This window comes from Bombina bombina, chromosome 3 (assembly GCF_027579735.1).
Source record: "Bombina bombina isolate aBomBom1 chromosome 3, aBomBom1.pri, whole genome shotgun sequence".
In the NCBI taxonomy this organism is placed as follows: Eukaryota; Metazoa; Chordata; class Amphibia; order Anura; family Bombinatoridae; genus Bombina; species Bombina bombina.
The window spans coordinates 817,516,826-817,805,183 of NC_069501.1; the positions used below are offsets into that span (position 1 = coordinate 817,516,826).

At 38.9% G+C, this 288,358-nt stretch overlaps 3 protein-coding genes and 1 long non-coding RNA gene across 4 annotated transcripts in view; 1 reads left to right on the plus strand and 3 right to left on the minus strand.

Moving 5' to 3' along the window:
• Positions 1 to 4,389: 4,389 nt before the first annotated feature.
• F10 (coagulation factor X) lies at positions 4,390 to 55,930 on the minus strand. Its single transcript, XM_053707772.1, is given in 9 exon segments — positions 4,390 to 5,620; positions 9,233 to 9,350; positions 35,427 to 35,647; positions 43,701 to 43,745; positions 43,748 to 43,831; positions 46,340 to 46,453; positions 47,888 to 47,912; positions 50,548 to 50,708; positions 55,648 to 55,930. Coding segments are annotated over 9 exon segments (1,398 nt in total). The 5' UTR covers positions 55,730 to 55,930; the 3' UTR covers positions 4,390 to 5,072.
• LOC128654089 (uncharacterized) lies at positions 37,872 to 38,476 on the plus strand. The gene is made up of 3 exons (XR_008401421.1): positions 37,872 to 38,019; positions 38,106 to 38,162; positions 38,466 to 38,476. It is a non-coding gene; the product is annotated as an uncharacterized LOC128654089 (long non-coding RNA).
• A 35,817-nt stretch (positions 55,931 to 91,747) lies between the features above and the next one.
• F7 (coagulation factor VII) lies at positions 91,748 to 215,682 on the minus strand. The gene is made up of 8 exons (XM_053707773.1): positions 215,553 to 215,682; positions 200,627 to 200,790; positions 171,649 to 171,673; positions 171,439 to 171,552; positions 164,563 to 164,703; positions 122,160 to 122,266; positions 111,082 to 111,202; positions 91,748 to 92,454 (listed from the first exon to the last, which is right to left on the minus strand). Exons 1-8 carry the CDS (start codon positions 215,623 to 215,625, stop codon positions 91,898 to 91,900), a joined length of 1,302 nt encoding a protein of 433 aa, XP_053563748.1. The 5' UTR covers positions 215,626 to 215,682; the 3' UTR covers positions 91,748 to 91,897.
• Positions 215,683 to 252,791: 37,109 nt separating this feature from the next.
• MCF2L (MCF.2 cell line derived transforming sequence like) overlaps positions 252,792 to 288,358 on the minus strand; it is a 353,557-nt gene continuing 317,990 nt past the window's right edge. The window contains 4 exon segments of the mRNA XM_053707774.1: positions 252,792 to 254,267; positions 254,379 to 254,482; positions 275,156 to 275,262; positions 286,967 to 287,097. Coding sequence (XP_053563749.1) covers positions 254,173 to 254,267; positions 254,379 to 254,482; positions 275,156 to 275,262; positions 286,967 to 287,097 — 437 coding nt within the window. The 3' untranslated portion in view covers positions 252,792 to 254,172.

Sequence of the window (288,358 nt, forward strand, 5' to 3'; positions counted from 1 at the left end):
CTCTTTACCTTACCAGCCCTTAAAAGGGCCTTTTGTGGGGCATGCCCCAAAGAATTCAGCTCTTTTGCATACAACAAATACAATCCCCCCCCCATTACAACCCACCACCCACATACCCCTATTCTAAAACCACCCAAACCCCCCTTAAAAAAGCCTAACACTACCCCCCTGAAGATCTCCCTACCTTGTCTTCACCACACCGGGCCGAACTCCTGATCCGATCCGGGCGATGTCTTCCTCCAAGCGGCAAAGAAGAATTCTTCCTCCGGCGATGTCTTCCTCCAAGCGGCAAAGTCTTCATTCTTCCTCCGGCGACGTCTTCCTCCAAGCGGCAGCAAAGTCTTCATTCTTCCGGCGGCATCTTCAATCTTCTTTCTTCGCTCCGCCGCCGCGGAGCATCCATCCCGGCCGACTGCTGTACTACGAATGAGGTACCTTTAAATGACGTCATCCAAGATGGCGTCCGCCGAATTCCGATTGGCTGATAGGATTCTATCAGCCAATCGGAATTAAGTTAGAAAAATCTGATTGGCTGATTGAATCAGCCAATCAGATTCAAGTTCAATCCGATTGGCTGATCCAATCAGCCAATCAGATTGAGCTCGCATTCTATTGGCTGTTCCGATCAGCCAATAGAATGCGAGCTCAATCTGATTGGCTGTTCGGATCAGCCAATCGGATTGAACTTGAATCTGATTGGCTGAGTCAATCAGCCAATCAGATTTTTCTAACTTAATTCCGATTGGCTGATAGAATCCTATCAGCCAATCGGAATTCGGCGGACGCCATCTTGGATGACATCATTTAAAGGTACATCATTCGTAGTACAGCAGTCGGCCGGGATGGATGCTCCGCGGCGGCGGAGCGAAGAAAGAAGATTGAAGATGCCGCCGGAAGAATGAAGACTTTGCTGCCGCTTGGAGGAAGACGTCGCCGGAGGAAGAATTCTTCTTTGCCGCTTGCAGGAAGACATCGCCCGGATCGGATCAGGAGTTCGGCCCGGTGTGGTGAAGACAAGGTAGGGAGATCTTCAGGGGGGTAGTGTTAGGCTTTTTTAAGGGGGGTTTGGGTGGTTTTAGAATAGGGGTATGTGGGTGGTGGGTTGTAATGGGGGGGGGGGGGATTGTATTTGTTGTATGCAAAAGAGCTGAATTCTTTGGGGCATGCCCCACAAAAGGCCCTTTTAAGGGCTGGTAAGGTAAAGAGCTTTGAAATTTGTTTAATTTAGAATAGGGCAGGGAATTTTTTTTATTTTGGGGGTTTATTATTTTATTAGGGGGCTTAGAATAGGTGTAATTAGCTTAAAAATCTTGTAATCTTTTTTTTTATTTTTTGTAATTTAGTGTTTGTTTTTTTTTGTAATTTAGTTTAGTTAATTAAATTGTATTTTTAGATAGATGTTTGTAGTTTATTAAATTTATTGATAGTGTAGGTGTATTTGTAACTTAGGTTAGGATTTATTTTACAGGTAATTGGGTAATTATTTTAACTAGGTAGATATTAAATAGTTAATAACTATTTAATATCTATTATACCTAGTTAAAATAATTAACAATTTACCTGTAAAATAAATATTAACCCTAACATAGCTAAAATGTAATTATTAATTATATTGTAGCTATCTTAGGGTTTATTTTATAGGTAAGTATTTAGATTTAAATAGGAATATTTTAGTTTATAAATGAATTAGATTAATTTAATATAAATTTAGTTAGGGTTAGATAGAGTTAATATAGTTAATATAAATACTATAGTAACTATATTAACTATATTAACCCTAATATAATTAGGGTTAATATAGTTAATATATATAATGTAATAACTATATTAACTATAATATACTTAGGGTTAATATAGATAATATAGCTGGCGGCGGGGTAGGTAGATTAAATTAGGGGTTAATCATTTTAATAGAGATGGCGGCGGTGTAAGGGGCTTACATTAGGGGTTAATAATTTTAATATAGATGGCGGCGGTGTTAGGGGCTCACTTTAGGGGGTTATAGATATAATATAGCTGGCGGCGGGGTACGGGAGCGGCGGTTTAGGGGTTAATAACTTTATTAGGTTGCGGCGGGGTACGGGAGCGGCGGTTTAGGGGTTAATAGCTTTTTTATTGTTAGGCTAGTGAGGGGGGATAGCGGATAGAGGGTTAGACAGTGCGGGCTATGTTAGGGAGGCGTGTTAGACAGTGCGGGCTATGTTAGGGAGGCGTGTTAGACAGTGCGGGTGTTTTAGACTTTAGTCAGGTTTTATAGGCGACGGCAGTTTCTAACGTGCCGCAAGTCACTGGCGACGCCAGAAATTTGTACTTACGCAGATTTCTGGACATCGCTGGTTTGTCAGACTTACGGCACGTTAGCATCTGACGGCGACCTATATGGGATAGCTCGAGTTGCGAGCTGAAACTGCGGGCGACGCCGGTTCCCTCGCTTGCGCCGCAAACTGCGATCTATATCGGATCGCGCCCGTGATTCCTGGGCCACTACCTACATATCTAATCTTGTCATTGCTAAAACAAAGCAGCAGCGTTTGCTTTAACTGCATACATTTCAAAAGATTGCGTTCTGTAACTCCTAATTAACTTACTCTGGCTTGATGAAACGTGCTCTAATGCTTTTAAGAAGGTGACACACACGCTCCATCGAGTTGCTCTCCCACAGAGTCTGTGCTACTTTTTAAAAAAGAAAATGTCTTTTAATCAAGATGCTCAATGGAGCAAAGACCCTCATACCACAGAGGTGGAAATGCAAAAGGATAGGACACAGGTACACTCCTTACTACATTTGGAAAACGCAGGATGTGCTATGCACTCTAAGATACTCACTCTCACATATATATTTTACTTTAGTTGTAAATACTTGCTGCTTTTGAAGTTTGAGTTGTTTTTGTTATTGCATTTCTAGGTTATGTTTAATTTTATTGAACTTTCTTAATATAAATCAAAATGACTGAGTAATGCTTGGCAAAGCTGTCCTTTGCCCTTGGGGAGAGACTATTAACCAGATTGTACAGAATCAGTATAAGAAGTTAAAGGGATATGAAACCCAACGTTTTTACTTTCATGATTCAGATAGAGCATGCAATTTTAAGAAACTTTCTAATTCACGCCTATGATAAATTTTTCTTTCGTTCTCTTGGTATCTGTATTTGAATAGCAGGAAAGTAAGCTTAGGAGCCAGCCCATTTTTGGTTCAGAACCTGGGTAGCACTTGCTGATTGGTGGCTAAATGTAGCGCTAGCCAGGGGGCTGAACAAAAAATGGACTGGCTTCTAAGCTTACATTCCTGCATTTTCAAATAAAGATACCAAGAGAACAAAGAAAAATTGACAATAGGAGTAAAGTAGAAAGTTGCTTACAATTGCATGCTCTATCTGAAGCATGAAAGAAGAAAAAAATGTGGGTTTTATATCCCTTTAACCAGCAGAAGATGTGTATTATTGCTATTCTACAGTATATTTAGAAATAGACTTCATGTTCTCAGTTTGGATGGTCTCTTTCTCTCCTCTTAATCGTGTAATGATAAAGCTATAACAAATAAATTGTCAAATTATTTAAGGATTCTCACTGGATTGAACAAGAGGCACACTGGAAACCTTGCAGATAAAATGAAGGGCTGACCATGAGTGTACCAGGAGCATGCTAGGGATATTTCACATAAACCTCAGACAAGCCTGTGGATTTTATAAAGACCTCCCTGTGTGCTTGTGTCTCCCTATTTTATTTTTCTTTAGTTTTTCATTTACTTTTTTCCCCTATGCTACAGTGGGCTGTATTTTTTCCCACTTTTTAAAAAAGAATGAGTTTCTGTTGTACATATTGGAAGGTTATTTATAATGTTGGGAAAGCATTTTGTGGTGCCGGTTTCCTTGATATCGGTATTTGTTCTACATGGCATCAAGTAACAGTTACAAGATACATACAGCTCATTTGGTTATAATGGAGCTGAGCCTATAACAAGAATCGGGTACAAACCTCTTAATTCTGTAATTGTGCAACTTTCAAGTTGTGATGATGAGGTGGCTATTTTCCTCTTTTTTTTTTTTTTTAAATATTTATTAACTTAATACTTCTAAAATCCAGTACACAGTGAATATGAAATCCAGAACATCTTGGTTTGGATCTATATATGAGCCATACAAAAATGTAAGTATAAAATGTTATTTATAAACTCTTTGTTATAGGTACCAGAGTTGCACATATATAATTAATCAATTAAAATAATTAATTAATCAAATTAAATGTAGTCATTAATCAAATTTTTTTGTTGCAATATCATTTTTACTATAACCTTTATTGATGGATAAACGGATCCATTAATTCCTCTCATAGAAGACACAACTATTATTATTGCTCTTATTTATTTATTTAAAAAACAAACAAAAAAACTTTATTTTGATATGATTAAAAGTACTTTATTTTAAGAAGATAAAATGGAAACAAATTCTTCTCATATAGAAGAAAAAATCATAAAAACAGTTCTGGCTGATTTATTTTGGATGACATTTATCTATCTATATAGATATTCATATAGTGCTTGACACGAAACGTTCTGTAATCCTGAGCATGTGCTCTTATGGAAAGGAGCTGAATTTCAACAAATGAAAAAAAGTGAATTTGATAGAAGAAAATAATTGAATTGAATTTTGACTCCCATGTCTCTTTTACAATGTTTCAACAACCTTATACATAAATCAAAATTGTATTATTTATTTAGATATATTGTGTATACGGTTCTTACTTTTCCAATATATTATATTAAATTGATATTTATGTCATGTTCCTTCAAACAGTGTTTGCATATTTTACCCTGATATACCAGACAACACGTCTAGAGATATATCATTAACTGAAGGGAAAGCTTCTCTCACATGTCTAATGAATACATATATTAAAAAAACATTAAAAAGATCATGTTTTGCATGTCATACACGCTGCTGAGAATAATATATTTATATTCATGTCAGTTATGTGCAAAATCAAATGAATACCTTAAAGGAAATAGTAAGCTCATAGGATTTAAATGATCTTACAAATTATACGTAGTATTAAAGTGTTAATTGTCATGGACTTTACTGGTTTTTTCTTAATACTCCTTTAAGCCATTTGTGTAGCCTGGAAACCTTTGTGTATACGCCATATTTGCCTTTTTGAGCACACCCTTCTCCCCAGCTGACTATTCCGGTCACAAAGTATGTGCCTTTGTATGGAGTGACATGTGGACCTCCACTGTCACCTTGACAAGCATCTTTCACCTCAATATCAAAGCCAGCACAGAACATATTCTCAGTAATGGCAAAGGTACTGGATTCTTTACAGTCATGCCTTTTAATGTAAGGAACTTGGAGCACCTGAAGTTTTTTAGCCTGAATTCCTCTATCATAAAGACGTCCAAAGCCACTAACAGTAGCAGATTCTTGATCCATCAAGACATCATCAGCAAAGTCAGGCTCAGGGAAGCATGCAGGGATGATAAAGTTGGTGAAGTTAATTGCTTCTTTTAGCTTGATCACAGCTATATCAAAATCATACGTCATCCTAACAAATTTTGGGTGAACGATTATTTTTTCTACTTTGTGTGTTGATTCTGTACCTTCATTCTTTTCCAAATCCACTTCACCTGTAGCATTAGGAAACAAATATGTTTAAAATTACAGATAAACATTAAAACCACTGTTTCATGCACTTTCATATCATATATTCATAAGCAAAATTGGGATCTTAGCTTGATTATAAGAATAGCACTGCTAAAATAGATATAGGGAAGTTCTAGACCAGTGACAGCCAACTGGGGCATGCGTTCCATGGCTCTATTTCTTGAAGTCTGACATAATGGCTGTATTTTTTGCTAGGCCTTGGTGTGGTAAGTGCTTAAGACTTGTGGCCCCATGTGTAAAGAAATTTGCCATCACTGTTCTAGATCATAGCAGTTAAGATACAAAAAGTAGATAAGAAAACAAAATATCAAAGGTGCAGGGGATACTAGTGTGGGACCTAATCTTCTAAGACCTATCCCAAGCTTTTGTTTTTAAATCCCACATTTCCCTCCTTTACCTCTTCTTTCGCTCTGTGTAGAGTACTGGACATGTTTATATTGCCCACCTAGACCAAAACAACAGCTGTAGCTGTCCTTTGTTGAGTGGGGCCTTCAGGGCTGGACATTTCTCCCGTATAGAATTAGACATACTGTATATTCAAGTTCTTCTATGTGTAAGGCACAAGTGGGATATAAAAGACTGCACCCTGGGCGGGATATAATACCGTAGGGCAATCTACCAAATTCTATCCATACCTAGCTGAGCTCCTCTCATTTCTAGGTATAAAAATGTTAATATCTTGCAAAGTCAGAGCAGCTGACCCCTTTGATTTCTGAGGGCACTATAAAGAAAAGAACAGTGTTTGAATACACCCACAGCATCCCCTTGGACAGCCACTGGCAGGCTTAAAAAATGAATAGCAGTACATACGAAATGTGAAACTTGCATTTGGAAGAATGTTGCAACTTCAGAATGTTACCATTGAACCAATAACTTTTTTTAAAAAAATTCAAGCACAAGTATATAGCACAATTTCTCCAAATCAAATTTAAAAATTGCACTGTTGTACATTTTAAATTCAACTTATATGTCTCTTTAAAGAAAAACATGTCAAAACAAATTAAAGAGCATGAGGTATTATGTACAGATATTTTATAATTATGCTTTAAATATACAGCCTTTAGTGAGTGACACTGTACGCTAATGCGTTACATTTAATTCACTCTCACCTAGATTACGAGTTTTGCGCAAAACAGGGTGCGAAACTAACGCCAAAAATGTTGCGTTATTTCACTCTCCATAGCGCTGCCATTACGAGTTACTGAAAAGCCTCCTTGTGCGTGCGATATGGTGGCGTTAAGCTCCATACCGCACAAAAGCCAAGGGCTGCTTTGATGTGCTCGTGCACGCTTTCCTACATAGACATCAATGGGGAGAGAGTGTCAGAAAAAAACACCTGAAGTGCGGAATGAAAAATATCCATAACGCAACCCCATAGATGTCTATGGGGACAAAAAAGTTACGTTTAAACCTAACACCCTAACATAAACCACAAATCTAAACACCCCTAATCTGCCGTCCAACATTGCCGACACTAATAAAATATATTTATTGGTAGTATTTTTTTATTTTATTAGAATAGTAATGTTAGGTTAATTTATAGTTAATGTTAGGTTTATTTTTATTTCACAGGTAATTTTTTATTTATTTTAAGAGTTATATTGTACATTTTTTTTTGCAAAATCCATAACTACTGCTCTCAAATGGCGGTTTTTTATCGTGTTATAGGCTGTAACACAAGCATTTTAGCCGGACCGCACAACCTGTAATACCGGCGCTATGAAAATCTCACACAAAAATGTAATTTTTTTTTGAGTGCGGAATGGACGTTGTGTTACAGGCTAAAATGCTTGCGGTATAGCTATACTCGTAATATGCGTTAGTGGCCATTACGCTGGAATTACCATTTTTTTCAGCGTTAAAAACCGTACTGCAACACATGTAATCTAGCTGATAGGTAGTACAGCATGCTTGATTGAGTGTAGTAACAGTGATTTGAAGTGAACTACTTTATCAATTAAAGTGATAAAGGTTAGCTTTCCATTTCCAATTACTGCTGATAACTATAAATCTGTAAAACTACATGTGGAATATGCTGAGGTGACAGGCATTTGCTTAAAAATAGTGATAGTGGTTTAAGCAGAATAGTAGATCACTAAAATGTGACACAAAAAGTTTGACTAATGTCCTTGCTGAATAGTTACGCAATTATAGTTGTATTATAGCATGTAACAAGCCAAAACATAAGAATATTGAGCCACCCGTGATATAATTTAGGGTTAAATGGCTTAGACAATGTACTTAAATGGGCAGTAAACAACTTGAAATTTGCAAATAAATTATTTAGTTACATGTAATGAAATCACATTATATTTTCATCATTTATTTTGCTTCAGTTGTATGTAATTTTGCTTTGCAAATTGAGCCCTTCTTAATTCTCAGAACGTGAAATTCACCCTGCTGACTTCTAAAGGCTAACTCTGCTACATAGCTATCACTAATTGGCTTTATTAAAAAAAACTGCAAAACAATGTACTTTATACTAACTTTATGACATGGTTAGCCTTGTTTTCTGTGAACTAAATTCCAGATTGGCTCCTTCAAATAAGGCAAATGGTGGATGGAGTTTGGCTATTGAAAAATAACTGTAATTACAATGAGTTTACCATCCCTTTAATTAAACTAACTTATTTTTGGCTTTGTTTTTATTGGTATTTGAATGCATTTAAAACCAGCTGTTAGAATGATTTAAATGCTCAGTACATTCAAAATGTAATTCTCTGTAAAAAGTTTAATTATACATAGTAAAACTAATTGTAATGCGCTTTCATGAATTATTTTGTCTGCTTTTCCTGTAATTTAAATTGTAGTTTCAATGCCCCCAGGGAGTATGTTCTATTGAATTCAGCACAATGACCTGTTGACTTCTTATCTATGCACACAGTTCATAGTTTAAACATTTGATTTGTTCAGTATCTATAAACTGGGGTACAATCAGGTTTAGATGAAAATGTGTGATAAACACAAAGCATGCAAACAGGTAAACTTATGTACCAGCCAACATTCCCAGATCATGCAAGATTGTCACAGGTTGAGTGGTCTACACACTACCCCCCCCCCCCCCCCACCTCAGGGCTGCCTACTCTGAACAACAAATGTCCTGGTTTTTGGGGACTGTTTGCCTATGAGCACACCTGAATCCCAACCACTCTTGCCATGGCCATGCCCACAAAATGCAGTGGGCAACTTCCCACAAGTCCCTGCCACCTCCATCTCCCAGAAAACCTAACAGAAAAGTTGGCTATAAAAATGTGCTGTGTAAAAATCTCCAAATGTTTTTTTTTTTAAGTGGCAATAGCAGCTGAAATAGAAAACTAAACATAAAAATAAGAACACATACTAATGATATAATTAATGTACAAATAAGTATAACAAATTTATAAAAATGTGCAAAAATTTCCTTATGTAAAAAAGATGAAATAACTGATCATTAAAATTAAAAAAGTGGATAACAGAAGTAAGAATACTGTAACTGATACAAATAGTAAGAGCTGAAGGTTTACAGTAATACGTTTACTTCTGTTCCCTTGTTTGTGTAAATAGGTTGTAAAGCTTCATAAAGTAAAGTTACTTACCAACAACAACTTTAAAGTATTTGGTCTGGTTAATACAGTGGGCTGCAGTGAGTACAAATTGTTGGTTAAGAATAGTTCCCCCACAGAATCCTTCATTATCTTCATTCACCAAAAGTGCCTATGGAATTTAAGAAAGTTTATTAATTCATAAACAGAGAAATTCAGAACTTTTTTTCTGTCCCTCTGCATTATCTTTCAAGACATCATAAGATATAGAATAGTTTTGCTTGACGAGAAAGTGAGGCCACATAAAAAGTACTGGGAGCAGAGTTTTAGCGCCCCGATTTATGTTGGCCAACTATCTTCCAGTGGCAGACAGAGGGTGCTACAGGTCCATTTTAAACCCAAACATTATAACATGACTAATTTGGACCTTTTTTAGCAGGTCCAATACCCTGCCTAACCTTAAATAATTTCACTTGCTTAGTATGGTTTAGCCCTGCCCCAAGGTCATTTGAAACAGCAGCTATTTGGAACCGCAAAAAAAATAAAATAAAAGGGACATTGAGATATGTGCTGCAGGCAGAGAAAATTAATATCTATTTTCTAAGTGGCACCATATTAAATATAGCTGAATATATAAGTGAGGACAAAATACAGAAAATAAAGTAGTGAGAGGGACTGAGAGTACCAAAATGAAAGTAAGGCAGTCAGGGTGATAAAAGTGATCTACAGGTCAGTGGCGGCTGGTGAATTTTAAAGATGGGGGTGCACTAGACCACACCCCTTTATTAAAGCCCCGCCCCTTTATATATATATGTATGTGTATATATATATATATATATATATATATATATATATACACACAGAACTTTTATATGCAGAATTCACTTTCTTTCAACATACTCTCCAGTGCACTGTAAATACTTAATAAAGTATATAATTGCTCCACAAGTGACTGTACAGAGACTCTTATGGGGACAAAGGCAGATCCTTGAGACACTGAAGTTGGCTTATATATATATATATATATATATATATATATATATATATATATATATATATATATATATATATATATATATATATATATATATATATATATATATACACACACACACAGTATATATCTGTACATTTTAATATAAAAGAAAATGTAGTTGAGGTAAAGTTAAATGGTGGCTCAGACAGCAGTGAACAACATTCAGAGTGCTCTTCTTAATTAGAGGAATTCACTGATTGAATGAGCTGTCTGAACCATCATTTTAACATTTTTATAAACTGCTGAAAGTGGTCAGTATTTTTTGGACACAGAAGTTAAAAAAACAAACAAAAAAACACATGTTTAAAATTTAGAGCCAGCCCAAGAATCTAGGAGCCTATGTATATATTATATACAGGTATATAAAATCTCAAACACTGATCCATGGTGGGACACTCCAGTCCCTGCTATTTATTTAATATTTGCAAAATATGAGAAGATGAATTTGATTTACAAACTTTGGTCATTGTCATTTTAATGCAGTATATATAAATGGTTGATGGAATAAAATAAAATAGCATTTCAAATGTGCAAATTGTACCAAGAAAAACTGGACATCTAACAAAACAATTAAATAAATTTCAGCAGTCTTATTTTTCACTGTACTCATTTTTTCTGAGCTGAGACAATCAGCAAACATAATTCTATTGACTGTCAGATCCTCATCTATCACAGAGGGCAAGGGCTATCAGATAAGGAAATGCATTGGAGGAATGTCAAAGAACTGTTTGAAACAGCTATATAAATGCCCCTCTCTAACACAGTGACATGTGCAACCACAGATGTGTAAACCTCTTGACACTGACTGACTGTTATAAGTTTCCCAGTCACAACAAGGTGAAGCAGATTTAACGGAGGCTATAGAAACACAAACACATGTGCTCACATTTCTCCCCTGCATTCTCTCTGCTATATAGCTGAAAGTAAACTAACCATCTGCATCAGAAAAGAAAGCAATGTCCTGACCTGGAGATGTAAATTATTTCAGAGTGAGATTGAGACGCTTTAACAGCCTGCTGATCTCTGTCTGACTCTGTGACCTCCTGGCTGCTGTTGCTTGCGATGGATGGTGGCAGCACTGGGAGCAGCTTGTTGATGAGGCTCAGGCAGCAGGCTCACGATGACTCTCTAAGTCAGAGCAGAGGAAGTTGGTAAACAACTACAGACAATGCACTCAGCTCTAGCCTAGCCGGCATCATTGCGCTCAGGAACAGTATGCGCTCAGGCTGCAGTGCTTTAATGACAATATTAGATTATTTAACTTTAATATAATATTGTCATTCAAGCTGCCTGAGCACACACTGTTGCTCACAGCGTGATTATGCAGGCTAGGCTGAGCTGAGTGCATTGTCTGTACTGTACAAGGAACTTGTTCCAGACAGTGGAGGCTGAGTTGTATACAAATTTAAGCAGGGAAGGTAAGGGTGAGCTAGTGTTGGCGGCGGTGGTCAGTTAAGAGTTCACACTTTGTTTAGAGAGCTAAAATGGCCGACACAAGGGGAAGGACGGTATGTGCATATTCATAAATATTAACTTTAAGATCAATCAAGAAACAATTTCAAATTGCCAGTCAGTTTACAATAAACTCAGTTTTCCTCTATACCTTGCTATGCTTCTTCACTCTGACAGTGAGCATTATCCATGACTGATCTGCACGCTACTCACAGCTCACTGCCTCTGTTGACAGCTCCTCTCCACTCAACGGCTATCTCTACAATGAGATTTTCGCGCCGTTGAGGGGGAGGAGCCTCGTGGGGGCCATGACGTGTACGCAACAGCGTATCACAGAAGCTGGCTCAGGCAGTGGGAGGAGGCAGAGCACAGGCTGAAGTCCACTCGCACACTTCAGCTTGTGCGATTAAGCCTCTATAGGCAATGCCGGGCTGGGAGGAGCTATGCCTGCACAGTGAATGCATAGATCACTGTGCAGGCATAGGGGCTCTCTAACCGCACGTGCGATCGGATCACTGCGATGTGGGTTAGGTTAGTGGCAGACAGTGCACAGCAGCCTGATGTTGGAGAGGAGTGGCTAGTGAAGCGTGGTGTGACGTCAGCTGTCAATGTCTCAGCCGAGCCAAATACTGTGTGCTCTCACTCTGTCGTCCACCCGGTCCTAGCTCCTGCATCCTACTCCTCCTAGCTTGTTTATTTGTGTAGTGAGGGTTATGTAATGGGTAATGTATATGTGTACAGCAAACAGTACTGCATTTGTTGGGGATAATATAATACAATATAAATTAATTAGGAAAAATATATTTTATTCAACAAATTTTTTAACAAACTTTTTTTTGCTCTTTTTTTTAATTTTTTTTTTTGCTCATTTTTTTTCCCCTCCTTCCTTGCCCCTGGGGGGTTCACGTGCGAATGTGCACAAATGGAGGAGCCTCCACTGCTACAGGTAGAGTGAGTAGTGAGAGAAAGAACTAAGTAAAATATGATGGTGGAGAATGTAATGGGGCGAGTCTTGGAAAGAAAAGATATGGAAATAGTTGTATGCCTGATTCATATTTCTGAATTACTTGATAGTTCTGCTGTCGCTGTGAGGAATTACATACCAGCATGCTCTAAGTATGTACTACTGCCTGTATATTTGTATTCTGTGTCTATGATTGCTGGATATATAAACAGAGCTCTCTATATGTGGGATTACTGGCTGTATACTTGCCCTCTATGTGTGGAATAAAAGGCTATACAACAACACATGAAAGTGTTTTTTTTTTTTTTTTAAATGCATCTGTCCTGCAAGTTGGTTTCCACTCTATAGTCCATACGTCCATATATGGGCTTCCATACAGCTGTTTTATAAGCTGGGCCACTGGCTTTCACTGGCTATATACTTGTCCTATTTATGTTCGACTGCTGAACTCATCATATTGATGTGAGTGAGGATACACAATATGTGATTACTGTCTCTTTAACTACCATGTGGATTTGTGTGAACAAAAATAGAAAGGTAAAGATTTCAAATAAATAGGGTCTTGTATCTACACCAATGAATCATGATACTACATCTTGTTACAAAATTACAAATCACTCATAGCATCAAAACATTGTTCTGCAAATTAGTTACCATTAAATTGCTCTGCATGTATTGTATCCTGTATAATGATGAGCCTTAACTCAACTAAAAACTGAAACTACAATGAAACATTACCAATTCTACAGCCATTACACTGCAAGGCAGTCCGTTTTTTGCATGACAATTGTTCTAGTAGGGCTAGGAGATAAAATGTTGCTATTAAACGGCTAGATTACGAGTTTTCTTGTAAGAGCTGCTCGGTACTAACTTGCAAGTTATTGTCACCGCTTACCTCCCTACAGCACTGGTATTACAGGTTTGCAAAAACCCGGCGTTAGCAGGCAATATTGCAGCGTAAAGCAAAATTGAGCTCCATACCGTACTCCAATACCAGCGCTGCGGTGAGCTGGTTTTACGTGCTCGTGCATGATTTCCCTATAGACATCAATGGGGAGAGCCGGCTGAAAAAAAGCCTAACACCTGCAATAAAGGAGCGTAAAGCTCCGCAACACAGTCCCATTAATTCCTATGGGGAAACTAAATTAATGTTTACACCTAACACCCTAACATGAACCATGAGTCTACACTCCCCTAATCTGCTGCCCCCGACATCGCCGACACCTACATTACACTTATTAACCCCTAATCTGCCGCCCCCCAATGTCGCCGCCACTTACATTACAGTTATTAACCCCTATTCTGCCGCCCCTGACATCGCCGCCACCTACCTACACTTATTAACCCCTAATCTGCCGCCCCCAACGTCGCCGCCACCTACATTACACTTATTAACCCCTAATCTGCCGCCCCGACACCTACATTACACTTATTAACCCCTAATCTTCCGCCCCCAACGTTGCCGCCACTATACTAAAGTTATTAACCCCTAAACCTAAGTCTAACCCTAACACCCACTAACTTTAATGTAATTAAAATAAATCTAAATAAAACCTACTATCAATAACTAAATAATTCCTATTTAAAACTAAATTACTTACCTGTAAAATAAACCCTAAGATAGCTACAATATAACTAATAGTTACATTGTAGCTAGCTTAGGTTTTATTTTGATTTCACAGCTAAGTTTGTATTTATTTTAACTAGGTAGACTAGTTAGTAAATAGTTATTAACAATTTACTAACTACTTAGCTAAAATAAATACAAATGTACCTGTAAAATAAAACCTAAACTGAGTTACACTAACGCCTAACCTTACACTACAATTAACTAAATTACATTTATTAAATACAATTAACTAAATTACAAAAAAAAAACACACTACACCCTGTTCCAATTATTATGCCAATGATATCTTTCTCATTTACCTAAATAATTGATGTAAACAGTCAGCATAATTCTCATATTAACTATTAAGAGTACAATTCAAATTTTATTAAACAAACCTCCTAATGATAACAGTATTTTTTTTTTTTCAAAATAAAAAACTTACAATGCACTGTTCTAAATTATTACGCGCAGTAAGTTTCAAAACACTTTATAGGTTGTAAAGAACTGAAAATGTTCATTTGTTGTGTTTGCAGCATATTTACTGAAATGAAAAGCTATTTCAATCAAACTTTAAACAACATTTTAATTTTTTAAACATTTTAACAGGTCACGTTACATTTTAACATAGGACCCCTTATTTGATAGCAGCTTCACAAGTCAGAATAGCCTCCCAGAGCTGCTGTTTGGATGTAAACTGCCTCCCACCCTCATAGATCTTTTGCTTGAGGATGCTCCAAAGGTTCTCAATAGGATTGAGGTCAGGGGAGGATGGCCACAGCATTACTTTCTCTCCTTTTATCCCCATAGCAGCCATTGATGCAGAGGTATTCTTTGCAGCATGAGATGGTGCATTGTTATGCATGAAGATGATTTTATTACGGAAAGCATAGTTGTTCCTTCTGTACCAGGGAAGGAAGTGATCAGTCAGGAACTCCACATACTTTGCAGAGGTCATGACTCCACCACTGCCTTGCTGACGTCGCAGCCTTGTTGGAACAGGGTGGCCGTCCACCAACCATCCACTACTCCATCCATTTGGACCATCCGGGGTTGCACGGCACTCATCAGTGAACAGGACTGTTTGAAAATTAATCTTCATGTATTTTTCTGCCCAATGCAGCCGTTTCTGCTTGTGAACATTGGTTAGTGGTGGCCGAATGGAAGGTTTATGCACAGTTGCAAGACTCTGGAGGACTCTACACCTTGTTGTTCGTGGGACTCCAGAGGCACCAGCAGCTTCAAATATCTGTTTGCTGCTATGTAATGGTATTTTAGCAGCTGCTCTCTTGATCCGATGCATGGATCTGGCAGAAATCTTCCTCAATGTGCCTTTATCTTCACAAACCCGTCTGTGCTCTGAATCAGCCACAAATCTCTTAAAAGTGTAATGATCACGCTTAAGTTTTCGTGAAATATCTAATGTTTTCATACCTCGTCCAAGGCATTGAACTACAGATACTCGTCGACTTACGACCGCGTTACGTTCTGACCTTCCGGTCGTAAGACGATTTGGACGTAAGTCGGACAAAATATATGGCATGTAAATAATATGGTCTATTGTGTGATGTGTTGGGCTGACATTTCATGATTAATAATAACAATAACACCAGAGTTGTTTTAAATTAAATTCCTTTACTAATACAGTATCATCACAGTATGAATAATAAAATAACCTTTACTGTACTGTACCTGTACTGTGCAAATAATAACATAACATTTACTGTGCAAATACTATTACTGTACTGACATTTACTGTACTGTACCTATACTGTACTGTAATAAAATAACATTTTTTTTGTACTCTACCTGTAGTACTATGCAAATAATAACTTAACATTTACTGTACCTCTACAGTAGTTTGCAGGAACTTTAACACTTATTTAACTTTAAACTTTTAAGAAAAGTAACTGAACTTAAATTTTTCTTTTACTGTACTTTTACAGTTATATGTCATCAGAGTTATCATCTTGGTGAGTTGAGGCTGGAGGGGTTTCAGATGCAGTGTTCTTTTCAAAAAACATGCTGAGCTTTGTTTGACGCGTTTGTTTCTTTTTCTCCTCATAGATTTCACGATAGCCACGCACAGCTTCCTGAATTTGACGGTCAACCTTGTTAAATCTTTCAACATTCTGGTCCATGTTTTCAAAACAGGAGACAGCTTTATTTAGCAATGTAAAGCCTTCAGCCAACCCCTTTGCAGTGAATTTCTTCTCTGGCTCTTCTTCTTCTTTGTCTTCTTCCTCTCTCCTATTTTCCTCTGCAACTCTCTCTGCTTCCAGTTCTATTAGATCTTCATTTGAAAGTTCTTTTGACTCATAATCTAACAGCTCTTCTACATCTTCCACTTCACATTCCAATTCAAGATTGTTTGCAAGTCTTACAATGTTTTCTCGAATTTCATCGAGCTCTTCCTCTGTTTCAAATCTCTCAAATCTGGTCACATATCGTTTTAGGCACTTCTTCCAAATTCCATTCATGCACTTTTCTGTTACATCCTCCCACGCTGCTGCAATATTTTTTATGCACTGAAGAATGTTATAACTTTTCCAAAAATCACGCAATGTTATGTCATCATCAGCATCTGTAGCAGCTATGGCTTGGGCGAATGTAGATCTGAGGTAGTATGCTTTAAACGTGGCAATTGCCCCTTGGTCCATAGGTTGAATGAGTGGTGTTGTGTTAGGTGGCATATAAACCACTTTTACATCAGGATTAAGGTCACCCAGGTGTGGTGGATGTCCAGGTGCGTTGTCTAAAATCATTAAAATTTTGAACTGGATTACTTTCCCTAAGCAATATTCACGAACTTGGGGAATGAAACAGTTAACAAACCAGTCTGTGAACAATGCCTGAGTCATCCACGATTTAGCATTTGACCGGTAATACACAGGCAGCGTGTGCTTATTAATGTTTTTAAATGCACGTGGGTTTTCTGAGCGATAGATAAGAAATGGCTTAAGCTTAAAACCAACAACGTTTCCTCCAAGTAACAAGCTTACCCGATCCTTGAATGCTTTAAATCCTGGCATGGTTTTTGATTCTTGGTGAATGTATGTGCGCTCAGGCATCCGTTTCCAGAACAGACCCGTTTCATCAACGTTGAATATTTGTTCAGGTAAATACCCTCCCTCTTGGATTAATTCATCCAAAGTGTCAATGAACTTTGCAGCGGCTTCTGAATCTGCACTTGCTGCTTCTCCTGAAACCCGCACATTATGCAGACTGAATCTTCTTCTAAAACGTTTAAACCATCCAGTGCTTGCCTGGAAATTCTCTTTGTAATCCTCACCAGCTTTCTCCTTTAAAGTCTCAAACAAACTTTTAGCCTTCATCTGAATTGTTAGAAGGCTTATGGGTGTACGTTTTTGTATTTGATCTTCTATCCACAACATTAATAATTTCTCCATTTCATGAATGGGCCCTTGACGTTGTTTTGTTATTATTGTTGATTTCATTGGTGCGGAACCTTTTACAGCTTCACGTATGCGTTCCTTGTCCTTAATGATTGTGGAAACTGGAATGCGACAGTTTCATATCACGGGCAATCGCATTCACTTTTTTACCTTCGTCATACTGCTTTATTACTTTCATTTTTAACTCCAAATCAAGAGCTTTCCTCTTCTTTGTAGCCTCTTTGCCACTACACGGTACCGGCCTTTTGGACTGCGACATGGTCAGACCCATACAAAGGCTGCTGCTTACAGTCACTTCTCATCACACACAAGCACCGCCTTTGCGCACACAAGCACTGTCTTGCCTTTACGCACATACGCAAATAAGCATCACCCTCAGTGCGACCGATGGTCGTAAGTACCGCCTTTGCGACCGATGGTCGTAAGTACCGCCTTTGCGCACACAAGCACTGCCTTGCCCCTTTACGCACATATGCAAATAAGCATCACCCTCAGTGCGACCGATGGACGTAAGTACCGCCTTTGCGCACACAAGCACTGCCTTGCCCCTTTACGCACATAAGCATCACCCTCAGCGCGACCGATGGACGTAAGTACCGCCTTTGCGACCGATGGTCGTAAGTACCGCCTTTGCGACCGATGGTCGCAAGTACCGCCTTTGCGCACGTATCGCCTCTTCAGTGCGACCGATGGTCGTAAGTACGGATGGCCGTAAGTCGCATAGGTCGTAAGTCGACGAGTATCTGTATTTCACTCTTTTTGGCAGCAGAGAGATCCTTTTTCTTCCCCATATTGCTTGAAAATGGTGCTCTGCTTAATATTGTGGAACACCCTCCTTTAGTAGTTTTTCCTTTAATTGGGCTCACCTGGCAATCTAATTATCACAGGTGTCCGAGAATGTTTTTAGTGATCAAAAGAGCCCTGAGACACAAGGCCATCCATGAGTTAAACTGAAAAAATTTTTTTTTAATCTTTGTGACACTGAAATAGAATTTGCATAATAATTTGGAACAGGGTGTAAATTACACAAAATAAAAAAGAAATTATCAAATATTTAAACTAATTACACCTAATCTAATAGCCCTATCAAAATAAAAAAGCCCCACCAAAAAAAAAAAAAAAAACCCTAGCCTAAACTAAACTGCCAATAGCCCTTAAAAAGCCTTTTGCTGGGCATTGCCCCAAAGAAATCAGCTCTTTTACCTGTAAAAAATAAAAATACAAACAACCCCCAACAGTAAACCCCACCACCCACACAACCAAACCCCCCCAAATAAAATCCTAACTAAAAAAACCTAAGCTCCCCATTGCCCTGAAAAGGGCATTTGTATGGGCATTGCCCTTAAAAGGGCATTTAGCTCTTTTTCCTGCACAAACCCTAAGATAAAAATAAAACATAAAACCCACCCAATAAACCCTTAAAAAAAACTAACACTAACCCCCGAAGATCCACTTACAGTTTTTGAAGACCCGACATCCATCCTCAATGAAGCGGCAGAAGTCCTCCGCGAAGCTGGCAGAAGTCTTCATCCAAGTGGCAAGAAGTGGTCCTCCAGACGGGCAGAAGTCTTCATCCAGGCGGCATCTTCTATCTTTATCCATCCGGCGCGGAGCGGCTCCATCTTCAAGACATCCAGCACGGAGTATCCTCTTCTTTCCACGGCTCTTCTCGAATGAAGGTTCTTTTAAGTGACGCCATCCAAGATGGCGTCCCTTGAATTCCAATTGGCTGATAGAATGCTATCAGCCAATCGGAATTAAAGGTGAAAAAATCCTATTGGCTGATGCAATCAGCCAATAGGATTGAGCTTCAATCCTATTGGCTGATCCAATCAGCCAATAGGATTGAGCTCGCATTCTATTGGCTGATTGGAACAGCCAATAGAATGCGAGCTCAATCCTATTGGCTGATACTAGGTAGCTAGTAAATAGTTAATAACTATTTACTAACTAGTCTACCTAGTTAAAATAAATACAAACTTAGCTGTGAAATAAAAATAAAACCTAAGAGATACAATGTAACTATTAGTTATATTGTAGCTAGCTTAGGGTTTATTTTACAGGTAAGTATTTAGTTTTAAATCGGAATTATTTAGGTATTAAATCTTTTATTTAGATTTATTTTAATTACATTAAAGTTAGTGGGTGTTAGGGTTAGACTTAGGGTTAGGTTTAGGGGTTAATAACTTTAGTATAGTGGCAGCAATGTTGGGGGCGGAAGATTAGAGGTTAATAAATGTAGGTATATGTTAGGGGTGGCAGATTAGGGGTTAATGCGGGAGTGCGGTGGTTTAGGGGTTAATATGTTTATTATAGTGGCGGCGATGTCCGGAGCGGCACAATAGGGGTTAATAATTTTATTTTAGTGTTTGCGATGTGGGAGGGCCTCAGTTTAGGGGTTAATAGGTAGTTTATGGGTGTTAGTGTACTTTTTAGCACTTTAGTTATGAGTTTTATGTTACAGCTTTGTAGCGTAAAACTCATAACTACTGACTTTCAGTTTACGTTATGGATCTTGACGGTATTGGCTGTACCGCTCACTTTTTGGCCTCCCAGGCAGACTCTTAATACCGACACAAAGGAAGTCCCATTGAAAAAGGACTTTTTGAAAGCTGCGGTAGTTACGTTGCGTTACGGCCAAAAAAGTGTGCGGTGCAGCTAAACCTGCAAGACTCTTAATACCAGCGGTAGTGAAAAAGAGCCTTAACGCCGCGTTTTCACTCATACCGCAAAACTCGTAATCTAGCCGAAAGGTATTTAAATAAGAAAAGGGGAATGTGGAGTAGAAAATTATAATCACTCTACCACCACCAGTACCATCCTAAAACCTTGATATGTAGCTTTGTGACAACCTTTGTTAGTACTCCAAATGTTTAAGGTCTTTAACCCCTCTTGCCATTTAATTTGTGATCAATAATGTCAGTATATATATATCCCCCTAATTTAAAATGTTGTTGTTTTCTGCCCGGAATCAACTTCACCCAGCAGTGATTCTAACCTACTCCCAGCTGATGAGTGGCAAAAACCACGAAACAGCTGTCCTGGGATGGTTATGAATCACTGCACTAACCCTAGCTAAGTTTATAAGCTGTGTGAACAGCGATACTTTGGCGTAAAGGGAACCTGCTGAAAAGCAGACTGAAGTAAAAAGGTGTGTCATTGTGTACTTAATTTGCATATCTTACCCAGAATCCTTTGCTGCATTGGAAACAATGTAATTCAGAGGTTTTCTGTGGGTAGACAAGCCTCTGGGCCTGTCTAGATTTGTTAATGAACTACACAATGAGTTATTTTTTCTATATTTTGTGCGTAGTGGAGGATTTTAAACTCACCTTTTATCTCCCCCTAATTTAAAATGTTGTTGTTTTCTGCCCGGAATCAACTTCACCCAGCAGTGATTCTAACCTACTCCCAGCTGATGAGCAGTGGCGGCTGGTGAATTTTAAAGATGGGGGTGCACTAGACCACACCCCTTTATTAAAGCCCCGCCCCTTTATATATATATACACACAGAACTTTTATATGCAGAATTCACTTTCTTTCAACATACTCTCCAGTGCACTGTAAATACTTAATAAAGTATATAATTGCTCCACAAGTGACTGTACAGAGACTCTTATGGGGACAAAGGCAGATCCTTGAGACACTGAAGTTGGCTTATATATATATATATATATATATATATATACACACACACACACAGTATATATCTGTACATTTTAATATAAAAGAAAATGTAGTTGAGGTAAAGTTAAATGGTGGCTCAGACAGCAGTGAACAACATTCAGAGTGCTCTTCTTAATTAGAGGAATTCACTGATTGAATGAGCTGTCTGAACCATCATTTTAACATTTTTATAAACTGCTGAAAGTGGTCAGTATTTTTTGGACACAGAAGTTAAAAAAACAAACAAAAAAACACATGTTTAAAATTTAGAGCCAGCCCAAGAATCTAGGAGCCTATGTATATATTATATACAGGTATATAAAATCTCAAACACTGATCCATGGTGGGACACTCCAGTCCCTGCTATTTATTTAATATTTGCAAAATATGAGAAGATGAATTTGATTTACAAACTTTGGTCATTGTCATTTTAATGCAGTATATATAAATGGTTGATGGAATAAAATAAAATAGCATTTCAAATGTGCAAATTGTACCAAGAAAAACTGGACATCTAACAAAACAATTAAATAAATTTCAGCAGTCTTATTTTTCACTGTACTCATTTTTTCTGAACTGAGACAATCAGCAAACATAATTCTATTGACTGTCAGATCCTCATCTATCACAGAGGGCAAGGGCTATCAGATAAGGAAATGCATTGGAGGAATGTCAAAGAACTGTTTGAAACAGCTATATAAATGCCCCTCTCTAACACAGTGACATGTGCAACCACAGATGTGTAAACCTCTTGACACTGACTGACTGTTATAAGTTTCCCAGTCACAACAAGGTGAAGCAGATTTAACGGAGGCTATAGAAACACAAACACATGTGCTCACATTTCTCCCCTGCATTCTCTCTGCTATATAGCTGAAAGTAAACTAACCATCTGCATCAGAAAAGAAAGCAATGTCCTGACCTGGAGATGTAAATTATTTCAGAGTGAGATTGAGACGCTTTAACAGCCTGCTGATCTCTGTCTGACTCTGTGACCTCCTGGCTGCTGTTGCTTGCGATGGATGGTGGCAGCACTGGGAGCAGCTTGTTGATGAGGCTCAGGCAGCAGGCTCACGATGACTCTCTAAGTCAGAGCAGAGGAAGTTGGTAAACAACTACAGACAATGCACTCAGCTCTAGCCTAGCCGGCATCATTGCGCTCAGGAACAGTATGCGCTCAGGCTGCAGTGCTTTAATGACAATATTAGATTATTTAACTTTAATATAATATTGTCATTCAAGCTGCCTGAGCACACACTGTTGCTCACAGCGTGATTATGCAGGCTAGGCTGAGCTGAGTGCATTGTCTGTACTGTACAAGGAACTTGTTCCAGACAGTGGAGGCTGAGTTGTATACAAATTTAAGCAGGGAAGGTAAGGGTGAGCTAGTGTTGGCGGCGGTGGTCAGTTAAGAGTTCACACTTTGTTTAGAGAGCTAAAATGGCCGACACAAGGGGAAGGACGGTATGTGCATATTCATAAATATTAACTTTAAGATCAATCAAGAAACAATTTCAAATTGCCAGTCAGTTTACAATAAACTCAGTTTTCCTCTATACCTTGCTATGCTTCTTCACTCTGACAGTGAGCATTATCCATGACTGATCTGCACGCTACTCACAGCTCACTGCCTCTGTTGACAGCTCCTCTCCACTCAACGGCTATCTCTACAATGAGATTTTCGCGCCGTTGAGGGGGAGGAGCCTCGTGGGGGCCATGACGTGTACGCAACAGTGTATCACAGAAGCTGGCTCAGGCAGTGGGAGGAGGCAGAGCACAGGCTGAAGTCCACTCGCACACTTCAGCTTGTGCGATTAAGCCTCTATAGGCAATGCCGGGCTGGGAGGAGCTATGCCTGCACAGTGAATGCATAGATCACTGTGCAGGCATAGGGGCTCTCTAACCGCACGTGCGATCGGATCACTGCGATGTGGGTTAGGTTAGTGGCAGACAGTGCACAGCAGCCTGATGTTGGAGAGGAGTGGCTAGTGAAGCGTGGTGTGACGTCAGCTGTCAATGTCTCAGCCGAGCCAAATACTGTGTGCTCTCACTCTGTCGTCCACCCGGTCCTAGCTCCTGCATCCTACTCCTCCTAGCTTGTTTATTTGTGTAGTGAGGGTTATGTAATGGGTAATGTATATGTGTACAGCAAACAGTACTGCATTTGTTGGGGATAATATAATACAATATAAATTAATTAGGAAAAATATATTTTATTCAACAAATTTTTTAACAAACTTTTTTTTGCTCTTTTTTTTAATTTTTTTTTTTTGCTCATTTTTTTTCCCCTCCTTCCTTGCCCCTGGGGGGTTCACGTGCGAATGTGCACAAATGGAGGAGCCTCCACTGCTGATGAGTGGCAAAAACCACGAAACAGCTGTCCTGGGATGGTTATGAATCACTGCACTAACCCTAGCTAAGTTTATAAGCTGTGTGAACAGCGATACTTTGGCGTAAAGGGAACCTGCTGAAAAGCAGACTGAAGTAAAAAGGTGTGTCATTGAGTACTTAATTTGCATATCTTACCCAGAATCCTTTGCTGCATTGGAAACAATGTAATTCAGAGGTTTTCTGTGGGTAGACAAGCCTCTGGGCCTGTCTAGATTTGTTAATGAACTACACAATGAGTTATTTTTTTCTATATTTTGTGCGTAGTGGAGGATTTTAAACTCACCTTTTATCTCCCCCTAATTTAAAATGTTGTTGTTTTCTGCCCGGAATCAACTTCACCCAGCAGTGATTCTAACCTACTCCCAGCTGATGAGTGGCAAAAACCACGAAACAGCTGTCCTGGGATGGTTATGAATCACTGCACTAACCCTAGCTAAGTTTATAAGCTGTGTGAACAGCGATACTTTGGCGTAAAGGGAACCTGCTGAAAAGCAGACTGAAGTAAAAAGGTGTGTCATTGTGTACTTAATTTGCATATCTTACCCAGAATCCTTTGCTGCATTGGAAACAATGTAATTCAGAGGTTTTCTGTGGGTAGACAAGCCTCTGGGCCTGTCTAGATTTGTTAATGAACTACACAATGAGTTATTTTTTCTATATTTTGTGCGTAGTGGAGGATTTTAAACTCACCTTTTATCTCCCCCTAATTTAAAATGTTGTTGTTTTCTGCCCGGAATCAACTTCACCCAGCAGTGATTCTAACCTACTCCCAGCTGATGAGTGGCAAAAACCACGAAACAGCTGTCCTGGGATGGTTATGAATCACTGCACTAACCCTAGCTAAGTTTATAAGCTGTGTGAACAGCGATACTTTGGCGTAAAGGGAACCTGCTGAAAAGCAGACTGAAGTAAAAAGGTGTGTCATTGTGTACTTAATTTGCATATCTTACCCAGAATCCTTTGCTGCATTGGAAACAATGTAATTCAGAGGTTTTCTGTGGGTAGACAAGCCTCTGGGTCTGTCTAGATTTGTTAATGAACTACACAATGAGTTATTTTTTATATATATATATATATATATATATATATATATATATATATATATATATATATATATATATATATATATATATATAAAATGTATGATGTCATATGTTGTCACTGATGATGTAATGTGTGGCATCATCAATAATCCTGAGGGGACACAATTAAAATTTAGAACATATTATCTTGTGTTGTTTAACGTATACTTCAATCCTTACATCTCGGTCTCAGCTTTTGTGATTTTCACTGAAAACAGTGAAATAGGTTTTTATTTATTTTATTTTTTATGAAGGAACAGTGATACCATTTAAGATGTCAAATGCAATGTATGCTTGTGAATGGTTAATATTCCATCTATTTTTTTATACAACCAAATCAGCTCCCTTACAAAAGTGAATATAAAAATCTGAAATATTAAAAATGCAGCAATGGACCCCTCTATACTGTTATTTAAGAGCAACCACAATAAAAATACAACACAGTAAAGTAGAAATACAATTTATTGAATGCAAATAACCATAGATACAACTGAAGTTATTAGAATAAATTCATACAATAATGAACAAAGGAATACTTGCACTCAAGGCAGGGATATGGCCTAGAAATGCATGGAATGAGTCTAACCATCTTTTGAGATTTCCATCTGTTAAATTGATGGTAAACCTTAACTAATCAAATGCCATATATGTAATCTTTGTCATTAAAAAAAGTATGTGTGTGCCTTTTTTTCCGTTTTTAATTAATCTGTGAAAAGGTTAAATTTGTTTATATAGTAATGCTTTTGGATTAACTTTTTTTTTTTTATGACAATTCCAGTAAACATCCAGTCAACATGTGTGTCATTTAACAATCTTGAAGTCCAGCCCCTTTAAAGCCCTTAGATAGCTTATGCAGAGAGTGGGTGGGGCTGCTCTATACATCACAGCCCAATCAAAAAAGGAAATGAAGGGGGGGGGGGAGGAGGGACAAAACCAATTAGGATTATAAAAACTTTTATTATAAAATATATATAAACTTATGTGGTTTTACTTGCAAATTAATATATTTTTCATTGCAACATTCTAACCATTACCATAACTTTAAAAGTGAAAATATTCTTTTGTTCATTATTATATTAAGTTTTGTCTAAATTATTTATTTGATACAAAGGAAGAACAGGTACATTTTAATTAAACAATATTTTTTATGTTATTTTTTATTGAAAAATATTCAAGGGAAACAAAACCTGCAACCTAGTATTTTGAAGCCAAATTATCAATTGAACATCTTTAAATCCCTCAAAAAACACTATAAACAATAACGCAATTTCTCAAATCTACCCACAAACTATTTGTGCTAGTACATATAGTTCTCAAAACAGTAATTTATATGCAAAAACCTCTCAATTTACATTATCATGGGCTAGTAATACTAAAAATGAATAAATTTACTGCATCACCAGACTTTCCCTACACCATTTACCAGTATGATTTAATGACTCCCCTAAATGCAGAAATAAAAAGGGCTTCCAACTATAAATGTGAAGTGCAGTAAAGCAAAATCATCAATACATCTATTATACTTAAATCCCGCCAATTCAATTACCCCACCTTACACGCGTGAGCCAGAGCTGTGTGGTGTAAGGTGTGGATGGCGGTGCAGTAAATGTATTAGTTTTCCATGATAATGTCAGGGTTTTTTCCCCGTTTTGTTTGCCATGTGCTGCTGGCAGCCATTTTACTCACCTCTCTTGCTGACTCTGGTGCATACTGTGTGATGCTGCTAATTTCCTGCACTTCCTTTTATGGCCAGACTGGTATACATCATCCGTGTGAGACAGGATGCAGTCTCAGAATTGTGATGTCATCACTTATTATTTAAAGGGCCTCTGTTCAGTATGCTTTGCCCTTGCGTTGTCTCAGACCTGTTTGTGAGAGTTCCTGTGTATTACCTGGCTGTCTGATGTCCCTTCTGGTTCCTGATCCCTGGCTTGTTCCTGACTCTGCTGTTCTCCTTGTTCCTGATTCCAGCTCGTCTGACTACTCGCTTTGACTCCTGACTCGGCTCGTCTGACTACCAGCTCTGGTTTTGATTCCTGGCTTGTTATTTGACTTGTGGACCTTTTATTATTTTTTTGCTATTAATAAAGGTGTGATTATTTTTGCACTTCTCGTCTCAGTCTGATTCCTGGCACCCTGACATTACGCAAGGGCCATGAATCCTGATGGTGCTAATAATCCACTTTTACCTGCCATAATTTCCAGGATGGATGAACAGAATCACTGCTTGGATCAATTTGCACTAGCCCTGCAAACCCTGCTGACTCGCACTGCACATTTGGACCAAAGTGTCCCGCAAGTTATGGCTGCTCCTGTTTCTGCTGCTGCACCTAGTCCTACCAGGAGCATGTCCGGTTCTGCACCTCTACCTCAGTGATATGGAGGCAATCCTAATGAGTGCAGAGGGTTTTTGAACCAGGTAGCCATTTACTTTGAGATGTTACCTCAGGTGTTTCCCTCTGACAAAGCTAAGGTGGGATTTCTCATTTTGTTACTCTCTGACACAGCTCTTGCCTGGGCTAATCCCTTGTGGGAGACTAATAAACCTGTGATTTCAAATTACCCTGAATTTGTGGCCTCCTTTCAAAGGGCATTTGATGTTCCGGCTCGGTCCTCCTCTGCTGCTAAACGACTCATGTCCATTCAGCAAGGTACAAGATCTGTTGCTCTGTATGCCATTGAGTTCCGTATGCTTGCCGCAAAGGTAGGTTGGAACAATGAAGCCCTTGTTGCCGCCTTCTTTCATGAGCTCTCTGATGCGATTAAAGATGAAGTTGCTGCCAGAGATCTACCAGAAGAAATGCTCACACCTAAGGTCCTGTCGGGGACAGACCTTGGGTGGTTTATCCTCGTCCCCGGAACCGCTAAAGGAGAAACCTTTGATCACGGTTGTCCTTTCCTGGGTGGACTCCTCCATAGTCACCCAGGCTCTTGTTGACTCTGGTGGTGCGAGCTATTTCATTGACAGCGCTTTTGTATCAAATCACTTCATTCCTGTTTTGCCTCAGTCCGTTCTGCTTGCTATTGAGGCCATTGAGGGCAGGCCCCTTAAGCCCGCACTCATTACTCACGAAACTGCTCCGTTATCCATGGCTGTTGGGGCTCTCCATTTTGAAACCCTCCAGTTCCAGGTGATAAACTCTCTGCATTTTCCGGTTGTTCTAGGTTATCCCTGGTTCCAAAAGCACAATCCCAGTCTCGACTGGCGCAGGTCTGAAATTTTGTCGTGGTCTCCGCAATGTATTTACACTTGTCTTAAGAAACCAGTTAAAGTCTTGTGCACTTCTTCTGTATCTCAATTGCCAGAGGAGTACCGAGAGTCCTGAGAAGTTTTTGAAAAGGTGCGTGCCGGTACGTTGCCTCCTCACCGGTCTTACGATTGTGCCATAGACCTGCAACTTGGAGCTATTCCTCCTCGGGGCCCGGTTTACCCCTGTCTGTTGCAGAGAATTGTGCTATGGAGGAGTATGTTGCCGATGCTCTGTCATGGGGGATCATCCGCAAATCCTGCTCTCCTGCAGGGGCTGGCTTCTTCTTTGTAAAGAGAAAGGGTGGCGAGCTAAGACCATGCATTATAGGGGTCTTAATCATCTTATCATTAAGAATGCTTACCCTATTCCGCTAATTATGGAACTCTTTGACCGCCTCAAGGGAGCTACGATCTTTACTAAACTTGATTTGAGAGGAGCGTACAATCTCGTTAGGATCAAGGAGGGCCACAAATGGAAAACAGCATTTAACACCAGGAGCGGACATTATGAGTATCTTGTAATGCCCTTTGGCCTATGTAATGCTCCTGCTGTTTTCCAGGAATTTATTAATGATGTCCTACGAGATATGTTGCAACAGTGTGTTGTGGTGTACCTAGACAACATCCTCATACACTCACCCACACTTGAGGCTCATCGTTCTGATGTTACACGGTTTCTTCAGAGACTACGTGAGAACGGCCTGTTTTGTGAACTCGAGAAATGTGAGTTCCATCAGACTCAAGTAACCTTCCTAGGTTATGTTATCTCCGTTGCAGGGTTCTCCATGGATCCTGACAAGTTATCTGCAGTTCTGCAGTGGCCTCGCCCAGTTGGTCTTCGGTCTATTCAACGTTTTTTGGGGTTCGCCAATTACTATAGAAAGTTTATCAAAAACTTTTCTTCCTTGGTCAAACCTATCACAGACATGACCCGTAAAGAGATTTATCCACTCCATTGGTCACCTACTACCATTAAGGCCTTTAAGACTGCCTTTGCTGCCACTCCAGTTCTGGCTCATCCTAACCCTATCCTGCCTTTCATTCTTGAGGTCGATGCGTCTGAGACTGGAGTAGGTGCCCTCTTGTCTCAATGTCCTAAGCCTGACGGTTCCTTGCATCCGGGTGGTTTCTTCTCTAAGAAATTGTCTCCAGCGGAGTGCAATTATGAAATTGGCAACAGGGAATTACTGGCCATAATTTTGGCACTCAAGGAATGGAGGCATCTTCTCGAGGGTACTAGCGTGCAAGTGCTCATTCTTACTGACCACAAGAATTTAACTTATCTATCTGAAGCAAAACATTTGTCACCCTCACAGGCCAGATTGGTGCTATTTTTGTCTTGGTTTAATTATGTGGTCTCCTACCTGCCTGGTAGTAAGTATGTTAGGGCTGATGCCCTCTCTCAACAGTTTTCCCCTCTGTCCAAGGAGGAGTCTGTACCTACTCTAGTTATACCTCCTGACCATATTTTGGCTACCATACGTACTAATTTGACTTCTCCCTTGGGAGAGGAGATCCTGGCTGCACAAACCAATGCACCTACTGAGAAACCTAGTGGTAAGTGTTTTGTTCATGAGAATCTTCAAACTAAACTTTTGCACACTTAGCACTATCCTAAAGCTGCAGGTCACCCAGGCAAGAACCAAATGATTTGTCACTCGACAATTCTGGTGGCCAGGTCTTCGTTCTGATGTTGCTGCGTATGTTGCCTCCTGCTCAGTTTGTGCACAGAATAAGACTCCTCAACATCTTCATGTGGGTCTTCTTCAACCTATTACTAATGGTGAGCGTCCTTGGATACATCTTCCCATGGACTTCATTGTCAAGCTCCCGGTTTCCAATGGCAATACTGTTATCCTTATGGTGGTTGACCGTTTTTCTAAAATGTCACATTGCATTCCCTTGAAGAAGTTGCCTACCGCTCAGGAGCTTGCTTCAATTTTTGCCCGGGAGGTCTTCTGTTTACATGGGTTACCCAAGGAGATAGTGTCGGACCGGGGTAGCCAGTTTGTCTCCAGATTTTGGTGTTCCTTTTGTGCTCAAATGGGGAGCCAGCATTCCTTCTCCTCGGCATATCACCCTCAATCCAATGGGGCTGTGGAACGGTCTAATCAAGCTCTGGAACAGTTCCTCCATTGCTATGTCTCAGATCACCACAATAATTGGTCTGAACTGTTACCTTGGGCAGAGTTTGCTCGTAAAAGTGTTATTAATGCTTCTTTCAAGTTATCCCCGTTCATGGCGAATTATGGGTTTCAATCATCCTTGTTGCCCAATTCATTCATGTCTCAGGGTATTCCGGCTTTGGAGGAGCATCTCCGGCAACTCCGTTCCACGTGGGTGCAGATTCAGGACTGCCTTCATCATTGCAGCGCCAAAAGTTCCAGGCTGATCATAGGCGTCTGCCCGCGCCTGCCTACCAGGTTGGTGAGACAGTTTGGCTGTCCTCCCACAACTTGAACCTTCGTGTGCCTTCCAATAAACTGACTCCCTGTTATGTTGGTCCTTTTCGAATACTCTGACGGGTCAATCCTGTGGCCTACGCTCTTGACCTTCCTCCTGCAATGCGCATCTCCAATGTTTTTCATGTCTCCCTCTTGAAACCATTGGTTTGTAATCAGTTTACCACTGTGTTGCCTCGTCCCCATCCTATCTTTGTTGACAACCATGAGGAGTATGAGGTCAGCAGCATTATTGACCCTTGTATGTCCAGGGGCCGCGTACACTGGGGGGGCTACAGTCCGGAGGAGCGTTCATGGGTTCCCTCCTCTGATGTTCATGCTCCCGACCTCCTCTGTGCCTTCCATGCCCGTTTCCCCAATAAGCCTTTTGAGGGGATAGTACTGTTAGGGTTTTTTCCCTGTTTTGTTTGCCATGTGCTGCTGACAGCCATTTTACTCACCTCTCTTGTCCACTCTGGTGCATACTGTGTGATGCTGCTCATTTCCTGCACTTCCTTTTATGGCCAGACTGGTATACATCATCCGTGTGAGACAGGATGCAGTCTCAGAATTGTGATGTCATCACTTATTATTTAAAGGGCCTCTGTTCAGTATGCTTGCCCTTGCGTTGTCTCAGACCTGTTTGTGAGAGCTCCTGTGTATTACCTGGCTGCCTGATGTCCCTTCTGGTTCCTGATCCCTGGCTTGTTCCTGACTCTGCTGTTCTCCTTGTTCCTGATTCCAGCTCGTCTGACTACTCATTTTGGCTCCTGACTCGGCTCGTCTGACTACCAGCTCTGGTTTTGATTCCTGGCTTGTTATTTGACTTGTGGACTTTTTATTATTTTTTGTTATTAATAAAGGTGTGATTATTTTTGCACTTCTTGTCTCAGTCTGATTCCTGGCACCCTGACAGATAATATGACTCCCATCTTCTGCACATAGCTAAATTACTGGCAGCAGACTTTTTGTTTTTTTTACTTATGTATTAACATTTGTCTTTAATGTCATAGTAAAAGTTAAGCTTTATTTTAATGTTATCCTAGGATTAGGTTTTGCCATGCAATTGGGAAAATTGGATGCTTTGAAATTAGATAAATAAGTGAGTGGCTATAAATATCTTTGCTTCCTTTCTCTTCAATCTTGGAGAGTTTTTTGCATACAGTAGCAAGAAACAGTATGTGAAACATTTAGAAATAACTCTGCATTTATGTATAAATGTGTCTTAAAATCTGGTTTGATGTTCATGAAGTTACAGTAATCAACAAACACAATCTGTTTTAACTAATAACACACAAATTATTGTATAGTTCTGGTACATATTAAATATATCATTCAAATATTGACAGTACAGTATAGGTTGGAAAAAGTATGTGAAACCCTAGGCTAACGACTTTAACAAAAGCTAATTAGATTTGGAAATTGGTAAACCTGGTCTCCATTTAATTAAATAAGATTTGAAGTGTGGGTTAGAACTACTTTGACTTATAAAAAGCACTCAAGCATTTTGAGTTTGCTATTCATAAAATGTATCTGTTATTGTGAAGCATGCCTTGCAAAAAAGAGCTCTCAGAAGACCTGTGATTAAGAATTGTTGCATTGCATAAAGCTTGGAAGGGTAACAAAGTTATTTCAAAGACTGTTAGACAAATTTTTTTATAAATGGAGACGATTTAGTACTGTGGCTACTCTCCCTAGAAGTGGCCATCCAGCCAAGATGACTCAAAAGGGCACACTGCACAATTCTCAATGAGGTAAAAAAAAAAAAAAAATTATATATATATATATATATATATATATAGTGACAGCTAAAAACTTGAAGAAATCATTGAAACTGCTTAACATCTCTGTTCATGAGTCTACTATATGGAAAACATTGAAAAGGCATGGTGTCCAGGATAGGACACCACAATGAAAGCCGCTGTTTTCACAAAAAACATTGCTGCGTGTCTGATGTTTGATAAAGACCACCTTGATACTCCACAGCTCTACTAGGAAAATGTTTTGTGGACTGATGAAACTAAGGCCGAGTTGTTTGGGAAGAACATGCAGCACTATGTATGGTGTAAAAAGAACACCGCATACCAAGATGAAAACATCATCCAAACGGTTAAGTACAGTGGAGGGAGCATCATAAATTAGGCCTGCTTTGCTGCTTCGGGGGCTGGACCACTTGCCATCATCAAGGGAAAAATGAATTCCCAAGTTTATCAAGATATCCTACAGGATAATATCAGTGTGGCTGTGTGCCACCTGAAGCTCAGTAGAAGTTGGGTGATGCAGCAAGACAATGATCCTAAACATCAACATAAATCCAATACAGAATGATTTAAAAAATAGAAAATCCACCTTTTGGAATGGCCCAGTCAGAACCCATACTTTAACTCCATAGAAATGCTGTGGAATAACCTCAAGAGAGCTGTTCAAATCAGACATCCTAAGAATATGGCTGAGCTGAAGCAGTTCTGTAAAGAAGAGTGGTAAAAATTTCTCCTAAACGTTGTGCAGGTCTAATCCGCAGCTACCGGAAAGGCTTGGTTGGGGTTATTACTGCCAAAGTAGGATCAACTAGATATTAAATCCAAGTGTTAACTTACTTTTTCCACAGCACTGTGAATGCTTAATGGGATGTGTTCAATAAAGACATGAAAGATTATAATTGTTTGTGTGTTGTTAGCATAAGCACATTGTGTTTGTCTATACTTGTGACTTTGATAAAGATGAGATGACATTTTATAATCAATTCATGCAGAAAAAGAACTATTTCCAAAGGGTTTCCAAAGGGTTCACATACAGTACATTTTCTTGCCACTGTATATCCTATTATCAATCCTAAGAAAAGAGAGAAACATACATCCAGACTTTTTATGAATATCATCATGGCTGTAACATTTTTAAATAAAACAGATTTATTTCAATATCCAAGCTTACTTTATATACATAGCAGATAATCTCGAAATCTTTGTCTTATGTGCCTGTCAAATCCACTTAAATAGGCATGAAGTCAAAATGACATTTTCATGTTTCAGATAAATTGTACAAATTAAAACAAATATATACAAATTACTTATACCATTAAATGTATGTGTTTCTCTTGGTATCCCTTGTTGAAACATAGCTCCTTTTCATAAGAACATACCTAGGCAGGCTAAGAAGTTTGCACATGTTTAGAGCACTATATATCAATGGCAACACATTAAGGGCTAGATAACAAGTGGAATGCTAATTTATCACGCACCCGCAAATGGGCAAATTTGCCAGTTTGTGGCCGCGCGATAAATAACCAGCCATTACAAGTGGCTGGTTATTTCTATTGTGAGCTTGCGTTAGCACTTAGCTAAGATATATGGTTAATTTTATAAATGTTCCCAAAGGCACCCAAACTTAAAGGGACAGTCAACACAAAAATTGTTATTGTTTAAAAAGATAGATAATGCCTTTACCATCCATTCCCCAGCTTTGCACAACCAACATGGTTATATTAACATAATTTATAACCTTTAAACCTCTAAATTTCTGTCTGTTTCTAAGTCCCTATAGACAGCCCCATGAACACATGCTTTTTATTTGTTTTTCACATCAGGGGAAGCTAGTTAATGTGAGCCATATAGATAACATTGTGCTGACGCCCGTGGATTATAACAACACAGCACTAATTGGCTTAAAGAGACAGTCAAGTCCAAAAAAAAACTTTCATGATTTAAAGAGGGCATGTAATTTTAAACAACTTTCCAATTTACTTTTATCACCAATTTTGCTTTGTTCTCTTGGTATTCTCAGTTGAAAGCTAAACCTTGGAGGTTCATATGCTAATTTCTTAGACCTTGAAGACTGCCTCTAATCTGAATTCATTTTGACCACAAGAGGGCATTAGTTCATGTGTTTCATATAGATAACATTGAGCTCATGTACGTGAAGTTACTCTGGAGTGAGCACTGATTGGCTAAAATGCAAGTCTGTCAAAAGAACTGAAATAAGGGGGCAGTTTGCAGAGGCTTAGATACAAGGTAATCACAGAGGTAAAAAGTGTATTTATATAACTGTGTTGGTTATGCAAAACTGGGGAATGGGTAATAAAAGGGATTATCTTTCTTTTTAAACAACAAACATTCTGGTGTTGACTGTCCCTTTAAATGCAAGTCAATAGATAAAGTCATGTGATCAGGGGGCAGTCAGAAGATGCTTAGAAACAAGGTAATCACATAGGTAAAAAGTATATTAATATAACCATGTTTTCTGTGCTAAACTGGGAAATGGGTAATAAAGGGTAATAAAGGGATTATCTATATTTTAAAACAATAAAAAAAATTGAGTTGACTGTCCCTTTAAGAGATAGGTTTATTTTTTTGTTTGTTTATAAAGAAAACTGCACTTAGCAGTTTTTGGGGGTTAAAGTTGGCGGATGTAGGGTGTTAGAAAAAAAACGTCACTGAAAAGTGCCTTTATATTGCGGTCTATGGGAACTGTGTGTTCCCTGTAAATATACTGTATATGCTTATATACATATATATTTACACTTTGCTGCCATCGCTGTGTCACAGCATGATAACGAGGTTCCCATTGGAGCCTATGGAAGCACGCTCTCATGAGCGTAATGCTTTCCAGCAATGCGAACGCGAGCTTGTGTTCGCATTGCTGTCAACTTGTAATACCAGCGCACATTAATGTGCGCTGGTATTACTTAGTGAAGCACAAATATCGCTTTCACAAAAACGATATTTAGCGCTCCACTTGTCTGTCCCTAACATTTGAGCTTTTAAAATCCCTATAAAATCAGGTTTTTGTTGATCCTCTAAATGTTTTGCCTACTTTTACATCCAAACAAAGAGGAAAAAACTCTACCTAGAAAAAAAAGACATTGCTTGGCTAGTGCCATAAGAAATGAAAACATATATTATACTTTACACAAACAGAAGTAGATGCAGAATCGCTGAAAATTACCTGCCATGGACATTCACCAGGGTTACAATCTCTGCCACCCACAATTCTGCCGTCTGATTCATCCTTCTTCCCCATATTGCTATTAGGAGAGACAGAGTTTGTGTGGTTTTTAGGAGTATTTTCTTTTGGACGATCACTGGTATTGTTTGTGTTATCATTTTTATTCACAACTGCTGATCTCCTAAGTCTCCCCACCACAGTTCGTCCACAGGGATATTGCACTGTTTCAATATAGGGAAATATTGCATTAGTATAACAATTTGAGGACATATTTAAAACCAAATTCTTTTTAAAATCCACATTTTGGATACGGATATTATTAGTACTAAAAAAATATATTGGCCAATGGAAATTTCTGACTCAAGGACAGATTTTGTGTCGGCATAACATTGCACTCTATACAGTATGTATAAATTAAGAAAGTCATTCCCACAGTATTTATGGATGCATTTTCATATGCGATGCAGGAAAACAATTTAATTGTAACTTTATATTCAGAAGCAGTGATATATTTGCTCGTAAAGAAAAGAGTATAGTGGTATTTTTAATGTAGTGAATTAATTGTAATTGAAATTTGTTTCTTCTGTCATACAATAAATTAACAAATTAGGTGAATGTGAATTTTTTCTCTATGATAGTTCTAAATAGGCAAACTCCACCTACTATTTGCCTTATCCAATCCAGACTTTCATATGGAGATGACACAGCTAGCATTGGTCATTATATTAGTAAAACATGATTTGTTTTTGCTGTGCTTATCTAATAATCTCAGCTGAAGCCAGTTGTGAAGTCTGCCATGTACACTTTAGTTCTTTGAACTGGAAACGTCTAATTTTCAGGCTAAAGTTACAGACAAAGGGCTCCATGTACTAAGGCGTAAATTTTTTCGCACAGACTGTATCGAAATAACCCGCCGGCATTCGCACCATGCGGATGGCACTTCGTTACATGAATGTACTAAAAACCAAGCCGTAAAATTTCGCGTCTATTGTGTGTCGAAGACAATCGGATTATTGATAACTTTGAAGCTTCGTTCGGCGCGAAAGAGCAAAGTTAAGAAGCAGTCTGCGACCTGATTGGTTTAGATCTTTACCCACGTGACGATCTAGGTGTCATAATCGTCAGACAAGCGGCAACGTCTGGCTGCTGACATGTATAAGAATGTGCATTTTCCCAGAAATCTTAGAATATTGTTTATTTACTTTTGGGTATTCACTTTGACAAGATGGCTTGCTCCGGAGATTCTGCTACTTCTAAGAAGACTCGCAACCCTAACTTCTTGCATCAACAGAATGTTGTACTTGTTGATCTAGTACTCGAATATTATGACAATATTTATGGTAGTCGAGTCACGCAAACCCCAGGCGCTCGTAAGAACATTATTTGGGAGAAAATTAGTGACGCAGTGAGTGCTCAAGGACCCACTAAAAAAGATATCGAGTCCTGCAAAAAAAGGTTCAACGATATCAAGCGTCAAACAAAATCCAAAATTGCCAAAGAAAAGCAATATGCTCGAGGTACTGGAGGCGGACAACCTTATGTCGCAGATTTGACAGACTTTGAAAGAAAAGTTTTACAGAGGCTTGGCACGGAGGTCATTGAGGGCATAACCGATGACTGTGATAGCGATATTCGTGGTAATTATAATTTATAAATTAATATTTATATTGTTTACTTGTCTGCTCCAAAATTGTTTCTCTTACGTTCATGTTTTACAAAATTGGATTCTGTTAACGGAATCTTGATTGTACAATTTCTGGTTTACCGTTCCTTTAAAATAGATTTATGAATTACATTACTTCTCTCTGTATCTATTTTTTTAAAGTTCCAGTGAACGAAAAATAAAGCATTCATGATGGAGCATGAAAAACATTTTCTATTATCTAATATACTCCAATTTGTTTTCCTATTGCTTAATGTATTTTAAAAAATAAGGCCTACATGGCACAGTAAAATGAAACCCAAATGTTTGATTTTGAAAGGGCATGCAATTTTAACCCACCTTTTTTTTGTTTTTTTTCATTATCTAAATTGCTTTATTTTGTATATATTCTTTGTTGAATAACATATATTGATATTGAAATACTCGGTAGCTGCTATTTCTTCAACAAAGGAGAACTAACGAATGAAGCAAATTAGATAATAGTAGTAAATAGTAATTTCTTTTTTAATGTATTCTCTATTGGAATCATTTGAGAAAGATGTTTTTAGAGACCTTTTAATTTGTGTATATTAAAGCAATATACAAATCATAGGTAGAAAATGTTATAATGGGAGTACATTTAACTTTTAATTAGCATTTCATAAATTGCACATAAACTTTTAATTTTATTGATTGTATTAATTTCAATTTGTATTTACTAACTCCTAGGTGGTTCAGTTAGAGCGTCAACCACTGCATCTGTCCATACCCCATCTACCTCTTCATCAGAGAGACCACGTCCTTCAACTTCTCAGCCTCTGAACGTAAGACAACAACAACATGGGCAATATTTACGGTCAACTACAAATACCAGCCACAGCCTATCGTCTGCAGATACTATTCCAGATGTAAGGAGCAGTACACCAGATACAGCTGTTGGAAGAAGCTCTGGTATGTATCTTTAAACCACTTATATATACACCTTCTAAATTTTTGTTTATAAATTAGATATTAATGTTTATTTTTAATTTTTACAGCAGATGTTGGACGTCTCTTCAGAGCCATGGTGACCGAATCAGCACCACTTTTCGATGGTAAGTTACTTTTTTAAAGTAAATATAGGATGACAAGACAAATAATTTTGTTAGAAACAAAATTTAACTTTTTAAACTTTGATAGTTATTCAAACTGTAATACTGTGAGATGGATGTATTTTATATGCAAACAGTTGTAGTAAGGAAGGCATTTAATCTTATTGTAAGATTCCAACATGACAGTATAACATGACACTATACATTTCTCTTGTATAGTCACCTCTCTAACCATTAATGTTGGAATACATTTCGATCTGCATCTTTTTTTTTAGATTAATGCTAAATTGTTTTTTTTTTTTTTAGATATCGCTGAGGAGGATGATTAATCAAGAGAGGTGATTCTGAATCTTGTTCCAGTTCCAGCACCAGAGGGTAGATCGCCAGAAAGTGGAATCCTGACTCCTGACCTAACACAGATGGCACAAGATCAGGATTTGGATATACATGAGCCTGTTATAAACCCCCGTAGTGATGAGGAAAATACAAATTCACCACCTGATCATGGAGTTCAAGCACAGGGAATTGAACCATTGGAACAACCACAAGCTATTGTCCAAGAGCAGGCACCTTTGGAAGATGCAGGTCTTAACGAAATGTTAAATCTTGCCAGAGGATATAGAGCAGACAGTAGACAAGTCCAGGAAATTTTGTCTGGACATTTAGAAAGATTTGACACTTATAACCAGCAACGGTTGGAACTGGACCGTGAAATCTTTAACTGGCAAAGAGAAATGGACAGGGAAAGGAACCTACATATAAACAGGGCCTTGACAATAGCTGAAAACAACATGCGAATGGCTCAAAATACTATGCAAACTTTGTTAGAATTAATTAGAGATAGACATCAGAGCCAAGAGTCGCCAGATCCAAAAAGACCACGGTTTAATTAGTGCATTGTTATGGACAATTTTAAAGTTATTATTATTGTTTTTTGTTGATGAAGAATATATTGTTATTTGTACATAGTTTTATTAAAGTTTATCCTGTTTTTATTTAATTTTCTTTTTTCTTTTTTAAATTTAGTTGAAATCATTTAAAGGTTTAAAATGTATTGTACACACAGACAAATCTAAGTGAAACAATAATAATTTTTATTACATCCAAAATATTAACAAAATTGAATCACAATGGCATTATAAAAAAAAAGTGCTCACGGCCAATACAGTATTTTTTTGGGTTTTGAATAAACTTTTTAACATACCAAAATATGAAAATTTTAGTGGCCTCAAATAAAAAAATAAAAAATTTTTTTTTATTTAAAATGCAATCATTGATTATCTGTTTTCCACAACATAAGTATTGTAGAGATTCTGAACCTGTGTATTTAAATTCTTTATAGTATCCATTATTTGTTTAATATCTTCACAGACAGAGGATTGAACTTGTGATACAACTGGTAAACTGGAATCTAGAGAAGGGACAAAAATTAGAAATTAAATTAAGGATTATGAGAACATGTTTAAAATAAAAACAGATTATTAATAAGCAGGTAACAAAATTGTATTACCATTTTGGTTAGAGGCGGTATTATCCATATATGTACTTGTCTGTGTAGATTTAGAAACCATAGATATGTCCCAGTCGTTATCAATATCAGAAATATTGGTTGAGTTTTTCTCACTACTTGCATCTGAAATATATATTAAAAAATCGAGGTATATATTTTGGTATTGATTTGACTATAAGCTATAATATAGTAAATCAAAAAATTAATAAACAATTACCTAGTTGAATTGAGGGTGAAGTGAATGACATCCTTTCAGGAGCATTATTTGCTTCATTGTCACTATCTATGAAAGATTAATAAGGAATTCTATATAAAAAATTGTAAGTTGAAAAATGCTAATGGTACAAAATATAAGAAAAATACCTTCTGTAGAAGATATTTGTATTATTGTTGTGAACCTTGTTTTCTTCTTTTTCATCACTCTTTTATTGGTTTCTGTAAATTACACAACAAGCTAATCATGATTAAATTTAACAGTTGTATAACTATAGATATGTAAACCATGGTTCTATTGTACCTTGAGGTGTATGAACGACAGTTAGGCGCCTGACACCTCTTTTCTGTGGGGACAATTGTCTGTCAAGCAAAGACAGTGGCAAGGGTGGGGATCTAGCCTCACTTCTAGGTGTCAAATTTAGAATAGGCCTTACATAACGTGGAGGAGGAGCACCACAAATATTTTCTTTCTTCTTATCTGAAATAGAAAATTTGTACATATGTTTGTTTAAAGTTTCTTAGTTTTAAAATGTGTTATATAATAAAGTTTTCAATTTTCGTGTGTTAGAATGTTTATAGTGTTTCAATTTGTTTTAAATTAGAATGGACATGAAAGTGATATGGTACACCTATTTATTCTTTCAGTTCTCATATTGATGATGAACTTTGCATAGAATTTATAATGTAAAAGAATAACTAAATTATATACCAGTAAGAAACAGTATGGACATGAAAGTGATCACTAGGGTACACTGAAACCTAATTATAATTTCAGATCTCATATTGATCATGAACTTTGCATAGAATTTATAATGTAAAAGAATAACTAAATTATATACCAGTAAGAAACAGTATGGACATGAAAGTGATCACTATGGTACACTGAAACCTAATTATAATTTCAGTTCTCATATTGATGATGAACTTTGCATAGAATTTATAATTTAAAAGAATAACAATTTGATAAACTTACATGTCCTTAAAAGGCTCCTAATAGATTGGTAATATAGTGGTTCTCGACGTTTAACATCACTGTATCGTCTCAAACATTGAAGCCTGGTCCTTTTAATTTTTGATACACGATACATTCTGCGTATCATTTCATAAATAGTTTTGTCCCTTTCATCTTGAATGACCCCCCGGACACCCCCTAAGCGTTTGGGAAAATATCTATCCATTACATACACTAGAATTATCATTTCCCCAGATGTGAAAGGTGCAATTCTCTTCATCCTCCCTGGTCCCATAGCAACTTTCTAGATGGGTGTGTCAAATCCCAAAATGTTCTCAATATCGCGTTATTTACTGTCTCTATGCAACATTATTGTATATTTGCTAAATTGTTAGAATTCTTTGGATACAATTATAAAAAAGTTGTATTATTTATTGCCATTCTCAAATAATGATAAATGTAAATGAAGTTTGATGTATATATTTTATTGTGTAATATAGTTATCAATAGTGTAGTGTAGGTTTTTTTGTTATGTAGGACAGTCATATAATTATAGATCTTTAAGATTATTTGGTTTATATAGTTATTGTGCAATATGTTGGTTTTAAGTAAAAATTAAAGTTTTATTAAAAAACAATATCCAATGTCACCGTTTATTATAATTTGTTAACTTATAAAAATAAAAAATCACACAAGTATATGATGAAAAAAAAAAGATTTTATTCAGAAAGTGAAAATTTAGTTTTTTATTCAAAAGACCAAAATATAGAAGTCCTGTGATTACAATCTTTTGATGAAATCAATCCTTAAAATAGTTCTCTGCGACATAATTTTTGGCATTAATGGCCTGTCTTGTTGGTGCATCATTACAGATGACCTCAGGGAAGTTCTCAAATGATATTTCTTCTTCATCATCAATTTCAATTCCTCTTCTTATTGCAATGTTATGGAGAATGCAGCATACAAGAATAATTTTTGCAACCTTCTCGGGAGCATACTGCATGACACCACCTGAGTGGTCAAGACAACGAAAGCGCATTTTTAACAATCCAAATGCTATCTCGATGATTCCTCGGGTGGATCTGTGTGCCTCGTTAAATTTCACCTCACATCTTCTTCGAGGATTGTTATAGGGTGTGAATAACCATTCTCTACTGAAATAACCAGCGTCCCCTATGACATTTTTTTAAAAGTATTAACATTTCAAAGATGATAAAGACGATAATTTCAATGAGAATTAACTATGTTTTTTAGTTAAATCTATCATCACAATGCATGACATAAACTACGTTTGACAATTATAATAATACTGTAACATAACATCACATAATATAATTACCTAACAGCCATCCTTCAGGCATCTCTCCCTCCTCAAACTTCCGATATAACCCAGACTGACGCAAGATATACGAATCATGGAAGGATCCAGGGAAGTTGGAACGGACACTGATTATTTTCATGTTATGGTCACACACCATCTGAACATTGAGGGAATGGTACTGTTTTCTGTTCCGGAAAACTTCCTCACGTTCTCGGGATGGTTTGACTGCAACATGGGTGCAATCGATGGCTCCAAGTACATTGGGCATTCTGGCCATTCTATAAAAATTAGACTTCACAGATTGCCACTCTTCTGGAGTCGCTGGAAGGCACACGTACCTTGGAAAGATGACCATCAAAGCATCAATAACTTTTGTTAGGTGCCTCGAAAAAGCAGACTGGCTGATGCCAATTATAACGCTAGACACAGCTTGGAATGAACCGGTGGCAAAAAAGTGTAAGGCTGCCAACAGTTTTAATAGTCCGGGTATGGCTTGTGAACGCGCTGTCATAGGTTCCAGGTATTCTGCTATTTCATAGTAAAGTTCCATAATAGCTTCTCTGTCCAAACGGAATCTCTGGATAATCTCTTGATCAGAAATGCTTTCCAAACCCATACGTGGAAGGAAAACTCTAGGGACTCTGATTCTTCTACCTCTCCTTCTTTGCAAGTTGTCAACCGGTGCCTGTATAGCCCTTCTTCCTCGTAATTGAATTAATCGGAAAAGAAACATGTGTAAAAGTGTCTCCATCTTCATTCAGTGATCCAAAAACCAATAATGCTACAATAGTAGTCTAGTCCTTTCACTTAAGTACTTCTACCTGGCGTCAGGTTGAGACGCCCTATAGATTTCTATTGTATTCGCTACCTAAATGGTCGCGAAGCAAATCACGCGAAGTTAGAGTGAAAGTTGGAGCGGACGGATTAGTTGTAACATTCATAATTTCCGATTACAGCGAATTTACGTGCGATCGAACATGTAGTAAGTGGAAAAAGGCTTCGGAACGATCAGTTGCGTAAAATTACGATCGCTGATGAAAATAGTGGTTTTTCGACCAGATCGCAGATTGGTACATACGAGAAGCAGATCGTGAGCGAATTTTGACTCGGAAATACAGACGGACGGTCACTTCGAAGCTTAGTACATTGCGCCCAAAGGGTGAAAATAAATCATTTGAGTATATTGCAATGCTTTTGTACTAGACATAAATAAACATTTTACATTACAATCTTAAGATGTTTGCTGCCTTGTAGTTTATTGGCATTTTTTAGTTCTAAATAGAGAATATTACTGTCAATCAACCTATTTTTAAAAGCATCTTCAAAATAGAAGTGGTTTGAAAAAGTGCTAAAAGACTCAAACACTTGTTTGTTTCTCCAGTCATGGGATGGCCTGGGGCATATATCTAAAAATAATGAATTCACAACTTTACAAGCATGTTCATGTTCTATCTATTTCCAAGTATATATGTTAAATATAATATAACACAGTATTTCTGCACTTGATACTTAAAAGTGTATAGATTAGCCCTTCTTTATTACCAGTTGGAATGCAGGATTTTCCATCTTCTCCCAGTACATAACCCGGGTACAAGAACAAGTCACAGTCTTGTCTACTACTTTGCAGTATTGTTCACAGTCACCATTATTTAAGGTGCACAATTGTAGTTTAACTGAAAAAAAACACAAACTGTTAAACTTGCACGGTCATGCTTCATTGTGGTAAGATTCATTAGGTTATAGCTTTCCCTGATAATACATCATCACTATGGGGCCTATTTATTATGTGTCTGTCCGACAAGATCTGATCAGTGGATCATGTCCGACAGACATCGCTGAATGTGGAGAGCAATACGCTCTCCGCATTCAGCATTGCACCAGCAGCTCTTGTGAACTGCTTGTGCAACGCCGCCCCCTGCAGATTCACGCCCAATCGGTTTGCTAGCAGGGGGGTGTCAATCAACTCGATCGTATTTGATCAGGTTGAATTGCAGCGATGTCTGTCCGCCTCCTCAGAGCAGGCAGACAAGGTTATGGAACAGCAGTCTTTAGACCACTGCTTCATAACTGGCGTTTCTGGCGAGCCTGCAGGCTCACCAGAAACACAGGCCCTCCAGCTCCATACAGAGCCTGATAAATGGGCCCCTGAGCTGTAGTAAAAATAAAATCAGTACATTGCTGTTGTATTTACATATTTCCTTTTTATTTATTGACATAACTCAAAACCCATGAATGTATTGAATATGTATAGGACAATTATACATTTGCAAAATTAAGATATACTATACATTACTTTCTAACACACATTAAAGGGACATGAAACACAAAACCTTTTTTTCATGATTCAGATAGAGAATACATTTTAAAAAAGTTTCCAATTTTCTTCTATTATCAAATTTGCTTAATTCTCTTGTTATCCTTTGTTGAATAAATATCTAGAATAGGTAGCGTGCACGTGTCTGGGGCACTACATCCACAGGAAATAGTGCTGCCATCTAGTGTTCTTGCTAATGTATAACACTGTTGCAAAACTGCTGCCATATAGTACTGCTGACACGTGCACACTCCTGAACGAACTTTCCTGCTTTTCAACAAAGGATACAAAGAAAACAAAGACAATTTGATAATAGAAGTAAATTGGAAAGTTGTTTAAAATGGTTTGTTCTATCTGAATCATGAAAGAAAAATGTTGGGTTTTATGTCCCTTTAAGTTCAAAATATCGTTATGGCCTGAAACATTGTCCTATTGTGCTTTTTGTAGCCTTTTGTAAGGGTACTATTAAGAAATGGCAATTCCATACCATGTAAGTGCTGTATCTATGAGTTCCTTTTGTACATAGAAATGCTCACGTAATATTTTCTAGTCAGTTTTTTATAGTTATGCTGCATTATTTTCAAGTGATTTAGCCTAAAGGTAACATGTTCCTTTAAAAGGTGCATGAAACCCAATTTTTTTTTGTGTGTGTGTGATTCAGAAAGAGCATAACATTTTAAACAACTTTACAATTTACATCTATTATCAAATGTGTTTCATTCTATTAGTATCCTTTGTTGAAGGAGCAGCAATGCACTACTGGAAGCTAGCTGAACACACTAGATGAGCCAATGACAAGAGCAGATAGCTCCCAGTAGCGCACTGCTTCTCCTGAGCCTACTTAGGTGTAATTTTCAATAAAGGATACCAGGAGAACAAAGCAAATTAGATAATACAAGTAAATTAGAATATTGCATGCTCTATATATGCCTTTGATTGATGCTCCGTGTTGACTGAATGCTGTGCATCATATATTGTGAATTATGGTAGTTACAGTTCTTCCCCAGTGCAGAAAGGTAATGTTTAAAGGACCAGTCAATACAGTAGATTTGCATAATTAACCAATGCATGATACAAAGACAATGCAATAGCACTTAGTCTGAACTTCAAATAAGAAGTAGATTTAAAAAAAAAAAAAAATATTGCAAAGTTATGTCTATTTCCACTCCCCCTGTATCATGTGACAGCCATCAGCCAATGACAAATGCATATACGTAGATGCTGTGTATTCTTGCACATGCTCAGTAGGAGCTGGTGACTCAAAAGTGTAAATATAAAAAGACTGTGCACATTTTGTTAATGGAAGTAAATTAGAAAGATGTTTAAAATTGCGTGCTCTATCTGAATCATGAAGTTTAATTTTGACTTGAGTGTCCCTTTAAGTATTGAGACATTGGCTCAGGACAGTACTACAACTTCCAGAATTCTAATCCGGTTGGGTCATGTTACTAATGAGTATGCACAACATTATTATAGTATTGAGAACTTGCTCTTTCCATGTATTATAGAACTCCCATTGGCAGACAGTTTACTCACACCTGCTAACATCTGCAATATAGGAATCAGATATTTCCTGTTATCCTGACATTGTAAAGTTCAGTTTACCTTTGTGTTAGTTGTGTTTTGCTAACCAATCAGAAAGCTGAACTTATGGCCTCACCATTGCTAACAATATTTACTATTAGATTGCCTAGATCAGTGATGGTTAGCCTTGGCACCCCAGATGTTTTGAAACTACATTTCCCATAATGCTTAGGCACTCTGCAGTCTAGTTAAGCATCTTGGGAAATGTAGATCTGAAACACCAGGGGTGTCGATGTTAGCCATTACTGGCCTAGATGGATTACATGAAAATAATTCAACTTACCTATTTCACAGATTTTGCCATCAAAACCAGGGTTGCAAAGACATGTGTATTCACCAACCCCATCTTTACATGACCCACCATAAAGACAAGGATTTGAATTACACTGGTCACCATCTACAAAGAAACAAACACAATTCTCAATCATTTCTACACTGGAACATGTTTAACTATATATATATATAGTAATGTGTTTTTATGTGTCATATATTTTGGAAAAAAAAGTAAATTACATTTAAAAAGGAAATTGTGTTCATGATTTCATGTTTACTATTAGTAAACTTCCACTAACTGCCAGATACCTCCCTGCCATGCTTTCCAGTTGTCTGACTCTCAGGACATATTTTGTCAGCTCTTGTGTATGATCCTCTTAAAGATTACCAGTGAGCCTTCTGGAATTCTCTCTTGGTTGTTTCAGCTAGGCCCTTCCCCTGCCTATAGTACTGGGCTGGCTAGGACTGGCACCTGTATATAGTACCTGCAAATCCTGGCATCTGTCTGTTCTACCTCTTGGACATGTCATCTGTCAATTGCATCTGCTTTGCCTACAACTTGCCTATAATGCCTTCTGGGCCTGTTACCCGTCTATAGTACCTGCTAGACCTGCAACTTGTCTATACTACATACTAGATCTGCCACTTACCTATAGTTCCTGCTAAGCTTGGAACTTCCTAATAGTACCTACTAGGCCTGTAACCAACCTACAGTACTTTCTGTGCTTGCCATTAGCCTAGAGTACCTGCTGAACCTACTACATGCTAATAGCTTCTACAAAGTATGATATTTTTCTACAATGCCTGCTTGGCCTGCCACCTACTATAGTACTTGCTAGGTGTGCCTACCCGTAGTATCATGCTGGGCTTGCCACTTGAGTGTAGTAGCAGCTGAGATTGCCACATGCCTATTGAACCTGCTAGGCATGCTACCTGCCTATAATAACTGATGAGGTGGCTACTTACCTAAATTACCTGACAGGCTTGCCATTATAAATGGTACCTTCTAGAACTGCCACCTACCTATAATACCTGCTAAGCCTGCCACTTGCCTATAGTACCTGTTAGCCCTGCCACCTACCTATAGTAACTGCTGAGGTAACTCCTTATCTATAGTACCTACTAAGCCTGCCAACTGCTTTTATTACCTGCTCGTTGTCTATAACACCTGCTGGCCCTGACACATGCCTATAGTACCTGCTAGACCTGTATCCTAGCTATTGAACCTTCAGGGTTGCCACTTACCTAGAGTACCTCATAGGCCTCCTACCTGCCTTTAGTACTTGCTACATGTACCAGCCTATAGTATCTGTAGAGCTTGCCACATGTACATCGAAAAGGGGGAGTAGTTCAGTCTAATTTGTTAAGAAATTAAATTTGAAAAATACATAAATTATTTTTCATAGATACATAAACAACAACATAATTTGTAGCTATTTGTCATCTCCGGTAACCACTGCCTTTATATTCTTACTTTGATTTTTATTATGAAAATCATTATCTGGACTGTGCTGGTGTAGTAAACTATAAGACTATTGGATAAATAGTAGTTTCTTACCAAAATACTTGCTCCAAAATTCTTTCTGTTGATAGAAAGAAAAGAAGTTATAAACAGAAATACAGCTTAGAATAATGATTCCCAAACCTGTCCTCATGATACAGCAAAAGGCTCTATTTGAGAATATAGTGATTAAACAGGGATTTTTATATCTTGATAGTGATAGCCATAATATATATATATATATAATATAATAATAATTTATAATTTAGCGCCTTGCTGAAAATGGGGTTGAAGAGGCTATTTAAATTTTAAAACAAAATGATAGTGGATAGAGCCTGTATGGCTTTGAACGCCCTTAAAGGGACAGTTTACTCAAAATTGCTCTCCCCTTTAATTTGATCACAATGATCCACTTTACCTGCTGGTGTGTATTACATTATTTACAAGTATTTCCATTACCCTTATATTGGCATTGGAAGTTTATTTATCCTGTGGTATCCCCACCCATCCTGAAAGTGTTTGACCTCAAGGCCAAGCTGTGTAAACACAGCCAGTAGAAGAAATTACACTCCCAGTGGGTTATAGAAGATATAAGGTAATGAAATGTTAATTTTCCATTGTTCTCTCCAAGTATTGGTTTATGGACAGATATAGAAGCAGATATATGTGCACAATGTGATAAAGTAATGAGATCTGATTATACCTACAAGCTCAACCCATTTTATTAGGTTGTGGCTTCAAAACACAAAACCAGCTAATTCATATACACAAATAAGCCTTAAAAAAGCAAATCTCATACATTTTATACTCTGCAGCTGGTAAAAAAAGTTATTGGAAACACATTAAGGGAAAAACAATCTTATAGTATACTGTCCCTTTAAGGCTCTGGTAAGGATGAGAAATATAATTTGTAAATACATTTGGTTAACATTGGGGAGTGTTTTCTTGCCTGTTTCTTCCTCTCCTTTTGAAGGATGGCACTGTATGAGATTATACAATTTCAGTCAGTAGTAGTCATGCTAGGCTTTGTGAGACTGTGGGTTTCACCCCAGCATGAGCTTGTATGTACAGCAAGTGCTGTTGAAGTACATTTATATCCTCTAGATGTGGAAGGTATCTGCACTGCATCAATTAACAGAGAAAAGGAAGAGTGATTTCCTTCCAGGATGCTGGGAGGGACAAAATACACTAGGTGGTGCCCCTCCCCGCAGGTAGCCAGAGCAAGCTCTATCTGTATCCTGATGCCCCTGTCTTGGGCACAGCATGGGGGCTCTGTCACAAATCTTGGTTGTTGGTTGTGAACGCCCAGACTAGGCCTTTAATCCCCATGAATATTAAATGAGTTTACTAAACTATATAAGACTTGCTTTTAATGGCTAAATCAGGTTTTTATATCTATTATATAGAGGTCTATGACATTTTCCGCCATTGGAAACAGTGGTAGGTATTTTAACCATACAGATTTGCAACAACAATACAAATAATAGTTTATGTATTTTTTGCCTTAAAGGAACATAAAGTAACAATCTGAAACACACAGTAGTACAGTGAATTTAACAAAATCTTCAACCTAGTTAAAGTCAATGCTAAATGTTGCATCTGTCGTAAAATTACAGTTTCAGTTTGGTGAGATACTGCAGTTAAAACAAAAAAGGCATTTACATCACTCATGCACAGAAAAAAAAGCTTTGTGTTTACCTAAAAATTCAGTATAATTTTTTTAAAAATATATCTGAGAACCCCAAATTCTGCATTCTTTAGAATGGTATGGGCAAATAATGTAAAAATACTAAAGGTACAGTGAAACATGACATTAATTACCACTGCAAGTCTCAACATGCAACCAATTCTTTTTTTTCCCCTGGACTCACGATTTAATTAACAGCTGTGAATCTATTTACCAGACTCTCTTTGCTATAAGATATGCTGAGAATGTTTTCAAAGCTAATCAGAAAGCCCCTTCTACTTCATTTAAAGTAATTGCTGCATCTAAAAGAAAGCATTTTAAGTATATAATAATTGTTATTGTACTAAAACCGATGTTACTGTAATGAGAACAAAGTCAGGTCTTCTTTTTATGCTTACAAGAAGTGTTAAAGGGATATGAAACCCCAACATTTTCTTTTGTAAAATAGACAGAACAATGAGAACATACCATTTAAAAAAAATTTGCTTAGTTCCCATGATATTCTTTGTTGAAGAGATACCTAGGTAGGTATCTGGAGCACTACAGGACAGGAAATAGTGCTCTTGCAAATGGATAACATTCTTGCAAAATAGTCCTTCAGACACGTGTACGCTCCTGAGCTTACCACCCTGCTTTTTAACAAAAGATACCATGAGAATGAAGAAAACTAGATAATAGAAGTAAATTAGTAAGTTATTTAAAATTGTATGCTCGTTCTGTACCAGGAAAGAAAAATGTTGAAGTTTCATATTCCTTTAATATCAATTAATAGAGCTGGGGACGTTTTGCTTATCAGCAACCGAGATTCCTTCTATCACAGTTTCTACCTTAGGGATTAATGTCCTTTTAACTAAGATTTTTTTTTACTGGAAATCATAAATGATGTAAATCATTCTAATAAATAAATGCTAATATTTGTGATACAGTCCTATTGTATTTGTTCCTGTATCAGTCGCACCATCATTTCATTTAGTGTGCAATGTTTTTGTAACTGAAACCAAATGCCCAAAAACAAGATAAATATTCTTACAGTTTTTTCATCATTCTCAAAGATCTCCCGAGCTTCCTCATAGGAACAGGTTTCCTCATTACATTCCCTTTCCTGGTTTCCTTTTTTCAGTTCTTCAAACAGTGAGTTTGCGCGCTTCGTACGCCTTAACAAACTGTTTGCATTTTCAGGCTTTAAAAATACTACAAAATGAAGAGAAGAAGAACAGCAAGTTCTGTCATATAGTTTCATGATGAAAAACGCGCTATATATGAGCTTTAATCATTGCTAGATTACAGAAGCCCTTTGGCTTTTCTGTACAGGGGGACAATGCATGCGGAAGAAAGTGCTTGAAGCATTACATTTTTACATGGCAAGGGTGAAATAGTTATTTGTAATTTAGAATTCAACTGATACTGAGAAGCCAGACACACACTTTTTAGAACACATGAAGGGACATTTGTATATAGATGATTTTAAATAATCCGAAAAGCTAAGAACCTTAAAGGAAACCCGAAAATTTTCTTTCGTGATTCAGATAGAGCATGCAATTTTAAGCAACTTTCTAATTTACTCCTATTATCAATTTTTCTTCATTCTCTTGCTATCTTTATATGAAAAATAAGGCATCTAAGCTTTTTTCTTGGTTCAGTACTGTGGACAGCAGTTTTTGATTGGTGGATCAATTTATCCACCAATTAGCAAGGACAACCTAGGTTGTTCACCAAAAATGGGCCGGCATCTAAACTTACATTCTTGCATTTCAAATAAAAATACCAAGAGAATAAAGAACATTTGATAATAGGAATAAATTAGAAAGTTGCTTAAAATTTCATGATCTATCTGAATCACAAAAGAAAAAATTTGGGTTCAGTATCCCTTTAATAAAATTTGAGGAGATGTTATTCCCTGGCTCTCAGGATGTGTATCCTCCTCCTGTATCATGTGACAGCCATCAGCCAATCACAAATGCATATACATATATTCTGTGAAGTCTTGCACATGCTCAGTAGGAGCTGGGGACTCAAAACATGTAAATATAAAAAGATTGTGCATATTTTGTTAATGGAAGTAAATTGGAAAGTTGTTTAAAATTACATACATTTCTGTTCCCTGTCCAGGGGAAACTTAGTTCCACCTGCAAAAATAGTGCAGGAACTCTGTTCCCATGCGTTCCCACTGGACTTGACCCCTGGTCTAAGAGGAGTAGATCTGCTTTCTCCTATGTGAGTGCTGGCTCAGATTTTGCTCTTTGCAAATAATAAGGTACTGTTAAAATAAGGGGCCGTGTCACACCATTTGCCATGAGCCCAGTGAGGTCTTGTTACACCCCTGCTTTAGAATAACACATCATAACATTATTCTAAAACACATTTGCATCTTGTTTTCTGCAATAGTTTTTCAATAGCCAAACTCCACCCACCACTTACCTTATTTTGAGGAACCAATCCGGGCTTGGCAAGGCAAGCCACTGTCATAATGCTAGTATATAATGCATTGCTTTGCAGTTTTTATCAGTTAAATCCAATAATGGAAAATATGTAGCAAGGTTAGCCTTGATCATTCTGCAGCGTTCTTTTACAGGGACAGGAAACCGTAACATTTTCATATGATTTTAATCAACTTTCCAATTTACTTATATTATCAAATTTGCTTCATTCTCTTGTAATCCTTTGCTGAAGGAATATTGGAAGCTATCTGAACAAATCAAGTCATCCAATCACCAGTGACAAATGTTTGCAGGCATCAATCAGCAGCTAGCTCCCACTAGTGTAGGATATGTGCATATTCTTTTTTAACGAGGGATAATAAGAGAACAAAGCACATTTGAAAATAGAAGTGAATTTAAAAGTGTCTTAAAATTACATGCTCTATCTGAAACATATTTGCAATATACATATATTATCAAAAATGCTTCTAGTAAAAGTTATTGTTTTAGTGTTAACATTTTTCTTTGCACGTGCATGTGAAGCATAGCTAGATATTGTCACTGCACCCACATTTTAAATACTGCCGCTTCTCAGATTATCACTGTGGCTTGAATATGTCAGCAATTAACAAATTTAATCATTACCAGATTGTACAATCACCTTAGGCTCTCTGAGCATGTACTGTGTTTAAAATGCTGGTGCACGTTGCATATGTAAATACTCTTTTAAAACAGCTATAGCTTTTATTAGAAGCATTTTTGCTAATGCATGTATATTACAAAAATGCTTCTGTTCAATACTGAAATGCATCCATGTGGTTTCCAATTTTGGCTGGAATATCCCTTTAAGTAATCTGACAACTGATTGATAATGCAAAAATATTTTTTTCTGAACTTCATACTATTTTTATTGATAATTGTTGCATGCAAAGGAGCATTCTATTGGACAATATGCTGATTTTCTTAGAATCTTTTTCTTTCTTTTAAGTGTTTAAAATGTGAAAAGTGGTTAATTAAGTCAAATTTGCACTCCTGTGCACTACAGGTGGAGATACAGCTTGCGAGCCAATTAACAGCAGGCATACTTGCGTATTCTCCAGTCACTAGCCTTCTCTTCATCTGGAGAATGAGGCAATTCCAAGAATTGTGTTTGTGACTGTGTTTGAAGAACGTAATGGGACATTAAAGTACATTTTTATTTATGTGTTAGTTACTGCATCAAGGTCAGACCTGCATACAAAACAACTGTTTAGAAGCATTGAAAACATGGAATTTTTTGGGAAAATATGCATTATTTATCAGTCCCAGAACACACTCCAGTAAGAGACAGATATACATTAGCTCCTGTCCCTTTAAGCACTTAATTAACAAAGTAAATGTGTTTAACAATAAAAAGCACTAGGGAAATGCAACTATATTTTTAGCACTAAAATATGCCTTCAAATAATTCTTTTGAATAATCATTTGTGACAATATTTTCTAAACTAATGAACTTCTGTGAAATACAGATTTTCTTTGTAATATATTGTTGCATAAATTAATCTGCTGCACTTTTTCTTATTTGAGTTTCAGAAAGCATTACTGAGATAAAAAAAGGGACAGTCTACTCCAGAATTGTTATTGTTTAAAAAGATAGATAATCACTTTATTACCCATTCCCCAGTTTTGCATAACTAACACTGTTATATTAATATACTTTTTATCTCTGTGATTACCTTGTATCTAAGCCTTTGCAGACTGCCCCCTTATTTCAGTTGTTTTGTCAGACTTGCATTTAGCCAATCAGTGCCCTCTCACTTGTAAATCCACGGGTGTATATAAGAACAAAAACAATATATAAACTTGCTTAAATCACAATATAAGAAATAATAAAATACAAAAACAAATGTGATAGTGCACAAAAAAGGATAAAAGTCCCAGGTAATCACGGTGGTAATGCTCAGCAGGTGAACCTCAGAGATAAAAGAAAAAACACATATAGTTAAGCTCTGTGGTTAAAGGGACAGTTTACTCAAAAAATTTCTCCCCTTTAATTTGTTCCCAATGATCCACTTTACCTGCTGGAGTGTATTAAATTGTTTACAAGTAGCTCCTTTACCCTTATATTGGCATTTGAAATTGTTAATTTAGCATGTGGTATCCCCACCTATTCTGAAAGTTTGTGGCCGCAGGTCCCAGCTATAGATAAGCTTTGTAAACACAGCCAGCAGAAGAAATTACACTCCCAGTGTGATAAAGCAGAGATAAGGTAATACAATGTTGATTTTCCATTGTTCTCTCAAAGTACTGGTGATTGTTTTAAGGACAGATATAAGATAAAGAAGCAGGTATATGTGCACAATGTGATACAGTAATGAGATCTGATTATACCTACAAGCTCAACCCATTTTATTAGGTTGTGGCTTCAAAACACAAAATCGGAGCTTTAATATTCACAAATAAACCTTAAAAAGCAAATTTTCATACATTTTTTACTCTGCAGTTGGTAAAAAAAGCAATTGTAAACACATTAAGGGAAAAACTATTTTACAGTATACTGTCCCTTTAAGTGAAATATTTGCAGAACCAGAAACGGTACTCACATTGTCTAGAGCTTCAATATCAAGCTCTAGATACACAGGCACAGGAAGACACAAGGCTCCGCCCCTTTTGTGACGTCACTACGCTCTGACGTAAGATTCGAAAATCTCAGCTTGGCTTTTTCGAGGATGACTTCAAGATGGTCCTGGTGACCTTTTATAGTTGTAGCTCCACTTCTGATTGGGTCCTGAGTTCTAATACAGGTGTTTAGACAGAGTCCTGTATAGGAGCTTCCTGTGCCTGTATATCTAGAGCTTGATATTGAAGCTCTAGACAATGTGAGTACCGTTTCTGGTTCTGCAAATATTTCACTTAACCACAGAACTTAACTATATGTGTTTTTTCTTTTATCTCTGAGGTTCACCTGCTGAGCATTACCACCGTGATTACCTGGGACATTTATCCTTTTTAGTGCACTATCACATTTGATTAATAGTGCTATTTTATTTCAATTACATTAATCTATTTTGATTAAATTATGTTATGGGGAATTATATTTTGCCATAATAAATTAAAGTTACATTTAGTACAAAATATGTCCTAACTGCATCTACAACTAGGAGCAAGTATTGGTAAAACCACAATTTAAAGATTTTTGGGGTCATAAATCTCAACTCCAAATTAGATTATGGGAACCTAAACCATTATGCCACACATCATACCAGGTACAGATAGCAAAACAAGGTAGCTCCCAATATCTATACATTTAAAAAATATCAACTATGTACAATCAGTGCTTTATAATAAACGTTCCTAAATGTAATAACTGCATTTATTTAATCAAGTAGATTATAAATATTTTCTAGTAAAGATGCATGTATGAGCAGATTACATTTTTGGGGAATTAAATGCACCAGTCTAAATCATTTCAGAAAAAAATATGTATTACTAAATAGAGCTAAATTACTACCTTATCTTTTTTCCATTATCTGGTTTGGTAAAACGTGTAAGTAGCTCTGTTTTTTGTAATAAATCAAGGTTCTCTAATTCAAGTACAAAATCAGTTTACCAGCACATAAACACTAACAGACAAAGCAATATGACAATACAAGAGGATATATTATGCATGAGCTGCTTAAACCGTAGCACAACATAAGAGTCGTGCACAAGCACCACTGGATCTATATTCTTACCCTCTTTCTCAGCAGGCTGAAGGAAGACTGCAGGTAAACTAGTTAGAACGGCACAGAGTATCAGGAAGGTCCGGACAGCCATGGTGCTATAGGGATGAATGCTGTTTTCTCATTCCCTCCAGGGTGGCTAATCTGCAGACAAAAAGAAGTCAAGAGTTCAAGCAGCAGCTTGCAAGGGAAATAAGGGAATTCCTGCTTCTACAGCCAATTACTGGAACAGAACCTTCACAGCCCTTTAATCTACATCTAAATGGAAACAAAGTCTCTTTTAAATAATAAAAAAAAGACTGTATAGGAAGCAACAAGTGCAGTTTAGGATTGGATTTTGGCCATCAATTTTATTTGTTTCCGTTACTCAACATGTTCCCATGTCCAGGCTTGTTTCAGTATTTGCTTAGCTTTCGTCATATCAAGAGGTCAAAGAACAGGTTGCATGGTAATACGAAGGCATAGTGTCCACGCAGATTTCCCTGTTGTTTTGGGGTTTACCGTTATTCTATTTAAAGGGACACTGAGCCCAATTTTTTTCTTTCGTGATTCAGATAGAGCATGCAATTTTAAGCAACTTCCTAATTTACTCTGATTATCAATTTTTCATCATTCTCTTGCTATCTTTATTTGAAAAAGAAGGCATCTAGGCTTTTTTTTTTTGTTCAGGTCTCTGGACAGCACTTTTTATTGGTGGGTGAATTTATCCACCAATCTGCAAGAACAACCCAGGTTGTTCACCAAAAATGGTCCGTCATCTAAACTTACATGCTTGCATTTCAAATAAAGATACCAAGAGAATGAAGAAAATTTGATAATAGGAGTAAATTAGAAAGTTGCTTAAAATTCCATGCTCTATCTGAATCATGAAAGAAAACATTGGGTTCAGTGTCCCTTTAAGAACACACACACTTATATATAGATGATATATATTACACATGCTAAAACTTTAAAGTCACATTTTATTTTTTTATAACATTTAAAAGTGCAACATAAAGTTAGGATTAATTTAATGTTATATTTGTTGAAGCTGTAAAAACGTGTTTATTTTTACTAGATCTAGGAAAGGAAAGTTCCCTTACATTCCCCTAGGTGGCACTGGTTGGCTAAAATAGTTAAAGGGATATTAAATACTAAATAAACGCTAAATAGAATAATGCATAAAGAAAAGATTAGTCTCTGAATAACATGTAGATGTATTTTTAAAAATGTCAGTTGTTTATATATTGACAAAATAAGTGTAAAGTGTTAGTGTCTATAAATTAATGGCAGCTGCCATGTTGTAACTTAGGGACAATTAGGGACAGTTATAAATAAAGTGTGCAGCCAATGGCTGTGTGGAATATTCAATTTCTAACATCCTGCACAGTGTTGTTTAAAACTATCCTCAGATCATATACAAATAGTTGCCATCTACATCTCTATTTCCTTTTATATATTACATTAAATGTGACCACACTTACCTCTCTAGAGTTTCAACATTAGCAGGAAACCGCTGCAAAATGCCCTAGGCCAACTCTCCCAGACAAGGAGACTATTAGCCCTGACTTTGACCCTAAGATGTTCACTTTCCTCACAAAAGGAGGTAGGGACCCCAGGAAACATATTGATAAAACCCTTAGATCAGCCCAAGAGTAATTATTAGATATTTCTGGGCCTCTCACACAAATTTTACAATTGGCTGACCAGTCGGCCCTTTCTTCTGAAGCCCTAGAACCTCATCAATTTTGAGAATGGGACAAAAAGCTATCTGCTTCTTGGGCAACCCCAATGTAGCCCTATCAAACGATATAGGACAGCCCTATTGAGGCTTGATACCAAACTGGCTAAAATTGCTCACACTGAAGGGGACTCTTCTGCAAAACGTTTACAATTCAGCGATTCCTTTATTAAATAACTAAATATGTTGCCACTTTTACCTCATTGGATAGGGACAAAACTAGTGATTGTTGAGTCTTGTACGCCAATTTTTTTTTTGCTAAGGATGGGTGGTACAGGGGCTCCTTCCAGCAGACTTACCCAGACTCCTTCAGATCCAGACCTATGCCACAGATTAGACCACTCTTTCCACTCAGAGCAAGGACTTACAAAGCAAGAGGTGCCCAACGCCAAGTCCCACTGCAACCTCCCAGATCTAATCAAGATGAGTCATTCTTTATTCCAGTTTGTTTCTCCTCAAAAATCAGCGGGCAGACTAGCTCTCTATTTATCGACTTGCCAATCGATTACAATAGAAGCTTGGGTCTTACAGACAGAACAGGGCTTCCAAATAGACTTTGTTCAATTCCCTTCTCAACTGCATCCCCACAACCAATTACCATTTCTGTCTCTTATGTATAACCTTTTAGATTCAGAGTTACAACAACTCTTTTACAAAGGAGCTATAGAATAGGCCATGCACCCCAGCCTTATCAGCAACCTGTTGATAGTCAAAAAGAAGGACCGAGGGTCTCGTCCAGTCATAAATCTCAGTGACCTAAATTATTTCCTTGTCTACCGACATTTCAAAATGGAAGGAATACATCTGCTGAGAGATACTCCTCAGATAGGCATCAGTCCTACAGACATTTTCTCCAGTTCTTATGAAACAGGGAACTATTGCAATTCACTTGCCATCTCTTAGGCCTCAGTTTAGCCCCTTGGTGCTTCACCAAGCTCATGAAGCATGTGGCAGCTTTCTTACCTTCTCAGGGGATACACCTATATAATTTATTTGGATGATCTTCTCCTTCTGGCACTTGACAAATCTTTTCTATCTGAATCATGATAGTGTATTTTGGACTAGACTGTCCTTTTAACAGAAGGTCAGATTCCACTCCAACAACTTGCCAGGATCATAAGTGTTTTGTCCCTGTCTATTCAGGCAATATTCCTACCGGGCTATGCAGAGACTTGAGAACTCCTCACTATACCACAATCCCTCTTATTCACAAACAATTTTTCTCTCTCCGCAGGTGAGAAGGGGGATGCCAAAGTGAGTTCACAACATGGAGGCATGGAATGGCCGAGCCATCTTTGGTTCTTTACCAGGTTATATTATAGATTCAGACACCAGCCTGTTGGGTTGGTGAGCCTCTTACAATTTCCAATCATTAGGGGCAGATGAACTGTAGAGGAGTCCACACTTCATATCAGTTGTCTAGAGTTAGTTGCTGGCTCCTTCCATCCGCTTGTTCACAGATTCTTTGGTCAATTATTTTGTCCTTCTCTATATGGACAACATATCGGTGGTACAATCCATAAACAAACTCAGTGGCACCAGATCACTGACCCTTTCAAATTTGAAGAAGAAAAATGTACTAATATATTTTTTATTTTTTTTTAAAACAAGATCTCAATGGTAGCAGAATACCTACAAGCGCAGTTCAATGGACTGGTGTTCCAAGTAATTGACAGATGCAAGTGACTGGAGATTACACAGGCACATATTCCTTCTCATTTGTAAACTCAGGGGTTCTCTTTTCCTGGACTTGTTCGCTTCTCGACCAATGGATGTTTTTCTCTGGATTTGGCCTCAGACTGGGGCTTATGCCTTTCCCCACTCTCCATGATAGCCAGAACTCTCTTCCATATCTGCAAACTTCAGGTTTAAATAGTCATTATTACTCCATTCTGGCTATCCCAACCATGGTTTCCAGCCCTGTTAGAGCTGTCAATCCATTCCCCCATCCAACTTCCAAATTTCCATCTCTCCTCATGGATCCCTACAGGCATCCCCATCCCTTGCTGATAGCCAACAATCTACTGCTTCTGGCTTGCATGATTTATGGGCTTCCTGGGATTTCTCAGGACTTTCAACAATGGCTCACGGCCTCCTTCGGTACTCTTGGGCCCCAGGAACTAGAAGATCTTACCTTTCGGCCTGGCTTGTCTGGCTTCACTGGTGTATGGAGGAACACTACAATCCCTATAGCCTATAGCCTCTCCTATAATGGTGGCACATTTCCTTGCCTCTTTGTTTGAACATGGTAAAGCATACTGAACAATACATTTATTTTGTCATCAATTGTGAGAAATTAGACTCTGGTTTCCCTCGGCTTCCATATACGAACACTTATAGGGTGGTAACTTGGTGTTTGAGGTATTTAGGAATTGGCTGGCAAACAACCATCTATCCCTCAAATAGCAGTCAGCCATGTTAGCCACACTCTTGTGCCTAATTTTATTTCATAGGGTATCCAATGTTCAGGCATTGGACATAGACAGTTTATTTTTTTCCACTTCGGGGGTACAATTTTCTATTAACAGATGTACTAAGACTTTTTCCTCAGCCATCTCATATCCTTATTTTTATGAGGAACCTTATCTCTATGTGGCATCTTGCCTTAAGGAATGTTCCTCTAGGATGTCTCACCTACACTCCTCTCGGTCAAGCCCTCTTCTTATCTCATATGTTCAAGCTTTTCTTCTCCAGCCATAGCCCATTGGGTACACTGGGTTATGTCCTTATCTCAAGTACATCTCTATTTTGGCATCTCTATTTTGGCTCCCACTCTCTACAGGGTTGCTCTCTCCAAGACCTTTACTAGCAGCTTTTCGTAAACTTTCTTAAAATCTATTTTCGTGCTGCTCTCTCTTTGCTAGATGCAAGCTTTCAAAAAGCAAAAAAAGGAGTATCCTGTCTTGCAATAAAATGAAGATTATGATAGCCTTGGTTACTCTATAGCCAAAATGTAATTAAATGCCGGAGGCAAGAGTTTTGTCCACCCCTTTCCCTCCCTTATGCAGTTAGTATTATTGTGTGCTTCACGCTTTTATATATAAGATGTTATGTTGTTTCTTATTTCTTTTCTAGTGTGAACTCATCTTCTGATGCAATCTACTAATATTTTGAGAAGTTACATCTTAATCTAGTTCTAGTTTCTGTTCATGGAGGTTCAAGTCGGAACTGTTGTCTTCAAGTTCTGTTAACAGTGGTCTCCTAGCATGGTGCCTTGGCCATCTTCAGAGTTTAAGACTGTAGGGCTGACTGTTCTACAATGTTTCTGCCACAGTTTGCGTAAAGAAAGAGGAAGTTGGGGCTTTTGTGTGTGTGTATACATATATATATATATATAAACCCTTAGTGGTGTGCAGCATGTTATTTTGTTTCTTTTTCTAGTGAGTGTACTGTTGGAGATTTAAGTAAAGAAAGTAAAGAAAAATGTTCCCCTCCTGTCTTTAATACATTTGTTACTATAGAGTCACCAAGGCTTTCATCATCTTCATTGCAACAGCTAATTTTCACAGGATGTATTAACAGCTGTATCACAATAAAATAGCTTTTAGTGATATCACAATCTTTGAGTGTCTCCAAATAGTAGTGGCTCTTTACTACTTGTGACAATGACCAGTCTGGTGAAAAGCTTTTGATCCAAGCCTCAATAGAACTAGTACCTATATGATATATGTACTAATATTACCACCTGGTAATATTACCCCAATAAACTTTCACAACAATCATGGACTTGATAGCATCCCCAGACCTGCTTAGCATACCTAGCCCACTATGGATTCCCCAAAGGAATTTACCCTATATAATTATTAATGATTGCTTTACAAAACGAAAGGATAGAGAAGCTGATGAAAGACATTGCATTGTGGCTGATATACTACGGTAAGGCCAGGGCCTCCACTAGAATTTTTGGGGCCCCTTACTAGACCTTTGTCAGGGGTTCCCTCCCCTCTTTGAGCTGTGCAATTTTAGGCAAGTGACTACAATGTGCACACATTATTCTTGAGTGTAATCAAACTGTAAAACAGAAATACACACATAAACTCAGACATACTTAAACACACTCACAGACATTGACAAACTCTGACACACACAGATACACTCCCAAACACAGAATAGTTGAAGTAACAATGAACACAGAGGAAAATTTGTGTGGGCGAACCTATAAAGTATATTCAATATATATATATATATATATATATATATATATATATATATATATATATATATATCCTAACCATAGCACTGTCACCTACAATCCAGAGTGTCCGACTCCTAAACATAAAAATTTGTGGAAAATCTAGGAGCCAGTTATATTCAGTAGATACAGAGTATCTCTTTCATATCCATATAAAAGGTTTTGACTCTGTGGTGTCATAAGATAGGCGTTGCCAGTGGATAAGGCAGTGCCAATTTTATATATTTTTATATGTGAAGTGGCATATAATCTGTTATATCTGAGATAAATTCTATTAGTTCTGGATAACTTTTTCTGTTGATTATGGTTTGAGAGTATGATCAAAATCATGTTTGTTTAGAGCAGGGGTGTCAAACTTGCGGCCCGCGGGCCTCATGCGGCCCTCAACCTAATTTTGTGCGGCCCACGCCACCTCCATGAAAAATATTAATTATAATATGCTTATTACTTAAAGAGCGAGTGCGCTTACTATTAGGGATGCACATACATTAAAACATACGTTATTAAAAAGAAAAAGACAGATAAGTGCATAATGATTTCTTTAACACATGCAGTTCATTACTATGGTAGCACTGATTTCCCACATCATTTCTGTCCATTCCTTTCCATCATTTTCTCTTTAACTAAAATCACATACTTTATATATATTTCTATGTATTTATTTTATATTATGTACAACAGGTATGTCTATCACTATTATAAACTGTGGGTCGCAGGTGGAGCGTGTGTCTCACCTTCTTAAAAGCATTAGAGCACATTTCCTCAAGCCAGAGTAAGTTAATTAGGAGTTACAGAACACAATCTTTTGAAATGTATACAGTTATAGCAAATGCCACTGTACTGTTTAGCAATGACAAGATATGTAGGTAGTGTGCGGCCCACGTGAGTTGTACTTGTATGGAAAATGGCCCGCGACTAAAATGAGTTTGACACCACTGGTTTAGAGTATCATTCTTTCTTGCATAAAGTTTGTTATAGTGATACATATTTTAAGTCAATTGATGTAAACTAATTACTGTTCATTTATTTGTTTATTTTCATTGTGAATTACTATACTAAAAGGGTCCACATTGAACTTGCATAGTGTTAAAATGGTTTTGTTTGTGTAACAATGCTGTTCTTTTAAATTCTAATCTGCAATATTCTTAAAGGATTAAATGCCCTATTTTTCTTGAGTGGCTGACCATAACATATAAAAAAGTAATAAATTAATAATTTAGCTTAACAGATGAATGTAATAACTTTTGGTCAATAAAAAGACTCAACATGGTAGGTGGTTGAAAGACCCGTGGGTCGTATTTCTTAATGCCCAGCAATGGGAACTGATAAACGACAGGCAAACACAGGTGGTGGTAATCGGGGCCTAGATAACTAATTATATAACCCCTACTAGAAAATGGACAGGGGACACTGCTGCAGACCAAAAGGCGGAGATACTCTACACAACTTTTTCTTAGGGAGTTCTCGGCCTGTCGTAACCAGTCAGAGCACCCCCAAGCTACCGAGCCTGGGGCGTCACCCTGACTGCAATGGTCGTCACTCAAACCTCCTTACAGCCTGCAGCCATGATCCTGACCACCCACCAGACTAGGGTGTCATCAATAAAAACTCCAAACCAGTAGGTCCAGCATCAACTTGTCGAACAGCATGTCAATAACTGGGGAGCTCAAGCGACCGTCCTTGGACTTAAGGAAGTAGTTCGAGTAATCCTCTTCCTTCCTCAGACACCTAGTCTCATAGAGAGACACAAAATAATCGATTGCCGCATTTACAATAAAAACATAACATTGTACAACAGGGATGGGAGGGTGGGCAAAGAACTTCCAGGAATCCATAGGAACAAAGAGGAAGTGGACTCCCTACAAATCCCATATATAAGGTAAGTAAACCCCTCTCAACACAATGCAACATTGTAACAATACACACACAGCAGCAGCACTTTCTCAACCAGGCCTTAACCCTTAGCTACACTCCAGGCTAGTCGCCCTGCACTTTCTTAAGGAATTAAATGCCCTACTTTTCTTGAGTGGCTGACCATAACATATAAATAAGTAATAACTTAATAACTTAGCTTAACTGCTGAACGCAATAATTTTTGGTCAATAAAGACTCAACACGGTAGGTGGGTGAAAGACCCGTGGGTCGTATTTATTAATGCCCAGCAATGGGAACTGGTAAACGACAGGCAAACACGGGTGGCAATCGGGGCCTAGATAACTATATAACCCCTTCTAGAAAATGGACAGGGGACACTGCTGCAGACCAAAAGGCAGAGATACTCTACACAACTTTTTCTTAGGGAGTTCTCGGCCTGTCGCAACCAGTCAGAGCACCACCATGCTACCGAGCCTGGCACATCACCCTGACTGCAATGGCCGTCACTCAAACCTCCTTACAGCCTGCAGTCGTGATCCTGACCACCCGCCACAAGAGACAGACCTGCAAATTAAATGGTCCGGACTCTTGCCGCCACTACACTACAACCTTAGGAGTAACACCTGCCTGATATTCTAAAGGAATAGGTCAACTCCTGCCGGTTCTAAATGAACCCCATCCTGCCTGTATAAACCCTTATGGGCTGCTGAAATGTTCCCATGCTCTATTATAAAACCCTCGAAAGAACCCTTGCTTCCTCAAGTCCCTGTTGATCATTTTCCAGAGTTGAAAAGCTGCCTTATGACACAGCATGTGTCTCCACCACAACCTAGGGATCACATTCGACCACCCGATTCATACACCTGGAAACCAGAGTTTAAACTGCCGCAGATCTGCCTGCATTGCTCTGATTAAATCCAATGGGATGGACCCTACATCGTTGCTGCCTGCATGCAAAATCAAAATGTGGGACTTTTCCCACCTCCTTGCAGCATCTTGCTACAATGTTGGCAGATCTGCCCAGGACAAACCCCTGCACCCTAACCAACGTAACACAGCCAGGGGCGAAACTACAGGGGGTGCAGAGGTCGCAATTGCGACTGGGCCCCCAAGGGTGGGGGCCCAGCTTCAAAAAACGTTGACCTGCCACTGCCTGCACTGATATCATGTGAGTGTGACATGATGCTTCACTAGTGTCTCTGAATTCAGGGGTTAGTGTTTCTGTTTTACCCATTGGTGTTTATGTGTGTGTGTGTGTATGTGTGTATGTATGTATGTGACTATGTGTGTATTTATGCATGTATGTGTGTATGTTTGTGGAACCAGCAAATTACAGACCTTGTTACTACAGCATGGGGGGGCGGGGGGTAAACAGTGTCACTATACAGTACCACTATATACAGTACGGGGGGGGGCTGGACCATGTCAAAGTCTACTGTGGTCATTTTATAAAGTACTAGGGCGGGTAGGGTCAGGCCAACCATCTTACCGGCAGATTACAGACTGTGTCACTGACTCACTATATACAGTACTGGTGGTTTAAACAGTGTCACTATATACAGTAATAGGGGGTCAGACCATCTCACAGACTGTGGGCACAGGGTACCTCCTTTTGCATACATGTAATCTGATTCCCATTTTTTCTGTGTTTTAATTATATATATATATATATATATATATATAAAAGATATATATCAAATTCACTTTTTTTGGGGATGGGGGGGCCCTTCTTAGATTCTTGCACCTGGGCCCTGTGGTTTCTAGTTACGCCTCTGCACACAGCCGTGGACGATGGGAATCCTAGCTGTTGTCCTCCTGGCATAGTCGCAGCTCAAATTGCAGCCCAGTGTACATATGAATGGCCAATGATCCACACCCGAACAGGACCTGGACATTTGCCTGCAAAAGAGATAACAATTAGAATGCAACCATACTGGACCTGACTTCAAGCTTACATGGCCAGACCCCCTGCCCACCATTCCAAAACAATACCACATGGGTGACCCCATCTCTTTTAACACTTTTACCACTATGAGTGCAATGGCCTGACATAAGATCTGTACCGCTGTGATCTCCAGAGCCCAATGAGCGAATACGGTCAGAGGACCAGCCCAATTCCGCTGCTGTCGTGGCTGCCCCCACCCTGAATGAATGTGGTGCAATACATGAAGCGTCGAGACCAGCCCGCTGAGGTACTCTTCCCCAATATTTTCCTAAATTGGTACCACATCAACAGGTCCCCGTGAGCGTGAATAAGGAACCTGGAGGATCCTCCTGGTCGAAGTTCCAAGTATGAGGATACCAACTGCAAAGGGCAACAGGTTACACCTGGCTGCCCCGGGAGAGAAAGACAGGCCCCACGGCCTTCTTGGTCTGTCTTAGACCTGGGAATAAAGAGAAGCACTGAATCATCCATCACCCTAACGTGATTATGCATGATGCCTCCCCTTACTGCTGCCTTAGAAGGCGGGACTAGCTCCCCCACTCTCAGCGCCCCATGGAATGCCAACCCGAAAGCTGCCCTGAAAAGCTTGACTTCAAAAGGAGAGGAATAAATTGCATGCAATACTTCCAGCAATTTTACCAGACGATCCACTGTAATCGGTACCCTGCTGTCTCTACGCAGGACCTCCAAATGCCCCCAACCTCGGACTATCTGCCGTACGAGGAATGTACGCAACACGTCCTGGAAAGTGTACAGCCTGCAGAAGAAAGCAACTGCAGAAAGCCTGGACACCACTGCCCCTTCTACTCCTGCTTACCTCTCAGCTCAGCTAGCCATTATAGTAGGAAGCGTTGCTCATCCTCACAAGAAGGAAATTCATGGAGGTCACAAAAGCTCACCCATTCACTCCAGTACCTCACATAAGCTGTCCAAGTAGCCAGTGCCAGGGATGCTCGGATTAGAGGAGTCAGCTGCTGCAGTCCATCGCCATCTGCCATAAAAAGGAAGGGCAAGGAAGACCATTAGCAGCCTCTTCTGGAGCCGTGGCCCTGAAAGCCTCCCACTGGAAGCGAGACAATGCATCTGCAACTATATGCTGCTGTATCAGTCTTACCGGTCTCCTTCTTGGGCACCACCCTCAGCGGAGATATCCCCAGATCTGGAATTGGCAAGTCTGGAAAGGGGCCTACGACCCTGCCCAAAGCTACCTCCTTATCTAGTTTCTCCCGTACCATCTCCAGGAACTGAGAGGCCAACTTCAGATTCCTCCTAACCCTGGACCCAGCACCTGGCCCACTACCGGAATAGTGAAACCATAGTGCAGTCTGGAATCCAGAAAAAAGGCAGCTTCCTTGTATGGGTACCTGCTCAACCACTTACCAATAGCGGGGACCTTAAGAGGTGAGTCCGCCCTTACCTGCAGTATTTCCCTTGGACCCAAACCGTTCAGTTTGGTAGTCCCATTTTTTAGTGCAGTCGACGCCAGGGTGCTGTCCATTGCAGAACTTACACATGTGCTTGAACGTGCAGGATGCGCCCTTCTCACATGATTTGTCTTGAAAGCACCAGCACACTCCCCCCGGCCGCCAATTAAATCACTGGGGCTGCCTCGGCCCCTGAGCGACAACTCCGGGGGCTGCCTATAACAACCTTTACGGGTCAAGATGAGCCCAAAGGTGAAGATCCAAGGTGCCAAAGTCAAGCAATGGGTTACCCACCTTCTTCCTGTAGATCATATCGTAATCCCTCCAGACTCCATCTGCATATTTCCTCTGGATGGTATCAATAGTGTCTACGTACTTAAACAGAGCCGTGCCTTGCTCTGGGTACCTTTTCCAAATAGCACGTAGCGTACAATCTGAAGCAACTATGCCATTACTCAAATGTGTCGGGCCTCTTGAACTTCTTCAGGCCTGTTCCGTCTTCCTCCATTTCCTTGAGTCTAAACGCCTCAGCGGATAACTCAAATATATTGACGTACTTACCATACTGTAACCTTTTCACCATTTTTGACTTGCATGAGTATGTATCACCATGCAATACCGCTTTTTTTTGTCCACAGCCTGTGGTGAGCCCACCTGTACCCCCAGGGGTCGAGATACCTGAGCCGGATAACCCACATTACCCTCCCCAGATTTAGCTTTACTAATTTTTCTTAGCATCCTGTACATCCTCCGATGCCCTTTTGTGTGCAAACCCAGGGACCTGTCGCTCTCAGACCCCGACCTGGACCCACTAGAAGTAGAGGACTCATACCACCTTGGGACAAATCAAATTGGCACTTATCGGAAGAGGGGGCTAAAGGTCCTTGGCCTGATCCCAATGGTCATGCTGTAGCCACCCTGGGAACGAGAGCCCACAACCTCTGAGGTGCTGCATCATTGCCAGATTGTCAGGGTGCCAGGAATCAGACTGAGACGAGAAGTGCAAAAATAATCACACCTTTATTAATAACAAAAAATAATAAAAAGTCCACAAGTCAAATAACAAGCCAGGAGTCAAAACCAGAGCTGGTAGTCAGACGAGCCGAGTCAGAAGCCAAAGCGAATAGTCAGATGAGATGAGTCAGGAGCCAAAGTGAGTAGTCAGACAAGCCGAAATCAGGAACAAGGAGAACAGCAGAGTCAGGAACAAGCAAGGGATCAGGAACCAGGAGGGACATCAGACAGCCAGGTAATACACAGGAACTGGAACTCACAAACAGGTCTGAGACAACGCAATGGCAAAGCATACTGAACAGAGGCCCTTTAAATAATAAATGATGACATCACAATTCTGAGACTGCAACCTGTCTCACGCGGATGATGTACACCAGTCTGGCCATAAAAGGGCGCGCAGGAAAGGAGCAGCATCACACACTATGCACCAGAGTCAGCAAGAAAGGTGAGTAAAATGGCTGCCAGCAGTACATGTCAAACAAAGCAGGGGAAATAGTACCCTCCAGCAGGGGACAGTACCCTCCCCTCAACTACCCCTCTCCCGCAGGAGGACAAAAGGCTTATTGGGGAAACGGGCATGGAAGGCACGGAGGAGGGCAGGAGCATTAACATCAGAGGAGGGAACCCATGAATGCTCCTCCGGACCATAGCCCCCCCAGTGAACCAAATACTGTACGCGGCCACTGGACATACGAGAGTCAATAATGCTGCTGACCTCATATTCTTCATGGTTGTCAACAAAGATAGGACAGGGATGAGGCAACACAGTGGTAAACCAATTGCAAACCAATGGTTTCAAGAGGGAGACATGAACAACATTGGAGATGCGCATTGCAGGATGAAGGTCAAGAGCGTAGGCCACAGGATTGACCTGTCAGAGTATCCGAAAAGGACCAACATAACGGGGAGCCAGTTTATTGGAAGGCACACAAAGGTTCAAGTTGCAGGAGGACAGCCAAACCCTCTCACCAACCAAGGCAGATGCCTACAATCAGCGTTTTGGTGCTGCATAGAACGATTAAGGCAATCCTGAATGTGCTCCCACGTGGATTGGAGTTGCCGGAGATGCTCTTCCAAAGCCGGAATACCCTGAGACTTGAATGAATCGGGCAACAAGGATGGTTGAAAATCATAATTCGCCATGAACGGGGATAACTTGAAGGAAGCATTAATAGCACTATTACGAGCAAACTCTGTCCAAGGTAACAGTTCAGACCAATTATCATGGTGATCTAAAACATAGCAATTGAGGAACTGTTCCAGAGCTTGGTTAGACCGTTCCGCAGCCCCATTGGATTGAGGGTGATATGCCGAGGAGAAGGAAAACTGGATCCCCATTTGAGCACAAAAGGAAAGCCAAAATCTGGAGACAAACTGACTACCCCGGTCCAACACTATCTCCTTGGGTAACACATGTAAACGGAAGACCTCCCGGGCAAAAATATAAGCAAGCTCCTGAGCAGTAGGCAGCTTCTTCAAGCGAATGCAATGTGACATTTTAGAAAAACGGTCAACCACCATATGGATAACAATATTGCCATTGGAAACAGGGAGCTCGACAATGAAGTCCATGGAAAGATGTGTCCAAGGACGCTCACCATTAACAATAGGTTGAAGAAGACCCACATTAAGACGTCGAGGAGTCTTATTCTGTGCACAAACTGAGCAGGAGGCAACATACGCAGCAACATCATAACGAAGACCTGGCCACCAGAATTGTAGAGTGACAGACCAAATCATTTGGTTCTTGCCTGGGTGACCTGCGGCTTTAGGATAGTGGTAAGTGTGCAAAAGTTTAGTTTGAAGATTCTCAGGAACAAAACACTTACCACTAGGTTTCTCAGGAGGTGCATTGGTTTGTGCAGCCAGGATCTCCTCCACCAAGAGAGAAGTCAAATTAGTACTTATGGTAGCCAAAATATGGTCAGGAGGTATAACTGGAGTAGGTACAGACTCCTCCTTGGACAGAGGCGAAAATTGTTGAGAGAGGGCATCAGCCCTAACATTCTTACTACCAGGCAGGTAGGAGGCCACATAATTAAACTGAGACAAAAATAGCGCCCATCTGGCCTGTCGGGCGACAAACGTTTTGCTTTAGATAGATAAGTTAAATTCTTGTGGTCAGTAAGAATGACCACTGGTACGCTAGTACCCTCAAGAAGATGCATCCATTCCTTGAGTGCCAAAATTATGGCCAGTAATTCCCTGTCGCCAATTTCATAATTGCACTCTGCTGGAGACAATTTCTTAGAGAAGAAACCGCACGGATGCAAGGAACCGTCAGGCATAGGACGCTGAGACAAGAGGGCACCTACTCCAGTCTCAGACGCATCGACCTCAAGAATGAAAGGCAGGACAGAGTTAGGATGAGCCAGAACTGGATCAGCAGCAAAGGCAGTCTTAAGACTATCAAATGCCTTAATGGCAGTAGGTGACCAATGAAGTGGATCATTCTCTTTACGGGTCATGTCTGTGATAGTTTTGACCAGGAAAGAAAAGTTTTTAATAAGCTTTCTATAGTAATTTTGCGAACCCCAAAAAACATTGTATAGACCGAAGACCAACTGGGCAAGGCCACTGCAGAACTACAGACAAATTTTCAGGATCCATGGAGAACCCTGCAACGGAGATAACATAACCTAGGAAGGTTACTTGAGCCTGATAGAACTCACATTTCTCGAGTTTACAAAACAGGCCATTCTCACGTAATCTCTGAAGAACCCTTGTAACATCAGAACGATGAGCCTCAAGTGTGGGTGAGTGTACGAGGATGTCGTCTAAGTACACCACAACACACTGTTGAAACATATCTCGTAGGACATCATTGATAAATTCCTGGAAAACAGCAGGAGCATTACATAGGCCGAAGGGCATTGCAAGATATTCATAATGCCCGCTCCTGGTGTTAAATGCTGTTTTCCATTTGTGGCCCTCCTTGATCCTAAAATTTGTACACTCCTCTCAAATCAAGTTTAGAAAAGACCGTAGCTCCCTTGAGGTGGTCAAAGAGTTCTGTAATGAGCGGAATAGGGTAAGCATTCTTAATAGTAAGACGATTAAGACCCCTATAATCGATGCATGGTCTTAACTTGCCACCCTTTTTCTTCACAAAGAAGAAGCCAACCCCTGCAGGATTTGCGGATGATCCCCTGTGACAGAGCATCAGCAACATACTCCTCCATAGCACAATTCTCTGCAACAGACAGAGGGTAAACCGGGCCCCAAGGAGTAATGGCTCCGGGTTGCAGGTCTATGGCACAATCGTAAGACCGGTGAGGAGGCAACGTACCGGTACGCACCTTGTCAAAAATGACTAGGAACTCTCGGTACTCTTGAGATACAGAAGAAGTGCACAAGACTTTAACTGGTTTCCAAAGACAAGTGGAAATACATTTCTGAGACCATGATAAAATTTCGGACCTGCGCCAGTCAAGACTGGGATTGTGCTTTTGTAGCCAGGGATAACCCAGAACAACTGGAAAATGTGGAGGATTTATCACCTGGAACTGGATGGTTTCAAAATGGAGAGCCCCAACAGCCATGGATAACGGAGCGGTTTCGTGAGTAATGAGTGCGGGCTGAAGGGGCCTGCCATCAATGGCCTCAATAGCAAGCAGAACGGAACGAGGCAATTGAGATACTGAAGAAGTGCACAAGACTTTAACTGGTTTCCAAAGACAAGTGGAAATACATTGCTGAGACCATGACAACATTTCGGACCTGCGCCAGTCGAGACTGGGATTGTGCTTTTGTAGCCAGGGATAACCCAGAACAACTGGAAAATGCGGAGGATTTATCACCTGGAACTGGAGGGTTTCAAAATGGAGAGCCCCAACAGCCATGGATAACGGAGCGGTTTCGTGAGTAACGAGTGCGGGCTGAAGGGGCCTGCCATCAATGGCCTCAATAGCAAGCAGAACGGAACGAGGCAAAACAGGAATGGAGTGCTTTGATACAAAAGCACTGTCAATTAAATAGCCCGCAGCACCAGAGTCAACAAGAGCCTGGGTGACTATGGAGGAGTCCACCCAGGATAGGACAACCATGACCAAAGGTTTCTCCTTTAGTGGTTCCGGGGAGGAGGATAAAACACCCAAGGTCTGCCCCCGACAGGACCTTAGGTGTGAGCGTTTCCCGGCTGTGTAGGACAAGACTTCAAAAGGTGGTCCTGTAACCCACAATAGAGTCAGAGCCCCTCCCTCCTCCTAAAGGCCCACTCCGCCCCGGAGAGACACGTGAATCCCAACTGCATCGGCTCAGCAGTACCTGGTGACTCGGGACCAGAAGGCATGGGAGGAGAGGGAAGCATCAGTGGGAACGAACACGTAGGAGACAACAGAACAGGAGGCTTCTGCAAGCGCTCCTTGAAAGAGGGTCTCTCTCTGAGTCTGATATCAATTAGGATAAAAAAAGACACCAATGCCTCGAGATCCTCTGGTAAATCTCTGGCAGCAACTTCGTCTTTAATCGCATCAGAGAGCCCATGAAAGAAGGCGGCAACAAGGGCTTCGTTGTTCCAACCTATCTCTGTGGCAAGTGTACGGAACTCAATGGCATACTGAGCAACAGATCTTGTACCTTGCTGAATGGACATGAGTCATTTAACAGCAGAGGAGGAGCGAGCTGTGTCAGGGAGTAACGAGAAATCCCACCTTAGCTCAGTCAGAGGGAAACACCTGAGGTAACATCTCAAAATAAATGCCCACCTAGTTCAAAAACCCTCTGCACTAAATAGGATCGCCTTCATATCGCTGAGGTAGAGGTGCAGAACTGGACATGCTCCTGGTAGGACTAGGTGCAGCAGCAGAAAGTAGAAACAGGAGCAGCCATAATAACTTGTGGGACACTTTAGTCCAAATGTGCAGTGCGAGTCAGCAGGGTTTGCAGGGCTAGTGCAAATTGATCCAAGCCATGATCCTGTTCATCCATCCTGGAAATTATGGTAGGTAAAGATGGATTATTAGCACCATCAGGATTCATGGCCCTTGCGTAATGTCAGGGTGCCAGGAATCAGACTGAGATGAGAAGCGCAAAAATAATCACACCTTTATTAATAACAAAAAATAATAAAAGTCCACAAGTCAAATAACAAGCCAGGAGTCAAAACCAGAGCTGGTAGTCAGACGAGCCGAGTCAGGAGCCAAAGCAAGTAGTCAGATGAGCCGGAATCAGGAACAAGGAGAACAGCAGAACAAGCCAGGGATCAGAACCCAGGAGGGATGTCAGACAACCCGGTAATACACAGGAACTGGAACTCACAAACTGGTCTGAGACAACGCAAGGGCAAAGCATACTGAACAGAGGCCCTTTAAATAATAAGTGATGACATCACAATTCTGAGACGGCAACCTGTCTCACATGGATGATGTACACCAGTCTGGCCATAAAAGGGCATGCAGGAAATGAGCAGCATCACACACTATGCACCAGAGTCAGCAAGAGAGGTGAGTAAAATGGCTGCCAGCAGCACATGGCAAACAAAGCAGGGTAAAAACCCTGACACAGATGAAGACGCCATTGAAACCTGAAACAGAGGACAAGAGGGGAGTACCACGGAAAGAGCCAGCTGTCTCCTCCCTGCCCTTACCAGCCCCGTATTCCTGACCACAGTTGTGATCACTGTCACTCACACCAAACTGCAGATTAGGTTCCTCATCCTTGCTAGCCATCGGCACACACTCATACTAATCCTCAAACCTGACAGCCCTGCTATGCCCTTGTGCGCGACCCGCTCTCATGGGGCCTGCATCCCCACACTCACTGCCCGCTAATCCTTTGCCCAGACTAGCTCTGATCTTAGCATGACCTCTCTTCACTGCACACCTTGTTACCACTTGTCCTGATCTGGCCGCCTCTTTCCTGCTGGGCGATACTGTACCCTGCAGAACTGCTGCATTTAATTCCTGACAAGTGGCCCCGCTACTCAGGGTTGCAGCTAGTTGTGTCCCCTTAGACCCTGTTTGAGCAGCGGGGGCCTTCCCTTTATTTCTAGTCCCTGCGGTAGGCCGCAAGCGTGAAGAGGGGGCCCTAACGGCTTCTCCTCCCTTATTGCCAGCCATAACTGAAGCCCTGGTATGGACTTGCGGTCCTCACGCATCACTACCAGAATGCCCATTAGGCACCGCTCCTTGAGCCAAACTTGCCCCCTTTTGTGTCTCAGCCTCGACCCCCGGATGCCTCAGGTGTACCCCACTTGCCTCCCGCTGACTAATGGGCATACCCCCTTGAGCAGATGTGTGTCCCCCCGTAACCGGAAGCCGACGCGGCAGCCATCTTGGATGGGGCAAACTTTGACAAATGGACCGAGGCCTGTGCAACACGTGGAATCTGCTCCTGGGACTGAGCCACCGTTGCACCCGAGGATGAACCCCCCGCGAGGACCGACGCAAAGAATTGGAGGAGCGCCACCGCTGTTGCGCCGGATTTGCAGAAAAAAGGACTACCAACGCAGGTAAGGCCTCACTGCTCCCACTACCCACGCCACCGATTATCGGGCCTACCAGGCCCCCACCAGTATGCAGCCCTGGGCTAACTTGGGACCCCCACTTAGCGTCTACTGCATGAGACCCCGGCCTACCACCCATTCCCGGACCTTGGAGCCCCGGCCCAGTACCCCCAGCAGACCCCAAATGCAAACACTGCTCCACCGGCTGATAAGCCTGGGCAGTCCTAACCTCATCTTTCTGCCCCCCATGCTCAGTAGAGGGAAACAAAGTGGGACTACCCTCCCCCACCGAAGGGGAAGGAGGAATGGAAAGCCCCAAAACATGGCTCTGACCCACCGTGATAGTCCCTGATGGAGAGGGTGCCACCCATTCGATGTCCTCAAGGTCCATCTCTTCCCACTCTACAGGTTCAGCGTCCTCCAGGAAAACTCTGCTTTGGTCCATGCTGCAAGAACTTCCAGGGATCCACAGGAATAAAGAGGAAGTGGACTCCTTGCACATCCCATATATAAGGTAAGTAAACCCCTCCCAAAACAATGCAACGTTGTAACAATACACACACAGCAGCAGCACTCACTCAACCAGGCCTTAACCCTTAGCTACGCTCCAGGCTAGTCGCCCTGCACTTTCTTTCCTGTAACCTTGATTAAAACATAATTACTTTCTATAAGAGTATAGTGAGGGAAGCTCACGCTTATAGCACAGCCATGTTTGCATTAGAGTTACTTCTAACTTTAAAAAACTCTTTGCCTAAGTCAGTCATTTTTTAAATTTGAAAAGAATATTAATGCCATTTACAACAAATTGATAACTATGGAAAGTCAACCCAAATAAGTGTTGCTTATGTACATATCGAAAATACAGATATTCAGAAAAATAGATATAAATAATTATGATCATATTTAATAATGTTTCTTGGAATGGTTGCAATAGCTTTGTTTCATTTCATATCTGCTGCAATGTCTGTTTTAAAATACAGGTTCTAAAAGAATACTCACAACAAGGGTATTTTGAATAATAGCAAAGCCACATATTGTAACCAAATTCTGCCATATACCCATCATAGTTAACCCATGGCTCAGTAACTACTACTTCAATTTTAATCATAAACCATTGTTAATGCCAAATCATTTTTTTTAAACACATTTTTTGACTAACAGACAGAAAAACAGCTAAAAGGAAAAATTAAAGGGATACTAAGCCCAATTTTTTTCTTTCATGATTTCTAATTTACTATCAATTTTTATTCATTCTCTTGCTATCTTTATTTGAAAAAGAAGGCATCTAAGCTAAAGAGCCAGACAATTTTTTGGCTCAGACCCTGGGTGGCACTTGCTTATTGTTGAGCACATTTAGCCACCATGTCAAAGAGCGCAAAAAACTGAGGAACAAAAGAAAGCCCCAAATAGTGAAATAAAGTTTTTACACAACAATTTATTCACACTTATTAAGGGTACTCACAAGCATAAAAACATAAATTGCACATAAAGGTATCTGTCTTTTTCTCAGAGTCCTCCAAGACAACAGACTGCTCCAAGTCTGGCACAAACGCTCTCCCCGGTCGGCGTGTGAGGTCACCAGCAATTATGCTTCCGGAAAGAGGACTAACGTCTCAAGGGCTCACACACACACTGCCCCAACGTGTTTCTCACCCGCTACTGGGTGCTTTCTCAAGAGGATGTGTGGATTCACTGTGGCTCATTGCTTAAATAGGCAGGTAGTTAAGCACCACCTACCTGTAATTCAGTTAATAATTTCTAAAATAAAAGCAATTCTATTTTATTTTAGAAATTATTAACTGAATGACAGATAGGTGGCGCTTAACTACATGCCTATTTAAGCAATGAGCGACAGTGAATCCACACATCCTCTTGAGAAAGCACCCAGTAGCAGGTGAGAAACGCGTTGGGGCAGTGTGTGTGAGCCCTTGAGACGTTAGTCCACTATCCGGAAGCATAATTGTGTCGGATGGTGACGTCACACGCTGACCGGGGAGAGCGTTTGTGCCGGACTTGGAGCAGTCTGTTGTCTGGGAGGACTGAGAAAAAGACAAATACAGCTTTATGTGCAATTTATGTTTTTATTCTTGTGAGTACCCTTAATCAGTGTGAATAAATTGTTGTGTAAAAACGTTATTACACTATTTGGGGCTTACTTTTTGCGCTCTTTGGTCTGGGAGAATCTATACTTTGTACAAGCTGCAAGAAAAGCAGCATTTGGAGGAGCTGCAGCTGGTGATTACTGAGAAAGCCTTTGAACTTGTTACATTTTTTACACGCTGGAACTAACAACTATTCTTATTCGGGGAATTGTTACACATCAGTGACTATTTACTATAAGATAACTGTGTGTGAGACTTTAATAGTTTCACTGAGTAGTTTTTGTGCTGACTTTAATTGTTTATTTTGTATTTCTACATTTAGCCACCAATCAGCAAGCACAACACAGGTTGTGAACAAAAAATGGGGCGGCTTCTAAACTTACATTCTTGCTTTTCATATGGAGATAGAAAGAGAATGAAGAAAAATTGATAATTGGAGTAAATCAGAAAGTTGCTTAAAATTGCATGCTCTAGCTGAATAACTGAAAGAAAAAAATTGGGTTCAGTGTCACTTTAAATGTGGTGATTGCACTAAAAACATAACTGAATGTGTAATTATAATACTATAAATAACACACAAAAACAGATCTTAAAGTGAAATTAATTGAATGATACAAATGTCTTGTTTTCCTTAGAAGAGAACCTGGATCCCTCCATCATGGCAACTAAAAAAAAAAAAAAAGATTGTGTGATGCGCTTTATGGAACAGGATCTAAACTATACAATAGAACTATTACAAGTGTACACAGAAATATGTATAGATATAGCTATATGGATATATGTTGACATCCAAGGATATATCTTTACATAGAGAGTGAATTGGGTGTATGTGTACATAAGCATATAGATTGATATATAAATGTATTCTGTAAATACATATTGAAATATATTATAGCTGCTAGTCATGAGGGAGAGATGAATATGATGGTGCAAATCAGACTTTGAAGAGATGAGGTGAAAAGGAAGCTGTGTGAGAGGGTGAGGAGGGTGCCAGATATCAGGGAGGTGGGAAGAGAGTTTGAAGAGGTGGCTGTGTTTGAGGAGGGAGGACTAATGGGATGAACAGGAGCTATTGTGTGAGGGTTAGTTGGATTAAAAGGGTGGGCAGGGTGTGAGGGAAAGGTTGCTAAGAATAAGAGTTAGAGGGACTAAGATAAATAAACGTGCTGGGGGATGGAGGTGGGAGTGTGAGGAGGAGATTGTGTGTGAGGTGGAAGGATGAAGAGGTTATTACATGTGATAGAGATGGTGAGTAAAAAGATTACCAGGGGTTTATGTTAGGGAGAGTGAGCTTCGATGGTGCAGATTAAACTATATGTCATAGATGATGTCACTTGTGATGTCAATTCATTTAGGTTAATAATTAATAATAAAGGGAGCGTGTCCAGGCAGTGGCTTTGATAGGTCGCAATACCAGTACTGCATGCATTAATACTGGCAATGCACCAATTGTCTCAGATGATTCATAACATCAGATATGACTGTGTAAGAGCCTTGTGGAGCAAAGGATATTGACTGCTTATTCACAATATATCTACTTCTAGTGTTATCCTTGATATTCATTAACAATACTGTTGGCAATCTGCAGTACTCAGAGAACAACTACTTTACACAAGAGTGGGTTTTTGCCTCCTGGGGGCTGTTGAGAACTTTTTGAATACCCAATTCCTTAAGTTAAGTGCTCATGTGGAAGCAGCACTGTGCTTACCTATATATGGAAATTCTTCTCAGCACAGACCTCAACCCTTGGAACGGAGATGACACACAGACCTCCCACTATAGCCAGAGCTTGTGATCCAGAGTCGAGTGTGGAGGACACCTCTTTAGGGCAACACATAGCGGCTTGTGAGCTGAAGTGACCAAACCCCGCTGTTCTGGAGGGCTGGGAAGCCCATAGAGAGATGCCTGTGAAAGGGGCTTAGATCAAGTAGCATTTGAGAGAACAGTAGCACTCGCAGCTTGACCCTGAACTACCCAAAATGGATGACTATATGGAATGTGATGACTATACACGATTCTGGTAACTTTTACTGCAACTACTTTGTCAACAATGGTTTAAGCTTTTGGGTTTTTCAAGTTCACTCAGTTTAATATCTGTTAATTCCAACCACCTTTTTGTAAAGACTTTAACAGTTCTAAGCAGGATAATGGTCCCTGCATGTATAAGGAAATTAGTTCTGTATTTCTCACAGATTCCTATTTTCTTTCTGTGTCTCCCAAATGAATTTGATCTAGAAAGTGTCAGTCTTTTGTTGTTTTCTTTATAAATGTTATTAGCTCACTATGACGTAGATTACAAGTTGTGCTCTAAACCCGTGCGTAAATAACGCTAAAAATGTAGTGGTACTGCACTTTCCATCACACTGCCATTACAAGTTACAAAAAAACCTTCTTGTGTTGTGCGGTATGGTGCGTTAAGCTCCATACCGCACAAAAGCCAAGCCCTGACTTAACGTTCTCGTGCACGTATTCCCCCATAGACATCAATAGAGAAAAAGTGTTAGAAAAAAACATAACACCTGCAATTGCAGAATGGCGATCGCTATAACGCATTCCCCATTGATGTCTATTGAGATAAGAAAGTTTTGTTTAAATCTAACACCCTAACATAAACCCCTAGTCTAAATACCCCTAATCCATTGCCCCTCGGCATCGCCAATAGGATTTAAGTAGCTCTCTTCCTATTGGCTGATTAGAAATTTTCAGCCAATAGGAATGCAAGGTACCCCAATATAAAACGAGTACCTTGCATTCAATCTTCAGTGTGCGGCGGACGATCGTATGAAAAGGAGCCTCCACGCTGGATGTCTGTGTGGCCGCAGTTCCTGGTCTGCGCTGCCTTCGCTCCATGCCACCGGGATGAAGAAAGAAGATGGCCCCGAGCTAGATGAAGATGGATCTGCCTGGAAGAAGACCTTCACCGCCATACTTCAGGAATGGTGAGTACCTATTTCGGGTTAGTGTTAGGTTTTTTTTTTGGGTGGGTTTTTTTTTATATTAGGGCTTTTTTGTTTTTTTAATGGGCACTATGAGCCCATTAAGAGCTTGTAAGAGATTATTGCCGTTACAAATGCCCCTTTAGGGGCAATGGGTAGCTTAGGTCTTTTTAGATTTAGGTCTTTTTTATTTTGGGTGGGTGGGGGGTTTTACTGTTAGGGGGTATTTGTATTTTTTTTTTTATTGAGGTTCTGAAAAAGGCATACATGAAATAAGAAAGACAAAACACAATGTCATAAAATGCAGTACAGTGCTATACAACAACATATAACACTTCTAAGAGATCAATGTGAAAGGTGATGCCTAATATTCTACATGCCTCCTAGCTGATAAAAGAGGCCACTCTTGGACCCCATGAATAGACACAGAACCTTAAATAGGGGGCTATATCTAGGAGAGAGACCGCTTTTGGATCTCTACATGAGAGCCTGTTTTGTATATAGGAAATAACATCTCATATAGAAATACAAGGTAGGATAATTTTTATAAAAAGAGAATTATAGATATAACTCCTCCTGGACTGCGACTAAAATATAACAATTTAATAGTAAATGATAAATAATAGGCGTAGCTGCATTAGAACTTAGAGACCAAAGCTGCATATGATATAGAAATTAAACAGTTGAAAGGAAGTTATAAACCAGTCACAAGGAAAAAAATCTCAATTTCTAAGCTAAGTAGCCTCTTATGGATGTAGGTAATAACATCTCATATAGAAATACAAGGTAATATAATTTAACAATTATAGTATAACAATTTAATATGATATAGTAGGCGTAGCCGTATAAAAACTAAGGCCTAGATTTGGAGTTTGGCGGTAAAAGGGCTGTTAACGCTCCGCGGGCTTTTTTCTGGCCGCACCATAAATTTAACTCTGGTATCGAGAGTTCAAACAAATGCTGCGTTAGGCTCCAAAAAAGGAGCGTAGAGCATTTTTACCGCAAATGCAACTCTCGATACCAGAGTTGCTTACGGACGCGGCCGGCCTCAAAAACGTGCTCGTGCACGATTCTCCCATAGGAAACAATGGGGCTGTTTGAGCTGAAAAAAAACCTAACACCTGCAAAAAAGCAGCGTTCAGCTCCTAACGCAGCCCCATTGTTTCCTATGGGGAAACACTTCCTACGTCTGCACCTAACACTCTAACATGTACCCCGAGTCTAAACACCCCTAACCTTACACTTATTAACCACTAATCTGCCTAATGAGCTCGCATTCTATTGGCTGATCGGAACAGCCAATAGAATGCGAGCTCAATCTGATTGGCTGATTGGATCAGCCAATCGGATTGAACTTGATTCTGATTGGCTGATTCCATCAGCCAATCAGAAAATTCCTACCTTAATTCCGATTGGCTGATAGAATCCTATCAGCCAATCGGAATTCGAGGGACGCCATCTTGGATGACGTCCCTTAAAGGAACCGTCATTCGTCGTTCAGTCGTCGGTCCGGATGGATGTTCCGCGCTGGAGGTCTTCAGGATCATGCCGCTTCGCTCCGGATGGAAGACCATAGAAGATGCCGCCTGGATGATGACTTCAATCGGATGGAAGATCCTCTTCTGCCCCGCTTGGAAGAAGACTTTGACCGGATCATGGACCTCTTCAGCCCCCGCTTGGGCTTGGATCAGGACATCGGAGGAGCTCTTCAGGACGGATCGGTGAACCTGGATGGTGAAGACAAGGTAGGAAGATCTTCAGGGGCTTAGTGTTAGGTTTATTTAAGGGGGGTTTGGGTTAGATTAGGGGTATGTGGGTGGTGGGTTGTAATGTTGGGGGGGGGGTATTGTATTTATTCTTTTACAGGCAAAAGAGCTGAAATTCATGGGGCATGCCCCGCAAAGGGCCCTGTTCAGGGCTGGTAAGGTAAAAGAGCTTGTAACTTTTTTAATTTAGAATAGGGTAGGGAATTTTTTATTTTGGGGGGCTTTGTTATTTTATTAGGGGGCTTAGAGGAGGTGTAATTAGTTTAAAATTGTTGTAATATTTTTCTTATGTTTGTAAATATTTTTTTATTTTCTGTAACTTAGTTCTTTTTTATTTTTTGTACTTTAGCTAGTTTATTTAATTGTATTTATTTGTAGGAATTGTGTTTAATTAATTTATTGATAGTGTAGTGTTAGGTTAATTGTAGGTAATTGTAGGTAGTTTATTTAATTATTTTATTGATAGGGTAGTGTTAGGTTTAATTATATCTTAGGTTAGGATTTATTTTACAGGTAAATTTGTTATTATTTTAACTAGGTAACTATTAAATAGTTAATAACTATTTAATAGCTATTGTACCTAGTTAAAATAAATACAAAGTTGCCTGTAAAATAAATATTAATCCTAAAATAGCTACAATATAATTATAATTTATATTGTAGCTATATTAGTATTTATTTTACAGGTAAGTATTTAGCTTTAAATAGGAATCATTTATTTAATAAGAGTTAATTTATTTCGTTAGATAAAAATTATATTTAACTTAGGGGGGTGTTAGTGTTAGGGTTAGACTTAGCTTTAGGGGTTAATCAATTTATTAGAATAGCGGTGAGCTCCGCTCGGCAGATTAGGGGTTAATAATTGAAGTTAGGTGTCGGCGATGTTAGGGAGGGCAGATTAGGGGTTAATACTATTTATGATAGGGTTAGTGAGGCAGGTTAGGGGTTCATAACTTTATTATAGTAGCGCTCAGGTCCGCTCGGCAGATTAGGGGTTAATAAATGTAGGCAGGTGTCGGCGACGTTGAGGGGGGCAGATTAGGGGTTAATAAATATAATATAGGGGTCGGCGATGTTAGGGCAGCAGATTAGGGGTACATAGGGATAACGTAGGTGGCGGCGATTTGCGGTCGGAAGATTAGGGGTTAAAAATTTTAATCGAGTGGCGGCGATGTGGGGGGACCTCGGTTTAGGGGTACATAGGTAGTTTATGGGTGTTAGTGTACTTTAGGGTACAGTAGTTAAGAGCTTTATGAACCGGCGTTAGCCAGAAAGCTCTTAACTCCTGCTATTTTCAGGCGGCTGGAGTTTTGTCGTTAGAGCTCTAACGCTCACTTCAGAAACGACTCTAAATACCAGCGTTAGAAAGATCCCATTGAAAACATAGGATACGCAAATGGCGTAGGGGGATCTGCGGTATGGAAAAGTCGCGGCTGAAAAGTGAGCGTTAGACCCTTTAATCAATGACTCCAAATACCAGCGGGCGGCCAAAACCAGCGTTAGGAGCCTCTAACGCTGGTTTTGACGGCTACCGCCGAACTCCAAATCTAGGCCTTAGAGACCATGGCTGCATATGATATAGAAATTAAACAGATGAGAGGGAGTTATAAACAAGGCTGTCACAAGGAAAAAATCTCGATTTCTAAGCTAAATACAAATAACATTTGCTTCAGCCACACTCTGATCAGTAGCGGATCATGCCTAGGACGTGCTCCAAAGTCAATGTCAGCCCACACTAAGGCGTTGTATGGGGCTAGTGAGGGGAAAAAATAGGTAAACATCCCACCACCCCGGCCGCTAGCAGCAGGACATAACCTCCATGGTATGTTCTTGAGATCCCCCATGGAGACAGTGAGAGCAACTGTGACCCCTCAAAGCGTTCATTAAATAAATCTGAAGGAGTACAGGGGGCCCAAATACATTGTGTAGATGATCCTGAAATGATTGCACTAACAGTATAGAGTAAAATGGTGATAGAGCGTAACACCCCTATGATATATAACCACACCACTACTGGGCTTGGCATCCCCATAATAACAGTTAAATTTGCAGTGACATCGTGCAGCAAGTCATTGCCCGTTCTTGTCACCCTCATTAGCATCAGTCTCGGTCAGACCACCAGGGTCCCATTGCAAATGTAAGAAGACTGCGTAAGAAAGAATAATAGACAGAACCGGCACTTGAGAGAAACACATTCCCTTCAGCTGCCTTTGCTGAGTGATCCAGCTGAAATATACACTGATGTGTGCACCGTAACCTTCTGTTGCGATATACAAGTTAGATGGCTCACCCATGTAATGGCTATATGTTCTACTGTCTGAGCCAGCACGCCGCTGTCTTGCCGCTCGGTTAGGTCATCCCAACCTTCAGAATCCACACAGGCACATTCTGGGCTTTTCTGTCAGCAAGCGGTTCAGCTCCCATAGAATGCCTGCAGCATACGCCATGATCTTTTGTGTTGATCTGTAGACAGGCAGATTAGATGTAAAAGGCTTTGAGATCAGCACTATGTGCTGCCTAATGACAAGGTCTGAGCGCACCTCGCCGGGGGGGGTGAAGGAAAGGCAGCAGCCTTAGTGTGTGCTCCGGGTGCTCCAGGTCACGTTCTTTTGAGAGATTGTAGGATCAAATAAAGCAGGATCTTTAGGTTTATAGAAATCAGGCTATATAGCAAGTAGATGAGCCATCTAGAATGTTATATTAGTGGAAAACAATGCAAAGGCTGGAGCAGAGTGGTAATGTGCGACCTGTCATGGCCGCCTCCCGGAAGTTCCCCCCGTATTTGTATTTTTTAATGTAAAAGAGCTGTAAAACTTAGGGCAATGCTCTACAAAAGGCCCTTTTAAGGCCTAGGGGGATTTTTTATTTTGGGTGGCTATTTTTTTTATAGGGGTATTAGATTTTAGAGTTTGTTATTTCTTGTAATGTTAGTTTTTTGAAGGGTTAGGATTTTTAAATTTTGTAATTTAGGTTCTTATTTTTGGTATATATATATTTTTTTAAATAGCCATGTTAGGTTTATTTATAGTTTAAGCTTAGGTTTTTTTTATTTCACAGGTAAGTTTTTATTTATTTTAAAGTAGTTATATTGTAACTTTAAAGTTAGCAGGTGTAAGGTTTAGGGGTTAATAGTTTAATTTAGTTTGTCGCTATGCGTGGGGCCAGCGGTTTAGGGGTTAATACATTTATTTAAGGAGTCGTGAGGTGGGGGGTCGTGGTTTAGGGGTTAATAGGTTTATTTTAGAAGTGTCACGCAGTGCCGCACTAGAGGTTGCTAGGGGTGCGGCGCCTGCTTCCCTGCTCATTGTCAGGGGCTGTGTCGGCTCCTGTTGCGTGCGGTGCTGACGTCATCGCCGCACACTGTCCGCTCTGATGCCGGTTGGGATCCCCTGTGGCGCGAATCCTGCGCCTATGTAAGTTGCCATTTAGCAATCTATCACTGTCCAAGTATAGGTGTTACTTTGTGTCCTCCTGGGTGTGATAGATTGCTGATTACTGGATCAATATACTATTGCTGAACTCTGCTTGTCTGACCACACTGCCTGTTAACCCCTAAATTTCTGGATTGATATACTGCTGCTGAACTCTGCTTGTCTGACCACTCTGCTTGATTAACCCCTATTGTTCTGGATTGCCTCTCTGTTGCCAAACCCTGCCTGCCTGACCATTCTAGTGGTTTACCTTTGGACTGCTTTACCGTTGCAAAACCCTGCCTGCCTGACCATTTTAGTGGTTTACCTTTGGACTGCCTGACCCTTCTTGTGGTTTACCCCTGAACTGCCTTTCTCTGATTCCCTGCCTGTTGCCGCCGAAGGCTATCCTGCCTGTGGTGAGTGCCGCTTACCTCATCTTGCAAACTTTCTCTGCTCTGGGATATTCCCTATCATTCCGGCTCAATGCCGGGATGAGAAGACTACTGGCCAAGTTCTGTCTGATAGTGGAATATCCCACGAGCATTACAAGAAGTAGTGATGTGGGGGTCGGCAGTTTAGGGTTTAATACTTTAATTTAGTGTTGGCAATGAGGGTGGGCGGAGGATTAGGAGTTAATAGGTTTATTGATTGTTGGCAATGTGGGTGGGCGGAGGATTAGGAGTTAATAAGTTTATTGATTGTTGTATAACGCTAGTGTAATAGCCTGACCGCACAACTTGTAATACGGTGAGCTGAACATTCCACACTCAAAGGCCATTTTTTGAGTGCGGAATGGATCGTTGCGGTATAGGCTAAAACACTAGCAGTATAGCGGTACGACGCAACTTGTAATATGGGTGAGCTGACTTTTCCACTCTTAAAGGCCAATTTAACCAGCGGTATAGCCGTACCGCACAACTTGTAATCTAGGTCAATGTTAGTAGTAAAAGAGAAATATTTAATTTAAGGGGAAATCTTTAATTTCATATGCAGTAGATATGCATAGAAATATGTAATTTATCCATCTTTATACCTTCTCATGTATGTGATGCTCCAGTATGTGCGGGTCTAAGAGTGACCCCATGTTAACTGTAGAAGGTTCTACCACACTATATGGCGTGTTCTATATATGTTTTGTTATAATGCCAATTGTATTGTAAGCAATAATTAGAAAAAATATGTGATTGTTTTTTTGTGTAAAAAGAGTTTTGCAGGCATGTGTTTCCTTAGAACACCTCATGACTCTGGTTTTGCTGTATGCATAATGAGAAACACTTGTATACATTTAAGCTTGTCTGTAATCTTGTTGTTGAACCTCAATAAAAAATAAGATTAAATATAATAATAATAATAAAAAATTAGCCAAATAGATAATCCAACAAACACACATGCCTACTAAACCAATAATGCCCTTGTTCAAATCTCTTCTAGAGGCATACACATATATCACTGATTCTGGAACACAGCAGGTTAATTGCACTCATCACCTATTCATATCACTGCATACTGTTAAAAGGAATGAATCAACATACAGGCCCTTCAACATGTGATGTAATCTGGAAACCCCTCAAAATTATCATTTTGTTTGTCCTTAAAGTGAAAGTAAATTTTTAACATGTTCAACACATCTATCTATTATTTATAATTAATATTTATGTTTCGCTATGTTTTTTTTTTATTTCGTTCAAATCATACTTTATATTTTATTACTTTAATTTCCCTACCGTTATCCTCGTCGCTCCTCCCACCCTCCTCTTCCGGTATTTTATATCCATTACGTATAGAGAGGTCACACCCGCTCTATACGTAGTTCAAATGAGTGTTCACGATACATGAAAAGATTGCGCATCAGGACTTCAATGCGCATGCGATTTTGTCCAGAGTACATTTTCAACGCGCATGCGTCAAACTATTTTGCAACATAGCACTCAATGAATACTTAGTAAAAAACCACTTGCTTTTAATTAGTTTTGCTAATAATAGGCTCTTAGATATTGTCTGGGAGCAGCCGTCTAAACCGATTACTATTGCGGATGAAAAAGAAAAGTAGCTGTGCGCAACATAGCACTCAATGAATACTTAGTAAAAAACCACTTGCTTTTAATTAGTTTTGCTAATAATAGGCTCTTAGATATTGTCTGGGAGCAGCCGTCTAAACCGATTACTATTGCGGATGAAAAAGAAAAGTAGCATGCGCGAATTGTGCACGCGCGACAGATACAATCTAGTTTTGCATAGATTTAGCGCATGCGCACTTGATTATATCATAGTATGACGTAGCTTCACGGCCGCCGATCGGCCAGAAACTCAATTGGTGGATAAAGAAAACGTGACCAGGAAGTTCATTATGTTTTGAAAAACGGGTTGAATTGAAAATAACGAAATTATTAGTTTATATGCGGCGAAAAAGGTATTTATCTATTTCTGTGAAAAAACTGATGAATGAAAGTCATATTATTTTGATGTTGCCTAGATAAATGTGCATAGCTGACCAAGGAACTTTACTTTTACTTTAATTACACATTTTTGTTTTTTGGATTGTGAAATTAGGAGATTGACCACAAAGATAACAATTTCATGTTATTTTTGGGTGGTAAAAAATGTGAGCACCGGGGTATTAACTGCAGAAGTATTTTAGAATTGTGATCACTGGAAAAACACAAGATTGTGATAAATCCCTGTAGTGTAAATGTAACTAATACTGGGAAATATTTTAGTAGTGATGCATATTAGAGTAACTAATATTTGCAGACATCTTTTTACTATTCAGTATATGTTAATGGTGTTACCTGCAATTACTGGCAGAAGTGATAGTTTGGTTGGGGATATCTTAAGATGGAGAGTGTAGCGGTTTAGCAAGCACCGCTGGGGTCATATGAAATGCACATCCATAGACAATGGCAGATAACCCCAGGGATGAGGGGATGCAAGATCAGAAATAATTAAAAACAACAAAACTAGCTGCCACTCACATTAACCAAGCTGCAAATACTAAAAACATAAAATGGAGGACTAGTTACAAATATTGGCTAAGAAATGCTAGGCCCAAGTGTTAGTTCCAGGCTACTTGGCTTTGCCTCTAGGACTCTTTTACAATTGGCTGTTGTTGGTGCACTTTTCCTTTGCTATTGGTATCTTGCTTATTTCCCTGGGTCGCTTTTCTCATGTTTAGCCTGTGGCGCATGACCTTTCAACTCTAGTACAAAACTTCTGTTTTCTTATTCTTTACCTTATTTGAGACTGATAATAATTCCTATGTTTTCCTTTCTCTGCTGTGCTGTGGGTTCCAACTGTTGAGTTTCTGGAATCCAGATATACAGTATCCAATTAAAGAATAAACATCTTAAGAAACTCATAGCAATATTTTGCTTTTGTAACATAATAATTTGAAAATGTAACAGAGTGGCAATACAGACAAGACTAATATTAGAAACATACGCCTAGATTACGAGTTTTGCGGTAACAGGGGTGCGTTGCTAACAAGCCTTTTATTTCTAACGCTACCTTAAGACAACGCTGGTATTACAGGTTTTTTAACCTGGCGTTAGCCGCAAAAAGGTGAGCGTAGAGCAAAATTTAGCTCCACATCTCACCTCAATACCAGTGCTGCTTACAGTAGCGGTGAGCTGGCTAAACGTGCTCGTGCATGATTTCCCCATAGGAAACAATGAGCTGGCTGAAAAAAAACCTAACACCTGCAAAAAAGCAGCGTTCAGCTCCTAACGCAGCCCCATTGATTCCTATGGGGAAATAAAAGTTATGTCTGCACCTAACACCCTAACATGAACCCCGAGTCTAAACACCCCTAATCTTACACTTATTAACCCCTAATCTGCCGCCCCTGTTATTGCTGACACCTACATTATATTATTAACCCCTAATCTGCCGCTCCGGACACCGCCGCCACCTACATTATACTTATTAACCCCTAATCTGCTGCCCCCAACATCGCCGACACCTACATTATAGTTATTAACCCCTAATCTGCCCCCAACATCGCCACAACTATATTAAATTTATTAACCCCTAATCTGCCGCCGCGAATGTCTCCGCCACTATAATACATTTATTAACCCCTAAACCTAAGTCTAACCCTAACACCCCCCTAACTTAAATATAATTTAAATATATCTAAATAAATTTACTACAATCAAATAAATTATTCCTATTTAAAACTAAATACTTACCTATAAAATAAACCCTAAGCTAGCTACAATATAACTAATAGTTACATTGTAGCTAGCTTAGGGTTTATTTTTATTTTACAGGCAACTTTGTATTTATTTTAACTAGGTACAATAGTTATTAACTATTTAATAACTACCTAGCTAAAATAAAGACAAAAGTATCTGTAAAATAAACCCTAACCTAAGTTACAATTACACCTAACACTACAATATCATTAAACTAATTACCTAAACTACTACTGCTACTACAATTAATTACAATTAAATAAACTAAATTACGAGAACCCCCCCCCACTAAATTACAGAAAATAAAAAAAGAATTACAAGAATTTTAAACTAATTACACCTAATCTAATCCTCCTAATAAAATTAAAAAAAACCCCAAAATAATAAAAATCCATGCCCTATACTAAATTACAAATAGCCCTTAAAAAGGCCTTTTGCGGAGCATTGCCCCAAAGCAATCAGCTCTTTTACCTGTAAAAAAAAGACAATACCCCCCAACATTAAAACCCACCTCCCACACACCCAACCCTACTCTAAAACCCACCCAATCCCCCCTTAAAAAACACTACCCCCTTGAAGATCACCCTACCTTGAGCCGTCTTCACTTAGCCGGGCACAAGTGGTCCTCCAGAGGGTCCGAAGTCTTCATCCTATCCGGTCAGAAGAGGTCCTCCAAGCGGCAGAAGTCTTCATCCGATCCAGGCAGAAGAGGACCTCCAGACCGGTAGAAGTCTTCATCCAGGCGGCATCTTCTATCTTTATCCTTCCGGAGCGGAGCGGGTCCATCTTCAAGACATCCGACGTGGAGCATCCTCTTCATCCGACGGCCGACGACTGAATGACTGGTCCTTTAAGTGACGTCATCCAAGATTGCGTCCCTTGAATTCCAATTGGCTGATAGAATCCTATCAGCCAATCGGAATGAAGGTAGGAAAAATCCTATTGGCTGATGCAACCAGCCAATAGGATTGAAGTTCAATCCTATTGGCTGATGCAATCAGCCAATAGGATTGAAGTTAAATCCGATTGGCTGATCCAATCAGCCAATAGGATTGAGCTCGAATTATATTGGCTGTTCCAATCAGCCAATAGAATGCGAGGTCAATCCTATTGGCTGATTGCATCAGCCAATAGGATTTTCCTACCTTAATTCCGATTGGCTGATAGGATTCTATCAGCCAATCGGAATTCAAGGGACACCATTTTGGATGACGTCACTTAAAGGACCAGTCATTCAGTCGTCGGCCGTCGGATGAAGAGGATGCTCCGCATCGGATGTCTTGAAGATGGACCCGCTCCGCTCCGGAAGGATGAAGATAGAAGATGCCGCCTGGATGAAGACTTCTACCGGTCTGGAGGTTCTCTTCTGGCCGGATAGGATGAAGACTTCGGACCCTCTGGAGGACCACTTGTGCCCGACTGGGTGAAGACGGCTCAAGGTAAGGTGATCTTCAAGGGGGTAGTGTTAGGTTTTTTTAAGGGGGGATTGGGTGGGTTTTAGAGTAGGGTTGGGTGTGTGGGTGGTGGTTTTCAATGTTGGGGGGTATTGTCTTTTTTTTTTTTTACAGGTGAAAGAGCCGATTACTTTAGGGCAATGCCCCACAAAAGGCCCTTTTAAGGGCTATTTGTAATTTAGTATAGGGTAGGGAATTTTATTATTTTGGGGGGCTTTTTTATTTTATTAGGGGGATTAGATTAGGTGCAATTAGTTTAAAATTCTTGTAATTCTTTTTTTTTCTGTAATTTAGTGGGGGGTTTTTTTTCCATAATTTAGTTTATTTAATTTAATTGTAATTAATTGTAAGTAGTTTAGGTAATTAGTTTAATGATAGTGTAGTGTTAGGTGTAATTGTAACTTAGGTTAGGGTTTATTTTACAGGTACTTTCATACTTATTTTAGCTAGGTAGTTATTACATAGTTAATAACTATTTAATAACTATTGTACCTAGTTAAAATAAATACAAAGTTGTCTGTAAAATAAATATAAATCCTAAGCTAGCTACAATGTAACTATTAGTTATAGTGTAGCTAGCTTAGGGTTTATTTTACAGGTAAGTATTTAGTTTTAAATAGGAATAATTTATTTAATTATGGTCAATTTAATTAATTTAATTTAAATTATATTTAAGTTAGGGGGGGTTAGGTTTAGGTTTAGACTTAGGTTTATGGGTTAATAAATTTAATATAGTAGCGGCGACGTTGGGGTCGGAAGATTAGGGGTTAATAAATGTAGGTAGGTGTCGGCGATGTTAGGGACAGCAGATTAGGGGTTAATAAAAATTAACTAGTGTTTGCGAGGCGGGAGTGCGGAGGTTTAGGGGTTAATACATTTATTAAAGTGGCGACGATGTCCGGTCGGCAGATTAGGGGTTAAACATTTTATTTATGTGTTTGTGATGTGCGGGGGGGCCTCGGTTTAGGGGTTAATAGGTAGTTTATGGGTGTTAGTGTACTTTGTAGCACTTTAGTTAAGAGTTTTATGTTCCGGCGTTAGCCCATAAAGCTCTTAACTACTGACTTTTAAATGCGGTAGGAGTCTGGACAGGAGAGGGTCTACCGCTCACTTTTTCCAAGACTCGTAATACCGGCGTTATGCAAGTCCCATTAAAAAGATAGGATACGCAATTGACGTAAGGGGATTTGCAGTATGCTCGAGTCGCGGAAGAAAAGTGAGTGGTAAACCTGTACCTGCCAGACTTGTAATACCAGCGGGCGTTAAAAAGCAGCATTGGGACCTCTCAACGCTGCTTTTTAAGGCTAACGCAAGACTCGTAATCTAGGTGATAGAATTTGATGGCAGATAAGAACCATAGGCCTAGCAAGTCTACCCGATATTTCCTAAAGGTATAAACGTATCTAGTTGGTAGGATAGACATATGCTTATCCCAGCCATCTCTGTAAATTGCAATTAAACATTTTTTTTTTTACAAATTTGTACATACACTTATTCTTCAGAAAAAAACAACAGCTATTTTAATTTAGACATGACAAAGTCACACCAAAAACAGGATAAAACTCCACAAAGGCACGCTTAATTTAAAATGTTATACTTAAATATATACCCATGACATAGGGTAGTTGAAAGGTGGATGTAAATTTGTTTTATTTTTTCTAAAAAAAAATTCTCTCGTAAAAGGCTTACAAAGAGTTAAAATGTCTGTAAATGTCTTAAAATAGGGATGTAAAATGTTTTATAGCTATTCTAGAATCCCTACATTAGTCAGCGTTTGCGTAGTTTAAACAGGATTATCCTGTATGTTCCTCTCTACCCAATCAATATATTTAGATACCCTAGTGTAAACACCGTAAGTACCTTTGGATGCACATCCTTTTCCCCAGCTAACAATGCCAGTAAGGTAAAAAGTATGTTTATACTGTGTAGCATGTGGTCCTCCACTGTCACCCTTACAGGAGTCCTTGGTGCCATCAGTGAACCCTGCACAAAACATGTTTTGAGAAATATTCATGTTAGTCTCTGCCACACAATCCTGTGTCTTCACTCGAGGTAGCTGCACTCTTCGCAAAATTTCAGGTGTTGCCCCAAGGTGTAATAGACGACCCCATCCACTTACTGTCGAGTACCTTATAGAAATAAGTTCTCGAATGGCAAATTGCTTTTCTGGTAAACATATTGGAACCACATAGTCAGTATAATTAACTGCAAAATCCAGTTGGAGGATGGAGATGTCGTTTTCATTATTTGATCTTATTCCTAAATAGTTTTCATGACTTATGATTTTAGACACATTGCGTCGTTGCTCAGATCCTTCTGATTCACCAATCCTGTGTTCACCTGGAAAGCAAAAATACAAAAACAAAAAAATAGTAAAAATTGTATTCCAAAGAATAAAATGATAGAAAAAGACAAATGCAAGTATATTGTGTTTTTATTAAAGAGTTTAGGTTCAAAACAAAAAGAAAAATAAGATAAAACATCTACCGTTAACTAGTAAGAGAGGATATCGCACCCTGTAGTCAAATGTCTTTATCCTGACACCAGCTGCGAAATAGGTTTTGCATCTACGTAGTACTTTGCTAAATTTTCAAGTTGTATCTTGTTTTCAGCAAAACTCCTAGCGTACAAAATGGGATCAACTAACAAATGGATACATGTTGCTAACAGTATTTTGACTTGTTTTCTGCATCAAGGTAATTTATGAGAAGGAATCGAAGTGTACACTTTATCTGACAGTGTATTTCAACTATACTATAAAAGGACAAACCTCAGGTTCATGTGGAACTGTGCCCTATAAAATATAACCTCTACCCAATAATTGGCAGTTTAACAGAGAACCAATATATCAATGCTGTCTTTACAATAAACAACATATTGCATGAGTTGTTTAAAACTGATAAAAGATAGCATAGCTGGGACATTCTCCTCGAGGTTCCAGTATTTTCAATTATGAAACAATCATCCTATATTATAAAAGGTCAGGTATGTTTGTCCGATACAGTCATACGCAGTAGAGACTGCAGCGCAAGACAAACATGCCTGGCCGTAAGGAAGGATCAGTCAGCGACTGCGCAAGACTTCAAAAGGTTGTGAGGATCAGACAGCAGAGTGGAGGGGCAGGAGCAAGCGTGTGGGGGGGAGGCACGAGCAGGCATGGGGGATGGGACTGCTGTACTGCAGAAAAAAAAATGTTGAGAGCGGCAGGGAAGGAGGGAGGGAGAGGGGATCCAAGTGGCTGGGGATTTTGGCCAGTGTACACGGACTTTAGGACCAGTCCATATATAAGCTGCATGACAAGGAATTCTTTAACAATCGTTCCTCTGTAAAAGCAATAACATTATACAAATCATTTTGAGCCAGATTACGAGTGGCGCGCTAGGTTTAATGGGGCTGTTTGAATGCTTTGGATGTAGCGCTCGTATTATAAGATGAAAGTAAATGTAATAGCTTGAGCACAAGGGATGGCGCAACCTCAGAACTCTGGTTTACTGTCTGGCATGTCCACAAAAAAAGTGTCACAAAACACATCAAAAATAAATTTAAAAGTACAGTTACACTCATAATAAAACTATGCAATAAAATTATGTTTAAAAAAAATGCACAAAAAAGTTATAAGGGCTCAAAGATATGAGGTCTCAGGTGTTAGAAATAAAAGGCTGCAAAGGGCTTTAACATAGAGATACATATATACAGTACAGGTAGCCCTCAGTTTACGCCGGGGTTAGGTTCCAGAAGGAATGGTTGTAAATCGAAACCGTTGTAAATTGAAACCCAGTTTATAATGTAAGTCAATGGGAAGTGAGGGAGTTAGGTTCCAGTACCCTCTCAAAATTGTCATAAGTAACACCTAATACACGTATTTTTAAAGCTTTGAAATGAAGACTTTAAATGCTAAACAGCATTATAAACCTAATAAAATAATCACACAACACAGACTTCACTTGCATTTTTCTGCAAACAGTTATTTCTATGCATTTCAATCTGGACTGATTTATAGACAGGAAGATCTTGTTCCTTTGAAATCTGCTCGATAGCTCAGGTCTGGTTAAACTGATTCATTTCAGCTTGCTTGGCTTTGCTGCAACACAAGTGGACAGCTCCACCTACTGGCTATTTTAATAAATGCACTGCTTCTCAATGCTTTTCAATAGCAGTCACATGACTGGAAAAAAAGGTTGTTATTCTGAAACGGTGTAAATTGAACCGTTGTAAAACGAGGGCCACCTGTATATACATATCTAAAGATGTATGTAATTGTGTATATATATATATATATATATATATATATATATATATATATATATATATGTTTATATTGTGTACAGATATATTTATGTGTATATATGTATTTCCAGACATATAGACACACACATACATATATATATATATATATATATACACACATACATACAGTATATGAGCAGAGAGAATTAAGTGAAATGTACTTGTAAAGTGTGTACATTATTAGCACTCACAACACTTATAGTTAGAGCATTATTATTTAGGTGGACAAAAATTATCAATCCCCGAAAGAAGGGGGTAAAACATAACTGTTAATAAATACAGACGGCCAGATTACGAGTTTTGTGTTATGAGCGGCTCGGTAATAACTTGCAAGTTATTTCCACCGCTCACCTTTAATAGCGCTGCTCATACAGGTTTTCCAAAAACCTGCGTTTGTGGACAATATGGTTGCGTTGAGCTCCATACCGCACACAAATACCAGCGCTGCTTTTAGCTGGTTTTACGTGCTTGTGCACGATTTCCCCATAGACATCAATAGGGAGAACCGGCTAAAAAAAAGCCTAACACCTGCAATAAAGGAGCGTAAAGCTCCGTAACGCAGCCCCATTGATTCCTATGGGGAAAGAAAATTTATGTTTAAACCTAACACCCTAACATAAACCCTGAATCTAAACACCCCTAATCTGCCTTCCCCGACATCACCGCTACCTACATTACACTTATTAACCGCTAATCTGCTGCCCCCGACATCGCCGCTACCTACATTACACTTATTAACCCTTAATCTGCTGCCCCAACGTCGCCGCCACCACTATACTAAAGTTATTAACCCCTAAACCTCTGGCCTCCCACATCACTTAATATATTAACCCCTAAACCTAACCCTAAGTATAACCCTAACTTTAATATAATTAAAATAAATCTAAATAAAACTTACTATCATTACCTAACTAATTCCTATTTAAAACTAAATACTTACCTGTAAAAAAAAGACTAAGCTAGCTACAATATAACTAATAGTTACATTGTAGCTATCTTACGGCTAGATTTAGAGTTTTGCGGCCAAAGGGGTGCGTTAGCTACGCGTGCTTTTTTTCCCCCACACCTTTTAAATACCGCTGGTATTTAGAGTTCACAGAAGGGCTGCGTTAGGCTCCAAAAAGGGAGCGTAGAGCATAATTTACCGCCACTGCAACTCTCGATACCAGCGGTGCTTACGGACGCGGCCACCTTAAAAAACGTGCACGATTCCCCCATAGGAAACAATGGGGCAGTTTGAGCTGAAAAAAAACCTAACACCTGCAAAAAAGCAGCGTTCAGCTCCTAACGCAGCCCCATTGTTTTCTATGGGGAAACAGTTTCTAAGTCTGCACCTAACACCCTAACATGTACCCCGAGTCTAAACACCCCTAACCTTACACTTATTAACCTCTAATCTGCTGCCCCCGCTATCGCTGACCCCTGCATATATTTTTTAACCCCTAATCTGCCGCTCCGTACACCGCCGCAACCTACGTTATCCCTATGAACCCCTAATCTGCTGCCCCTAACACCGCCGACCCCTATATTATATTTATTAACCCCTAATCTGCCGCCCCCAACGTCGCCTCTACCTACCTACACTTATTAACCCCTAATCTGCCGACCGGACCTCGCCGCTACTCTAATAAAGTTATTAACCCCTAATCCGCCTCACTCCCGCCTCAATAACCCTATAATAAATAGTATTAACCCCTAATCTGCCCTCCCTAACATCGCCGACACCTAACTTCAAGTATTAACCCCTAATCTGCCGACCGGACCTCACCGCTACTCTAATAAATTTATTAACCCCTAAAGCTAACTCTAACCTTAACCCTAACACCCCCCTAAGTTAAATATAATTTAAATCTAACGAAATAAATTAACTCTTATTAAATAAATTATTCCTATTTAAAGCTAAATACGTACCTGTAAAATAAACCCCAATATAGCTACAATATAACAAATAATTATATTGTATCTATTTTAGGATTAATATTTATTTTACAGGCAACTTTGTAATTATTTTAACCAGGTACAATAGCTATTAAATAGTTAATAACTATTTAATAGCTACCTAGTTAAAAAAATTACAAAATTACCTGTAAAATAAATCCTAACCTAAATTACAATTAAACCTAACACTACACTATCAATAAATAAATTAAATACAATACCTACAAATAAATACAATTAAATAAACTAACTAAAGTACAAAAATAAAAAAGAACTAAGTTACAAAAAATAAAAAATATTTACAAACATTAGAAAAATATATCAACAATTTTAAACTAATTACACCTACTCTAAGCCCCCTAATAAAATAACAAAGACCCCCAAAATAAAAAAATGCCCTACCCTATTCTAAAATTAAAATAGAAAAGCTCTTTTACCTTACCAGCCCTTAAAAGGGCCCTTTGCGGGGCGAGCCCCAAAGAATTCAGCTCTTTTGCCTGTAAAAAAAAAACATACAATACCCCCCCCAACATTACAACCCACCACCCACATACCCCTAATCTAACCCAAACCCCCCTTAAATAAACCTAACACTAAGCCCCTGAAGATCTCCCTACCTTGTCTTCACCACACCGGGTTCACTGATCGTTCCAGAAGAGCCTCCGAAGTCTTCATCCAAGCCCAAGCGGGGGCTGAAGAGTGACGTCCATCCTCCGGCTGAAGTCTTGATCCAAGCGGCGGCTGAAGAATTCCATCTTCGGGCAGAAGTCTTCATCCTATCCGGACAGAAGAGTAGATCCGGACCGGCAAACATCTTCATCCAAGCCGCATCTTCTCTGTTCTTCCATCCGATGACGAGCGGCTCCATCTTGAAGACCTCCAGCGCGGATCCATCCTCTTCTTCCGACGTCCTAAAACTGAATGAAGGTTCCTTTAAGGGACGTCATCCAAGATGGCGTCCCTCGAATTCCGATTGGCTGATAGGATTCTATCAGCCAATCGGAATTAAGGTAGGAAAATTCTGATTGGCTGATGGAATCAGCCAATCAGATTCAAGTTCAATCCGATTGGCTGATTGGATCAGCCAATCAGATTGAGCTTGCATTCTATTGGCTGATCGGAACAGATTTTCCCTACCTTAATTCCGATTGGCTGATAGAATCCTATCAGCCAATCGGAATTCAAGGGACGCTATCTTGGATGACGTCATTTAAAGGAACCTTCATTCAGACTTAGGACGTCGGAAGAAGAGGATGGATCCGCGCCAGAGGTCTTCAAGATGGAGCCGCTTGTCATCGGATGATAGAAGATGCCGCTTGGAAGAAGATGGTTGCCGGTCCGGATCTCCTCTTCTGGACCTCTTCAGCCGCCGCTTGATAGAAGACTTCAGCCGGATGATGCATCTCCAGCCCCCGCTTGGGCTTGGATGAAGATTTCGGAGCCTGGAGCGATCGGTGATACCTGGCATGGTGAAGACAAGGTAGGAAGATCTTCAGGGGCTTAGTGTTAGGTTTATTTAAGGGGGGTTTGGGTTAGATTAGGGGTATGTGGGTGGCGGGTTTTAATGTTGGGGGGGTTGTATTTTTATTTTACAGACAAAAGAGCAGTTTCCTTTGGGGCATGCCCCACAAAAGGCCCTTTTAAGGGCTGGTAAGGTAAAAGAGCTTTGAACTTTTTAAATTTAGAATAGGGTAGGGCATTTTTTTATTTTGGGGGGCTTTGTTATTTTATTAGGGGGCTTAGATTAGGTGTAATTAGCTTAAAATTGTTGTAATATTTTTAAAATGTTTGTAACTTATTTTTTTATTTTTTGTAACTTAGCTTTTTTTATTTTTTGTACTTTAGTTAGTTTATTTAATTGTATTTATTTGTAGGTATTGTATTTAATTAATTTATTGATAGTGTAGTGTTAGGTTTAATTGTAGATAATTGTAGGTATTTTATTTAATTAATTTATTGATAGTGTAGTGTTAGGTTTAATTGTAACTTAGGTTAGGATTTATTTTACAGGTAATTTTGTAATTATTTTAACTAGGTAGCTATTAAATAGTTATTAACTATTTAATAGCTATTGTACCTGGTTAAAATAAATACAAAGTTGCCTGTAAAATAAATATTAATCCTAAAATAGCTACAATATAATTATAATTTATGTTGTAGCTATATTAGGGTTTATTTTACAGGTAAGTATTTAGCTTTAAATAGGAATAATTTATTTAATAAGAGTTAATTTATTTTGTTAGATTTAAATTATATTTAACTTAAGGGGGTGTTAGGGTTAGGGTTGGACTTAGCTTTAGGGGTTAATAAATTTATTAGAGTAGCGGTGAGGTCCGGTCGGCAGATTAGGGGTTAATACTTGAAGTTAGGTGTCGGCGATGCTAGGGAGGGCAGATTAGGGGTTAATACTATGTATTATAGGGTTATTGAGGCGGGAGTGAGGCGGATTAGGGGTTAATACATTTATTATAGTAGCGGTGAGGTCCGGTCGGCAGATTAGGGGTTAATAAGTGTAGGTAGGTAGAGGCGACGTTGGGGGCGGCAGATTAGGGGCAGGCGGTGTTAGGGGCAGCAGATTAGGGGTTCATAGGGATAACGTAGGTGGCGGCGGTGTGTGGTCAGCAGATTAGGGGTTAAAAATATTTAATAGAGTGGCGGCGATGTGGGGGGGACCTCGGTTTAGGGGTACATAGGTAGTTTATGGGTGTTAGTGTACTTTAGAGCACAGTAGTTAAGAGCTTTATGAACCGGCGTTAGCCCAGAAAGCTCTTAACTCCTGTTTTTTTTCTGCGGCTGGAGTTTTGTCGTTAGATTTCTAACGCTCACTTCAGCCAAGACTCTAAATACCGGCGTTAGAAAGATCCCATTGAAAAGATAGGCTACGCAAATGGCGTAGGGGGATCTGCGGTATGGAAAAGTCGCGGCTGCAAAGTGAGCGTTAGACCCTTTCATGACTGACTCCAAATACCAGCGGGCGGTAAAAACCAGCGTTAGGACCTCCTAACGCTGGTTTGGACGGCTAACGCAAAACTCTAAATCTAGGCGTTAGGTTTTATTTTTATTTCACAGCTAAGTTTGTATTTATTTTAACTAGGTAGAATAGTTAGTAAATAGTTATTAACTATTTACTAACTATCTAGTTAAAATAAATACAAATTTACCTGTAAAATAAAACCTAACCTGAGTTACACTAACACCTAACATTACACTAAAATTAAATAAATTACATTAATTAAATACAATTAACTAAATTACAACAAATAATAAACACTAAATTACACAAAATAAAAAAGTAATGATCAAATATTTAAACTAATTACACCTAATCTAATAGCCCTATTAAAATAAAAAAGCCCCCCCAAAATAAAAAAACCCTAGCCTAAACAAAACTGCCAACAGCTCTTAAAAGGGCCTTTTGCGGGACATTGCCCCAAAGAAATCGGCTCTTTTACCTGTAAAAAAAAATACAAACAACTCCCAACAGTAAAACCCACCACCCACACAACCAAACCCCCCAAATAAAATCCTATCTAAAAAACCTAAGCTCCCCATTGCCCTGAAAAGGGCATTTGGATGGGCATTTAGATCTTTTTCTGTGCCCAAAACCCTAATCTTGAAAGGTGCGGTAGTTACGTTGCGTTACGGCCAAAAAAAGTGTACAGCTATACCTACAAGACTCGTAATAGCAGCGGTAGTGAAAAAGCAGCATTATGAGCCATAACGCAAAACTCGTAATCTAGCCGAGATAAAATTAAATAATTAAAAACACAAAGTGGTTATAAAGGTGCATTATTGAAAGTAAAGTAGCCGTAAATGTAATAAAGTAACCTTATATAACAGAGGAGTACTTAAATAGAATGGTTTGTTTATGTGGCCCCCAGAAAATCAGCCTAATAGAGCAATTAATCACAGTCAGTGAATAAAAGGACAGATTGAACTGTACTGTTTTTGTGAGTGTGTAGTTAAACCCGTCATATAAATTAGGTGGGTGGTGTATTTTCCCAGTATTAATATCGCCTGTATTTGCTTGTAAACATCAAGTATGATAGTATAGGAATACATAGCCTGCTACTCATAAGTGTAATTTGTGATTCACAGTAATGAATGGATAGGGTTATTACCGTAATTGTGAGGTACAGATTATACTAAGAACACAAAATAGTCAGTATCGGTCACGAAAATGATATCTCATAAGGTAAGGCGCATATGTAGCACCCATAGTTCAATACGTGACTCCCACTTGGTAAATCAGGATATAGTCATTAAATATTGTGATTTTACGGGTATATAATAATAAATAGAGCCAAGTACTCGAAATGGGAACATACATATGGCATCAACAGTTCAATACAACACTCTCCATATTGATATAGTCACTGAATATTATGGCTATATATGTTCTGGTAAACTAAGCCGAATATTCGGCACAACCAAAGGGGCAGGAGGTGACACAAATCATCAGACACAGAACAACTACTGGACCTTTGATAAAGCCTACGGCCCAAACATATCAGGGGAGTGGGGATGTTGAATCCTAATTTTTAACTAGCAAAAGTGGTTATTCTGTGCTTATTACCTTTTGCCGTATATTAATTTACCTTTACCAGTAGTTGTTCTGTGGCTAACAATTTGTGTCGCTTCCTGCACCTTTGGTTGTGCCGAGCATTCTGCTTAGTTTACCGGAACAAATATAGTCGTAATATTCAGTGACAATATCAATATGGCGAGTGTTGTATTGAACTGTTGATGCCATATGTATGTTCCTGTTTTGAGTACTTGGCTCTATTTATTATTATATACCCTTAATATCACAATATTTAATTACTATATCCTGATTTACCAAGTGTGAGTCACGTATTGAACTATGGGTGCTACATGTGCACTTTACCCTATGAGATCACATTATCATGACCGATACTATTTTGTGTTCTTAGTATAATCTGTACCTCAAAATTACGGTAATAACCCTATCCATCCATTACTGTGAATCACAAATTACACTTATGAGTAGCAGGCTATGTAGTCCTATACTATCATACTTGATATTTACAAGCAAATACAGGCGATATTAATACTGGGAAAATACACCACCTACCCGATTTGTATAACGGGATTAACTACAGACTCACAAAAACAGTACAGCTCCATCTGTCCTTTTACTGACTGTGATTAGTTGCTCTATTAGGCTGATTTATGCCAGATATAAATGTTTAGAGCAAATATACTATCACACTTAATTTCTATCTATGAATAAAGGTGACATTAACACCCAGAAAAACGCTGCTTATTTCATTCTCATAAATGAACTGTCTAATCACTTGGCTCTATATCCTCCCCTTTAGGAACCAGGAGGACCTCACTGGTGAAGAAGTACTACAGAATTATCTCTGCGTCTGTTCAGTTTGCTGGGCAACTGTGAGGTTCCAGTCTGCTTCCTTGCACTTTTTGGTGCTATTCGTTTGTGAGTATTAGTCTTACATATTTTGCTTGTCCCCTGGTATTGTGGTATTAGGCCATTGGGCGCCTCTGTGTTTCTTTTTTCAGACTATCTTTTTTAAGGTTGAAAACTATTGGATATAAGTACCTGAGAGCTTAAATACGAGAGAGGAGATCATTTCCCCACACTCTTTCCCCTAAATCTCTCTGGAACTTACTAGAATAGATTTGTTTTAATTTTTGCTCTCTTTTCTCCCCCCAATATCCTATTTTTCCACCTGACAATTGAATAAAATACATATAAGTGACACCATATTATCTCAAACCAACTGTGATATATGGCTTACTGGTGGTCACATCAACAAACCATTCTGTTTAAGTACTCCTCTGGTATATAAGGTTACTTTCATGGCTACTTTACTTATCAATAATGCACCTTTATAACCACTTTGTGTTTTTAATTATTTAATTTTATCTGTATTTATTAAAAGTTATGTTTTACCCCCTTTTCTTGGGGATTGATCATTTTTGTCCACCTAAATAATAAAGGTATAACCATAAGTGTTGTGAGTGCTAATAATGTACACACTTTACATGTGCATTTCCCTTGATTCTCTCTGCTCATTCATTTCTCAGTGTACAGCACCTCTTTTCCATTGAAATATTATATTATATTCGCACAGACGATTTGATAATATACACAAGCTAAGTAAACAACACTGGTAGTGCCATCATTGTTTCTTCTCTAAAAATATATATATATATATATATATATATATATATACACACACATACATATATATATATATATATATATATATATATACACACACATACATATATATATATATATATATATATATATATACACACATATACATATATATATATATATATATATATATATATATACACATACATACAGTATATATAAGTGCAGTGGAGCACTTTGCAGCCAAGATGAAAACATATTTATGCTATATTTATATTTAATAACTTTTATAGATATATAGTGTACCAAAATACCATCAGATATACTGTATGTAGAATTATGTATTTATGAATAAATAGAACATTGGAATGTGAAATATTCATATTTTCATGTTAAGTTGGCGCACTTGAGAATGTCATTGTGTTTGCGCGTGAGTAGAGTGTTAGGTTTCTTTTCCACTGTTTTTGCTTCATACGTTAATGCAATCACAATATTTAAACTTCAGCTTTTTGCACGCATCAGGTTAGCATGCAAGCGAAAACGTTTTACTTTCAACTCATAATACGAGCAATCCTTATGCGTGCAAAAAGCTTACTTCTCATAATATGCCCCTTTATGTGTTATGTAGATACTTTAACATAAACTAGATGTTAGTATTGTTAAACTATTTTATGGTTACGCTCTTATCATTAACAGTTAAAATGGAGAGTGTTGTACAAGGGGTTATAGGATGAAGATGGCCAATGCCAGTCATTATATGGGACGGTAAATACATATAGATGAAAAGGTCAGTACCAACAATTATAAGCAGCTGGAAGGTAAGTGCCAGAGATTGCAGGAGGGCAGTACCAAGCAAAATAGGAGGGCAGTACCAGGCATTGTAGGAGGGCAGTACCAGGCATTATAGCAGGGCATTACCAGTCATTATAGCAGGGCAGTACCAGGCATTATAGGAGGGCAGTACCAGGCATTATAGCAGAGCAGTACCGGGCATTATAGCAGGGCAGTACTGGGCATTATAGGAGGGCAGTACCAGGCATTATAGGAGGGCAGTACCAGGCATTATAGAAGGGCAGTACCAGGCATTATAGGAGGGCAGTACCAGACATTATAGAAGGGCAGTACCAGACATTATAGCAGGGCACTACCAGGCATTATAGGAGGGCAATACTAGGCAGTATATCAGTGCAGTACCAGGCATTATAGGAGGGCAGTACCAGGCATTAAAGGATGTCAGCACCAGGCATTATAGGATCTCAGCACCAGGCATTATAGCAGGGTAGTACCAGGCATTATAGCAGGGCAGTACCAGGCATTACAGCATGGCAGTACCAGGCATTATAGCAGGGCAGTACCAGGCATTATAGCAGGGCAGTACCAATGTCAGGGTATCACCGTGCTTTGTTTTCTATTTGCTGCTGATTGCCATTTTACTTACCTCTCTCACTGAATCTGATGCGGAGTGTGTAACGCTGCTCTCTCATCTGGGCGCCCTCTTATGGCCAAACTGGTGAACATCATCAGTGTGAGACAGGTTGCAGTCCCAGGATTATGATCTCACACTTATTATTTTAAAGCGTTTCTGTTCAGTATGCTTTTGCCCTTGCGTTATCTCAGACTTGGTTGTTAGTCCCTGTGTTCCAGTTCCTGTGTATTACCTGGCTTGTCTGACGTCCCTTCTGGTTCCTGATCCCTGGCTTGCTCCTGACTTGCTGTTTTCCTAGTTCCTGGTCCAGGCTCGTCTGACTACTCGCTTTGGCTCCTGACTTGGCTTGTCTGAACAGCTCTGGCTTTGACTCCTGGCTTGTTATTTGGCTTGTGGACTTTTTATTATTTTTTGTTATTAATAAAGGGGTGATTATTTTTTGCACTTCACATCTCAGTCTGATTCCTGGTACCCTGACATTACGCAAGAGCCATGAATCCTGACGGTGCTAATAATCCACCTTTACCCACCATCATTTCCAGGATGGATGAACAGGATCACCGCTTGGATCAATTTGCACTAGCCCTGCAAACCCTTCTGACTCGCACTGCACATTTGGATCAGAGTGTCCCACAAGTTATGGCTGCTCCTGTTTCCTCTGCTAGTCCTACCAAGAGCATGTCCGGTTCTGCACCTCTATCTCAGCGATATGGAGGTGATCCTAATCAGTGCAGAGGGTTTTTGAACCAGGTGTGCATTTATTTTGAGATGTTACCTCAGGCGTTTCCCTCTCACAGAGCTTAGGTGGGATTTCTCATCTCTGTATTTTCTGACACGGCTCTTGCTTAGGCAAATCCCTTGTGGGAGACTAATAAACCAGTGATTTCAAATTACCCTGAATTTGTGGCCTCCTTTCAGCAAGGTACGAGATCTGTCGCTCAGTATGCCACTGAGTTCCGTATGCTTGCTGCAGAGGTAGGTTGGAACAATGAAGCCCTTGTTGCTGTCTTCTTTCATGAGCTCTGTAATGTGATTAAAGACGAAGTTGCTGCCAGAGATTTACTAGAGGATCTCGAGGCATTGGTGTCTTTTTTAATCCTAATTGACATCAGACTCAGAGAGAGGCCCTCTTTTAAGGAGCGCTTGCGGAATCCTCCTGTTCCGTTGTCTCCTACGTGTTCATTCCCACCCATGCTTCCCTCTCCTCCTATGCCTCCTGGTCCCGAGTCATCAGGTATTGCTGAGCCAATTCAGTTGGGATTCATTTGTATCTCCACGGCGGAGAGGGCCTTTAGGAGGAGGGAGGGGCTCTGCCTCTATTGTGGGTTACAGGGTCACCTTTTAAAGTATTGTCCTACACGACCAGGAAATACTCGCACCTAAGGTCCTGTCAGGGGCAGACCTTAGGTGGTTTATCCTCGTCCACGGAACTGCTAAAGGAGAAACCTTTGGTCACAGTTATCTTTTCCTGGGTGGACTCCTCCATAGTCATCCAGGCTCTTGTTGACTCTGGTGCTGCAGGCTATTTCATTGACAGTGCTTTTGTATCAAAGCACTCCATTCCTTTATTGCCTCAGTCTGTTCCGCTTGCTATTGAGGCCATTGATGGCAGGCCCCTTCAGCCCACATTGGTTACTCACAAAACCGCTCCATTTCCATGGCTGTTGGGGCTCTCCATTTTGAAACCTTCCAGGTGATAAACTCTCCGCATTTTCTGGTTGTTCTGGGTTATCCCTGGCTCCAAAAGCACAATCCCAGTCTCGACTGGCGCAGGTCCAAAATTTTGTCATGGTCTTCGCAATGTATTTCCACTTGTCTTCAGAATCCAGTCAAAGCCTTGTGCACTTCTTCGGTATCTCAATTACCAAAGGAGTACCGAGAGTTCCTAGACGTTTTTGACAAGGTGCGTGCCTCCTCCCCAGTCTTACGATTGTGCCATAGACCTGCAACCCGGAGCCATTCCTCCTCAGGCCGGGTTTTCTCTCTGTTGCGGAAAATTGTGCTATGGAGCAGTATGTTGCCGATGCTCTGTCATGGGGGATCATCCACAAATCCTGCTCTCCTGCAGGGTCTGGCTTCTTCTTTGTGAAGAAAAAGGGTGGCGAGTTAAGACCATGCATCGAATATAGGGGTCTTATAAGAATGCTTACCCTATTCAGCTTATTACGGAACTCTTTGTCCGCCTCAAGGGTGCTACGGTCTATTCTAAACTTGATTTGAGAGGAGCGTACAATCTCGTTAGGATCAAGGAAGGCCACGAATGGAAAACAGCATTTAACACCAGGAGCGGACATTATGAATATCTTGTAATGTCCTTTGCCCTATGTAATGCTCCTGCTGTTTTCCAGGAATTTATTAATGATGTCCTACGAGATATGTTGCAACAGTGTGTTGTGGTGTACTTAGATGACATCCTCATACACTCACCCACACTTGAGGCTCATCGTTCTGATGTCACACGGGTACTTCAGAGACTACATGAGAACGGCCTGTTTTGTAAACTTGAGAAATGTGAGTTCCATCAGACTCAAATAACCTTCCTAGGTTATGTAATCTCTGTTGCAGGGTTCTCCATGGATCCTGACATGTTGTCTGCAGCTCTGCAGTGGCCTCGCACAGTTGGTCTTCGGTCTATTCAACATTTTTTGGGCTTTGCCAATTACTATAGATAGTTTATTAAAAACTTTTCTTCCTTGGTCAAACCTATCACAGACATTACCCCGTAAAGAGAATGATCCACTCCATTGGTCACCTACTGCCATTAAGGCCTTTGAGAGTCTTAAGACTGTCTATGCTGCCGCTCCAGTTCTGGCTCATCCTAACCCTGTCCTGCCTTTTTGTTCTTGAGGTCGATATCTGATGCAGAGTGTGTAACGCAGCTCTCTCATCTTGGCGCCTTCTTATGACCAAATTGGTGAACATCATCAGTGTGAGACAGGTTGCCGTCCCAGCATTATGATGTCACACTTATTATTTTAAAGGGCCTCTGTTCAGTATGCTTTTGCCCTTGCGTTGTCTCAGACTTGTTTGTTAGTTCCTGTGTTCCAGTGAGTTCCTGTGTATTACCTGGCTTGTCTGATGTCCCTTCTGGTTCCTGATCCCTGGCTTGTTCCTGACTCTGCTGTTTTCCTAGTTCCTGATCCCGGCTCGTCTGACTACTCGCTTTGGCTCCTGACTCGGCTCGTCTGACTACCAGCTCTGGCTTTGACTCCTGGCTTGTGGACTTTTTATTATTTTTTGTTAATAAAGGTGTGATTATTTTTGCTCTTCATGTCTCAGTCTGATTCCTGGTACCCTGACAACCAGGCATTATAGGAGGGCAGTACCAGGCATTTTAGCAGGGCAGTACCAGTCATTATAGCAGGGCAGGACCAGGCATTATAGCAGGGCAGTACCAGACATTATTGAGGTATATAACAGCAGTGTCAGATCTTAGGATAAAAAAAGAGGCACATGCATACATTGGTGAATTAGAAGGCAGTGCCAAACATATAGGATTAACAGACCATGACAAGTGTTATAAAGAAATATGAGGGCAGAGCCTTGTCAGGCATTATATATTTGTAGGAGGGCAGTAATAGAGTATTATAGGAGGTCAGCAACATAAATGATAGGTCTACATTTTCATAGTCTAAGCCTTATGAGGAATGTAGGTGTATAACAAGGAACATAGTGGGAACCAAGGTCAGTGCCATATATTATAGATGAGTAGAAGGGCAGTGTCAGACATTACAGGTGAATGTCCTCATCATCATCAGGAAAGTTTTGTCTTTAAAGGAAATCAAAAAGTGAAGCATTGGGAAGGCAGAGTGACATTTTGTGTAGCTTAAATGAATGACAATCTGTATCTGTAAAGCAGAGAGCAGAGCCAATCTCTACTGGAAGATGGGAAGATGGTGCCTCATGTTATGGATAGGTCTAAAGAAGGTAGAGTGTATGGTGTTGCTGATGGTTAGGAGGAATATACAAGGCATTGTCAGGAGATTGACCATTCCATTCCATGGAATTATATTGCAGCTCTTTATCAAGTGCTATACAAAGGTCTTCACAAATTATATGTAAGAACTAACAATGTTAAATGGACATGAAACCCAATGATTCAGATAGTACATACAATTTTAAGAAATGTTTCAATGTATTTCTATGATCAACTTTGCTTCATTCTCTTTGTATTTATTATTGATACAATCAGCAGCTAGCTGTGGCTCCTGAGCCTACCTATGTATGCTTTTCAACAAAGGATACAAGAACAAAGCAAATTAGATTTAAAAAAAAATTGATAAGTTGTTTAAAATTGTATGCTCTATCTGAATCATGAAAGAAAATGTTTGGGTTTTATGTTCCCTTAATTGGTAATTAGTCATGCACAAGTCATCAGTTCTTATTCCAGTAGCATTCATAGGTGCAGATGAATGTAATGCTATACAAGTCCATGTGGTTTGTGCTGTTATTATTTGGAAATTGAACTACTAGGTATTAGCACTCATGCTAGTTGGGTTGGTATAGGAAATACAATATATCTGTAATTAGATTTGAATGAGCTTGTAAAAAAATCTCTAAGTACAGCAAACGAGGCAAGAAGATAAAAGGCAGATTATAGTGGAAAAATGACATGAAGAGCACTTCTGGTCTGGAGCAGAAACTGGTAACCCAATCAGCAGTGGTAGTCGCACTGTCCGCTGGGGACCAGCAGGGTTCTGTAGACTAGTCATGGTCATCATTAAAAAGTGTGTTGTTTTAATCTGATAAGCACTGCTGAGGCTGTATGACTACCACTGTTTTTTGGTTGGCCAGCAGTTTCCGCTTGGAACCCGAGCCGTACTTTAACTATGTGTTTAAAGGCACAATGTAACCCCCATATAACATACATATGTATTTTTTTATCATAAACAAAATGTTAAGTAAAACCTATTTAAATTGAAACTGATATTTTAAGGTATATGAAACACAAACGGCTAGATTACGAGTTTTTGTCGGTAATGGTGTGCGGTGCTAACGCACAGTTTTTCCTTACCACTCACCTACAGTAACGCTGGTATTATGAGTCTTTAGAAACCCGGCGTTAGCTGCAAAAAAATGAGCGTAGAGCAGAATTTAGCTCCACATCTCACCTCAATACCAGCGCTGCTTACGATAGCGGTAAGCTGGCAAAACGTGCTCGTGCACGATTTCCCCATAGGAATCAATGGGGCAGAGTCGGCTGAAAAGAAAACACCTGCAAAAAAGCAGCGTTCAGCTCCTAACGCAGCCCCATTGATTCCTATGGGGAAACACATTTATGTCTACACCTAACACCCTAACTTGAACCCCGAGTCTAAACACCCCTAATCTTACATTTATTAACCCCTAATCCGCCGCCCCCACGACATCACCGACACCTGCATTATATTATTAACCCCTAATCTGCCGCTCCGGACACACCCGCCACCTACATTATACTTATTAACCCCTAATCTGCTGCCCCCAATGTCGCTGACACCTACCTACAATTATTAACCCCTAATCTGCCGCCCCCAATGTCACCGCCACTATAATAAAGTTATTAACTCATAAATCTAAGTCTAACCCTAACCCTAACACCCCCCTAACTTAAATATAATTTAAATACATCTAAATAAATATTCCTATCATTAAATAAATTATTCCTTTTTTAAACTAAATACTTACCTATAAAATAAACCCTAAGCTAGCTACAATATAACTAATAGTTACATTGTAGCTACCTTAGGATTTATTTTTATTTTACAGGCAACTTTGTATTTATTTTAACTAGGTACAATAGTTATTAAATACTTATTAACTATTTAATAACTTCCTAGTTAAAATAAATACAAATATACCTGTAAAATAAAACCTAACCTATGCTACAATTACACCTAACACTACACTATAATTAAATAAATTACCTAAATTAATTGCAATTAATTACAATTAAATTAAATAAAATAAAGTACGAAAAACAAACAAACACTAAATTACAGAAAATAATAAAATAATTAAAAAAAAATTAAACTAATTACACCTAATCTAACCCCCCTAATAAAATAAAAAAGCCCCCCAAAATAAAAAAAATCCCTACCCTATACTAAATTACAAATAGCCATTAAAAGGGCCTTTTGCGGGGCATTGCCCCAAAGTAATCAGCTCTTTTACCTGTAAAAAAACGTACAATACCCCCCCAACATTAAAACCCAGCACCCACACACCCAACCCTTCTCTAAAACCCACCCAATCCCCCCTAAATAAAACCTAACACTACCACCAGCAGGGGGTGTCAATCAACCCGATTGTACTCGATCGGGTTGAATTGTGGCGGTTATGGAGCAGCGGTCTTTCAGGCTGGCCAGAAACACGGGGCATCAAGCTCCATTCGGAGCTTGATATATAGGCCCCAATGACACAACTTTGAAATATAATTTCATTATTTATGTTGCCCCATTTTGATGTAATTTAGCTTTGAAAATTGAGCAATTTCTAATTCTCATAACATGAAATGCACCCTGTTGACTTAGCAAGGCTAACTCTGCTACATATTGTATCTGTGCCTAATTGCTCTAAAAGGGATACTAAACCCACATCTTTCATGATTCAGATAGAGTATGACATTTTAAGCAACTTTTTAATTTACTCCTATTATCATTTTTTCTTTGTTCTCTTGCTATCTTTATTTAAAAAGCAGGAATGTAAATCTTGGCAGCCAGACCATTTTAGGTGCAGCTCCCTGGATAGCGCTTGCTTATTGGTGGCTGACATTTAGCCACCAATAAGCAAGCATAACCCAGGTTCTCAACCAAAAATGGGCCGGCTCCTATGCATCACATTCCTGCTTTTTAAATAAAGATAGCAAGTGAACAAAGAAAATTCGATAATAGGAGTAAATTAGAAAGTTGCTTAAAATGTAATGCTCTATCTGAATCATGAAAGAACAAAAAATTGGGTTTAATCTCCCTTTAACTGCAAGAACAATCCATCTAAATGTTTGTGTTGCATTTGTTTAGGGGCCACTTATTTTGCCTTTTCAAACAAATGAAAATAATAATGAGAGGTTTGTTTGCATCAGTTGAGATCTGAATTCACGTCTCCTACAAACAAAAAATGACATTGTTAACTATGCAGATATGATAAACCTTCAGCTGCAGAATCCACCATATTATTTACTAATACTTACCAAGCACCACAGTTAGCTGTTGGGCAGAAAGTGAGATTAAACAATGAGCAGCAGTGACAACCCAGTTTGGTGCAATTAACACCCCTCCACAAATGAAGGTGTTTCCTTGGATCAGCATTGCCTGCAAAAACACAAATAACAATAAATACATGTCAGCAGTTCATTTTAAGTGCAATACTATACAAAATAGAAGATGATCTCTTCCTGTTTCGTAACTCTTGACAAAGTTTACACAGAGGCAAATGAAACGCATAGAGGGAAAGAGAAGTTCAAGCGGTTCCAGACTCTGACAATAAGTATTGTTACAGACTGTTTGAATCCAGGTGATCCATAACGGGACCCAGGGAAACAGCTTAAGCTGACCGCGGCTCTATTTTATGTTACTACGAACCAATGATCACACTTTTGTAAGTGTTTTTAACCGGTATTATTTTATTAAAAGTGTTTTGCTACCTTGATGTGGGGATGCACATTTCTTTCTGTTTTATACTCAGATATCTATATCGTCAGAGTGTATACAACACACCTTTAAATATGGCAGCACCCCCAAAAAGAAGGATCACAGAAATAATGATTGATTGACATATAAGTACTCCAGCTTGAATTACCTTTTAGCAGAAGTATTTTATTTTTTTCTACGACCACTTAAAGCAACATGATACAATTGTCTCTGTTCCATATGAGAAATAACATTTTAATATCTATTACAGAACTTTTTAGTGGATGTTCCTGCACTGAACAACTTTTTCTGTGGGCATTATCTATATTAGTCAGTGAGCAGCTACATTTGAGTACTCAGTTCTAGACAATCATGTACTTCCTTTTAGTTTCACTTTAAATTTAATAATTTAATTTAAACTGCTTTTTTTAACCTTTTTTCTTGCAAAAAAATAAAATAAAAAATTCAACATGTTTAACTGCTCTGTCATATAATGTCAGCAAAATGTAAGCAACAAGTCCCTGTAAGCTTCAAGAGACAAATCCAAATCCAATCTGCTATAGGTTTTACTTATAATCAGAACCAATGCCTGGATATCATGTTTTCATCTGTCTCACATAGATTTATTTATGTTGATTGTATAAACAGATGGTAAGGATTGTTAATAGGGAGTTGTTGAATTTCTAATATAATGTTTTTATTGTTATTAAAGGTCAAAAAAAAGAATATACAGAAATAAGAAAGAAAAGGCAAAGACAAAAAATTACATAATCAATGGTACACTTATGTCATTTGGAACCAGAAAACATGGAACAGAGATACAGATAAGATATACAAGAAAAAAAAACAAAAACAAAAAGACAAGTCTTTACAGTGATAAATGATAAGTTCGGGTAGTCCAGTGTAAATTTTAAATAATTTCAACCCTTAAATTATTGAGAAAGGTGGAGCCACCTACAAATTAATTGTCAAAATCCTGACCGGCTTCAAGGAAAAGTTTTTAGCTTTTAAATTTTTCTAGGGGGGGCAGAGGAGGGGGGAAGAAAAAAAAAAAAAAAAAAAAAAAAAAACCCAAAAGGGGGAAAGAAAGGGGGAAAAAAGGGGAAAAAAGAGGTTTGCATCTTAACTTATATTCTCTAATGGTGATAATAACTGGTTCTGTAAATTGGTGTTTTTGTAGTGTTTAACAAAATCTAACCATTTTGAATTAAATCTATTATGTTGCTGTTCAGAGTTAATTGCGTTATCAAATTGTTCTATTGTATATTGTCTTTGTAATAAAAATGTTAAATTATTTATAGTCGGTGACTTTTTTTGGTGCCAATTTTTAAGGATGAGATATCTTCCACCCAGAATTACCGTATTACAGAAAGCTCTGTTTACCAGTCTGTCTGATGTGTCTAGTAGGAAAATTATGTGTTGTAGTTCTAATATGTGATTTGTAGCTGTCACCTTATTTAACCAAAATTGTACCCGTTTCCAAAACTGATTAATTTTTGGGCAACTCCAAAACATATGGGTTAAGTCAGCATCGGCTAAAGAGCAACGTGGACATACCCTTAAACCTTGTGTCGACCATTTATTTATTTTAGCAGGCATAAAGTATATTCTATGTAAAAGTTTTATATGCATTTCTCGCCAGCTTGCCGCGAGTGTGGCCTCGTCCAAGAGAATTATACTTTGTTTTACTTGTTCCCTTTTTAGATCTACAATCGTTGTTTGCCATTTTGAACAGATCTGTACAATGTTTAGTTCCCCTGTCTTAGTAATGATCATATTATACCAGTATTTAATAGAGCGTATACCTGCCTTAAATAATGCTAATCCCATTTTCATTCCTGAATGGGTCCATGGAAACTTATTATCTTCCATAGCTTTAAAGAACCAATGTCTCACTTGAAGGTATGCAAAAAAATCCACATTCTGTACATTATAAGACTCTTTAAGAGTCTCAAATGGCATTATACTCTGTAGATTGGGTTCTCTAAGTTGTGTTAAATAAATAAGTCCTGCTGTGGCCCATTTCCTAAATACTTGACTGCTAATACCAGGTGGAAAGCGTGGGTCACCTCTAATAGGAAGTAGATCTGAAAAATGGGGGTCACTATCTACTCTGCGTCGTATGTCTTGCCATGCAATTATAATATGATATAATGATTGTTTATTTTTAATACTCTTTGGAATTACTTTTTTAGGGCAGTGCAGAAGCGCATTTAATGAAAGAGGGTATACTAAATTTTGTTCTGCTTCTGTAAATGCAATATAGTTCCCGCCCGTAATCCAGTCCATTGCGATTTTTGCAAGACTTACACTATTGTAAATAGCAAAGTTGGGTAGTGCCAATCCACCATATTGCCTTAGTTGTGACAGTTTATATAATGATATTCGATTCGCACACCTCCCCCATATAAATCGTCTCATTAGTTGGTCTAACCTGCTAAGATATTTTTTTGGTATGATTAGAGGGATATTTTGCATTAAATATAATATTTTAGGTAAGACAATCATCTTAACTACATTGATTCTTGCGGTAATTGAGAGTGGAAGATTATCCCATTTCATCATCTCAAATCTGATTTTTGCAAATAGAGGTGGGTAATTTAAACTAAACCAATCTTCTGGATTGGCACTGATCTGGATTCCTAAATATGTGATGTATTGCGGGGCTACTTTAAAAGGGGGTGTGTATTGATTTTGGTGATGCTTACTCAACCAGAGTAGTTCTGATTTGGATATATTAATTGTGTAACCTGAAAAAGAACCAAAATTTTTTATAATTTCCAAAATTTTGGGAATTTCAGTCTGGGCATCCTTTAAAAGTAAAATCAAGTCATCTGCGTAAAGTAGAAGTTTAACAGGGATTTTGCCTATCTTAATCCCCCCTAAATTATCCCTTAAGGTAACTGCAAGGGGTTCAATTACTAAATTAAACAAAAGCGGTGAAATTGGACATCCCTGTCGTGTTCCAGATAAAATAGGGAAGGATGTAGTGTTTGAGCCATTAACCATCAAAATAGAAGTTGCATTGGAATATAAGGCACGAATACATTCAAGGAACTGATCTTTGAACCCAAAGTTCTTCATAGAGCAGAATAAATGGTCCCAGATAATAGAGTCAAATGCTTTATGGGCATCAACTGCAAGAATGGCGGAGTTTTGTTCACTTTTATTTTTAACATCTGCTAAGAAGTCTATTAATAGAAAGATTTTGCGTATGTTTGCTGACAAGTTTCTCTTAGACATAAAGCCAACCTGATCTTGGTGTATTAACGGGCTCATAATTAACTTCAGTCTATCTGCCAAAATTGCAGTGAATAGTTTGTAATCGGAGTTTAATAGTGAAATTGGACGATAGGAGTCTATTGATTCAGGATCTTTCCCTTTTTTTAGGAGTAATATTATTTTTGAAACTGCAAAGTTAGGAGATGGAATCTTATAGTTAATTAAATAGTCATTAAATAATTCCGTAAGTACACCTATTACTTCGTTTTTGAGAATTTTATAAAATTCTGCTGGTAGAAGGTCAGGTCCGGCGGCTTTGTCCAACTTCAAATTATTTATTGCGTTTAGGACTTCCAATTCTTTAATTGGTGCATTGAGTTTCTCTAAATCTTCCGCCGAGAGCTTAGGTAATGTAATTTTTTCCCAAAAATCTTGTTTATTTTTTACGTTAATATCCGCTACTGAGTATAGGTCCCTAAAGTATTTATAAAATTCTGCTTTGATTGTGTCAAGGTTCAATATTTTTTTGCCATCAATATTTAGTGACTTAATGTGATGCATCGGTTTCCTATCTTTTACAGATCTTGCTAACAATTTCCCTATTTTATTTCCAAATCTGTAAAATCTACTTTTGTTCTTCAGTTCTTGGATAGCAAATTTTTGTGATAGAAAAACTTCCCATTCTTGCTTAGCCTTCATGTAACTTTGCCAATTAGTCTGTGTATGAGATGCAATGTATGCGTTATATTTGTTTTTTAGATAGTTAGAAATTTCAGTCTCTCTTAAATATAGCTTTTTCTTAAACCTAATAGTGAATTTTTTAATTTCTCCTCTGGCTACTGCCTTAGCAGTTTCCCAGAAGATCTCTTTCTTATGTATATAGTCTTTGTTCTGTTGAACATATTCGTGCCATATAGCAATGAGTCGGTTTCTAAATTCTAAATTGTTTGCTAAATAGCGTGGGAAGCCGTAACTCTTAACTGGATCATATCTGTCTGTTTCCCACCGTGTCTCTAATGATATCGGGGCATGATCTGAAATGGTGAAGTTATCTATTTGTGCTTTTATATCTGAGTTAATAATTTTGTCTGACCCCAGAAAAAAGTCTATCCGTGAAAATGTCCGGTACTTTTTTGATTCACACGTAAAATCTCTGCAATTAGGATATAACAATCTCCAGATGTCTTTGATGTTTAATGCGCTAGCAAATACTTTAAGAATCCTGGAGGATTTTTTTGGGATCTGTTTAGTTTTATTTCCAGTTGCCTGTGATCTATCAATATTGTTAAAAACCATATTGAAGTCTCCTGCAACTATAAGATTCGTATTTATAGAATCATGTAATTTTAATTTTAATTTTTCCCAAAATTTTATATCTGGCACATTTGGGCCATAGACATTACATAACGTGAACATACGTGAATTTATAATAATTTTCAGAATAATAAATCGTTCCCCTGGGTCTATCTCTTGCCCTATAATTCGATATTCTAAATTTTTGCTGATTAAAACTGCGACCCCCCTTTTACGTGTTGCACATGGGGTATAGACAACCTCACTAACCCAGTTAACTTTAAGTTTTTTATGTTCTATTTCAGTCAGATGTGTTTCTTGTAGGAGTGCAATATCCACTCTTTTATTTCTAAGATATGTCAGGATCCTCTTTCTTTTGATTGGGTTAGTGACCCCTCCCACATTCCACGAGATTAGTTTTAGTTTTGCCATTTATACTTTATTTTAAGATAACAAACCAGAAAAAAAAAAAAAAAAAAAAAAGGGGAATCAAAATAAATTCTAACCTCCTTGCCCCTCCCTCTAACCCGAACCTTTATCTTTAATAGAACATAAGTGTTTAAAATATTTAAAGAAAAATGGACTGTCCTTGTTTTCAACCATTCTTTCATTTTTATACAAATCTTAACCTTAGTTATCTCGTTTATTATATGAAGGTAAAATAAAATTATCCAACTTGCCATACCATTAACTGTCCATACACCAATAAACAGAAAGCACAAAAAAGAAAAAGAAAGGAGAGAAGAAGAGGAGCACTTTCCTTATTTTTTAATAATTACCTAGGTTGGAACTTATTCAAAAATGCCTTGGCCTCTGCAATTGTTTCTAGTGTAGTTGTCTCATTATCCATATAAATCTTAATTTTAGCGGGATAAATTAAGTGTGCGGCTAGGCCCATGTTTATCATGTTTGTACAGAATGGAGCCATACTTTTGCGTTTTGTTGCTGTCTGGACTGAGTAATCTTGAAAGATTAAAATTCTGTTATTGTCAATCTCTAGGTTTTTCATTTTTCTGAATGCTCTAAGTATTAGTACTTTGTCCTGAAAGTTCAGGTATTTAATTAGGATAGCTCGTTTCTGAATAGTATTTTCTGATGTGTTTCTAATAAAGCCTACACGGTGTGCTCTTTCAACCGTAAAATTATGCAGTTTGGTATCAATCTCTAGACTTTGTGGCAGAGTCACTGAGGCAAAATATATTAAATCCTGAAAATTGGTGGTTTCTGGAAGGCCTACTATTTTTAAGTTGTTCCTACGTGATCTATTTTCTAAGTCTTCTATTTTGTCAGTAATTTCTGAAATTTTTATATCGTGTTGTTGTATAGAGAGGTTTTGTTTGGTCACAGAGTCTTCAGTATCTGAAATTCTTGATTCAATTTCTGTAAGTCTAGATGTAAAGTTTTTCATTTCTACTGAGAGTGTAAATAGTTCTGTTTTGATATGGTCAAGTTGAGGTGATAGAGATAGTGCTACCTGTTTAGAAATTTCTTCTATATCATCTTTAGAAATATTTACAGTGGTCATTTCAGGTCTAATATCGCTAATACTTTCAATACTATGTCTGGGCTTTCTATCCTTGGGTTTTGCTGGCATTGCGTGTGATTTAGGTGCAAAATATTTGTCCATGTGTCAGAAAAGAAAAAAAAACTAGGGTGTTTACAGAAATAAGAAATGGGATATGTGAGAGTGACAGAGTGTGTAAAGTGACGAGCCTGTGTTTAATAGTGACCTAAAAAGAAAAGGGGAAAAGAGAAAAGAAGAAAGAAGAGCATAGTAAAAATATATAGGAAAAGTGCATAAGTGTTTCTAGTATAGGTAGTTATATTGTGTGTTAGGGAGTGTTCTCCTGTATGAGTTTGTGAATATGCAATGGTCAACAATTGTCATCTACTTCAGTAAAATTTGTAACTCAACTACTCCTCTCTCCTACCTCTACTATACCCTAATTTCAGAAAAAATACTTTTTCAAATATATCAGTAGGCCTAACACTCTAGTATTCTAGTAAACCAATTGATATATACTATATATTCATCAGAGCAGAACAAAGGAAAAGAAACATTTTTCAACATTTGGTATGTGCTGCACATCTATCAAACCATAACAATTTACAAACGTTTTTTTTTTTTTTTTTCAACATTTGTTGTAAACTATATATCCATCAAAACACAATCTTTCACCAGCTATGTAAGGGTGCAACACCCGCCTTTAAATTGCTAGTCAAGAAAGTAGGGAAATAGTAAGACTACAAAAAAAGAAAAACAGGAGGCCAGAATAAAACAAGGAAATAAAAAAAAAGGCAAGGAAAAAAGAAAGAAAAAAAGGAAGAAAAAAAAAAGTTCCTTTCCGTTCTCTCCCCTTTTCAATAAATTTAAATAAATGTCACTCAGATCCTAAGTGCGCCATTCTGTTTCGATCACTAAAAAACGATCAGTTGTAGCAGTGTTACATTTTGCTATTGGCCAGAGCAAGCCACCAAATAAATTTTAGTCATTTATGCCTTGGATATTATTCACACACAAGCACAGGTAATTTCTCCTTATGTCTCAGTTCTTTTGTTGATGTTAGTGACCTTACGGCATATGTATAGCGGTTAATAATAGACTTTAGGTATGTCCTTGGAACACATAATCATGGGATTATATTAGCGGTCCAGGAGTACTAGAAAAGGCGCCCCTTTAAGCAATCTAATCCAATGGCTGTAATATGAGGGGAAAAAAAAAAAGGCTAGCAGCGCCAACTCTTTCAACCATAAACTTTTATAGTCACAGGTCATCCACTGACTGGCTTTAGGTATATGTTTCCACTGCACATCTTGCTATACCTTACTATCTTCACCCTGTACCAGGTCAGGGACTTACTTCCATTTTTTTTTTCAATCCCCAATATACAGTCCCGGCCAGCCCGCCTCTTACCTTCACCCTGTACCAGGTCAGGGACTTCTTACTTGTCAAATGCGGGGGGGATCCTACCTTCCAGAGGTGCCAGGTTAGGCAGCTAGCGGTGGCGGTGTTGTCTTGAGTCAGGCCAGTGCCCCTTCAATGTTTCCAATGCTACTCAGAACATAGCTTCCTCATTGGGGGCTTCCCACTCTTTCTGCTGCAATCACGGCTCTTGTCACTCAGCCTAGTTACTGGGTTTCTGCCTTAGATCTCACCTCAGATCTCACCCCGCCGTCAGCTGACAAAACTTGGCAAACGGCCGTAGCAAACCGGCCTCTGGCTGCTCCGCGACTTCCACACACTCAGGCGGATTACAGCGCCCAGGTCCTGGCTGTGGTGTATGAAACCACGGCCTATGGCAACTTGGTGTGTCGGCGTGTTCGTGCTGCCTTAGTCAGAGGAGCGCGTAGTACACCTGCGCTTCCTGCTCCTCCCACCGGAAGTCAGCTTGAATTACCTTTTGAGCCGACATGTGTATGGTGGAGACCGGTAACATATAGATACTGCTATTATACTTGTTTGTTACCAAGAACATTACACTGATTGCCTTGGTGTGATCCATAACAGAAATGGGACTTTGAGTATTGATATTGAATTTAATTCTTAATATTGTGTGTATATATATATATAAATATGTGTGTGTATACAGTACTGTGCAAAAGTCTTAGGCCACCATTAGATTTTTGTTTTAGCAAAGTTTTAATGACCATCCATATTTATTTTTCAGTCATTTTATTATTATACAAACAGAAAATACAGGAAATATGTACACAAAATATAAAACCCCCCCACAATTTTCAGAACAAAATGGCCTTTTCAGGTAAAAGTCAGTATTTAATGTGACATCCCTTTAATGTGACTAAGCACATCTTGAACTCTTTTGGGGTGACTGTCCTGAAGTTTTTTGAAGTAATTTTCTGGTATATTATACCAGGCTTCTTTCAGCACTTCCCAGAGTTGTTCTTTAGATTTAGGTTTTTCTTTCTCTGTTCAGAAGATCCCATACTGCCTCCATAATATTAAGGTCTGGACTCTGTGGAGGAACAGTCTATCTTTTTTTTCTCTCCAAATATGATTTCACTGCATTAGCAGTGTGCTTGGGATCGTTATCATGCTGAAAAATAGAAGGAATGGCATGATGAATTAAAACCTGTCTGTACCTTATCGCCAATACCACTGGCAGAAATGCAGCTCCAAACCAGGACAGACCCTCGACCATGTTTCACTGAAGTCTGCAAGCCTTCATTCTTCCATCTCTCTCCAACTCTTCTTCTTACATATTGTCAACGACTGGACCCAAAAATGTCAAAACTTGGTTTTGTCACTCTATAATACTCTTTTCCACTGATCTTCATTCCAATTTTTGTGAGCTTTAGCATATCTTAGCCTTTTCACCCTGTCCCCCTTCCAAAAAAGTGGTTCCTTGGCTGCTACCCTTCCACAAAGATCATTCCTGATCAAGCTTCTTCAGACTGTAGAAGGGTCAACTTGGCATACAGATGAAGCTGCCAGATGCTGAGTCAGGTCCTTGCTGGACTTCTTCCGGTCTCTCAAAGAAGAAACTCTAAGAAAATTCTCATCAGATTTTGAAAGTTTTCTTGGCCTTCCAGTCCTTTTTTTGTCCTTTACCTCTCTTGGTTCTTCAAATTTCTTTATAACAGATTGAATACCACATCTTGTTTATCCAGTTTGTTTGCTGATTTGCCTTTGAGAGTTGATGCAAAAGTATAATTTTATGTATGTCAAATTCTGTGATCTTTGGCATTTTAAATGGAATGATGTGATTGAATGTTGGTCTTATTAGCAAGCTTCCAATGAATTAAACTCATAACAAATGTGTATGTAATGCTCAAGCATGTCTTGCACAAACCTGGTGTAATAGACCTTTTTCACAGCAGTCATTTTAACATGAAATGGTAGGACAAATACAGGTGTTAGCTATGATATTAATTAGGGTTCCATTCCATTTAGGTTTACAAGAGCTAGGTTATTGCTATTGCTAAAGTGTAAGGGGAGGTCACACTAAATACTTGCCACTTTAGCCTATAGAAGCTGTTCATACTTTTTCTGTTTTTTAAAGGGACAGTCTAGTCAGTCTAGTCCTGAATACACTTTCATGATTCAGATAGGGCATGTCATTTAAAACAACTTTCCAATTTACTTGTATCACCAATTTTGCTTTGTTCTCTTGGTATTCTTAGTTGAAAGGTAAACCTAGGCGGTTCATATGCTAATATTCTTGAAGGCCGCCTCTTAGCTGAATGCATTTTGACAGTTTTTCACCACTAGAGGGTGTTAGTTCATGTGTGTCATATAGATAACACTGTGCTCACGCACATGGAGTTACCTATGAGTCAGCACTGATTGGCTAAAGTGCAAGTCTGTCAAAAGAACTGAAATAAGGGTGCAGTTTGCAGAGGCTTAGATACAAGGTAATTACAGAGGTAAAAAGTGTATTAATATAACTGTGTTGGCTATGCAAAACTAGGGGATGGGTAATAAAGGGATTATCTATCTTTTAAAACAATACAAATCTGGTGTAGACTGTCCTTTTAATACTGCATACAAATATTCTGTATTTTCTAGTTGTATTCTAATAAATAGACTGAGAAACAATTATATATGGTCATTATACCATTGCTAAAACAACAAATATACTACTATCTAAGTAACGGTGAGATCCACCGTGGTATTGCATTTATAGCATCCACTGCCATCTGCACTTTGGAGTTGTTATATACAATCAAAACAGACTGATATTGTTACAAGCCCTAAGTGACTTTATATTTAAATTTCCCCTGCATGCAGTTTATTAAGAGTAGGCTGCAGCTAGGATTAAATGCATCTATTTTCAACCTGTTAAACAAAAATTCTCAGATTAATTAAAAACTGAAATATACAATTTAGAAATAAGAAGAAGAAGAGATTTGGGGCATTTCGAGGGGCACTGCCCCAACAGACCAAGTGTATAACTGAAGGGGTATATAAATGAGTTGCACAACCTATCTTGGCAAATGAATTTTAGTCTCCTAAAACACATTTTCATTTACAATGTCTGCTTTGCCTATACCGGAAATGTGCCTGGTCAACTTACCTGATCATATGAATGGTCATTTTTCACAGTAGAATAGGGTGTACATTAAGTTGATAATTTAAAAACAAATACAAATCCTTATTCCTTACCTGCCAAGGACATTCACCTTTTGGACATTCCTCACCACCGACAATTCTACCAGATTTTGGACTCAGCTTGTGTTTTAGAACTGGTATTTGTCCACAAGGATATTTAACTGTTAATCAAAATTGAAACATATCTCTGTTACCATTGAATTGTTTCATATACATTAATATGTGTGTATCATTATCATGTTAAATCAAACTGCTGGTATATCACCTCTTATAGAAGCAGGAGAAAGGTTTGCCATGAACAAACGTGTACATGTTCACTATAAATTGTTTTGTAAACATCACCAATAATTAAATGGTGTAGAGTTATAAGACACACTGTTTATTGCATATGTCTATTACTTTGTGTTATTTTTGTTTATACATGAAATAAAGTTATGCCTTCCTTAAAATATAATTTATTACATGAGTCCACAAGCCATTACTCTTGGGAGTTCAACTCCAGGTCACTAGTAGGAGGCAAAGATTCCCAAACTCCAGGAGTACTTAATGGGACAGTCTACTTCAGAACTGTTATTGTTTAAAAAGATAGATAATCCCTTTATTACCCATTTCCCAGTTTTGCATAACCAACACAGTTATATTAATATACTGTTTTACCTGCAATTACTTTGTATCTAAGCCTCTGCAGACTGCCCCTTATTTATTTCAATTCTTTTGACAGGCTTGCATTTTAGCCAATTAGTGCTGACTCCTAGGTAACTCCATGGAAGTTATCTATATGGTACACAAGAGCTAACATTGTCTAGCTGTAAAAAACTGTCAAAATGCACTGAGATTAAAGGCCGCCTTCAGGGGCTTAGAACAAACAAATTTGATTATAAAAGTAAATTAGAGAGTTGTTTAAAATGATATGCCCTATCTGAATCATGTTTAATTTTGCCTAGATAAGCCCTTCAATCTCTCTGGTAAGCCAGTCTTACATATAGCCAAGAAAGAAGAAGTAGAAAGATAGGAAAGGACAAAGTAGTTAAATTGAGGTGCAAACTAGAACTGCCACCAGAAAAAAAAATATATGTAAATTTAGAGAAAAGTGGGAGGTTCTCATGGACTCTCACCACCATGAAAGAAATTAATTTATCAGGTAAGCATAAATTTAGTTTTCTTTCATAAAGGTGGTGAGAGTCCATGAGATACCCAAGCTGGACGAGCAAAACATTTTGAAAAGGCAGGCACCCAATTCCCAGACACTGCCAAGAGGATTTTACTACTAAAAGCCGGTTCCAAAGAAACATCAAAGTGGAAAAGTGGTAAAATTTAGACAATATATATAAGGATGATATAAAACATCTTACATGTACATGGTGTGTATTATATAGAGACGAGTGTGCACAACAAAGTATGCCACAATAGAAGACTCCCAAAGTATAAACTAGACTAGTGTGTCATATATAAAATAGTCTAAGAAAAAGCTGGTAAATGTCCCCTAGCTATTATGTCCTTTAAATTTGGTGTACCTGCTAATAGCCTGTGGGCTATTAGAGTGCATGAAATTACAATGCATAGAATCTGCAGAAATGCCTGCTTCCAGTAGAGAGCCTATCTAGTGCTGTGTACATCACAGCAGAGGATCTAAGACAGGAGTATAGTGACAACCCAACAAGAGGAAGCTAAGGGACTGGTCCCTGTGACACATATGGCAGGCTTGTTAATAACACCTCACTGGGTGCAATTGTGTCACTGCCCAATACTCAAAACTGCCCTCTGTCTAAAGTAGTAGCACTCTGAGGGGAATAATGGGCCTCAAATCAGTCTAAAGGACCCCTCTCAACACAGAAAACTTAAGCATCTAAATTCTTCATCTTCCTCCTGGGAGGCAAAGATAAGACTGGCATACCAGAGAGATGGAAGGAAATAAGTATTCTTAGAGTTTTGGGAATCTTTGCCTCCTCCTGGTAGCTAGGCATGGAATTCCCAGGATTAATGGCTTGTTCACTCACACCAGCTTTATTAAAGAAAATAGCATTACAATAATCATCTGGTAAAACTATTTATCCAGGCGTGTATTTTGGCCTAGGTCAACTAGGCATGTGCCTATGGCAGAAGAATTTAGGTGGGTGTCATCAAAATAATTATTATTATTATCTTTGCTATTGTACTATACAGGACACCATGTTTTAAAGGATTATAAACAGTGTGAGATTGTAATACGAAATGTATAATCATGTGTATTTAAAAAAGCTTTGCAATATAATTTCATTATTTATATTGTTCCATTTTCTTGTAATTTAACTCTTAAATAAAGTAAAGGGTGTTGTCACGTTTGAGCTTAAGTTGCCCCTTATCCTTTTCCCCTGCAGAAGACAATTGCACAAAAAGAGAAATTAGAAAACTAGTTCAAACATAGAAACTAAAGTAATTTTTGGAAGCTAAACATTTTCACTTATATTTTCAATATTGAAATAACTATTATAATTGTAAAAATGCATCTACTTATTATTCCAAAGGATAATCTTTCCTTTGAATACATCATATGTCTGGCATGTATTTATGGTTTAACATCTGTTTAAAGATTTAAGCAGATTACACTAAGGCTGATGTTTTGCTTATAACTGTTAGGTATAAGTGTGAAGTCGGAACTAATAATATAACAGGAACCTGTTTTCTATAGCAATGCTAGATTTTGTTTTAAACAGCCACTAAAGTCAAAATTAACATTTCAGGTTTCAGATAAGAATGCAATTTTTAAAAAAACTTTTCAATATACTTCTTTCAAAACATGTAAGTTTTTTTTTTATATAAGCAGTTTCTTAGGCTACAGCTCCTACTAAGCATGTGCAATAGTGCACAGTATAAACGTATATCCATTATGCATTTTGTGATTGGCTGATGACTGTCACATGACACAGGGGACGGAGAATTTGATTAAATTTAAAGTAAGTGCTATTGCATTGTCTTTTTATTGTGTATTTGTCAATAATTCAATTCTACTGTATTTAGTGATCCTTAATATCTCCCAAGCACAGCTAATATATTGTGAAAATGTAATTTTATATATATATACACACACACACACACACACACACACACACATATATACATATATATACACACACACACATATATATATATACATATATATATATACACACACACACACAGTACTGTGTAAAAGTCTTAGGCCACCATTAGATTTGTTGTTTTAGCAAAGTTTTTAAGACCATCCATATTTATTGTATTTATTAAGATACAAACAGAAAATACAGGAAATATGTATACAAAATGTAAAAAACACAATTTTCAGAACAAAATGGCTTCTTCAGGCAAAAGTCAGTATTTAGTGTGACCTCCCTTGGCACTAAGCACATCTTGAACTCTTTTGGGGAGACTGTCCTGAAGTTTTCTGAAATAATCTTTTGGTATATTATACCAGGCTTCTTTCAGCACTTCCCAGAGTTCTTCTTTAGTTTTAGGTTGTCTTTTATTTATTTCTCTGTCCAGGTGATTCCATACTGCCTCCAATATATTTAGATCTGGACTCTGGAGGCAAGTCCATGACTGTCAGTGTTTTATCAGCTGTTTTTCTCTCCAAATAGGATTTCACTGCATTAGCAGTGAGCTTGGAATCATTATCATACTGAAAAATAAAACCATTCCCATTCAGGCACTTTCCAGAAGGAATGGCATGATGAATTAAAACCTGTCTGCACTTTTCAGCATTCATGATCCCAACAATTCAGACAGTATCGCAAACACCACTGGCAGAAAGGCAGCCCCAAACCAGGACAGACCCTCCACCATGTTTCACTCAAGGCGCAAGCACTCTTCTTCCATCTCTCTCCAACTTTTCTCCCATATTGTCCACGATTGGACCAAAAAAATTCAAACCTGGATTTTTTACTCCATAATACTCTTTTCCACTAATCTTCATTCCAATCTTTGTGAGCTTTAGCGTATTTTAACCTTTTCACCCTGTTCCCCATCTGAAAAAGTGGTTTCTTGGCTGCTACGCTTCCACAAAGTCCATTCCTGATCAAGCTTCTTCGGACTGTAAAAAGGTCAACTTGACATCCTGATGAAGCTGCCAGATGCTGAGCCAGGTCCTTGCTGGACTTCTTCTGGCCTCTCAAAGAAGAAACTCTGAGAAACTTCTCATCAGATTTTGAAAGTTTTCTTGGCTTTCCAGTCTTTTTGTCCTTGACCTCTCCTGATTCTTCAAATTTCTTTATAACAGCTTGAATACCACATATTGAGTATGTTTGCTGATTTCTCTTTGAGAGTGGCCTTACTGATGCAAAAGTATGATTTTATTTCCGTCAAAATCTGTGCTCTTTGACATTTTGAATGGAATGATGTGATTGGAAGTTGGACTTATTAGTAAGCTTCCAATGAATTAACCTAATACTACATGTGTATGTAATGCTCGAGCATGCTTTGCACAAAACTGGTGTAATAGACCTTTTTCACAGCAGTCATTTTGACATGAAATCACACAAATACAGGTGTTAGCAATGACATTAATTAGGGTTCCATTCCATTTAGGTTTACAAGAGCCAGGTTCCTGCTATTGCTCAAATGTAAGGGGAGGTCACACTAAATATTTGCCACTTTAGCCTATAGAAGCTGTTTTTTTCTGCTTTATAATGCTGCATACAAATATCCTCTATTTTCTGGTTGTATTCTAATGAAGAGACTGAGAAATAATTATATATGGTCATTATACCATTGCTAAAACAACAAATTTAATGGTGGCCTAAAACTTTTTGCACAGCATTGTATATATATATATATATATATATATATATATATATATATATATATATATATATATATATATATATATACACACACACACACACACACACACACACAAGAGAGTGCAGTCCTTTATTTGGCATATACAGTCATGGCCAAAAATATTGGCACTCCTGCATTTCTGTCAGATAATTCACTACTTCGCCCAGAAAATTGTTGCAATTACAAGTGTTTAGGCATTCTCATGTTTATTTCTTTTATTTGTATTGGCATGACACAAAAAAGTGGAGAAAAAAAATCCAAGTCTGACACATTCCACGCAAAACTCCAAAAATAGACTAGACAAAATTATTGGCACCTTCTCAAAATTGTAAGAAATAATTGCATTGCAAGTTTGTGATGCTCCTGTAATTTGTAATTAAACTCACCTGTATCAATTAACAGATGCTGACAAAAATAGAAATCACACCGGTAACCAGTTAAAATGGTGAACAATGTACTCAACCTTTCTGTTGTATGTCTCTGTGTGCCACACTGAGCATAGAGAAGAGAAAGAGCAGCAAAGTCAAAGAATTGTGTGAGGATTTGAGAACAGACATTGTGGAAAAGCATGGACATTCTCAAGGTTACAATTCCATCTCCAGAGATCTTAATGTTCCTGTGTCCACTGTATGCAACATTGTGAAGAAGTTTACAGCCCATGGCAATTTAGCTAATCTCCCTGGACATAGACAAAAAAGAAAAATTGATCAAAGATTGCAATGAAGGATTGTTCGAATGGTGAATAAAGAACCTCAATCAATTTCCAAACAAATTCAAGCTGACCTTCAGGCACAGGGTACAAATGTGTCAGCTCGCACTATAAGTCACCATCTGAATGAAAAGTGATGCTATGGAAGAAGACCCAGGAGGACCCCACTGCTGACACAGAAATATAAAAAAGCCAGATTGGAGTTTGCCAAAACTTGCTTTTTGGTAAAGCCCATCATTCTACTGTTTTCAGAAAAAGGAATGAGGCTATTAAATAAAAGAATACAGTCCCTATAGTCAAACATGGTGGAGTTTTGGGGTTGCTTTGCTGCTCCAGACACTGGATGTTTCGACTTTTTGCATGGCATTATGAAATTTGAAGACTACGAAAGAATTCTGTGGTGCAATGTAGGGCTCAGTGTCAGAAAGTTGGGTCATCAAAGGTCATGGGTCTTACAGCAGGACAATGACCCAAAGCACACGTCAAAAAGCACCCAGAAATGGTTTAAGACAAAGCGCTGGAGAGTACTGAACTGGCCAGCAATGAGTCTAGATCTCAATCCCATAGAGCGCCTGTGGAGAGATCTCAAAACAGCAGTTGGGAAAAGGAACCCTTCCAATCTGAGAGACCTGGAGCAGTTGGCGAAAGAAGAGTGGTCCAAAATTCCGGTAGAGAGGTGTAAGAAACTCATTGATGGTTACAGGAAGCGATTGATTTCAGTTATTTTTTCCATGGGGTGTGCTACCAAATATTAAATTGAGGGTGCCAATAATCTTGTCCAGTCCATTTTTGTAGTTTTCATGGAATGTGTCAATTTGGCTTTTTTCTCTCCACTTTTTTTTTTTTTTTTTTTTTTTCAAAGAGCTTTATTAAACTTTTTATCAGAATTACAAACATGGCTCTGGTTACATTGTGAGCCGATATAACAAAAAAAAAGTCACTTTAACATGTTTGTGGGTATTAAGAACTCTAAGTTATTATCATTGGGTAGTCCTTACCGACTGTAGGGAAAGATTAATCAGCCACTTTTGGGCCAATTTCAAAATATCATACATTTAAGTTTTGTCAGCAAAGAATTAATAAGTGATAGCAATTGCCTTCAAGGTTATGTCCTTCATAAAATCTCTTGTAACATTATCATTGGTATTATAGATACATGTGATTTAATTGTCTTAGGAGGGGAAAGGGTGAGGGAGGATAGGGTACGGTTAGTCCAACTCCACAGCGAAGATATTTGTGTAGTGTGCCTAATGTGTCTGTCATACAGTCAAATTTACCATGGTTTACCCGTTGCCCGAGTGTTAACCATTGGTCATGTTGCGTTTCTTCGGTAGTCAGTCCTCTTTGTGGGCATTCCATCGCATTAGCATATATTCATGTTGGTCCAGTTTGCCTACGTTCAAGTAATGATACCTTTCCAAAAGGAGTAGGTTATCAACTTGTTTTCTCCAAGTCATGAGGTTTGGTGTGTCTGTGGTCTTCCATTTTTGCGGGATCAGTGATTTGGCGCTATTAAGCATAATGTACAGGAGATTTTGTTTTATATCGTCTTTGAAATTTGGTAGGCCATGAAACAGCAGTATTCCTGGGTCTTTAGTTATGTGTGAGTCCAGCGTTTTATTTATATGGTCTATAACTTCGTTCCAGAATGTCTCTAGTTTCGCACATCCCCACCACACATGCAGCATGTCAGCTGGCTCTCCACACCCTCTCCAGCATCTACCATTAGCTTGTTTATAAATTTTTTGTAGTCTTACCGGAGTAAGGTACCACCTAGACATAAATTTAAAGTTAGTTTCCTGGATTTTGGCCGAAACAGAGGCTTTTTTGTGATTGCGGAATATCCGCATCCACTCCTCTGATGGGATATCTACCTCTAATTCTCTGACCCATTTGTGGCAATATGAAGGTAGTTGTTCTCCCCCTGTGTTTAGAAGCATCTTATATAGTCTAGATATGAGGTGTCGTGGGGGTAATGCAGATGTGCATATGGTTTCAAATTGTGTAAGCTGTCTTTTTATTTGGGTTTGTAATTTATGAGAATTTACGTAATGGGAGATTTGCGCATGAGTATACCAGGAGATTGGGTGATCTCCCACTTTTTCTACAAAATCTGTCAATGTCAGCATCCTGCCCTCTTTCATCACTGTATAAAGGGTTTGATCTCTCAGACGTGTTAGACTATCCGTGGCTGACTTGGGTTTAATTGTGAAGGTGAATTCGGGGTTCCCTAACAGTGGGGTCAGTGGTCCCGGTCTTGTTGTTATGTGTGTGCTGGTATTTATCAGCGCTTCCCAGTTCTGAAACACTTCTTCCAGCAATGGGTAACTATTTATAGTCATGGGTCTCTGTTTAGTGTGTAACCAAGCCTGACCTCCCACATTGTCAACCTGCAATATATATCTGTCCAGTTCAATCCATTGTTTAGATATTGAATTATGGCTCCACTCCACTACTCTCTGTAATAATACTGCCGTCCTGTAGGAGCTTATATTTGGCAAACCCAGTCCTCCCCTCTCTCTGGGTAGATATAGAGTTTTCCTAGGTACTCTAGGTTTAATACCTCCCCATATAAATTGTTCAATGTTGCCCTGTAATTGGTTTAAATAATCTCTTGGCAATGGGATAGGAAGGGCCTGTAGGACGTATAGAATACGTGGAAGTACATTCATTTTTACAGTGTGAATCCTGCCCAACCAAGATAATGATTTACCTTTCCATCTAGAAAGGTCACTTGTGATTTCCTTTAGTAGGGGTATGTAATTTTTTGGGAACAGGTCTCCAAACTGTTGTGTAATGTGTATACCCAGGTATTTAATTTGAGTGTGTTGTATTTTAAGGGGGCAATGGCATTTGATATCTTCTATAACTGATTTAGGGGCATTTATATTGATCAGCTCAGACTTAGATAGGTTTAAGTGGAAGTTTGATACCCTTCCATACTCCCTAAATGTATTTAGAAGAGGAGGTAGAGATTTATCTATTTTAGTCAATGTCAATAAAATGTCGTCGGCATACATTGCCAGTTTGTATTCTCTGTCTTTTGTTTGTATACCGCTTATTTCTTTTTGTGACCTGATCTTGCATGCCAGTACCTCAATGGATACCGCGAACAGCAGTGGCGATAAGGGACACCCCTGTCTGGTCCCGTTTCTAATGTTAAAGGGTTCAGAGAGGACCGAGTTGGTCCTGACTCTCGCTATTGGCTTAGCATAGAGGGAAAATATACTGTCTACAAAGTCTTTGCCTATATTCATGCCTCGCAGGGTGGACTCGAGGAAGTCCCAGTCCACCCTGTCGAAGGCTTTTTCAGCGTCCGTGGATATCATAACTAAATCTTGCCCAGTATTGCGCGCCAAGTCCATCAACTGTAACACCTTGATGGTGTTGTCTCTGGCTTCCCTTTCTGGTATAAACCCCACTTGGTCGTTTGATATCAGGTGCACCAGTAGGGGGCTCAACCTGTTTGCTAGGACTTTGGCATAAATCTTTATGTCTGAGTTCAGAAGGGAAATTGGCCGAAAATTTTCTGGGGTATCGGGAGATTTGCCTGGCTTAGGTATCATAGTGATGTGGGCCTCCAGCATAGATGCCGAGAAACCGCCCGAATGCCTGATAGAATTAAAGAGTTGTAATAATTTAGGGGCGAGTATGTGGATAAATTTTTTATAGTATTTTACGCCAAATCCATCTGGGCCTGGACTTTTTCCACTTGGAAGGGTTCTAATTGCGTCCTGAATTTCTTTAATATTAAATGGGAGGTCTAGTTTTTCTGCTTGACTCTTATCTAATTTAGGTAATGTAATTCCCTTGAGGTATTCATCTATAATTAATTTTTTGTTAGCTGTGGGGCCTGCTGACTCATTTGTTGTGTTTAAATTGTAGAGTGTTGCAAAGTAGGAACGGAAAGCTTCAGCTATCGATGTGCTATCGCGTTTTATCTGGTTATCTTTACTTTTCATATGGTGTATATGTGTTTTTAATTGTTTACGTTTTAGGGTCCTGGCTAGAAGTTTCCCTGCTTTGTCGCCTTGCTCGTAATATTTTTGACGCAGTTTAAGTGCCCTTTTCTGTTGCTCTTGTTGTAAATATATGTTGAACTCTGCTCTAGTCTGCCCCAAACGGTCTTTGAGTTCTTCATTTTTGGGGTCCTTTTTGTGCTCTAGTTCTAATTGTTTGAGGTTCTGTAGTATTGTATCATGTTTATTTCTGTGCTGTTTGAGTAAGTTAGCCTTAAACTTCAAAAACACCCCCCTGAGAACACACTTGTGTGCCTCCCATATAGTGGACCATGATACATCAGGAGTGTCGTTGATTTGGAAATACTCCAAGAGGGATTTTTCTACTTCTGGTTGTACTAGGGGATGATCTAACAGATTGTCATCTAGCCTCCATATATAAGGTGTGACCGGAGATTCCGGCCATTCTATCTGGCACCTGACTGGCGCATGATCCGACCATGTGATGGGATGAATAGAGGAATGTCTAACTAGAGTGAGGCCTATGGTGTCAGTAAAGATATAATCAAGTCTCGAATAGCTCCTATGTGGGCTGGAGAAGAATGTAAAGTCCCTGACCGAGGGGTGAAATGTGCGCCACACATCGTGGAGAGCCAATGTTCCTATTTGGTTGTTTATGTGTTTAATGTCTTTTTTTGAGATGCATGTCTTACCCCCTGATGTGTCCATCTCTGGATTAAGTGGTATATTGAAATCACCGCCCATAAACGTAACCCCTTTTATGCAATCTAATATTTTCCCAGAAAGAGTTCGCATGAATGCTGCCTGTGCTCTGTTTGGGAAATATACATTAATGATTGTGATTGGGCGTCCATATAATAGGCCAGTCAGAATAAGCATTCTCCCCTCTGTGTCTTTTTCTATATTTATTATTTGTAGTGGGATATTTTGTCTGACTAGTATGCCCACTCCATTTTTCTTTGCTGGTCCAGAGGAGAAGTATGCGGTGGGAAATGTGTTATTGTGCCACTTCGGTTCTGCCCCTTTTTTGAAGTGTGTCTCCTGTATGAGTACAATATCCCCTTTAAGTCTGTTTAAGTCGTGTGATATTATGGATCTTTTCTGGGGAATGTTAAATCCCTTAACATTGACCGAGATGATGTTAATATCGTGTTTTTTTAAAGGCCTGGTCATCGTTATTGTGCGTGCAGCGTCTTTTGTACGTCTATACCTCCGGATTCAATAATTTGACGACCTTTTTGGTCTCTGTGACTGAGGTACAGGTGTTGTGACTAATCTAGTGTTTCTGTGGAGCTGAACAGCGGGTTGGTAAAGGGGTTGGGGGGGAATAAATATTTGCGTACGTCAACTGTAAGAACAATATATAAAATCAACAATTCAAAAGTCGCTATTTTCCTATCTAATCACTGTACAAATACACAAGTATTCTGTTACTGACCGTGAGGGTGAGGGGCCCTCTTCCCCTTAGCATCTATCGAGAGATATCCTTGTATTGTCGAACTCTGAATCAATACCTATTCTATTTATGTGGAGTGTGCTATATTTATGATAGGTTATAGGTATTAAAGGAGACTAGGCTGTTTGGTTAAGCTGGTGTGCTGTGTTCCCTGAGTTACAGCACGCGCTTTCTTATTTGTACCTGACAGAGGGAGAGAGTAAAGAGTGAAAAAGAGGGGTGTATCGTGGCCTCAAGTTTATAAAGAGCTCCTGTCACCTCTGTTTGCTATTATGTGTCTCAATAATTTGACGACCTTTTTGGTCTCTGTGACTGAGGTACAGGTGTTGTGACTAATCTAGTGTTTCTGTGGAGCTGAACAGCGGGTTGGTAAAGGGGTTGGGGGGGAATAAATATTTGCGTACGTCAACTGTAAGAACAATATATAAAATCAACAATTCAAAAGTCGCTATTTTCCTATCTAATCACTGTACAAATACACAAGTATTCTGTTACTGACCGTGAGGGTGAGGGGCCCTCTTCCCCTTAGCATCTATCGAGAGATATCCTTGTATTGTCGAACTCTGAATCAATACCTATTCTATTTATGTGGAGTGTGCTATATTTATGATAGGTTATAGGTATTAAAGGAGACTAGGCTGTTTGGTTAAGCTGGTGTGCTGTGTTCCCTGAGTTACAGCACGCGCTTTCTTATTTGTACCTGACAGAGGGAGAGAGTAAAGAGTGAAAAAGAGGGGTGTATCGTGGCCTCAAGTTTATAAAGAGCTCCTGTCACCTCTGTTTGCTATTATGTGTCTAAGAAAGTGTATTTACTAAGTGTGTGTTTATCGCTCCCACAACTAGTGTTTTAGAAGCTTCCATTCAACCTGGTGTTTAACATAAACATTTAGAACATAAGCTCTTATATAACTTTAATAAAGACAAGCAATAATAACATGGAATCAAACAAGTTGTATGGATTATATACTCATCTGTCCTGTAGTTGTCATGAGATATGTAGTCCTTTTCAAGTATAATAGCCGTTTTGAACACTCTGCAAAGTAAAATTAGGTAAGAGGCAGATAGAGTAACAAGGCCAAAAAGATAATCCTTATAGTTCTGCATTTTGTAGTTCCATATCTGCGGGGGCAGATGTTTTCGAACAGTCCCTGGAGTTCAGCATGTCCGGTCTTCTGCTCCTTTGTAGTCTCGGGGGGTCTGTGGGTGGAGGGATCTTTATCTGTAGTTCTTCGCAAAAAGATGAAACGTCCTCCATTGTTCGGAGAGTAGCAGATACTCACTGGAAAGCCCCACCTATAAGGGATCTTCTGGGCTCTCAGCACCGCCGTCACAAATTGCAAGTCCCTTCGCTTTTGTAATGTGACTGGGCTTAGGTCAGTGAATATTTGTATACTGATTCCAGCGTGCGTAAGTTGGTTCTTCTGGCGTGAATGTCTGAGGATCTCTTCTTTTTCTGCGTAGTTTAGAAATTTTACAATTATATCCCTTGGCGGGGCTTTGGCTGGGGGCTTAGCTCTCAGAGCTCTGTGGGCTCGTTCTAGAGTGACATCTGGTGCTGTGTTTGCGCCTTTCACTGTCCTGAAGAGGTCTTGTAGGTAGCCTGGGATAGCAGGAGGATGAATACTTTCCGGGACGCCTCTTATTCTTAGGTTATTGCGGCGGCCCCTGTTATCAAGGTCCTCCACCTTCTCCATGAGGTTATGAATAGTTTCACTTTGGTCGTATGTGAGCTGGGACAGGTGTTGAATGTCCTGAGTTGCTAAGTTGTGACTTTCTTCTAGTGTCGATAATTTTCGTTCCACTTTTTTAACATCTTTTTTCATTTCATGGAACATTTCCCTCATGTCTGACATAGCAGATTTGATATCCTCCTTCGTAGCCAAGTGTTGCAGGTCTGCTTTAGTAATTTCACATGAGACACTTTCTGTAGGTGTGACCATGTCTTGTACCCCTCCGTGAGCCATTTCTGCAATGTCTGGTGTCTGTCCTGGGGTGTTCTCTAAAGGCTTTAGATATTGGCTTATCTTCTTAGCTTTTGCAGGAGTATCCGCCTTAAGTTGTTTTTTTGCTGGCATAACCAGTAGTATAGTGCCAAATGCAATAATTAAAGTTTATGACCGTTGTCTGTGTTTCTTTAGACAGTAGAGTATTTCAATCAGAGTTGGTATATTTTATCCCCAGTGTGATGAGATTCTTTAGCTTTATTTTGGGTGGATTGACAGCTCTCAAATAAGAATTGGTGTCTTCTTACTGTTGGGGTTATAGAAGGTCAGGCCCCACTCTGTGCAAATATATAGCAATTATGTCTGTAGGTAAAGTGTGTATGTTATATTACACAACTCCACGTGGCTTGTGTGATATCAGATAGTCCTGTTGCCCTTGCGTGTATGTACACACTTGCCGGTGTTTCCAAAACCCCTGCTCGTTTGAAACTCGCTATACCCCACTGACCTTTGTGCTATAATCAAGCGGGTCTCTCTCTTGTGGACTTTCTCTCCTCTGTGCTGTTTTCTGGGGTGCCGAGTGCCCTATCTGTGTAACGCTGCTCCTTCAAGGGGTCACGTGATTAGAATGGCGTCGCGGTTATAGCCCACTGTAAGACCTGCTTCTCTGTGGGACTGCTATTGCCTTGGAGCGTATGCGGGACCCGCCGACTCTATCAGCAGGTATGTGTTGCTTTTCCCTTACACCCGTGGGACTGTTTTACCTGCGCTCCGCTGTTGTGACTGTTTTGTCGGAGGCCCGCCGCCTCTCTGCTGTATCCGGCCTCAGAATCCCTCTGTACTCTTTAACGTTCACCGCAGCTGTTTTATCGCTTGTTACCATCTGAGTGCTTGCAGGGTGTCTTCTGTCAATTAGTCTCCTTTATTCTAGTTTAGGATCCTGTTATTAAGTTAGTTATGGCATTATTAGGGAAAGAGGGCCCCGGAGCTCATCTATCTTGCGGCCATTACTCAGTGCGGCCAAGCTCCGCCCCCCCTCTCTCCACTTTTTTATGTCATACCAATACAAACGAAAGAAATAAACATGAGAATGCCTAAACATTTGTAATTACAACAATTTTCTGGGTGAAGTGGTGCATTATCTGACCAAAATGCAAGGGTGCCAATATATATATATATATATATATATATATATAACTCAGTAATAAAGGAGGGCACTCACAGGATTTGAAATAGTCAAAGTTTATTGCAAATACATCCAGCATTACAGTGGGGCAAAAAAATATTTAGTCAGCCACCAATTGTGCAAGTTCTCCCACTTAAGAAGATGAGAGAGGCCTGTAATTTTCATCATAGGTGTACCTCAACTATGAGAGACAAAATGTGGAAACAAATCCAGACAATCAAATTGTCTGATTTGGAAAGAATTAATTTGCAAATTATGGTGGAACATAAGTATTTGGTCAATATCAAAAGTTCATCTCAATACTTTATTATATATCCTTTGTTGGCAATGACAGAGGTCAAACGTTTTCTGTAAGTCTTCACAAGGTTGTCACACACTGTTGCTGGTATGTTGGCCAATTCCTGCATGCAGATCTCCTCTAGAGCAGTGATGTTTTGGGGCTGTCGCTGGGCAACACAGACTTTCAACTCCCTCCAAAGGTTTTCTATGGGGTTGAGATCTGCAGACTGGCTAGGCCACTTCAGGACCTTGAAATGCTTCTTATGAAGCCACTCCTTCGTTGCCCGGGCAGTGTGTTTGGGATCATTGTCATGCTGAAAGACCCAGCCACGTTTTATCTTCAATGCCCTTGCTGAAGGAAGGAGGTTTGCACTCAAAATCTCACGATACATGGCCCCATTCATTCTTTCATGTACATGGATCAGTCGTCCTGTTCCCTTTGCAGAGAAACAGCCCCAAAGCATGATGTTGCCACCCCCATGCTTCACAGTAGGTATGGTGTTCTTTGGTTGCAACTCAGCATTCTCTCTCCTCCAAACACGACGAGTTGTGTTTCTACCAAACAGTTCTACTTTGGTTTCATCTGACCATATGACATTCTCCCAATCCGCTTCTGGATCATCCAAATGCTCTCTAGCATACTTCAGATGGGCCCAGACATGTACTGGCTTAAGCAGGGGGACACGTCTGTCACTGCAAGATCTGAGTCCCTGGCAGCGTAGTGTGTTACGGATGGTAGCCTTTGTTACGTTGGTCCCAGCTCTCTGCAGGTCATTCACTAGGTCCCCTGTGTGGTTCTGGGATGTTTGCTCACCGTTCTTGTGATCATTTTGACCCCACGGGGTGAGATCTTGCGTGGAGCCCCAGATCGAGGGAGATTATCAGTGGTCTTCTATGTCTTCCATTTTCTAATTATTGCTCCCACAGTTGATTTCTTCACACCAAGCTGCTTGCCTATTGCAGATTCAGTCTTCCCAGCCTGGTGCAGGTCTACAATTTTGTTTCTGGTGTCCTTTGACAGTTCTTTGGTCTTCACCATAGTGGTGTTTGGAGTGTGACTGTTTAAGGTTGTGGACAGGGTGTATTTTATACTGATAACAAGTTCAAACAGGTGCCATTAATACAGGTAATGAGTGGAGGACAGAGGAGCCTCTTAAAGAAGAAGATACAGGTCTGTGAGAGCCAGAAATCTTGCTTGTTTGTAGGTGACCAAATACTTATTTTCCACCATAATATGCAAATAAATTCTTTCCAAATCAGACAATGTGATTTTCTGGATTTGTTTCCACATTTTGTCTCTCATAGTTGAGGTATACCTATGATGAAAATTACAGGCCTCTCTCATCTTCTTAAGTGGGAGAACTTGCACAATTGGTGGCTGACTAAATACTTTTTTGCCCCACTGTATGCGTGAACTGTCATAGTCAACGTTTCGGCTCTTTTAGTGAGCCTTCTTCAAGACTAATTTTAAATCTTAATCCGGCTAACCAGCCATGTTCCCAATGGAGTATCATCTCTCTTCCATTTACACTCATTTCAAATCTGATGACTGCAACACATTCCAAAAAAGTTGGGACGGGGCAATTTAGGACTAATAGCTATGTGACAACTTGAAATAAGAAGGTGATGTGAAACAGGTGAGGCAATCATGTAATCATAGTATATGAGTATATAAGGAGCAAGGAAGGGTTGAGGTTCGCCACTCTACCAACAGATGCGTCAGGGGATAATCCAACATTCCCAAAGATAAATTAGTAGGGTTTTGGGCATTTCAACTTCTACAATGCAAAATATAATAAAAAGATTCAAGGAATCCAGTCAAATTTCAATGTGTAAAGGGCAAGACCGAAAACCACTTCTGAATGTGTGTGATCTCCAATCCCTCAGACGTGTCACTGTCTCAAAAACCGTCATGAGTCTGTAATGGATATCCTGGGCTCTGGAATACTATGGTAAACCTTTGTCATTCAATACCATTCACCACTGCATCCACAGATGCAAGTTAAGGCTTTACTAGCTGAAGCCATTCATCAACATTGTCCAGAAGCTCTGTCGACTTCTCTGGACTTGGTCTCTTAGCCTATTATAGGTTCGAAACGTTGTTCCTGTAAACTTTTGGACCCAACTAATGAAAATAAAGGTCTTTTAAACAAAGATTTATTCTGGTGGCTGGAGTGCTTTGGATGTATGACTATTTGGATTGACAAGATTTGGCAAATCTTACTTCATGCCCCACAAACAGGTGTGCTGTTCTCCTTTCTTTTTGATTTCCACATCTGTGAGGGCACCATTAATGAAGAAAGATATGTATACATTTTAGAGCAACATATGCTGTCATCCAAACGTCGTCTTTTCCAGGGATGTCCCTACATTTTCCAGCAGGACAATGCCAAAACAAGTTCTGCCCGTATTACAAGCGCATGGTTGCGTAAGCAGAGAATGCGTGTGCTAGCATGGCCTGCCTGCAGTCCTGACCTGTCTCCAATTGAGAATGTGTGGTGCATTATGAAGCGCAAAATAAGACAACAAAGACCCGTACAGTTGCACATCTGAAGACATGCATTATAGATGAATGGGGGAAAATTCTATTGGCTAAACTTAAGCAACTGGTGTCTTCAGTGCCCAAAAAACAGAGAGTAGTGACAGCATAGATATTTATTCGTGAGACGGCAGGAAAAACAGCAACGTTTCGAGACTTCTGTCTCTTTGTCAAGCTAATGTGACATTAGCTTGACAAAGAGACAGAAGTCTCGAAACGTTGCTGTTTGTCCTGCCGTCTCACGAATAAATATCTATGCTGTCACTACTCTCTGTTTTTTGATATTATTACCCTGACCTTGGAAGCAGGTCATTGACTTTGCATGATATTACCTGTGTGCTGGACTTTGCTCTACATCTTTACCGTCTTCAGTGCCCAAACACTTAATAAGTGTTATTAAAAGAAAAGGTGATGTTACACAGTGGTAAATGGTGGACTATCCCACCTTTTGGAGTGTGTTGCAGTCATCAGATTTAAAATGAGTGTATATTTTCAAACATAAATTAAATTCACAAAGTAAAACATCAAATAATGTGTTAATAATGTGTTTTCAATACAGTGCAGAGTGAATTGCACTTTCAAATATATAAATATATTTTTCAAAATAAATAGAAAATGTTCTACAATATGAAGAACATTGGAATGTAAAATATTCATAACTAACTTCGGTTTAGCGATGTAGCTTTAACTCTTGCTAGGTTAGCGCACGCGGACCCTAGGACCTCCAACCTTTGATTAATTTGCCTTCCCTCTTGAACTATTGGAGGGCTCTGGCTTAGTGTGAGAGTCCTATTGACCAGGGGTCAAGTCCTACTAAAAAAATTGTGGGAACTCACCAAGACTTCCAATCCAATTAAGCGTTGAATAGTTGTCTTTAGAGTGCAATAGTCCTATTTCTGTTGAAGGGAGCTAAATAACCCCAGAGCAAGCCATACAGACATGCAAGCACCATGTGTTACACACATTTCGGGACCATTGACAGGCTTACATTTACTGTATTGTAGGAAATGTTACTGCCCATTACTAGCGGATCTCACTATTTCTCTAACCAGACTGTGCTCCAGCTCCTCCTAGCAAAAGCAGCAGTGTTTACTAAAGTGTTTCTGTTCCCTGTCCAGGGGGAACTAAGTTCCTCCTGCAAAAATAGTGCAGGAACTCCATTCCCATGCGTTCCCGCTCGACTTGACCCCTGCTATTGCCTGCAGTGACTGGCTCTCTGGCTCCACCTGCAGGCAGTTACCTAATCAGCATCACTGTAAAAGGCTGCTTCTTAGACCACACCCTGCCTTGACATTGTATTCCCATAGTTTGTGCCGCTGATCTGTTACCTGTGTTCCAGTTGTATTGGTGATTATCCTGGCTTTTGAACTTGGCTTGTTAACAGATCATGCTCCTGGATTTCCCCTGTATTTTACAAAAGATCTTACCGTTTCCTGGTATTCTGAACTCAGCTAATCCTCTGACTATTCTCCTGGATTACCCTGTGTTTGGTGAAAGATTGGCCTGCTTCCTAGTATTCTGACCCTCTGCCTGTATCTGGACTTTGCTGTTGATTTATTCGATTAACCTCTGCCAGTATCTTCCTGACCTTGTCCAGTCCTCAGCCCTAATGAGGGCATTATTCTAGTCTTTGGCCCTAGTGTGGGCACTCCAGTCCTCAGCCCTAGAGAGGGCATTACTGCAGCCTTTAGCCCTAGTGTGGACACTCCAGTCCTCTGCTCTAGAGAGGGCATTACTGCAGCCTTTAGTCCTAGTGTGGACACTCCAGTCCTATGCCCTAGAGAGAGTATTACTTCAGTCTTTGACCCCCAGTATGGGCACTCCAGTCCTCGGCCCTAGAGAGAGTATTGTTCCAGGCTTTGGCCCCGGCGTGGACTCAATTCCTGTGTACATTCCCCTGATAAGGCACAGATCCTGTTTCTGCATTCTCTCCTGTCAAGACACAGATCCAGTTCCTGCAATTATTCACCTAAGGCACAGATCCTGTTTCTGCATTTTCTCCTGCCAAGATACAGATCCTGTTCCAGCATACGCTCACCTACCTAGGTACAGTCCTGAGTCCTGTGTATAGATGCAGATTCCAAGTCCAAGTGTGTAAATTGAAAAGTTGTTTAAAATTGCATGCTCTATCTGAATCATGAAAGTTTAATTTTGACTTGAGTGTTAAAAAATTACTTCTGGCAGTGTTTGCACATGAGTAAAAGCGCTAAGTAGCACTCCACTTGTAATCTGACACATGTGAAAATGTAATAATTCAAATCGATAATATAACTACACTATATCTAAATTAGCAGAGTGATTTCTACATGCACCATTAATATTGTAAAACTTGCTGTACAAAACTGTTATTAACAATAGATAATAGCCAGTGACTAAATACAGAACTTAGAAAAAAAATCACATTCAATTAATTATTCTGTATTCCAGAAGTAATAATTATACCACACAGGAAATCCAAGAAGTAATATATTTAGTGTAAGTGTTGAAGAAGTATACTGAAGTGCATAAAGAAATCCTAATTGTATTACTACTTATAATATTATTATTATTATTATTATTAACATATTTAAATTTACTGAGATGCTCCTATTAAAAAAGAAAAAAAGTTTTCCTGAACTTCACATATTCAAACAATGTAACTATTATTAAGATATACATATTATATATTAATTAAAATTAATACAAATCATTTGATGCAAACTGATTTCATATTATTTTTTTAATTTTTTTTTTATATTGTAACTTGACTATTATACATTGACCAAATGTATAATCCCTTCATATAATCCAATGTGAAACCAATTATAAATGCCTTAAACAAAAAACTTTAACATCTATTTGTAACAAGTCAAATTTATTTGTAACTAATAGACCTACATGATATTAAACAATTAGGTGAATTATAACCAAACTGTTGCTATCACCTAAAGTGTGCAACCATAGGGGGCGCTAAATGATGAAACAGCCAGTCTGGCTGAGAAACGCGTTGCAACTGTTTTTAAACATTTGTTGTTATTTCCATGGTTTGGATATATTGCATATATCCTCACTTTTAAATAAATCATATTTTAACTACTCTTTGGAAGCCTGAGCTTTGCTTATTCTCTGGAGTACCTGGACCCAACATCCTGCTGCAGGATCAGTGTAGCTGGGTCACTGTTAATTCCCCAGCCTGCATCATTTAGCACATGGGTGCTGCTCATTTTGTGAGTATTACATTATCTACTTGACCTGTGTTTACAACCTTTCGCACAGAGTTGCACTAGGAGGCGCCCTCTTTTTGTGATTTTTTTCACAGATTACAGTTTCATTAATTAGGTGAATTAGTCACTGTACTTGAGGAAAGTAAACACTAGGGGGCCTATCTCCCAAGCTCCGAACGGGGCTTGATGGCCCGTGTTTCTGGCGAGTCTTCAGACTCGCCAGAAACACAAGTTATGGAGCAGCGGTCACAAAGACCGCTGCTCCATAACCCTGAATCGCCAGAATTTAACCAGATCGAGTACGATCGGGTTGCTTGACATCCCCTGCTGGTGGCCCATTGGCTGTTGTGAGCTGCTGGTGCAATGCTGAATACGGAGAGCGTATTGCTCTCCGCATTCAGCTATATCTTGCGGACCTGATCCGCACTGTCGGATCAGGTCTGCAAGACGTTTGTTAAATTGGACGTTTGTTAAATTGCTGAAACCCACGTCGCCCTTAAATTCACCTTGCGCATTGGGTGAATGACATAAGTGGTGCTGGCAGATGATATACTTCTGTAAGTCGAACAAACTGGCGAGGTTCAGAAATGTGCGCAACTACACATTTCTCGGGTTGCCAGTGACTTACGCCAGTATAGCATCTTGCAGCGTGTAAATTAAAAAAAAAAAGTTGTAACCTAAACCGACAAGTCAAAACCCTTAATCCACCATCCCCCCACATTGCAAACTACCTAATAAACCTATTAACCTCTAACCCTCCATACGCAAACTACTATATAAACCTATTAACCTCTAAACCGCCACCCCCCGACATAGCAATAAATAATAAAAGTATTAACCCCTAATCCACCAACCCCCCACATCCCAAAGTATCTAATTAATCTAACACCTAAACCGCCAACCCCCCACAACACAATCTACTTAATAAAACTATTAAACCATAATCCGCCAACCCCCCACAACGCAATCTACCTAATAAAATGATTAACCCTTAATACACCAACCTCCACATAGCAAAGTATTAACCTAATAACTAAGCCCCCTAACCTCACACCACTTAACTTAACTTAAACCCAATTAAAATACACTTACATAAAATAACAAAATACTAACTACAATAAAAATTAATTCAAAATTACAAAAAATAAACAACATAAATTACTTTAAAAAAAAGCTAACATTACCCAAAATAAAAAGCTAACATTACATAAAAAAAAACTAATATTACATGAAAAAAATCCCGCTAAGATTACAAAAAAGCTAACATTACAAAAAATAACAAATTAAATTATCCAAAATTAATAAGGTAATTACTAATCTAATACCCTCTTAAAAACAAACAAAAACCTAATCTAACAATAAACTACCAACAGCCCAATGTAGAGCTTTGCCCTGAGTTTAACAGCTCTTTTTCCCTGACAAAAATACAACGTATCCCCTAACATTACAACCTCCCACAATAAAAAACAACTAACTTGCGCCTAGATTTCGAGTTTTGCGTTAGAGGCTATGCGGTGCTAACAAGCAGTTTTTTCTCACCGCTCACTTACCTACAGCGTTGGTATTACGAGTTTTCAGAAACCCGTCGTTAAAAGACAAAAAGTGAGCGTTAAGCAAAATTTTGCTCCAAATCTCACTCCAATTACCAGCGCAGCTTAAGTCAGCGGTGAGCTGGTGTAACGTGCTCGTGCACGATTTCCCCATAGGAATCAACGGGGAGAGCTGGCTGAAAAAAAGTCTAACACCTGCAAAAAAGCAGCGTAAAGCACACTTTTTTTTTTCTTTTTCAATTTAAAGCGAAACTTTTTCAATCGGAACTGCACTAAGCATAATCATGTACATCAGCAAAGTAGAACCAACCCAAGATAGACATAAAGGAAAACAAATATATAGCAAAAACCAAACCGAAGCTCAAAAAAAAAAAAAAAAACACCAACACTAACATAAGAAAAAAAAAAAGGAAGGGGAAAGGATAAGACCCCGATGTCTGCCTCACCGGTCAGCGGTTGGAAATATTATAGGAGAATCTCACTTCTAATTAGACCCCTTAATACAGCATTTTAATACAGCATTTTGAATCCAACTAGAGTTTTTAAAGGGGGCAATGAATCTTATTTGTAGCTCTATAGGATTTGAGAATATGTAATCACTCCATTTTCTAAAAAAGTTGTCAATTTCACTTTCTGAATTTATTGAGGTTTCATATTGTTCCAGAATCAGTTTGGTGTCTATTTGGTTAAGCAACCTGCTTAAAGAAGGTTTTTTTTTATTAGACTTCCATGAGGAAAATATCACATTTCTTGCACAGAGTATTATAAAATTAATAAAAATAATATTCTCTTGGGGGCGGAGCCGGAAGCTGCCATGAGAGCAGTGTGAAACCGGAGCTCCGTGCATGATGCCCTGAAATATCAAGTTTATTCTAGGTGGATATTTGAAAAACCGCAAAAGAGGAGAAGTAGAGGCAATCTAAACACCTAGGCTTCAAGATGAGCCCCTTTGCAGAAAGATATGACATGCCGGTGGACATTTAGAAGAACTATCTTAGTACACTTCTAAAGTAGCTGCGCCATAACGGAAGTGAAACTGAAACGATACCAGAGGCCTACCCTAGAGCCTGCAGAGTAACGAGCAACGCAGACAGATCAAGAACCACAAAAGTAAGACCACATTAACAGAAGAACCAGGAAGCTGTCAGGCTATCGCTCCATGGAACGGAACATGTGGCAAAGGTGAGCCCTTCTAATATAAACGGCGGAAACATAGTGCACGCAAAACAGTTAACCGCTGCGACACACATATCACTGTCTCTGCTTAAAAGGCTACAAGACCCGCTAACTGCTAAGCATCTAACCACCCTCATATGCAGCAGGTGTTACACGAGGAGCAGGCACATAGATGAAGGGAGATTATCACTGACAACGTCGGGGGAATGAAAACAGCATGAAAAGCAGTTAAAGTAAAGAAAGGTTCCCCTGAGGCACATAACTCTACATCTGAGAAGCTAAGTTCAGAAACATAGACGCATCATCAGCGGTAACTACTTATAATCAATCACTATAGATATTATTCTGGCAAACAGCGATTTCAAGGGGTAAAACTCTGCAGAGCATACAGCAACTGAAGCACTTCCTGAGAAATACTCAGTGTTAAACATGGCGGCAAGACGTAACATTAGAACTGATAAGACAACTAAGCAGACACCTTTAAAAACTCTCACCATGACATCATACTTACAAGCTACAGACGTGATGGAACCATTACATGATGAAGCCAACCCAGGAGCACAATCACCTACACCTTCCCAGAACTCCCAACACAAGACCATGGTGATAACTCCTGAGCCGCAAATACAAGCATCTTTCTTAAGTAATCTGCCATCAAAGCAAGATATAGCGGATATAGTCCGTACGTGTATCAGGGAAGAACTTGCTACCTTATCTCAAGACATCCACACACTTGGTTTTCAAGTTGAATCACTAGAAAGCAACCATGACCAACTAAAAGAAGAAGTCCAAGTCTTAACTGAACAGGTCAATACTCAGCAAGATGTCATACAAACCCTCCAAGAAAAAATGGAGGACATGGAAAACCGCAGTAGGCGGAAAAACATTAGAATTAGAGGAGTACCAGAGGAAGTCTTGCCTCGAGATTTCCCTGTTTATCTGCAAGCCCTGTTCCAGCATGTAAAAGAAACTTCACACACGACGGATATACAATGGGTGAGAGCACACCGATCACTTCGTCCCAAACCTCCCAGTACAGCACCTCCTAGGGACATCATCATCAGGTTCAAGAATTTTCTAGAGAAAGAGATGATCTTAAACCAGACACGCAAAAACCAGCCAATCCGCTTTAGAGGTACTGTATTGCAGTTCTATCAAGACTTGTCATATGAGACTTTGCAGAAGAGGAAGGCATTCTCCCCTTTGACCACAGCATTAAGAAACAAGAAGATCCCCTACCGTTGGGGTTTCCCAGCACAGATTTGGGTCATTCAAGATAATATTAGACTTATCTGTAAAACGCCAGATGAAATAGCGTCCTTTTGTTCCTCTCTGGACATTGAACCTATAAAGCTAACATCTGACAATAGCAACGGCCAGTCCTCTACCAAAAGGCCTAACGACAGAATTCCAAATTGGCAGACTGTTTCCACAAAAAAAGGGAAAACTTTGATTCCTGTACCAACTAGATCACCTGTAACTAATCTAACTGTTTCCACAGAAGTGTCCTGAATTCTAGTCAATATTAATTTACAGGGCCTTATATCAAGATAGTTTATCGTTAGAATTGCCTTTCAGTTTGAAATTGTTTATTTACCAGAATGAAGGAGATCCTGTTAGATGAGACCCAGGGGCTAGCAACACCAAATCCCCCATGTATTCTCTCAATATACCCTATGTTAGGAAGAGAGACTTGTATTGTAATCCATATACTAAAACTTCAGTATATATGTTTGTTTGTTATGTGTTTACTCTAATGCACAACTTAGTTCTCACTGTTAATATTTTGTTTTGCAGAAAAACCTGTGTTCAAACTTTTTCTCCCGAACCCAGAGCAATGTACAATGCAGCATTCCTGATCAAGTTCTATCAAGTATAGGTAATGATGTCGAGACACACAGATACACGCTCACACCAACTGACTTTACTAACACAAAACGCTAAAGGGCTGAACTCACCTCATAAACGCAGCAAAGCACTATCTGACCTAGCTAAACGACATGCAGACATAATATTCTTGCAGGAGACTCATTTTCAATATCAAAGAGAACCAAAATATCTAGGGAAAACATACACCACACATTACCATAGCTCAGGACCCCATAAAAAAGCAGGAGTGAGCATCCTAATCAAAAAAGACCTCCCGTTCACGACTTCACATATCAGTAAAGACAAGGAAGGCAGATTTCTAGGCCTAACTGGGCTGTTATATGGAAGACCCATAACGTTAGTAAATGTCTACGCACCAAATAACAAGCAAAATTCTTTCTTCCACACTATGTTTAGGAAAACATTAGATTTGGCAGTAGGTCCAGTGTTTTTAGCAGGAGATCTAAACTTTCCCCTCCAGCCCTATAAAGATAGTTCCAATCCTAAAATAATGGTATCCAAAAAAACTACTACTACATTATGGAGAAACCTAAAAGACCTTAACTTATATGACCTTTGGCGTCTTATACACCCAGATACAAAGGATTACACTTTTTATTCTAGCCCCAACAAGACGCATAGCAGATTGGACTATATTTTCACTAATCAGAAAGGCCTCCCTAATATACATAGCTGTGATATTTCCCCAACAGCATGGTCAGACCATTCGGCAGTAAAACTAAAATTCTCTTGGCCAGAAACGCAGTCAGATACGTTTCTTTGGAAGTTAGATGACACTTTACTGAGCGACCCAGACATCCAATCGAAGATATCAACACTGATCACAGAATATTTTGCACACAATGTAAATTCTATAAATAATAAATATATGATTTGGGAAGCACATAAAAGTGTATTGAGAGGGGAACTAATAAAATTAAAAGCCCAGAGACAGCGTCATATGAGGCAACAATATAAAGATCTGGCTGATGAATTTTCCCGAATGGACCTGGCAATAAAACAAAACCCAAATAATTTAGAAATATTCCAGAAGTACCAAACGGCCCGCTCAGCCCTAGACAGTTTTTTAGATATAGAGTACCATAACCTACAACGGAAAACAAACAGCATGTTTTATTACGAGAGCAATAGAGCAGGCAAACTGCTAGCGAGGGCACTAAAAAAGAAGCGGTTTAAGTCATATATTTATGAGATTAGAAAACCACAAGGTCAGAGTCCCCTAACCACAACAAAAGAAATTCTAGATAGTTTTAGAGAATATTATATTAATCTATATAACATTTCCAAAACACCACCCTCAGAGGAACACCTCATAAATCTCAAGACATATGTAGCAAAGTGTAATATTCCCAATATTACACAAGACCAATTGCAAGACTTAAAGAAACCCATCACGGCGCATGAAATACAGCATGCGATTAGCACATTACAAAATGGGAAAAGTCCAGGCCCAGACGGCTTCTCATCAAAATATTATAAGCTCTTTTCCCAAAACCTAGTACCCCACCTAACGCCCCTTTTTAATGAAGTAACGGATAATAACCCGTTTCCTCCCTCTATGCTAGAAGCACAAATCTCAGTAGTCCCTAAGCCAGGGAAGTCCCCAGACACCCCGGCAAATTTCCGCCCAATCTCATTGCTGAATGTGGACATAAAATTATATGCCAAAATATTAACAGCACGTATTAATAAAGTCCTCCCCCAAATAGTCCACATCAACCAGGCCGGCTTTACGCCGACACGAGAGACACGAGACAACACTACTAAACTTTTAGCGCTAATGGAACATGCACACCGTATGCACACACCCTCCGCATTCATTTCAATGGATGCGGAGAAAGCCTTTGATAGGCTCAGCTGGGACTTCCTAAAGCAAGTTCTATCTAAATTTGGGTTTGATCAGGAATTAATTGGGAAGATTTTCTCATTGTATAACACCCCACAAGCAAAAGTTAAGCTCAATGACTCAGTCTCAGACCCATTCCAAATAACAAATGGTACGAGGCAGGGATGCCCCCTGTCTCCACTACTTTTCGTGTTATCCATGGAAGTATTAGCCTCATATGTTAGGGATAACGAACACATAACAGGGCATCGGATAGGACAGTCGGAATACAAAATTACAATGTATGCAGATGACATATTCACCACACTAACGCACCCTAGCGAGTCAGTCCCCGCCCTTATTCATTTGATACAAGAGTACGGCCTCTACTCTAACTTCAGTATAAATATATCTAAATCTGAATTGTTGAGTATTAACTTAGAGCCAGCAGCAGTAAAAACTCTGCAACAGCAATTTCAATTCAGAATTCAAGATAAAGCGATCAAATACCTTGGGGTACATATCTCTCCTAATATCTCTGAAATATTAACACTTAATTATAACTCACTTAAACTACATATATCCTCATTGCTAAGAGCTTGGAACAATAAATTCCTTTCCTGGCTTGGTAGACTTAATGCGATCAAAATGGTCATATTGCCAAAAATTTTGTATTATATGCAAACCTTACCCATTCCCCTCCCGGAACAAACAATCTACCAGATACAAAAAATGCTAACCAAGTTTATATGGGCAAATAAGCGACCACGCATAGCAACAGCAACACTTTACCGTCCAAGAGAATTAGGAGGCATGGGGGCCCCGAACCTACAACACTATAGGCAGGCAACCTTTCTGACCAGAATCGTTGACTGGTGTAAGAATGCAGTCAATAAAGAATGGGTCCAGCTAGAACATCAGTTAGCTAACAATACTCCGCTAGGAGGCTCCTGCTGGCTCCCTCCCAATCAAAGAGCACTTCCAAAAACTGTAGCCACAACGACGTGGGAAACTTACAAATGTTGGGATAGGGTAATCAAGAAATACCCGCACATCTCCTCGACATACTCCCCGCTGACCCCGATAATGGGGAACGCACTCCATCCACTTAACCTTATAAAAAGAGGGGAATATCCCTTAAGTATACGAGAATCTCTTCCTGTCTGTGAATTTTACACAGCAGGAAAACCGAAATCGCAAGAAGAAATTATTGCTCAACATGGCCCTAGATTTCAAGACTGGCTAGCGTATTTGCAAATATCCCACTTTCTCACCACACACCCATCCAAAGCACATCTAACTCGACCTCTTACCCCATTTGAGAATATATGTATCAACCCTCTACCAAATCGAGGAATATTATCTCTCACACACAGACAAATTTTAGTTACATACTCTAAAACACTGCCATCTTATGTCAGCGCATGGGAGAAGGAATCAGAAAGCTCTATGCCCAGGCGAACATGGTGTGATATATTCACACGCATGAGTAAAGCTTCTTCATCCATCTCTATTCAAGAGATGAATTTGAAACTGATGTGCAGGTGGTACTATACACCAGTGCGTCTACACCAAATTTTTCCCACAGTTTCAGACATGTGCTGGAGAGGCTGTCAAGATAGGGGCACGCCATATCACATCTGGTGGCAATGCCCAATAGTAAAAGATTACTGGGAGGCCATCAAAAGAGAAATCGAGAAAGTTTTGCAACTGTCCTTACCACTAAACAGCTGGACTCTTCTTTTTAACTCATTCCCTAAAATAACTTGTAAATATAGGCTAACACTCTTGACAATTATGGTCAATTCAGGGAAAAAATTAATACCATTAAACTGGAAGAAGCCAGACCTTCCTTCAGTGGAGGTATGGAAAGCTACAGTAACACATGCACTTACATTAGAGAAATACCACTTCAAGCTAACCAACCGACAAGACGACTTAGACTCAATACGATTTATATGGGACGAATATAGAAATGCCTGACTAGATAAATAGTGAGAGTAATAGCCGAGAACCTTAGTACCCATAGCAAGGTAATTTGTACGTCTTAGACACCAGCTAAGCAATGGAATGCAAAATTTTCACTCAACCATTCAAGCACAAGTACATAAACGCTCTGGGTTCTCCCTTCCCCTTTCTTTTCTTGGTTTTATTTTTTAAAATCCTAATAACTAGGAATTCCTTTCTGCAGTTAAATTATTAATAATATGTTAAATGTATAAGTAGATAATGTGAAGCAAAGCTGTAACTGTACACCTTACCATTGAAAACTGTATGCTTCTGAACTTTTCAATAAAAAGTTTAAAAAAAAAAAAAAAAAAAAAAAAAAAAAAATAATATTCTCTTCCCGATCCTTATATTTTTTTCAAGAAAACAATCTCTGCCTTATTCAAGACCACTTCATACTTTAATACCCTGGACAACCAATAAGATACTTTGCTCCAGAATTGATTTACTTTTGGACAGTCCCATATACAATGAATCAAATTGGCATTGAGCCTACTACATCGTGCGCATTCAAAAGTTTGTGCTCTATTCCATCTTCCTAAATCCTCAGGGGTGATATATACTCTATTAATTAATTTGATGTGGGATTCGCGCCAAGATAATTGTGGCCCCATGGCTACTAGTCCTTCTTTAACCAACAAGAGATTATACCATTGCGATATGGCAACTTTACCCTTTTGAAACATGTTTAAGCCCATATATACTCTCTACCAGTTTCTATTAAAGTCTTTCAATTGTTGTGTATTGAGAAAGTGTCTAACTTGGAAAAATCCAAATAAGTCAAGATTGGGCAGATTAAATTTTTCTTTTAAAACACTGAATGTATGAATAGCACATTTATCCAAATCTATACACTGGGCGAATGACTCAAGTCCCTGTAGTTTCCACCTTCTAAAAACTTCAGTTTCATAACCCGCCGGAAATCTAGGGTTGTTTTGTATAGGGAGAAATTTAGAGCACTGAAAGTTAATGTTCAAAGCACTGCATAACTTTTGCCAATTATAGAATTTTTAAAAGTATACATTGTTTTAAGCACTGGGGGCCATTCTTTCTGATTCATATGGACCAGTGCCTTTAACGAATAAGGTTTAAATAAATCCTTTTCCATATCCCTAAGTGTCAGAAACAATTTCTCCGTTAACCAATCCGGAACTATTTTTATGAGACATACAAGATTATACTTTTGAATCGAAGGGAAACTAAGGGTCTTTACTAGGCTGGGTCAATTTTTTTAAAGATAATTTTGCTTTGGATTTATCCCATAAAAATCGCACGAATGCAGCATTGAGCTGTTTTATATCGCTTTATGTAAAAAATAAAAATAATTAAAAAAAAAGGAGGTATGTTCTGCATCACGTATAATAATTTAGGTAGAGTTTTTAAAAGTATACATTGTTTTAAGCACTGGGGGCCATTCTTTCTGATTCATATGGACCAGTGCCTTTAACGAATAAGGTTTAAATAAATCCTTTTCCATATCCCTAAGTGTCAGAAACAATTTCTCCGTTAACCAATCCGGAACTATTTTTATGAGACATACAAGATTATACTTTTGAATCGAAGGGAAACTAAGGGTCTTTACTAGGCTGGGTCAATTTTTTTAAAGATAATTTTGCTTTGGATTTATCCCATAAAAATCGCACGAATGCAGCATTGAGCTGTTTTATATCGCTTTATGTAAAAAATAAAAATAATTAAAAAAAAGGAGGTATGTTCTGCATCACGTATAATAATTTAGGTAGCGCAATCATTTTGCTTAAATTAATTAGCGTAAAACTCACTAAATCAGCCCCATTGATTCCTATGGGGAAATAAAAGTTATGTTTACACCTAACACCCTAACATGAATCCTGAGTCTAAACACCCCTAATCTTACACTTATTAACCCCTAATCTGCCGCCCCCGACATTGCCGACACCTACATTATAATTATTAACCCCTAATCTGCCGCTCCGGACACCGCCGCCACCTACATTATATTTATTAACCCCTAATCTGCCGCCCCAATGTCTCCACCACCTACCTACACTTATAAACCCCTAATCTGCTGCTCCCAACGTCGCCGCCACTATAATAAACATATTAACCCCTAAACCGCCGCACTCCCGCCTCACAAACATTAGTTAAATATTATTAACCCCTAATCTACCGTCCCTAACATCGCCGCCACCCAGTGGCGTAGCGTGGGGGGGGCCACAGGGGCGGTTGCCCCGGGCGCAAAATTCTGAGGGGCGCAAAATGCTTGGCTCCCAGCCTCCCCAGTCCCCACCATCTCAAGACAGTAGACAGTCACAGTCCCACTCCCAGCTGCGCTACAGGGAGGCTAAAAAATCTGACAGGCGCCTGCGCCCAGCCGTTCTGTCTCTCAAGTGAACTGTCTACTACTCTGAAGTCAAGACGTGCTGTGTAATGATTTAATTATCATAATTTTATGAGTGTAATCCTATCCGACCGTTACCTGCTGCTAGACTAGTGTTTAAACCACTAGTTAGCACGGTCCACTCCCACTCCCAGCGCACATGTCAGGAGGGAGGAAGAAGTCAGAGCAGCAGAGCCAGAGTGGAGTCAGACTGACTAACACGCCGCGCCCGCAATGATAAGGTAAGTAGTGTCAACAGAAATTACCAAACTCATCACCGGGTCCGTATCAGAACCAGACCACCAGTGCCACTGCCAGCCAGAATTATAATTAAATTATTATAGCCCCTGTTTTTGCCTGGGCCCTGGGGAATAGGGATTGGAAATGGCAACGCACGCAAAATGCAGCTTAGCCTCTACCGTTATGCACGTGACGTCGCAGGGCCAGCCAGCCAAGTTCCAAAGGACCCAGAGTCACTCTGAGCCAGCCAGCCAAATTCCAACTTCCAAAGGACCCAGAGTCTGAGCCAGCCAGCATGCCAGAGTGTGAGAGTGATCTATGCTGCTTTAAAGTGAAAGCTGGTTATTTTATTTCAAATTAATTTTTAACCTGGGTAAAATAAAACATACAAGATGTAGATGATCTACATCTTGTATGTTTTACCCAGGTTAAAAATGAATTTGAAATAAAATAACCAGCTTTCACTTTAAAGCAGCATAGATCACTCTCACACTCTGGCATGCTGGCTGGCTCAGATGTATTTTAAAAATGAAATCCCATGTTTAAATATTAAACCATAAAAAATGTAATTGTTAAGTTCTTTAATGTACTTACTTAATGTATATAATAAAGTAATGGCTGCCTGCAACCATATTGAATCCTAATTTTTAAGGATGAATGTAGAGTTTACAATTCTATACATAATATATATTTTTGTTGTTAAAATAAAGCTTTGTTTGTTTTAAAACAAAAACCTGTCTCCTAAGTTGTTGAGCTGTCTCCTAGATTCAAAGCAAATTTGCCAATCCCTACTGTACTGGTGGAAGAGACTCAGTCAGTGCTAATGGATTAGGGGGGCGCAATTCTTGCCTTGCCCTGGGCGCTGAGAAGCCACGCTACTCCACTGCCGCCACCTACCTACATTTATTAACCCCTAATCTGCCGCCCCCAACATCGCCGCCACTATATTAAAGTTATTAACCCCTAAACCTAAGTCTAACCCTAAACCTAACACCCACTAACTTAAATATAATTTAAATAAATCTAAATAAATAATCCTATCATGAACTAAATTATTCCTATTTAAAACCAACGCCTAGATTTAGAGTTCTGCGTTAGCCGTCCAAACCAGCGTTAGGACCCCCTAACGCTGGTTTTGGCCGCCCGCTGGTATTTAGAGTCTTGTAGGTAAGGGTCTAACGCTCACTTTCCAGCCGCGACTTTTCCATACCGCAGATCCCCTTACGTCAATTGCGTATCCTATCTTTTCAATGGGATCTTTCTTACGCTGGTATTTAGATTCTTGGCTGAAGTGAGCGTTAGAACTCTAACGACAAGACTCCAGCCGCAGAAAAAAGTCAGGAGTTAGGAGCTTTCTGGGCTAACGCCGGTTCATAAAGCTCTTAACTACTGTGCTCTAAAGTACACTAACACCCATAAACTACCTATGTACCCCTAAACCGAGGTCCCCCCACATCGCCGCCACTATAATTAAATTTTTTAACCCCTAATCTGCCGACCGTACACAGTCGCAACCTACATTATCCCTATGTACCCCTAATCTGCTGGCCCTAACATCGCCGAAACCTACATAATATTCATTAACCCCTAATCTGCCCCCCCCCAACGTTGCCGCTACCTACACTTATTAACCCCTAATCTGCCGACCGGACCTCGCCGCCACTATAATAAATGTATTAACCCCTAAACCGCCTCAATCCCGCCTCAAAAACCCTATAATAAATAGTATTAACCCCTAATCTGCCCTCCCTAACATCGCTGACACCTAACTTCAAGTATTAACCCCTAATCTGCCGACCGGACCTCACCGCTACTATAATAAATGTATTAACCCCTAAAGCTAAGTCTAACCCTAACCCTAACACCCCCCTAAGTTAAATATAATTTAAATCTAACGAAATAAATTAACTCTTATTAAATAAATTATTCCTATTTAAAGCTAAATACTTACCTGTAAAATAAACCCTAATATAGCTACAATATAAATAATAATTACATTGTAGCTATTTTAGGATTAATATTTATTTTACAGGCAACTTTAATTTAATTTATTAATAGCTACCTAGTTAAATCAGATTCAGCCAATCAGATTGAGCTTGCATTCTATTGGCTGATCGGAACAGCCAATAGAATGCAAGCTCAATATGATTGGCTGATTGGATCAGCCAATCCGATTGAACTTGAATCTGATTGGCTGATTCAATCAGCCAATCAGATTTTTCCTACCTTAATTCCGATTGGCTGATAGAATCCTATCAGCCAATCGGAATTCGAGGGACGCCATCTTGGATGACGTCCCTTAAAGGAACCTTCATTCGTCGTCTAGTCGTCGGGAGAAGAGGATGTTCCGCGCCGGAGGTCTTGAAGATGGAGCCGCTCCTCGTCGGATGGATGAAGATAGAAGATGCCGCTTGGATGAAGATGTTTGCCGGTCTGGATGTCCTCTTCTTGCCGGATAGGAGGAAGACTTCGGAGCTTCTTCTGGACCTCTTCTTGCCGGATAGGATGAAGACTTCGGAGCCTTTTTATAATTAAGCAAAAAAAAACCCCACAAACTGTTTCAAAAGAGGTAGAGCTAGAAAGAGGTAGACTACCACTGTTTATAACATTCTGTTATTAACCCATTCTTGGTTTGATTTATTTTATGTTGGCTACAACTTTCTGTTACAAGTAAATCCCCCCATAGTATTTAGATACACTTACTTGCTTCAAGCGGTACTCCAACCTATACTAAAAGGTAACATGTTCTACTCTAGCTATCCTATAGGCTGAGCACTATCTATACTATTCCCTTGTTAAAGTGTTATTACAAATATATAAAATGAGAAGAAGAATAAAAAGAAGAGACTTTCCTTTGAGACTCAAAAGTAGTCTCCTAGTGTACATGCTCTCCCTCTGTAGCTTCATGTATCCACGAGTCCTATGAGGTCCAAGAGTGGTCTCATGTGCCATTTAGAGGGTTTCCAGTGTTATAGGCTAACTACATGGTATCTTATATCTATGAGCGTTGTTAGCTGTACTTACATTGTCTGTCTTAACTAGTTTGTAATCATATGTCTAGAGGCAACTTCACTGTATACTCTGTACTGACATACTTGGATTGTATGCCTTGATTTTTGCCTCAATAAAAAACAAACAAAAAAAAAACCTAACTTAAAAAAACCCTAATCTACCCATTGCCCCTAAAAGGGCATTTGTATGGGCATTCAGCTCTTTTACAGCCCATAAAAATAAAAAAGCCCTAATCTAAAAAAAAAAACAACCCCAAAAAATAAAAAACATTTTAGCTGTTTTTATTTTGTGTACTGTTAGGTTCTTTTTTTTTTAGTAATGTTAATTTTTTTTTTTTAGTAATTTTTTATTTTTTAATTGTTTATTATTTTTGAATGTAGTTAGTATTTTGTTATTTTATGTAAGTGTATTTTAATTGGAGTTAAGTTAGGGGGTGTTAGGTTAGAGTGCTTAGTTATTAGGTTAATACTTTCCGTTGTGGGGGGTTGGCAGATTAGGGGTTAATAGTTTTATTAGGTTGTTTGCTTGTGGGGGGTTGGAGGTTAAGGTGTTAATAGGTTAATTAGTTGTTTGCGTTGTGGGGGGGGGTTGTGGGGGGTTGGTGGTTTAGGTGTTAATAGGTTAATTAGATACTTTGCGTTGTTGGGCGATGGCGGTTTAGAGGTTAATAGGTTTATATAGTAGTTTGCAATGTGGAGGGATGTCGGTTTAGGGGTTAATATGTTTATTATGTAGTTTGCGATGTGGGGTTTGGTAGATTAGGGGTTAATACTTTTATTAGTGATTGCGATGTGGGGGGATGGCGGATTAGGGGTTGATATTGCGCATGTGTTAGGTGTTTGTTAAGGCTTCCAGGGAATTATGGTACTTTTATACTCAGCGCAAGGCTTGCCGTGCCTGCCTATGTGTGGTGAGGTGAAAATGGAGTAAAATTTCTCCATTCTGCGTGCGTAAGTCCTTGCTGGTGACGGGGTATCATATCATATGGGAGTAAAAACTGCAGGTGATGGGTAAAATATAAACACGTAACTTGTATGCTGTGCAATATATATGTGATCGCTCAATTCCACTAAAAATTAGCGAAGCCGGGTTTCGCGTCCGTCGCCACATATGTAATCTCGCCCCAGGACTATAGCTGGTAAAAACAGAACTATAGAAAACAAAATCAATCGAACTATATAATGTTATTAAAATAAATTTGCATACGATAAATGGGAATTCCCACTTTTTCATGATAATTTAATAGAAAAAAAATAATCTTAGTGAACCACTTCTATTTTTTTTATTGATATATTTCTGTTCTTATTTTAATGATATTTATAATTTTTATTTTTATGACATTGTAAGAATATATCTAAAATATTAGTTAACAGATTAATGTCTGTTCAATAGTTTTAATTGTATCTCATAATAAAAATAACTCTGTTGTCTCTGTGTCTAATATATATATTTTTTTTTAGCAATTTATCTTATGATGTGTGAGTTGTTCACGAGGTATTTCTTTTTTTATATGACAAGGATAACATGAATCTGTTTTTAATGTAATATTACCAAAAAAAAAAAAAAGTCAGTTGTTTTTATTCTTTTCTTGGGTCTCTAACAAGTTCAAAATCCAAATAAAGTAACACTAATTTTAAAATAATAAAAATAAATGTACCTCTTAAATTTATCATCTTGAAATAACCAAGAAAATCCTTGCATTCTGCAGATGAAATGATGAACAAATGATCCATGATTTTATAAAATGTCTTTATATTACGTTTAAAAAAAAAGAGAAGAGGCAAAATATGAATCAGTTTTTGGAGTCGTGAGCAGGCTGTAACCAGAAGGAGAGACAATTGGACAGATGGCAGAACTACACTACCAACCAAGCCACACATGCACTGGCATAATATCTGAGAATTGTATCTGTGTTTGAAGTATTCCTAGTGAGCTCTGGACATGTTGTTTGCTATTGAACTTAGTAGTGACTTTCATCTAATTATCTTCTATGTTCCATATTGAAATCTTCTGCATAATATACCAATACAGTATTGGCACCATGGTTTTTTAGGATACTGAGTGACAACAATATGCAATAAGATTATATAAGAACAACATTGGAAAACGTTACCAAAATAGGGTGTATCTGATCACATTCATTCTGACTCTCTACCAATCATAACAAATACTAAAGCACTTACTGTAATTCATACATGATTTATATGCTATCACTTATGTAATGGGGACTTATCTTTAAACACAAGAGTGACAAAACACAATGAACCTCTTATTTAACCCCTTAAGGACCACAGCACTTTTCCATTTTCTGACCGTTTGGGACCAAGGCTATTTTTACATTTTTGTGGTGTTTGTGTTTAGCTGTAATTTTCCTCTTACTCATTTACTGTACTCACACATATTATATACCCTTTTTGTCGCCATGAAATGGACTTTCCAAAGATACCATTATTTTCATAATATCTTATAATTTACTGTAAAAAAAAATATAAAATGATGAAAAAATGGAAAAAAAAACTTTTTCTAACTTTGACCCCCAAAATCTGTTACACATCTACAACCACCAAAAAACACCCATGCTAAATAGTTTCTACATTTTGAACTGAGTTTAGAAATACCCAATGTTTACATGTTCTTTGCTTTTTTTGTAAGTTATAGGGCAATAAATACAAGTAGCACTTTGCTATTTCCAAACCATTTTTTTCAAAAATCCCTGAATATCCCTTGACATGTAAATATTTTTTTTTAGTAGAAAACCCAAAGTATTGATCTAGGCCCATTTTGGTTTATTTCACGCCACAATTTCACCGCCAAATGCGATCAAATAAAAAAAATTGTTAACTTTTTCACAAACTTTAGGTTTCTCACTGAAATTATTTACAAACAGCTTGTGCAATTATGACACAAATGTTTGCAAATGCTTCTCTGGGATCTCCTTTGTTCAGAAGTAGCAGACTTATATGGCTTTGGCACTGCTTTTTGGTAACTAGAAGGCCGCTAAATGCCGCTGCGCACCACACGTGTATTATGCCCAGCAGTGAAGGGGTTAATTAGGGAGCGTGTAGGGAGCTTGTAGGGTTAGTTTTAGTGTAGTATAGTAGACAACCCAAAGTATTGATCTAGGCCCATTTAGGTATATTTCATACCACCATTTCACCGCCAAATGCGATCAAATAAAAAAAATCGTAAAATTTTTCACAATTTTAGGTTTCTCACTGAAATTATTTACAAACAGCTTGTGCAATTATGGCACAAATGGTTGTAAATGCTTCTCTATGATCCCCTTTGTTCAGAAATAGCAGACATATATGGCTTTGGAGTTGCTTTTTGGTAATTAGAAGGCCGCTAAATGCTGCTGCGCACCACACTTACATTATGCCCAGCAGTGATGGGGTTAATTAGGTAGCTTGTAAGGTTAATTTTAGCTTTAGTGTAGAGATCAGCCTCCCACCTGACACATAAGGGGTTAAAGTAACATAGTAACATAGTAGATGAGGTAGAAAAAAAGATCGAAGTCCATCGAGTTCAACCTATACAAGATAAAGATCCCGTAAATACAGTAAATTTGCATGATCAACAAAAGACAATTCAATAGCAATTAGTCTGAACTTCAAATGAGTAGTAGATTTTTTTCTGACAAATTTCAAAGTTATGTCTATTTCTACTCCCCCTGTATCATGTGACAGCCATCAGCCAATCACAAATGCATATATGTATTTTCTGTGAATTCTTGCACATGCTCAGTAGGAGCTGGTGACTCAAAAGGTGTAAAGATGAAAAGACTGTTCAGATTTTGTTAATGGAAGTAAATTGAAAAGTTATTTAAAATTGCGTGCTCTATCTGAATCATTAAAGTTTAATTTTGACTTGAGTGTTCCTTTAAAGGAAACAGTTAAAGAGACACAAATATTAATTTGAAGCATTTGTGTAAATACAGAAACGGTCAGTAAAAAAATAAAATCTCTAGTCAGCTGTAAACAAAAAATGTATAACTAGCAGGCTAAAGATTAAGAAATTAGACAGATAAAATAATATTTTTAAAGTAGAAATTATTTTAAAAGTAGAAAAACCCCTATCCTCAATCTTATTTGAATATACAGAACACCATGTTTTATAGATTTGAACAGATTATATCAAGGTTAATGTTTTGCCAATAGCAGTTATATGTGTGATTCAAGTTGAAACAATTGTTATATTAGGAAACTGGTGTCTATGGTTATGCTAGATTATATTTTAACTAGTCCTAAAGCCCATGTACACGGGCCAATTTTTTAGGTACCGCGGTTCCAACCCTTGCTCCCTCTCTATCCCCCCTCTCTTTTGCGCGCTCTCTCTCTCTCTCCCCCCTCTCTTTTGAGTTCTCTCTCTCCCCCTTATTTTGCACTCTCCCCCCTCTTTTGCTTTCTCTCTCTCCCCTTTCTTGCTCTCTCTCTCCCCTCTTGTGCTCTCTCTCCCCCCTCTTTTGCTCTCTCTCTCCCCCCCACTCTTTTGAGTTCTCTCTCTCCCCCTTATTTTGCACTCTCCCCCCTCTTTTGCTCTCTCTCTCCCCTTTTTTGCTCTCTCTCTCCCCTCTTGTGTTCTCTCTCTCCCCTCTTTTGCTCGCTCTCTCTCTTCCCCCCCCTCATCTGCTCTCTCCCCCCTCTTGCTCTCTCTCGCCCTCTTTTGCTCTCTCTCCCCTATTTTGCTCTCTCCCCCTTCTTTTGCTCTCTCTCTCCCCCCTCTTTTACTCTCTCTCTCCCCCCTCTTTTGCGCTCTCTCTCTCCCCCCTCTCTTTTGAGTTCTCTCTCTCCCCCTTATTTTGCACTCTCCCCCCTCTTTTGCTCTCTCTCTCTCCCCTTTTTTGCTCTCTCTCTCCCCTCTTGTGCTCTCTCTCTCCCCTCTTTTGCTCGCTCTCTCTCTTCCCCCCCTCATCTGCTCTCTCCCCCCTTTTGCTCTCTCTCGCCCTCTTTTGCTCTCTCTCTCTCCCCTCTTTTGCTCTCTCTCCCCCCCCTCTTTTGCTCTCTCTCTCTCCCCTCTTTTGCGCTCTCTCTCCCCCCTCTTTTGCGCTCTCTCTCCCCCCTCTTTTGCGCTCTCTCTCCCCCCTCTTTTGCGCTCTCTCTCTCTCCCCCCTCTCTTTTGCTCTCTCTCCCCCCTCTCTTTTGCTCTCTCTTCCCCTCTCTTTTGCTCTCTCTCTCCCCCTCTCTTTTGCTCTCTCTTCCCCTCTTTTGCGCTCTCTCCCCCTTCTCTTTTGCGCCCTCTCCCCCTCTCTTTTGCACTCTCTCTCCCCCTCTTTTGTGCACTCTCTCTCCCCCCTCTCTTTTAAACTCTCCCCCCTCTCTTTTGAGCTCTCTCTCCCCCCTCTCTTTTGAGCTCTCTCCCCCCACTTTTTTTGCGCTCTCTCCCCCTCTCTTTTGTGCTTTCTCCCCCTTGCGCTCTCTCCCCCTCTTTTTTGCGCTCTCTCCCCCTCTCTTTTGTGCTCTCTCCCCCTCTCTTTTGCGCTCTCTTTCTCCCTCTTTTGCTCTCTCTCTCCCTCTTTTGCACTCTGTCTCCCCCTTCTCTTTTGCGCTCTCTTTTAAACTCTCCCCCCTCTCTTTTGCGCTCTCTCTGCCCCCTCTCTTTTGAGCTCTCTCCCCCTCTTTTGTGCGCTCTCTCTCCCCCTCTCTTGCGCTCTCTCCCCCTCTCTTGCGCTCTCTCCCCCTCTCTTTTGCGCTCTCTCTCCCTCTTTTGCGCTCTCTCTCCCACCTCTCTTTTAAGCTCTCTCTCCCCCCTCTCTCCCCCTCTCTTTTGAGCTCTCTCTCCCCCTCTTTCTCTACCACTCTCTCGCGCTTTTTCTCCCTCTTTTGCTCTTACCCCATCTTCTGCTCGCTTTCTTTCTTTCCTTCCTTCCTTCCTCTGTTTTGGTCTCTCCCACCGGCCACGCCCTCCCGTGAGGCCACGCCCCTCGTCACGCCCGCCGGCCACGCCCCCTCATCATGTCTGTCACGCCCGCCGGCCACGCCCCCATCACGGCATGCCCGACGCCGGTCACGCCTCCACCAGGCAGCTTCCGCAGTGCTCACTACTCTGCAGCTGAAGGCCAGGTGTGTTTGTCCGCGCGCAGTCTCTACTGCGCATGACGGCTTCAGAGAAACACACTTGGCCTTGGCCTTTTATAATATAGGATATGTCCCAGGGAATGGTGCCACCATGACCTTTAATGAGGATTCTAAGCCATTATTATGTTGCTATGATCAGACAAGCATTGTTTGCATATCTATCTTTATCCCCTTTTTCGAGACCTTGCTTTTTGTTAAAGAAACACAAGATTAAACTCTTTCTTTATAAATAATCAATAAAAAAAAAAAAAGAAAATCATAAATTTAAATATCAATCCAAAAAAATATATACTTGTCTCAACCTCTATAGCAATACACAGATTAATTATTTGCGTTTTCCTTATCCTACAAAATACGTCATGAAGAGAGTTTTGTTTTAAGTTTACCAGAGCTTAGGTATTTTTTTTTTATAAAAGGGATAATTCAGCTTTTCTTCATTGGTAGACAAAAATCTCTTTCCAAAAATGAATTACATGTGTGCACCCTCACCAGATGTGTCATTGTCTTATCCCTCTGTACTCTATCCATCATATTCTAGTAGCCTGAATGAAACATAGAATTTGACGACAGATAAAAACCATAGGCCCAACAAATCTGTCCCAATTTCCTATAAAGTTTAATTAGCTCATAGGATAGCCTTATGCTTATCCCAGGCATTCTTGAAGTCCCCCACAGTGTATGTCTTTACCACTCTAATAGAAGTTTATTTAATGAATCAGGCACCATTCCTGTAAAGTTCTTCTGCAAATTACTCCTGAATCTACTACCCTTCAACTTGAGATTACGACCGCTTGTTCTGGTGTTACACGCAATACTACCTCAGCTTAAGCTTCCTATCATATCACCTCTTTCCCTTCTCTCCTCTAAGCTATACATATTTAGGTCACTGGGCTTTTCTTTGTAACCTTTATTTTTTAGATCATGTACTATTTTAGTAGCCCTCTTTAAACAGATTCCAGTTTATTTATCTTAATCAAGCTGCAAGAGCAGCTTTGGAGCCCCAGTATCTCAGACTCGCATGAGCGGGCCTGAAACACTAGTTAAGTAGCAGCGTTTTTAAAGGGATACTAAACCCAAAATATTTCTCTTTCATGATTCAGGTAGAGAATACAATTTTAAACATTTCAATTTACTTTTATTATTTAATCTGCTTCATTCTTTAGATATCATTTGTTGCAGAAAAAGCAATGCACATGGGTGAGCCAATCACACGAGGCATCTATGTGCAGCAACCAATCAGCAGCTACTGAGCCTATCTAGATATGCTTTTCAGCAAAGGATATCAAGAGAGTAAAGAAAATTAGATAATAGAAGTAAATTAGAAAGTTATTTAAAATTGCATGCTCTTTCTAAATCATGAAAGAAAAACATTTGGGTTTCATGTCCCTTTAAGACTGCTGCTACTTAACTTCTCCCCCACCTAAAGTGTTGCGGATTTCAATCATCCCGATCAAATCAGCAAAAGGCGGTATTGCACAAGCAGTGGCTTGTGTAATGTTAAATGCAGGCAGCAGATCCTGATCACTTGCCGAGTGGCTGTGTACAGAAAATTCATGATAGTGAACCTCATTTGCCTACCAGTTAATAAATGGAGCCCATGACCTCCGAAACTGCACACAAAACTAAAGAGGATGCCTAACCTGTACATAAACTTCATTTTTTTCAGTATAATTTTGGTAGAAATTTAAGATTTTTTTAAAATTCTTCTGAAAATCATTTGCATTCTTTATTAGATAGATGTATTCCCAACTTCCTCTCCCAACTACAAGCAGAGAGAGCATGGTAATGAATCTGGACCGGAAACAGATAACAACTTATATGATGGAGATGCTTTGTTAATAGGAATTGAGGCACTAAACAAAGCTTTGCAAAGACCATCCATAATAGACTGTAGAAGATTACATTTATTCCTATATTGTTCCATATAGAATATTAAATAGTAAATGTGAACCATAAAGCGATGGCTGTGCCCATCCTTCCCTTTAAGTTTGTGTTGTGGAAGAAGTTTGAGAAATATTTCTCTTTTATTGTATATTAGTTGCTACCATACAAACCATTACTAATATATTTCATATTACTGATATTTAACCCACTAGTTAATGCCAACTTATAATTACTTTAAGAACAATATACATTCAAAATATGACAACAAAAAGTTGCTGCTTTCTTATCAGTTTTATATGAGACAGGACACATCTAGAACTTCTGGAACTGTGACTATAAAAATACACTGACCTTCAGGAACACAAGATACACCATCACTTCCCAGTGCATAGCCCTCGGCACAGAAACATTGACGAATTGAAGATGGGTTGTCATGACAATATTGTTCACACTGGCCATTGTCATAAATGCATTTTAATGTAGAATTTAAATCTGTAAACAAACAAAAACAATATCAATTGCTAATATTCTTAAATAGCACATCCTGTAAAAGAGCTGATTGCCCTTTTAAGGGCAGTAAAAGAGCTGAATGCCCTTTTAAGGGCAATGCCCATACAAATTTAGTTTTTTTATTTTGGGGGGGGTGTTTGGGTGGGGGGTTTTACTGTTAGGGGGTAATTGGTAATTTTTGTAAGGGGCTATTGGTAGTTTAGTATTAGATTAGGGGGTGTTTTTATTTTGGGGGGATTTTTTATTTTTATAGGGGTATTAGTTTATATATTTTTTTCTATTTTGGATTGCTTTGTTTATTTTTTTCTGTAATTTTACTTTTTTATTTTTCATTTTACTTTAGCTTGGGGGTTTGTATTTTTTAAACATAGACTGCCCTCTGGGCAGGCTTATCGCCTAGTATATACAATCATACGCAAAAGTTTAGGCACCCCTGACAATTTCCATGATTTTCATTTATAAAAAATTGGGTGTTTGGATCAGCAATTTGATTTTGATCTATCAAATAATTGAAGGACACAGTAATATTTCAGTAGTGAAATTAGGTTTATTGGATTAACAGAAAATGTTGAATATGCATCAAAACAAAATTAGACAGGTGCATAAATTTGGGCACGCCAACAGAAATATTGCATCAATATTTAGTAGAGCCTCCTTTAGCAGAAATAACAGCCTCTAGATGCTTCGTATAGCATATAATGAGTGTCTGGATTCTGGATGTAGGTATTTTGGACCATTCCTCCTTGCAAAACATCTCCAGTTCAGTTAAGTTTGATGGTTGCCGAGCATGGACAGCCCGCTTCAAATCACCCCACAGATTTTCAATGATATTCAGGTCTGGGGACTGGGATGGCCATTCCAGAACATTGTACTTGTTCCATAAATGTCAGAGTAGATTCAGGCCCGGTGCTTGCATAAGGAATACTAAGCAGCCGCCTTAGGGTGCCCAAGCAGGGGGGGGGGTGCAAAGTTAAAGTGGCAATACAATGATATTAAAAAATAAATATTAGTTGCTTGCTGCAGAGCGCAAACTGCAGAGTGATAGGGGTCAAGCCAGCTGTAGTTTGTATATTATATTTGACAGACGTGAAGAATGCAGAGCCCAATGCTGGAGCTAAAGTGTCAGGCCTGCCCACCCTGGACACTGGGCTCTGTGCAGCAGCAGAGACGCTTGTTTCCGGCACAGGTTGGTGTTACACGTGCTTCCCTTCCTTACTCTGTGCAGTGCTCTTTGGATGGCGTCCCACCCTAGGTATGTGGAATGGCACTGGTATGTCCAGATTCACCCGTATGGGTTTTGAATCATGTGTAACACAAAACAGCAGCTGTTCTACAACAAAAATATCAGAATTTTAAATTACAGTGAAAGCAGCTCCAATGATCCGTATGAGCGCGCTGCGCACATGAATAAAGATGTCACTATTGCAGAGACTCACAAGGAAATAACCAATATCTACTGTCATCAGGGAGGTGAAGACGGTACAATAAGTATTTTTTATTGAACAGTACAAGTATACAATCCTAAATCTTGGTGTCTTAAGAAAGGGGACTTATACTAAATGTGCAATTATGCGGCCGTGTTTTAAATTATTTACGAAATACAGTAATTTTAATTGTTTTACCATGTATACTTACTATAGAAAATTACATTAAAATTACTTTTTGCATTTAATATGATGACTTGTTTTTTTAATCTTTGTTCGTTAAAAAGAACACACAAAAAACAAAAACAAAAGTAAGACTTGTGTGAGGATGTCACAAAAAATAAGACTGTGCAAAAAAAATTAAAAAAATTAAAAAAAAACTTCTTTAACACATGAAAATAAATGGGTTACAAGAAAAGTTTCAGTCAAGAAAATAAACCCCTTGATTGTAAAGCCCACTATGTCATACTCCTTTTATACACCCCTGTAATTAGTACTTGACTGACCATATACCTCTGTGTCAGTAAACAGTTAATATACTCATTTGTAGTACAGGAGGAATTTAATCTCATCCGAAGATGTTTCAGCAAAATCTCATCTCAGCAGGAAGAGTATCTGCTTAAATTTTGTATTCAGGATTTAATCTGTTCTGTTACTCAGAAGCAGCTCTTCTAACAAATCTCACAGCTGGATTTCAAGTCTGTATTGCACATGATTGATTTAGCCACAGTGTGACCACAGATCCAACTCCCACTTTCCTGAACAACTAGATCTGAATGTTTAACAACTAGCTCTTGTTTAGTAAGTCTGTGAAAATTATATTAAGTAGTGACATAGCTATTTCCCAGCTCAGTTGTATAAAAATATATATTTAATATGCTGCTATAACCAGCCCCCATATTACTGTGCAGAGGACTTTGCCCCCTCATTCACTGACACAGGCAGTACAGCCCTCCCTCACTCTCTTTTTTTAATTTGTGTCTGTGTTAGTGCATCTGTATCTTTGTGTTAGTGTTTGTGTGTCTGTGATAGTGGGTGTCTATGTTAGTGTCTGTGTGTGTGTGTGTTAGGTTTAGGTGCAATTTTAAATATATCTCTCTGTCTGTGTATATATGTATATGTATATATATATATATGTGTGTGTGTGTGTTATGCAGCACTACCACAATTTGATTTGTTATTCAGCTCAACTATTGTTTGATTTGTTATGCAGAGCTACCACAGTTTGATTTGCTTTGCTGCGCTATCACTATTTTATTTGCATTTAGTCACCAATTAGCAAGAGGTACTCAGGTACTGAACCAAAAATTGGCCGACCTCTAAGCTTACATTCCTACTTTTCAAATACAGATAGCCAAAATTGATAATAGGAGTAAAGGAGAAATTTGCTTAAAATTGCATGCTCTATCTGAATCACGAAAGAAAAAAATTGGGTTTCCTATCCCTTTAACTAGCAATGGGGATGGTATGTAATCTTGGGGGGGGGGGCAAAATGTATCCTTGCCTGTGTGGCCAAAAATCCTAGCACCGGCCCTGAGTAGATTTTGAACAGTGTTTTGGGTCCTTGTCTTGTTGAAATATCCAGCCCCGTCGTAACTTCAACTTTGTGACTGATTCTTCAACATTATTCTCAAGTATCTGCTGATATTGAGTGGAATCCATGCGACCCTTAAATTTAACAAGATTTCCACTACCAGGACTGGCCACACAGCCCCACAGAATGATGGAACATCCACCACATTTTACTGTGGGTAGCAAATGTTTGTCTTGGAACCCTGTGTTCTTTTGCGGCCATGCATAACGCCCCTTGTTATGACCAAATAACTCAATGTTTGTTTCATCAGTCGATAGCACCTTCTTCCAAAATGAAGCTGGCTTGTCCAAATGTGCGTTTGCATACCTCAAGCAACTGTTTGTGGCGTGTGTTCAGAAAAGGCTTCTTCCGCATCACTCCCCCATACAGCTTCTCCTTGTGCAAAGTGCGCTGAATTGTTGAACGATGCAGTGTGACACCATCTGCAGCAAGATAATGTTGTAGGTCTTTTAAGGTGGTCTGTGGGCTGTTTTTGACCGTTCTCACCATCCTTTGCCTTTGCCTCTCCAATATTTTACTTGGTCTGCCATTTCTGGCCTTAACAAGAACTGTGCCTGTGGTCTTCCATTTCCTCACTATGTTCCCCACAGTGGACACTGACAGCTTAAATCTTTGCGATAGCTTTTTGTAGCCTTCCCCTAAACCATAATGTTGAACAATCTTTGTTTTCAGGTCATTTGAGAGTTGTTTTAAGGCCCCCATGTTGCCACTCTTCAGAGGAGAGTCAAAGAGAACAACAACTTGCAATTGGCCATCTCAGGGGCGTATTTAGGTTTTGTGCTGCCCTAGGCACTCAAAATTCTGCTGCCCCCCCCCCAACCCCCCACCCCAGGTTTAAGGCCTTTTTTTAGACATAATATTTTTGGGGCAGGGTGTAAAAAATAAAAAAAATAATGTCTTTTTAAGTAGATGTTCACCAGGGCTTGCATTCACTCTGGTCACACACACACACACATATATATATAAGACATTATTTTGCAAGTCAGATGATTAAAGTGTTTATATCAGAAAAAAATATCCTTCACTGTATGATAGTTTGTCAGTAGGTAGTTGTTTAACCTTAAACATCTTCTTTGGTGATTGACAGTTATTTAAGCAAAATATCTGCTTGGATAAATATGTAATGAATATACAAACTGGCCATTAAAAGTACTTAAAAAATACAACAGTAGTTATGATAGGCCCACATACAATCCCATAGGATAGCAATAGCCAGGCCAGCCATTTAAGTCATTAGTAATTGGTTGATTTTGCCACCCGGCCCTGAGTTCAGTAGAGTGGCCCTAGGGACTAAAAATTCTGCTGCCCCTTAAAAATCTGCTGCCCTAGGCACCGGCCTTGTTGGCCTATGCCTTAATACACCCCGGGCCATCTTAAATACCTTTTCTCATGATTAGATGCACCTGTCTTTGAAGTCCAAAGATGAATAGGCTCACCAAACCAATTGTGTGTTCCAATTAATCAGTGCTAGGTAGTTACAGGTATTCAAATCAACAAAATGATGGGTGCCCACATTTATGCACCTGCCTAATTTCGTTTTGATGCATATTGCACATTTTCTGTTAATTCAATAAACCTCATTTCACTACTGAAATATTACTGTGTCCTTCAGTTATTTGATATATCAAAATGAAATTGCTGATCCAAACACCCAATTATTTATAAATGAAAATCATGAAAATTGTCAGGGGTGCCTAAACTTTTCCATACAACTGTGTGTGTATATATATATATATATATATATATATATATATATATATATAGATATATATATATATCAAAGTAACAAGAGTATTGCATTGAGCAATGATACTTTTTTATTGGAATAACTATACATTTATAAGATGACAAGCTTTCGGAAGAATGCCTTTGGACAGTATTGCTTCAGACTTAAAGGGCCATTATACACTCATTTTTTCTTTGCATAAATGTTTTGTAGATGATCTATTTATAAAGCCCATAAAGGGTTTTTTTTAAAAAAAAAATGTATAGTTTTGCTTATTTTTAAATAACATTGCTCTGATTTTCGGACTCCTAACCAAGCCCCAAAGGTTTATGTGAATACTGTCAGCTACCTTCTCCAGCTTGCTCCTGTTTGTGTAAAGGGTCTTTTCATATGCAAAAGAAGGGGGAGGGGGGGGAGTATCTTATTTCCCACTTGCAGTGGGCTTTCCAACTGCCTTTTCAACAGAGCCAAACTGACAGCTTATAAGTAAGTTTTTAAACCATTTTATACTGGATTTTTATATCAGTATCTGTGCATCTTATTTTTTATAGTAGTGTCTATTACATGCAGTTATATGAAAATGAGTGTATACTGTCCCTTTAAGAAAGGAAGGCATTCTTCCGAAAGCTTGTCAACTTATAAATGTATAGTTAGTACAATAAAAAAGTATCATTGCTCAATGCAATACTCTTGTTATTTTGATATCCAAATCTCTGGACTAAAAAGGCTACTCCAATCAATGTGTGTGTGTGTGTGTGTGTATATATATATATATATATATATATATATATACAGTATATATATATATATATATATATATATATATATATATATACTGTATATATATATATATATATATATATATATATATAAATAAATAAAAAGAGAGAAGCGCTCAACCTGGGAACGAACAATAGCTTAATAGCTTGTTCTATGGCTAGTTACCACCCAAGAAGCAGCCTCTTTTTGCTCAACATGTGCCTTTCACAGAGAAGAACTTTCCTGAAGCATATCAGTCTGATCCTGACTTCACAGTACAGTCCAGCCCCGAAAACCCAAGCAATCCCTCTCTGAACGAGAGAAACAGCAAAACTCCAGATATAGGTTTGGGCCTATTGTGGGCCTCGTCAGTGAGGTGCAGCCATGTTCCTCTAGGCACACTGAGCAATGGGTCCATGTCTGACTTCCCGCATGACACTTAGGGAGACTTCCCTAAATGTCATAATTTGCATAAATAAAAAGAGAGAAGCGCTCAACCTGAGAACGAACAATAGCATAATAGCTTGTTCTATGGCTAGTTACCACCCAAGAAGCAGCCTCTTTTTGCTCAACATTTGCTCTTCACAGAGAAGAACTTTCCTGAAGAATATCAGTCTGATCCTGACTTCACAGTACAGTCCAGCCCCAAGATACCAGGCAATCCCTCTCTGAACGAGAGAAACAGCAAAACCCCAGACGTACGTTTTGGCCTATTGTGGGCCTCGTCAGTGAGGTGCAGTCATATCCCCATTGGAGCCGGATTTACTGCACGGCTATTGACTAAGAGGTGAAAACGTCACCTCTTAGCAAAAAATTTTTTTTAGCCATGGGCTGTTGTAGCAGCTAAAAACGGCGATCGGTTAAAACAAATAAAGGAGCTTTCTACATGAAGTATCTTATACTTCATGAATAAAAGTCCCCTTTATATGTTTCAAAAGTCAATCCTAGCATTTGTAAATGCTAGGATTTACTTTCACTTTAATCTTGTGAATACATTTTAAACTGGTTTCTTAAAGTATGTCATAAATGATACTATACTTACACATACTATACTTATACATACTATAGTGCCTTTCTGAACTCTTTTTTTATATCAAATAATTTTTTATTAAAAATAATAAATAAAATCAGCATACTTTTAAGCACCTAACATAATTATTGCTCTTTAATATTTCAAGGAGTAATATATTATATACACACACATATACACTTACCTTTTTCACAATTTCTGCCTTCATAGCCCAGAGGACATGCACAGAAATATGCCTGATATTGATCAAAGCAGCTCCCCCCATTTTTACAAGGGTTTGAGAGGCACTGGTTTTCATCTGCAAACACAAAATGTTAATAAAAACACATATAGTTTACAAAAGGTGTAAACACTATCTTTATATTATTTACCCTCTAGTTCTGGGCTGGCATACCTGTGTATGTCTTCCAAAAGTCTTTCTGGAAAAAAAGACAATATCAGTAGTAAGTTCATGGCAGAAAATAAGTCATACTGCATCTTATTTTATACAACACCACAATTTTCTATAAATATTATTTATATGTATATATAAAAAAATCCAAGGAAAAGTCTTGAGAACCAGCTCCTTACAGTTTCTTTTTTCATCAAAACACAATGGCAAAGATTATGAGTGGAGCGCATTATTGCGCTTTCGCAAGCACGATATTTGCACTCCCCTCAGTAATACCAGTGCAAATAAAAGTGCGCTGTTATTACAAGTTAGGCGCAATGCAAATGTGACCTTATTAGCGCTATTGTGTGTTAACATCATTCAAGCACAATTATTAGCGCTTCTATTTTTGAGCTCATAAACCCAAATTAAATCCAATAAAAAACTTTCAGCCATGTTTAGATGCTTTGTTTAAGTTATTTAACCATTTACTTATAATACCATATTGAATGTTAGCCTTTACACGAGGTCGCCCAAAAGCTAACGCACCCTGCACTATAAATTGTGACCCCCTTTTAATATAGCCCCCTGTGTTTGGCAAAACCTCAATTTAAACCCATTCAAATTTTGAAGCTGAATTTTGTAATATGGGCAGATTGTCATAGATTACCACTTAAACTGTCCTCAGAGTATCAGGCAGTTAACCCCAGACAGGTCTGAGTGCAAGGTCCATAGAGAAAATAACAAAACAAATTATCACAGCACACATAGGAAGTCCAGCACTCACTTACAAGCACTCAGATAAGATTAAAAGCAAAAATAGAAGACTTAGTTACGGCATCTGGCTAAATGGGACAAGCCCAGGTACCACGTTAAGGTCTCTCCCAAAACCTGGTTCACTAAACAGCACCTGAGACTCTGGGGACAGTGCAGCTTCCTGAGTGTACTATTTAGCACCCAGGGCTGTGCATGTTGCAGGATCATGGGATATGTACCCAGTCCAGTCTGAGAGTGCAGGCCCCTTCCGTGTTGTGTATATGTCTAGGGTGATTACATAAGCCTGTGCACCCTTCACTTGTTCCCAGTTTGTTTGACTGAGAGCTTGCATTGTGTGGCTATTTAGGGACCCATTTTTTGGGAGAGACCTTGACGTGGTACCTGGGCTTGTCCCATTTGGCCAGATGCGGTAACTAACTCTACAATTTTTGCTTTTAATCTTAGCTGAATGCTTGTAAGTTAGTGCTGGACTTCCTCTGTGTGCTGTATTAATTTGTTTTGCAATTTACCTTATGGGCCTTGCACCCAGACCTGTTTGGGGTTAATTGCCTGGGACTCTGGGGACAGTGCAGCTTCCTGAAAGTGCTATTGAGCACCCAGGGCTGTGCATGTTGCAGGGTACCCAGTCCAGTCTGAGAGTGCAGTCCCCTTCCGTGTTTTTATATATATATATATATATATATATATATATATATATCTCTCAAAAAACAAGAAGCACTCCAGAAGACTTTCAAATGATGTCACCTTTAATATATATACACTGTATATATAAGTGTTTTATAGGCACCTAAGAAGGCGGACAGGGGGAGGGTTAGATAGCTGTTTGGGAGGGATCAGGGAGGTTTGAAGGGAAGGGGGGGGGATCCCAAACTGCATAAAACAGAAAAAAATAATTTTAAAAAATGCCTCAAATCTTCATATTGCCAGTACCTAAGATGGTGGTGACCAGTGGGGTGGGGGGCAGTGAAGGAGGGAAGAGAACTGTTTTGGACGGATCAGGGGGTGGGATGTGTCAATAAAGCAAAAATTAACCTTACAAGCTACCTGATTAACGCTTTTGTTGCCGGGAATATTAGAAGTGTGGTGCGCAGCTGCAGGTAGCGTCCTTCTAATTACCAAAAACCAATGGCTGTATGCAATGGGGTACACTGAGCGCCTACCTAAATAAGACCTTGGCTTTGGAAATTTGACTCCTAGTAGTCAATAACAATTTAGATAAAAGTAGAGGTTACCAAAGCGCCAAATAAAAGGCTGGGTCTGAGCCAATATTAGTTAAAATCACAATTAGCATAAAAAGTGCATTTATTCATACAGATTCATAAATAAAAACAAGTAAAAACAAGTAACAAACAATTAAAATTAAAATTATGTAAAACTGCGCAAAAGAGACCGATTCGAAATGCTAGCCTTGATCAGTGGCTAGTAAAAACACTAGAAAAGCCTGGTTTCCCAATACACAATATTTCAAATAATATCTGGATACCATATAACCACTTAGAGAGTGGACTAATAAAGGTGGGACATGTTTAGTGTCCTAAGATACGTCTATGGGGTGTAGCAGGATATTGCTTACAAAATTAAGTAAGATCAGATTTATCTTGCTAATTAACGTGGCGTGTGTGACATACAATAAATGTCATTTAAGGTGGTAACCTGTGTGAGCAAAGCTTGAGGTTTGGACAGTCTATCTGTATAAATCCTAAAAAGGTAATCTAGGTGTAAGTAGATTGATTCTGCTAGTTACAGCAGCGTATAAGATGTGTATTGTGTGAGATATATCCTCACGGTTTATCTGACTTTTTAAAATTCAGAATGTGGGTAAATGTTGTCCAAGAGAGTGATGATGAAAGATATTCGTGAGTGTTACAACTTTGTGCGTGATGGATACAAACTATAAATACAAATAATAATAACACACTGGATTATTAAAAATAGCGTGAAACATCAAAGCAAATTCGGCGTGAAACAACAAAACAAAATCACAATTTTCTAGTGATTAATGTGAGCAACGTTAAACTTTAACGAGTGGCGTGATAATATTAACGTAAAACGACAGAAAACAAATAAACACTGTGAGCACTGTGAAACACCTTGATAGTGTTCAAAATGAAAAAAAGCAATTAAAAAAAAAGCAATTCAAAAAAACAATTAAAAAAAAAGCAATTAAAAAAAAAAAGCAATTAAAAAAAAAACAATTCAAAAAAAAAATGTTGCTCACATTAATCACTAGAAAATTGTGATTTTGTTTTGTTGTTTCACGCCGAATTTGCTTTGATGTTTCACGCTATTTTTAATAATCCAGTGTGTTATTATTATTTGTATTTATAGTTTGTATCCATCACGCACAAAGTTGTAACACTCACGAATATCTTTCATCATCACTCTCTTGGACAACATTTACCCACATTCTGAATTTTAAAAAGTCAGATAAACCGTGAGGATATATCTCACACAATACACATCTTATACGCTGCTGTAACTAGCAGAATCAATCTACTTACACCTAGATTACCTTTTTAGGATTTATACAGATAGACTGTCCAAACCTCAAGCTTTGCTCACACAGGTTACCACCTTAAATGACATTTATTGTATGTCACACACGCCACGTTAATTAGCAAGATAAATCTGATCTTACTTAATTTTGTAAGCAATATCCTGCTACACCCCATAGACGTATCTTAGGACACTAAACATGTCCCACCTTTATTAGTCCACTCTCTAAGTGGTTATATGGTATCCAGATATTATTTGAAATATTGTGTATTGGGAAACCAGGCTTTTCTAGTGTTTTTACTAGCCACTGATCAAGGCTAGCATTTCGAATCGGTCTCTTTTGCGCAGTTTTACATAATTTTAATTTTAATTGTTTGTTACTTGTTTTTACTTGTTTTTATTTATGAATCTGTATGAATAAATGCACTTTTTATGCTAATTGTGATTTTAACTAATATTGGCTCAGACCCAGCCTTTTATTTGGCGCTTTGGTAACCTCTACTTTTAACCAAAAACCAATGGCTGTCAGGGTGCCAGGAATCAGACTGAGATGAGAAGTGCAAAAATAATCACACCTTTATTAATAGCAAAAATTAATAAAAAGTCCACAAGTCAAATAACAAGCCAGGAGTCAAAACCAGAATTAGTAGTCAGACGAGCCAACTCAGGAGCCAAAGCAAATAGTCAGACGAGCCAGAATCAGGAACAAGGAAAACAGCAGAGTCAGGAACAAGCCAGGGATCAGGAACCAGGAAGGACATTAGGCAGCCAGGTAATACACAGGAACTCTCACAAACAGGTCTGCGATAACACAAAGGCAAAGCATACTGAACAGAGGCCCTTTAAATAATAAGTGATGACATCACAATTCTGAGACTGCATCCTGTTTCACATGGATGATGCACACCAGTCTGGCCATAAAAGGAAGTGCAGGAAATGAGCAGCATCCCCCACAATGCACCAAAGTCAGGAAGAGAGGTGAGTAAAATGGCTGCCATCAGCACATGGCAAACACAACAGGGAGAAAACCCTGACAGTACCCTCCCCTCAACGATCCCTCCCCCGCGGGAGGACAAAAGACTTATTGGGGAAATGGGCATGGAAGGCACGGAGGAGGGCGGGAGCATGAACATCAGAGGAGGGAACCCAAGAATGCTCCTCCTGACCGTAGCCCCTCCAGTGAACCAAATACTGTACACGGCCCCTGGACATACGAGAGTCCATAATGCTGCTGACCTCATACTCCTCATTCTACTAGATAGGGGGCGCCCTTATATGGATATATAATACAAGTGGACAATTAATTAGAACAATCACTAAGATTAATGAGAATTGATACTTATATAATAACAGGCATATATGAAAACCAAATCTACAATGAAATGGTGTATATGAGAAACAATTATGTTAACAATAATCTAGTACGAGTATGTTATAATAAGATACAATATTGATCCAATAAACAATTGATTTCACACTATTATAAAGATAGATGAAAGTCTCTTATTGTGAGGTAGATAAAAGATGTAGGCAGCACTCTGTGGAGGACCCGGCCTGGATCCCAGGATGGCAATCTAAAGACAAGAAAAAAAGACAGATGCGCCACATGGCCCAATATTGTTTGTTCCAAAAGGTGTATATAGTAAAGATGTGCAAAATTACACTCACATGTATTAAAGCACTCCAATTAGTGCCGTGGGAGTAGTCTGGGATCTATAACAGTCACCCAGCAGACCAACCTCTTGGGAGAGAAGGATAATCTGTAGTGTGGAAATACAAGAAGACACAAAGGTGCCTAGTACAGTTTTGACCCAGGAGTATATGGTATGAGTGGTATGATATATACTCACATTTGGTGTAGCATCTCCAATGATGCTAGTCAGACAAGAAGGGATCAATACAGTCACCCAATAGACTTTAACAACGCAATCAGCATTTGTCAGAGTTCCAAGATGTCCAATGGGTCAAATGAATATAGATCCAAAGAATACAGTGCAGCAAGTGTTTTTATATAAAAAGTAACAAACTTTACTTAAAATAATTAAAAACATGTAGCTACATTATATGTTTACTACAGAAAATAGACCATAACTATATGTGATCTTATGAAATGATATTATGTGTATCTTAATGAATTTGCATCAATTTGCTATTAGGTTTTGAAATGTTTGTTACATATTTCATTTGAATGCTGATAGGCTCCCACATGAGGGAGTTGTCTATAGCCACCCCCCCCCCTGACAAGTGTGGCTAATGAAGTTGATACAATTGTTTGGTGTATATATAGCAAGTGTTTTTTGTCATTTTTTTATAAGCCTGATGAAACAGCTTGTTGCTGAGAAACGCGTCGCTTGTTTTTATTTATTTTAAGTAAAGTTTGTTACTTTTTATATAAAAACACTTGCTGCACTGTATTCTTTGGATCTATATTCATTTGACCCATTGGACATCTTGGAACTCTGACAAATGCTGATTGCCTTGTTAAAGTCTGTTGGGTGACTGTATTGATCCCTTCTTGTCTGACTAGCATCATTGGAGATGCTACACCAAATGTGAGTATATATCATACCACTCATACCATATATTCCTGGGTCAAAACTGTACTAGGCCATATAGGCACCTTTGTGTCTTCTTGTATTTCCACACTACAGATAATCCTTCTCTCCCAAGAGGTTGGTCTGCTGGGTGACTGGTATAGATCCCAGACTGCTCCCACGGCACTAATTGGAGTGCTTTAATACATGTGAGTGTAATTTTGCACATCTTTACTATATACACCTTTTGGAACAAACAATATTGGGCCATGTGGCGCATTTGTCTTTTTTCTTGTCTTTAGATTGCCATCCTGGGATCCAGGCCAGGTCCTCCACAGAGTGCTGCCTACATCTTTTATCTACCTCACAATAAGAGACTTTCATTTATCTTTATAATAGTGTGAAATCAATTGTTTATTGGATCAATATTGTATCTTATTATAACATACTCGTACTAGATTATTGTTAACATAATTGTTTCTCATATACACAATTTCATTGTAGATTTGGTTTTCATATATGCCTGTTATTATATAAGTATCAATTCTCATTAATCTTAGTGATTGTTCTAATTAATTGTCCACTTGTATTATATATCCATATAAGGGCGTCCCCTATCTAGTAGAATACTCATTGTAAACACACCTTGGTGTGTTTCTTTTTTGGCCATCTAGGGGTAGTCGACCTATACAAATATGCTATCTGCTCTTGAAATATCTATGTCATGTTCTGTCTCAGGATATCATGTGAGAGCCTCATTGTCTGGAACAGTTGCTTTAAAGGAAGATTAGTAGAAGCCATACTGATTGAAAATGATAACAAATTTATTTAAACAACAAAATACTTTGATTAAGAAAATACTTGCAGAATCTTTAAATATGCTACTCAGGTATGTTAAGACCACATACGGCAGGAGTGAAAATAAACAAACAAAGTAAGCAGAGATGCAGATTCAAAAAGGAAAGTCTTTCTCCTGGTAATAACTGAAATGTAAGATTTGCACAAGGCAGAAAACAACTTGTAAACTGGTAACAGGTGTAAAGGTAAAGTCTTTCTCCTGGTTATAGCTGAGTTCAGGAATTGCACAAGGCAGGAAACAAACTTGTGAACTGGTAACAGGTTTAAAGGTAAAGTCTTTCTCCTGGTAATTGCTGAGTGCAGGAATTGCACAAGGCAGGAAACAGACTTGTGAACTGGTAACAGGTGTAAAGGTAAAGTCTTTCTCCTGGTTATAGCTGAGTGCAGGAATTGCACAAAGCAGGAAACAAACTTGTGAACTGGTAACAGGTTTAAAGGTAAAGTCTTTCTCCTGGTTATAGCTGAGTGCAGGAGTTGCATAAGGCAGGAAACAAACTTGTGAACTGGTAACAGGTTTAAAGGTAAAGTCTTTCTCCTGGTTATAGCTGAGTGCAGGAATTGCACAAGGCAGGATACAAACTTGTGAACTGGTAACAGGTTTAAAGGTAAAGGCTTTCTCCTGGTAATACCTTGTAAACAGGTGCAATGGTGAAGTCTTTTTCCTGGCAATGCCTGAGTGCAGGAATTGCATAAAGCAGGAAACAAACTTGTAGATTGGTAACAGGTTTAAAGGTAAAGGCTTTCTCCTGGTAATACCTTGTAAACAGGTGCAAAGGTGAAATCTTTCTACAAAGAAGTACAGGAAACAGGTTCTGACTTGACAAAACAGATCCAATGTGAAGACACTAATGCAGACTAAAAGCCATCCTTAAATAGGGAGGTTTTGCACAGGGTTGGTTCTGATTAATTCCAGAATTGAGAACACCTGTGTGTTGCACAGGTGTAATAACAAATAAGGCAAATAGTTATTTATCAGATCTTTTAAGTTCCTTGCTATTACTAGAACTGGTTGGGGCTCAACACACAAGCAAACCAACTTGCAAGCAAACAGGAACAGCAATCAGAGAGCCACAGGTTCAAATCCCCACACAGCCCTTCTTAGCAGAATGCCTCCCAGACCTTTTCTTTTTCTTTTTAATCTGGAGGCTTGGTTCATGACAATCTAATAAGAGAAAAAATAACAGTAATTTGGTTACAACTGAATATCAAAATGAGAATGATTCTGATCCCTCGATGCAATCATTGTTTAATAAATTAGAGAATCTATTGAAGGTTGAGCACAGACATTGGTGGGATTTTGAAACATTACAAAAATATAAAACCAAAAAACAGATACCCAGAGGTTTGAGGGTTTTTAAAAACTACTCATTTAAAGACAATAGCGATATTCTCAAAGAATGGGAGGATGCCCTCAATGTCTGTGCCAACACCTTCATGGATATTCTGATAAAACATAGAAAAAATCTATATAATGAAGTAGGTATTGAAATAGATAAAACACAACAAGATCTAGAAAGGTTCACTAATCAAACAGAATTTGAGGGCCAAAGAAAATCTGCTTATGATCGAGCAGAGGAATATCAAAGTGAAATTATTAAAAGGAAAAACAAAAAACTTGTGAGAGATGAGGGGGACTATGCCAAGGGTGAGATATATACCTTCAATCGGATTAACAGGAAAAACACTGACATTTCTGAGTATAGACATACAGAGCCGCACATGAATAGACAACAAAGACCCTCACATTCAGACCATAATACAGTCAGAAATAATAAACAACATCATTCTGATAATGAGTATAGCTATCATGAACAACCGTATAAAGGTGGTTATTCTAGACATCACCAATCTTTTGGCAACACTTATTCCAATTATGATAGACATCAAAATCATCAATATAACAATCCTAATCTACACAACTCTTGGAGCAGACCAAATGAACAAAAAATTATGTATAAACAAAATGAGGACAGTATACACCATAAATCTTCTGATAATATGGGGAATCCCTCCCAAAGATTGACAAATCAAAATAACACTGATAGACCATTTAATACCACTATGGATACACATAAAGATAGATTTTCTATGAAAGAAAGAACCACACATAATGAATCAAGGGTCCCTGACCTATCACATCAGTCTAGAACTACTAATAGATCTTTTGAATCAGCAAATAGATTCCAACCATTGACCTTTGAGAATCATCATTCTCATAACAATCCCTCCACTTCTTTCAATGAAGAACATAGTACTACCCCTTTTTTAGGGATGGGTCCAGATCATCGGGTGGAACATTGGTCTATGTCCCCCCGACCACCACTACAAAAAAGAACACACACAAACGAGGAAGTAGAGGAAAATCCTCAACCATTAAAAAGGAAAAATTATTAAAATACAAAAAGGGAATATTTAATCTGTCAGATCACAAATTATCTAACGATGAGATCAGAGTACTGGGAAAAGGGTTATCATTTAGCCCCTCTAACAGTCCCAACATGTTCCAACCTTTTGTGGACATTAATAGTTTTACGAGAAAGTTATCTCTTCAAAAATACTTTGCTGAAAAACGTTTGAAAAATACAGATAGTAGACCTATTATTTTGAACTCTATGGACAAACATTTGAGAGATGGTGTAATCAAATATGAATCTGACACCCTATTCGAACAACTCAATGAAAACTATATACAAACAGACTTTAGGCCCAAATCCAATTTCAATCCCCCTCGTATGAGGAATTCTCATATTAGCATTTTCCAATCGATGGTGCTCAAAGATCTTGAAAGATTATCCAAAAAAAACCAAATATAAACATAACTTGAGTCCTGGAGAACGTCAAGCCCTTAGATCTCTGACTATGAATAAAAACATCATAATACGCCAGGCGGACAAAGGTGGGGGCATTGTGCTTCAGAACAAGACTGATTATATTCTTGAGGTTGATAGAATTCTAAAAGATGATAGCTATTACAAGTTACTAGCAAATAATCCCACATCGGTGTATCAAAAACAACTTCATTCTCTCCTAATGGAAGGGTTTGATGAAGGCATTGTGTCTAAAAAGGAGAAGGATTACCTTTTTCCTAAAAATCCTAGTGTAGCGTTCTATTATCATCTGCCCAAGATACATAAAAATACATCCCACCCCCCTTGACGCCCGATAGTGGCGGGCATTGATAGCTTGACTGATCATCTCTCTGCATAAGTAGACTCTTTCTTACTGAAGCATGTTATCAATTTGCCCTCATTCATTGGAGACTCTACAGATCTATTGAACAAACTGAATAATTTGGGTATTACAAAGACCGACAACAATTTGTGGTGGATCACAAGTGATGTGAGTTCACTTTATTCCAACATCCCATATGACAAAAGATTAGTAGCTATTCAATCATATCTTGCTACTGATATCTATATGCCGATGAGACAACAACAATTTATTAGTGAAATAATTTATTTTATATTACATCACAATTATTTTTTGTATCAGGGTCAGCACTATCTTCAAGTTAAAGGTACGGCCATGGGAACCAGATTCGCACCCCGTTTTGCCAATTTGTATATGGGCAAATTTGAGGAGACCCACGTTTATGGGTCTCCTATGGGTGCGAGTCTGGTGTTCTATGGCTGCTACATAGATAATCTTCTTATCCTATTTAAGGGTACTTATGAGGAGGCTAATATGTTCACTACCTCTCTTAATGTGAATGAATTTGACTTAGAATTTACTTCCAGCATTCAACCTAATATGATTGAATTTCTGGACCTATTATTGTATTTTTCTGCCACTGGCACAATTATGTCAGAGACTTTCTTCAAAAAGGTGGACTGTAATAGCTTTTTAAACTTTAACAGCAACCACTATACTAGCTGGAAGAAAAATGTGCCATATGGACAGTTTAGACGAATAAGACGCAATTGTAGTACAATCAACAGTTATAAAAAACAGTCTTTGATCTAGAAAGATAGATTCCTAGAAAAAGGTTATCCTTTAGATTTGATCCAAAAAGGATATCTTAGAGCATTACAGGATGACAGGAACACTTATCTAACACAAGATAAGAAAAAAAGAAAGCCAAAGAACAATCATTGGATGATTATATTAAGACACCGGTATTTGTTACCGGTTATAATAGTCACCATCGTGAAATCAATCAAATTATATTAAGACATTGACCTATCATCTTAAAAAGTACATCCCTTCCAAACCAAGAATTGTATATAGAAGGGCGCCTACTCTTAAAAATAAACTGGCCCCCAGCAAGATAGTGAGACACAAGGTGATCTGTTCCAACCATCGGCTAGGCTTAAATAGAACCTTTTTGGGGAATTTTACCCCTCAGAGTGGGGTCTTCAAATGTATGAAGCGGAAATGTAATATGTGTAGAGTCATCAGAAATGGAACTAACACATTTCTATCTAATCAGACAGGAGAACAATATAAGATCACCAAGAGGCTATCTTGTGAATCTACTTATGTAATATACTTAGTGAACTGCTCCTGTGGGGCTCAGTATGTAGGGTGTACTAGTCGTACCATCAAGAAACGGAGTGAACACACAACATTAAGAGGAAATTTCTGAAACATAGTTTTTCGAGACACTGTGCTTATGCACATAAAGGAAGTTTAAAAACGACATCTATATTACCTATTGAACAGATTTCTCGTAATAGTCATACTTCTATGCTTAGGTTGCACCGCAGAGAGACCTACTGGATACATAAATTACACACTCTAGCTCCGGATGGTCTCAACAAATGTGTGGACCTAGCAGCCTTCGACGTATGATAGATTGAATTGGCTGGTCTGGCACCTTATGTAGCCATATATCAGTGTATGGTACATTTGTTTTATTTTAGTAAACTTATATTTGGTTGTGTTTTTTATTTTGGTCTAATATCTTTCTATTGAAGCTATTGTTGACATCCTTGAACTTATGGTTTTAGAAAGGTTAATTGTACACTAATTTTCATATGGCTTGTTGTTATTAATATTATAATGAATTACCATGATTTAATGTCAGACATACTATTTATTAATAATTCGACCATGATGAGTCAATACCCTCCCTAAGGCATCACAATTGGATAGATTAATCTGCACATAATTCTGCGATGGATGATCACACTTTATTTATCACTAGACTATCACCACAGGTCATTAGATATAGAGATCGTATTTAGTTAGATTTCACTAAGGCCTAGATTTAGAGTTTGGCGGTAGCCGTCAAAACCAGCGTTAGAGGCTCCTAACGCTGGTTTTTACCGCCCGCTGGTATTTGGAGTCAGTCAGGAAAGGGTCTAACGCTCACTTTGGAGCCGCGACTTTTCCATACCGCAGATCCCCTACGCCATTTGAGTATCCTATCTTTTCAATGGGATCTTTCTAACGCCGGTATTTAGAGTCGTGGCTGAAGTGAGCGTTAGAAATCTAACGACAAAACTCCAGCCGCAGAAAAAAGTCAGTAGTTAAGAGCTTTCTGGGCTAACGCCAGTTTATAAAGCTCTTAGCTACTGTGCTCTAAAGTACACTAACACCCATAAACTACCTATGAACCCCTAAACTGAGGCCCCCCCACATCGCCGCCACTCTATTAAAAAATTTTAACCCTTAATCTGCCGCTCCGTACACCGCTGCGAACCTACATTATACCTATGTACCCCTAATCTGCTGCCTCTAACACCGACAACCCCTATATTATATTTATTAACCCCTAATCTGCTGCCCCCGCTATCGCTGACACCTGCATATTATTATTAACCCATAATCGGCCGCTCTGTACACCGCCGCAACCTACGTTATCCCTATGTACCCCTAATCTGCTGCCCCTAACACCGCCGACCCCTATATTATATTTATTAACCCCTAATCTTCCGCCCCCAACGTCGCCTCCACCTACCTACAATAATTAACCCCTAATCTGCCGACCGGATCTCACCGCTACTATAATAAATGTATTAACCCCTAAAGCTAAGTCTAACCCTAACACTAACACCCCCCTAAGTTCAATATAATTTAAATCTAACAAAATAAATTAGCTCTTATTAAATAAATTAATCCTATTTAAAGCTAAATACTTACCTGTAAAATAAACCCTAATATAGCTACAGCTGATCGGAACAGCCAATAGAATGCGATCTCAATCTGATTGGCTGATTGGATCAGCCAATCGGATTGAACTTGAATCTGAATTTTCCTACCTTAATTCCGATTGGCTGATAGAATCCTATCAGCCAATCGGAATTCGAGGGACGCCATCTTGGATGACGTCCCTATAAGGAACCGTCATTCGTCGGGAAGTCGTCGGTGAAGATGGATGGATCCGCGCTGGAGGTCTTGAAGATCAGCCGGTCGTCATCGGATTGAAGAACATAGAAGATGCGGCTTGGAAGAAGATGTTTGCCGGTCCGGATGTCCTCTTCTGCCCGCTTGGATCAAGACTTCAGCCGGAGGATGGACGTTACTCTTCAGCCCCCGCTTGGGCTTGGATCAAGACTTCGAAGGCTTGGATCAAGACTTCGGTGGACGGATCAGTGAACCTGGCGAGGTGAAGACAAGGTAGGGAGATCTTCAGGGGCTTAGTGTTAGGTTTATTTAAGGGGGGTTTGGGTTAGATTAGAGGTATGTGGGTGGTGGGTTGTAATGTTGGGGGGGGGAATTGTATGTTTTTTTTACAGGCAAAAGAGCTGAATTCTTTGGGGCATGCCCCGCAAAGGGCCCTTTTAAGGGCTGGTAAGGTAAAAGAGCTTTTCTATTTTAATTTTAGAATAGGGTAGGGCATTTTTTTATTTTGGGGGTCTTTGTTATTTTATTAGGGGGCTTAGAGTAGGTGTAATTAGTTTAAAATTGTTGTAATATTTTTCTAATGTTTATAAATATTTTTTTATTTTTTGTAACTTAGTTCTTTTTTATTTTTTGTACTTTAGTTAGTTTATTTAATTGTATTTAATTGTAGGTATTTTATTTAATTAATTTATTGATAGTGTAGTGTTAGGTTTAATTGTAGATAATTGTAGGTATTTTATTTAATTAATTTATTGATAGTGTAGTGTTAGGTTTAATTGTAACTTAGGTTAGGATTTATTTTACAGGTAATTTTGTAATTATTTTAACTAGGTAACTATGAAATAGTTATTAACTATTTAATAGCTATTGTACCTGGTTAAAATAATTACAAAGTTACCTGTAAAATAAATATTAATCCTAAAATAGCTACAATATAATTATAATTTATATTGTAGCTATATTAGGGTTTATTTTACAGGTAAGTATTTAGCTTTAAATAGGATTAATTTATTTAATAAGAGTTAATTTATTTCGTTAGATTTAAATTATATTTAACTTAGGGGGGTGTTAGTGTTAGGGTTAGACTTAGCTTTAGGGGTTAATACATTTATTATAGTAGCGGTGAGATCCGGTCAGCAGATTAGGGGTTAATTATTGTAGGTAGGTGGAGGCAACGTTGGGGGCGGCAGATTAGGGGTTAATAAATATAATATAGGGGTCGGCGGTGTTAGGGGCAGCAGATTAGGGGTACATAGGTATAATGTAGGTTGCGGCGGTGTACGGAGCAGCAGATTAGGGGTTAATAATAATATGCAGGGGTCAGCGATAGCGGGGGCGGCAGATTAGGGGTTAATAAGTGTAAGGTTAGGGGTGTTTAGACTCGGGGTACATGTTAGGGTGTTAGGTGCAGACATAGGAAGTGTTTCCCCATAGTAAACAATGGGGCTGCGTTAGGAGCTGAACGCTGCTTTTTTTTCAGCTCAAACTGCCCCATTGTTTTCTATGGGGGAATCGTGCACGAGCACGTTTTTGAAGCTGGCCGCGTCCGTAAGCAACGCTGGTATTTAGAGTTGCAGTGGCGGTAAATATGCTCTACGCTCCCTTTTTGGAGCCTAACGCAGCCCTTCTGTGAACTCTAAATACCAGCGGTATTTAAAAGGTGCGGGGGGAAAAAAGCATGCGTAGCTAATGCACCCCTTTGGCCGCAGAACTCTAAATCTAGCCGTAAGTTAGTAATTTATAGAGAACTAATAATGCAGTCACAATTGCTGCCAACGGTTGTTATGATGTATATCTTGTGACTGCGTATACACTGTCAGTAGGACTTAATAGCATTGCTTAATTTTTCACATTGTGAATGGTTTATCTCTGAATCTATCACTCTTAGACAATCGATACCCTATATGGATTAGATGTATCAACACATATATATTGGGGAGTTTCCTTTTTTTTTTTTTAATCATACTTTAATCTATTAGTCACACAATACTTATATCATTATTAAGACATATTCATCACTCTTCACTGAATATTAAGAGGGACAACTAATTCTTCTCGTATGAAATAATTCTCTTATTACAAACTTATTTCTTAATTCGTATAGGCAGAGTAGCACTATTTGTGATCCACTACATCAAATCATGTAGTCTTTCAGTTGGTTGTTAGTTATATGCTAAAAACCAATTGTGCAAATGTTCACTACATATTCACTTATCTTCCAGACAAACTATATTTTATACTATTATTAATTAGAACCTAAGTTTATGGTTGCCACAACAACAAAGTGTTAGATAAAACATCATTTATTCTATTATGATATTCAACATTTGGTATTAATGCCCAAATGAAATGTCCAAAGTTAATGATTACTGGCGCTACTGCTAGTCACATATTCACATACTATTTTTAGATGTCTATATTTCATATGTGTCTATCAATTAGAAATGAAGTTTATTATTGTCATAATAACAACATTATTGGCAAACATTCTTTACCCGTTTATAATATTCTGATTACTATTTAGCATTTAACCACTGGAGGTACTTAACACAAAGTATTGAGTTTTGGAATTACAAACACGATCGTGGTGACAGCTATATATTTGACAGCTCTCACACACTCATTACGGCTTTAGTACATCGATACACCTCCAGTGACGACAGCTGTGATGACAGGTTGACATCATCTGTTATCATTGGCCTGCTCACTACACCCTAAATGTATGAACACACCCCTAATGATGACATCCTACGAACGGCTCAACATACAGGCTATGGACGCAACATACTCAGTTTTTGTATACACCCACAATGATTATGTAGTTTGACCGGTATGGCACATAAAACTATGACAGTACGTTGCGCTATTGATTGACAGATCATGTTCTACGCATGTGCAGTAGGAAATAGGGAACACCAATATAACTCAATGGATGCCATTAACCACAGTAATATGCTAAACACTATAGGAATTAAACCAAGTAAGTCTTAAGAGTGCTAACTTTTTGAGAGCATGTTTGTCTTTTTGGGCATTATGTTAAACACTTATCTCCAAAAAGGGAATATATATAAATGATATCAGCTATATCTGAACTATATAATCACCTATAAAATAACAAATGAAAAAATATTATCATGTAGCTACATTATATGTTTACTGCAGAAAATAGACCATAACTATATGTGATCTTATGAAATGATATTATGTGTATCTTAATGAATTTGCATCAATTTGTTATTAGGTTTTGAAATGTTTGTTACATATTTCAATTGAATGCTGATAGGCTCCCACATGAGGGAGTTGTCTATAGCCACCCCCCCCCCCGACAAGTGTGGCTAATGAAGTTGATACAATTGTTTGGTGTATATATAGCAAGTGTTTTTTGTCATTTTTTTATAAGCCTGATGAAACAGCTTGTTGCTGAGAAACCTGTCGCTTGTTTTTAATTATTTTAAGTAAAGTTTGTTACTTTTTATATAAAAACACTTGCTGCACTGTATTCTTTGGATCTATATTCATTTGACCCATTGGACATCTTGGAACTCTGACAAATGCTGATTGCCTTGTTAAAGTCTGTTGGGTGACTGTATTGATCCCTTCTTGTCTGACTAGCATCATTGGAGATGCTACACCAAATGTGAGTATATATCATACTACTCATACCATATACTCCTGGGTCAAAACTGTACTAGGCCATATAGGCACCTTGTGTCTTCTTGTATTTCCACACTACAGATTATCCTTCTCTCCCAAGAGGTTGGTCTGCTGGGTGACTGTTATAGATCCCAGACTGCTCCCACGGCACTAATTGGAGTGCTTTAATACATGTGAGTGTAATTTCGCACATCTTTACTATATACACCTTTTGGAACAAACAATATTGGGCCATGTGGCGCATCCGTCTTTTTTCTTGTCTCATACTCCTCATGGTTGTCAACAAAGATAGGACGGGGACGAGGCAACACAGTGGTAAACCGATTACAAACCAATGGTTTCAAGAGGGAGACATGAAAACATTGGAGATGCGCATAGCAGGAGGAAGGTCAAGAATGTAGGCCACAGGATTAACCCGTCGGAGTATTCAAAAGGGACCAACATAACGGGGAGCCAATTTATTGGAAGGCACACAAAGGTTCAAGTTGCGGGAGGACAGCCAAACTCTCTCACCAACCTGGTATGAAGGTGCGGGCAGACGCCTACGATCAGCCTGGAACTTTTGGCGCTGCATAGAACGATGAAGGCAATCCTGAATCTGCACCCACATGGAACAGAGTTGCCGGAGATGCTCCTTCAAAGCCGGAATACCCTGAGACATGAATGAATCGGGCAGCAAGGATGGTTGAAACTCATAATTCGCCATGAACGGGGATAACTTGGAGGAAGCATTAATAGCACTATTACGAGCAAACTCTGCCCAAGGTAACAGTTCAGACCAATTATTGTGGTGATCTGAGACATAGTAACGGAGGAACTGTTAGAGAGCTTGATTAGACCGTTCCGCAGCCCCATTGGATTGAGGGTGATATGCCGAGGAGAAGGAAAGCTGGATCCCCATTTGAGCACAAAAGGAACGCCAAAATCTGGAGACAAACTGGCTACCCCAGTCCGACACTATCTCCTTGGGTAACCCATGTAAATGGAAGACCTCGCGGGCAAAAATTGAAGCAAGCTCCTGAGCGGTAGGCAGCTTCATCAAGGGAATGCAATGTGACATTTTAGAAAAAACAGTCAACCACCATAAGAATAACAGTATTGCCATTGGAAACAGGGAGCTCGACAATGAAGTCCATGGAAAGATGTGTCCAAGGACACTCACCATTAGCAATAGGTTGAAGAAGATCCACAGGAAACGTCGAGGAGTATTATTCTGTGCACAAACTGAGCAGGAGGCAACATACGCAGCAACATCAGAACGAAGACCTGGCCACCAGAATTGTCGAGTGACAGACCAAATCATTTGGTTCTTGCTTGGGTGACCTGCGGCTTTAGGATAGTGGTAAGTGTGCAAAAGTTTAGTTTGAAGATTCTCAGGTACAAAACACTTACCACTAGGTTTCTCAGGAGGTGCATTGGTTTGTGCAACCATGATCTCCTCCCCCAAGGGAGAAGTCAAATTAGTACGTATGGTAGCCAAAATATGGTCAGGAGGTATAACAGGAGTAGGTACAGACTCCTCCTTGGACAGAGGTGAAAATTTTGAGAGAGGGCATCAGCCATAACATTCTTACTACCAGGCAAATAGGAGACCACATAATTAAACCAAGACAAAATAGCACCCATCTGGCCTGTCGGGGAGACAAACGTTTTGCTTCAGATAGATAAGTTAAATTCTTGTGGTCAGTAAGAATGAGCATTGGCACGCTAGTACCCTCGAGAAGATACCTCCATTCCTTAAGTGCCAAAATTATGGCCAGTAATTCCCTGTTGTCAATTTCATAATTGCACTCTGCTGGAGAAAATTTCTTAGAGAAGAAACCACATGGATGCAAGGAACCGTCAGGCGTAGGACGTTGAGACAAGAGGGCACCTACTCCAGTCTCAGACGCATTGACCTCAAGAACGAAAGGCAGGGCAGGGTTAGGATGAGCCAGAACTGGAGCGGCATTCTTAAGACTATCAAAGGCCTTAATGGCAGTAGGTGACCATTGGAGTGGATCATTCTCTTTACGGGTCATGTCTGTGATAGGTTTAACCAAGGAAGAAAAGTTTTTAATAAACTTTCTATAGTAATTGGCGAACCCCAAAAAACATTGACTAGACCGAAGACCAACTGGATGAGGCCACTGCAGAACTGCAGATAACTTGTCAGGATCCATGGAGAACCCTGCATCAGAGATAACATAACCTAGGAAGGTTACTTGAGTCTGATGGAACTCACATTTCTCGAGTTTACAAAACAGGCCGTTCTTGTGTAGTCTCTGAAGAACCCGTGTAACATCAGAACAATGAGCCTCAAGTGTGGGTGAGTGTATGAGGATGTCGTCTAAGTACACCACAACACACTGTTGCAACATATCTCGTAGGACATCATTAATAAATTCCTGGAAAACAGCAGGAGCATTACATAGGCCAAAGGGCATTACAAGATACTCATAATGCCCGCTCCTGGTGTTAAATGCTGTTTTCCATTCGTAGCCCTCTTTAATCCTAACGAGATTGTACGCTCCTCTCAAATCAAGTTTAGTAAAGACCGTAGCTCCCTTGAGGCGGTCAAAGAGTTCCGTAATAAATGGAATAGGGTAAGCATTCTTAATGGTAATACGATTAAGACCCCTATAATCGATACATGGTCTTAACTCGCCACCCTTTTTCTTCACAAAGAAGAAGCCAGCCCCTGCAGGAGAGCAGGATTTGCAGATGATCCCAAGCGACAGAGCATCGGCAACATACTCCTCCATAGCACAATTCTCTGCAACAGACAGAGGGTACACCCGGCCCCGAGGAGGAATGGCTGCAGGTTGCAGGTCTATGGCACAATCGTAAGACCGGAGAGGAGGCAACGTACCGGCACGCACCTTGTCAAACACATCTAGGAACTCTCGGTGGAAATATATAGCGGGGACCACGACAAAATTTCGGACCTGCGCCAGTCGAGACTGGGATTGTGCTTTTGGAACCAGGGATAACCCAGAACAACCAGAAAATGCGGAGAGTTTATCACCTGGAACTGGAGGGTTTCAAAATGGAGAGCCCCAACAGCCATGGACAACGGAGCAGTTTCGCGAGTAACGAGTGCGGGCTGAAGGGGCCTGCCATCAATGGTCTCAATAGAAAACGGAACGGACCAAGGCAAAACAGGAATGGAGTGCTTTGATACAAAAGCACTGTCAATGAAATAGCCCGCAGCACCGGAGTCAACAAGAGCCTGAGTGACTATGGAGGAGTCCACCCAGGAAAGGACAACTGTGACCAAAGGTTTCTCCTTAAGCGGTTCCGGGGATGAGGATAAACCACCCAAGGTCTGCCCCCGACAGGACCTTAGGTGTGAGCGTTTCCTGGCCGTGTAGGACAAGACTTCAAAAGGTGACCCTGTAACCCACAATAGAGGCAGAGCCCCTTCCTCCTCCTAAAAGCCCTCTCCGCCATGGAGAGACGCGTGAATCCCAGCTGCATCGGCTCAGCAGTACCTGGTGACTCGGGACCAGGAGACATGGGAGGAGAGGGAGGCATGGGTGGAAACTAACACCTAGGAGACAACGGAACAGGAGGCTACCGCAAGCACTCCTTGAAAGAGGGCCTCTCTCTGGGTCTGATGTCAATTAGGATCAAAAAAGACACTAATGCCTCAAGATCCTCTGGTAAATCTCTGGCAGCAACTTCATCTTTAATTGCATCAGAGAGCCCATGAAAGAAGGCGGCAACAATGGCTTCATTGTTCCAACCTACCTCTGCGGCAAGCATATGGAACTCAAGAGCATACTGAGCAACAGATCTTGTACCTTGCTGAATGGACATGAGTCGTTCAGCAGCAGAGGAGGAGCGAGCCAGAATATCAAATACCCTTCAAAAGGAGGCCACAAATTCAGGGTAATTTGAAATCACAGGTTTATTAGTCTCCCACAAGGGATTAGCCCAGGCAAGAGCTGTGTCAGAGAGTAACGAGATGAGAAATCCCACCTTAGCTCTGTCAGAGGGAAGCGCCTGAGGTAACATCTCAAAGTAAATGCCCACCTGGTTCAAAAACCCTCTGCACTGAATAGGATCGCCTCCATATCGCTGAGGTAGAGGTGCAGAACCAGACATGTTCCTGGTAGGACTAGGTGCAGTAGCGGAAACAGGAGCAGCCATAACTTGCGGGGCACTTTGGTCCAAATGTGCAGTGCGAGTCAGCAGGTTTTGCAGTGCTAGTACAAATTGATCCAAGCGGTGATCCTGTTCATCCATCCTGGAAATGATGGCAGGTAAAGGTGGATTATTAGCACCATCAGGATTCATGGCCTTTGCGTAATGTCAGGGTGCCAGGAATCAGACTGAGACGAGAAGTGAAAAAATAATCACACCTTTATTAATAGCAAAAATTAATAAAAAGTCCACAAGTCAAATAACAAGCCAGGAGTCAAAACCAGAATTGGTAGTCAGACGAGCCGACTCAGGAGCCAAAGCGAATAATCAGACGAGCCGGAATCAGGAACAAGGAAAACAGCAGAGTCAGGAACAAGCCAGGGATCAGGAACCAGGAAGGACGTCAGACAGCCAGGTAATACATAGGAACTCTCACAAACAGGTCTGAGACAACGCAAAGGCAAAGCATACTGAACAGAGGCCCTTTAAATAATAAGTGATGACATCACAATTCTGAGACTGCATCCTGTCTCACATGGATGATGCACCCCAGTCTGGCCATAAAAGGAAGTGCAGGAAATGAGCAGCATCCCCCACAATGCACCATAGTCAGGAAGAGAGGTGTGTAAAATGGCTGCCAGCAGCACATGGCAAACACAACAGGGAGAAAACCCTGACAATGGCAAAGCCATGTATGTCTGCTATTTCTGAACAAAGGGGATCCCAGAGAAGATTTTTCAATCATTTGTGCCCAGGGCCGGCACTTGTGTAAGGCAGTATAGGCAGCCGTCTTAGGGCGCCCCCAGCAGGCCGCCTGGCTCAGCTGGTTCGCTGCAACTTATTTCCTGCTACATGATGTCTTAATGGCAGCCACTTAGATGATGATCTAGATGGGCCAGCCCAGGTGGCTATTTCTATGGGAATGAATGTGGGTGTGTGTTGTGGAGCTCACTTGCGCAGCTGCGCTGCCTGCCTGGCCTGCCGCTTAAGCCTACTGAGAGGGAAATCGTGTGGGATGCCTGTCGCGCCATGCGACTCACTGAGTCTGCACTCTGCACCACTCGGTACTCTGTGTGCACAGTTGGCACTGTGTGACTAACACACTCACATAAATGACACCCACACAGACCGGTACTGAAGTGAAGACTGAAGAGGTAGGAGGGCGGGGGTCTGGGGACAGCAGAATACACGGCCTGGGGCTTTGCACGGTCTTGACGTGTGAGTCAGCGTTAGTGACACATGGGCCAACAGAGGCAGATAACATGTGGGTTTTAAACAATTTTCCTATCTGTTATTGTTAAAAAAAAAAAATCTAAATATATTTACCTCTAGCAAATTGCAATATGTCTGTACTATTTACTTTATCATAAATCAAAGCAAATAAGCAGTAAGTAAAATTTGGGATAGTTATTTTTTATAATTTATTATACTCTTTTCTTATAGCAGATTTCATTTTAAGGAAGCACATTTCATCTTTGTTCATTGTTTGCTCTGGACCATGCACATATATAAATAAGTCACCTATTTTTGAAATTTTTTTTGCTTTGTTTATCATGGGAATCAAAATATAGTCACTTTTCAATTTCACACTTTTAGCCAGTTATGTAATATATAGCAGCAAACACCTGTTGGCTATAAACAGCTGTTGGCTATAAATTCTCCTTCTTGGAGCAGGCATCATTTGTAAATTACACCATACGCACTAATGGAACATAAAGGTACTGAGAAGCTGAGCAAGGAGCCTCCTGTATGTTTTGGTAATAAATGTATTATATTCAACTCTCTGCCATAGTCATGGAATTTCAATTACACACGCACATGCATATACACATACACACACAAATATATTCAATGGCAAAAAAACTTACGTTATTGACAGAATTTAAGTTCCAAATAAAATATTAAAAAGTAGCAAAATTCCAAAATTAAACTCCCCCCCACCAAGAAATATTTTGTATTTTTTTTTATATCAGTAAATTTTGTGGGTTGTGAGTTTAATTTTGGATTCTCTATTCTTTTTAGCATTTGATTGTGAACTTTTGTAATTGAATTTCCTTTCTTTTAGTGTAAAAATGTATATGTATAGTGTTTTTTTGTGGTTTTTTTTGTTTGGTTTGATTTGTTATGCAGAGCAACCACTGTTTGATTTGTTTTGCAGCAGTACCAATCCGCTGTTTGATTTGCTATACAGAGCTACTACTGCTTGATTTGTTATGCAGAGCTACCTTTGTTTAAATTGGTTAGGCAGAGCTACCACTGGTTGATTTGTTAGGCAGAGCTACCACTGTTTGATTTGTTAGGTAGAGCTACCATTGTTTGATTTGTTAGGCAGAGCTACCACTGTTTGATTTGTTAGGCAAAGCTACCACTGGTTGATTTGTTAGGCAGAGCTACCACTGGACGATTTGTTAAGCAGAGCTACAACTGGTTGGTTTGTTAAGCAGAGCTACCACTGGTTGATTTTTTTATAGAGCTACCACACACACTCGCACACATGCACAGGAAAACTCACATACACACAGAAGCACACATACAGGCATACATACACTACTCACACACTGACACACATACACTGAACGTTTTGTTATCACATCTCTGTAACAGTTTGTCAAAGACTAGCAATTGAATGGTATGTAATCGTGTGGGGGGGGGGCGGCAAAATATAACCTCGTCTGTGCGGCCAAAAATCCTAGCACCGGCCCTGTTTGTGCCATGATTGCACAAGCGGTATGTAAATAATTTCAATGAGAAACCCAAAGTTTGTCAAAAAGTTAACTATTTTTTATATGATCATATTTTGCAGTGGAAAGGTGGCATGAAATATATTAAAATGGACCTAGATCAGTACATTGGGTTGTCTACTTAAATATATATATATATAGTTTGACAGGTAAATAAAAAAAAAATAAGGGTCTATTTCTGTTTAAATGGAGTTATAGCTAAAATGCTAAAAATTCTACAGTATTTTTGCCAAGTTATTCACTGTTTTAGTGTTAGCATTTTTCTCTGCACATGCATGTGAAGCATAGCTAAATTTTTTCAATGCACCAGCATAAATAATGCAGCTGCTCATAGAGCCAATGGGGCTTGTATCATGTCAGCAGTGATGCAATCACCTTAGACTCTCTAAGCAAGTGCTGTGTTTAAAATGCTGGTGCATGGAGCTTACTTAACCCCTTAACGACCAACAACATACAGGGTACGTCATACAAAAAACAGTCGTTAACGACCAACGATGTACCCTGTACGTCGTCAGGGGTTTCAAGTGGTGGAAGCGATCCCTTTCGCTTCCAGCCGCTTTCATGTTATTACAGTGATGCCTCGATGGCCCCCTCTGCATCGGCCATCGATGTGCCGATCGTTGGTGGCTGGGAGCCATTGCAGGGAGGTGGGTGGGCGGCCATCGTTGGTGGATCTTCATCAGAGGGAGGCGGGATCCTGTGCCAGAGTTCCGGAAGCACGCATGGGCACGTGCGCGTGTACGGGGGCGGGTGCATGCACGGGGCGGGAGCAGGTGGGAACACTACACTATGCAACTTGTGTGTAAAGCGAAGGAGGGAGAGAGGAGGGGGGAATGTTACATCTAAGGGGTCTGGGAGGGGGTGGGGGTAGTTTATTGAGGGGGGCAGCTGCACTATAGAAAAATAGCTTTTATTTTAAAAAATAAATAACAAATACCAACTTGTATGGCAAACTGGGTACTGGCAGACAGCTGGCAGTACCCAATATGGCGGACAATAAGGTAGAGGGGGAGGGTTAGAGAGCTGTTTGGGGGGGGGATCAGGGAGGTTGGAAGCTAAGGGGGGATCCTACACAGCAGAATATAAAAAAGCGATATGAGTGTATAAAACTATATAACTCAATAGCAGGTATTTAGCGCCCTCTTATGTGTTTTATACACTCATATCGCTTTTTTATATTTGGATTTTGTCATTAAGAGGTGCAGCTTTTTTCACATATTAGGGGTAAGCAAGTAATACTCTTGTGTTATAGACCTATTAGGCGTAGCACCACACTTGGTTACTGACACTGTTAGTGTACATATACATAATTGGTTGTATTAGCGCCCTCTAGTGGCTACGGTCACATTTGTTCTACAGCAGAATATATATTTTTTAAAAAAAGCCTTTTATTTTAGTACTGGCAGACTTTCTGCCAGTACTTAAGATGGCGGGGACAATTGTGGGGTGGGGGAGTGAAGACAGCTGTTTGGGAGGGATCAGGAGTGGGATGTGTCAGGTGGGAGGCTGATCTCTACACTAAAGCTATAATTAACCCTACAATCTCCCTACAAGCTACCTAATCAACCCCTTCACTGCTGGGTATAATAAAAGTGTGGTGCGCAGCGGCATTTAGCGGTCTTCTAATTACCAAAAAGCAATGCCAAAGCCATATATGTCTGCTATTTCTGAAAAAGGGGATCCCAGAGAAGCATTTACAACCATTTGTGCCATAATTGCACAAGCTGTTTGTAAATAATTTCAGTGTGAAGCCTAAAGTTTGTGAAAAATTTTACAATTTTTTTTATTTGATCGCATTTGGCGGTGAAATGGTGGCATGAAATATACCAAAATGGGCCTAGATCAATACTTTGGGTTGTCTACTAAAAAAAAAATACATGTCAATGTATATTCAGGGATTCCTGATAGATATTAGTGTTCCAATGTAACTATCGCTAATTTTGAAAAAAAAAAATGGTTTGGAAATAGCAAAGTGCTAATTGTATTTATTGCCCTATAACTTGCAAAAAAAGCAAAGAAGATGTAAACATTGGGTGTTTCTAAACTCAGGACAAAATTTAGAAACTATTTAACATGGGTGTTTTTGGTGGTTGTAGATTTTGGGGGTCAAAGTTAGAAAAAGTGTTTTTTTCAATTTTTTCATCATATTTTATATTATTTTTTTATAGTAAATTATAAGATATGATGAAAATAATGTTATCTTTAGAAAAATCCATTTAATGGCGAGAAAAACGGTATATAATATGTGTGGGTACAGTAAATGAGTAAGAGGAAAATTAAAGCTAAACACAAAAACCGCAGACATGTAAAAATAGCCCTGGTCCCAAACGGTCAGAGAATTGAAAAGTGCTGAGGTCCTTAAGAGGTTAAAGGGACATTTTAGCCAAAATTGAAATCCACATAAATGCATTTCAGTGTCGAATAGAAGCATTTTTGTAACATACATGTATTAGCAAAAATGCTTCTTAGAAAAGCTATAGCTGTTTCAAAAGTGTATTTAAAAGGACAGTCTACACCAGAATTGTTATTATTTAAAAAGATAGATAATGCCTTTACTACCCATTCCCCAGCTTTGCACAACCAACATTGTTATATTAATATACTTTATAACATTTAAACCTCTACATTTTTGCCGGTTTCTAAGCCACTAAAGGCAGCCTCTTATTCCATGCTTTTTTATTTGTTCATCACAACAGGGGACTGCCAGTTCATGTGAGCCATATAGATAACATGGTGCTAACGCCCGTGGCTTGTGGCATACACTACACTAATTGGATAAAATTCAAGTTAATAGATAATAAATAAAAAGTCATGTGATCAGGGGGCTGTCAGAAAAGGCTTAGATACAAGGTAATCAAAAAGGTAAAAAGTGAATTAATATAACCATGTTGGTTATGCAAGACTGGGGAATGGGTAATAAAGGGATTATCTATCTTTTTAAACAATATCATTTTTGGAGTAGACTGTCCCTTTAAGTATGCACCATGCACCAGCATTTTAAACAAACTCAATTTGTTACTTGCAGGCATGATACAAGCCCCACTGGCACTCCAAGCAGCTGCAGTATTTAAAATTCTGGTGCTCTGAGAATGTCTAGCTTTGCCTCACTTGCAAAGACAAATGTTAACACTAAAACAGCTATTACTTTTATTAGAAGCATTTTTGCCAATACATGTCTATTGTAAATATGTGCATTAATCTATGTGCATTTAATGTTTGACCAGAATGTCCCTTTAAGTACACTAAACAGCTATAGCTTTTAATAGAAGCCTTTTTGGTATTACATGTATATTGCAAACTGCTTCTACTCAAAAATGAAATAGACCCATGTGTATTCCAATTAAGGCTGAAATGCCCATTCATTGATGTCATACAAGCCCCTGCAGACCCCCTGAGAAGGTTTGAATACTGGTGCACTGGCGACTGGCCCTCACAGGATGTGTGTGCTTAAAAACAGTAATAACGTTTACTAGAAGCACTTTTGCTAATGGAAGTATATTGCAAAAATGCTTCTATTTAAAACTTAAATCAATCAGTAATAGGGAATATCTGCTCCCTCTTACAACAGGCTAACAGATTTATCAGCCTTTTCCCATATTTCCTTTCATATTAATTTTTAGCTCTAACCTTCTTATTTGTCCATTCATCCTGTTTACATTTTCCTTGGTTAAAATTCTTATCACTAACACTTTTCCTTGTTTGTTTGTTTTTTTCCTGGTCATTTTTCTCCTCTACTTAAAGGGACAGTTTACTCAAAAATCATCCCCCCTTTAATTTGCTCTCAATGATCCACTTTACCTGCTGGAGTGTATTAAATTGTTTATAAGTATTTACTTTACCCATATATTGGCATTTGAAATAGTTGATTTAGCTTGTAGTATCCCCACCTATTCTGAAAGTTACTGGCCTTAGGTCAAATCTATAGATAAGCTGTGTAAACATAGCCAGCAGAAGAAATTACACTCACAGTGGGGTATAAAGAGATAAGGTAATAAAATGTTAATTTTCAATTGTTCACTCCAAGTACTGGCCTTTGGTTTACGGACAGCTATAAGATAAAGAAGCATGTATATGTACACAATGTGAAGTATTGAGATCTGATTATACCTACAAGCTCAACCCATTAGATTGTGGCTTCAAAACACAAAATCAGCTAATTCATATACACAAATAAGCCTTAAAAAGCTAATTCTCATACATTTTATACTCGGTTGGTAAAAAAAAAAAAAAGTAATTGGAAACACATTAAGGGAAAACAATTTTACAGTATACTGTCCCTTTAAAGGTCTTCAATACCCATGACTGTCCAAACAAGTCAAGAAGTGATCTGATGTGTATGGCACATACAACCGTCCTCTATCAGGTCTCTATTAATTATAGTTAGAAACAAAGTTTCCTGATATTGCAACATTAAACTATTAAATTGACATGAAAGTCTAAATTACACTTTTATAATTCAGAGCATGTAATTGTAAATGGTTTTTCAACATACTTCTACTATCACATTTATTTCATTGGCTTGGTATCCTTTTTTTAAATAAAAAATACCTAGGTAGGCACAGGAGCAGCAATACACTACTGGAAGCTAGCTGCTGATTGGTGGCTGTACATATATTCCGCTTGTAATTGGCTCACCTGATGTGTTCAGATAGCTCCCAGTAGTGCATCTTTAACAAAGGATAGCAATAGAATAAAGCAAATAATAATATAATTAATTTGGAAGGTTATTTTAAACTATGTTCTATCTGAATAATTAAAGAAAACATTTTCAGTTTGGTGTCCCTTTAAACTAATAGTTATATGCAAGCAATAGTGCAAAAATAAAATGCTCTAAAATATTAAAGCATTTCCTTTTTTTATGTCCCTTTAATTGGCCATTTTATATTTAAAGAGACATAATACTTATATGCTAGATATATTCAAAGTGCTGCAGCATAACTGTAAAAAGCTGACAAGAAAATTTCACCTGAACATATCTATGTAAAAAGGGAAGATATTTTACCTCAACATTTCTTCAGCTCACCAGTAAGTGCTTTGTGAACATTTATACTTCAGCTGCAAGTTGAAAAAGCAAACAAAAAAACAATAGCCAATCAACATCAGCAGTGTTGAGGTCATGCTATGCTTTGCTGTGATCTTATGAGATTTCACTGAAATCTCGTGAGATTTCATAGTAAACATCCTTAAACTGAAAAGGGAAATAACATGACTTTGTCTGCACATAGAAGATGCTCGCTCGCTTGCAAGTCCTGGGACTAGTATCCCGATTGGCTGCTTAAAGTTCCTTTACAATGGTGTGTGAAAACAGGAAATTTGGAGGTAAATATCTTCCTTATTTCTATAGAGAAGTTAAGGGGATATTTTCTAGGCAGCTTTTTATAGCTATGCTGCATCACTTTCAAGTGCTTCTTATCATGTCCCTTTAATGGTTTAAATACAAAAATACTATTTGATTTAAGTGTTTTTATTTCCATTCCTGTGGGAAAGAAAATTAATTAACAAAGAAAATATTGTAATAACACGTACAGTTCGTCTATCATCCTTAAAGATTTCCCTGGCTTCTTCATAGGAGCACTTCTCTTCATTACACTCGCGTTCCAGAGATCCAGGCTTAAATTCCTCAAACCAAGTATTGGCTCTCCTTTGTCTACTTTTCAACAACGCGTTTGCCACTTTACTCTGCAAGAAAACTGAAAATAAACAGATCTATATTCTTTGTGAGATATTTGATTTTTTTTTTTGTGTGTGTTTCTATTGGGTTTAGTCTCTGATGTTCGCAATCATGGAGTAAAATCACAGCACCTTCACATGAGCAGATATCAATCAATTCTCTAAAAAAGGGGCTGAACCTGTAAGTCATAGTAAATGATGAGCTGCCCCTCTACAACGTAATGACACCCAGAACAAATAACATTTCTTCAAGCAAATATATATCAAATTATGCTGTTTTTAGAGTACTGCAACCCTGCATCCACTTCTAGCTTCCTATAAATATCTTTAACATTTGTGCATAAAATGGCAAAACCTGCAGGAATATCATGCTTAATTATAGCATAAATAAATAAACATGGAATTTTATGTTAGGTCCTTAAATCTCCCCATACCCTTATACTAATGATCTATGGTAGTGTTTTGAACCCTAAGGACACACTAACAGAGACGATTTTCAGGATTATCCTACGTGACAGCAAGGTAGTAACCATGGTTACTGATCAGCTGTTTATCTCACCTATGATCTAGTTCATATATCCTGAACATCTGGCCTGTAAGTGTTCCTTGAGGGCTAGAAGGATCAGATAATTGTCTCCAATTTAATATGTACTATCCACACACTTGCTAATTTTTTAAATTGGCTGAAATTAAATCAGATTGACGCCTGCTGCACTATTTAAGTGTCTATTTGTAAACCACAGCTACCAAGCAGGTCAAATCATTACCCTTAATCTATGCAGATAGTTGACATTTAGTTAGAGTGTGTGCTACAAGTGTAACTTAGTTCTGGTTTACCCAGGTGTTCACTCCTTTTTCCTCACATAGTAATCCAGTATCAGTAAAAACCCAGACCGCATTTGAATGTATGTATGTATTTGTTACTTGTAAAGCACAGCTAATCACCCGTAAGGGTCTCAAGGCACTGCTCATTTTATCTACCTCGGAAGGATGAAAGGCTGAGTGGACCTCGCCGGGGATCGAACCTGCAACCCTTGGGTTGCTGCAGAGCTCAGCCACAGTGCATTAGCATTCTGAGTTACCTGTCCGGCTGAATGTGTTATTCCATACACTTCTCACTACAACGTTATGTTATACTCACATAACTGTATTATAAACTACGGTCTAAATAAGCTCTTTAATTAGCACCAGCAGTGCAGTGCTTTTAATATTTTGGTGCTAGGCAGTAAACAGTGCATCTGTCTTTTACTTTGTGCTGTCATTTTAATTTAGCAACAATAAAAACTATATTTTAACCATTATATTCATTTCATTCTTCTTGCCTAACTAATTTTTTGTGCTCAGAGGCATTTTTCTTTAATCTCACCCTACTCTAGAGGTGAATGTATATGTAACTAAAAAGAGCAGAAGATTGACGAAAATCTTTCATAGCCTGTAAATAGAACCTTAAAGTACATACAACATCCAGATTGTTCAATAACTGCTCCTTCTTAGAGGAAGGATTAGAACAAAATGAAGGAACAACAATCTCTTCCTTAATATTGCATTCCGAAACCACCTTATGTAGAAATTTAGTACGGAGAACCGTCTTATCTGCATGCAGAAAAAGATTAGGAGAATCACACTGTAGAGCCGAAAGCTTTGAAACTCTATGGGCAGAGGAAATTGCCACCAGAAACAAAACCTTCCAGGACATTAACTTGATATCAACAAAATGCATAGGCTCAAATGGAGCCTGCTGCAGAACTTTAAGAACCAGATTAAGACTCCGAGGAGGCGCAATTGACCTAAACACAGGCCTGATTGTAACCAAAGCCTGGACAAAAGATTGAACATCTGTCAAAATTGCCAGACGCTTCTGCAGAAGAATTAACAGAGTCGACATCTGACCCTTTAGGGTACTGACTGATAAACTCTTCTCCAAGTCCTCCTGAAGAAAGGACAGAATATGGGGAATTCTCACCTGACTCCAAGAAAACCCCTAGATCTGCACCAATGAAGGTATTTATGCTATACCTTATAACAAATCTTGCGAGTAACAGGCTTACGAGCTTGAATCATAGTCTCAATAACCTTCACAGAAAAACCTTGTGTGGACAAGACTAAGCATTCAATCTCTAAGCAGTCAGCTTCAGAGAGACTAAATTTGGATAGAGGAAGGGACCCTGAAGTAGAAGATCCTTCATCGGGGCAATTTCCACAGGGAAATTACGACATCCTCACTAGACCCGCAAACCAAGTTCTGCGAGGCCACGCTGGAGCTATTAAAATCACTAAAGCCTGCTCCTGTTTGATACAAGCTATCACTGAGGAAGGAGGGCAATCGGAGGAAACAGATAAATTAGACCGAAATCACATGGCATTGCCATGGCGTCTTCCAGAGCTGCTTGAGGATCTCTTGATCTTGCTCCGTATCTTGGAAGCTTGGCATTTAGACGAGATGCCATCAGATTCAGCTCCAGAACTCCCCACTTGAGGGTTAACATCGAGAAAACTTCCGTATGGAGAGCACATTCCCCCGGATGAAACGTCTCCCTGCTCAGATAATCCGCTTCCCAGTTGTCAACCACTGGGATATGAATGGCAAAGAGATGACAATTGTGAGACTCTGCCCACTGAAGAATGCAAGTCACCTCCTTCATAGCTAACAAGCTCCGAGTTCCTCCTTGGTGGTTGATATACGCCACTGAAGTGATGTTGTCCGATTGAAATTTGATAAACCGGACTAAACTCAGTTGAGGCCAAACTGATAGAGCTTTGAGAATTGCACTCAATTCTAGGATATTTATAGGAAGGGCAGACTCCTCCTGAGTCCAAAGTCTCTGCTCTTAGGGACCCCCAAACTGCGTTGGTTTGTCGCTACCTATCTCTGTTTGGGGATTCCTTCTAACTGCTGTTACCCACTGAGACTTCACTACACCATCCGGAAAAGGAACTTTGCATGTGGATATTACAGGTATACAAGTGACTGGTGGCGCCGAGGAAATCTCTGGCTGCGGTCCATCTTCACGATCTGGAAGTGCAAATCCCTATGGTTCCGTGAGTGTGTTTATCATCATTTGCCTTTGTTGAGGGTATCATGCTTTGGCTGACTGTGGATACAACGGGTTGTCTGTGGATCGTATAATAGTGCTGCTTCATCTGTTTCACTATACGTTTATGCACCTATGCTAATCTGCATTGCCTTTCACTACTCTGCTCTCTTTGGAGAAGTCTTACAGCATTAATTGTTTTGCTTTACCTTTGTGGTGCACCACAGACATAACTCACAAACTGGTTATTACCTTGAGCCTATATTTTGATCTGGGGGACCCCATTATATGTTGTTTTTAATGTTTATAGTGTATTAATTAAAAAATGTGTTTATATTGTTTTGTGCAAAAACATTTCTCTGCAGTTTTCTTATTTATTGATGTTAATATACATAAGTGCTGGTTACCTAGACTTGTAGATCCCACTTATTTTGTGGGATATACTTTCTTTTCTATTTTTTGTATATAAATTATTTTTCTAGGTTGCACTATGTTCTCTGGCCGTATGTAAATTGGTGAAGTGAGCATTACTGCCTTTTAGTATGTTGCTATAGTCTATGATTGTCCCCAGAAAACATACCATGGTACTTGGCACCAAGGAACTTTTCCCTAGATTCACCTTCCATCCGTGAGAGCGGAGAATAGCTAACAGAGAATCTGTAACTGAAAAGATGGTGCCTGCACCAAGATATCATCCAGGTAAGAAGCCACCTCAATCCCTAGAGATCTGGCCACAGCCAAAAGGAGCAGGAGCAGTGGTGAGGCCGAAAGGCAGGGCTACAAATTGGAAATGTTGATCCATAAAAGTGAACCTCAGGAACTTGAAATGTTCCCTGTGGATAGGCACATTAAGATACGCATCCTTTAGGTCTATAGTGGTCATAAACTGACCCTCCTGAACTAGAGGGAGAATAGAACGAATAGTCTCCATTTTGAAGGATGGGACCTTGAGAAACTTGTTGAGAGACTTTAAGTCAAGAATGGGTCGAAAAGTTCCCTCCTTTTTGGGAACTACAAAAAGATTTGAATAAAATCCCTGACCCTGTTCTGCTAGAGGAACTGGGATAATCACTCCCAGAGAGGACAAATCCCTTATGGAGTTTAAGAAGGCCTTTCTCTTTATCTAGTTTACAGATAATCTTGATAATAGGAATCTGTCCCTGGCGGGGACAAGATTTGAGCCCTATTCTGTATCCCTGGGAGACTACATCCACTGCCCAAAGATCTGGAACGTCGCAAATCCAAGCTTGCTGAAAAAAAGGAAAGCCTGCCCCCTACCAGATCCAGAACTGGATCGGCGGCGTCCCCTTCATGCTGACTTAGCCTCAGTGGAAGGCTTTCTGGATTGCTTACCCTTGTTTCAGGGCTGGCTAGCTCTCCAAGAAGTCTTGGCTTGCTCAGATTTAGAAGACGAGGAAGATCTCTGTCCCTTGAAGTTACAAAAGGAACGAAAATAAGCAGTCTGATGACCATTGGGTCTATTCTTCTTATCCTGTGGTAAAAAAATTCCCTTTCCACCTGTAACCGTGGAAATGATCTCTGCCAGACCAGGACCAAATAAAGTCTTACCCTTAAAAGGTAGAGACAGAAGCTTGAATTTAGAAATCACATCCACAGACCAAGACTTTAACCAAAGGGCTCTTTGGCTAAAACCTCTTTTAAAACTAAATGGAGATGCTCCAGTTTAAATCTAAAATTAACCTCCTCAGAATCTATTGTAGTAGGAACTGCAGATTCTGAATCAGAGATCTCGCCCTCAGAAGCTGCAGACAGGGCTGGTGCTCCCACTAGGCAAACTAGGCAGCTGCCTAGGGCGCACTGTCACCTAGGGAACAGCCAGCCACAACCTGGGTTCCTCAGACTCCGCCGGTATATTGTGCGGATGTCCGCTGGCGCACCACACACATTGGATACAGCATGAAGCTGTGTCCTGTGCTGTGCGCAATTCATCCAATCCGGACTGGAAGGAAAACTGAGGCAGCGCTGCTTCCAGCCAATGGGGTGCCGATGTGCAGCGCAACGACGTGAGTTACGTTTACAGGTATATGGGTGAAGCTCAGCGCTATTGTCACAGGAGAACTTTCATTGGGCAGTTGAGTTTTACAACAATTTTAAACTAATTACACCTACTCTAAGCCCCCTAATAAAATAACAAAGACCCCCAAAATAAAAAATTCCCTACCCTATTCTAAATTAAAAAAGTTAAAAGCTCTTTTACCTTACCAGCCCTGAACAGGGCCCTTTGCCCTTTTGCCTGTAAAAAAAACACATACAATACCCCCTCCCAACATTACAACCCACCACCCACATACCCCTAATCTAACCCAAACCCCCCTTAAATAAACCTAACACTAAGCCCCTGAAGATCTTCCTACCTTGTCTTCACCATCCAGGTATCACCGATCCGTCCTGGCTCCAACATCTTCATCCAACCCAAGCAGGGGTTGGCGATCCATCATCCGGTGGCTGAAGAGGTCCAGAAGAGGCTCCAAAGTCTTCCTCCTATCCGGCAAGAAGAGGACATCCGGACCGGCAAACATCTTCTCCAAGCGGCATCTTCGATCTTCTTGCATCCGGTGCGGAGCGGGTCCATCTTGAAGCAGGCGACGCGGATCCATCCTCTTCTTCCATTGTCTCCCGACGAATGACGGTTCCTTTAAGGGACGTCATCCAAGATGGCGTCCCTTGAATTCCGATTGGCTGATAGGATTCTATCAGCCAATCGGAATTAAGGTAGGAATATTCTGATTGGCTGATGGAATCAGCCAATCAGAATGAAGTTCAATCCTATTGGCTGATCCAATCAGCCAATCAGATTGAGCTCGCATTCTATTGGCTGATCGGAACAGCCAATAGAATGCAAGCTCAATCTGATTGGCTGATTGGATCAACCAATCGGATTGAACTTGATTCTGATTGGCTGATTCCATCAGCCAATCAGAATATTCCTACCTTAATTCCGATTGGCTGATAGAATCCTATCAGCCAATCGGAATTCAAGGGACGCCATCTTGGATGACGTCCCTTAAAGGAACCGTCATTCGTCGGGAGACAACGGAAGAAGAGGATGGATCCGCGTCGCCTGCTTCAAGATGGACCCGCTCCGCACCGGATGCAAGAAGATCGAAGATGCCGCTTGGAGAAGATGTTTGCCGGTCCGGATGTCCTCTTCTTGCCGGATAGGAGGAAGACTTTGGAGCCTCTTCTGGACCTCTTCAGCCACCGGATGATGGATCGCCAACCCCCGCTTGGGTTAGATGAAGATGTTGGAGCCAGGACGGATCGGTGATACCTGGATGGTGAAGACAAGGTAGGAAGATCTTCAGGGGCTTAGTGTTAGGTTTATTTAAGGGGGGTTTGGGTTAGATTAGGGGTATGTGGGTGGTGGGTTGTAATGTTGGGGGGGGGGGTATTGTATGTGTTTTTTTTACAGGCAAAAGAGCTGAAATTCTTGGGGCATGCCCCGCAAAGGGCCCTGTTCAGGGCTGGTAAGGTAAAAGAGCTTTTAACTTTTTTAATTTAGAATAGGGTAGGGAATTTTTTATTTTGGGGGTCTTTGTTATTTTATTAGGGGGCTTAGAGTAGGTGTAATTAGTTTAAAATTGTTGTAATAATTTTCTGATGTTTGTAAATATTTTTTTATTTTTTGTAACTTAGTTCTTTTTTATTTTTTGTACTTTAGCTAGTTTATTTAATTGTATTTATTTGTAGGAATTGTGTTTAATTAATTTATTGATAGTGTAGTGTTAGGTTAATTGTAGGTAATTGTAGGTAGTTTATTTAATTAATTTATTGATAGTATAGTGTTAGGTTTAATTATATCTTAGGTTAGGATTTATTTTACAGGTAAATTTGTTATTATTTTAACTAGGTAACTATTAAATAGTTCTTAACTATTTAATAGCTATTGTACCTGGTTAAAATAATTACAAAGTTGCCTGTAAAATAAATATAAATCCTAAAATAGCTACAATATAATTATAATTTATATTGTAGCTATATTAGGATTTATTTTACAGGTAAGTATTTAGCTTTAAATAGGAATAAGTTATTTAATAAGAGTTAATTAATTTCGTTAGATGTAAATTATATTTAAGTTAGGGGGGGTGTTAGTGTTAGGGTTAGACTTAGCTTTATGGGTTAATCCATTTATTATAGTAGCGATGAGCTCCGGTCGTCAGATTAGGGGTTAATAATTGAAGGTAGGTGTCGGCGATGTTAGGGAGGGCAGATTAGGGGTTAATACTATTTATGATAGGGTTAGTGAGGCGGATTAGGGGTTAATAACTTTATTATAGTAGCGCTCAGGTCCGCTCGGCAGATTAGGGGTTAATAAGTGTAGGCAGGTGTCGGCGACGTTGAGGGGGGCAGATTAGGGGTTAATAAATATAATATAGGGGTCGGCGGTGTTAGGGGCAGCAGATTAGGGGTACATAAGGATAACGTAGGTGGCGGCGCTTTGCGGTCGGGAGATTAGGGGTTAATTATTGTAAGTAGCTGGCGGCGGCGACGTTGTGGGGGGCAGGTTAGGGGTTAATAAATGTAATACAGGGGTCGGCGGGGTTAGGGGCAGCAGATTAGGGGTACATAAGTATAACGTAGGTGGCGGCGCTTTGCGGTCGGGAGATTAGGGGTTAATTATTGTAAGTAGCTGGCGGCGACGTTGTGGGGGCAGGTTAGGGGTTAATAAATGTAATACAGGGGTCGGCGGGGTTAGGGGCAGCAGATTAGGGGTACATAAGTATAACGTAGGTGGCGGTCGGCAGATTAGGGGTTAAAAAATTTAAATCGAGTGGCGGCGATGTGGGGGTGGCTCGGTTTAGGGGTACATAGGTAGTTTATGGGTGTTAGTGTACTTTAGGGTACAGTAGTTAAGAGCTTTATGAACCGGCGTTAGCCCAGAAAGCTCTTAACTCCTGCTATTTTCCGGCGGCTGGAGTTTTGTCGTTAGAGCTCTAACGCTCACTTCAGAAACGACTCTAAATACCAGCGTTAGAAAGATCCCATTGAAAAGATAGGATACGCAATTGACGTAAGGGGATCTGCGGTATGGAAAAGTCGCGGCTGAAAAGTGAGCGTTAGACCCTTTAATCACTGACTCCAAATACCGGCGGTAGCCTAAAACCAGCGTTAGGAGCCTCTAACGCTGGTTTTCACGGCTAACGCCAAACTCCAAATCAAGGCCAGAGAATCTGTAACTGAAAAGATGGTGCCTGCACCAAGATATCATCCAGGTAAGAAGCCACCTCAATCCCTAGAGATCTGGCCACAGCCAAAAGGAGCAGGAGCAGTGGTGAGGCCGAAAGGCAGGGCTACAAATTGGAAATGTTGATCCATAAAAGTGAACCTCAGGAACTTGAAATGTTCCCTGAGGATAGGCACATTAAGATACGCATCCTTTAGGTCTATAGTGGTCATAAACTGACCCTCCTGAACTAGAGGGAGAATAGAATGAATAGTCTCCATTTTGAAGGATGGGACCTTGAGAAACTTGTTGAGAGACTTTAAGTCTAGAATATGTCGAAAAGTTCCCTCCTTTTTGGGAACTACAAAAAGATTTGAATAAAATCCCTGACCCTGTTCTGCTAGAGGAACTGGGATAATCACTCCCAGAGAGGACAAATCCCTTATGGAGTTTAAGAAGGCCTTTCTCTTTATCTAGTTTACAGATAATCTTGATAATAGGAATCTGTCCCTGGCGGGGACAAGATTTGAGCCCTATTCTGTATCCCTGGGAGACTACATCCACTGCCCAAAGATCTGGAACGTCGCAAATCCAAGCTTGCTGAAAAAAAGGAAAGCCTGCCCCCTACCAGATCCAGAACTGGATCGGCGGCGTCCCCTTCATGCTGACTTAGCCTCAGTGGAAGGCTTTCTGGATTGCTTACCCTTGTTTCAGGGCTGGCTAGCTCTCCAAGAAGTCTTGGCTTGCTCAGATTTAGAAGACGAGGAAGATCTCTGTCCCTTGAAGTTACAAAAGGAACGAAAATAAGCAGTCTGATGACCATTGGGTCTATTCTTCTTATCCTGTGGTAAAAAAACTCCCTTTCCACCTATAACCGTGGAAATGATCTCTGCCAGACCAGGACCAAATAAAGTCTTACCCTTAAAAGGTAGAGACAGAAGCTTGGATTTAGAAATCACATCCACAGACCAAGACTTTAACCAAAGGGCTCTTTGGCTAAAACCTCTTTTAAAACTAAATGGAGATGCTCCAGTTTAAATCTAAAATTAACCTCCTCAGAATCTATTGTAGTAGGAACTGCAGATTCTGAATCAGAGATCTCGCCCTCAGAAGCTGCAGACAGGGCTGGTGCTCCCACTAGGCAAACTAGGCAGCTGCCTAGGGCGCACTGTCACCTAGGGAACAGCCAGCCACAACCTGGGTTCCTCAGACTCCGCCGGTATATTGTGCGGATGTCCGCTGGCGCACCACACACATTGGATACAGCATGAAGCTGTGTCCTGTGCTGTGCGCAATTCATCCAATCCGGACTGGAAGGAAAACTGAGGCAGCGCTGCTTCCAGCCAATGGGGTGCCGATGTGCAGCGCAACGACGTGAGTTACGTTTACAGGTATATGGGTGAAGCTCAGCGCTATTGTCACAGGAGAACTTTCATTGGGCAGTTGAGTTGACTATGAATGTGTCCAAGAGTAACTGCAGGTCAGACACTGTATATATAATATGAGTATGTATGTATAAAATGTTATATACAAGCTTACCCATCACGCACTGCACCTAATACAGTATATACACATAAAGCACTACACTGACAACATAGTTACTTTTACCGTCTACAGTCACTTCTATGATGATATTAGAGAGAAATATATTTCATGTGTATACAGTTGCTTTATTAGTACCTAGAGTTTAGAGATGCATTTACCGTTACTTAGTGCCCGAGGCTCCTTTCTTTTCTAATAATGGCGCTGATTTATTAGTGTAGCATTTATGGTAATGATACTTCTAAAATAGGTGCCCTTTTCCAATATAGCATTGCAAAGAGAATGTATGGGTAAAAAAAAAAAAAAAAAAACACTTCCTGTGGGCTGTTTATATATCATTAAGGTAAGCAACAAAATGACTTAGGCAGGAAGTCCTTGAACAGTTAATAAATTACCACTGAAAAATGTTTTTTTGCGGTAACAGTATCAAGAAAATGTTAATACTTTACACTAGTTAACAAATTTATACACTTTTAAAATTCTTTTTAAAGGGCCTTGCAAATACAATAATAGAATGGTAATGTATTATGCTATTTTTTTAGAGTGTTATACACATAGAAAGTAACATAAATCTAGGTGACTTCTTCCTCCTGCAGAGTCCGCAGTTAGACCCTCCCTGCATCATGCTGTTGGTTTAGTGAATAGACCTGTCAGTGTCTCATCTTATGGCACTTATTCTTGAAAATTAAAAGAAATTTAGCAGTTTCATGTTTTGTTGCTTTAATATTTTTTTTGGTGTGTGTGTGGGGAGGGGGCGCAAATAGCTGGTCTTGCCTAGGATGCAAAGTAGTCTAGCCCCGGCCCTGGCTGCAGAGGAATGATCATTTCAATATAACTGAGAAAGACTAAACAAATCAGTCTTGGCGGAATCAGAACCCATAGAAATGTTCTTAGATTTCCTCTTCCTTTTACCAGAACTAGGTAAAGCACTGCAGAAGTCAACTGAGCAGCAAAATCTTTAGGCAAACAAACAAACACTGAGAGACTGACTGAGAGGAACCGCAGGGCACTGCATGTGAATCTGTCAAAGACTGGGACATGTTAGCAGAAGGCTGAGCCAACCCTTGAACAGCATTATCCTGAGAAAAAGAAGGCTCAGATAAGGAATCCTTAGATAATGAAACCTTATTAAGGCAAGGGGAACAAAATTGCACAGGAGGTATAACCTGGGCATCTGCACAATAAAGATATTTATCAAATGACAGAGAAAGCTTGGGATCGGCTTCTATAGAACATAAAATAGCCCTTTATTTCTCTTATACTCTAATTTCAATATAAAAATTTGAATAAAATTAAATTCTAAGCATAGATAAATAATTATTAAAACCGGCACCTCTACACCCCAGTCATGCTGGAGAGACTCACCCAACCGGTAACCAGGAATCCAATCCACACCAGCAGATAAATCTTGTTCAAACTGCAGATCCTAGAAAGTTTCAAACATCAGAGAGAAGCGACAGGCGCAAGTAACACGGAGATAACGGAAGCCCGGTGACGTCAGACGCGCAGTGAGTAGCGTGGTCAAGCCGGAAAAACACAGCCTGAAGGAATTGTCAGGAGGAGCAGGTGAGAGTTTAATAACAGAAGCGGTAGCTCGTAAATCCCTGAAAGGCGAGAGGAGAGGTAAGAGACCCTCTTGTTATTGGAGTTTGTTTACGGACTCGCAGGTGTTAATAGCCTGCCACGGAGAAAAAGTATCGGACATTTTTAACAGAGTCTGAATATAGACATTTGAATATACAGGATATATTAATCCTTTCAAGTGATTGTTGGGATAAATACTCTACAGGTTACTATCAATATACCGAAGTGAAAACTTGGTACTAAGCATATCCCCCCACAAGTGACTTTATTGATCTAGTCCACTTTCGGACAATAAGGAAGACAGCCGTCTGGTGTGGAGTTTAGAACAACAAGGTTCTATATTTTGGATATAAATTGTATTAGCTATCAGCTTGAAACATCTTATAGAAACTGTCAGTCCCTGTTCTAAAGTTGTTTATAGCCATAACTTGGAGGTTTCAGCTAGAAAGGTTTTTATATATGAGTGGATGTTTATTGGATGATTGAGTTAGGAGTGATTGCATATTGAATTGTGTATTTTAGAATAAGTAATGAATTTTTAGGTGCCTCTATTTGTTTTAATATATGAATTAAGTGAATAAAGTTTATTATTAATTATATGTATTACCCAAAATATTCTGGAATTATTTTTATATAAATTTTTATTAGAGGTTTAATAGATAAACCCCTAAATGTGGTATAAGCCTATGTATTAACAAGATTAAAAACCCCATACGATTACTAAAGAGTTATTTATAAGAACCCACAGCTTTAGCGCCGTCTAAATCCGAATCATTTCCTATTTATATTACTAACTGCCTAGGAAGGAGGCAGTAACATTAGACTAGCAAGGTGGGGAGAGTCTAGCGCTTCACATCACAGCTTTTCTAAGACAGGCAGAAAAAAAACAATGAAATGCCAAAAAATCCGGGCTGTCTCCTTGAAAATCCGGCTTGCAAACAGCTGGCTAGAAACAAACTGATCAGCACTCAGGAAGTAACTAAGCAGTCACATGATCAAAAATTCAAAAGTAAGGTGTGGTCCAACAACTTTCTTAATGAGATATTACCCAAACTAAATAAAAGGTAAACTTGTGCATACACATCCCGGTAGCAAAAATAAAAAAGCCTTCACATGACAGAACAGTGCCCTTAACTGCTGCCCAATAAATCCCCAACCTTTAAAAGAGATATTTTGTCCATAAGGATCCACCTTGTTCTCTAAGTATCCATTTTTTTCTTTCTTTCTTTTAAAACAAGGAACTCCTAGTGCTGCATCTTTCTCACCTAGAAGTTAAAAGCACTTACCTTTGGATCCGCTGTAGGGCAGGTACAGCAAACAGACGTGACAGAATCCTCACTGACATAGACCTGTAGATAAAGAAAAAACAGAGTAACCAACTCTGGTTTTCTATATAGGGGTAGGAAAAATGTTGGAAGGTAAGCAAAGACTACCTGCCATCTTCCAACTGCTAAAAGTCACCATTACTCTTACTAAAGAGAATTACATGGGCACAGCATAACCCCAATCCTTGCTTCCAGGGAAAAGTACCCATTAATGGATTAACAACTTGATTTCTTCAGACACCATCTTCGCACAGCACCTACAATGTTACACAGGCAAAGAATGACTGGGGATTGTAGGTAGTGGGGGATACTTGAAGCTTTGCTGGGGTGTTCTTTGCCTCCATCTGGTGACCAGGAGTTGAATTCCCACTAGTAATTGAATAGATTTGTGGATTCTCCATGCCACTGGAAAGAAAAGTAGTAAATGTATCCCCTATGGGTTAAAAAAAGTCAAAATTTAACTCCTAAAGGTAAATAAAATTAAAAAAAAAAAAAACAACCCAGCACACAGTAAACTACTGTGATCTGTACTGTGATCATTTTTTCCCGCTTTTTGATTCACAGGAACACTTTTTTATCACACTGATTTGTTTCTCTCCACCTCACAACTCAGAGTGAAGAGGAGGGAGACAGATCATATATCCTCACAGCACTGTGACCACTGAGACTGTTACAGTGATCACATGTGCTGAGGCATCGGGATTTGCTGTTGCTGCTTTGCCTGGGACTCAGAGGCACACATCAACAGCATTACCCCTGCGATCGCCGGTGCTGCGGCAGAACGCTGCTATTTTTAGAGCACAATTTAATTATTCAATCATGGGTCCTTAAAGGGACATGAAACCCAAAAAAATTATTTCACGATTCAGCTAGAGAATACAATTTTAAACAACTTTCTAATTTACTTCTATTATCTAATTTGTTTGATTCTCTTGGTATCATTTGTTGAAGGAACAGCAAAGCACTACTGGTTTCTAATAGAACACATGGGTGAGCCAATGACAGTCGGTATATATATGCAGCCACCAATCAGCAGCTAGAACCTAGGTTCTTTGCTGCTCCTGAGCTTTCCTAGAGAAACCTTTCAGCAAAGAATAACAAGAGAATGAAGCAAATTAAACAATAAACGTCAATTGGAAAGTTGTTTAAAATTGCATTCTCTATCTGAATCATGAAAGAACATTTTTGGGTTTCATGTCCCTTTAAGGGTAGGACATCCATGATGGACTAATTCTGTCATTGGTCGTTAAAGGGTTAAAGGGACATTCTGATGCAAAAATTACATACATGTGATTTTTCATTACTGACTATATAGATAACTATGTGGTTTACAGTTGGTCTCCTGATTGGGAGCTGCAATGCATGCAACTCTCAAGTGGGGTTTTAACTATGTGTTTAACCACTTTGAAGGGTTATTAGCTAGTTAGCTAGGGTCAGTAATTCTATTGAATTACTTCATGCAATAATTGCTTTAAAATATATGAATATGTCACCATACAAATGACAAAATGTAGCCACAATTATTTAATTTCATTGCTTTCTATTTATTTTTGTAGGCACAAACAAACAGCGTCAATGCAGGAAGCAGATTCATGATTAGCTATACAACCTCAACATATCAAATGACAATAGATTTTAGTGCAATGTGAACCATTAGGGATCTGTTCTACATTACTAAATGCCCTTCCCCTACATTAATGAGATATTTAACTACAGCTGCTCCTTATTAGCTTGTTCATGTTAAACTTTCCATAATGACATTTAGTCGTAACATTTTTGCTTGACGTAAACACATTTAGTTAAAAATAATCACCCCTTTACCATTCAATAATATTTATTTTAATTATAGATTGTAAACACATCAAATATATAAAATAACTCCTCAAATGACAAATGACATTTAAACAGAACAGACAATGTTAACTGATGGTAATAAAACATAAATTCAAATATTATTGGTCCACAAATTATTTTATCTAAAAAAAACACATTGATTTTTGATTCTCCTGATGATTCATTTCTGTTCAATTCTCAGCTATTAGTTTTCTATCTTATATGGAAGTTATACAACAATTTACATTAAGCTGCAGGGTTTGTTAGTGCCACTTACTTACTTGCAGATGTTAGGAGAGGTGAGAAAATCAGAATTAAACACAAGCACCCTGCTTTGTTAGTCCCTGTGTCCATGGTGGATGTTGTATATTCTTTTTCAACAAACTAACTGTATCCTGGTGTGATCAATCAGCTTGTCCAAAGTTCCTAGTTAAAAACCTTTTTTTCACTGGGGGAGGGAGAGGGTGACTGACATTGAGATTGCAAAAGAATGAAAAACACACACACATGCACCTTTTTTGTGCGACTTCCTGTGTCCAAAACAGTTCCTTTTTATGTCCAAAATAAGAATTGAAAAGAGATGAGTTAATCCAGCACTACTAATATATAAACCAAATAAAAGAATTGAAGAAGGTCTGAAAATGATCACAAAGCAACTGCTGCTTAAGGTCAAAGAAGGCAATTTATTAAATCAAAAGAATCCTCTATAAGGTATTGCAATGTAAAGCATACATTTATAGCATATAACAAAATAAAGCAATCCTAGATACCCCCGGGGGTTAAGTGACCAAAGTTAGAAAACTGAATTGCCGTATGTGTACTGCTGATAATTGTACAACATCAAATAAATCATCCTATAAAAGGAATACAATATAGACAGCAGAATAACACAAACGGCAACACAAAGTATCGACAGTTCACTAGATACCAATTACAACTATCAATGCATAGCCCTAAAGAAACACATCATAATAATCAATATGTAAAAATAACATAGTAATCAATAGGAGATATATAAGCGCACATTCCTTATGCATCAGCTGTGTAGATCAGAAATGAAAGGTGTAAACAGTCTGTAAGTTAGTAACAGACATCCAATGTTACTGCCAAGCTTGTGTGTTAATCAAAAGCAAAAGATTTCCAGAGCGTAGTGAAATAGCATAGACAATCGTCAATTGCATGCAAAAAAAGTCAGCTTGTATAACATGGATCATGCACAACTTCCCAATGTGATTAAGTACCGTCGAGTATATCCTTAGAATAGACTTGTTATCTTAGTGTTAAGCATAGAACACATGCATTAGACATCATGCAGCAAACTTAGATGATATTCAACAAATCTGCAAAGCGTCCTGTATATGGAGACACCATATGAGACTGGGTATTGAAAGGCTCGAAAGCCCACAGCTCACAAACATAAGCTTCACGCCTCTCGCTCACCAGACCAGGCCAGTATTCCTTAGGCGGTATTGAGCTGCCCCTCCGTCTCCGTCTGTCTCCAAACACGCTGCTCCGTCTAGCATGCAGTTACAGCAGGTCACACACCTCCCAGGTGAACAGTGGCTGACGTCCTCTACCTTCCCAGGAACGTCACCTTCACGCTATGCGCGTTTCACCCATAATGAAATTGAAAAGGGCTTTCTCAAGCGTCATGTGCTTTGTTGCTTAATTGCAACTTTTATAGGCTAATACTGATTGCTAATAGGTGAAATATCAGCTTCGGATCGCTTACATATCAACTGAAATAAAAGTTTTTTTTAAATCTTAAACAGCATTGTTAAAACATTATTTACATTTTTATCCTATATATGAATCTTTCATAATTCATAGCTTTAGAGAGTGGGAGCAAGAATTAGCGACTTTAATACAATTTTTACATCAATTCACTTTACTCATGAAGACAAGATGAGTACATTTTTAATTATTATTAATTTCATTTTGTTTAATAACTTTAGATCATTAATAGATATTCATTGTAGAACACAAAACTTGATATAAGGAATTCATAATTATTTTTAAGAAAGGAGCTTACGGTTACTTTTTAGAGAATAAAATTAAATAGATAGATTTTTTAGATTTTTTAGATAGATTTTTTAGATAAATTTTTAGATAAATTTTATAGATAGATTTTTAAGATAGATTTTTCAGATAGATTTTCTAGCTAGATTTTTTAGATACAATTTTTAGATAGAATGTTTAGAGAAAGGGGGCATAATTAATCTCTTCATTTAAACCGTTAGGTGTTAGAGAGTTCATATTAAAATCCATTTACATTCTGCCTTTAATAAGGCCTGATCTATATCCCCTCCTCTATCTTTAAAGTCTATGAGCTCTAAACCTATCCATTTAAAATCAGTATCAAGACTCTTATGATGTTCCTGAAAATGACGTGCAACTCCACTATTTTTAACATTTTCATTTAGGATGTCCCTTCTATGTTCTTTTATTCTTTCATGTAGTTCCCTATAGGTTTTACCTATATAGAATTTCGGACATGAACAGGTTACCATATAAATTACTCCAACACTTTTACAAGTTATGTGTCCCTTTATTTTGAAGGCTTTTCCTTCTAAGTTGACAATTTTGTTGCTTTTAATCATAAACTTGCAGATAATACATTTTTTGCAAATAAACGAACCATTTTCTTTTGCTTTCTTTCCCAACCAATTTTCTTTTGGGTTATTACTAACAAAATGACTCATTACCAACTTATCTTTTAATGAAGGGGCTTTTCTAGCCGTTAAAGAAGGGTATTCACCTACAATCTGTTTAACCTCTGAGTCCAAAGTTAATAAACTCCAATGTTTTCTTAATATTGCTCTTAAATCTTGCCATCTATCATTGTATACTGATGTATATCTTACAATTTTTTTTTTTATATTCCTTATCTTTATACAGTAAGCTATCTCTGTCAGTGGTCTTGGCTCTCTTATAACCTTCTTTTATACATTTGTTCGAATAGCCTCTTGCTATGAACCTCTTTGTTTGATCCTCTGCTTGAGTTTTGAGTCCATCATCCGTCGGGCAGTTTCTCCTATGCCCAATAGGGATGGATTCCACCTGATTTCTTGGATGATGGCTACTAGCCAATAACAGGGTATTAGCGGAAGTTCCTTTTTATATTTACTTAAAGGGACACTTTGTAATTACAAGACATTTCTATTGTGTTGCTATATAATAATATACCAGCCTTGTCAACACATTAATATCCTTTTTACTGCAATTATTTTTCAATAGCCAAACTCCACTCAACATTATCTGAAGGGGCAAATCTGGGCTTTAATCCACAGACAACAAGGCTATCCATAGTCATAAAGTTAATATAAGGTGCATTGTTTATCAGTTGAATGCAGTTTTTATCTTAATTGGACATTTAATAATAGATTATTTAAAACTGCTCTCTGCATTCCCCATTACTATTCTAGATTCTGGCCTTTAAAGTCAGCAAAAATGCACAGTAACACACTACATAGCATACACTTACACATGCAGATACACACACTACATATCATACACTTATACAGGCAGATACACACACTACACCTCTAATTTGCAAGTGTGTAACTCCTGGCTAGATAGACTGCTGGTAACAGCTGCCCTGAATCAGTTCATTACTCTCACTGCTACATACAGCAGGCCTAAGGCTTATTTGAGCCGTGGCTCTCTGATTCTATGTGGCTCTGTTAAAAGTGGCAGAGTTACTCACTGGAGGTGGAAACAGGTAAACTTACTAACTATACACCTACACAATGCTCTCTAAGTATTTTCTGCTCTCTCTGTCTGCCCTTCTCCTAAAACTCACTGCATGTCTCTAAAACAACAACCCCCACACTATCCATATCTCACCCCCCCTTCTCTCATCCCCTATGTTGTCCTCTCATGAACTCTTCTGTTTCCTTAAAAACACTTCCCCCTTTAACTCTCCTGTGTCTAGTCATACGCGCTCCTTTAAATCTCACTCTCACCTTCTGTCACTCTCACTGCTACTACTGCTTGCTGCTGGTGATGTCTCTCCTAACCCTGGTCCTGCAGCAATCACCACACTTTTACACTCTCGCTCTCTCTCCCACTGCAAAAACTCTAGGTCACACAATACAAACAATATCATCTCCATTAACCCACAGCACATATTCCCTCCCTTTTCTTGTGCCCTCTGGAATGCTTGCTCCATCTGTAACAAACTTACATACTCATCTTACTTGACCTCTCTGCTGACTTTGACACTGTTGACCATCCCCTTATCCTACGGACTCTTAGCTCTCTTGGGCTCTGTGACACTGCCCTCTCCGGGATTCACTTGTATCTCTCTAACAGATCCGTCTCTGTCTGTTGGAGTACCTCAAGGCTCTGTCCTGGGTCCTCTACTCTTCTTTATTTACACTTCTTCACTGGGTAAACTTATCAACAGCTATGGCTTCAACTACCACCTCTATGCTGATGACACCCAGATCTACCCTTCCACCCCTGCACCTTCTGTCAATTCTCACACCAGCGACTGCTTATCTGGCATTTCCTCCTGGATGGCCTCTCACCACCTAAGAATAAACATTGCCAAGACTGAACTACTTCTAATCCCCCCCTCTAACTCTACTGCAGTTTCTAATTTTTCCATCACTGTTGGCGGCACCACTATCTCCCCATCACCCCAAGTCAGCTGCCTCGGAGTCACACTTGACTCAAATCTGTCCTTCATTCCCCACATCCAACTGCTCTCTTCATCCTGCCGCAACCACCTACGCAATATTTCCAACATTTGTCCGTTTCTGAGTGACAAAACTTCTAAACTGCTTGTCCACTCCCTGGTTATTTCCCGACTTGACTACTGCAATAACTTGCTAACTGGCCTCCCTCTCTCCTGCCTCTTTCCCCTTCAATCCATCCTAAATGCATCTGCCAGGCTAATCCACCTCTCTCGACGCTCCGTTTCTGTTGCACCTCTTTGTGAGTCCCTTCACTGGCTCCCCATTCACAGCAGAATTTAATTAAAAATTCACACCCTGATCTACAAAGCCCTCACCAATTCTGCCCCACCCTACCTGTCCTCACTCATCACCAAATATACTCCAGCCCGCCCCCTAAGATCCAACAATGACCTGCTCCTTGAGTTCTCTACTATCACCTCCTCTCATGCTAGACTACAGGACTTCTCTCATGCGGCACCAACCCTCTGAAACGCACTTCCTCGAGCAGTCAGACTTCCCCCAACCTCTCCTCCTCTAAACGTTATCTAAAGACATTTTTGTTCAGGGATGCCTATCACCCGACTCATTAACAAATGAACTTCACTAACCCAACAGTTGCCCCATCTCCCCACTATCATTCCCACCTTTTCAGTCCCAACCTCCTGTTTCCCATCCTCCTACCCATCTATATTGCAAGTTTCCACAGGAATAGGGCCCTCAATTCCCCCTGTATCATTCTGTAAAATTTTGTCTTTAATTGTATTGTTTCTCCGTTGTACTTCTATCCTTGTACCCATGGGCATGGAGCAATGCGGGACAGATGGCTAGCAACCCAGGACAGAGGGACAGAACCCTAAAATCAGGACTGTCCCGCGAAAATTGTTACAGTTGGGGGTATGCAGTTGCAACTTTCAAAAGAAGAAATCTGGGTCTGAAAAAACTGAATGCTGCTGGAGACAGGCATATTCTGCATTCTTTTTATGACAAATAGTCTGAATACATATCCCTAAGAATTATGGACAAATATGTCACAGAGATAGCCTTGATAAGTCAGTAGGGTGCATTTCAAATTCTAAAATTGCTCAATTTTAAGAGGTAAATTGCATAAAAGGAGGCAATTAAATAATTAGTGAAAAACATAATTTATGCTTACCTGATAAATTCATTTCTTTCATGGTGGTAAGAGTCCACAATCCATTACTCCTGGGAATTACCTTCCCTGCCACTAGGAGGAGGCAAAGATTCCCAAACACCAAGAGCTCTATATAACCCCTCACACCTCTATGGTAGTTAGTCTGATGTATAGCCAAGCAAAAAGAGGTAGAAAAAGCAATAAAGAGCAAAAAATATAGGACCCGGGAAAAAAGATGTGCCACAACATAAAAACCATCACCAAAAAAACCCCAACAGGGTGGGGTCTTGTGGACTCCACCACCATGAAATAAATTAATTTATCAGTAATGCATAAATTATGTTTTCTTTCATAAAGGTGGTAAAAGTCCACAATTCATTACTCCTGGGAACCAATACCAAAGCTGTGGAAAATCCACGAGTAATAAAAAGATAGAGTGGGATAAAAAACATATTTTTCAATACGGAAACTAAATTCACAACCCTCAAAAGAAAGTACATATATTTTTATGCACTTAAAAACAGCTAACCAGGCAAAATTACACAAACACATACAAACGAAAACATCAAAATGTATGTGAAAGTATGCAAAGAAGACCAAGCAGCTGCCTTACAAATTTGGTCAACAGAAGCTTTATTCTTGAAAGCCCAAAAAGTTTCTACTGATCCAGTAGAATGAGCAGTAATCCGATTAGGAGAGGTCTGACCTACCTTCAAGTAAGCTTCACGAAGAAGCCAAAGACCTTGGCAAAGAAGATCTGGCCTCAGAGGAAGAGCCCAGGGAGAGCAACTGGACATCTGGATCAGATCTGCATACCAGACTCTGCAAGACCAGGCTAGAGCAATTAGAATCACTGATGGATTCTCTTGCCTGATCTTGGAAATGACTCTTTGAAGAAGTACTAGAGGAGGAAACACATAGGGAAACTGAAAGGACCATGGAACTATCAGAGCATCCACAAAATCTGCCCGAGGGCCCCTTGCCTGTTATGTCCATGAAATGTTTCTTTATCAGAGCAATCCTGGCCAGTAGTCTTCTTATCCCGGCTTCAAGTGGAAAGATAAAGACAAATTCCAGGATAGACTAGATAGGATTAAAGGAATGAGGAAAAGCAGATATAAAGGCACAGAATTGGATAACAGGAAATTTTAAAAGTACCAAGGGCAAGCAAAAGATTAGGACTCAAGGCAAAGCAGGGTTCAGCAAGAGGTAATTATTCCAATCTTTTAAGGTACTAGAGGGCAAGGCAAAAGGGTTGGTCACAAGGCAAAGCAGGATTCTGCAACAGGTAATCAGATACAATGAGTAACACCAAAAACTGACACTAAATTACACCCAGGAAAGCACAAGGCAACCTATACTTGGGCCCAGAGAAACAAAGTGAGGTTGTCACACTGCTCCGCTCCCCTTCCTTTCCTGTGGCCGTTGCCACAGACGCAGTTGGCTCTTTCCAGTTGCTGGGATGGTTGTTATGGACGCGGCGGTGCTCTGGGGGCACTTGCTGCAATGTCATCCCTCTGAGCCTCCTGGAACTGTTCCTTGGCATGAACCTGGGGCTATGTAAGTACCTCTGTTCTCTACTTACATTGCCCAAGTATAGGTGTTACTTTTCGTGCTCCGGGGTGCTGTGTACTTTATTACTGGATTGCTATTACATTACTGAACTCTGCCTTAGAATTTCTCACCTTGGCACATGAAACCAGCTGGGATTGCAGTACTCTCAAGGCGGCCTTTCGGAGAGGTCTACATGAACGCATCAAGGATGAGCTCACATCATGATGTTCCATCTACCCTGGATGAATTTATTGAGCTTTGTATTAGCCTGGATTCTCGCTTTCAGGAGCGACAAGCTGAGAGAGAGAGAACTTGCAGAGTCCTGCCGTCTCGTCCTCCTACCCAAATGGCAATAAAAAGCTAAAAAAAACTGCCAAAACAAGCTCACACCCGAACACACCTGTGCACACTCACAGAACAAAATGCTTGCACTCACTGGTCTTTTTATGAAAAACTTTTACTTAGAACAATGGAAGGTTTAAACACTCACCAGGGGAGACATGTCCTTGATCGCTACAGACCCATACCACTGCAACACCACACAACGCCGTGTACAGAAACCCGGAACTAGCCAGGTCAATCACGTGGGGGGCGATGAGCCAATCACAGGAATTGTGTACTGCTGCCATGGTGATTGATCGCACCGAGCCATACACAGCAGCGCGGGACTAAGAGGAACAGATAATCACACTGTCAACAAAGATTTATAGTTTTAACGTGACAAATATACCCACATACACAGGGGGTATAATCATAGAGGATCAGCCAACACCGCTAAGAGAGTCACCCATACCACCTTACATATCAGTAGATCTTACGAACCAGCTACTGTAAACGTATGTACACACACCACCATAAATACCCATACAAACTAAATGCTGGGGCTAGTGATATTAGTTACAAACCTCAACTGCGTAATCAATTACAAAGCGCATATACATTGCGCCCTTTAAATTGATATGTCAGATTTACTAACTAGATAGATTGCTGACAATGGAATGTGGCCAAAATAGACCCATCCATGCCACGGTAGGGGTTCACCTAAGCATTTTTCATCCATTCGAGAGCACATTCATCTAGTGAAAAAATATTAGAACATGCAAGTACCAAGACCCACTATTCACCAGTGGGGACTATGAACAGAATAAGCAGCAACGGTGTATATAGGTTAGTACAGCACCAGTGGAGATAATTGTTGCATTAAATGATAAGTGGACTCTCTTGGTCCGTCATAAGAGGTTAGAAGAAAATGACATTCAGCAGGAAATGTCCATCAGAGCAGCATACATAGCTATAGAAAGCAGTGCCAGTCAAACATTGTGTTTAGTCCATGGGGCTGCAAGGTGTTTAGCCGGAAGATCCACTTGGCCTCAATCTCTAAGAGAAGTGTATCTCTATCACCCCCTCGCCTTAATGGGGGGACATGGTCTATCAAGGTGAATCTAAGGTCCTGGAGACCGTGGCCTTTTTCCACGAAATGCCTAGCCACAGGTTGGTCGCTTGAACCCTTTTTAAGGGATGTCCTAATGGAAGACCTATGGTTGGCGAACCGAGTTCTGGCATCATCAGTGGTTTTACCCACATAAAAACGCCCACAACTGCAGTTTAATAGATAAACCACATGTGTGGTAGTGCAGGTCAGCACATGTCTAATCTTATATCTCTGGTTACGATGTGGGTGGCCAAAAGTGGCCCCTGGGATCATAGAATTGCAGGTAGTACATCCCAAGCACCTGTAACATCCCGGTTTCTTTTTTCTTCCTGATAACCATGTCTCAGCAGTATAACAATGGGTTGGGTCAGTCAACATCAAAAGATCTTTTAGATTTTTGTCTTGTTTATACCCCACTCTGGGGTGTTGCCAGCCATTAAAAGGAAGTCGAGGATCACCTTTACGACTATATACAGCCCCTTAACTAGATCTTTGGGAAAATCATTGCGTGAACATTGGCACATTGTACAAGGTGATCCTCGACTTCCTTTTAATGGCTGGCAACACCCCAGAGTGGGGTATAAACGAGACAAAAATCTAAAAGATCTTTTGATGTTGACTGACCCAACCCATTGTTATACTGCTGAGACATGGTTATCAGGAAGAAAAAAGAAACCGGGATGTTACAGGTGCTTGGGATGTACTACCTGCAATTCTATGATCCCAGGGGCCACTTTTGGCCACCCACATCGTAACCAGAGATATAAGATTAGACATGTGCTGACCTGCACTTACACACATGTGGTTTATCTATTAAACTGCAGTTGTGGGCGTTTTTATGTGGGTAAAACCACTGATGATGCCAGAACTCGGTTCGCCAACCATAGGTCTTCCATTAGGACATCCCTTAAAAAGGGTTCAAGCGACCAACCTGTGGCTAGGCATTTTGTGGAAAAAGGCCACGGTCTCCAGGACCTTAGATTCACCTTGATAGACCATGTCCCCCCATTAAGGCGAGGGGGTGATAGAGATACACTTCTCTTACAGATTGAGGCCAAGTGGATCTTCCGGCTAAACACCTTGCAGCCCCATGGACTAAACACAATGTTTGACTGGCACTGCTTTCTATAGCTATGTATGCTACTCTGATGGACATTTCCTGCTGAATGTCATTATCTTCTAACCTCTTATGACGGACCAAGAGAGTCCACTTATCATTTAATGCAACAATTATCTCCACTGGTGCTGTACTAACCTATATACACCTTTGCTGCTTATTCTGTTCATAGTCCCCACTGGTGAATAGTGGGTCTTGGTACTTGCATGTTCTAATATTTTTTCACTATATGAATGTGCTCCCGAATGGATGAAAAATGCTTAGGTGAACCCCTACCGTGGCATGGATGGGTCTATTTTGGCCACATTCCATTGTCAGCAATCTATCTAGTTAGTAAATCTGACATATCAATTTAAAGGGCGCAATGTATATGCGCTTTGTAATTGATTACGCAGTTGAGGTTTGTAACTAATATCACTAGCCCCAGCATTTAGTTTGTATGGGTATTTATGGTGGTGTGTGTACATACGTTTACAGTAGCTGGTTCGTAAGATCTACTGATATGTAAGGTGGTATGGGTGACTCTCTTAGCGGTGTTGGCTGATCCTCTATGATTATACCCCCTGTGTATGTGGGTATATTTGTCACGTTAAAACTATAAATCCTTGTTGACAGTGTGATTATCTGTTCCTCTTAGTCCCGCGCTGCTGTGTATGGCTCGGTGCGATCAATCACCATGGCAGCAGTACACAATTCCTGTGATTGGCTCATCGCCCCCCACGTGATTGACCTGGCTAGTTCCGGGTTTCTGTACACGGCGTTGTGTGGTGTTGCAGTGGTATGGGTCTGTAGCGATCAAGGACGTGTCTCCCCTGGTGAGTGTTTAAACCTTCCATTACTGAGTTAATGCTCCCCTTGTTTGATGGATATGGAGTTGAAAGCGTTAGTTGAATGACCGAATGTACACTATCATTCCGCTTTTTCTGTTCTGTGTGTTATCCGCCTCAGTCTCTATTTTTCCACAGTTCCTCTATACAGCACCTGGGCAGTCACTTTTAATTTTGGAGCCAGGATGGCTTATACATAATTTTCTAATAATATGTTAACACTTGATTGTTTATAGTGCGACTCATAAGTCACCATGGTTACTTGTTTGGCGTTTTTTTTGCTCTAATTGGGGGGAGGGGTTTGCTTGCAACATTGTATAAAGTCACTATTGTTTGATGCACGCGTTGTCTGAAGAAGGGGATATTGTCCTCGAAACGTCACAGTTTTTGTTCTAAGTAAAAGTTTTTCATAAAAAGACCAGTGAGTGCAAGCATTTTGTTCTGTTATATCTAAGTCTTACTAGCACCCTGGCAGTCGGCGATAAGTGAGAGTGCACATCTTCGCTATAAATATATATATATATATATATATATATATATATATAAAATATATATATATATATATATATATATATATATAAAACTGCCAAAAGATGGTTAAAAAAACCCACAACACTTACCTATAACATTCTCCTACTATGACGGATAGCATGAAACCAATCCTGTACTGAAAACATATCAGCAAAGGACATAATGAAAAAAGCATAGGTGTGTAGCCACCATTTACTAGTTAGCTCCCAATAAATAAATAAATAAATAAATAAATAGATAAGAGGGCAGTCTGCAGATACTTAGATACAAGGTAATGAAAGAGGTAAAAAGTGTATTAATATCATAGTGTTGATTATAAAAAACTATGGAATGGGTAATAAAGAAATTATCTATCTTTTTAGACAATAGATATTCTGGAGTAGACTGTCCCTTTAATTTTTTTTTTCTTCCATATCCAGAATATTAATGTGTTGTGCCTTTAATACAATTTTCCTCAGAGGTAATAGTTTTGAACTAAACATAAAAAAGTGTAAGGTGTTCAGCAAATCTCCAGTGAAATTGTTTTTTCAAGAAATTAAATGATGAATTTGCTGCATATGATGTTCACAGAGATTTGGAAAGACCTAACAACTATTTTTAGAGTAAGACAAAAACTAAATCAGCAGGTAAAATAAATGTTATATTTTCCCTTCTAGCACTGTACTAAGTAAGATTTTAATCGACGTGCACAATCAAAAATAGTTGATTTGGCTGAATTGTTCATCAAGAAAAATGTATTTATTTTGTTTCATCTGATATTTGCTTATGCGTCATTCCGAATTTGTTAACAAAAATCAATTAACCCACTATTTCTTGGAAGCAGCGTAAACATAATTAAAATTGAAGTAGCAGCAAGTGCTTCTGCTACAAGCCAGCAGCTACAGCAAAAAAACAAAACTTTTTTCTTCTTTCTTTTATTGGGTCAAGATTTACCAAGAACAAAAGTAAAGCTTACATACTTATTGGCTGACACAGGAATCAATCAATTTACAAGGACATTGCTAGATTATTGAATAACTAGTCCTAAAGCCCGTGTACACGGGCCATTTTTTGCAGTACAGCGGTCGCTCCCCTTGCTCTCTCCCTCCTCTCTTTTGCTCTCTCTCTCCCCCCTCTTGCTCTCTCTCCCCCCTCTCTTTTGCTCTCTCTCTCCCCTTCTTGTTTGCTCTCTCTCTCCCCCTCTCTTTTGCGCTCTCTCTCCCCCTCTCTTTTGCTCTCTCTCCCCCCTCTCTTTTGCTCTCTCTCTCTCTCCCCCCTCTCTTGCTCTCTCTATCTCCCCTCACTTGCTCTCTCTCATCCCCCTTTATTGATCTCTCTCACCCCCTCTCTTGCTCTCTCTCTCACCCCCCTCTCTTGCTCTCTTTCTCACCCCCTCTCTTGCTCTCTCTCTTCCCCCTCTCTTTTGCTCTCTCTCTTCCCCCTCTCTTTTGCTCTCTCTATCTTCCCTCTATTTTGCCCCCCCCCTCTCTTTTGCTCTCCCCCCCCTCTTCAAGTCAAGTAATTTTTTTAAGTTGCATGCATTTGTTTAATAATTTACTCATTTTTTATAGCATTTTTTTTAATTATCAATGGTCCACTCCATTGAGTATCTTTAGCTGTTATTCAAAATGCTAAAAACATATTTCAACATTACAAATACAGTATTACAATGTTACCAATAATATATTTTTTCCTTATTGAAAAAAAAGTAGTCAATTAATTAATTTGTGATATACCCCATATCTTCCAATACTTCTCTGGGTACAGATTCACTTACATTTTTGTAAGCAATCTATTGTTCCCTCCTTGAGACTATTTTAAAGAAAAAATATTATTTTACTCTCATCTATACACACCTTACTTGTCTCTGAAAAGCAGTTGCATTCATGTACTTGCATTCAATAGCTTATGATTTACAGGACATGTGAAATATGTAGGGCTAGAAGTAAGCTTTTTGCACACAACAGGTTGCTGCTCATATTATGAGTTGAACGTAAACTGTTTTCACTCGTGCGCCAAAAAGCAGAACTTAGAATATTGCGTTTACGTATTACCCCATAAAAGTCAATGGAAAAAAACACCCTACTTGCACGCAAACCCCGATCGCATATTGCCATGTGCGCTGACTCAACTATATATATAATACAGTAGTTACATATTTACATGATTGTACATAGGTATAGATATATACAGGAATATATTTATAAATACATATAACATATTCTACTATGTGAAGAACATTGGAATGGAAAATATTACAGTAAATACACAGTATGACACTTTATTAAATATGAATATAACAAATATGATTTTACATGTTTTCTTCTACTTCAATGCAAAGGGTTCCAATGCACTTATATACTGTATATGACTATATATGTATTTGTGTTTATATGTGTATATATGTCTGTAAATACATATATACACAAATAAATACATATATACACAAATAAATACATATATACACAAATAAATACATATGTACACACACACACACATACATATACATATTTAGACATATATATGTATGTATCTCTATGTTAAAGTCTTTTGCTTTCCTTTTATTTTCTAACACCTGAGACCTCATCACTTTTGTGTGCAATATTTTTTTAAATAATTGTTATTAGATGGTGTTATTATGAGTGTAACTGTACTTTGTAATGTATTTTTTATGTGTTTTGTGGCACTTTTTTGTTTTGAAAATCAGTTAACCAGAGCGCTGAGGACGCAGTATTCATTCTAGCGTAAATCGCGATTGCCCTCAAGCGATTACATTTACATTCAACCTGCAATACCAGTGTTAAACCCGATGCGCACAAACACCCATGATAACCCCCTTATTGCTTGCACGCAAATGTTTGCGCAACTCATAATCTGGCCCGTAATGTCCATGAGTCTGCTATAATCTTGGACTGTGAATAGGAGGATGCTTCAATTGTTATGGAAATAAGTTTTTATTATTATATCATTCTTATAATGTGCTAGCATAAATTATATAAAAAGTAACAAAGTCCTCCAGCTTTTCAAGTAAAAAAGACCTTTATTAGTATTCCATCATGGGTCACATAATCAACCGCAACGTTTCGGGCCTAACTCAGCCCTTCCTCATGCAGCCCTTCCTCATGCTGGTGAGAACGGCGGGAGGTAGGCAAGTGTTTGGCCCAGTGGAGGAGGGGGAAGGAGGGTTCTCTACAATACAGAAAATTATTTTGAAGTGAGAGAAAGGGATGAGGTCCTACACCACGGAAAAATATCAGCTCGAGGAGGGGAGGAAGGATCCTACACTACAGAAAAATAAGTGAGGTTGGTGAGGGGAGTTCCCTACATTACGAAAAAAAAATAAAAAAAAATATAAAATAGCTACAAATAACATAAATGGTGGGGAATAGTGGAAGGGTGGAGGGTTAGAGCGTTGTTTGGGGAGGATCAAAGAGGAGAGTGTGTGGAGAGGGATTCCTACACTACAAAAAATGTAAGATGGTGGTAACCTGCCTGATTAAATTAATCCCTTCACTGCCTGGAATTTCAAAATTGTGGGGCACAGCTGCAATAAGCGGCATTCTTATTGCCAAAAACCAATGGTAAAGCCATGCATGTCTGAACAAAGGGGATGCCAGAGAAGCTTTTACAATCATTTGTCTTATGACTGCAGTAGTTGTGTGTAAATAATTTCAGTGAGCAAGCCAAACTTTGCAAAAAAAAAACAAATTTTTTTTTTATTCATATAATAGTATTTGAGGACCAAATAGTGGCATGAAATCTACCAAAATGGGACTAGATCAATACTTTGGGTTATCTACTTTAAATATATAAATAAATATAGTATATATAAATTGTATAGGTAAATAAAATTTAAAAAAAAAATATTTCGGTTTAAACGGAGTGATAGCAAAAATGCTAAAAATTATCCAGTATTTTGGGCAAAGTTTTTCTCTGAAATGCCTGGTAGCAAAAGGGTTAAACCGTCAGTTAATTTATGATTTGAAAAACTCTGCTTAATAAAGCCCTGATTAAATGTATTAGTCATCTTTTTTATAAATATTTATTTATACCCAATTAAAGATACAGCATACAGAAAATAACAGAAACAGGGCGTAATAGATTAAATCCACTTACTCATCTTAATTGATTAATGCGACTAAGGGATAAGTGTAAATGCGTTAAAGGGACAGTCTACACTAAAATTGTTATTGTTTAAAAAGATAGATAATGCCTTTACTACCGATTCCCCAGCTTTGTACAACCAACATTGTTAGATTAATATACTTTATAACATTTAAACCTCTAAATTTCTGCCACTATAGACAGCTTTTGTATTTGCTTTTCACAACAGGAGACTGCTAGTTCATGTGGGCCATATAGATAACATTGTGTTCACGCCTAGGAGTTATTTAAGAGAGCACAACACAGTACTACATGCAAGTCAATAGATAATAAATAAAAAGCAATGTGATCAGGGGGCTGACAGAAGATGCTTAGATACAAGGTAATCACAGAGGTAAAAAGTATATTAATATAACTGGGTTGTTTATGCAAAACTGGGGAATGTGTGAAAAATGGATTATCTATCTTTTAAAACAATAACAATTCTATGTTTTAACCCTTTGAGTGCTAAGCTGGATTAAATGTTTTCAGTTTTTTACTATTTTTTTTTAAAAAAAGCCCCCCCCCCCTCCCTCCCCAGGTTAGGCGATTACCTTTCCAACGGTGGGTCTTGGGGGTCTGTAGCTGTTTAGATGCCTGAGATACAGGCTTCTAAGCAGCATGCCCCCTTTCCCTATACTTTGTATTGTAAATTTTAAATAAAGTTGTGCGGTGACGTCATCACGTCGTTGCGCGTGACGTCACCGCACGTAACGGGAAGCCCCAGCGATGTCTGTCCCTATACAGGCCCGATCGCTGGGGTGGGAGTCGGTAGGAGCCCCCAGATTGCAAAAAAGGTTTGTAACATTGTGCACCGTACTTAGGATACAGAATTTGTACTTCCAGTCTTTCTAGGGAATGTGGGACAAGCAAAATAGGCAAAATAATTAATGAAAGTATATATTGCAATATTGTATCATTTTCATTAACTAATTACTTAACTAATTTAGGTGGAATTTAATTTAAATAGAGATAATACAAAGTTTAAATGCACGTGTAATTTTGAATAGAACCATTGAACCAATTTGAAACCTTTTCTTAAGATTCTGCTCTAGTTTAGAATGATGAAAACATGTTGAATCCTGATAAGCCTGGGTGTTCCAAGAGGTTATGTCTTAAATACATAGGTAAAGTGCTACTTACCAGGATTGTGCAAAAACGCTTGAGGCTCATGACGCGACTTTACCTTTGTACTACAAAGTGCCTTTAAAAAGTTTGCAACGTATATTTATAGTTTAGATGAGAATAATGAGTGGCGCTAATGAAAGCTGAGGTTATATAATATAAAAAACTGGAATACTTGTCCTAAATAATCTCTGTAAAAATCGGATTCAATTCAATTGCGTAAAAAAGGTTTATTAACCCTAAACAAAGTAATATAGTACAGTACTTGATTTAAAATCAGCAAGAAAATAAAAAACGAATAAAAAGAATATAGTTGTGGCCACAACATATAAAGCTTATGTCTATCCTGGATGCATATACTGTATTTAAAATGAGCTATGACAATTTTGTTAAGCCGTTTAACATATTAAAAAAGTGAGGCTTAAAGTAAGCCTAAAAAAGCATAAAAAAGTACAATATCTCAAGGTGAGTATAAGATACAATTGTATCAACATATAAAATAATATAAAATAATGCTGAAATCTAACCGCTAAGCCTGAACAGGGATCCGACGATACTAATCTCTAAATACCTGACCGGTCAGGAACTACTATTATCAACACTATTTTACGATTTTCCTAACTCTCACTGGTATTATATTACCTTCTATTTAAACAACCATTTACAAAAGGTAGACTATTGCTTTCTTTTTTCTACACACTACTTTCACTAGATTGTAACTAAGGGAGATATTTATCGATTCCTCGAAATCTGCTTACACAGGGATATCACAAAGATACACTTACTAATAAAGACACTTTTTTCCTGAATCACCTACTAAGTAACGCATTGAATAGCAAATATACAAAGAGTTATACGGAGCTCTGGAAGCATTTTCATCTTTTTATTTTTCATTTTTTCTATATCTTTTGGAAATTGACTTAGCGGCATGTCATATGTATCTACTTTATGCTGAATATTGTTATTATTTAATATGTTGATACAATTGTATCTTATACTCACCTTGAGATATTGTACTTTTTTATGCTTTTTTAGGCTTACTTTAAACCTCACTTTTTTATATGTTAAACGGCTTAACAAAATTGTCATAGCTCATTTTAAATACAGTATATGCATCCAGGATAGACATAAGTTTTATATGTTGTGGCCACAACTATATTCTTTTTTATTTTCTTGCCGATTTTAAATCAAGTACTGTACTATATTACTTTGTTTAGGGTTAATAAACCTTTTCTACGCAATTGAATTGAATCCGATTTTTACAGAGATTATTTAGGACAAGTATTCCAGTTTTTTATATTATATATCCTCAGCTTTCATTAGCGCCACTCATTATTCTCACCTTTAACCGTGTAGAGAGATCACAGTTTAATTTATGAGAGGCTAAAAGGATTAGACTAAGTCCAGATATTATATTATTTGTTTTTTAGTATATTTATAGTTCGCATGACCAGCTTTTGCTTTAATGTACCTAAACATTTTTTGCCTTGTTCAAAATTAGTTTCCTTTGCTCTTGGTCTATTATCACTTAAAGTGAAGGTCAATTTTGACGAATTAGTGCCCAGTTTTTAATAATCCTACTAAAAACAGGGGCACTTTAATTCATCAAAATTGACATTTCAAGCGTTTTCTTAAAAAAAATTACCTTTTAATCCTGAGAGCCGCTGCAGCGCTTCCTCCGCTTGACGAAAATCCTCTTTGTGGGTCCAAAATGACGAATCCAGCTTCATCCAATCACGGTGTTCCCTCAGGCCATGATGCCCCCGGGGGGGAACGCCGTGATTGGAGGAAACCGGATTAGTAATTTCTGAAGTAAGCAGAGGCTTCCGACGGCCGGGGGAATCGATGGAGCAGCTTTCAGGATTAAAAGATAAGTTTTTGAAGAAAACGATTGAAATGTCAATTTTGATGAATTAAAGTGCCCTTGTTTTTAATAGGATTATTAAAAGCCAGGCACTAATTCGTCAAAATTGACCTTCACTTTAATTATAAGGTAAAAATGGTGCATTGCGTCTTACATTCCCCTGACCCTGTCATCAATAAATGTGCTGCCGCTCTGCAGCACTGCTCCATATTTCCCTATTCTCTTCACAGGATCTGTTAGCACAGTGAAAGTGCTAACAGATCCTGCATGTGTCCTGTGCTTTTTGTTGCATTTTCTGCAATGAATGTTTACTCCAAATTCCTCTAAAAATATTCCCCTAAGAGGTTCATTACCTCTGTTTCCTTTAGCCTATTCCATCTTATCTTTCAATTTCTAAAAGAGAGTTTAATTTATCTTTATTTATTTGGTATAGCGGTTTATTTGAATCATATATTGCATTATAGGCCCATATCTGGAATTTGAATTAGGAGACATTCAGACTGCACAACCAAACTGGTAATATGACAGCACTGGGGTTCGCACATGACATAAAGTGCACCCTTAAAGTAATAAAGAATATTATAATAATGGCTCTGTACAGAATAAGTGAATATGCTGAACTTGATGAGGGTATATCCTCAAATGCATTTTCTTTGGATAGTCTTTTTTTTCTCTCACAATCATAACAATAGGAATCTTTGAAGACCTCAAACAAAAGGAGAGCAATATCCACACAAAGAGCTATTCTGTAACCACATAGACATTCTTCCAGCCCCAAATGGGCTTTACTCACATCTCAATTTGAGATACCAATGGGTGACACTGGGACCTTCTGTTAAAATGATTTTGTTTAAAAAAAAAGTTAATAATATACTAAACCATCATTCAGAATTGTAACCTGAAAGGGATCATTTACATTATGATTATATCATCAGGTGCATTCTTCCTTGTGATGTGCCTTATGGTCTCAATTAAAGGGACAGTATACTCCAAAATTGTTATTGTTTAAAAAGAGTATCCCTTTATTACCCATTCCCCAGTTTTGCACAGCCAACATGGTTATATTAAAGGGACAGTCTACTCCAAAATTGTGATTGTTTAAAAAGATAGATAATCCCTTTATTACCCAATCCCTAGTTTTGTATAACCAATACTGTTATATAAATATACTTTTTAACTCTGCGATTACCTTGTATCTAAACCTCTGCAGAATTCTCCCTTATCTCAGGGCTGTTTACGACTTGCATTTTAGCCAATCAATGCAGTCTCATTTGAAACTCCACAGAAGTGAGCACAGTGTTATCTATATGGCACACATTAACTAGCTTTGTCTTGCTGTGAAAAGCTTATTAAATGAACTGAGATAAAAGCGGCCTGCAGGGGCTTAAAAAAACAGACAAAGATTTTGAGTTTTAGATGTTATAAAGTATATTATTATAACAATATTGGTTACGAAAAGATGGGGAATGGGTAGTAAAGTCGTTAAACTATCTTTTTAAACAATACATTTTTTGGAGTATACTTTTTACCACTGTGATTACCTGCTTCTAAGCATCTGCAGACAGCCCCACTTATCTAATAGCTATTTGTTTATTTTTTTATTTATTATCTATTGAATAGCATTTTAGCCAATTAGTGCTGTGTCCTGCACAACTCCACGGGAGTGAGTACAATGTTATCTTTTTGGCACACATGAATTAATAGTGTCTTGTTGTGAAAAGCTGATACAAATGCATATGATAAGAGGTTGTCTGTAGTGGCTTAGAAACAGGCAGAAATTTAGAGGTCTAAATTATAGACTAATATGTTGGTTGTGCAAAGGCGTTATCTATCTTTTTAAACCATAATAATTTTGGTGTAGACTGTCCCTTTAAGGTCCATAAGGATTCCTGCTATCAAGATTGTGAGAGGAAAAAAAAGACTAAATGAATAAAATATATTTGTGAATAATATTCTCATCAAGTTCAGTATACTATCTTATTCTGTGAACACTAATTATCATTACAAAACAATATAAGGTCAGTAATGCATAGTATTAGAATAATCTAGAGCATTTAAATGTTTACTTCTAAATTCCCTATTAAGGACTAGATTACAAGTTTATCTAAAAATACTGCTTCAGTGAAAGCGATATTTGCACACAACTTAGTAATACCAGTGAATGCAAATGTGTGCTGGTATTATAAGTGAGGTGCAATACGAATGTGACCTGGCGTTCACATTGCACGGAAGCTTTGCGCTCATGAGAGTGCGCTTCCCAAGGCTCCATAGGAAGCCTCGTCCTCATGCCGTCAAACACGCGCATCAAAGTGGGTAAGTCGCACAGCAATGGGCAGCAAATATATATTTATATGAATATATATTTATGTGTTAATATGTGTATATACACATATTAACACATAAATATATATGTATAAGTATATGTACTGAGAACACACAGTCCCCATAGACTGCAATGTAAAGGCTTTTTTTTGGTGCTGTTTGTTTTCTAACACCCCATACCCGCTCACTTTAACCCCTGATAATTGCAGTTTTTATTTTTTTTTAAAAAGATGCAAATATTTTTTATTTTTAAAAAAGCACTCTACACTGTATTTTGGGGGACAGTTGGGAAACATTTTTTAAAATGTAATTTTTTTGAACACTAATTGCTACCGCAAGCTCGTAATAGCTATTTTTTTTTATCGCTGCGCCCGTAAACAGGTGAATTTGCCCATTTATGGGCACACAATAAATTAGTATACAAGGGAATGCAGGAATCTGGGGCCAAAAAACAAAAGCTGTTAAAAGATCAAAACTTTATTGTCCATTATTTAAAACCAAAAGGCAGTGTTTTAAAACAACATGGAAAATAGTAGAAAAGATGTACAGACGCTGCTGAACAAGCTTACGCGTTTCGGCCCGTAGCCTTACTTTTAGCCTGTTTTAAAAAACACTCACAGCCGTGTATTTATAGGGGGTTGTGATGCTGTGATTGGTATAAAAACAAATGGGGCGGTACTGCTCAATTTAAACACCACTTAGTAGAATTATCGTGTGTGTTAATAACAATATATATGTGTATTCTCAACTGCATATTTAACCAAGATACCCTAAAGAAATGCCTTCAGAAAAAAGGGGACCCTGATCAGGGTCTACTTAGATTCTACTTTACTATTTGAGCCACAGTGGGACTGAAAATGCTGTTTACCTAAAGTAATGTAGTACACAATAAGTATAAATATACATATAATCATAAAACCCTCTGGCGATCAATCCATTACTGAAAATACATTATCAATGTATAATTCATACTTATAAATCACATAAACACATAGATAAAGTTCTCGACATGAGCTAATCCCTAAATTCAATATTAGCTAGTTTTAGTCTGGATGTTAGTTCTAGCTCTAATAAGAGACTAGGCGAGCTTAAAATATATCCACAAGGTTGGAGTATAAATATACTCCACTTGTGGCTTTAGACTGACAGGAGTCTGTGATACAGACATTAGAGAGGGGGAAATTTTACTACTCCCAATAATTAATTAACTCATATTGGGAATTTAACCCTCCCGGGTACCTGGTTTCTTAATGGAAGATCCAATACATCTCCCTTTTGTAGAGGAGCATTTCCCTGTCCCCACCCCTTTTAGGGGTGAAGACCTGTTCTATGGCTTTCCATCTAAAGAAAGATAAATCTTTCTGATGTTTTAATGAGAAATGTGTCGCTATTGGTGTAGTTGCTTTTCCTACATTGATGGAACTAAAGTGTTCTCTTATGCGGGACCTGGTGTCCCTTGTAGTGAGCCCTATATACTGTACCCTACATTGGGTGCATTGAATCATGTAATGATTAATAAAGAGTATAATCTATCTAGGAAGGAAAGGGAGGCTCCAAATAACCTTAATAAGAATCAGACCATTGTGATAAAGGCTGCTGATAAGTGGGGCTCAGTTGTGGTACAAAATAGAACAGATTACATCACGGAAGCCCATCGGCAACTTCTTGACCAGGACAGCTATACTAAGCTGGACTTTAATCCAGTCTTGATATTCCAGAGACAACTGAAAAGCTTTTTGGATGAAGGCATGGAATTTGGCTTCTTGGATAAGCAAACACTTGATTACCTCTTAGTCAAGCATCCTGTAACTCCAATCTTTCACCACCTTCCAAAGGTCCATAAGTCTTTGGAGGAGGTGAAGGGTAGCCCTATAGTGAGTGGCATTGGCTCACTATCTGAAAATTTATCTCAGTGGCTGGATGCTATTCTCCAACCTTTTGTCCAGAAATTGAAAAGCTATCTCAAGGACACTACCCATGTTTTAAATGTTCTTTAAAAAGTAACATGTAAACCTGAGTATGTGTGGGTTACGGTAGATATGGTATCTTTATATTCGACAATTCCCCACACTGAAGGGGTGAAGGCTATACGCTATTTTTTTTTTTTTTTTTTTTTTTTTTTTAAAAGTTTTTATTTGAAAAGTTGCACATACATAAAGAACCCAACATCTCATCAGGTATAGACAGATACATGAAGAATATCTCTTTTATATCTAAAAGTCCATCTTTCAAAAGTCTCTGTAGCTGATTCGGGTATGTCAAAACGACTTGAACAAAACATATAAACATTTTCTCTTAATTCGGGCATATAGTTTAGAAATAGTTCAGTTTTGCATCAGCGTCCTTGTTATATGCCCTCGTAACCAAAGTTTGAGTATATTTATGTATAATTTCCATGTACTTATCAAAACTAATTAGCAATTGTGTTAGGTCTCTATCATGACAAGGATATTTAAATATAAAGGAAGAAAAAAAAAAAAAAGAAAGAAGGAAAAAAGGAAGCAATTACAAAAAATCAACAAATAACATAGACCATTAACTCGTATGATCAACAATTACAATACTTTCTAATATATGTTTCAACTATGCCCGGGGTAGCTCGGAGGCCCATGTCTTATGATTTTTCTCTATTTAAATTAATAGCTTGTATAACATACCGCTAGTTATTATTCACCCAATGATCACAGGACACTAGAGTGAGATCTAAAGGGGAGCTGTGTTTTTTTTTTAAAGCCCTTGTCTAAAACAGTCACTGTCTGCTGTCTGTTAAGGTATTTCAGCAAATTTGTATTGTTCCCATAAGAAAACAACATCGTGATATATATTTAATCTATTATGAGAGAAATAAAAGAACTGTTCCATTTTAATTATGAATTCCACTTGTTTTTTCCAATTATCAAGAGAAGGGATTTGCGGGGATTTCCATAGTCTTGGAATCAATCTTTTGGCTGCATTAATCATAATCTGAATTAGAATACGTCGTAATTTACAAGGGACGTTGGAGAGATCATTAAAAATTGCCAGATTTGGAGAGAACTCTAGTCTAAGGCCCGTAGCCTTCTCCATTTCTTTATAGATAGCTCTCCAGAACTGACGTATGTGTACACAGTCCCACCAGATATGACACATATTGCCCTCTATCTCACAACCCCTCCAACACTTATTACTAGCAGACCTAAACATATGTTTCAGTCTGTTGGGTGTTAGATACCACCTCAGCAAGACCTTCAGGTTAGTTTCTAGACAGTGAGATGAGTGTGAGGATTTAGCCGTGAAGGAAAACCAACGTTTCCATTGCTGGGTGGAAATTTGCGTATTCATCTCTTTTTCCCATCTCTGTGTGTAAATGGGTCTGGTCGGGATGTGTATGTCTCTGATATGTTTGTAAATGGTGGAAATAATTCCTGTCAATACTGGAGACGTACCTAAACATAGTGACTCAAATGCAGTTGGTGCTCGCAAAAAGTCTGTTCTATTTTTATGTGTTGATATGTAATATCTAATCTGGTGATAAGTATACCACGACTGGAAATAATTATAACCTTGCTCCAGTAGAACCTGTCTGCTGAGTAATTTTCCATCTTTTACTAGACTATATATCGGAATTAAATTCTCCAAATTGCTCGTTTCACTATGAGTCCATCTACCCCCAGGTCTACTTTCTTCTAATTCTTTATTACATATCAGTGTAGTCAATGGTGCGTAAGGTGTGGATATCTTAACGAATCTATTTCTATAGTATAGCCAAGTGGACCAGGTCTCATTACAAATGTTATAAGGTTTGCTTATATTCAGCAAAGTTGCTGAGATTGATGGCGCCCAGCATATTCCACTCATATGTGGTATATTTAATACTTGACTCTCTAACTGGACCAGTTTTTTGTGGGAGAACTTATTATGTCTACACCAGTCCACTACTCTACTCAAGGAAATAGCTGCTTTATACCAGTGTAAATTAGGGACTCCTAGGCCGCCTCCCTCTCTGGGGGTGTAGATAGTGCTCTGTGGAAGTCTAGGTGGTCTTCTCTGCCAGATATACGAGTTTAATATTTTCTGTAAGGTATGTATGTCTTTAGTTACATTCCCTATAGGCAGTGCCTGAAGAAGATATAAAGCTTTTGGTAATAAAATCATTTTAGCTGCCGAGATTCTTCCCAACCACGATATATTTTGCTTTGGTAACCATCTAGAGGTCAGAGATTGAAACTCCGTTATGAGTCTCCCATAATTTAATTTACGCAGTTGACTTTCATCTGAAGTTAAATAAATGCCCAGATATTTTAATGATGCGGGGTTAATTTTAAATGGGCTAGTTAGTTCTATGTCTCTCAGCAAATCCTCTGAAATATTAATCGGGTACACTTCAGATTTCGTTGAATTAATTAAAAAATTGGATACTTCCCTATATTTTAATAGTTCCACTTGAGCTTCTTTTAAAGAAGCCTTCGGGTTGGACAAGGACATTAGCACATCGTCCGCAAACATAGCTAGTTTATAAGATGTATTATTGATTTCTATGCCTACAATATCTGGATTATTACGAATACGACTCGCTAGGGGTTCCAGTGATAGTACAAAAAGCAGGGGGGACAATGGACACCCCTGTCTTGTCCCATTACGGATTTCGAAGGCGTCCGACAGCTGACCATTGACCCTCACCTGTGCTGATGGGTCAGAATACAGGGCTAGAATTTGGGAAATAAATTTAGAAGGGAAGCCAAATTTAATTAGAGTGGAGTGTAAAAAGGTCCAGTCCAGCCTGTCGAACGCCTTCTCTGCATCTGTGGAGAGGACAGTTGGGGTTCTAGTAGTTTTAATATGGTCTATCAAGGTAACTACCTTACCAACATTATCCCTAGCTTCTCTACCTTTTACGAATCCTACCTGGTCTTCGTCCAATAATTTAGGTAATAAATCGTTCATTCTAGTCGCCAATATCTTGGCATATATTTTTAAATCCACATTCAATAATGAAATAGGTCTAAAATTAGCTGGTGTTGTGGACGGCTTCCCAGGCTTAGGAATAACTGTTATATGGGCTTGGAGCATAGTATCTGGAAAACCATCTTGGTCAGAGATAGAATTGAACAGACGCTCCAAATGTGGACTCAATTGGGACCTAAAAGTTTTATAATATCGATCAGTAAAGCCATCTGGCCCCGGGGCCTTATTAGGCTTCAAATCCATGATTGCCTTTTGAATCTCCTCTGCACTAATAGGTAATTCTAATGATTGTACGTCCTCTTCTGATAATTTTGGGAGGACTATATCTTTCAGATATCGCGCGCATTTCTCGCTATGGGACAATGAAGGTCTATCTGTATGAATGTTATAGAGTTTATGGTAGTACTCCTGAAAATTCCTAGCTATAGATAAAGTATCCTCTATGTGAGATCCCGACTTTGCCAACAGGGAGTATATATAAGACTTATGTTGTTGTTTTTTAAGGGATCTGGCTAAATATTTACCTGTCCTATTGCTCTCCCCATAAAACCTTTGTTGTAGGAATAACATCTTCCTCTGGGTTTCAAGTTGTAGATGCTCATTCAATAACTCTCTTTTCTGACTGAGTGACTGTATTACTCCCTCGTCTCTGGGATTAAGTTTCGCTAAATAATCTAATTCTGCAATCTCACTTGCTAATGATAGGTATATTTCTCTGTTTGCCCTATTCTTGCCTGCTTTGATTTTAATAAGTTCCCCTCTCATATACGCCTTATGCGCTTCCCATATGATATTTAATTTAGTATCTGGGGTGGTGTTAATTGAAAAATAGGTATTCATCTGCTTAGTGAGGTTTTCTACTGTTTGTGGATCCAGCAACAATGAGTCGTCCAGTCTCCAGCCAAAGGGGCGCAAGGGAGCAGACGGCCACTGTAAGGAGCATTCTACTAAAGAATGATCTGACCATGTAGTATGTTTTATTTCACAGTGTTTTATGTATGAGAGGGCCAAATGATCAGTGAAGATGTAATCTAGGTGGGAGTAGCTCTTATGTGGAAATGAAAAGAATGTGTAATCCCTTTTATTTGGATGTAGATAACGCCATGTATCGTGTAACATTAGTGACTTAAGAGATTGCCAGATAGATCTGGAAACCCTTTGTGGTATAGAACTATTATCACTTGAGCTATCTACCGCTGGATGCAGTGGGATGTTCAAATCTCCTCCCATTATCAATGGGCCTTTAGAGATAGTCATAATTTTCTGCATAATTTGTTTAATAAAGACGTCTTGACGTAGGTTAGGGACATATAAATTAACTAGGGTTATTGGCTTGCCATAAAGCAATCCAACTATACATAAAAATCTACCCTCAGTGTCTCTGTCAGTATGGAGCACCTTAAATGGGATGGAACTATGAATAAGAATACTAACCCCATTTATTTTTTTATGTTGGTGTACACTATGGTAATGTTGGGGAAACTGAGCAGAGAAGTATCTCGGCGTGCTATTTTGTTTAAAATGGGTTTCCTGCAAGAAAAGAATCTTACCTCCCCTTTTGTGTAAATCTAGCAGAGCCATATTTCTTTTATTAGGAATGTTGAATCCCTTAACATTTTGGGTGAGAATATGCAATAATTGAGCTTTACCTTGTGTAGTCATCAAATTGAGTCAAGCGACATTTCAGCTGTTAACAGATGTGTTTGTATAATTACCAGAGCCTCACGAGCAAACCCCAGGCACAGCATCAAGAAAACAATCAGAAAAAAGATAACATTAGAACAACTTAGTTCAAACCTCATTTAACTCTTTCCGTATAAGCTTGTCAAACAAATACGATCAAAATCAAAGAAAATTAGAGAAAAAAGGGGGGGAAGGTGCCATGTTAGGCCAAGCATTTGTAAAATCATTGGTATTTTGGGGGTATACCTAATTGCAGTATATACTGATCAATCATTCAAACTTCAGATCAAAAATAAAGTTATTCAACAACTCTGAATTTAAGAGGTTTACTTAAATAAGTACATATCTTAACTATTTCTAGAGTCTGATGGATAGTGAACATTATGAAGACTGTTAATATCTTGCTAAACATGATAATTTCTATATTAATTCTTACCATCTAAGAAGTATATTTTCAGAATACAATGGAATGGATCGCAGACTCCCAGTGTTAGTCTCTCTAGTTGCAAATAATGTCCATTCATGCTTTATGTAACTTCTTGCCTTGGTGCATTAGTGCTGTTGTGTGAGGGAGTGTGCACGTTACCCTTCCGATGTGATATCTTCTGCCACTCCGTTCTTTGGGGGAGAGGGGTTTCCCTGTTGATAAGCTTCCCTGGAGAGCTCTTCGAACCCTCGGACACCTTGATCGGATCAAGCCTCAATTCTTTGCAAACTGATGTAATCTCTTCTGGTGATTGGCAAAAAACTCTTTTTCCTTTCCACTGGATCTGCAGACTAAACGGGTGACCCCATCTATAAGGTATGTTTTGCTGGCGAAGCTTGGTTGTGAGTGGCCACAGTTCTCTTCTTTTCTGCAGGGTCCTTGCTGATAGATCTTCGAACAACTGGAGGTTGCTTTCTCTAAATTTTACTGGGTGCTTCTGCCTTGCCTTTTTCATTAACATTTCCTTTATAGGGTAGCTGGATATTTTGGTGATGACATCTCTTGGGGGTTGTCCTTCTGGCGGTTTGGAGCGTAAAGCTCTATGAATCCTATCCAAAGCGAAGGTAGAATCATCTCCCTCCTCTGTCAGGAAGGCAAATAATTCTTGAACATAGGTCTCTAATTCTTGGGGGGCCACCTCTTCTGGTATGCCCCTAATCCTGATGTTTTGGCGGCGGCTCCTATTCTCTAAATCATCAACCTTGTTTTCAAGTTGTAAAATAATTAAATCTTGTTGTGACATCTTTTCAGAGAATGTGTGTAGAGATTTTCCCTGTATATCTGAGTCGCCTTCCAGCTTTTCCACTCTCTGGCCAATTTCTGCAAGATCTTTCTTTATATCTGCTATTTCCTCTCGGATACACTGCTTCACCTGTTGCACTAAAGATGTAAAATCTTTTTTGGAAGGTAGCGAGTCCAGTAATGCTTTTGGTATTGTGACTGGTTGACCAATACTTTCTGTGTCAGACTCTGAAGACGTAGAATCGTTCCCCAGGCTAGGCTCTATATCAAGAGTATTTTGGCTTTGTGGAGGATCAATGCTTTTAAAAAACTTATTCACTGATGGAAGGACATTAGATTTTTTCTTCATAGGCTTATCCCCTTTGGAGCCTTTTTTGGGGGACATGGTAATAGGATTTTCTTAGTATTTATAATTACGGGGTTAATATTCTTTATCCAACTGTGTATGCAGCTTCAATAAACCTCCTATTTGCTCAGAGTTTTATGAGTCGGCCTATGACTTTAAAGAATAACAGTGCTCTCTGTAAGTACTCAAAACCGAAAGGTTCATGTAATAGTGTCAGTAATATTCAGCAGCAAACGAGTGATTTCAAATAAATCCCAAGTGGCTGGGAGCAAGTAATTCTGAATCGTTTTTAAAGATACAGTTTGAGGGTCTCCATATAGATATTACAGTTAGTATATAGGAAAGTCAGTATATTAACATCTTCGTTATGTCCTCTTGTGATTAAATTCCTTCTTTCTATATTATTGCAGGCATCCTGTCATAACCGTTAAACAAGCGTGGTCTGTAAGGCTGCATGGGTCTCACAGTAGGCCTCTGTAGCTCCGTGCTGCACTTACTGAGTGACGCACTATCTATTTATCAAAGCAATGTTAATGTATTACATGCATCCGTCACAGTTCATGCTTTTAAACTATATTTCACTTGTTTAAGTCTGCTTCATAGTACTTGCAAACATGTCCATAGAGTACCAATTCTTCCCTCAGAGGTTTGGGAATCACCTAAGGTCTGTGCGGGTGTATTATGCAGTTATGCTATATCGCTGTGATTATCCAGGTTTTAACCGCAACGATAAATTATTCTCACCTCACTGATCGCCTGTTTGGCGGTTTGCTGCTCACATTATAATACCTCCGTCTAGGTCTGCTTCGCCCCGTTACTCAGAGAGCCATTGCTCCGGTGAACGTCTATGACGCTGCTAGGCCTCACACGGCGTGTATGTGGAGGGTCCGAGTCTCCTCTAATTCACCTCTTGTTCTCTCTTAGCCTCGCTGATCACCACATCATCTAGTAAAGTGCGCTTCAGTATCGTTCATAAGTGATTCTCTGGTATATATATGATCGGCATGCCCCTATATTATCTGCTTGGCCCACTTTAGGACACGGAGCTCACTATGGTGCAGCCATCTCGGATGAGCGCTGGCTCCGCCCCCCTATACGCTATTTTTTAAATGAATATACCACATTTTCCATACCATTAAAAAACTTTGTGATACAAGTAACATTATTCTTGCTAACTCATAACTATTTTGAGTTTGAAGGGTATTATTTTCTGCAAAGTCGTGGGACAGCTATGGGGGCTAAATTTGCCCCATCCGACGCAAACCTATATCTAGGGTGGTGGGAACTGTCCCACGTCTATGCACAAAATAATCCCTTCATAGAAGACAATGTCGTCTATCGACAATTCATAGATGACTTGCTCCTGGTATGGAAGGGGGGAACAGAGAGAATCCAACAATTTGTAGATTGGATCAATGTTAATTAACTCAATCTGGCCTTTACATTTGAGACCCATGCCAAAGCGATACACTATCTGGATATAACAATGAAAGGTCTTGATGATGGTAGAATTGAAACCACAAGCTACAGAAAGCCAATTTCTGGCAACACTTTACTCCATGGAAAAAGCTGCCATCCACCACATGTACCCTATGCAATTGCCAAAGTCAACTCATCCGACTTAAAAGAAACTGTTCGGATGAGTGTTCCTTTATGGATCAGAGTCATTAATAGGTCATCTAAAACAACAAGGCTATAAAAATTCAGACATCAGGAAGGCCCAAAATGAAGTAGAAGGGATTGATAGGAAAACTCTCCTCACTACAAAGGGTAGGAATAAAGAGGTGGTTCCCTATAAAGGTGTCACATTTGTGACCAGCTATAGTTCCCAATATAAACAGGTATGTGGTATCATCCGAAAACATTTTGGTCTACTGCGAGCGGATGATAAGCTGGTAAATACAGTTGAGGGTGGCCTTAGGTGTTCATACAGAAGAGCTAGCACTATTGGGAATGTAGTATCTCCCTCTCAACTAAAAAATGATCAGAGAGAAACAAGCTCATGGTTATCCCATAGAGGCATGTTTAAATGTGGCCACAGGAAATGCAAGCCCTGTGACCATGTGGAAATAACCTCTTCTTTTACATCTACTGTTAACAGTAGGTCCTATGATATTGAACAGTGTCTAAATTGTTCCTCCTCAAATGTGATCTACATGATTCAATGCACCCAATGTAGGGTACAGTATATAGGGCTCACTACAAGGGACATCAGGTCCCGCATAAGATAACACTTTAGTTCCATCAATGTAGGAAAAGCAACTACACCAATAGTGACACATTTCTCATTAAAACATCAGAAAGATGTATCTTTCTTTAGATGGAAAGCCATAGAACAGGTCTTCACCCCTAAAAGGGGTGGGGACAGGGAAAAGCTCCTCTACAAAAGGGAGATGTATTGGATCTTCCATTAAGAAACCAGGTACCCGGGAGGGTTAAATTCCCAATATCAATTAATTATTGGGAGTAGTAAGATTTCCCCCTCTCTAATGTCTGTATCACAGACTCCTGTCAGTCTAAAGCCACAAGTGACAAGAGTATATTTATACTCCAACCTTGTGGATATATTTTAAGCTTGCCTAGTCTCTTATTAGAACTAGAACTAACATCCAGACTAAAACTAGCTAATATTGAATTTAGGGATTAGCTCATGTCGAGAACTTTATCTATGTGATTTATAAGTATGAATTATACATTGATAATGTATTTTCAGTAAGGGATTGATCGCCAGATGGTTTTATGATTATATGTATATTTATACTTATTGTGTACTACATTACTTTAGGTGAACAGTCCCACTGTGGCTTAAATAGTAAAATAGAATCTACGTAGACCCTGATCAGGATCCCCTTTTTTCTGAAGGCATTTCTTTAGGGTATCTTGGTTAAATACAGTATGCAGTTGAGAACACACATACATATTGTTATTAACACACACAATAATTCTACTAAGTGGTGTTTAAATTGTGCAGTACCGCCCCATTTGTTTTTATACCAATCACAGCATCACAATCCCCTATAAATACACGGCTGTGAGTGTTTTTTAAAACAGGCTAAGAGTAAGGCTTTGGCCTAAACGCGTAAGCTTGTTCAGCAGCATCTGTACATCTTTCCTACTATTTTCCATGTTGTTTTAAAACACTGCCTTTTGGTTTTAAATAATGGACAATAAAGTTTTGATCTTTTAACGGCTTTTGTTTTTTGGCCCCGGATTCTTGCATTGCCTTGTATACATTTATTTGCCGGCTGTTTTGGAATCTGAGTAGCCCTGGAGTTTTTTGCCCTAGGGGACCTACCAACCAATAGGTGGTGGTGGAGCAAGCGTTTGTGTGTGACGTATTGGATTTCCGAGTATGGCATTGGATACGAGCAAGTATTAGGAAACACAGGCTATGGGCGAACAGGCTACGGATGCCCCATGGATACATGTGAGTTAGTGGCTGCCCAGGACCGCCGTGCATGCCGGTTTCCCACAATGGATTATCATCAACATAAACTGGCTGTGTCCCACAACAGATTATAATCAGTAAGTAGTTACTCAACTTTAATGAAGAGCCCTACATACCATGTTTGTATTTCCGGTTGAAGAGGTATTATAGTTTATTGCACTTGTTTTCCTCAACCGCTTTGGGGCAGCGGTATTACTGTAGTGCATTATTGAAAGAACTCTGCATTACACATTACGTTTATCACACATTTTTCTCCTACGGATTATTAGAGACTTGTCAGAGGTATAACAGTGGGAGAGTATAATTAGGAAATGAATATGTCTATTTAGCATTATTTGTTGCTACAACCCCCACTTTCAAGCAAAGTATTGTGTATGAATGCCTGACAGTCTCTGCATGTAGTGAGTAAAGCACGCATCTCCACCACCAGATTTTCTTGTCCCTAGGGCAAGTACCCCTAATAATAATAATAATATTATTATCTTTTGAGGGGTACTGTAGGTTTCTCACAAGTAAACATCTTCACCTTCTCTTTTTCACACAATAAATTAGAGCTTAGCTGTAATCTTGCCCTAAATATGTTTACTCTGTAGAGGGATTTGTTTTTGTTGATGCCCCTATGAATAGCAGTAAAATAATTTATGTTTGATAGGTGGCAAAGTATGTTACCTGGGTTTATATAGAACATAACCAATCCTCACTGATTTTGCCTCTGTAAAAGTAACCATTTACTTCAACACCCAATCCTAGTTCAGAAAATCTCATGGAGGTTGCAGTCAAAATAAAAGCATAAACCTCAAGCGAACAAAAAGTGGTCACAACACACCTTCTATATCATACATTAAAAAGCATACACCAATCATCTGTTCAATCGGAGGGGTTATAGCACATACCTTAGCAAGAGGTTCATTAAGAAAACAAAACATTGCGTAGTCAACCCTTACCTAACAGCAACATATTGGAGTACCTATTAAAAATAAAACAGCAGACAGCTTAATTAAAGGGACAAGATAAGAAATTAGCCTCTAGTTATAAATATCTATGGATTCAAAAGCACATACAAAAAATGGATTCATAAATGTTGTAAGGTTATACTGTTACTAAAGGACTTTGTCTCAAACGGAAGGAAGTGGAAATCCCTGTTTAGGCCCTTTGGGTACATAGTGTTAGGTTGCCAGATCCACTAGGCTTCTTTTGTGAAGCAAATCCTTAATCCGGTCACCACCCCTTAGATTTTTGTTGGCATGATCTATAACCTCATCTCAAGAAAATGAGCCGGCACAGGTAAATAAGCTGTAGATCCATTCCTAATTGTGGATTTGTGTTGACAAATACGATCTCTGATCTTTTGGGTGGTCTCACATGAGTACCCCACATGGGCATTTGATGACATATACCACATAGGTGGAATTGCATGTATAATACTCAGATACGCTGAATTTCTGGAGATTGTAGCACCACCAATACGTTGAACTTCATTTATTCTTTGAGCATAGCCTTTACTATGGCATGTGAAACATCCAAGTTCACACCTCTGAGGTGTGAACTTGGATGTTCGGTGTGTCGAGTGGGACCCAGACTGTTACCGCTGTTCATTGTACTCTGACTGGGGATTATCTACGCTTACCTGAGTGTAAATTGCTATGTATTATTGTATTGCTCTATTTGAATAAATTACTCAAGATTTTTTGCGCTTCTCTTACCTCTTTGTTTTAGTTTTGCCCAAACCTTTGGTGATCAGTGGAAATATCACCTAATGAGAGCAGCATTAATCTTGACAAATTCCTAAAGCCATTTCTGGACTTTAATATCTACTCATCTATTCATGGGACTGTAATATCTATCACATTTGGACTTTGGGTATCGTTTTGTGCCTTTTATATTATATATATTGTATTTTTTTTTTTAAATTTAGTTTGTGTTAAAGTAAGTAATTGATTTTGCTGCACACCATTATTGTTAACATTGTTGTTCATTATTTTTTATGTGCTATATTTGTATTGGCTAGATTTATTGTTACATTTGGGTTTTATTTCAGTGTAATTCATTTTTATTTTAGTTGATTAGCGCTGACATATACTTTGTTCCTAGAGAATGCAGAGTACTGCACAAAGTACCAACAAATTCTTAATAATAGTTCTATGGATATTATTATCTTAAACATCGAGTTCTCAAATAAAGAATTGCAAAGTCTAGCAATTAGTATTTAAGAACAGAAAGAAAAATGACGCTCCATTGTGGGTGATGAGGAATTTCAACGGATCTATAATGAGTTAAAAGAAATGACCGGTACCTTTAAACAAGAGGTAGAGGAACGCAAACGCTGCAAGTATAGATGTGGCGAGCAGGATTACGCCACTGGCAATGTGTATAGGTGGACACGCCCACAAAGGAGATCAATGTTAACTACGCAAAGACATGAAGGCACACGTTCCAGATTTCCACGTGACCCTGATAGCCGACCGTCATCAAGATCCGACAGTATGGGAGCCGGACAGATACAAAGATTCGAGATTCAAGGTACATCCTCTACCAATACTTTTCTAGAGAACCCGGGAACAATGGGAGGTACAGACGCAGGACAAGACATGGCGGGAGGTGCAAGAGGCATGGGGACTCGCTCACGTTCAGGCCCGAGACAGAGGAGGTAAATGTTATCAACTTATCCTCCAAACAACTAAAATGACAATGAGACCAAGGTTTTAAGCATGGGATTGTCTTTTTGTCCCACAGAACATCCAAACTTCTTTAATATCATGGAAAATGGAAATAGATGGCACTGGTCTTGGTAAGAAATCACTTTCTCTAATAATAGAGAGAAAAGGACTTGATATACGTATTAAAATCCAGTGAATAATGTGCAGTATACTCACTCCTTAAGTAGCATGAGTTCAGCTTGTGAGAAGTGTCTCTCTCTGTAATGATGGTGATGTGATTCCAAAGAAAGTATCAGCTGGGCTAGGAGTGGAATGAAAACTCCATCAATAGTCTATTAGACCATTCATAACAAATTAAGTAGTAACTTACTTATTGGATATAGTAAGTCCGGCTCATCACAGTAGAAAGAAAAAGGAAGGAAATCTCCTGTTGTATAAAAACATATATTTATTTCAGCTCTATGCGTTTCAACGCACAAGCGTCTTTTTCAAGAGCAATAATAAAAGCAGGTAAAAGTTTTCAAAACTACTACTCTACTACTATGTGAGTGAGACAACCCAAAAGATCAGATTTGTCAACACAAATACACAATTAGGAACAAATCTACAGCTCATTTACCTGTGCCAACTCATTTTCTTGAGATGAGGCATCAGGTGAGTCAGTTTAGATTTATAGTTATAGATCATGCCAACAAAAAACTAAGGGGTGGTGACCGGATTAAGGATTTGCTTCACAAAGAAGCCTAGTGGATCTGGCAACTTAACACTATGTACCCAAAGGACCTAAACAGGGATTTCAACTTGCTTCCATTTATTTGAGATAAAGTCCTTTAGTTACAGTATAGCCTTACAACAGTTATCTATTTATATGAGCTTTTGAAGCCATAGATATTTATAAGTAGAGGCTAATTTCTTATCTTGTCCCTTTAATTAAGCTGTCTGCTGTTTTATTTTTAATAGGTACTCCAATATGTTCCTGTTAGGTAAGGGTTGACTATGCAGTGTTTTGATTTCTTAATGAACCTGCTGCTAAGATATGTGCTATAACCCCTCCCATTGAACAGGTGATTGGTGTATCCTTTTTCATGTATGATATATAAGGTGTGTTGTGACCACTTTTTGTTAGCTTGAGAAAGGGGCAGGAGCCCAAAAAAGTTGCTTTTCAATAAAGGTTTATGGAGTGCTACCTCCTTGATTTTTTTCTGAAATTTATGATTGGACTCTTTGAGGGGAGCCTGGCAAGTGTTGCAACTTCTACTAATACCTGATTATGAAAAGTTGAAGTGCTGATCCTATGTGCTTACTTATTTACTTCAACACCAATATCTTCATTAAATGTGACCATTAAATATATGTTAATTAATTGAATTGTGACAGAATAATTACAACTTTGAAAATTCAACCAATAAGAAGTACAATATAACTTATAGTTTGTGTTGCAAAAACAAGTTGTTGCAGAACTCAATAATAATATAGACAATAAAAACAAACATACACAAGGTCAGTCTGGCAGGTTATGCCGAAATGTATTCATCAAACCATTATACATACAATATTTACCATTCTGTAATGAAATTTACATCGGCAGTAGAAAAAAAGCAGTTGAGTTGTGGTCTTTAAAGTGCAGTAACAAATACTTTAAAAAAAAAAATCACAGATATAGCTGGACAATGTGTGGTAGAGAAAATTGCTACACATTATATTTAATAACAGTTATTTTACAAATCATTTACAAATAACTTACAACTTAGAGAGAAGCCCACATGTGCAAATTGCTAGATTATCACAACTGCAGGAACTTCAGTACAGTTTATCCTTGCAAGAGTGACTCTGTAGGGACTATAGATTGTCATGTGTTCCTGAAATGCTCTGTGGTATATCTTACAGGAGAACTTATAAAGAAAAGGGGATTTCTAATACAAGATAATAACGTATTGCAATATTTTGTACAAATATTATGTCTTGTTTAAAAAGAATCTGATTGGTTGACTGCAGAATTAACTAATTATTAGACAATAAAACCCTAAATGTATCATTTACAAAACACATGAATTATATGTTAAAGATCCACAAATGTAAAGTGCTTTAAAATTCTGCTAGATTTTATTGTTACAAGTTATTTTTTGCTAAATTACCTTCTATGCAAATATGGCAAGTAATAAACTATATTATTGTATTTATTTTACTTAAAGAAGATTGTAAAAAAATGTATCTTAGTAAAATACTAAAATATTTTGTTGTCATTGTATGAGAAATCCCCCTTTTAAATAAATATAACATTCCTTTATTGCATATCAACCTGCCTATAATTAAATGGGGAAAGAACATTTTATATTGAGGTATTAGCACAAATTATATAATTGGGGAAAATACAATTGTAGCAGCAAATGTTATCATCTTGATTTTAGAAATATACATACATAGACACATAGATGCATTATATATATATATATATATATATATATATATATATATATATATATATATATATATCAGATTGCAGAAAACTTAGTGGACATTAGGTCAAATAGCAAATACAATATGAGACCTCTTTCATACAGGGCAAAGAAAAGTTTTTCCCAAAAACCCCAAAATGATCTAAATGTATTCTTTAGAAGTATATCCTCATTAAAAGTTAGAAATAATGTTGAAATGCTGACCAATTTAATTTTGACTCCATAATATCTTTATATAGGAGCTACTGATGCTATGTACTTGTTATAGCTTACAAATACATACTAAACTAGAACACCTTAATTGTCAATAAAAATATTATTTAAAAAAAAGCAAGCAAATGTTGTATGTATTGCAATCAAAAAGGTGCTGAACAAAATGCGCCTTTCTTCTTCAAGTGAGCCCGACTGGTTTGCTGACAAATTAAAGAAATCAGTTAAATTTGACTCATTTTGACAATCCATGTGGGGTAACAGCACCATATGATATAGTGAGATGCTTATTGGGTTTTGTGTGACCGAACCCAGTGCACTCAAGGCGCTGACATCAGAATACAATATTGTTCTGATTTCATGTATAAAAAGTGCTGTGTATAAATATTTGGTTGTAACTATGATTAAATATTAATCTATATTCATAACAGTATCTACATTAAAATTCCCCAGGCTACTCCACAGCTGAATGCTTCAAATTAGTATAAATGGCATAAAGGTTGCTTTTATACCATCTTTTTATAGCTATTTTCATTTTTCTCAGCACCATCTAATAACATTGCTAGACCATTCTTTCTGCACTTACAAATGTTTGGTTCTAAGAGAGTGGAAAAATAACTTTGTATCAAATTTCCTAGCAAATTACTGTAATATGCAAAAACGGATATGGTTTTCTTTTGTGACTTGATTCGAGGCAAAAAAAGGACCGCAAAATGGCCCAAGCACTCATTAAAAAGTGTAAAAGGCAAAAGTCTCGGTTCGTTTTGTTTTTCCTGTTGATGCACAGAGCCTAAAAGAGCTGGGTAATCTTGTGTGGCGCTTGGGAACGCAAATCATGACAGCAAACTGGCATCACAGCTACAGTACGTCATACTGAGGTCCAACACTCATATACACAGTGAATGTGAAATGCTGACAGTGTAAACACAGGTTCCAGAGCTGTAAACTGATCTCCAAACAAGTGATATTGCAGACTTATCCCTATGTGACTCCTCCAGGCACAGTTCAGTAGCATGCATTCCCTCAGAATAAAAAATATGTAAGTCTGTGCACCATCCACTTATACAAGTAATCAGCTCATTAACACCAGACGGTTTCAAGTTACTGTGTTAAAATAAAGGAAGGTTTTTTCTTCTTCCCATTTCCTATTCGTCCTGCTGAGCAAACAGTGCTGATTGGCTGTTCAAGAGATCCTCCATGTTCTGATCACTGATCTTTAGCTCAGCTTTTGATATCTGCAAAACTGATGCTGCTGGCATTACAACTCTCACTACAGCTGGATGATGAGCTTAAAGTGCTTGAGGCAGTTCCTGATTCTACATGGCAGAAGAGAGAAAAAAAAGGAATTAAGAAGAATAAATACTGATGATCTATCTATCTATCTATCTATCTATCTATCTATCTATCTATCTATCTGAACAACTTACCTGAGCTGCTTAATGAGTGGGCAGATTTAGAAGGGGTAATGAGACTCATTAGGTTGCTGGAGGGCACAAGTCCTTCTTTGTTGCTGCTCAGGTTTTTCACACACCTGCAGAATGTGTTTTGTCATTAGTGCTGATCTTTTCTTATATGCAAATCTTTATTCATCTATTGATACAAATAATGCCAGTGACACTATTGCTCTCAGAACTGCTCTTTATATCTAATTAAAAAATAGCCACATACAGCTCAATGAAATCTACAAGCAGGGAAACGTCACGCACATTAAACACCTTTAGATTTTTACCTAAAATGTTTAATTATGTGTAATAAAAAATTAAGGACTTTCTAATTGTCAGAACTTAAAATGCACCCTACTGACTTATCCGGGCAAACCCTGCTACATAGAAGCTCCTAAGTGGCTTTAATTGCAAAACTGTGCACTTTATACTAACATTATGACTATATCTAGCCTTGCAGTCTGCTGACTAAAGCCCAGATTGGATCCTCTAAAATCAGGGAAATGGTGGGTGGAGTTTTGCTATTGATAAACAATTGCAGTAAATAAAAACATGTTCATTTTATTAAAAACATTTAAACTTGGCTGATATGTTTTTCTACAGCAGAACAACAGAAATGTTTTGTAATTACAAGGTGTTTACTGTCCCTTTAAGCGCAAAACATGTTGTTTTATGTCAGGTCACAGGGTAATAGAAATATCAGAACAAAAGTAGTTTTAAAGGGGCTATTGACTCTAAATATGTCTATTGTGGATGTGAAAAACCACTATTTAAACTTGTTCTATATTTTTTCATGGAAGGAGGTGCATGTCTGATAAGCAGAACTCCTACTGCTTTATTAGTACACACCGACGTGCCTCAAAAGCATTGTTCACACATTTAAAAAAAAAAAAAAAAAAAAAAGCAAGTGCTACTCAGCAAAGGACTCAAACACATAGATAAATTGAGCTCTGGAGCAGTATTGCACTGCCTAGTTGAACACGGGAGTGAAATGCGTATGTGTCCTGCTGTGTCATTCACAGGCCTGTGTCCAGCTCAGGAGCATAATTGTGTTGCTTCTCCAGAGCAAAAGTGGTTAAACACAGTTCTAGATAAGCAATAGTAGAATTGTTCTAACACGTTTAAGCATTTTCTTATTATAGTTTTATATCCTTTTAAAGTAACATTGAAGTATGTTTGCTCTGTTTCATCTAAGGGAGGGCAAATAAAATTAATGTCTGCCTGGAAAACACCTCACTGGGTGCAGTTAAAGGGACATGAAACACAATTTGTTTCTTTCATGATTCAGAAAGAGCATGCAATTTTTAACAACTTTCCAATTTACTTCTATTATTTAATTTGCTTCCTTCTCTTTTTATCCTTTGCTGAAAGGTTTATATAAAAAAGCTCGGGAGCAGCAAAGAACCTAGGTTCTAGCTGCTGATTGGTGGTTGCATATTTATATGGTGATTGTCATTGGCTCACCCATATGTTCATTTAGAAACCAGTAGTGCATTGCTGTTCCTTCAACAAATGATACCAAGAGAATGAAGCACATTTGATCATAGAAGTAATCTGAAAAGTTGTTTAAAATGGTATGTCCTACCTAAATCATGAAATAATTTTGTTTGTGTTTCATGTCCTTTTAAGTTATGTCAAATGTTAAACAATCTACCTGCCCACCCCTGCAAGATATGTTACTGATGCTGAGGGACCATGTTATGGTAAATTTTGTGTGCCAGGTTTAACACTGCTGTAAGGTACCTATCAAGGAGCTAAAAGTGCTCTGTTGTAGGTCATTCACAAGGAGTTAATACAACGCTATATGTGTGTCTAGCAAGGGGTTAACACTGCTCTATATGTAGCTTAAAAAGGAGACATACAGCTCTGTATATGGCACACACAGGGAGAATTAAAGATCTGTATATGGCACACACAGGGAGAAATAAAGATCTGTATATGGAACACACAGGGAGAAATACAGCTCTGTATATAGCACACACAGGGAGAAATACAGCTTTGTATATGGCACACACAGGGAGAAATACTGCTCTGTATATGAAACACACAGGGAGAAATACAGCTCTGTATATGGCACACACAGGGAGAAATACAGCTTTGTATATGGCACACACAGGGAGAAATACTGCTCTGTATATGGCACACACAGGGAGAAATACAATTCTGTATATGGCACACACAGGGAGAAATACAGCTCTGTATATGGCACACACAGGGAGAAATACTGCTCTGTATATGGCACACACAGGGAGAAATACTGCTCTGTATATGGCACACACAGGGAGAAATACTGCTCTGTATATGGCACACGTAGTTGACGCCGGAAGTTTTCACGTAGTTGCGTCATTTTTGGCTCTCGTGTTTGTTGCAGACGTTTTTGGTGCCAAAAAATATGTGGGCGTCATTCTTGGCGCCAGATTTTTAACATTATTTAAGTCTCATTTTTTAGTTGCTTCTGGTTTCTAGAGGCCTGTTCTGTTTGCATTTTTTTCCCATTCCTGAAACTGTCATTTAAGGAATTTGATAATTTTGCTTTATATGTTGTTTTTTTCTATTACATATTGCAAGATATTTCAAAAACTGTTCCTGTATCAGAAAATGCTGAGGGATTTCTGATGACTGATATCAGTCCTACCAAAGCTAAGTTCATTTATTTTAATGTTATGAATGTTTATCTTTAGCTATGGTTTGTAATAAGTTATCATGATAAACTTTTACATGCAGAGTCCATTAGTATTTATGCTTTATATATTGCTATACTTTTTACATCTAATGTACAAGATATACTTAGGAATTTATAAGAATATTTTTCTGATTCTATTCTAAGGCTTTGTCTGACATCCCGCCTTCTAATAAAATTTTTAGGTCTTTTTTAAACTTCTCATTTAGTTGATGAAGTTTCAAATGACCAACAACATACTGAATTATCCTTCTCTGATGGTGTTTTTTCTCATTCAGAATTTTCTTCATCAGATAGTGACACTAACAAATCTACTTTTTATTTTTAAATAGAGTACATTCGTTCTTTGTTGAAAAGGTGTTGATTATTTTGGATATTGAAGTAACTAGTTCTTTTGATTTTAAGACTAGCTAACATTTAAATTCTGCTTATTAACCTTCTGTGGTTTCTTCAGAGGTTTTTTTCCAGTTCCTGATACTAGAGAATGGAATAGGCCGGGAATTTCTTGTATTCCTTCTTTAAGGTTTTTAGATTGTATTCTTTGCCGGCAGTTAGTTTTAAGTTTTGAGGAAAGATTCCCCAAGTTAATGGGGCTATCTCTACTCTTGCTAAACATACTATTATTCCTATAGCAAATAGTATTTATTTTTTTCCTTCAGATGGGAAACTTGTATCTTATTTAAGGAAAATTATTTATTTTCAGGTACTTTTCTTAGACCTGTAATTTATTTGGCTGATGTTGCAACTGCTTCAACTTTCTGGTTGGATACTTTAAGTGCAACAAGTATCGGATTATGATTTGTTTAGCATTCTTAAGTTGATCAACATGCTAATAATTTCATTTGTGTCATCATTTTTTTGATATTTTCGCAAATGAGGTTTAATCTGTCTTTAGCTATTTTAGCTAGAAAAACTTTGTGATTTCAATCTTGGAATGCTAATTTGATTTCTAAATTCCATATTTCTTTTTTTCCAAGGTAATCAATTATTTGGTTCACAATTGGATTCAATTCTTCAACTGTTACTCTGGGCTTCAAGATTGAGTTCTAAGACTAAATTTTAAGCTTATATTAGTTTTTGTTCTTACTAAGGAACGAAATCCTAAATTCTTCCCCAAGTAACATGTTTATAATTGGAAGTTTTCTTCATTCAATTTAAGCCATTTAAAAGATCAAAGTCAGCTCCCCAAATTTGCATGTAGGTGCGGTTCTTATTCCAGCTTAGCTGGTAAGGGGCAGGTTAAGACTTTAAAATTTTGGTTCAATTCGGTCCAAACTTCTTTGATTTGGGTACAGAATAGGATTCAGAGTAAAACCGTCTGTGAGAAGTCTTTTTTTCTCTAACATATTCCGGCTATTCCAGTAAGGCTCACACTTTCCTGAAGTGTGTTTCAGACCTGTATGTATTGGGTACTTGTGAAGCGCGGCTGGTCACCCGTTGGGGCTCAAGGTGCTGCTCAGACCTGGAGTTTTCTGGGGTATTTATACCAGTTCCATTTTAGGAACAGGGTTTGGGGGTTTTATTTAAAACTATTCATTGTCCCAAAGATAGAAAATCTTTTTGAATTATCATATAAGTGTACCATCTTTTATATGGTTTATTCTGCATTTTTGGTCAGTGATGGCATTATTTGTTTACAATAGATGCATATCTTTATTTTCTGTTTTTATTCAGATTATTTTCATTTTCTGAGATTCTCTTTTTTTGACAAGCATTACCAATTTGTTGCTTTTCCTTCTGGTCTAGCGACAGCTCTAAGAATCTTTTCAAGGTTCTCAGTGTTTCCTTATTTGGACGGTCTCGTGGTACTGGCTCAGTCTTTTTGTTCTGCGGAATCTCATACGATTCAACTTTGTTGTTCCTTCAAGACATGGTTAGAGGATCTTTTTATCAAAAGCTCCTTGATTCCTCACACAAGGGTCACCTTTTTTTAGGTTTCCAGATAGATTGTGTCAATGTCTTTGTCTCTAACAGACAAGTGACAATTTTATTGGGTTCCGTTTGTCGGAACCTTTAGTCTCTATTATTTCGTTCCTATGCATGGAAGTTTTAGGTCTCATGGCTGCAGCATTAGATTCAATTCCCTATGCTCATTTTCATAGGAAACCTTTCCAGTTTTTTATGCTGAATTAATGGTGCAGGGATTCTAGGATATCACTTTTTATATCTTTGAATCCCAATGCCAATGTTTAACTATCTTTGTTTTGGTGGTTAAGATCACCATCATTTAGTTCTACGGGTCTCTTCGGTTCATTCAACCTGGACCATGATCTCTACAGATGTGAGTCTTTTAGGTTGGGAGGCTGTCTGAGGATCTGTCAGCACAATGTGTTTGGAAATCTCAGGAGGCGAGATTAACATTTGATATTTTGGAACTCCGTGCATTTCTCAGAGTTCTTCAGTTTTGGCTTCTTTTTGAAGAAAGAGACGTTTATTGTTTTTCAGACAGACAATGTCACAACTGTGGCGTATGTCAATCATCAGGGTGGGACTCTCAGTCCTTAGGCTGTGAAAGAAGTATCTCGGATATTTGCTTGGGCTAAATACAGCTCTGAATATGGCACACACAGGGAGAAATACAGCTCTGTATACGGCACAAACAGGGATAAATATTGCTCTGTATATGGCACACACAGGGAGAAATACAGCTCTGTATACGGCACAAACAGGGATAAATATTGCTCTGTATATGGCACACACAGGGAGAAATACAGCTCTGTATATGGCACACACAGGGAAAAATACTGCTCTGTATATGGCACACACAGGGATAAATATTGCTCTGTATATGGCACACACAGGGAGAAATACAGCTCTGTAATGGCACACACAGGGAGAAATACAGCTCTGTATATGGCACACACAGGGAGAAATACAGCTCTGTATATGGCACACACAGGGAGAAATACTGATCTGTATATGGCACACACAGGGAGAAATACAGCTCTGTATATGGCACACACAGGGAGAAATACTGATCTGTATATGGCACACACAGGGAGAAATACTGATCTGTATATGGCACACACAGGGAGAAATACTGATCTGTATATGGCACACACAGGGAGAAATACAGCTCTGTATATGGCACACACAGGGAGAAATACAGCTCTGTATATGGCACACACAGGGAGAAATACAGCTCTGTATATGGCACACACAGGGAGAAATACTTCTCTGTATATGGCACACACAGGGAGAAATACAGCTCTGTATATGGCACACACAGGGAGTAATACAGCTCTGTATATGGCACACACAGGGAGAAATACAGCACTGTATATGGCACACACAGGGAGAAATACTGATCTGTATATGGCACACACAGGGAGAAATACAGCTCTGTATATGACACACAGGGAGAAATACAGCTCTGTATATGGCACACACAGGGAGAAATACAGCTCTGTATATGGCACACACAGGGAGAAATACAGCTCTGTATATGACACACAGGGAGAAATACAGCTCTGTATATGGCACACACAGGGAGAAATACAGCTCTGTATATGGCACACACAGGGAGAAATACAGCTCTGTATATGGCACACACAGGGAGAAATACAGCTCTGTATATGGCACACACAGGGAGAAATACAGCTCTGTATATGGCACACACAGGGAGAAATACAGCTCTGTATATGGCACACACAGGGAGAAATACAGCTCTGTATATGGCACACACAGGGAGAAATACAGCTCTGTATATGGCACACACAGGGAGAAATACTGCTCTGTATATGGCACACACAGGGAGAAATACTGCTCTGTATATGACACACACAGAGAGAAATACTGATCTGTATATGGCACACACAGGGAGAAATACAGCTCTGTATATGGCACACACAGGGAGAAATACAGCTCTGCATATTGCACACACAGGGAGAAATACAGCTCTGTATATGGCACACACAGGGAGAAATACAGCTCTGTATATGGCACACACAGGGAGAAATACTGATCTGTATATGGCACACACAGGGAGAAATACAGCTCAGTATATGGCACACACAGGGAGAAATACTGATCTGTATATGGCACACACAGGGAGAAATACTGCTCTGTATATGGCACACACAGGAAGAAATACTGATCTGTATATTGCACACACAGGGAGAAATACTGATCTGTATTTGGCACACACAGGGGGGAAATACTGCTCTGTATATGGCACACACAGGGAGAAATACTGCTCTGTATATGGCACACACAGGGAGAAATACTGATCTGTATATTGCACACACAGGGAGAAATACTGATCTGTATTTGGCACACACAGGGGGAAATACTGCTCTGTATATGGCACACACAGGGAGAAATACTGCTCTGTATATGGCACACACAGGGAGAAATACTGCTCTGTATATAGCACACACAGGGAGAAATACAGATCTGTATATGGCACACACAGGGAGAAATAAAGCTCTGTATATGGCACACACAGGGAGAAATACAGCTCTGTATATGGCACACACAGGGAGAAATACTGCTCTGTATATGGCACACACAGGGAGAAATAAAGCTCTGTATATGGCACACACAGGGAGAAATACTGCTCTGTATATGGCACACACAGGGAGAAATACTGCTCTGTATATGGCACAAACAGGGAGAAATACAGCTCTGTATATGGCACACACAGGGAGAAATACAGCTCTGTATATAGCACACACAGGGAGAAAACATCATTTATGTAAGAACTTACCTGATTAATTCATTTCTTTCATATTAGCAAGAGTCCATGAGCTAGTGACATATGGGATATACATTCCTACCAGGAGGGGCAAAGTTTCCCAAACCTCAAAATGCCTATAAATACACCCCTCACCACACCCACAATTCAGTTTAACGAATAGCCAAGAAGTGGGGTGATAAAAAAGTGCGAAAGCATATAAAATAAGGAATTGGAATAATTGTGCTTTATACAAAAATCATAACCACCCCAAAAAAAGGGCGGGCCTCATGGACTCTTGCTAATATGAAAGAAATGAATTTATCAGGTAAGTTCTTACATAAATTATGTTTTCTTTCATGTAATTAGCAAGAGTCCATGAGCTAGTGACGTATGGGATAATGATTACCCAAGATGTGGATCTTTCCACGCAAGAGTCACTAGAGAGGGAGGGATAAAATAAATAAAAATTCAAACTGAAACCGCTGCCTGAAGTACTTTTCTACCAAAAACTGCTTCAGAAGAAGAAAATACATCAAAATGGTAGAATTTAGTAAAAGTATGCAAAGAGGACCAAGTTGCTGCTTTGCAAATCTGATCAATCGAAGCTTCATTCCTAAACGCCCAGGAAGTAGAAACTGACCTAGTAGAATGAGCTGTAATCCTTTGAGGCGGAGATTTACCCGACTCAACATAGGCAAGATGAATTAAAGATTTCAACCAAGATGCCAAAGAAATGGCAGAAGCTTTCTGGCCTTTTCTAGAACCAGAAAAGATAACAAATAAACTAGAAGTCTTTCGGAAAGACTTAGTAGCTTCAACATAATATTTCAAAGCTCTAACAACATCCAAAGAATGCAATGATTTCTCCTTAGAATTCTTAGGATTAGGACATAATGAAGGAACCACAATTTCCCTACTAATGTTGTTAGAATTCACAACTTTAGGTAAAAATTCAAAAGAAGTTCGCAACACTGCCTTATCCTGATGAAAAATCAGAAAAGGAGACTCACAAGAAAGAGCAGATAATTCAGAAACTCTTCTGGCAGAAGAGATTGCCAAAAGGAACAAAACTTTCCAAGAAAGTAATTTAATGTCCAATGAATGCATAGGTTCAAACGGAGGAGCTTGAAGAGCCCCCAGAACCAAATTCAAACTCCAAGGAGGAGAAATTGACTTAATGACAGGTTTTATACGAACCAAAGCTTGTACAAAACAATGAATATCAGGAAGATTAGCAATCTTTCTGTGAAAAAGAACAGAAAGAGCAGAGATTTGTCCTTTCAAAGAACTTGCGGATAAACCTTTATCTAAACCATCCTGAAGAAACTGTAAAATTCTCGGAATTCTAAAAGAATGCCAAGAAAAATGATGAGAAAGACACCAAGAAATATAAATCTTCCAGACTCTATAATATATCTCTCTGGATACAGATTTACGAGCCTGTAACATAGTATTAATCACAGAGTCAGAGAAACCTCTTTGACCAAGAATCAAGCGTTCAATCTCCATACCTTTAAATTTAAGGATTTGAGATCCTGATGGAAAAAAGGACCTTGCGACAGAAGGTCTGGTCGTAGCGGAAGAGTCCACGGATGGCAAGAGGCCATCCGGACAAGTTCCGCATACCAAAACCTGTGAGGCCATGCCGGAGCTACCAGCAGAACAAACGAGCATTCCTTCAGAATCTTGGAGATTACTCTTGGAAGAAGAACTAGAGGCGGAAAGATATAAGCAGGATGATACTTCCAAGGAAGTGATAATGCATCCACTGCTTCCGCCTGAGGATCCCGGGATCTGGACAGATACCTGGGAAGTTTCTTGTTTAGATGAGACGCCATCAGATCTATTTCTGGAAGCTCCCACATTTGAACAATCTGAAGAAATACCTCTGGGTGAAGAGACCATTCGCCCGGATGCAACGTTTGGCGACTGAGATAATCCGCTTCCCAATTGTCTATACCTGGGATATGAACCGCAGAGATTAGACAGGAGCTGGATTCCGCCCAAACCAGAATTCGAGATACTTCTTTCATAGCCAGAGGACTGTGAGTCCCTCCTTGATGATTGATGTATGCCACAGTAGTGACATTGTCTGTCTGAAAACAAATGAACGATTCTCTCTTCAGAAGAGGCCAAGACTGAAGAGCTCTGAAAATTGCACGGAGTTCCAAAATATTGATCGGTAATCTCACCTCCTGAGATTCCCAAACTCCTTGTGCCGTCAGAGATCCCCACACAGCTCCCCAACCTGTGAGACTTGCATCTGTTGAAATTACAGTCCAGGTCGGAAGCACAAAAGAAGCCCCCTGAATTAAACGATGGTGATCTGTCCACCACGTTAGAGAGTGTCGTACAATCGGTTTTAAAGATATTAATTGAGATATCTTTGTGTAATCCTTGAACCATTGATTCAGCATACAGAGCTGAAGAGGTCGCATGTGAAAACGAGCAAAGGGGATCGCGTCCGATGCAGCAGTCATAAGACCTAGAATTTCCATGCATAAGGCTACCGAAGGGAATGATTGTGACTGAAGGTTTCGACAAGCTGAAATCAATTTTAGACGTCTCTTGTCTGTTAAAGACAGAGTCATGGACACTGAATCTATCTGGAAACCCAGAAAGGTTACCCTTGTCTGAGGAATCAATGAACTTTTTGGTGAATTGATCCTCCAACCATGATCTTGAAGAAACAACACAAGTCGATTCGTATGAGATTCTGCTAAATGTAAAGACTGAGCAAGTACCAAGATATCGTCCAAATAAGGAAATACCACAATACCCTGTTCTCTGGTTACAGACAGAAGGGCACCGAGAACCTTTGTAAAAATTCTTGGAGCTGTAGCTAGGCCAAATGGCAGAGCCACAAACTGGTAATGCTTGTCCAGAAAAGAGAATCTCAGGAACTGATAATGATCTGGATGAATCGGAATATGCAGATATGCATCCTGTAAATCTATTGTGGACATAAAATGCCCTTGCTGAACAAAAGGCAAGATAGTCCTTACAGTTACCATTTTGAACGTTGGTATCCTTACATAACGATTCAATATTTTTAGATCCAGAACTGGTCTGAAGGAATTCTCCTTCTTTGGTACAATGAAGAGATTTGAATAAAACCCCATCCCCTGTTCCAGAACTGGAACTGGCATAATTACTCCAGCCAACTCTAGATCTGAAACACAATTCAGAAATGCTTGAGCTTTCACTGGATTTACTGGGACACGGGAAAGAAAAAATCTCTTTGCAGGAGGTCTCATCTTGAAACCAATTCTGTACCCTTCTGAAACAATGTTCTGAATCCAAAGATTGTGAACAGAATTGATCCAAATTTCTTTGAAAAAACGTAACCTGCCCCCTACCAGCTGAGCTGGAATGAGGGCCGCACCTTCATGTGGACTTAGAAGCAGGCTTTGCCTTTCTAGAAGGCTTGGATTTATTCCAGACTGGAGATGGTTTCCAAACTGAAACTGCTCCTGAGGATGAAGGATCAGGCTTTTGTTCTTTGTTGAAACGAAAGGAACGAAAACGATTATTAACCCTGTTTTTACCCTTAGATTTTTTATCCTGTGGTAAAAAAGTTCCTTTCCCACCAGTAACAGTTGAGATAATGGAATCCAACTGAGAACCAAATAATTTGTTACCCTGGAAAGAAATGGAAAGTAGAGTTGATTTAGAAGCCATATCAGCATTCCAAGTTTTAAGCCATAAAGCTCTTCTAGCTAAAATAGCTAGAGACATAAACCTGACATCAACTCTGATAATATCAAAAATGGCATCACAGATAAAATTATTAGCATGCTGAAGAAGAATAATAATATTATGAGAATCATGATCTGTTACTTGTTGTGCTAAAGTCTCCAACCAAAAAGTTGAAGCTGCAGCAACATCAGCCAAAGATATAGCAGGTCTAAGAAGATTACCTGAACACAGATAAGCTTTTCTTAGAAAGGATTCAATTTTCCTATCTAAAGGATCTTTAAACGAAGTACCATCTGACGTAGGAATAGTAGTACGTTTAGCAAGGGTAGAAATAGCCCCATCGACTTTAGGGATTTTGTCCCAAAATTCTAATCTGTCAGACGGCACAGGATATAATTGCTTAAAACGTTTAGAAGGAGTAAATGAATTACCCAATTTATCCCATTCTCTGGAAATTACTTCAGAAATAGCATTAGGAACAGGAAAAACTTCTGGAATAACCACAGGAGATTTAAATACCTTATCTAAACGTTTAGAATTAGTATCAAGAGGACCAGAATCCTCTATTTCTAAAGCAATTAGTACTTCTTTAAGTAAAGAATGAATAAATTCCATTTTAAATAAATATGAAGATTTATCAGCATCAATCTCTGAGACATAATCCTCTGAACCAGAAGAGTCATCAGAATCAGAATGATGATGTTCATTTAAAAATTCATCTGTAGAGAGAGAAGTTTTAAAAGATTTTTTATGTTTACTAGAAGGAGAAATAACAGACATAGCCTTCTTGATGGATTCAGAAACAAAATCTCTTATGTTATCAGGAACATTCTGCACCTTAGATGTTGAGGGAACTGCAACAGGCAATGGTACATTACTAAAGGAAATATTATCTGCTTTAACAAGTTTGTCATGACAATTAATACAAACAACAGCCGGAGGAATAGCTACCAAAAGTTTACAGCAGATACACTTAGCTTTGGTAGTTCCAGCACTAGACAGCGATTTTCCTGAAGTATCTTCTGACTCAGATGCAACGTGAGACATCTTGCAATATGTAAGAGAAAAAACAACATATAAAGCAAAATTGATCAAATTCCTTAAATGACAGTTTCAGGAATGGGAAAAAATGCCAATAAACAAGCTTCTAGTAACCAGAAGCAAAGAAAAAATGAGACTGAAATAATGTGGAGACAAAAGCGACGCCACATCCGGAACGCCGACATTTTTGGCGCAAAAGGACGTCAAAAAATGACGCAACTTCCGGCGTCACGTATGACGCCGGAAACAGAAAAGATTTTTTGCGCCAAAAAAGTCCGCGCCAAGAATGACGCAATAAAATGAAGCATTTTCAGCACCCGCGAGCCTAACAGCCCACAGGGAAAAAAAGTCAAATTTTTAAGGTAAGAAAAAATGATTGATTCAAATGCATTATCCCAAATATGAAACTGACTGTCTGAAAATAAGGAATGTTGAACATTCTGAGTCAAGGCAAATCAATGTTTGAATACATATATTTAGAACTTTATAAATAAAGTGCCCAACCATAGCTTAGAGTGTCACAGAAAATAAGATTTACTTACCCCAGGACACTCATCTACATGTTTGTAGAAAGCCAAACCAGTACTGAAACGAAAATCAGCAGAGGTAATGGTATATATAAGAGTATATCGTCGATCTGAAAAGGGAGGTAAGAGATGAATCTCTACGACCGATAACAGAGAACCTATGAAATAGACCCCGTAGAAGGAGATCACTGCATTCAAATAGGCAATACTCTCCTCACATCCCTCTGACATTCACTGCACGCTGAGAGGAAAACCGGGCTCCAACTTGCTGCGGAGCGCATATCAACGTAGAATCTAGCACAAACTTACTTCACCACCTCCATAGGAGGCAAAGTTTGTAAAACTGAATTGTGGGTGTGGTGAGGGGTGTATTTATAGGCATTTTGAGGTTTGGGAAACTTTGCCCCTCCTGGTAGGAATGTATATCCCATACGTCACTAGCTCATGGACTCTTGCTAATTACATGAAAGAAATACAGCTCTGTATATGGCACACACAGGGAGAAATACAGCTCTCAAATATCAATTGCCTTAGGCAATTGCAAGAATGTACTTGTGTAGCACTCACCAGCAATTGATCTATTTTGGTCCAATGCTACCTTAGGTAAAGAAGCCCAAAGAGGGGCGATTAAAACTTAACTTTTATTTTGTTAGTTAAAATCTTTACAACACATTAAAATCCACAAACAGTGTGGGGTGAGGGAATGTTGTTCCAAAAAGGAATAGACCATTAGTACATTTTTGGTAAATCCAAGGGAAAGTACCCTCACTAATATGGGGTGCTACAATATACCTCGGGTGTCACCCTTTTATATGTAGGGTCCTGAGTTATATCTCAGGTGTAGCTAATCCCCCAATAGTTGTGTGTAGTCCGCAATGTGGGGAGTGTGATTACTAGTTCTGGTTTGTGTTTTATTTCGGTTTTTATTTTAGAACCCAAAATGTAACGGTCCCGTACAGTTCTTTGCCACTCCTTTGTTGAAGGATAGGATAGAATTATCACCAGACTGGCTGTGCTAAGGAGTCTATCAGCGGCTTAGTGATGGATTGGATGGATATGCTTATATTGTGGAGATTATAACTGGGGGGTGACAATATAGCACGTTATTGTAGAGAAATTGTTTAACCCACTTATCTACGAGGGTTAGGAGGTATTCTCCTGTTTATATGTGGAATCAGGTTGATCGTGCTACAGTATTGATCTGATATTACAGATATTCTTAACTGTTGTATAGATAGCCCTGTGGGGTAATTAGAATTATTTATAGTTATCAACATATGTTATTATAATTCCATATAGAGAGCTAAATATACCTATACGTTAAATACGCTGTCAATTTGTACTGAATATCTGTTATAGTGTGCGGTGCTTCTACTCGTTTTGTAATACTTGGTATATAGAGAGCCTGAATGGCGAAAATGAGCGGAGCTTAACTGTCAAAGGACAGTAATAGTATTCAGAAAAAATTAATTTCCTGTAGGTCAGAATAGCTGGTTTCTAAACCGGTGATATCAAAACCTGCCCCTGCTTGATTATCTATATATAGGTTTTCTTAGTATTGCGGATGCACCTTTAAATTCCTTATCGTAAAGTAGGACTTATCAGTATACTACATCAGTCATTACTGTATATATTAACCCCCCGTTTTTTTCGGGTTTTGCTCCCCAATATACTATGTAAATGAGATTAGTTTAGCCGGAAGTTTTCAGTAGTCAGCGTTAATGTAGTGGCTAAACAATTATAATAATCTAGATGGTAAGATTCGAGTTGCCGTTTGGCCTTCCCAGCTTATAGTATAAACACACAAATATCAATCCCTTACCATTCAGGGTTGTAGTACCCTCTAACCGTAATATATTAATTTCGTTTTGTCTATTTTTGCGGTAGTGATTAGTAAAGTACTAATACTGGCTATTGACAGCTTGTCTGGCTAGAGGATCCCAAGTTCACACACGGTTCACACATGTACCATTTTAAATTATTTTTCTAATTAAACATTCACAGCTCTGTATATGGCACACACAGGGAGAAATACTGATCTGTATATGGCACACACAGGGAGAAATACAGCTCTGTATATGGCACACACAGGGAGAAATACTGATCTGTATATGGCACACACAGGGAGAAATACTGATCTGTATATGGCACACACAGGGAGAAATACAGCTCTGTATATGGCACACACAGGGAGAAATACAGCTCTGTATATGGCACACACAGGGAGAAATACAGCTCTGTATATGGCACACACAGGGAGAAATACTTCTCTGTATATGGCACACACAGGGAGAAATACAGCTCTGTATATGGCACACACAGGGAGAAATACTGCTCTGTATATGGCACACACAGGGAGTAATACAGCTCTGTATATGGCACACACAGGGAGAAATACAGCACTGTATATGGCACACACAGGGAGAAATACAGCTCTGTATATGACACACAGGGAGAAATACAGCTCGGTATATGGCACACACAGGGAGAAATACAGCTCTGTATATGGCACACACAGGGAGAAATACTGATCTGTATATGGCACACACAGGGAGAAATACAGCTCTGTATATAGCACACACAGGGAGAAATACAGCTCTGCATATTGCACACACAGGGAGAAATACAGCTCTGTATATGGCACACACAGGGAGAAATACAGCTCTGTATATGGCACACACAGGGAGAAATACAGCTCTGTATATGGCACACACAGGGAGAAATACAGCTCTGTATATGGCACACACAGGGAGAAATACAGCTCTGTATATGGCACACACAGGGAGAAATACTGCTCTGTATATGGCACACACAGGGAGAAATACAGCTCTGCATATTGCACACACAGGGAGTAATACAGCTCTGTATATGGCACACACAGGGAGAAATACTGCTCTGTATATGGCACACACAGGGAGTAATACAGCTCTGTATATGGCACACACAGGGAGAAATACTGATCTGTATATGGCACACACAGGGAGAAATACTGCTCTGTATATGGCACACACAGGAAGAAATACTGATCTGTATATTGCACACACAGGGAGAAATACAGCTCTGTATATGGCACACACAGGAAGAAATACTGATCTGTATTTGGCACACACAGGGGGAAATACTGCTCTGTATATGGCACACACAGGAAGAAATACTGCTCTGTATATGGCACACACAGGGAGAAATAAAGATCTGTATATGGCACACACAGGGAGAAATAAAGCTCTGTATATGGCACACACAGGGAGAAATACAGCTCTGTATATGGCACACACAGGGAGAAATACTGCTCTGTATATGGCACACACAGGGAGAAATAAAGCTCTGTATATGGCACACACAGGGAGAAATACTGCTCTGTATATGGCACACACAGGGAGAAATACTGCTCTGTATATGGCACACACAGGGAGAAATACAGCTCTGTATATGGCACACACAGGGAGAAATACAGCTCTGTATATGGCACACACAGGGAGAAATACAGCTCTGTATATTGCACACACAGTGAGAAATACTGATCTGTATATGGCACACACAGGGAGAAATACTGCTCTGTATATGGCACACACAGGGAGAAATACTGCTCTGTGTATGGCACACACAGGGAGAAATACTGATCTGTATATGGCACACACAGTGAGAAATACAGCTCTGTATATGGCACACACAGGGAGAAATACTGCTCTGTATATGGCACACACAGGGAGAAATACAGCTCTGTATATGGCACACACAGGGAGAAATACTGATCTGTATATGGCACACACAGGGAGAAATACTGCTCTGTATATGGCACACACAGGGAGTAATACAGCTCTGTATATGGCACACACAGGGAGAAATACTGCTCTGTATATGGCACACACACAGAGAAATACTGCTCTGTATATGGCACACACAGGGAGAAATACTGCTCTGTATATAGCACAAACAGGGAGAAATACAGCTCTGTATATGGCACACACAGGGAGAAATACAGCTCTGTATATGGCACACACAGGGAGAAATACTGCTCTGTATATGGCACACACAGGGAGTAATACAGCTCTGTATATGGCACACACAGGGAGAAATACTGCTCTGTATATGGCACACACAGGGAGAAATACTGCTCTGTATATGGCACAAACAGGGAGAAATACAGCTCTGTATATGGCACACACAGGGAGAAATACAGCTCTGTATATGGCACACACAGGGAGAAATACAGCTCTGTATATGGCACACACAGGGAGAAATACTGCTCTGTATATGGCACACACAGGGAGAAATAAAGCTCTGTATATGGCACACACAGGGAGAAATACTGCTCTGTATATGGCACACACAGGGAGAAATACTGCTCTGTATATGGCACAAACAGGGAGAAATACAGCTCTGTATATGGCACACACAGGGAGAAATACAGCTCTGTATATGGCACACACAGGGAGAAATACAGCTCTGTATATTGCACACACAGTGAGAAATACTGATCTGTATATGGCACACACAGGGAGAAATACTGATCTGTATATGGCACACACAGGGAGAAATACTGCTCTGTATATGGCACACACAGGAAGAAATACTGATCTGTATATTGCACACACAGGGAGAAATACAGCTCTGTATATGGCACACACAGGAAGAAATACTGATCTGTATTTGGCACACACAGGGGGAAATACTGCTCTGTATATGGCACACACAGGGAGAAATACTGCTCTGTATATGGCACACACAGGGAGAAATAAAGATCTGTATATGGCACACACAGGGAGAAATAAAGCTCTGTATATGGCACACACAGGGAGAAATACAGCTCTGTATATGGCACACACAGGGAGAAATACTGCTCTGTATATGGCACACACAGGGAGAAATAAAGCTCTGTATATGGCACACACAGGGAGAAATACTGCTCTGTATATGGCACACACAGGGAGAAATACTGCTCTGTATATGGCACACACAGGGAGAAATACAGCTCTGTATATGGCACACACAGGGAGAAATACAGCTCTGTATATGGCACACACAGGGAGAAATACAGCTCTGTATATTGCACACACAGTGAGAAATACTGATCTGTATATGGCACACACAGGGAGAAATACTGCTCTGTATATGGCACACACAGGGAGAAATACTGCTCTGTGTATGGCACACACAGGGAGAAATACTGATCTGTATATGGCACACACAGTGAGAAATACAGCTCTGTATATGGCACACACAGGGAGAAATACAGCTCTGTATATGGCACACACAGGGAGAAATACAGCTCTGTATATGGCACACACAGGGAGAAATACAGCTCTGTATATGGCACACACAGGGAGAAATACTGATCTGTATATGGCACACACAGGGAGAAATACAGCTCTGTATATGGCACACACAGGGAGAAATACTGCTCTGTATATGGCACACACAGGGAGAAATACTGCTCTGTATATGGCACACACACAGAGAAATACTGCTCTGTATATGGCACACACAGGGAGAAATACTGCTCTGTATATAGCACAAACAGGGAGAAATACAGCTCTGTATATGGCACACACAGGGAGAAATACAGCTCTGTATATGGCACACACAGGGAGAAATACTGCTCTGTATATGGCACACACAGGGAGTAATACAGCTCTGTATATGGCACACACAGGGAGAAATACTGCTCTGTATATGGCACACACAGGGAGAAATACTGCTCTGTATATGGCACAAACAGGGAGAAATACAGCTCTGTATATGGCACACACAGGGAGAAATACAGCTCTGTATATGGCACACACAGGGAGAAATACAGCTCTGTATATGGCACACACAGGGAGAAATACTGCTCTGTATATGGCACACACAGGGAGAAATAAAGCTCTGTATATGGCACACACAGGGAGAAATACTGCTCTGTATATGGCACACACAGGGAGAAATACTGCTCTGTATATGGCACACACAGGGAGAAATACACAGATATGGCACACACAGGGAGAAATAAAGCTCTGTATATGGCACACACAGGGAGAAATACAGCTCTGTATATGGCACACACAGGGAGAAATACTGCTCTGTATATGGCACACACAGGGAGAAATAAAGCTCTGTATATGGCACACACAGGGAGAAATACTGCTCTGTATATGGCACACACAGGGAGAAATACTGCTCTGTATATGGCACACACAGGGAGAAATACAGCTCTGTATATGGCACACACAGGGAGAAATACAGCTCTGTATATGGCACACACAGGGAGAAATACAGCTCTGTATATTGCACACACAGTGAGAAATACTGATCTGTATATGGCACACACAGGGAGAAATACTGCTCTGTATATGGCACACACAGGGAGAAATACTGCTCTGTGTATGGCACACACAGGGAGAAATACTGATCTGTATATGGCACACACAGTGAGAAATACAGCTCTGTATATGGCACACACAGGGAGAAATACTGCTCTGTATATGGCACACACAGGGAGAAATACAGCTCTGTATATGGCACACACAGGGAGAAATACTGATCTGTATATGGCACACACAGGGAGAAATACTGCTCTGTATATGGCACACACAGGGAGTAATACAGCTCTGTATATGGCACACACAGGGAGAAATACTGCTCTGTATATGGCACACACACAGAGAAATACTGCTCTGTATATGGCACACACAGGGAGAAATACTGCTCTGTATATGGCACAAACAGGGAGAAATACAGCTCTGTATATGGCACACACAGGGAGAAATACAGCTCTGTATATGGCACACACAGGGAGAAATACTGCTCTGTATATGGCACACACAGGGAGTAATACAGCTCTGTATATGGCACACACAGGGAGAAATACTGCTCTGTATATGGCACACACAGGGAGAAATACTGCTCTGTATATGGCACAAACAGGGAGAAATACAGCTCTGTATATGGCACACACAGGGAGAAATACAACTCTGTATATGGCACACACAGGGAGAAATACAGCTCTGTATATGGCACACACAGGGAGAAATACTGCTCTGTATATGGCACACACAGGGAGAAATAAAGCTCTGTATATGGCACACACAGGGAGAAATACTGCTCTGTATATGGCACACACAGGGAGAAATACTGCTCTGTATATGGCACAAACAGGGAGAAATACAGCTCTGTATATGGCACACACAGGGAGAAATACAGCTCTGTATATGGCACACACAGGGAGAAATACAGCTCTGTATATTGCACACACAGTGAGAAATACTGATCTGTATATGGCACACACAGGGAGAAATACTGCTCTGTATATGGCACACACAGGGAGAAATACTGCTCTGTGTATGGCACACACAGGGAGAAATACAGCTCTGTATATGGCACACACAGGGAGAAATACTGCTCTGTATATGGCACACACAGGGAGAAATACAGCTCTGTATATGGCACACACAGGGAGAAATACTGATCTGTATATGGCACACACAGGGAGAAATACTGCTCTGTATATGGCACACACAGGGAGTAATACAGCTCTGTATATGGCACACACAGGGAGAAATACTGCTCTGTATATGGCACACACACAGAGAAATACTGCTCTGTATATGGCACACACAGGGAGAAATACTGCTCTGTATATAGCACAAACAGGGAGAAATACAGCTCTGTATATGGCACACACAGGGAGAAATACAGCTCTGTATATGGCACACACAGGGAGAAATACTGCTCTGTATATGGCACACACAGGGAGAAATACTGCTCTGTATATGGCACACACAGGGAGAAATACTGCTCTGTATATGGCACACACAGGGAGAAATACTGCTCTGTATATGGCACAAACACGGAGAAATACTGCTCTGTATATGGCGCACACAGGGAGAAATACTGCTCTGTATATGGCACACACAGGGAGAAATACTTCTCTTTATGTGGCTCAAACAAGTAGATAATTCTGTGCCTGGCAAAAAGGAGTTGATCACTGCTGAGTAAACTTCCTAGACGTGAATGCTGACTATAATGCTATTAAATATCCAGCACTGCTACTGCCGGGTCCTCACGTAGTAAAAATATGCCATAATCTATACATTCTGCTATGTACGGCGATTTATACATAAATACAAATTCTACCAAAGGAAAAATATTTCATACTCACCACATTCCATCATCATCTTCACGTATTAACTGAACTATATCCCCACACTTGACCCGGAACTCATCACATTTCTCGTAATCGGCCACAACGGTGTATTTACCAGGAACCTGAAATGAAAAGCAAACAAATACTAAGACAGAAACACAGAACCTGCTGTTATTTCCACTGAAATGCGATATGAATGCAAAGCAAGCAAATATTAACAGAGATTGCCTAAAGTCTCACAGTTAGTGTGTAATCTCCTTATTGTTAAACTGCATTTGTTGGCAGGAAACTATCAATATATAAACATGCTAATTCTTTATTGGCCTAATTTAATGTTTAGAAAACATTTGCTCATGTTACCTTGGTGTAAAGACTGTTTAATACATTCTTTATACTTACATAGACCTTAGACATAAAACTCGTTGAGTTTGTAAGATAAAAAGTTTAATTATGTGTTGTACAAAGAAAAGTCAGCTTTGCAAGTGCACACCGGCTTCAGAAGCCTAACACTTGACATATTTGTCCCAAACTGTCCCCAGCAGGGATGAGCAGAAAAGGAAATGCAAATCAATGGAGATGTTAACTTCAGAAACAACAGATTGGGCGCTTTAAATAAGGCAAGTGGTGGGCGGAGTTTGGCTCTTAAAAACAATTGCAGCAAAGTATTAATTTGTTCTAAAAACTTTCATACTTGGCTGATATGTTAATAACAAGCAAAAGAAAAGCATAAAAGAAAAATTCCTTTAAAATAGGTTTAAAAAAAAAAAAGTGGCATAAAGAATAAATATATGTTTAAAACATTGTTTTGTTGTTAGGTAAATATTGCAGGGTTTTACTGTTTCTAAGCAGTCCTCCCACCCTGGAAGTCCTTTTGGGTATGTTTATCTGGTGTACACCCAGATATAAATGAACTTGTGCACAGAATTAAGTAATCCTTATGCAGCATGTTGCAGGATCAGTAAAGCTGCACTATATTCATTAAACTCAAATAATTTATACCAGGCGTATAAAAGCAATATTCAAAACATTCTAAAAAAATTTGCATTAAAAAAAAGTTTAATTTAATCTTTGAAATGAACTAAAAGCACATATCAGTGTACAATTCATCCCTAGGGACAGCAACAACTCAAGAACGACTGCTACAGTGTTAAGGGAGAACAGGGACAAGCCTGACAAGCTTAAAAGTAAAAAAATAAATACATGAAAAATAAATAATAAACTTACAATTTAAATGCATTTTAAATGCAATAAAGATAACAATACGTTATTCATTAAAGTGATGGTAAATTCATACCAACTGCTCAACATATTTTAAAAGCTCTTATCCTAACTAGCATATTAAAAACATCAGTTTACTGAATAACTTCAATTTTATTACGGTAACGTTACAGTTTTATATTCAGCCTCTCTCGAAAATTTTCTAAGCTACTGCTTTCATTGACATACGTTTTAGCCAATCATCAGCTCACCATGCACCCCATGTTAAAAAGTACCTAAACGCTCCCGTGCTCTGAACTCACTAATTACGATGCGCAAGAGCAACTCTTACACTACTTGCGCATTTGAAATAGAGAATCCTCAGCTCTAGGATTCTCTATTTCAAATGTGCAAGTAGCGTAAGAGTTGCCCATGCACATTGCATCACAATTAGTGAGTTCAGAGCACGGGAGCGTTTAGGTACTTTTTAACATGGGGCGCATGGTGAGCTGATGATTGGCTAAAATGTATGTCAATCAAAGCAGTAGCTTAGAAAATTTTCAAGAGAGGTTGAATATAAAACTGTAACGTTACCGCAATAAAATTGAAATTATTCAGTAAACTGATATTTTTAATATTAAAAAAGCATATCGATATGCTAGTTAGGATAAGAGCTTTTAAAATATGTTGAGCAGTTGGTATGAATTTACCATCACTTTAAACACTTCTAGGCTGTAATATGAAATGCTTAACTATGCACAGTAAAGCAAATTGCAATATACTTTTATAATTTATTTGCCCCTCAATTCAAGCAGAAGTGCAGACTTCAGGCTCCACACTACATTCTGCACAGTAATTGGTTCCACACTCCTACATTCTGCACAGTAATTGGTTCCACACTCCTACATTCTGCACAGTAATTGGTTCCACAATCCTACATTCTCCACAGTAATTGGTTTAAAGGCTCCTACATTCTGCACAGTAATTGGTTGCACTCTCTAGTGACCCATTTATAACGCTCGCTAATTTGTCTCAGCAGAGAAGAAAATCTGCCAGTACAACATGGTGGTCCCCAAAGTTTTATGGACACTAAAATGTTAAAAAAAAAAAAAAAAAAACCCCAGCTAATTGCAGTTCCCTAGTAAGCCCCAAACGTTGCTGTTTTTGGACCTCCACCTTGTAATAAAGTGAGTTATACTTTTATGTGCTCTGGGACTTTGTGTTCTTTGATGCAGTAATTGAGGCCTGCAGTGGGTCTCTTGTCTTGCACTTGCACATCACTAAAGGACTGATTGCCGTTTCCCATTTTTTATGCAGTTCCCTAGTAGCCAAGCCGTTGTCATAAAATGTGTTAATGTAGGAATTGTAATATTTTAAATATTCTGTTTTTAAAGATGGAGGGGAGGCTATATGCTTATGACATGATTTGGTGCAAGTACAAGTGTTAGAAACATGCCTGCCTTCAATTGCGCCTACTTGTAGAATATTAACCCTTGTGTGTCACTATGCCTACAACATGACCATTTGTCCCTAGAGTATTATTTTGATACAGTGATGTAAACACTGCAAGTTTTTGGGGCCACATGTGTTTAACTTGAGAACTTGTCTGCACTGCTTTGTGGGAGTGTAATGCCTCACGCGATTAGCCTGTCAATCACCCCGGGTGAGCGAGATTGTGGTGATTTCTCTCCGCCAACTCAGAGGTCTAATGATGACTGTTGCTTCTTACATAGCGGAAATAAGGCTTGCATGTGCGCTTCGGCCCCGCAAGGTCTCTGAAGCAGCTTACGCAACTTACCACCCCTGTTATGGCCGTGAAGAAGTATATGCAAAATTTATTTATATATATATATATATATATATATATATATATCAAAATAACAAGAGTATTGCATTGAGCAATGATACTTTTTTATTGGACTAACTATACATTTATAAGTTGATAATATATATATATTATAAATATAAATAAATGTCTCTGCACTCAAATGAGTAATAATGGGTCAAAACAAGCTAATGACTCAGGAATGTAGCTTCAAAATGAATATAACATTTAATGAGAACATGATGTACATACCTAATACCAAAATCACAAAACCCTAAATTAAAGGACATAATCAGAACAAATGCATACAGAACAAACATACAACATAACACATACTGTGCATCCCCAGTTAGAGAGAAAAGATTCAGAGCCAGTCCAGACTGTAATTAGTGTATATGCTTATAAGCAAAGCAAATGGTTATAGCAAAGTAGGATGCAAGCGGCAATGCAAAGCAGTTCATGCAAGTGTCGCAATTTGTGGCAACTTGAAAGTAATGAAGCAGTTTATGCAATATGATTCTTGCCCACGGCAACGTGCTGAACAGCAAGAATAAGCAGGAAATATAAGCTTCTGAATAAACAGTTCCTGTTATGAATCAACTTATAAACCCAGGTAACCGGTGGTGTAAGGGTTAAGCTATCCCCTGTGTATATGAAAAGACTTGGCCTGTCGCTCCAGAAAAGCCTCCTTCTTTTAAGGCTACTAGAACAGAATCGCTAATCCATTGGCTACAAATAGTAAGACATAAATAATTGATTTTTGTCTTACTATTTGTAGCCAATGGATTCGCGATTCTGTTTACAGTCATATGTTACACTTTTGTTGTCAAGTATTCGTCTGTCAAAATGCCAATTTCTAAAAGCTATACCTAGGACGCCAGACCGGAAGCCAATGCAAGCGGGGTTACTTGAATTTACCTGCGGGAGTTTCCTGTTTTAAGTGCTTCACCCCAGTATCAGTGAGACGCACTTCCAGACAACTGTGGATTTCATCAGCAGGACTGCTGCCAAGTAACTCTCGAATCCAGACGGAGTGGGTGAGATCGCTCATAGAGCTCAACTTTAAGGGCATTCCCTGTGTGTTACCGGCGGACTTCGGTCCTGGAGAGCTGGTGCTGTTCAAGTCTTTTCATATACACAGGGGATAGCTTAACCCTTACACCACTGGTTACCTGGGTTGATAAGTTGATTCATAACAGGAACTGTTTATTTACAAGCTTATATTTCCTGCTTATTCTTGCTGTTCAGCACGTTGCCGTGGGCAAGAATCATATTGCATAAACTGCTTCATTACTTTCAAGTTGCCACAAATTGCTACACTTGCATGAACTGCTTTGCATTGCCGCTTGCATCCTACTTTGCTATAACCATTTGCTTTGCTTATAAGCATATACACTAATTACAGTCTGGACTGGCTCTGAATCTTTTCTCTCTAACTGGGGATGCCCAGTATCAGTATGTGTTATGTTGTATGTTTGTTCTGTATGCATTTGTTCTGATTATGTCCTTTAATTTAGGGTTTTGTGATTTTGGTATTAGGTATGTACATCATGTTCTCATTAAAGGGACATTAAACACTAAATAAATGCTAGATAGAATGATGCATTCAAAGAAAAGATTAGTTTGAGAATAACCTGTAGATGTATTTTTTAAAGTTTCATTAGTTGTTTAAATAGTGACAAAATAAGTGTAAAGTTTTACGGCTAGATTTGGAGTTTGGCGTTAGCCGTGAAAACCAGCGTTAGAGGCTCCTAACGCTGGTTTTAGGCTAACTCCGGTATTTGGAGTCACTCAAAAAAGGGTCTAACGCTCACTTTTCAGCCGCGACTTTTCCATACCGCAGATCCCCTTACGTCAATTGCGTATCCTATCTTTTCAATGGGATCTTTCTAACTCCGGTATTTAGAGTCGTGTCTGAAGTGAGCGTTAGAAATCTAACGACAAAACTCCAGCCGCAGAAAAAAGTCAGTAGTTAAGAGCTTTTTGGGCTAACGCCGGTTCATAAAGCTCTTAACTACTGTACTCTAAAGTACACTAACACCCATAAACTACCTATGTACCCCTAAACCGAGGTCCCCCCACATCGCCGCCACTCGATTAAATTTTTTTAACCCCTAATCTGCCGACCGTCACCTACGTTATACTTATGTACCCCTAATCTGCTGCCCCTAACACCGCCGACCCCTGTATTATATTTATTAACCCCTAATCTGCCCCCCACAACGTCGCCGCCAGCTACCTAAAATAATTAACCCCTAATCTGCCGACCGCAAAGCGCCGCCACCTACATTATAGCTATGTACCCCTAATCTGCTGCCCCTAACACCGCCGACCCCTATATTATATTTATTAACCCCTAATCTGCCCCCCTCAACGTCGCCTCCACCTGCCTACACTTATTAACCCCTAATCTGCCGAGCGGACCTGAGCGCTACTATAATAAAGTTATTAACCCCTAATCCGTCTCACTAACCCTATAATAAATAGTATTAACCCCTAATCTGCCCTCCCTAACATCGCCGACACCTAACTTCAATTATTAACCCCTAATCTGCCGACTGGAGCTCACCGCTATTCTAATAAATGTATTAACCCCTAAAGCTAAGTCTAACCCTAACACTAACACCCCCCTAAGTTAAATATAATTTAAATGTAACGAAATTAATTATCTCTTATTAAATAAATTATTCCTATTTAAAGCTAAATACTTACCTGTAAAATAAATCCTAATATAGCTACAATATAAATTATAATTACATTGTAGCTATTTTAGGATTAATATTTATTTTACAGGCAACTTTGTAATTATTTTAACCATGTACAATAGCTATTAAATAGTTAAGAACTATTTAATAGTTACCTAGTTAAAATAATTACAAAATTACCTGTAAAATAAATCCTAACCTAAGTTAGAATTAAACCTAACACTATACTATCATTAAATTAATTAAATAAAATACCTACAATTACCTACAATTAAACCTAACACTACACTATCAATACATTAATTAAATACAATATCTACAAATAAATACAATGAAATAAACTAACTAAAGTACAAAAAATAAAAAAGAACTAAGTTACAAAAAATAAAAAAATATTTACAAACATAAGAAAAATATTAAAACAATTTTAAACTAATTACACCTACTCTAAGCCCCCTAATAAAATAACAAAGACCCCCAAAATAAAAAATGCCCTACCCTATTCTAAATTACTAAAGTTCAAAGCTCTTTTACCTTACCAGCCCTGAACAGGGCCCTTTGCGGGGCATGCCCAGTGGCGGCTGGTGAAGTTTGAAGTTGGGGGGGCACACTAGACCACACACCATGAAATAAAGCCCCACCCCTCCCTCAGATGGCTCCGCCCATGAATTGCTTTATATATATATATATATATATATATATTGTAATAAGGGAGGGAGAAATATGTATTATTTACTACCCATTTCATACAATTACATGTACCTTATAAATCTACAGATTTATGCTCTCAATTCATTCACACATGCCTTGTGTCACAATGCATTATGCCTGCTTCCCTTTGTGAAGCAGAGTGCATAGAGCCAATTTAAATAAAAGCTGCAAAAATTATAAAAAGGTATATCCTGAAACACTTTTTATAACCCCATTATGAAACATATTGCCAAACATGAAACTCATTGCCAAACATGAGTCAGATAGTGCTTCCATAGGAAAATGGTTTTGCTTCTGCAGTTCTGCTCAAATTAAATGTACTTAAATTGAAACAATTTTGTTCCTGATCATAAATAGTTAAACAAGGCAGCCAGAAAGGGCTCTAACCCCCCCCCACCCCCACCCCTTGAATGTTTTGCCTGCAGAGAGCTGCCTGTCAAGAGGATATGCAGCCTGAGATAACTCACACAGTAATAAAACAACTAAGCAGCCATTAGTGTATATTACAAATAATGTTGTTATTTGCCCATCATTATCATATTGATGCTATTGGGTATTGCCCCCACCCATACTGCCAAATATATATACAACCTGCTACAGGACCTAGTTGGAACAGGACTCATTTAACAATAAATAAAAGTCATTTATTGTGGTCACCTTTCACCCTGCTTCCTTGCTATCTGACCTGTATTGCGTCCCTCAGGCTGCCTCTTACCCGTTCTCTTCACACTCTGCACCATTAATCTTGCTTGCTCTCCGGTTCAGCTCTACTCTAACCTCCCCCTTCACAACTTGCTCAAGACGAAGTAAGCTATGAAGGGGGAGTGCAGAGTACAGCTGAACCGGGCAGCAAGATTAATCTTGCAGAGACTCAAGCACATGGCGAGATGAGGGCTTTGATGTAAATATTTTGCTGAAAACAGGTTCAGCTCTGATCCTCCTCTCTCCCCCTTCACAATTTTGAGCCATGATCTCCTGTGTGTGACCGTTAAAATCAATATAGTAATAGTAATACGTATAACAGTGTTATACAGTACTTACTGTGAAAGCTCTCTCCCAGACTGCCACCATTATTTTCTTCTGCCGCTCTGTGCCTTTTCAAAAGGCTTGTGTGCACTGCTCACGCTGACCAGGCTCCTCCTTCCGCACACCGTCATCACACTGTCTCAATGCACTAGGAGCACAGTCAGAACTGTGCGATTAAGAAGCTATAGGGCTGGGTAGGGAGGCGGCGCTGCAGTCACTCAAAAATAAGTGCTAAGATCTTGTAGCCTATACTTCTACCTATCGCACGTGCGATGCGATAGATAGAACAGTAACACAACAGCATTTTTTTTTCTAAATTAGCCTGGAACCCTTTTTAGCTGAATAAATATAATTTTTCCCAATAGGGAGCTATTGGAAAATTTATATTTATTCAGCCAAAAATTTTATTTTTTTCCCCCTCTTCCCCCTCTCTCTTTGGGTGTTCACGTGCGATCGTGCTCCTATAGAGGAGCCTCCACTGGGCATGCCCCAAGAAGTTCAGCTCTTTTGCCTGTAAAAAAAAACATACAATACCCCCCCCCAACATTACAACCCACCACCCACATACCCCTAATCTAACCCAAACCCCCCTTAAATAAACCTAACACTAAGCCCCTGAAGATCATCCTACCTTGTCTTCACCTCACCAGGTATCACCGATCTGTCCTGGCTCCAAAATCTTCATCCAACCCAAGCGGGGGCTGGCGATCCATCATCCGGTGGCTGAAGAGGTCCAGAAGAGGCTCCAAAGTCTTCATCCTATCCGGGAAGAAGAGGCGATCCGGACCGGCAACCATCTTGATCCAAGCGGCATCTTCTATCTTCATCCGATGACGACCGGCTCCATCCTGAAGACCTCCACCGCGGACCCATCTTCTTCCGGCGAAGTCCAACTGAAGAATGACGGTTCCTTTAAGGGACGTCATCCAAGATGGCGTCCCTCGAATTCCGATTGGCTAATAGGATTCTATCAGCCAATCGGAATTAAGGTAGGAATATTCTGATTGGCTGATGGAATCACCCAATCAGAATCAAGTTCAATCCGATTGGCTGATCCAATCAGCCAATCAGATTGAGCTTGCATTCTATTGGCTGATCGGAACAGCCAATAGAATGCGAGCTCAATCTGATTGGCTGATTGGATCAGCCAATCGGATTGAACTTGATTCTGATTGGCTGATTCCATCAGCCAATCAGAATATTCCTACCTTAATTCCGATTGGCTGATAGAATCCTATCAGCCAATCGGAATTCGAGGGACGCCATCTTGGATGACGTCCCTTAAAGGAACCGTCATTCTTCAGTTGGACGTCGCCGGAAGAAGATGGGTCCGCGGTGGAGGTCTTCAGGATGGAGCCGGTCGTCATCGGATGAAGATAGAAGATGCCGCTTGGATCAAGATGGTTGCCGGTCCGGATCGCCTCTTCTTCCCGGATAGGATGAAGACTTTGGAGCCTCTTCTGGACCTCTTCAGCCACCGGATGATGGATCACCAGCCCCCGCTTGGGTTGGATAAAGATTTTGGAGCCAGGATGGATCGGTGATACCTGGTGAGGTGAAGACAAGGTAGGATGATCTTCAGGGGCTTAGTGTTAGGTTTATTTAAGGGGGGTTTGGGTTAGATTAGGGGTATGTGGGTGGTGGGTTGTAATGTTGGGGGGGTGGGTTGTAATGTTGCCCCAAGAAGAGCTGAACTTCTTGGGGCATGCCCCGCAAAGGGCCCTGTTCAGGGCTGGTAAGGTAAAAGAGCTTTGAACTTTAGTAATTTAGAATAGGGTAGGGCATTTTTTATTTTGGGGGTCTTTGTTATTTTATTAGGGGGCTTAGAGTAGGTGTAATTAGTTTAAAATTGTTGTAATATTTTTCTTATGTTTGTAAATATTTTTTTATTTTTTGTAACTTAGTTCTTTTTTATTTTTTGTACTTTAGTTAGTTTATTTCATTGTATTTATTTGTGGATATTGTATTTAATTAATGTATTGATAGTGTAGTGTTAGGTTTAATTGTAGGTAATTGTAGGTATTTTATTTAATTAATTTAATGATAGTATAGTGTTAGGTTTAATTCTAACTTAGGTTAGGATTTATTTTACAGGTAATTTTGTAATTATTTTAACTAGGTAACTATTAAATAGTTCTTAACTATTTAATAGCTATTGTACATTGTTAAAATAATTACAAAGTTGCCAGTAAAATAAATATTAATCCTAAAATAGCTACAATGTAATTATAATTTATATTGTAGCTATATTAAGATTTATTTTACAGGTAAGTATTTAGCTTTAAATAGGAATAATTTATTTAATAAGAGATAATTAATTTTGTTAGATGTAAATTATATTTAACTTAGGGGGGTGTTAGTGTTAGGGTTAGACTTAGCTTTTGGGGTTAATACATTTATTAGAATAGCGGTGAGCTCCAGTCGGCAGATTAGTGGTTAATAATTGAAGTTAGGTGTCGGCGATGTTAGGGAGGGCAGATTAGGGGTTAATACTATTTATTATAGGGTTAGTGAGGCGGATTAGGGGTTAATAACTTTATTATAGTAGCGCTCAGGTCCGCTTGGCAGATTAGGGGTTAATAAGTGTAGGCAGGTGGAGGCGACGTTGTGGAGGGCAGATTAGGGGTTAATAAATATAATATAGGGGTCGGCGATGTTAGGGCAGCAGATTAGGGGTACATAGGGATAATGTAAGTAGCGGCGGTTTACGGAGCGGCAGATTAGGGGTTAATAATAATATGCAGGGGTCAGCGATAGCGGGGGCGGCAGATTAGGGGTTAATAAGTGTAAGGTTAGGGGTGTTTAGACTCGGGGTACATGTTAGAGTGTTAGGTGCAGACGTAGGAAGTGTTTCCGCATAGCAAACAATGGGGCTGCGTTAGGAGCTGAACGCGGCTTTTTTGCAGGTGTTAGGTTTTTTTTTAGCTCAAACAGCCCCATTGTTTCCTATGGGGGAATCGTGCACGAGCACGTTTTTGAGGCTGGCCGCTTGCGTAAGCAACTCTGGTATCGAGAGTTGAAGCTGCGTTAAATATGCTCTACGCTCCTTTTTTGGAGCCTAACGCAGCCTTTATGTGGACTCTCAATACCAGAGTTATTTTTATGGTGCGGCCAGAAAAAAGCCGGCGTTAGCTTTTCGGGTCGTTACCGACAAAACTCCAAATCTAGCCGTTAGTGTCTATAAAACAATAGGAGCTGCCATGTTGTAACTTAGGTTACCTTCTCTGCTGTGGCCAATTAGAGACAGTTCTAAATAGGTCACTAGAGTGTGCAGCCAATGGCTGTGTGGAATATAACAGTGTTCTGTACTTCCATTTATAACAGGAATTATAAACCTCACAATTTCAGAATGGAATAACAGGAAAAGGGGACAAAATAAATAATGAAAGTATATTGCAGAGTTTTGTTTATATATACGATTTATCATTTTATATTATAATCTTAAAGTGCTTAATTTCCCTTTAAATGTTATATTCATTTTGAAGCTACATTCCTGAGTCATTAGCTTGTTTTGACCCATTATTACTCATCTGAGTACGGAGACATTTATTTATATTTATAATATTTTTTCTGAGGTATTGTGGTAGTAGTGTACCTCTGCCTCGGGCACTCCTCTTTTTTACTTGATTTTTTTCACTCCATTACATTGGTGCTTATCTCTTCAAAGTATTTTATATATATATATATATATATATATATATATATATATATATATATATATATATATATATATATATATATATATATATATGTATATTTAATTACGGACATGTTTAATTGAAAGATGGATAAAAATTAGTAACAAAGTTTAATAATTGTTAAAATCAAATACAAAATTCTGAATGTTTAAGGGATTATATTGGGAAAGATCATACCTATATATAGCTAGCTACATTATTATTACTCTTATGGTCAGAATTTCCTTTTTTTTGGGAGAGCAAACAAAATAATAATAATAAAAAACATCCTGCAAGCACCCATGTATACCATACACTCAGCATATGTGTGTAAGCTGTGGGTGAACAGGGCTTACTGCAGTATGCTAGGAGGGCGGCGTGTACAAGAAAAGCTGCTATCACCATATATGGTAATAACCTTTTTAAGATATAAAAATAAAGCAGGTGTTGATGTGTTTTTTGTTACATTTGAAATACATTATTGTTTATTTGAAAAAACTTCCCTTTAATTAAATATATGTTGTATCTATGCCCCTTTAAACTTACACTCTGGCATTGTGACAGTTGACAGACAACTAATAATGCTGAAATTAAATATGAAATGAAATATCAGTTAAACATTATTTAAATGTTTTACCAAATTTTAATTCCAGATAATTTAGATGTGAAATACCATTGATCTTACTAGTTTTTTTTCTTCTGTATTTTCTGTTCCTTCTTCTTCCGCATCAGAGGAATTTAATGGATCTTCTCCACTTGACCAACCATCATTATTTTCTTCGGAGGCATCAAGAGACTGAGATGTTCTGTTCCAGCCTAATAATCATAAATGGACAAGATGAGCAAACAAAGATTAGAAGTCTCTATATTCTAAATCAGCAGTTCTGTCCCCAGGAAGCACCAACTGTCTAGGACTTCAATGACTCAATCACCTTTTTTTATGTTCAGGACAACCAAAATGTTTGATATCTCTCAATAATAAATTATATTTTATTATGTAATAATTATCTATTAATAATCCAATAACGTTGACATTAAAACTATCACTTTTGATAATTATCCGGTGCTATAAATATTGCAAAATAAATGTTATGTCAGATTTGCAGATCAGGTAAACTTGTAAAGCACTTATAAGCATGCAGTAACTGTCGTGTTAAATTAGACTATATAAAAATATATTTTATCAGTTTCTTAAATTTTGCATAGCTTTATGCTTTTGGAAAAATAAACTTTATAAATAAACTTTATAAATAAAATAAAATTTTCTGATGAGCACAGTATGTATTACATTGTTACAAACACTGTTGCAAACATCGCAACCACATAGATCTCAGAACACATGCACCCTCCTGAGCCTACCTAGATATGCCATAATGAAAATGAGCTAAAGATTTTCAAAGGATATTAAGAGAACAAAATTACATTGATAATAAACAAACATTGATGCTCTATCTAAATTTAAACTTTCATGTCCTATTAATTTCATAATTTTGATTTACAGTGAAACTTTCATGCATTGTGGTCCTAAAGCAAATTGGCTATATTGTCGTACTAATCTTTTTTTTATTATTGTGACCCATAAGGCTTTTTCTCTAGTGTTACATATGTTACTTACTGCAGAGACCACAGTGTTTTTGAAATCCAGTCCAACAGGCCAGATTTTCATGATCTCTGAACACGAGCACAGGTAAAACAATCACATGATCAGTAACCATGGTTACTAGCCTGCTCTCACCCATCAGCTAATTATTTCACTTGTGATCTAGTACAGATATAAGGAAAATCTGGTTAGTTGGTGTACCCTGAGCACTAGAGTTGAAAACCATTGAGTTTGTGCATGTACAGTTGCGAACTCTTAGGAAAAAAATCCAAGGATGTCTCAGCAGCGCAACCAGGTAAAGAGGTGACAGGACTACTGACCAGACCATTGATAATTTCCAACATAAAACACCCAATGTAAATTGGAACCAATATACACAAAATAATAAATGTTGTATTATATTATCTCATCTAATCTAGTTGGTGGCAATCTAACATGATTGAGATGAACATAGTCTAGTGGCAAAAGTTTTAAAGC

Excerpts from the sequence above, each read along its gene's own strand:
- F7 (XM_053707773.1), bottom strand. The coding sequence starts at position 215,625 with ATGGACACAGGGACTAACAAAGCAGGGTGCTTGTGTTTAATTCTGATT. Across the intron at positions 171,674-200,626 it reads TTAAGGATGATAGACGAACT|AAAGACTTTTGGAAGACATA; the intron begins GTACGTGTTATT and ends CTTTTTTTCCAG. Across the intron at positions 164,704-171,438 it reads AGGCAGAAATTGTGAAAAAG|ATTTAAATTCTACATTAAAA; the intron begins GTAAGTGTATAT and ends GTTTGTTTACAG.